We start from the raw sequence: 274,841 nt of genomic DNA, 5'->3' as shown, positions 1-274,841 counted from the left end.
GGCTGGCAGATGTTACACCCATACATAAGAATGATTGGAAGGAGGATCCGGGGAACTACAGGCCTGTCAATCTGAGTTCAGTCCAGGGGAAGATCATGGATCATGATCTTGGGAGCTATCATGCAGCACATGCATCGTGGCCAGGGGATCAGGCCTAGTCAACATGGGTTTACAGGTAGATCCTGTCAAACTAACCTGATGGCCTTCTATGACAAAGTGACCCACTTAATGGACGAGGGAAAGGCCGTGGATGTGGTCTACGTTGACACTGTTTCTCACAGCACTCTGATGGAGAAACTGGCTGCCACTGGCCTGGACAGGCAGACTCTCTGCTGGGTTAAGAACTGGCTGGATGGCCAGGCCCAAAGGATGGTGGTAAATGGAGAAAAATCCAGCTGGAGGCCAGTCACGAGTGGCGTCTCCCAGGGCTCAGTCCTGGGTCCGGTCTTGTTCTACATCTTTATCAATGACCTTGATGCAGGGATTGAATGTTCCCTCAGTAAGTTTCCAGATAACACTATGCTGAGAGGAAGTGTTGATCTGCTTGTGGGTCGGGAGGCTCTTTAGAGGGATCGTAACAGACTGGACTGATGGGCTGAGACCAATGGGATGAAGTTTAACATGGCTAAATGTAGAGTGCTGCACATGGGACATAACAACCCCATGCAGCACTACAGGCTGGGGGAGACTGGCTGGAGAGCTGTCATGCGGAGAACGATCTTGGTGGTGTTGGCTGACTGCAAACAGAAGATGAGTCAGCAGTGTGCTCGTGTGGCCAGGATAGCCAATGGCATCCTGGCTTGTATCAAAAACAGTGTGGCCAGTAGGTCTGGGGAGGAGATTGTACCCCTGTACTCAGCACTGGTGAGGCCACACCTCAAGTACTTTTTCCAGTTCTGGGCCCCTCACCAGAAGAAGGATTCTTAGGTCCTTGAGAGACTCTAAAGAAGGGCAACCAGGTTGGGGAAGGGGCTGGTGGGAAAATCATGTGAGGAGGGGCTGAGGGAGCTAGGGGTGTTCAGGCTGGAGAAGAGGAGGCTGAGGGGAGACCTTATCACTGTCTACAACTACCTGAGGGGAAGTTGTAGAGAGATGGGCAATGGTCTCTTCAGCCAGGTGACAGAAGAGAGGACAAAGGGACATGGCATAAAGCTGTGCCAGGGTAGGGTCAGATTAGGTGTTAGGAAACACATTTTCCCTGAAAGAGCTCTCAGGACCTGAATCAGGCTGTCCAGGGAGGGGTTTGAGTCACTATCTCAGGGTGTGTTTAAAAGAAGGGTATATGAGGTACTTAGGGATATGCTTTCGCATAGGAGGGGAATGGTTGTACTTGATGATCTCAAAGCCCTTTCCCAATCTTGTAATTCTCTGATTCTGTGTGAAATACAGCTGCAGAGGACACCACGGTGTGCAGGGCACCATCCCACAGTACCTGAGGAAGATGAGTAGGGTAGACCCAGAGACCTGGGCTGAATTCAGACAACACTCAAGACCATCAGGCCAGATGGTGATGAGCTAACGGACATTCAGATACAAATAGCTACATGCTTTGAGATAATTAGAGAAAAATAGTAGAAATATCAAGTTTATTGCAACTAATGCACCCTGACATGACTGTACATCATCAACATATGTACAGAAAAATTCCACTTAACACTACATTTAGGAACTGTCCCTGTCCAATACTTAATGCTCTGTATTAACACCACCATATGAAGTACTTATTCATGATAAAATGCTTTTGAAAGGATTGAAGTGCAGCAGAAAAATCTTTACAATACCTTTGAACATGCTTTGATGGGTCATTGTGGAAGAGGAGGATTCAGAGAAACTTTTATCAGTTTGAGTACTTCTCCTGAAATCTATAGGTCCCATGTCGTGTCTGGAAGAGCTCTAGCACTTGGTAAGGTTATAGTCCACCACACTCGTAAAAAGTGTCCAAACTGCCAGACAGGATGACTATCAATAGGATCAGGCCAAAGACAGCTGAGAAGAAAATGGTCCGAGTCCTCAGCCAAAATCTCATGGCCCTGTTATATTTCAGAGCCAAGCCTCAACATTATATTTTGCTACAAGAGGTAACTTGGGTTTTCCTGAGGAATAGCAGGTCCATGAGAACACCCAGCACTTGCTCATATCCAAAGACTCAGAAACAGTCTGGACATTTCAGCGTGTCTCCTCACAATCAGCTTCTGGTGGCCCTTCAATCAGTACTTATTTCTCCCATTACACAATACACTATCTAGAGGCAAATGTATAACAAATTAATCCCACAGAGATAGAGAGAGACTACGCAGTGGACAATAACATAAAAAAGACTTATCACAGCTTCTCTTCAATCTCAAAAAGGACCCAAAAGAGAAAGACCACATTCCCATCACTGCTGAAATGTCAAACCATTTACCACTTTGGTATGGAAATAATGATTCTCCGCACTGCTCTCTTCAGGGTACTCTTCATCTCTTGGTTCCTCAGGGTGTAGATGAAGGGGTTCAGCAGGGGAGACACCACTGCATAAAAGACAGAAACTATTTTGTCCCTGCCTGGGAAGTAGCTGGAGATGGGGCGCAGGTATGTGAAGAGAAGGGTCCCATAGAAGATGGTGACAACCATCAGGTGGGATGCGCAGGTACCAAAAGCTTTACGCTTGCCCAGCGCAGAGCCCATCTTGAGGATGGTGAATAGGATGCAGCCATAGGAGATGAGGATGACTGATGTGGTAGCAACCAAATTGAAGCCCCCAAGAGCGAGTACCAGCACTTCGTTCAGGTGAGTGTCAGAGCAGGCCAGTTTTGTCAGAGGTGGCCCGTCACAGAAGAAGTGGTCAATGACATTGGGGCCGCACGTGGACACTCTCAGGGCAAATCCCGTGAGCACCAGTGAATCAAAGAACCCAATCACATAGCATCCAGCCAAGAGGGAAACACAGACCTTCTGGGACATGACAACAGGGTAGTGCAGTGGGTTGCAGATGGCAACGTAGCGATCGTATGCCATCACGGCCAGGAGGTAACACTCCACAGTTACAAAAGCAGCATAGAAATACAGCTGTGTGAGACAGCCAGCAAAAGAAATGGTCTTCTTTTCTGAAGAGAGGGTCAGGAGCATTTTGGGTGTCACGACTGAGGAGTAGCACAGATCCAAGAAGGACAAGTTGCTGAGGAAGAAGTACATGGCGGTTTGAAGTTGGGAGTCAAACCAGACTGCAGAGATGATGCCAAGGTTTCCCACCACGGTGAGGACATAGATGAGCAGGAAAACCACAAAGAGCTTAACTTGGAGGTCGTGGCGATCTGTGAACCCCTTGAATACAAACTCTGTCACCGTGGTCCAGTTTTCCCAAGCCATCAGTGAGCAAGAGACTCACAGGTCTCAGGCAGGGAGGCAATTAAGATGAGACGAGTTATCATGATTAATTAGCGTGTTTTAATCCTGTGCTCTTTAGAGCAAGCAGTAACTTCCCCAGTACTTTCAAGCAGCTCCTTTACATGCCAAATGCAGGCTAGAAAGTCAAGCTTAATGCTAGACAAAGGTTGTGCCATACCTATTTGTCTCAAAGACAAGGATTTGAGAACAGTTTAATGTATCATCCCTTTCTCTGTGAGAAAGCCTCCGCCTGCCAGCATACCAGGCCAGAATATTCTGCAATTATTTTATTCCCAGTCCCGTCCGCTGCTTGGCCCTGAAAACTCTCACTGGCCTTTGTTCTAACTTGACATCAATTGCACTGCCAGCGTTCAAAAAGGTACTCAGACGCCACCCCTTCTGGTTTCCTGGAGATGGTTGAGTTTTTTACAGTCTGAACTACTTCTGTCCTTGCATCTGTTACTGGTTTCCCCAAGGACATCATTCAAAAGGCATAAAGACAGGTTCTGCACCTTTTCAGTTCTGAGGAAAAGTAGAGAAATAACAACACACAAAGTTACAAAAATCCTGTTCAATTGAAAACGGGTGTGATCATCTCAAACACAACAGCCTAATTAACATGTCCCCAAAAAGGCTTGTGCCTGGAGACAGGGTAAATACATCAGACATACTAAAGATTTCCATCCTAGTGATTCCGTGAGACATGTCCCAGTATAACTCTTACCAGGAGTCAAGGATATGTTGTCAAGGAGAAAAGGCAATTTTTGTTCCTGAGACAATGACCATCACATTTCTTTGACATGGCCTCTAATCAGATCTCTCTTACCTGCCTGCGTGACTGCATTGCCCAGAATCAGCACTGACTTAAGGAAAACAACTTGCTCTACGTCCCAGCTCACGTTAGCCATCAGAGCTTCTGGGAAGCACATTTATTCCCAGTCTCCTTTTCTTCTACCTGTTTCTTTAATTCTACATGATGTCGGATGGTCATGTACTGCCATGTCTCCAAGAGGCTCTCGTCTTCAGTATTTATGGCTTTCCAGCTTAGGTGGTTGGGATAAACTGCCAACAGCCTCATTGGCACATCACCCCATGACAATCATCTCTGGGTTTCCATCTCCCACCCCTCTCTTCTTTTCTTCAGATAGAATTGAAAACTTCTCTTAATGATTTCAAGAGTTAGAGGTCTGGAGCTATTACTGCCTTATCCCTTGAGATAGGTTGTCTTCTGGGAGACAGAATAGGCCAAGATCTGAAACTGCTGTGAGATTATTGAGAAACAGCATCTCCTAGAGACAACATCTCAGCATCTTGCAACTGTAGAAACACCCAAGCCAGAAAGATTGCCCTGTCTTTCCTCAACCTTGAAAGTCATAAAGAAAAGTCTACCCATTCCCAAAACAAAATGTTGCCAACCTACTGAAGGCCATAACGCTAATACCAAATGAGGAAACGGAGGTGGTACTGAGGACCAGAGAACAAGACTTGACGAGAGCATTACACTAGCAACTCTGTGTTCCCCGCTGAGGATACCATCTCCCATAATACCCATGGAGGGACACAATCCGGATGGGGACAGACCACTAGAGGAGCAAGCATTGGCTGGGTTGGGTGCAGAAAGTGTTTGCTTCTATTCTGCCTGGGGTGCGGGGAGTGCCACAGGGCTTTGTCCTCTTTAATCTCTTTAAATGGAGAGAGTCATCTTGGGAGCTATCGTGCAGCACGTGTGTGATGGCCAGGGCATCAGGCCTAGTCAACATGGGTTTACAAAAAGCAGATCCTCTTGAGGAAACCTCATCACCTGCTGTTACAAGGTGACCTTCTTAATGGATGAGGGAATAGCTGTGGATGTGGTCTACTTGGACTTCAGTAAAGCCTTAACACTGTTTCTCTCAGCATTCTGATGGAGAAACTGGCTGCCACTGGCCTGGACAGGCAGACCCTCTGCTGGGTTAAGAACTGTCTGGATGGCCAGGCCCAAAGGGTAGTGGTAAATGGAGAAAAATGCAGCTGGAGGCCAGTCACGTGTGGCGTCCCCCAGGACTCAGTCCTGGGTCCGGTCTTGTTCTACATCTTTGTCAATGACCTCGATGCAGGGATTGAATGTTCCCTCAGTAAGTTTCCAGATAACACTATGCTGAGAGGAAGTGTTGATCTGCTTGTGGGTTGGGAGGCTCTTTAGAGGGATCGTAACAGACTGGACTGATGGGCTGAGACCAATGGGATGAAGTTTAACAAGGCCAAGTGTGGAGTGCTGCACATGGGACATAACAACCCCATGCAGCACTACAGGCCTGGGGGAGACTGGCTGGAGAGCTGTCATGCGGAGAACGATCTTGGGGGTGTTGGCTGACTGCAAACAGAAGATGAGTCAGCAGTGTGCTCGTGTGGCCAGGATAGCCAATGGCATCCTGGCTTGTATCAAAAACAGTGTGGCCAGTAGGTCTGGGGAGGAGATTGTACCCCTGTACTCAGCACTGGTGAGGCCGCAACACGAGTACTGTATCTAGCCCTGGGCCCCTCACCATAAGAAGGACATTGAGGTCGTTGAACAAATCCAGAGAAGGACAACCAAGCTGGGGAAGGGGCTGGAGGGCAAATCATGAGAGGAATGGCTGAGGGAGCTGGGGATGTTTAGTCTGCAGAAGAGGAGGCCGAGGGGAGACCTTATTATCACCTACAACTACCTGAAGGGAGGTTGTAGAGAGGTGGGCGATGGTCTCTTCAGCCTGGTGACAGGATATGGGACAAGGGGAAATAGAATAAAGCTGCACCAGGGCAGGGTCAGCTTAGATATTAGAAAAAAACTTTTTACTGAAAGAGCTGTCAGGACCTGGAACAGGCTGCCAAGGGAGGGGGTTGAGTCACCTTCCATGGATGTGTTTATAAAAAGAGTAGATGAGGTACTTAGGGATATAGTTTAGCATAGAATGGGAATGGTTGGATTTCATGATCTTAAAAGGTCTTTTCCATCCTTGGAATTCTGTGTTTCTGTGTGAAATATAGCCCACGAGGACTCCACAGTGTGCTGGGAACAATCCTAAATCTCCAAGATCTGTGGCAAACAGCTTAGGCTGTCATAAATGAGCTCTGGACAGATGCCTGGATCAGCTGGCCGGGATTACAGGAGATGAAGGCTGACACAAGCTTCCAAGCAATGAATGAGTAGGAAAGGCATGCAGGCTACTGATGGTTAAGAACAGGGAGGTCTGTACAGGACCCATCTGTCAGAACATGATTGATAGGCATCCCACTGTTAAATCTTTTTATTGTGCTCCTGATGTTTCCAGGAATATCTCGTCTTGCCTTCCCCCCCAAACCTCTTTTTGCAGACTCAGGTGATTTTGCTGCTCCACCTCTACTGCAAGATCAAAACCATCTCATCACAGCCTGGGTTCTAAAAGACATGGTGCTAATCCACTTTTTTCCACAAACATTTCTTTTCTAGCAGAAAATTGATGGCGCATTCATGGTAATTTGTCTGCACAACACAATAAATATTCACTGCTTTGAACATCTGGAATGCTTTGGGGAGTTTTACAATTCAGGCTGTTTCTTCCAGGATACCAGGTCCCTCACTTTAAATAATAGAAGCCCATGCTTTTAGGTCAAACTGACAGCATGGACGGAGTCACCATATAAATAGCAGCTCATATGTGAGATCCATAGGTGGGATTTAGTCCTCTATCAATTGCCAACAACATTAAGCATAGAGTGATGAACCAACTGCCTAGGCTTTTGGCAGGCAGTAGAAATAGAGACAGCGGTTGCGCTGTCCAGGACTGAGAGGCATCCTACATCTCTCCTGCCCCCGTGAAGTACACAAGACTCCTACAGCTTGCATCAGTTCTACCAAACCTGTGTCTATATGTCTCGTACCTTGGGTGGAATTAGATGGATCAATAGCGGAGGCCGGAGGGCAATGTGCATTGGGCAAAGGACAGACCCATGCACGGTCATAGGAACAGGAAAGTTCTCCATCAGTATCCCTGAGAGCCTAGGGATGAGATGGACACATGGGATGGGTTTGGGCTGAACTTGCTCCAGGTCATCAGACCAGCACCTGCACCAGTGAACGCAACCACTGACTCCAGATAGGTGTTTTGGTTGGTGTAGCTCTACTAACAGAAATATTTTATCAGCAGAGTTTGCATTTGGGGAGTTTGGGCGAAAGATTTCACCATGTTTTCTCCCACTTTGTCACCAGTCCGGCCGGTACAACTCAAGACACACTCTCTCTCCTGAAAAAGGTAATGAAAATGGGCAATCCAGTTATTTCCAAACCATACTCTTTCCTCTTATAAGTGAGGTAGGAATGTAATGGTGTTGAAAATATATGTAATTTTAATGGGTTTTAATATTGGGGTTTTTTAATCGAAATCAGATATGTGGAAGTGACCTGGCCCGTACGGCCTGTGTGGGTTGCAGCAACCGTAAATTCAAGTGTCTTGAAGTTCAATACAGAGTGACATTTCTCAAATGCAGTCTTTATGCAGCATATTTCACCCCAGGTTTCCCATGTTTATTTTAAAAAGTGTCATGGAGTTTTGTTCCTGCTGGGGAAGGAGACTATGATCAAATTTAATGTTTACCAACTAAATTTTAAATTCGGCCAGTTAAATCCAACATCTCAGAGTCATTCGGATACAAATAGCTACATGATTTGAGATAATTAGAGAAAAATAGAAGAAATATCATGTTTATTGCAACTAATGCACCCTGGCATGACTGTACATCATCAACATATGTACAGAAAAATTCCACTTAACACTACATTTAGGAACTGTCCCTGTCCAATACTTAATTCTCTGTATTAACACCACCATTTGAAGTACTTATTCATGATAAAATGCTTTTGAAAGGATTAAAGTGCAGCAGAAAACCCTTTACAATACCTTTGAACATGCTTTGATGGGTCATTGTGGAAGAAGAGGATTCAGAGAAGGTTTTATCAGTTTAAGAACTTCTCCTGAAATCTATAGGTCCCATGTCGTGTCTGGAAGAGCTCTAGCAATTGGTAAGGATATAGTCCACTACGCTGGTAAAAAGTGTCCAAAGTGCAGGACAGAAGGACTATGAATGGGCTCAGGCCAAAGACAGCTGAGAAGAAAATGGTCCGAGTCCTCAGCCAAAATCTCATGGCCCTGTTATATTTCAGAGCCAAGCCTCAACATTATATTTTGCTCCAAAGCGTGACTTGGATTGCATAAGGAATGGCAGGTCCATGAGAACACCCAGCATGTGCTCATCTCCAGACACTCAGAAACAGTCTGGACATTTCAGCGTGTCTCCTCACAATCAGCTTCTGGTGGTCCTTCAATCAGTACTTATTTCTCCCATTACACAATACACTATCTAGAGGCAAATGTATAACAAATTAATCCCACAGAGATAGAGACAGACTACGCAGTGGACAGTAACATACAGAAGACTTATCAGAGCTTCCCTTCAATCTCAAAAAGGACCCAAAAGAGAGAGACCACATTCCCATCACTGCCAAAATGTCAAAACATTTACCACTTTGGTATGGAAATAATGATTCTCCGCACTGCTCTCTTCAGGGTACTCTTCATCTCTTGGTTCCTCAGGGTGTAGATGAAGGGGTTCAGCAGGGGAGACACCACTGCATAAAAGACAGAAACTATTTTGTCCCTGCCTGGGAAGTAGCTGGATATAGGCCGCAGGTACGTGAAGAGAAGGGTCCCATAGAAGATGGTGACAACCATCAGGTGGGATGTACAGGTACCAAAAGCTTTACGCTTGCCCAGCGCAGAGCCCATCTTGAGGATGGTGAATAGGATGCAGCTGTAGGAGATGAGGATGACTGATGTGGTAGCAACAATGTTGAAGCCCCCAAGAGCGAGTACCAGCACTTCATTGGAGTGAGTATCAGAGCAGGCCAGTTTTGACAGAGGTGGCCCATCACAGAAGAAGTGGTCAATGACATTGGGGCCGCAGAAGGACACTCTCAGGGCAAAGCCCGTGAGCACCAGTGAATCAAAGAACCCAATCATGTAGCATCCAGCCAAGAGGGAAACACAGACTTTCTGGGACATGACAACAGGGTAGTGCAGTGGGTTGCAGATGGCAACGTAGCGATCGTATGCCATCACGGCCAGGAGGTAACACTCCACAGTTACAAAAGCAGCGTAGAAATACAGCTGTGTGACACAGCCAGCAAAAGAAATAGTCTTCTTTTCTGAAGAGAGGGTCAGTAGCATTTTGGGTGTCACAACTGAGGAGTAACACAGATCCAAGAAGGACAAGTTGCTGAGGAAGAAGTACATGGCGCTTTGAAGTTGGGAATCAAACCAGACTACCGAGATGATGCCAAGGTTTCCCACCATGGTGAGGACATAGATGAGCAGGAAAACCACAAAGAGCTTTACTTGGAGGTCGTGGCAATCTGTGAACCCCTTGAATACAAACTCTGTCACCGTGGTCCAGTTTTCCCAAGCCATCAGTGTGCAAGAGACTCACAGGTCTCAGGCAGGGAGGCAATTAAGATGAGACGAGTTATCATGACTTAATTAGCGTGTTTTAATCCTGTACTCTGTAGAGCAAGCAGTAACTTCCCCAGTACTTTCAAGCAGCTCCATAACATTTCAAATGCAGGCTAGAAAGTCAAGCTTAATGCTAGACAAAGGTTGTGCCATAACTATTTGTCTCAAAGACAAGGATTTGAGAGCAGTTTAATGTATCATCCCTTTCTCTGTGAGAAAGCCTCCGCCTGCCAGCATACCAGGCCAGAATATTCTGCAATTTTTTTATTCCCAGTCCCGTCCGCTGCTTGGCCCTGAAAACTCTCACTGGCCTTTGTTCTAACTTGACATCAATTGCACTGCCAGTGTTCAAAAAGGTACTCAGACACCACTCCTTCTGGTTTCCTGGAGAAGGTTGAGCTTTTTACGGTCTGAACTACTTCTGTCCTTGTATCTGTTACTGGTTTCCCCAAGGACATCATTCAAAAGGCATAAAGACAGGTTCTGCACCTTTTTAGTTCTGAGGAAAAGTAGAGAAATAACAACACACAAAGTTACAGAAAATCCTGTTAAATTCAATTAAAAACGGGTGTGATCATCTCAAACACAACAGCCTAATTAACGTGTCCCCAAAAAGTTTGTGCCTGGGGAGAGGGTAAACACATCAGACATACTAAAGATTTCCATCCTAGTGATTCCGTGAGACGTGTCCCAGTGTAACTCTTACCAGGAGTCAAGGATATGTTGTCAAGGAGAAAAGGCAATTTTTGTTCCTGAGACAATGACCATCACATTTCTTTGACATGGCCTCTAATCAGATCTCTCTTACCTGCCTGCGTGACTGCATTGCCCAGAATCAGCACTGACTTAAGGAAAACAACTTGCTCTACGTCCCAGCTCACGTTAGCCATCAGAGCTTCTGGGAAGCACATTTATTCCCAGTCTCCTTTTCTTCTACCTGTTTCTTTAATTCTACATGGTGTCGGATGCTCACGTACAGCCACGTCTCCAAGAGGCTCTCGTCTTCAGTATTTATTGCTTTCCAGCTTAGGTGGTTGGGATAAACTGCCAATCATCTCTGGGTTTCCCTCCTCCCTCTCTTTTTTCTTTCTTATATAATTGAAAACTTCCCTTAATGATTTAAAGAGTTAGAGGTCTGGAGCTATTACTGCCTTATCCTTTGAGATAAGTTGTCTTCTGGGAGACAGAATAGGCCAAGATCAGAAACTGCTGTGAGATTATTGAGAAACAGCATCTCCTAGAGACAACATCTCAGCGTCTTGCAACTATACAAACACTCAAGCCAGAAAGATTGCCCTGTCTTTCCTCAACCTTGAAAGTCATAAAGAAAAGTCTACCCATTCCCAAAACAAAATGTTACCAACCTACTGAAGGCCATAACGCTAATACCAAATGAGGAAACGGAGGTGGTACAGAGGACCAGAGAACAAGACTTGACGAGAGCATTACACTAGCAACTCTCTGTCCCCAGCTGAGGATACCATCTCCCATAATACCCATGGAGGGACAGAATCCGGATGGGGACAGACCACTAGAGGAGCAAGCATTGGCTGGGTTGGGTGCAGAAAGTGTTTGTACTCTACCTGGGGTGCGGGGAGTGCCACAGGGCTTTGTCCTCTTTAATCTCTTTAAATGGAGAGAGTCATCTTGGGAGCTATCGTGCAGCACATGTGTGATGGCCAGGGCATCAGGCCTAGTCAACATGGGTTTACAAAAAGTAGATCCTCTTGAGGAAACCTCATCACCTTCTGTTACAAGGTGACCTTCTTAATGGACAAGGGGAAGGCAGTGGATGTGGTCTACTTGGACTTCAGTAAAGCCTTTAACACTGTTTCTCTCAGCATTCTGATGGAGAAACTGGCTGCCACTGGCCTGGACAGGCAGACTCTCTGCTGGGTTAAAAACTGTCTGGATGGCCAGGCCCAAAGGGTGGTGGTAAATGGAGCAAAATGCAGCTGGAGGCCAGTCACGTGTGGCGTCCCCCAGGACTCAGTCCTGGGTCCGGTCTTGTTCAACATCTTTGTCAATGACCTTGATGCAGGGATTGAATGTTCCCTCAGTAAATTTACATATGACACTATGCTGGGAGAAAGTGTTGATCTGGTTGAGGGTCGGGAGGCTCTTTACAGGGATCTGAACAGACTGGACTGATGGGCTGAGACCAATGGGATGAAGTTTAACAAGGCCAAGTGTAGAGTGCTGCACATGGGACATAATAACCCCATGCAGCACTACAGGCTGAGGGAGACTGGCTGGAGAGCTGTCATGCGGAGAATGATCTTGGGGGTGTTGGCTGACTGCAAACAGAAGATGAGTCAGCAGTGTCCTCAGGTGGCCAGGAAAGCCAATGGCATCCTGGCTTGTATCAAAAACAGTGTGGCCAGTAGGTCTGGGGAGGAGATTGTACCTCTGTACTCAGCACTGGTGAGGCCGAACCTCAAGTACTGTGTCCAGTCCTGGGCCCCTCACCAGAAGAAGGATTCTGAGGTCCTTGAATAAGTCCAGAAAAGGGCAGCCAGGTTGGGGAAGGGGCTGGAGGGCAAATCATGCGAGGAATGGCTGAGGGAGCTGGGAGTGTTCAGGCTGGAGAAGATGAGGCCGAGGGGAGACCTTATCACTGCCTACACTGACCTGACAGGAAGTTGTAGAGAGGTGGGTGTTGGTCTCTTCAGCCAGGTGTCAGGTGATAGATCAAGGGGAAATGGCATAAAGCTGTGCCAGGGTAGGGTCAGATTAGGTGTTAGGAAACACATTTTCCCTGAAAGAGCTCTCAGGGCCTGGATCAGGCTGCCCAGGCAGGGGGTTGAGTCACCATCCCAGGATATGGTTAAAAAAAGAGTACATGAGGTATTTAGGGATATGGTTTCGCATAGGTGGGGAATGGTTGGACTTGATGATCTTACAGGTCTTTTCAGTCCTTGTAATTCTCTGATTCTGTGTGAAATATAGCCATGGAGGACACCACGGTGTGCAGGGCACCATCCCACAGTACCTGAGGAAATGAGTAGGGTAGACCCAGAGACCTGGGCCGAATTCAGCCAACACTCCAGACCATCAGGCAAGATGGAGATGATGACACAGGTCCGAGGCTAAGCAGAGTCAATTCCCTGCTCAGGGTTGGCTCCAGTAGTTGCATCCCAGGAGAAATATTTCATCATCTTCAACCAACTGAGAGGAGCAAACATCTCGTTGGTGGAAACCAGAGCAGCCTCCCTAAAGGTTGTACTGCTATCTATTGATTTATACTGGACCAAGGTACTCCCAGCAGAGCTCACCTGGACTTTTGGGAATGGTTATACCTACCCCTGGATAGGGGTCGCCTCTTCTTACCACCTGCACTTCCTCTCCCTCTTTGGATGACACTACAGGCTGATGATGTCCACGCAGCAAATCTGAGGGACTAACCCTTGAAGCCATCCTCCTAGCTTCCAGACAAATAAATTCATGGCTCTTAAGCGTTTGAGAGCCTCCTGCATATTTTCATCAGATGAAGTTCATCCCTCAGAGCCACGTGTTGCTGTTATATGTCTCTGCAGATCTCTGTGGGCAACAGGCACCTCTCCTCAGGGACCAGGTGTTTGTCATGGTCTCCAAGAGAGGTGAGTCTTGGTTCTACACCCCTGGCTCCTCAATGACAATCCATGAGAGGTGCAAGAGTGTAAATGCTAATAAAGGCTTAGCTGTGATGCCAAATCCTCTGCTAATAGAAGCCCATGCTTTTAGGTCAAACTGACAGCATGGACAGAGTCACCATATAAATAGCAGCTCATATGTGAGATCCATAGGTGGGATTTAGTCCTCTATCAATTGCCAACAACATTAAGCATAGAGTGATGAACCAACTGCCTAGGCTTTTGGCAGGCAGTAGAAATAGAGACAGCGGTTGCGCTGTCCAGGACTGAGAGGCATCCTACATCTCTCCTGCCCACCTGAAGTGCACAAGACTCCTACAGCTTGCATCAGTTCTACCAAACCTGTGTCTATATGTCTCGTACCTTGGGTGGAATTAGATGGATCAACAGCGGAGGCTGGAGGACGATGTGCATTGGGCAAAGGACAGACCCATGCACGGTCATAGGAACAGGAAAGTTCTCCATCAGTATCCCTGAGAGCCTAGGGATGAGATGGACACATGGGATGGGTTTGGGCTGAACTTGCTCCAGGTCATCATGACGCATGGACCTACACATTAGCTACAGGTGCCCCAGCTTCTCTTCCAGTCCATGAACTCCAACGGTGTGACTCAGTTGGCCAAAGGGATGGCTCTGGCAGTGACACTACAGGACTCGCAGGAGCCCATGACCTCCTGAAGCCCAGCAGGAAACCTTCCACAGCATCACAGACCAGAGGTAGCACAACCAGCACCAGACCAGCACCTGCACCAGTGAACGCAACCACTGACTCCAGATGGGTGTTTTGGTTGGTGTAGCTCTACAAACAGTAATATTTTAACAGCAGGGTTTGCATTTGGGGAGTTTGGGCCAGCGATTTCACCACGGTTTCATAGAATCATAGAATCATAGAATGTGTTAGGTTGGAAGGGACCTTTAAAGGTCATCTAGTCCAACCCCCCTGGCAGTAAGCAGGGACATCTTCAGTAGACCAGGTCTCTCAGAGACCCATCAAGCCTGACCTTGAATATCTCCAGGGATGGGGCCTCCACTACCTCTCTGGGCAACCTGTTCCAGTGACCTACCACCCTCATATTGAAGATTTTTTCCCTAATGTCCACCCTAAATCTCCCCTTTTCAAGTTTAAAACCATTACCCCTCATCCTACTGCTACATGCCCTCCTGAACAGTTCTTGCCCTGCTTCCTTATAGGCACCTTTCAGGTACTGGAAGGCCGCTGTAAGGCCCCCCCCAGAGCCTTGTCTTCTCCAAGATGAACAAGCACAACCCTCTCAGCCTGTCTTCATAGGAGACATGCTCCAGCACTTTGATCGTTTTTGTGGCCCTCTTCTGGACATGGTCCAACAGGTCCATGTTCTTCTTGTGTTGAGGTCTCCAAAGCTGGACACAGAGATTCCCTTTTAGTCTTCTTTTCTCAAGGCTGAACCGCCCCAGTTCTTTCAGCTTTTCCTCATAGGGGAGATGCTCCAGGCCCTGACCTCCAGGTTTCTCCCACTCTGTTAGCAATCCTACAGGTACAACTCAACACATGCTCTCTCTCCTGAAAAAGGGAATGAAAATGGGCAATCCAGATATTTCCAAACCAATCTCTTTCCTCTTATAACTGAGATAGGAATGAAAAGGTGTGAAAAATATATGTAATTTTCAAATTTTGGGTCTTTTTAATCTGAAATCAGATGTGTGGAAATGACATAGGGTCTTGGTGGGTTGCAGCAACCGTAAATTCCAGTGTCTTGAAGTTAAATACAGAGTGACATCTCTCAAATGCAGTGGTTTGTCTTTATGTAGCACAGTTCACCCCAAGTTTCCCATGTTTATTTTAACAAGAATCATGGCATTTTGTTCCTGCTGGGGAAAGAGTCTATGGTCACATTTAATGTTTACCAACTAAATTTTAAATTCGGCCAGTTAAATCCAACATCTAAGAGTCATTCGGATAAATAAAGCTACATGTTTTGAGAAAATTACAGAAAAATAGAAGAAATATCAAGTTTATTGCAACTAATGCACCCTGACATGACTGTACATCATCAACATATATACAGAAAAATTCCACTTAACACTATATTTAGGAACTGTCCCTGTCCAATACTTAATGCTCTGCATTAAAACCACCACTTGAAGTATTTATTCATGATAAAATGCTTTTGAAAGGACTAAAGTGCAGCAGAAAAATCTTTATAATACCTTTGAACATGCTTTGATGGGCCATTGTGGAAGAAGAGGATTCAGAGAAGGTTTTATCAGTTTAAGAACTTCTCCTGAAATCTATAGGTGCTTTGTGGTGGCTGGAAGAGCTCTAGCGCTTGGTAGGGATATAGTCCACTACACTGGTAAAAAGTGTCCAAACTGCCAGACAAGATGACTATGAATAGGTTCTGGCCAAAGACAGCGGAGAAGAAAATGGCCCAAGTCCTCAGTACTCAGAAACAGTCTGGACATTTCAGCGTGTTTCCTCACAATCAGCTTCTGGTGGTCCTTCAATCAGTACTTATTTCTCACATTACAAAATACACTATCTAGAGGCAAATGTATAACAAATTAATCCCACAGAGATAGAGACAGACTACGCAGTGGACAATAACATACAGAAGAATTATCAGAGCTTCTCTTCAATCTCAAAAAGGACCCAAAAGAGAGAGACCACATTCCAATCACTGAGGAAATGTCAAACCATTTACCTCTTAGGCATGGAAATAATGATTCTCCGCACTGCTCTCTTCAGGGTACTCCTCACCTCTTGATTCCTCAGAGTGTAGATGAAGGGGTTCAGCAGAGGAGACACCACTGCATAAAAGACAGAAACTATTTTGTCTCTGCCTAGGAAGTAGCTGGATATAGGCCGCAGGTACATGAAGAGAAGGGTCCCATAGAAGATGGTGACAACCATCAGGTGGGATGCACAGGTACCAAAAGCTTTACGCTTGCCCAGCGCAGAGCCCATCTTGAGGATGGTGAATAGGATGCAGCCGTAGGAGATGAGGATGACTGATGCGGTGGCAACCCCGTTGAAGCCCCCAAGAGCAAGTACCAGCACTTCATTGGAGTGAGTATCAGAGCAGGCCAGTTTTGACAGAGGTGGCCCATCACAGAAGAAGTGGTCAATGATGTTGGGGCCACAGAAGGACACCCTCAGGGCAAACCCTGTGAGCACCAGTGAATCAAAGAACCCAATCACGTAGCATCCAGCCAAGAGGGAAACACAGACCTTCTGGGACATGACAACAGGGTAGTGCAGCGGGTTGCAGATGGCAACGTAGCGATCGTATGCCATCACGGCCAGGAGGTAACACTCCACAGTTACAAAAGCAGCATAGAAATACAGCTGTGTGAGACAGCCAGCAAAAGAAATGGTCTTCTTTTCTGAAGAGAGGGTCAGGAGCATTTTGGGTGTCACGACTGAGGAGTAGCACAGATCCAAGAAGGACAAGTTGCTGAGGAAGAAGTACATGGCGGTTTGAAGTTGGGAATCAAGCCAGACTGCAGAGATGATGCCAAGGTTTCCCATCATGGTGAGGACATAGATGAGCAGGAAAACCACAAAGAGCATAACTTGGAGGTCGTGGCGATCTGTGAACCCCTTGAATACAAACTCTGTCACCATGGTCCAGTTTTCCCAAGCCATCAGTGTCCACAACATCATTTAGACAACATCCATCTCTTGATAGTGCTTGTGCTCATCACCAACACAACAATGTAATTAACGTGTCCCCAAAAAGGTTTGTACTTCGGGAGAGGGTAAACACATCAGACACAGGAAAGATTTCCAACCCAGTGCTTCCATGATACGTGTCCCAGTGTAACTCTTACCAGGAGTCAAGGATATGTTGTCAAGGAGAAAAGGCAATTTTTGCTCCTGAGACAATGACCATCACATTTCTTTGACATGGCCTCTAATCAAATCTCTCTTACCTTCCTGCGTGACTGCATTGCCCAGAATCAGCACTGACTTAAGGAAAATAACTTGCTCTACCTCCCAGCTCACGTTAGCCATCAGAGCTTCTGGGAAGCACATTTATTCCCAGTCTCCTTTTCTTCTACCTGTTTCTTTAGTTCTACATGATGTTGGATGCTCATGTACAGCCACGTCTCCAAGAGGCTCTCGTCTTCAGTATTTATGGCTTTCCAGCTTAGGTGGTTGGGATAAACTGCCAACAGCCTCATTGGCACATCACCCCATGACAATCATCTCTGGGTTTCCCTCCTCCCTCTCTTTTTTCTTTCTTATATAATTGAAAAATTCCCTTAGTGATTTTACGAGTTAGAGGTCTGGAGCTATTACTGCCTTATCCCTTGAGATAAGTTGTCTTCTGGGAGACAGAATAGGCCAAGATCAGAAACTGCTGTGAGATTATTAAGAAACGGCATCTCCTAGAGACAACATCTCAGTGTCTTGCAACTATACACTCAAGGCAGAAAGATTGCCCTGTCTTTCCTCATCCTTGAAAGTCATAAAGAAAAGTCGACCCATTTCCAAAACAAAATGTTACCAACCTACTGAAGGCCATAACGCTAATACCAAATGAGGAAACGGAGGTGGTACTGAGGACCAGAGAACAAGACTTGAAAATAGCATTACACTAGCAACACTGTGTCCCCCGCTGAGTATACTATCATAATACTCATGGAGGGACACAATCCGGATGGGGAGAGACCACTTGAGGAGCAAGCACTGATGTTGGCTTGTTCTCTGCCTGGGGTCCGGGGAGTACCACAGGGTTCGTCCTCCTTAAGCTCTTGAAATGGAGAGAGAAATCTTGGGTGCTATCATGCTCCACGTGCTTGATGACCAGGGCACCATGCCTAGTCTACATGGGTTTACAAAAGGTAGATCCTGTCAAACTAACCTTCCATGACAAGGTGACCCACTTAATGGACGAGGGGAAGGCCATGGATGTGGTCTACATTGACTCTGTTTCTCCCAGCACTCTGATTGAGAAACTGGATCGTCCAAAGGGTGGTGGTAAATGCAGCAAAATCCAGCTGGAGGCCTATCACGAGTGGCGTCCCCCAGGGCTCAGTCCTGGGTCCAGTCTTGTTCAACATCTTTATCAATGGCCTCGATGAAGGCATTGAATGTTCTCTCAGTATATTTGCAGATGACACTATGCTGGGAGGAAGTCTTGATCTGCTTGAGGGTAGGAAGGATCTTCAAAGAGACCATCCAACAGTACCCAAGCAAGGTGAGTAGGGTAGACCCAGAGTCCTGGGCTAAATTCAGCCAACACTCCAGACCATCAGGCCAGATGGTGATGATGAAGCACGTCTGAGTTTAAGCCAAATCAATACCCTGCTTAGGCTTGGGCCCAGCAGTTGCTAGGTATGTCCATGCACAAGCAACGCTACAGATCAAAAGAGTCCATAGGTGTGCATAGCTGTTGCTGTACTGGAAAGCAGCACTTCTCTAGCATAACCCAGGAGGGGAATAAGGGCCTTGGGCTGAGCTTAAATAGACCTCATGGGCAAATGGGCAGAGGGGGAGGATGGAGGCCCCAGCTGAGGCTGGTCAGGGCCATTAAGGCCTATTGGTTCACTCTGGGAGAGATTAATCTCTCTCTGAATGTTTCTCCACTGAATGTAGGAGAAGCCAAGAGTCACCAGCCCAGGTGTGGATTTCTAGGCCCTTGCTGTCCAAGTGAGGACAATCCCACCCTTGCTGGAAACCTCTGAATGTTCTGAAATTGCTCTAAACCCATTTTCAATTTTTCACTAAGGTCAGCCTGAAACCTCTGCATGGGCACAAGTGTCTGGAGAAGCATCATGCAAGCTGGCCATTACTGCCATTGTGTATCTGTGCTTAGTGACTGCTCATCCACATAATGTCTCTCAGATACACACAATGGTTTTCAGAACTCCATTTCATCCTTTTTATCGTCTCTTCTCTGTCCTTCTCTTCCTCCCTCCTCCTCTTCTTCTGTCTCTTCTTCTTCCTCTTCTTATTCTTCCTTTTCTTCTCCCTCTTCTTCCTTTTCTCTTCTCTTCCTCTTCACTTCTCTCTTCTCTTTTCCTCTGGTGAATCCGGCCGAAGAGCCCTGGGGGCCTTCTCCCCGGAGAACCCAAGGGACCATATTTACAGCCTCTTCACCCAGCAGTTCAGCTACTGAAGTTTGGGAAGGAGGACATCTCTCTTCACATCAGGCAGTCAGCAGAGGTGATGTGGACATGCAGATGTTCTCTGCTGCATTTGGGGTAGATCCTTGGCTCCCATCACTGGGCAGTAGCGGAGGCACAGGAGGACCTGTAGCACTGAGACAAAGCAGAGCCTTGCCTGCGTTTCGACAGTAGGGTTTCTTCTTCGTGTCCTCTTTTTCTGGGCTCTGTTGGAAAACAGCCTTATCAAAGCAGGTTTTCCTTGTAATAGCAGAGATTAATGCTTTATGCAAATTCTTTTTCTTTTACTATGCCAGCTAAAGCAAGATGCACTGATTTACGTTACTGTTAAATAAGGGTGACTCTCGTTTTGTTATGAGGAAGCGCAGCATTTCAAGTTGTCAGCACAATAGAGTCAGATTCAGCCTTGGGAATCAGCAGATTTTCAAATCAACTTAGTTTTCAGGTAAGCATCTTAATGCCCATGGTTGCAAGATGCTTCAGTATGCTGGAGCTCATAAAGGTGTAAATCACAAGTTTACAAATAGATGTAAATCTTATCCACTGTAACTGATATATAATAACTTGATAAATGTGATTTGAAGACTGGAATAATAGTGAAAAGCCAAATAAGAGAAGCATCTGGAGGTCATTCATGTTGTGTCATCTGTGGTGTCACTTTCTCCAAGTTTACGAGGTTCCTCTGAGGTGTCTCCTGAAATAAATTTCAAAGTAGAAGGGAATAAAGATCTCATTCTTTTCTTAAATCTGAATACTGGTGTGCTGGACTAAAGCCATAGTTCTTTAAGCGTAAAAGCACAGAAATACAAATTTGCCATTTGTATTGCTTCATCTCACTCCCTGCTGGTTCCTCAGTACCTCACCTGGAGACCAAAAACCCACGTGCAATTTGGGTTTAGAAAATATAGTAAAATATACCAAGACATGGCAGTTACCCTGGTGATTGGTTGGAGTGAAATAGGGTCCAAAACTGAAACTGTGTTTTTTTCTAATTTGGATATTTTTTCTTCCTTTTGCCTCAGCAGATAACGTCTGGTCATGGGAGGAAATCACACGCAGATTAAATTCATCCTCCTGGGAATTTCCGACAGCCCACATGTGCAGGCTCCTCTTTTCGGGTTGTTTCTATTGATTTACATTGTGACTTTGGTAGGGAACATTGGGATTATGGTCTTGGTTTGGGTGGTTCCCAGCCTCCACACCCCCATGTACTTCTTCCTCACCCACTTTTCCTTTGCTGATGTCTGCTATTCCACAGTCATCTCCCCCAAAATGCTAGCAGACCTGTTATCAGAAAACAACACCATTTCTTTCGCTGGCTGCGTGACGCAGTTCCATGGCTTTGCTTTCTTTGCAACTGTCGAGTGTCACCTCCTGGCTGTGATGGCCTATGACCGGCATGTTGCTATCTGCAACCCCTTGCTTTACGTGACCGTCACATCTGCCGGCAGCTGGTGGCATCATCCTACCTCATCGCCTTTCTCAGTGCCGTCGTCTACACAGCCTGCACATTTGGGGGCTCCTTCTGCGGACCCAACCAAATCGACCACTTCTTTTGCGACGTCAATCCCGTGCTAAGGCTCGCCTGCTCCGACACCCGCAGCAACGAGATGGTCATCATTGCCTTTGTCGCCATAAACGCGGTGGGCACGAGCATGGCCATTTTGCTCTCCTACACCTGTATCCTCCGCACGGTCCTGAGGATGCCCTCAGCATGGAGCAGGTCACGAGCCTTCAACACCTGCGCCTCCCACTTCACAGCCGTTTCCCTATTCTACGGGACCATATTCTTCATGTACCTACAACCTGCATCTAGCCACAGCAGCCTGGATAAGGTAGCCTCCATCTTCTACACCGTGGTCACCCCCATGCTCAACCCATTCATCTACAGCCTGAGGAACAAGGAGGTGAAGGATGCTCTGGTGAAGTGCAGGAGAAGGATGTTAAACTGCTGTCAACATCAAAGAGCTGTATCAGCCAGGAAATGAGCAGGTTTTCTTCTGTGAGGAAGCCTGTGCTGCAACAAAGCAGTTGGCTTTTGCCCTAACCCTCGCAATTGTACATAGGTTCTTCCACATTTTCGGCACAACATCAAATTGCAGTATTTAGCCCTGAGAAACAGACCCCGTGATCACATCTTGCTTGGAAGGAAACCCAAAGTCGGAGCCTCAAACTTTAGTTCCCTCTGCAGCCACCAGCCGGTAGGAAGAAATTACCCTGAATTATTCCAGAACTCTTTCTCACAGAAAGGACAAATCATAGCTTTATTGGCTTATAACTTTTTTCACTGATAAATATGTATTTTTCTTGCAAGATACTGACCATACCCCCAAACTCCAATAAAATTCTTCACTCTGAACCTGGGAGATATTTCTTAAAGTTACACTGCTGGGCTGGGAGGAAACACTTTGGAAGAGTGAGTGCATTTTAAAATTTACTTTCTGGGGGAACAAAAAGTAAGATAAAAGGCTTGAAAAGATACAGCGTGTTTGTTCCTGACTTGAAATATGGAAAAGCTGGATCTCGAGCTACACCTTTAAATACCAAGGGGAATTCCTCTCCCAGGCTACACATTGGGGCATACATCTTCACTGACAGTGTAGGCAGTGTAAGTAAAAATACAGGACGATGAACCGTGTTGAAGCTGCCCGCTGTAAGGACAATTTCTGCACAGTGATAGCAGCAAGGGGGGGACTGACATTCATTTCAAGTGGTGCTTTGCGTTCCTCTTATGTGCCACTTCCTTAACTGGGAAGACACGTGGAATTACACCGGGAGACGTGCATCAGTGTCCCACGTCCAAATCACACCACGAAAACCAAACTTTCTTTTAAAAATTAGCTGCGTGTCTAGTCCCCGTAATTGAAAGATGGTCCCGAACATATAAACTGTGGGTAGATGATAGCTGTCTGGGTCTGCAAAAAGCCCTAAACCAGCAATTCTGCAAATTATGGCTCAGAAAGGAGGGGGGGATATAAAGCATGGTACAGGGATGACCACAGCACCAGGGAACCAGGAATCCATCATCTTTACCTGGCAGACGGGTGCAAGAAAAAGCACCCTAATTTCTGCTCATCCTAATTAATTCCATGGGGCATCTGCTGTTTCTTGAGCGCACGCTCACGAGCGTTTGTGATTGGGTGCAATTCTGCAACTTCCTTGCAAAACGCAGCAAAATCCAGGTTGTCAGGATAAGTTCAGCAGAGAGCCTTCCTCCTTCTCACATGCTTGATTTTGGTTGCCCCTTGCCACTCAGACACCTTCTGTGCTCCTCTCCGGAGATATGCTGCAGCAGAAAAATCTCTTTCCCTTGTCTAGCATGGAAATTAGCTTGTATTTTGGTGGTGAAGTATTTGGGTACTCTGGCAGTGGGAGAGGAGACGTTGCCTTAGGTCAGGGAGCAAGTGGCTTCCACTTGCAGCTGAATGATGGCGCCCAAATCGACATGATTAGAAGCTAAAAAGTCTGGCAAGTCAGAGAGGGTTGCTATCGGATATTTTCTGTCTTTTAAGACCTTCAGCGTATCTGGTTTTTCTTCCTTCTACTTTGTTGGACACTTTTGCTTATGGCATACATATAGAAATATAGAACCATAAAAATCCTGGGTTGGACCGCAAAAGATCATCGGCTCCAACCTCTCTCAAGAAAGGCAGCCATGAGAAACGTAATACGTGGCACTCGCTGCTGCTTGATGAATTACCCTACTCTGGGCATCCTTCTTTCCTCTTAACAGCCTTTCCAAAGCAGAGAGAACTAAAATGCTCAACTATTTCTCCAGACTCGGTGTTAGGTCCCTAAAAGAGGTCTGGATTGCCGTCGCCTTGTGTGTGGTGGATCCAACTCAGTGAACTTCCCAGAGGAACTTTGGTCTAAAGTGCAGGGAAGGCAGAATTGTAAACTCCTGCAATAGAAGAAACTGGGTTGGTTTCCCTGGGAATACTTTTTCTACTGAGAGCATCATCATTGCATCATTTTGCTTCGATCGTTGCAGAGAAGGGATCTACCAAACGTAGAAAGAAACCCATGGCTGCACACACAAAATTCCCGCTTTAGAAACGTAATAGAGATGCTGTCTGCAAGTGGTTCTGGCACCTCAAAAAAAACCCCAAGCAACCTTTTGGGCAGGAAGAGCTGGCACCATACCCCTTCAGGTGCAGTTAAATCAGCCCAGACGTATTAGAAGGAGCAAACTGGGTGCTCTGTAGATCCTTCAGAACCTGTCCCATATTGGTCTGAGCATTTAAGACTGTATTCATACAACCTACCCTTACCTATCTAAAAATTAGTTACCAATTCTTTAGCTTGAGATACCTCATCAAGATTTATCCTCTAGATAAGAGAGGACACATACTTCACAGCGGTGCCTAACACAGGTGAGAAGAATGTTGATTTTTTTCCTGTTAGAATGAAGGTATTTCATTCATTATTTTAATGCAATTTCCTGGAGTTGTACAGGAACAATTCATTGCCCTTTAGTGATAAGGGAGTGAGATCCTGAAAATAAAAAGAGGTCACAAGGCAGGTTTTAAGCTGTAAACTGGGAGATACAGATGGCTGTGGAAGACCATTTTGACAGGGCTATCAAGGGTCTAGGAGCTAATGTCCAGTGTTCGTCTGAAAAGACCAAGAGGGAGGAAGAAAAAGCTGCCCGCAAGAAAAAACAGACGATGATTCAAACTGTCTATGGTATCTGGTGACTGGCACAAGCCCGTAGTAGAAGGAAAGCAGGACTCAGACGTGCTTCCAAACCAAATCTGGAAGCCTAAGTAATAGGGTAGGGAAACAAAGATCCTTGGCATCAAGCAAAGCTATGGTGTCCAATATCACAAAACCAGCAGTTAAATGTCATGCTGAAGCTACTTCCACATGACAAACTCCCTCAGGACGTTCTTCACCTCCCTGTTCCTGAGGCTGTGGATCAGGGGGTTCAGCATGGGCACCACCAGTGAGTAAAACACAGAAAAATTCTTGTCTGTACTCAAGGTGTTGCTGGGACTTGGTCAGAAGTTCAAGGCAAGGATAGACCCATGGAAGATGGAGACTGCAGTCAGGTGGGAGGTGCAAGTGGAGAAGGTTTTTCACCGGCTCTTAGCAGAGGGCAGAGAGGATGAAAGCATAGGAGACCAGGACAGCCAAGACGGTTACCATCTCCACCGGTACCCCAAGGCCAAATATCAGATGCTTGTTGACTGAGATGTCAGAGCAGCAGAGTGCTAGTGGTACGGGGCTTTCGAGCAAGATGCTTGCAAAAGGTTAAAGGGCGCTTGCTAATAAATTGCTTGCAAAGGGTTAAATGGTGCTTGTTAAGGGGGGCTTACTAACAGGATGGTTTGTGTCAGAAATGACCTTGCATTAATGATGCCTACTATGTGCTCTGTGAAAATAAAATGATTTCTTTGACGAGTTCCAATCACCCCATTGGTCTAACGAACTCCTTATCTGTCTGATGAATTCCTTGCTTGTCTCGTAATTGGTGATAAATTCAGGCAGAGCATCTCATTGTAGCTAGTTCGAGCTCCCCCTTGTCCTTGAAGGTATACAAAACTTGCAGAAACCAAACTTACAGTTTGGATCAGAGTCAAGGGGTAACTGAGCCTGCACAAAACAGAAGGTTACTTGCGGTGACAAAGAGGAGCCATCCAACTTCATCCCCATGACCCTCAACGACCAACACCAAACAGCAGTGCACAGGCGCAGTGGGGAGGAGTTTATGGAAATGACTTCTTGGGACTAATTTTAATACGAAGCGGGACAGGTTATGCACATGTATAGGTGTATTGCAAAATGCTATTAACAATTGCAGATGACTATGTGGCGGTCATATGCCATTGCAGCCAGAAGGAAGCACTCAGTGGTCCCAAAACCTATGGAAAAAAAAAAGCTGGGTGTCACAGCTGACAAGAGAGATTGTTTTCTTCTCCATCAGAAAGTTCATTAATGTTCTCGGCGCCACCACTGATGGGTAGCAGGAATCTAGAAGAGATAAATTGCTCAAGAAGAAATATATGGCTCTCGGTCTGATTTTCCCCAGCCATCTTCTCCAAAAGCACTGCCACTTGTGTTCACAAAGCAAGAGTAAAAGCAACAAATTAGCAGAGAGACTCAGCACCAGAAAACACCAACAATCCCCAGTGGCGTACTGGCTAGGATTCTCGTTGTCAGAATTTGTTTAATTTTAAATCAACATTCATCAAAACCACACAATTTGGCAAAGCAGTGGAAATTTTATTTTGGTATCAGTCACTCACGAGTGGTTCAATTTTTCATTCATTCTGAGATACATATATAATATCTATTGTATATTCACAGTATGCATGACATTGAAGTGCAATCCTTATGATTTCTAGTTGAAGAAAGGGTTTGGTGATTCCTACTGAACAAATTAATTATATCAGAAATGAAAACAGACATTTCAGAGAAATTGAAAAAGAATATAATTTCTGTGTACTGTTTTCCAGCACGCAGAATCAAAACAACACAAGTAAATCTGACATAGATTTCTGCATCCATAACTGATGTTTGAATATATGTACAGAAAAATTCCACTTAACACTACATTTAGGAACTGTCCCTGTCCAATACTAAGCGCTCTGTATTAACACCACCATTTGAAGTATTTATTGATGATAAAATGCTTTTGAAAGGATTAAAGTGCAGCAGAAAAACCTTACAATACCTTTGAACATGCTTTGCTGGGTCATTGTGGAAGAAGAGGATTCAGAGAAGCTTTTATCAGTTTAAGAACTTCTCCTGAAATCTATAGGTCCCATATTGTGGCTGGAAGAGCTCTAGCACTTGGTAGGGATATACTCCACCACGCTAGTAAAAAGTGTCCAAACTGCAAAACAGGATGACTATGAATAGGCTCTGGCCTCTTCAATCTCAAAAAGGCCCCAAAAGAGAGACACCCCCTTCCAATCACCGCCAAAATGTCAAAGCATTTACCACTTTGGCATGGAAATAATGATTCTCCGCACTGCTCTCTTCAGGGTACTCCTCACCCCTTGGTTCCTCAGGGTGTAGATGAAGGGGTTCAGCAGGGGAGACACCACTGCATAAAAGACAGAAACTATTTTGTCCCTGCCTGGGAAGTAGCTGGATATAGGCCGCAGGTACATGAAGAGAAGGGTCCCATAGAAGATGGTGACAACCATCAGGTGGGATGCACAGGTACCAAAAGCTTTACGTTTGCCCAGCGCAGAGCCCATCTTGAGGATGGTGAATAGGATGCAGCTGTAGGAGATGAGAATGACTGACATGGTGGCAACCCCGTTGAAGCCCCCAAGAGCGAGTACCAGCACTTCGTTCAGGTGAGTATCAGAGCAGGCCAGTTTTGACAGAGGTGGCCCATCACAGAAGAAGTGGTCAATGATGTTGGGGCCACACAAGGACACTCTCAGGGCAAAGCCCGTGAGCACCAGTGAATCAAAGAACCCAATCACGTAGCACCCAGCCAAGAGGGAAACACAGACCTTCTGGGACATGACAACAGGGTAGTGCAGTGGGTTGCAGATGGCAACGTAGCGATCGTATGCCATCACGGCCAGGAGGTAACCCTCCACAGTTACAAAAGCAGCATAGAAATACAGCTGTGTGAAGCAGCCAGCAAAAGAAATGGTCTTCTTTTCTGAAGAGAGTGTCAGTAGCATTTTGGGTGTCACAACTGAGGAGTAACACAGATCCAAGAAGGACAAGTTGCTGAGGAAGAAGTACATGGCGGTATGAAGTTGAGAATCAAACCAGACTGCAGAGATGATGCCAAGGTTTCCCACCACGGTGAGGACATAGATGAGCAGGAAAACCACAAAGAGCATAACTTGGAGGTCGTGGCGATCTGTGAACCCCTTGAATACAAACTCTGTCACCGTGGTCCAGTTTTCCCAGGCCATCAGTGAGCAAGAGACTCACAGCTCTCATGCAGGGAGGGAATTTCTGTGTGACCACTTATGACAACTTAACTAGCATATCTGAAGAGTAAGCAGTAACCTCCCCAGTACTTTCAAGCAGCTCCTTTACATGCAAAATGCAGGCTAGAAAGTCAAGCTCCATGCAAGACAAAGGTTGTGCCATAACAATGTGACTCAAAGGCTTGTTCCTGGGGAGAGGGTAAACACATCAGACATTCTAAAGATTTCCATCCTAGTGATTCCTTGAGACATGTCCCAGTGTAACTCTTACCAGGAGTCAAGGATATTTTGTCAAGGAGAAAAGGCAATTTTTGCTCCTGAGACAATGACCATCACATTTCTTTGGCATGGCCTCTAATCAGATCTCTCTTACCTGCCTGCGTGACTGCATTGCCCAGAATCAGCACTGACTTAAGGAAAACAACTTGCTCTACCTCCCAGCTCACGTTAGCCATCAGAGCTTCTGGGAAGCACATTTATTCCCAGTCTCCTTTTCTTCTACCTGTTTCTTTAATTCTACTGATGTCGGATCCTCATGTACAGCCACATCTCCAAGAGGCTCTCGTCTTCACTATTTATGGCTTTCCAGCTTAGGTGGTTGGGATAAACTGCCAACAGCCTCATTGGCACATCACCCCGTGACAATCATCTCTGGGTTTCCCTCCTCCCTCTCTTTTTTCTTTCTTATATAATGGAAAAATTCCCTTAGTGATTTCAAGAGTTAGAGGTCTGGAGCTATTACTGCCTTATCCCTTGAGATAAGTTGTCTTCTGGGAGACAGAATAGGCCAAGATCAGAAACTGCTGTGAGATTATTAAGAAACGGCATCTCCTAGAGACAACATCTCAGTGTCTTGCAACTATAGAAACACTCAAGCCAGAAAGATTGCCCTGTCTTTCCTCAACCTTGAAAGTCATAAAGAAAAGTGGACCCATTTCCAAAACAAAATGTTACCAACCTACTGAAGGCCATAACGCTAATACCAAATGAGGAAACGGAGGTGGTACTGAGGACCAGAGAACAAGACTTGAAAATAGCATTACACTAGCAACACTGTGTCCCCCGCTGAGTATACTATCATAATACCCATGGAGGGACACAATCGGGATGGGGAGAGACCACTTGAGGAGCAAGCACTGATGTTGGCTTGTTCTCTGCCTGGGGTCCGGGGAGTACCACAGGGTTCGTCCTCCTTAAGCTCTTGAAATGGAGAGAGAAATCTTAGGTGCTATCGTGCTCCACATGTGTGATGGCCAGGGCACCATGCCTAGTCAACATGGGTTTACAAAAGGTAGATCCTGTCAAACTAACCTTCCATGACAAGGCGACCCACTTAATGGATGAGGGGAAGGCCATGGATGTGGTCTACATTGACTCTGTTTCTCCCAGCACTCTGATTGAGAAACTGGATCGTCCAAAGGGTGGTGGTAAATGCAGCAAAATCCAGCTGGAGGCCTATCACGAGTGGCGTCCCCCAGGGCTCAGTCCTGGGTCCAGTCTTGTTCAACATCTTTATCAATGGCCTCGATGAAGGCATTGAATGTTCTCTCAGTATATTTGCAGATGACACTATGCTGGGAGGAAGTCTTGATCTGCTTGAGGGTAGGAAGGATCTTCAGAGAGACCATCCAACAGTACCCAAGCAAGGTGAGTAGGGTAGACCCAGAGTCCTGGGCTAAATTCAGCCAACACTGCAGACCATCAGGCCAGATGGTGATGATGAAGCAGGTCTGAGGTTAAGCCAAGTCAATTCCCTGCTTAGGCTTGGGCCCAGCAGTTGCTAGGTATGTCCATGCACAAGCAACGCTACAGATCAAAAGAGTCCATAGGTGTGCATAGCTGTTGCTGTACTGGAAAGCAGCACTTCTCTAGCATAACCCAGGAGGGGAATAAGGGCCTTGGGCTGAGCTTAAATAGACCTCATGGGCAAATGGGCAGAGGGGGAGGATGGAGGCCCCAGCTGAGGCTGGTCAGGGCCATTAAGGCCTATTAGTTCACTCTGGGAGAGATTAATCTCTCTCTGAATGTTTCTCCACTGAATGTAGGAGAAGCCAAGAGTCACCAGCCCAGGTGTGGATTTCTAGGCCCTTGCTGTCCAAGTGAGGACAATCCCACCCTTGCTGGAAACCTCTGAATGTTCTGAAATTGCTCTAAACCCGTTTTCAATTTTTCACTAAGGTCAGCCTGAAACCTCTGCATGGGCACAAGTCTCTGGAGAAGCATCACGCAAGCTGGCCATTACTGCCATTGTGTATCTGTGCTTAGTGACTGCTCATCCACATAATGTCTCTCAGATACACACAATGGTTTTCAGAACTCCATTTCATCCTTTCTATGGTCTCTTCTCTGCCCTTCTCTTCCTCCCTCCTCCTCTTCTTCTGTCTCTTCTTCTTCCTCTTCTTATTCTTCCTTTTCTTCTCCCTCTTCTTCCTTTTCTCTTCTCTTCCTCTTCACTTCTCTCTTCTCTTTTCCTCTGGTGAACCCTGCCGAAGAGCCCTGGGGGCCTTCTCCCGGGAGAACCCAAGGGACCATATTTACAGCCTCTTCACCCAGCAGTTCAGCTACTGAAGTTTGGGAAGGAGGACATCTCTCTTCACATCAGGCAGTCAGCAGAGGTGATGTGGACATGCAGATGTTCTCTGCTGCATTTGGGGTAGATCCTTGGCTCCCATCACTGGGCAGTAGCGGAGGCACAGGAGGACCTGTAGCACTGAGACGAAGCAGAGCCTTGCCTGCGTTTCGACAGTAGGGTTTCTTCTTCGTGTCCTCTTTTTCTGGGCTCTGTTGGAAAACAGCCTTATCAAAGCAGGTTTTCTTTGTAATAGCAGGGATTAATGCTTTATGCAAATTCTTTTTCTTTTACTATGCCAGCTAAAGCAAGATGCACTGATTTACGTTACTGTTAAATAAGGGTGACTCTCGTTTTGTTATGAGGAAGCGCAGCATTTCAAGTTGTCAGCACAATAGAGTCAGATTCAGCCTTGGGAATCAGCAGATTTTCAAATCAACTTAGTTTTCAGGTAAGCATCTTAATGCCCATGGTTGCAAGATGCTTCAGTATGCTGGAGCTCATAAAGGTGTAAATCACAAGTTTACAAATAGATGTAAATCTTATCCACTGTAACTGATATATAATAACCTGATAAATGTGATTTGAAGACTGGAATAATAGTGAAAAGCCAAAGAAGAGAAGCATCTGGAGGTCATTCATGTTGTGTCATCTGTGGTGTCACTTTCTCCAAGTTTACGAGGTTCCTCTGAGGTGTCTCCTGAAATAAATTTCAAAGTGGAAGGGAATAAAGATCTCATTCTTTTCTTAAATCTGAATACTGGTGTGCTGGACTAAAGCCCTTTAAGCGTAAAAGCACAGAAATACAAATTTGCCATTTGTATTGCTTCAACTCACTCCCTGCTGGTTCCTCAGTACCTCAACTGGAGACCAAAAACCCACGTGCAATTTGGGTTTAGAAAATATAGTAGAATATACCAAGACATGGCAGTTACCCTGGTGATTGGTTGGAGTGAAATAGGGTCCAAAATTGAAACTGTGTTTTTTTCTAATGTTGATACTTTTTCTTCCTTTTGCCTCAGCAGATAACGTCTGGTCATGGGAGGAAATCACACGCAGATTAAATTCATCCTCCTGGGAATTTCCGACAGCCCACATGTGCAGGCTCCTCTTTTCGGGTTGTTTCTATTGATTTACATTGTGACTTTGGTAGGGAACATTGGGATTATGGTCTTGGTTTGGGTGGTTCCCAGCCTCCACACCCCCATGTACTTCTTCCTCACCCACTTTTCCTTTGCTGATGTCTGCTATTCCACAGTCATCTCCCCCAAAATGCTAGCAGACCTGTTATCAGAAAACAACACCATTTCTTTCGCTGGCTGCGTGACGCAGTTCCATGGCTTTGCTTTCTTTGCAACTGTCGAGTGTCACCTCCTGGCTGTGATGGCCTATGACCGGCATGTTGCTATCTGCAACCCCTTGCTTTACGTGACCGTCACATCTGCCGGCAGCTGGTGGCATCATCCTACCTCATCGCCTTTCTCAGTGCCGTCGTCTACACAGCCTGCACATTTGGGGGCTCCTTCTGCGGACCCAACCAAATCGACCACTTCTTTTGCGACGTCAATCCCGTGCTAAGGCTCGCCTGCTCCGACACCCGCAGCAACGAGATGGTCATCATTGCCTTTGTCGCCATAAACGCGGTGGGCACGAGCATGGCCATTTTGCTCTCCTACACCTGTATCCTCCGCACGGTCCTGAGGATGCCCTCAGCATGGAGCAGGTCACGAGCCTTCAACACCTGCGCCTCCCACTTCACAGCCGTTTCCCTATTCTACGGGACCATATTCTTCATGTACCTACAACCTGCATCTAGCCACAGCAGCCTGGATAAGGTAGCCTCCATCTTCTACACCGTGGTCACCCCCATGCTCAACCCATTCATCTACAGCCTGAGGAACAAGGAGGTGAAGGATGCTCTGGTGAAGTGCAGGAGAAGGATGTTAAACTGCTGTCAACATCAAAGAGCTGTATCAGCCAGGAAATGAGCAGGTTTTCTTCTGTGAGGAAGCCTGTGCTGCAACAAAGCAGTTGGCTTTTGCCCTAACCCTCGCAATTGTACATAGGTTCTTCCACATTTTCGGCACAACATCAAATTGCAGTATTTAGCCCTGAGAAACAGACCCCGTGATCACATCTTGCTTGGAAGGAAACCCAAAGTCGGAGCCTCAAACTTTAGTTCCCTCCTCAGCCACCAGCCGGTAGGAAGAAATTACCCTGAATTATTCCAGAACTCTTTCTCACAGAAAGGACAAATCATAGCTTTATTGGCTTATAACTTTTTTCACTGATAAATATGTATTTTTCTGGCAAGATACTGACCATACCCCCAAACTCCAATAAAATTCCTCACTCTGAACCTGGGAGATATTTCTTAAAGTTACACTGCTGGGCTGGGAGGAAACACTTTGGAAGAGTAAGTGCATTTTAAAATTTACTTTCTGGGGGAACAAAAAGTAAGATAAAAGGCTGGAAAAGATACAGCATGTTTGTTCCTGACTTGAAATATGGAAAAGCTGGATCTCGAGCTACACCTTTGAATACCAAGGGGAATTCCTCTCCCAGGCTACACATTGGGGCACACATCTTCACTGACAGCGTAGGCAGTGTAAGTAAAAATAGAGGACGATGAACCGTGTTGAAGCTGCCCGCTGTTAAGGACAATTTCTGCACAGTGATAGCAGCAAGGGGGGGACTGACATTCATTTCAAGTGGTGCTTTGCATTCCTCTTATGTGCCACTTCCTTAACTGGGAAGACACGTGGAATTACACCGGGAGACGTGCATCAGTGTCCCACGTCCAAATCACACCACGAAAACCAAACTTTCTTTTAAAAATTAGCTGCGTGTCTAGTCCCCGTAATTGAAAGACGGTCCCGAACATATAAACTGTGGGTAGATGATAACTGTCTGGGTCTGCAAAAAGCCCTAAACCAGCAATTCTGCAAATTATGGCTCAGAAAGGAGGGGGGGATATAAAGCATGGTACAGGGATGACCACAGCACCAGGGAACCAGGAATCCATCATCTTTACCTGGCAGACGGGTGCAAGAAAAAGCACCCTAATTTCTGCTCATCCTAATTAATTCCATGGGGCATTTGCTGTTTCTTGAGCGCACGCTCACGAGCGTTTGTGATTGGGTGCAATTCTGCAACTTCCTTGCAAAACGCAGCAAAATTCAGGTTGTCAGGATAAGTTCAGCAGAGAGCCTTCCTCCTTCTCACATGCTTGATTTTGGTTGCCCCTTGCCACTCAGACACCTTCTGTGCTCCTCTCTGGAGATATTCTGCAGCAGAAAAATCTCTTTCCCTTGTGTAGCATGGAAATTATATTGTATTTTGGTGGTGAAGTATTTGGGTACTCTGGCAGTGGGAGAGGAGACGTTGCCTTAGGTCAGGGAGCAAGTGGCTTCCACTTGCAGCTGAATGATGGAGCCCAAATCGACATGATTAGAAGCTAAGAAGTCTGGCAAGTCAGAGAGGGTTGCTATCGGATATTTTCTGTCTTTTAAGACCTTCAGCGTATCTGGTTTTTCTTCCTTCTACTTTGTTGGACACTTTTGCTTATGGCATACATATAGAAATATAGAACCATAAAAATCCTGGGTTGGACCGCAAAAGATCATCGGCTCCAACCTCTCTCAAGAAAGGCAGCCATGAGAAATGTAACACGTGGCACTCGCTGCTGCTTGATGAATTACCCTACTCTGGGCATCCTTATTTCCTCTTAACAGCCTTTCCAAAGCAGAGAGAACTAAAATGCTCAAGTATTTCTCCAGACTCGGTGTTAGGTCCCTAAAAGAGCTCTGGATTGTCGTCACCTTGTGTGTGGTGGATCCAACTCAATGAACTTCCCAGAGGAACATTGGTCTAAAGTGCAGGGAAGGCAGAATTATAAACTCCTGCAATAGAAGAAACTGGGTTGGTTGCCCTGGGAATACTTTTTCTACTGAGAGCATCATCATTGCATCATTTTGCTTCGATCTTTGCAGAGAAGGGATCTACCAAACGTAGAAAGAAACCCATGGCTGCACACATAAAATTCCCGCTTTAGAAACGTAGTAGAGATGCTGTCTGCAAATGGTTCTGACACCTCAAAAAACCCTCAAGCAACCTTTTGGGCAGGAAGAGCTGGCACCATACCCCTTCAGGTGCAGTTAAATCAACCCAGACGTATTAGAAGGAGCAAACTGGGTGCTCTGTAGACACTTCAAAACCTGTCCCATATTGGTCTGAGCATTTAAGACTGTATTCATACAACCTACCCTTACCTATCTAAAAATTAGTTACCAGTTCTTTAGCTTGAGATACCTCATCAAGATTTATCCTCTAGATAAGAGAGGACACATACCTCACAGCGATGCCTAACACAGGTGAGAAGAATGTTGATTTTTCCCTGTTAGACTGAAGGTATTTCATTCATTATTTTAATGAAATTTCCTGGAGTTGTACAGGAACAATTCATTGCCCTTTAGTGATAAGGGAGTGAGATCCTGAAAATAAAAAGAGGTCACAAGGCAGGTTTTAAGCTGTAAACTGGGTATACAGATGGCTGTGGAAGAGCATTTTGACAGGGCTATCAAGGGTCTTGGAGCTAATGTCCAGTGTGCATCTGAAAAGACCAAGAGGGAGGAAGAAAAAGGTACCCGCACGAAAACACAGACGATGACTCAAACTGTCTATGGTATCTGGTGACTGGCACAAGCCCGTAGTAGAAGGAAAGCAAGACTCAGAAGTGCTTCCAAACCAAATCTGGAAGCCTAAGTAATAGGGTAGGGAAACAAAGATCCTTGGCATCAAGCAAAGCTATGGTGTCCAATATCACAAAACCAGCAGTTAAATGTCATGCTGAATCTACTTCCACATGACAAACTCCCTCAGGACGTTCTTCACCTCCCTGTTCCTGAGGCTGTAGATCAGGGGGTTCAACATGGGCACCACCAGTGAGTAAAACACAGAAAAATTCTTGTCTGTACTCAGGGTGTTGCTGGGACTTGGTCAGAAGTTCAAGGCAAGGATAGACCCATGGAAGATGGAGACTGCAGTCAGGTGAGAGGTGCAAGTGGAGAAGGTTTTTCACCGGCTCTTAGCAGAGGGCAGAGAGGATGAAAGCGTAGGAGTCCAGGACAGCCAAGACGGTTACCACCAGTACCCCAAGGCCAAATATCAGACGCTTGTTGACTGAGATGTCAGAGCAGCAGAGTGCTAGTGGTACGGGGCTTTCGAGCAAGATGCTTGCAAAAGGTTAAAGGGCGCTTGCTAATAAATTGCTTGCAAAGGGTTAAATGGTGCTTGTTAAGGGGGGCTTACTAACAGGATGGTTTGTGTCAGAAATGACCTTGCATTAATGATGCCTACTATGTGCTCTGTGAAAATAAAATGATTTCTTTGACGAGTTCCAGTCACCCCACTGGTCTAACGAACTCCTTATCTGTCCGATGAATTCCTTGCTTGTCTCGTAATTGGTGATAAATTCAGGCAGAGCATCTCATTGTAGCTAGTTCGAGCTCCCCCTTGTCCTTGAAGGTATACAAAACCTGCTGAAACCAAACTTGTAGTTTGGATCAGAGTCAAGGGGTAACTGAGCCTGCACAAAACAGAAGGTTACTTGCGGTGACAAAGAGGAGCCATCCGACTTCATCCCCACGACCCTCAACGACCAACACCAAACAGCAGTGCACAGGCGCAGTGGGGAGGAGTTTATGGAAATGACTTCTTGGGACTAATTTTAATACAAAGCGGGACAGGTTACGCACATGTATAGGTGTATTGCAAAATGCTATTAATAATTGCAGATGGCTATGTGGCGGTCATATGCCATTGCAGCCAGAAGGAAGCACTCAGTGGTCCCAAAACCTATGGAAAAAACAAAAGCTGGGTGTCACAGCTGACAAGAGAGATTGTTTTCTTCTCCATCAGAAAGTTCATTAATGTTCTCGGCGCCACCACTGATGGGTAGCAGGAATCTAGAAGAGATAAATTGCTCAAGAAGAAATATATGGCTCTCGGTCTGATTTTCCTCAGCCATCTTCTCCAAAAGCACTGCCACTTGTGTTCACAAAGCAAGAGTAAAAACAACAAATTAGCAGAGAGACTCAGCACCAGAAAACACCAACAATCCCCAGTGGCGTACTGGCTAGGATTCTCGTTGTCAGAATTTGTTTAATTTTAAATCAACATTCATCAAAACCACACAATTTGGCAAAGCAGTGGAAATTTTATTTTGGTATCAGTCACTCACGAGTGGTTCAATTTTTCATTCATTCTGAGATACATATATAATATCTATTGTATATTCACAGTATGCATGACATTGAAGTGCAATCCTTATGACTTCTAGTTGAAGAAAGGGTTTGGTGATTCCTACTGAACAAATTAATTATATCAGAAATGAAAACAGACATTTCAGAGAAATTGAAAAAGAATATAATTTCTGTGTACTGTTTTCCAGCACGCAGAATCAAAACAACACAAGCAAATCTGACATAGATTTCTGCATCCATAACTGATGTTTGAATATATGTACAGAAAAATTCCACTTAACACTACATTTAGGAACTGTCCCTGTCCAATACTAAGCGCTCTGTATTAACACCACCATTTGAAGTATTTATTGATGATAAAATGCTTTTGAAAGGATTAAAGTGCAGCAGAAAAACCTTACAATACCTTTGAACATGCTTTGATGGGTCATTGTGGAAGAAGAGGATTCAGAGAAGCTTTTATCAGTTTAAGAACTTCTCCTGAAATCTATAGGTCCCATATTGCGGCTGGAAGAGCTCTAGCACTTGGTAGGGATATAGTCCACTACGCTGGTAAAAAGTGTCCAAACTGCCAGACAGGATGACTGTGAATAGGCTCTGGCCTCTTCAATCTCAAAAAGGCCCCAAAAGAGAGACACCCCCTTCCAATCACCGCCAAAATGTCAAAGCATTTACCACTTTGGCATGGAAATAATGATTCTCCGCACTGCTCTCTTCAGGGTACTCCTCACCCCTTGGTTCCTAAGGGTGTAGATGAAGGGGTTCAGCAGGGGAGACACCACTGCATAAAAGACAGAAACTATTTTGTCCCTGCCTGGGAAGTAGCTGGATATAGGCCGCAGGTACATGAAGAGAAGGGTCCCATAGAAGATGGTGACAACCATCAGGTGGGATGCACAGGTACCAAAAGCTTTACGTTTGCCCAGCGCAGAGCCCAACTTGAGGATGGTGAATAGGATGCAGCTGTAGGAGATGAGAATGACTGACATGGTGGCAACCCCGTTGAAGCCCCCAAGAGCGAGTACCAGCACTTCGTTCAGGTGAGTGTCAGAGCAGGCCAGTTTTGACAGAGGTGGCCCATCACAGAAGAAGTGGTCAATGATGTTGGGGCCACAGAAGGACACTCTCAGGGCAAAGCCCGTGAGCACCAGTGAATCAAAGAACCCAATCACGTAGCACCCAGCCAAGAGGGAAACACAGACCTTCTGGGACATGACAACAGGGTAGTGCAGTGGGTTGCAGATGGCAACGTAGCGATCGTATGCCATCACGGCCAGGAGGTAACCCTCCACAGTTACAAAAGCAGTGTAGAAATACAGCTGTGTGAAGCAGCCAGCAAAAGAAATAGTCTTCTTTTCTGAAGAGAGGGTCAGGAGCATTTTGGGTGTCACGACTGAGGAGTAGCACAGATCCAAGAAGGACAAGTTGCTGAGGAAGAAGTACATGGCGGTTTGAAGTTGGGAATCAAACCAGACTGCAGAGATGATGCCAAGATTTCCCACCACGGTGAGGACATAGATGAGCAGGAAAACCACAAAGAGCATAACTTGGAGGTCGTGGCGATCTGTGAACCCCTTGAATACAAACTCTGTCACCGTGGTCCAGTTTTCCCAAGCCATCAGTGAGCAAGAGACTCACAGCTCTCATGCAGGGAGGGAATTTCTGTGTGACCACTTATGACAACTTAACTAGCATGTCTGAAGAGTAAGCAGTAACTTCCCCAGTACTTTCAAGCAGCTCCTTTATATGCAAAATGCAGGCTAGAAAGTCAAGCTCCATGCAAGACAAAGGTTGTGCCATAACTATGTGACTCAAAGGCTTGTTCCTGGGGAGAGGGTAAACACATCAGACATTCTAAAGATTTCCATCCTAGTGATTCCTTGAGACATGTCCCAGTGTAACTCTTACCAGGAGTCAAGGATATGTTGTCAAGGAGAAAAGGCAATTTTTGCTCCTGAGACAATGACCATCACATTTCTTTGGCATGGCCTCTAATCAGATCTCTCTTACCTGCCTGCGTGACTGCATTGCCCAGAATCAGCACTGACTTAAGGAAAACAACTTGCTCTACCTCCCAGCTCACGTTAGCCATCAGAGCTTCTGGGAAGCACATTTATTCCCAGTCTCCTTTTCTTCTACCTGTTTCTTTAATTCTACATGATGTTGGATGCTCATGTACAGCCACGTCTCCAAGAGGCTCTCGTCTTCACTATTTATGGCTTTCCAGCTTAGGTGGTTGGGATAAACTGCCAACAGCCTCATTGGCACATCACCCCATGACAATCATCTCTGGGTTTCCATCCCCCACCCCCCCTCTTCTTTTCTTCAGATAGAATTGAAAACTTCTCTTAATGATTTCAAGAGTTAGAGGTCTGGAGCTATTACTGCCTTATCCCTTGAGATAAGTTGTCTTCTGGGAGACAGAATAGGCCAAGATCAGAAACTGCTGTGAGATTATTGAGAAACAGCATCTCCTAGAGACAACATCTCAGTGTCTTGCAACTATACAAACACTCAAGGCAGAAAGATTGCCCTGTCTTTCCTCAACCTTGAAAGTCATAAAGAAAAGTGGACCCATTTCCAAAACAAAATGTTACCAACCTACTGAAGGCCATAACGCTAATACCAAATGAGGAAACGGAGGTGGTACTGAGGACCAGAGAACAAGACTTGACGAGAGCATTACACTAGCAACTCTCTGTCCCCCACTGAGGATACCATCATAATACCCATGGAGGGACACAATCCGGATGGGGAGAGACCACTAGAGGAGCAAGGACTGGCTGGGTTGTGTGCAGAAAGTGTTTGCTTCTATTCTGCCTGGGGTGCGGGGAGTGCCACAGGGCTTTGTCCTCTTTAATCTCTTTAAATGGAGAGAGTCATCTTGGGAGCTATCGTGCAGCACGTGTGTGATGGCCAGGGCATCAGGCCTAGTCAACATGGGTTTACAAAATTAGATCCTCTTGAGGAAACCTCATCACCTTCTGTTACAAGGTGACCTTCTTAATGGATGAGGGGAAGGCAGTGGATGTGGTCTACTTGGACTCCAGTATACCTTTAACACTGTTTCTCTCAGCATTCTGATGGAGAAACTGGCTGCCACTGGCCTGGACAGGCAGACTCTCTGCTGGGTTAAGAACTGGCTGGATGGCCAGGCCCAAAGGGTGGTGGTAAATGGAGAAAAATCCAGCTGGAGGCCAGTCACGAGTGGCGTCCCCCAGGGCTCAGTCCTGGGTCCAGTCTTGTTCTACATCTTTATCAATGACTTTGATGCAGGGATTGAATGTTTCCTCAGGAGGTTTCCAGAGAACACTATGCTGAGAGGAAGTCTTGATTTGGTTGAGAGTCAGGAGGCTCTTTAGAGGGATTGGAACAGACTGGACCTACGGGCTGAGACCAATGGGATGAAGTTTAACAAGGCCAAGTGTGGAGTGCTGCACATGGGACATAACAACCCCATGCAGCACTACAGGCTGGGGGAGACTGGCTGGAGAGCTGTCATGCGGAGAACGATCTTGGGGGTGTTGGCTGACTGCAAACAGAAGATGAGTCAGCAGTGTGCTCAGGTGGCCAGGAAAGCCAATGGCATCCTGGCTTGTATCAAAAACAGTGCGGCCAGTAGGTTTGGGGAGGAGATTGTGCCCCTGTACTCAGCACTGGTGATGCCGAATCTCAAGTACTTTTTCCAGTTCTGGGCCCCTCACCAGAAGAAGGATTCTGAGGTCCTTGAGTGACTCTAAAGAAGGGCAACCAGGTTGGGGAAGAGGCTGGTGGGAAAATCATGTGAGGAGGGGCTGAGGGAGCTAGGGGTGTTCAGGCTGGAGAAGAGGAGGCCGAGGGGAGACCTTATCACTGCCTACAACTACCTGAAGGGAGGTTGTAGAGAGATGGGCGATGGTCTCTTCAGCCAGGTGACAGGAGAGAGGACAAAGGGACATGGCATAAAGCTGCGCCAGGGTAGGGTCAGATTAGATGGTAGGAAACACATTTTCCCTAAAAGAGCTCTCAGGGCCTGCATCACACTACCCAGGGAGGGGGTTGAGTCACCATCCCAGGATATGTTTAAAAGAAGGGTATATGAGGTACTTAGGGATATGCTTTCGCATAGGAGGGGAATGGCTGTACTTGATGATCTCAAAGCTCTTTCCCAACCTTGTAATTCTCTGATTCTGTGTGAAATACAGCCCAGGAGGACACCATGGTGTGCAGGGCACCATCCCACAGTACCTGAGGAAGATGAGTAGGGTAGACCCAGAGACCTGGGCCGAATTCAGCCAACACTCCAGACCATCAGGCCAGATGGTGAGGAGCTAACGGACATTCAGATACAAATAGCTACATGATTTGAGATAATTAGAGAAAAATAGAAGAAATATCAAGTTTATTGCAACTAATGCACCCTGACATGACTGTACATCATCAACATATGTACAGAAAAATTCCACTTAACACTACATTTAGGAACTGTCCCTGTCCAATACTTAATGCTCTGTATTAACACCACCATTTGAAGTACTTATTCATGATAAAATGCTTTTGAAAGGAGTGAAGTGCAGCAGAAAAATCTTTACAATACCTTTGAACATGCTTTGATGGGTCATTGTGGAAGAGGAGGATTCAGAGAAACTTTTATCAGTTTGAGTACTTCTCCTGAAATCTATAGGTCCCATGTCGTGTCTGGAAGAGCTCTAGCACTTGGTAAGGTTATAGTCCACTACGCTGGTACAAAGTGTCCAAACTGCCAGACAGGATGACTATGATTGGGCTCAGGCCAAAGACAGCTGAGAAGAAAATCGTCCGAATCCTCAGCCACAATCTCACGGCCCTGCTGTATTTCAGAGCCAAGCCTCAACATTATATTTTGCTACGAGAGGTAACTTGGGTTTGCCTGAGGAATGGCAGGTCCATGAGAACACCCAGCATGTGCTCATATCCAAAGACTCAGAAACAGTCTGGACATTTCAGTGTGTTTCCTCACAATCAGCTTCTGGTGGCTCTTCAATCAGTACTTATTTCTCCCATTACACAATACACTATCTAGAGGCAAATGTATAACAAATTAATCCCACAGAGATAGAGACAGACTACGCAGTGGACAATAACATACAGAAGAATTATCAGAGCTTCTCTTCAATCTCAAAAAGGACCCAAAAGAGAGAGACCACATTCCCATCACTGCTGAAATGTCAAAACATTTACCACTTTGGCATGAAAATAATTATTCTCCGCACTGCTCTCTTCAGGGTACTCCTCACCTCTTGGTTCCTCAGGGTGTAGATGAAGGGGTTCAGCAGGGGAGACACCACTGCATAAAAGACAGAAACTATTTTGTCCCTGCCTGGGAAGTAGCTGGAGACGGGCCGCAGGTATGTGAAGAGAAGGGTCCCATAGAAGATGGTGACAACCATCAGGTGGGATGCACAGGTACCAAAAGCTTTATGCTTGCCCAGCGCATTGCCCATCTTGAGGATGGTGAATAGGATGCAGCCATAGGAGATGAGGATGACTGATGTGGTGGCAATCACATTGAAGCCCCCAAGAGCAAGTACCAGCACTTCATTGGGGCGAGTGTCAGAGCAGGCCAGTTTTGACAGAGGTGGCCCATCACAGAAGAAGTGGTCAATTACGTTGGGGCCACAGAAGGACACTCTCAGGGCAAAGCCCGTGAGCACCAGTGAATCAAAAAAACCAATCACGTAGCACCCAGCCAAGAGGGAAACACAGACCTTCTGGGACATGACAACAGGGTAGTGCAGTGGGTTGCAGATGGCCACGTAGCGATCGTATGCCATCACGGCCAGGAGGTAGCACTCCACAGTTACAAAAGCAGCATAGAAATACAGCTGTGTGAGACAGCCAGCAAAAGAAATGGTCTTCTTTTCTGAAGAGAGGGTCAGGAGCATTTTGGGTGTCACGAATGAGGAGTAACACAGATCCAAGAAGGACAAGTTGCTGAGGAAGATGTACATGGCGGTTTGAAGTTGGGAATCAAACCAGACTGCAGAGATGATGCCAAGGTTTCCCACCACGGTGAGGACATAGATGAGCAGGAAAACCACAAAGAGCTTGACTTGGAGGTCGTGGTGATCTGTGAACCCCTTGAATACAAACTCTGTCACTGTGGTCCAGTTTTCCCAAGCCATCAGTGAGCAAGAGACTCACAGGTCTCAGGCAGGGAGGCAATTAAGATGAGACGAGTTATCATGACTTAATTAGCGTGTTTTAATCCTGTGCTCTGTAGAGCAAGCAGTAACTTCCCCAGTACTTTCAAGCAGCTTCTTTACATGCCAAATGCAGGCTAGAAAGTCAAGCTTAATGCTAGACAAAGGTTGTGCCATAACTATGTGTCTCAAAGGCAAGGATTTGAGAACAGTTTAATGTATCATCCCTTTCTCTGTGAGAAAGCTTCCGTCTGCCAGCATACCAGGCCAGAATATTCTGCAATTATTTTATTCCCAGTCCAGTCAGCTGCTTGGCCCTGAAAACTCTCACTGGCCTTTGTTCTAACTTGACACCAATTGCACTGCCAGTGTTCAAAAATGTACTCAGACACCACTCCTTCTGGTTTCCTGGAGATGGTTGGGTTTTTTACAGTCTGAACTACTTCTGTCCTTGCATCTGTTACTGGTTTCCCCAAGGACATCATTCAAAAGGCATACAGACAGGTTCTGCACCTTTTCAGTTCTGAGGAAAAGTAGAGAAATAACAACACACAAAGTTACAGAAAATCCTGTTAAATTCAATTAAAAACGGGTGTGATCATCTCAAACACAACAGCCTAATTAACGTGTCCCCAAAAAGTTTGTTCCTGGGGAGAGGGTAAACACATCAGACATACTAAAGATTTCCATCCTAGTGATTCCGTGAGATGTGTCCCAGTGTAACTCTTACCAGGAGTCAAGGATATGTTGTCAAGGAGAAAAGGCAATTTTTGCTCCTGAGACAATGACCATCACATTTCTTTGACATGGCCTCTAATCAGATCTCTCTTACCTGCCTGCGTGACTGCATTGCCCAGAATCAGCACTGACTTAAGGAAAACAACTTGCTCTACCTCCCAGCTCACGTTAGCCATCAGAGCTTCTGGGAAGCACATTTATTCCCAGTCTCCTTTTCTTCTACCTGTTTCTTTAATTCTACATGATGTTGGATGCTCATGTACAGCCACGTCTCCAAGAGGCTCTCGTCTTCACTATTTATGGCTTTCCAGCTTAGGTGGTTGGGATAAACTGCCAACAGCCTCATTGGCACATCACTCCATGACAATCATCTCTGGGTTTCCCTCCTCCCTCTCTTTTTTCTTTCTTATATAATGGAAAAATTCCCTTAGTGATTTTAAGAGTTAGAGGTCTGGAGCTATTACTGCCTTATCCCTTGAGGTAAGTTGTCTTCTGGGAGACAGAATAGGCCAAGATCAGAAACTGCTGTGAGATTATTGAGAAACGGCATCTCCTAGAGACAACATCTCAGTGTCTTGCAACTATAGAAACACTCAAGGCAGAAAGATTGCCCTGTCTTTCCTCAACCTTGAAAGTCATAAAGAAAAGTTGACCCATTTCCAAAATAAAATGTTACCAACCTACTGAAGGCCATAACGCTAATACCAAATGAGGAAACGGAGGTGGTACTGAGGACCAGAGAACAAGACTTGAAAATAGCATTACACTAGCAACTCTGTGTCCCCCGCTGAGTATACTATCATAATACTCATGGAGGGACACAATCGGGATGGGGAGAGACCACTTGAGGAGCAAGCACTGATGTTGGCTTGTTCTCTCCTTGGGGTCCGGGGAGTACCACAGGGTTCGTACTCCTTAAGCTCTTGAAATGGAGAGAGAAATCTTAGGTGCTATCATGCTCCACATGCTTGATGGCCAGGGCACCATGCCTAGTCAACATGGGTTTACAAAAGGTAGATCCATTCAAACTAACCTTCCATGACAAGGTGACCCACTTAATGGACGAGGGCAAGGCCATGGATGTGGTCTACATCGACACAGTTTCTCCCAGCACTCTGATTGAGAAACTGGATCGTCCAAAGGGTGGTGGTAAATGCAGCAAAATCCAGCTGGAGGCCTATCACGAGTGGCGTCCCCCAGGGCTCAGTCCTGGGTCCAGTCTTGTTCAACATCTTTATCAATGGCCTCGATGAAGGCATTGAATGTTCTCTCAGTATATTTGCAGATGACACTATGCTGGGAGGAAGTCTTGATCTGCTTGAGGGTAAGAAGGATCTTCAAAGAGACCATCCAACAGTACCCAAGCAAGGTGAGTAGGGTAGACCCAGAGTCCTGGGCTAAATTCAGCCAACACTGCAGACCATCAGGCCAGATGGTGATGATGAAGCAGGTCTGAGGTTAAGCCAAGTCAATTCCCTGCTTAGGCTTGGGCCCAGCAGTTGCTAGGTTATGTCCATGCACAAGCAACGCTACAGATCAAAAGAGTCCATAGGTGTGCATAGCTGTTGCTGTACTGGAAAGCAGCACTTCTCTAGCATAACCCAGGAGGGGAATAAGGGCCTTGGGCTGAGCTTAAATAGACCTCATGGGCAAATGGGCAGAGGGGGAGGATGGAGGCCCCAGCTGAGGCTGGTCAGGGCCATTAAGGCCTATTAGTTCACTCTGGGAGAGATTAATCTCTCTCTGAATGTTTCTCCACTGAATGTAGGAGAAGCCAAGAGTCACCAGCCCAGGTGTGGATTTCTAGGCCCTTGCTGTCCAAGTGAGGACAATCCCACCCTTGCTGGAAACCTCTGAATGTTCTGAAATTGCTCTAAACCCATTTTCATTTTTTCACTAAGGTCAGCCTGAAACCTTTGCATGGGCACAAGTCTCTGGAGAAGCATCACGCAAGCTGGCCATTACTGCCATTGTGTATCTGTGCTTAGTGACTGCTCATCCACATAATGTCTCTCAGATACACACAATGGTTTTCAGAACTCCATTTCATCCTTTTTATCGTCTCTTCTCTGCCCTTCTCTTCCTTTCTTCTCCTCTTCTTCTGTCTCTTCTTCTTCCTCTTCTTATTCTTCCTTTTCTTCTTCCTCTTCTTCCTTTTCTCTTCTCTTCCTCTTCACTTCTCTCTTCTCTTTTCCTCTGGTGAACCCTGTCGAAGAGCCCTGGGGGCCTTCTCCCCGGAGAACCCAAGGGACCATATTTACAGCCTCTTCACCCAGCAGTTCAGCTACTGAAGTTTGGGAAGGAGGACATCTCTCTTCACATCAGGCAGTCAGCAGAGGTGATGTGGACATGCAGATGTTCTCTGCTGCATTTGGGGTAGATCCTTGGCTCCCATCACTGGGCAGTAGCGGAGGCACAGGAGGACCTGTAGCACTGAGACAAAGCAGAGCCTTGCCTGCGTTTCGACAGTAGGGTTTCTTCTTTGTGTCCTCTTTTTCTGGGCTCTGTTGGAAAACAGCCTTATCAAAGCAGGTTTTCTTTGTAATAGCAGGGATTAATGCTTTATGCAAATTCTTTTTCTTTTACTATGCCAGCTAAAGCATGATGCGCTGATTTACGTTAGTGTTAAATAAGGGTGACTCTCGTTTTGTTATGAGGAAGCGCAGCATTTCAAGTTGTCAGCACAATAGAGTCAGATTCAGCCTTGGGAATCAGCAGATTTTCAAATCAACTTAGTTTTCAGGTAAGCATCTTAATGCGCATGGTTGCAAGATGCTTCAGTATGCTGGAGCTCATAAAGGTGTAAATCACAAGTTTACAAATAGATGTAAATCTTATCCACTGTAACTGATATATAATAACTTGATAAATGTGATTTGAAGACTGGAATAATAGTGAAAAGCCAAAGAAGAGAAGCATCTGGAGGTCATTCATGTTGTGTCATCTGTGATGTCAGAGGGACTGTCACTTTCTCCAAGTTTACGAGGTTCCTCTGAGGTGTCTCCTGAAATAAATTTCAAAGTGGAAGGGAATAAAGATCTCATTCTTTTCTTAAATCTGAATACTGGTGTGCTGGACTAAAGCCCTTTAAGTGTAAAAGCACAGAAATACAAATTTGCCATTTGTATTGCTTCAACTCACTCCCTGCTGGTTCCTCAGTACCTCAACTGGTACTGAGGAAAAAAAAAAACCCACGTGCAATTTGGGTTTAGAAAATATAGTAGAATATACCAAGACATGGCAGTTACCCTGGTGATTGGTTGGAGTGAAATAGGGTCCAAAACTGAAACTCTGTTTTTTTCTAATGTTGATACTTTTTCTTCCTTTTGCCTCAGCAGATAACGTCTGGTCATGGGAGGAAATCACACGCAGATTAAATTCATCCTCCTGGGAATTTCCGACAGCCCACATGTGCAGGCTCCTCTTTTCGGGTTGTTTCTATTGATTTACATTGTGACTTTGGTAGGGAACATTGGGATTATGGTCTTGGTTTGGGTGGTTCCCAGCCTCCACACCCCCATGTACTTCTTCCTCACCCACTTTTCCTTTGCTGATGTCTGCTATTCCACAGTCATCTCCCCCAAAATGCTAGCAGACCTGTTATCAGAAAACAACACCATTTCTTTCGCTGGCTGCGTGACGCAGTTCCATGGCTTTGCTTTCTTTGCAACTGTCGAGTGTCACCTCCTGGCTGTGGTGGCCTATGACCGGCATGTTGCTATCTGCAACCCCTTGCTTTACGTGACCGTTATCTCCAGTCACATCTGCCGGCAGCTGGTGGCATCATCCTACCTCATCGCCTTTCTCAGTGCCGTCGTCTACACAGCCTGCACATTTGGGGGCTCCTTCTGCGGACCCAACCAAATCGACCACTTCTTTTGCGACGTCAATCCCGCGCTAAGGCTCGCCTGCTCCGACACCCGCAGCAACGAGATGGTCATCATTGCCTTTGTCGCCATAAACACGGTGGGCACGAGCATGGCCATTTTGCTCTCCTACACCTGTATCCTCCGCACGGTCCTGAGGATGCCCTCAGCATGGAGCAGGTCACGAGCCTTCAACACCTGCGCCTCCCACTTCACAGCCGTTTCCCTATTCTACGGGACCATATTCTTCATGTACCTACAACCTGCATCTAGCCACAGCAGCCTGGATAAGGTAGCCTCCATCTTCTACACCGTGGTCACCCCCATGCTCAACCCATTCATCTACAGCCTGAGGAACAAGGAGGTGAAGGATGCTCTGGTGAAGTGCAGGAGAAGGATGTTAAACTGCTGTCAACATCAAAGAGTTGTATCAGCCAGGAAATGAGCAGGTTTTCTTCTGTGAGGAAGCCTGTGATGCAACAAAGCAGTTGGCTTTTGCCCTAACCCTCACAATTGCACATAGGTTCTTCCACATTTTCGGCACAACATCAAATTGCAGTATTTAGCCCTGAGAAACAGACCCCATGATCACTTCCTGCTTGGAAGGAAACCTGAAGTGGGAGCCTCAAACTTTAGTTCCCTCCTCAGCCACCAGCTGGTGGGAAGAAATTACCCTGAATTATTCCAGAACTCTTTCTCACAGAAAGGACAAATCATAGCTTTATTGGCTTATAACTTTTTTCACTGATAAATATGTATTTTTCTGGCAAGATACTGACCATACCCCCAAACTCCAATAAAATTCCTCACTGTGAACCTGGGAGTTATTTCTCAAAGTTACACTGCTGGGCTGGGAGGAAACGCTTTGGAAGAGTAAGTGCATTTTAAAATTTACTTTCTGGGGGAACAAAAAGTAAGATAAAAGGCTTGAAAAGATACAGCGTGTTTGTTCCTGACTTGAAATATGGAAAAGCTGGATCTCGAGCTACACCTTTAAATACCAAGGGGAATTCCTCTCCCAGGCTACACATTTGGGCATACATCTTCACTGACAGCGTAGGCAGTGTAAGTAAAAATACAGGACGATGAACCGTGTTGAAGCTGCCCGCTGTTAAGGACAATTTCTGCACAGTGATAGCAGCAAGGGGGGGACTGACATTCATTTCAAGTGGTGCTTTGCATTCCTCTTGGACCAAATCACACCACGAAAACCAAATTTTCTTTTAAAAATTAGCTACGTGTCTAGTCCCCGTAATTGAAAGATGGTCCCAAACATATAAACTGTGGGTAGATGATAGCTGTCTGGGTCTGCAAAAAGCCCTAAACCAGCAATTCTGCAAATTATGGCTCAGAAAGGAGCGGGGGACATAAAGCATGGTACAGGGATGACCACAGCACCAGGGAACCAGGAATCCATCATCTTTACCTGGCAGACGGGTGCAAGAAAAAGCACCCTAATTTCTGCTCATCCTAATTAATTCCAAGGGGCATCTGCTGTTTCTTGAGCGCACGCTCACGAGCGTTTGTGATTGGGTGCAATTCTGCAACTTCCTTGCAAAACGCAGCAAAATCCAGGTTGTCAGGATAAGTTCAGCAGAGAGCCTTCCTCCTTCTCACATGCTTGATTTTGGTTGCCCCTTGCCACTCAGACACCTTCTGTGCTCCTCTCTGGAGATATGCTGCAGCAGGAAAATCTCTTTCCCTTGTCTAGCATGGAAATTAGGTTGTATTTTGGTGGTGAAGTATTTGGGTACTCTGGCAGTGGGAGAGGAGATGTTGCCGTCGGTCAGGGAGCAAGTGCCTTCCACTTGCAGCTGAATGATGGAGCCCAAATCAACATGATTAGAAGCTAAAAAGTCTGGCAAGTCAGAGAGGGTTGCTATCGGATATTTTCTGTCTTTTAAGACCTTCAGCGTATCTGGTTTTTCTTCCTTCTACTTTGTTGGACACTTTTGCTTATGGCATACATATAGAAATATAGAACCATAAAAATCCTGGGTTGGACTGCAAAAGATCATCGGTTCCAACCTCTCTCAAGAAAGGCAGCCATGAGAAACGTAATACGTGGCACTCGCTGCTGCTTGATGAATTACCCTACTCTGGGCATCCTTCTTTCCTCTTAACAGTCTTTCCAAAGCAGAGAGAACTAAAATGCTCAACTATTTCTCCAGACTCGGTGTTAGGTCCCTAAAAGAGGTCTGGATTGCCATCGCCTTGTGTGTGGTGGATCCAACTCAGTGAACTTCCCAGAGGAACTTTGGTCTAAAGTGCAGGGAAGGCAGAATTGTAAACTCCTGCAATAGAAGAAACTGGGTTGGTTTCCCTGGGAATACTTTTTCTACTGAGAGCATCATCATTGCATCATTTTGCTTCGATCTTTGCAGAGAAGGGATCTACCAAACGTAGAAAGAAACCCATGGCTGCACACACAAAATTCCCGCTTTAGAAACGTAGTAGAGATGCTGTCTGCAAGTGGTTCTGACACCTCAAAAAACCCTCAAGCAACCTTTTGGGCAGGAAGAGCTGGCACCGTACCCCTTCAGGTGCAGTTAAATCAGCCCAGACGTATTAGAAGGAGCAAACTGGGTGCTCTGTAGATCCTTCAAAACCTGTCCCATATTGGTCTGAGCATTTAAGACTGTATTCATACAACCTACCCTTACCTATCTAAAAATTAGTTACCAGTTCTTTAGCTTGAGATACCTCATCAAGATTTATCCTCTAGATAAGAGAGGACACATACCTCAAAGCGGTGCCTAACACAGGAGAGAATAATGTTGGTTTTTTTCCTGTTAGAATGAAGGTATTTCATTCATTATTTTAATGAAATTTCCTGGAGTTGTACAGGAACAATTCATTGCCCTTTAGTGATAAGGGAGTGAGATCCTGAAAATAAAAAGAGGTCACAAGGCAGGTTTTAAGCTGTAAACTGGGAGATACAGATGTCTGTGGAAGAGCATTTTGACAGGGCTATCAAGGGTCTTGGAGCTAATGTCCAGTGTGCATCTGAAAAGACCAAGAGGGAGGAAGAAAAAGCTACCCACAAGAAAATACAGACGATGACTCAAACTGTCTATGGTATCTGGTGACTGGCACAAGCCCGTAGTAGAAGGAAAGCAAGACTCAGAAGTGCTTCCAAACCAAATCTGGAAGCCTAAGTAATAGGGTAGGGAAACAAAGACCCTTGGTGTCAAGCAAAGCTAGGGTGTCCAATATCACAAAACCAGCAGTTAAATGTCATGCTGAAGCTACTTCCACATGACAAACTCCCTCAGGACGTTCTTCACCTCTCTGTTCCTGAGGCTGTAGATCAGGGGGTTCAGCATGGGCACCACCAGTGAGTAAAACACAGAAAAATTCTTGTCTGTACTCAAGGTGTTGCTGGGACTTGGTCAGAAGTTCAAGGCAAGGATAGACCCATGGAAGATGGAGACTGCAGTCAGGTGGGAGGTGCAAGTGGAGAAGGTTTTTCACCGGCTCTTAGCAGAGGGCAGAGAGGATGAAAGCGTAGGAGACCAGGACAGCCAAGACGGTTACCATTTCCACCAGTACCCCAAGGCCAAATATCAGATGCTTGTTGACTGAGATGTCAGAGCAGCAGAGTGCTAGTGGTACGGGGCTTTCGAGCAAGATGCTCACAAAAGGTTAAAGGGCGCTTGCTAATAAATTGCTTGCAAAGGGTTAAATGGTGCTTGTTAAGGGGGGCTTACTAACAGGATGGTTTGTGTCAGAAATGACCTTGCATTAACAATGCCTACTATGTGCTCTGTGAAAATAAAATGATTTCTTTGACGAGTTCCAGTCACCCCACTGGTCTAAGAACTCCTTATCTGTCTGATGAATTCCTTGCTTGTCTCGTAATTGATCATAAATTCAGGCAGAGCATCTCATTGTAGCTAGTTCGAGCTCCCCCTTCTCCTTGAAGGTATACAAAACCTGCTGAAACCAAACTTACAATTTGGATCAGAGTCAGGGGGTAACTGAGCCTGCACAAAACAGAAGGTTACTTGCGGTGACAAAGAGGAGCCATCCGACTTCATCCCCACGACCCTCAACGACCACCACCAAACAGCAGTGCACAGGCGCAGTGGGGAGGAGTTTATGGAAATGACTTCTTGGGACTAATTTTAATACGAAGCGGGACAGGTTATGCACATGTATAGGTGTATTGCAAAATGCTATTAACAATTGCAGATGGCTATGTGGCGGTCATATGCCATTGCAGCCAGAAGGAAGCACTCAGTGGTCCCAAAACCTATGGAAAAAAAAAAAAAGCTGGGTGTCACAGCTGACAAGAGAGATTGTTTTCTTCTCCATCAGAAAGTTCATTAATGTTCTCGGCGCCACCACTGATGGGTAGCAGGAATCTAGAAGAGATAAATTGCTCAAGAAGAAATATATGGCTCTCGGTCTGATTTTCCTCAGCCATCTTCTCCAAAAGCACTGCCACTTGTGTTCACAAAGCAAGAGTAAAAGCAACAAATTAGCAGAGAGACTCAGCACCAGAAAACACCAACAATCCCCAGTGGCGTACTGGCTAGGATTCTCGTTGTCAGAATTTGTTTAATTTTAAATCAACATTCATCAAAACCACACAATTTGGCAAAGCAGTGGAAATTTTATTTTGGTATCAGTCACTCACGAGTGGTTCAATTTTTCATTCATTCTGAGATACACATAGAATATTATCTATTGTATATTCACAGTATGCATGACATTGAAGTGCAATCCTTATGATTTCTAGTTGAAGCAAGGGTTTGGTGATTCCTACTGAACAAATTAATTATATCAGAAATGAAAACAGACATTTCAGAGAAATTGAAAAAGAATATAATTTCTGTGTACTGTTTTCCAGCACGCAGAATCAAAACAACACAAGCAAATCTGACATAGCTTTCTGCATCCATAACTGATGTTTGAATATATGTACTGAAAAATTCCACTTAACACTACATTTAGGAACTGTCCCTGTCCAATACTAAACGCTCTGTATTAACACCACCACTTGAAGTACTTATTCATGATAAAATGCTTTTGAAAGGATTGAAGTGCAGCAGAAAAACCTTTACAATACCTTTGAACATGCTTTGAAGGGTCATTGTGGAAGAAGAGGATTCAGAGAAGGTTTTATCAGTTTAAGAACTTCTCCTGAAATCTATAGGTCCCATGTGGCTGGAAGAGCTCTAGCACTTGGTAGGGATATAGTCCACCACACTGGTAAAAAGTGTCCAAACTGCAAAACAGGATGACTGTGAATAGGCTCTGGCCTCTTAAATCTCAAAAAGGCCCCAAAAGAGAGACACCCCCTTCCAATCACCGCCAAAATGACAAAGCATTTACCACTTTGGCATGGAAATAATGATTCTCCGCACTGCTCTCTTCAGGGTACTCTTCACCTCTTGGTTCCTCAGGGTGTAGATGAAGGGGTTCAGCAGGGGAGACACCACTGCATAAAAGACAGAAACTATTTTGTCTCTGCTTGGGAAGTAGCTGGATATAGGCCGCAGGTACATGAAGAGAAGGGTCCCATAGAAGATGGTGACAACCATCAGGTGGGATGTACAGGTACCAAAAGCTTTACGCTTGCCCAGCGCAGAGCCCATCTTGAGGATGGTGAATAGGATGCAGCCGTAGGAGATGAGGATGACTGATGTGGTGGCAATCACGTTGAAGCCCCCAAGAGCAAGTACCAGCACTTCGTTCAGGTGAGTATCAGAGCAGGCCAGTTTTGTCAGGGGTGGCCCATCACAGAAGAAGTGGTCAATGATGTTGGGACCACACAAGGACACTCTCAGGGCAAAGCCCGTGAGCACCAGTGAATCAAAAAAACCAATCACGTAGCACCCAGCCAAGAGGGAAACACAGACCTTCTGGGACATGACAACAGGGTAGTGCAGTGGGTTGCAGATGGCAACGTAGCGATCGTATGCCATCACGGCCAGGAGGTAGCACTCCACAGTTACAAAAGCAGTGTAGAAATACAGCTGTGTGAGACAGCCAGCAAAAGAAATGGTCTTCTTTTCTGAAGAGAGGGTCAGTAGCATTTTGGGTGTCACAACTGAGGAGTAACAGAGATCCAAGAAGGACAAGTTGCTGAGGAAGAAGTACATGGAGGTTTGAAGTTGGGAATCAAACCAGACAGCATAGATGATGCCAAGGTTTCCCACCACGGTGAGGACATAGATGAGCAGGAAAACCACAAAGAGCTTAACTTGGAGGTCGTGGCGATCTGTGAACCCCTTGAATACAAACTCTGTCACCGTGGTCCAGTTTTCCCAAGCCATCAGTGTGCAAGAGACTCACAGGTCTCAGGCAGGGAGGGAATTTCCGTGTGATCACTTACGACAACTTAATTAGCATGTATGTAGGACAAGCAGTAACTTCCCCAGTACATTCAAGCCGCTCCTTAACATATCAAATGCAGGCTAGAAAGTCAAGCTTCATGCTAGACAAAGGTTGTGCCATAACTATGTGTCCCAAAGACAAGGATTTGAGAACAGTTTAATGTATCATCCCTTTCTCTGTGAGAAAGGTTCCACCTGCCAGCATACCAGGCCAGAATATTCTGCAATTTTTTTATTCCCAGTCCAGTCTGCTCCTTTGGCCTGAAAACTCTCACTGGCCTTTGTTCTAACTTGACACCAATTGCACTGCCAGTGTTCAAAAAGGTATTGAGATGCCACCCCTTCTGGTTTCCTGGAGAAGGTTGAGTTTTCTACAGTCTGAACTACTTCTGCCCTTGCACCTGTTACTGGTTTCCCCAAGGACATCAATCAAAAGGTATAAAGACAGGTTCTGCGCCTTTTTAGTTCTGAGGAAAAGTAGAGAAATAACAACACACAAAGTTACAAAAATCCTGTTCAATTGAAAACGGGTGTGATCATCTCAAACACAACAGCCTAATTAACATGTCCTCAAAAAGGCTTGTTCCTGGGGAGAGGGTAAACACATCAGACATTCTAAAGAATTCCATCCTAGTGATTCCGTGAGACATGTCCCAGTGTAACTCTTACCAGGAGTCAAGGATATATTGTCAAGGAGAAAAGGCAATTTTTGCTCCTGAGACAATGACCATCACATTTTTTTGGCATGGCCTCTAATCAGATCTCTCTTACCTGCCTGCGTGACTGCATTGCCCAGAATCAGCACTGACTTAAGGAAAACAACTTGCTCTACCTCCCAGCTCACGTTAGCCATCAGAGCTTCTGGGAAGCACATTTATTCCCAGTCTCCTTTTCTTCTACCTGTTTCTTTAATTCTACATGATGTTGGATGCTCATGTACAGCCACGTCTCCAAGAGGCTCTCGTCTTCACTATTTATGGCTTTCCAGCTTAGGTGGTTGGGATAAACTGCCAACAGCCTCATTGGCACATCACCCCATGACAATCATCTCTGGGTTTCCATCCCCCACCCCCCTCTTCTTTTCTTCAGATAGAATTGAAAACTTCTCTTAATGATTTCAAGAGTTAGAGGTCTGGAGCTATTACTGCCTTATCCCTTGAGATAAGTTGTCTTCTGGGAGACAGAATAGGCCAAGATCAGAAACTGCTGTGAGATTATTAAGAAACAGCATCTCCTAGAGACAACATCTCAGTGTCTTGCAACTATAGAAACACTCAAGGCAGAAAGATTGCCCTGTCTTTCCTCAACCTTGAAAGTCATAAAGAAAAGTCTACCCATTCCCAAAACAAAATGTTACCAACCTACTGAAGGCCATAACGCTAATACCAAATGAGGAAACGGAGGTGGTACAGAGGACCAGAGAACAAGACTTGACGAGAGCATTACACTAGCAACTCTCTGTCCCCCACTGAGGATACCATCTCCCATAATACCCATGGAGGGACACAATCCGGATGGGGAGAGACCACTAGAGGAGCAAGGACTGGCTGGGTTGTGTGCAGAAGGTGTTTGCTTCTATTCTGCCTGGGGTCCGGGGAGTGCCACAGGGCTTTGTCCTCTTTAATCTCTTTAAATGGAGAGAGTCATCTTGGGAGCTATCGTGCAGCACGTGTGTGATGGCCTGGGCATCAGGCCTAGTCAACATGGGTTTACAAAATTAGATCCTCTTGAGGAAACCTCATCCCCTTCTGTTACAAGGTGACCTTCTTAATGGATGAGGGGAAGGCAGTGGATGTGGTCTACTTGGACTTCAGTAAAGCCTTTAACACTGTTTCTCTCAGCATTCTGATGGAGAAACTGGCTGCCACTGGCCTGGACAGGCAGACTCTCTGCTGGGTTAAAAACTGTCTGGATGGCCAGGCCCAAAGGGTGGTGGTAAATGGAGAAAAATCCAGCTGGAGGCCAGTAACGATTAGCATCCCCAGGGCTCAGTCCTGGGTCCAGTCTTGTTCAACATCTTTATCAATGACCTTGATGCAGGGATTAAATGTTTCCTCAGGAGGTTTCCAGAGAACACTATGCTGAGAGGAAGTGTTGATTTGGTTGAGAGTCAGGAGGCTCTTTAGAGGGATTGGAACAGACTGGACCTACGGGCTGAGACCAATGGGATGAAGTTTAACAAGGCCAAGTGTGGAGTGCTGCACATGGGACATAACAACCCCATGCAGCACTACAGGCTGGGGGAGACTGGCTGGAGAGCTGTCATGCGGAGAATGATCTTGGGGGTGTTGGCTGACTGCAAACAGAAGATGAGTAAGAAGTGTGCTCATGTGGGCAGGAAAGCCAATGGCATCCTGGCTTGTATCAAAAACAGTGCGGCCAGTAGGTTTGGGGAGGAGATTGTGCCCCTGTACTCAGCACTGGTGATGCCGAATCTCAAGTACTTTTTCCAGTTCTGGGCCCCTCACCAGAAGAAGGATTCTGAGGTCCTTGAGTGACTCTAAAGAAGGGCAACCAGGTTGGGGAAGGGGCTGGTGGGAAAATCATGTGAGGAGGGGCTGAGGGAGCTAGGGGTATTCAGGCTGGAGAAGAGGAGGCCGAGGGGAGACCTTATCGCTGCCTACAACTACCTGAAGGGAGGTTGTAGAGAGATGGGCAATGGTCTCTTCAGCCAGGTGACAGGAGAGAGGACAAAGGGACATGGCATAAACCTGCACCAGGGTAGGGTCAGATTAGATGGTAGGAAACACATTTTCCCTGAAAGAGCTCTCAGGGCCTGGATCACGCTGCCCACGGAGGGGGTTGAGTCACCATCCCAGGATATGTTTAAAAGAAGGGTATATGAGGTACTTAGGGATATGCTTTCGCATAGGAGGGGAATGGCTGTACTTGATGATCTCAAAGCTCTTTCCCAACCTTGTAATTCTCTGATTCTGTGTGAAATACAGCCCAGGAGGACACCATGGTGTGCAGGGCACCATCCCACAGTACCTGAGGAAGATGAGTAGGGTAGACCCAGAGACCTGGGCCGAATTCAGCCAACACTCCAGATCATCAGGCAAGATGGTGATGAGCTAACGGACATTCAGATACAAATAGCTATATGCTTTGAGATAATTAGAGAAAAATAGTAGAAATATCAAGTTTATTGCAACTAATGCACCCTGACATGACTGTACATCATCAACATATGTACAGAAAAATTCCACTTAACACTACATTTAGGAACTGTCCCTGTCCAATACTTAATGCTCTGTATTAACACCACCATTTGAAGTACTTATTCATGATAAAATGCTTTTGAAAGGAGTGAAGTGCAGCAGAAAAATCTTTACAATACCTTTGAACATGCTTTGATGGGTCATTGTGGAAGAGGAGGATTCAGAGAAACTTTTATCAGTTTGAGTACTTCTCCTGAAATCTATAGGTCCCATGTCGTGTCTGGAAGAGCTCTAGCACTTGGTAAGGTTATAGTCCACTACGCTGGTACAAAGTGTCCAAACTGCCAGACAGGATGACTATGATTGGGCTCAGGCCAAAGACAGTTGAGAAGAAAACGGTCCACGTCCTCAGCAAAAATCTCACGGCCATGTTATATTTCAGAGCCAAGCCTCAACATTATATTTTGCTCCAAAGGGTGACCTGGGGTTGCATAAGGAATGGCAGGTCCATGAGAACACCCAGCATGTGCTCATATCCAAAGACTCAGAAACAGTCTGGACATTTCAGTGTGTTTCCTCACAATCAGCTTCTGGTGGCTCTTCAATCAGTACTTATTTCTCCCATTACACAATACACTATCTAGAGGCAAATGTATAACAAATTAATCCCACAGAGATAGAGACAGACTACGCAGTGGACAATAACATACAGAAGAATTATCAGAGCTTCTCTTCAATCTCAAAAAGGACCCAAAAGAGAGAGACCACATTCCCATCACTGCTGAAATGTCAAAACATTTACCACTTTGGCATGAAAATAATGATTCTCCGCACTGCTCTCTTCAGGGTACTCCTCACCTCTTGGTTCCTCAGGGTGTAGATGAAGGGGTTCAGCAGGGGAGACACCACTGCATAAAAGACAGAAACTATTTTGTCCCTGCCTGGGAAGTAGCTGGAGACGGGCCGCAGGTATGTGAAGAGAAGGGTCCCATAGAAGATGGTGACAACCATCAGGTGGGATGCACAGGTACCAAAAGCTTTACGCTTGCCCAGCACAGAGCCCATCTTGAGGATGGTGAATAGGATGCAGCCATAGGAGATGAGGATGACTGACATGGTGGCAACCAAGTTGAAGCCCCCAAGAGCAAGTACCAGCACTTCGTTCAGGTGAGTGTCAGAGCAGGCCAGTTTTGTCAGAGGTGGCCCATCACAGAAGAAGTGGTCAATTACGTTGGGGCCACAGAAGGACACTCTCAGGGCAAAGCCCGTGAGCACCAGTGAATCAAAAAAACCAATCACGTAGCACCCAGCCAAGAGGGAAACACAGACCTTCTGGGACATGACAACAGGGTAGTGCAGTGGGTTGCAGATGGCAACGTAGCGATCGTATGCCATCACAGCCAGGAGGTAAAACTCCACAGTTACAAAAGCAGCATAGAAATACAGCTGTGTGAGACAGCCAGCAAAAGAAATGGTCTTCTTTTCTGAAGAGAGGGTCAGTAGCATTTTGGGTGTCACGACTGAGGAGTAACACAGATCCAAGAAGGACAAGTTGCTGAGGAAGAAGTACATGGCGGTTTGAAGTTGGGAGTCAAACCAGACAGCAGAGATGATGCCAAGGTTTCCAACCACGGTGAGAACATAGATGAGCAGGAAAACCACAAAGAGCTTAACTTGGAGGTCGTGGCGATCTGTGAACCCCTTGAATACAAACTCTGTCACCGCGGTCCAGTTTTCCCAAGCCATCAGTGTCCACAACATCATTTAGACAACATCCATCTCTTGATAGTGTTGTCAAGGAGAAAAGGCAATTTTTGCTCCTGAGACAATGACCATCACATTTCTTTGGCATGGCCTCTAATCAGATCTCTCTTACCTGCCTGCGTGACTGCATTGCCCAGAATCAGCACTGACTTAAGGAAAACAACTTGCTCTACCTCCCAGCTCACGTTAGCCATCAGAGCTTCTGGGAAGCACATTTATTCCCAGTCTCCTTTTCTCCCGTTTCTTTAATTCTACATGATGTTGGATGCTCATGTACAGCCACGTCTCCAAGAGGCTCTCGTCTTCACTATTTATGGCTTTCCAGCTTAGGTGGTTGGGATAAACTGCCAACAGCCTCATTGGCACATCACTCCGTGACAATCATCTCTGGCTTTCCCTCCTCCCTCTCTTTTTTCTTTCTTATATAATTGAAAAATTCCCTTAGTGATTTTAAGAGTTAGAGGTCTGGAGCTATTACTGCCTTATCCCTTGAGATAAGTTGTCTTCTGGGAGACAGAATAGGCCAAGATCAGAAACTGCTGTGAGATTATTAAGAAACGGCATCTCCTAGAGACAACATCTCAGTGTCTTGCAACTATACAAACACTCAAGCCAGAAAGATTGCCCTGTCTTTCCTCAACCTTGAAAGTCATAAAGAAAAGTCTACCCATTCCCAAAACAAAATGTTACCAACCTAGTGAAGGCCATAAGTCTAATACCAAATGAGGAAATGGAGGTGGTACTGAGGACCAGAGAACAAGACTTGAAAATAGCATTACACTAGCAACTCTGTGTCCCCCGCTGAGTATACTATCATAATACTCATGGAGGGACACAATCGGGATGGGGAGAGACCACTTGAGGAGCAAGCACTGATGTTGGCTTGTTCTCTGCCTGGGGTCCGGGGAGTACCACAGGGTTCGTCCTCCTTAAGCTCTTGAAATGGAGAGAGAAATCTTGGGTGCTATCGTGCTCCATGTGCTTGATGACCAGGGCACCATGCCTAGTCAACATGGGTTTACAAAAGGTAGATCCTGTCAAACTAACCTTCCATGACAAGGTGGCCCACTTAATGGACGAGAGGAAGGCCATGGATGTGGTCTACATTGACACTGTTTCTCCCAGCACTCTGATTGAGAAACTGGATCGTCCAAAGGGTGGTGGTAAATGAAGCAAAATCCAGCTGGAGGCCTATCACGAGTGGCGTCCCCCAGGGCTCAGTCCTGGGTCCAGTCTTGTTCAACATCTTTATCAATGGCCTCGATGAAGGCATTGAATGTTCTCTCAGTATATTTGCAGATGACACTATGCTGGGAGGAAGTCTTGATCTGCTTGAGGGTAGGAAGGATCTTCAAAGAGACCATCCAACAGTACCCAAGCAAGGTGAGTAGGGTAGACCCAGAGTCCTGGGCTAAATTCAGCCAACACTGCAGACCATCAGGCCAGATGGTGATGATGAAGCAGGTCTGAGGTTAAGCCAAGTCAATTCCCTGCTTAGGCTTGGGCCCAGCAGTTGCTAGGTTATGTCCATGCACAAGCAACGCTACAGATCAAAAGAGTCCATAGGTGTGCATAGCTGTTGCTGTACTGGAAAGCAGCACTTCTCTAGCATAACCCAGGAGGGGAATAAGGGCCTTGGGCTGAGCTTAAATAGACCTCATGGGCAAATGGGCAGAGGGGGAGGATGGAGGCCCCAGCTGAGGCTGGTCAGGGCCATTAAGGCCTATTGGTTCACTCTGGGAGAGATTAATCTCTCTCTGAATGTTTCTCCACTGAATGTAGGAGAAGCCAAGAGTCACCAGCCCAGGTGTGGATTTCTAGGCCCTTGCTGTCCAAGTGAGGACAATCCCACCCTTGCTGGAAACCTCTGAATGTTCTGAAATTGCTCTAAACCCGTTTTCAATTTTTCACTAAGGTCAGCCTGAAACCTCTGCATGGGCACAAGTCTCTGGAGAAGCATCACGCAAGCTGGCCATTACTGCCATTGTGTATCTGTGCTTAGTGACTGCTCATCCACATAATGTCTCTCAGATACACACAATGGTTTTCAGAACTCCATTTCATCCTTTTTATCGTCTCTTCTCTGCCCTTCTCTTCCTTTCTTCTCCTCTTCTTCTGTCTCTTCTTCTTCCTCTTCTTATTCTTCCTTTTCTTCTTCCTCTTCTTCCTTTTCTCTTCTCTTCCTCTTCACTTCTCTCTTCTCTTTTCCTCTGGTGAACCCTGTCGAAGAGCCCTGGGGGCCTTCTCCCCGGAGAACCCAAGGGACCATATTTACAGCCTCTTCACCCAGCAGTTCAGCTACTGAAGTTTGGGAAGGAGGACATCTCTCTTCACATCAGGCAGTCAGCAGAGGTGATGTGGACATGCAGATGTTCTCTGCTGCATTTGGGGTAGATCCTTGGCTCCCATCACTGGGCAGCAGCGGAGGCACAGGAGGACCTGTAGCACTGAGACAAAGCAGAGCCTTGCCTGCGTTTCGACAGTAGGGTTTCTTCTTTGTGTCCTCTTTTTCTGGGCTCTGTTAGAAAACAGCCTTATCAAAGCAGGTTTTCTTTGTAATAGCAGGGATTAATGCTTTATGCAAATTCTTTTTCTTTTACTATGCCAGCTAAAGCATGATGCGCTGATTTACGTTAGTGTTAAATAAGGGTGACTCTCGTTTTGTTATGAGGAAGCGCAGCATTTCAAGTTGTCAGCACAATAGAGTCAGATTCAGCCTTGGGAATCAGCAGATTTTCAAATCAACTTAGTTTTCAGGTAAGCATCTTAATGCGCATGGTTGCAAGATGCTTCAGTATGCTGGAGCTCATAAAGGTGTAAATCACAAGTTTACAAATAGATGTAAATCTTATCCACTGTAACTGATATATAATAACTTGATAAATGTGATTTGAAGACTGGAATAATAGTGAAAAGCCAAAGAAGAGAAGCATCTGGAGGTCATTCATGTTGTGTCATCTGTGATGTCAGAGGGACTGTCACTTTCTCCAAGTTTACGAGGTTCCTCTGAGGTGTCTCCTGAAATAAATTTCAAAGTGGAAGGGAATAAAGATCTCATTCTTTTCTTAAATCTGAATACTGGTGTGCTGGACTAAAGCCCTTTAAGTGTAAAAGCACAGAAATACAAATTTGCCATTTGTATTGCTTCAACTCACTCCCTGCTGGTTCCTCAGTACCTCAACTGGAGACCAAAAACCCACGTGCAATTTGGGTTTAGAAAATATAGTAGAATATACCAAGACATGGCAGTTACCCTGGTGATTGGTTGGAGTGAAATAGGGTCCAAAACTGAAACTCTGTTTTTTTCTAATGTTGATACTTTTTCTTCCTTTTGCCTCAGCAGATAACGTCTGGTCATGGGAGGAAATCACACGCAGATTAAATTCATCCTCCTGGGAATTTCCAACAGCCCACATGTGCAGGCTCCTCTTTTCGGGTTGTTTCTATTGATTTACATTGTGACTTTGGTAGGGAACATTGGGATTATGGTCTTGGTTTGGGTGGTTCCCAGCCTCCACACCCCCATGTACTTCTTCCTCACCCACTTTTCCTTTGCTGATGTCTGCTATTCCACAGTCATCTCCCCCAAAATGCTAGCAGACCTGTTATCAGAAAACAACACCATTTCTTTCGCTGGCTGCGTGACGCAGTTCCATGGCTTTGCTTTCTTTGCAACTGTCGAGTGTCACCTCCTGGCTGTGATGGCCTATGACCGGCATGTTGCTATCTGCAACCCCTTGCTTTACGTGACCGTTATCTCCAGTCACATCTGCCGGCAGCTGGTGGCATCATCCTACCTCATCGCCTTTCTCAGTGCCGTCGTCTACACAGCCTGCACATTTGGGGGCTCCTTCTGCGGACCCAACCAAATCGACCACTTCTTTTGCGACGTCAATCCCGTGCTAAGGCTCGCCTGCTCCGACACCCGCAGCAACGAGATGGTCATCATTGCCTTTGTCGCCATAAACGCGGTGGGCACGAGCATGGCCATTTTGCTCTCCTACACCTGTATCCTCCGCGCGGTCCTGAGGATGCCCTCAGCATGGAGCAGGTCACGAGCCTTCAACACCTGCGCCTCCCACTTCACAGCCGTTTCCCTATTCTACGGGACCATATTCTTCATGTACCTACAACCTGCATCTAGCCACAGCAGCCTGGATAAGGTAGCCTCCATCTTCTACACCGTGGTCACCCCCATGCTCAACCCATTCATCTACAGCCTGAGGAACAAGGAGGTGAAGGATGCTCTGGTGAAGTGCAGGAGAAGGATGTTAAACTGCTGTCAACATCAAAGAGCTGTATCAGCCAGGAAATGAGCAGGTTTTCTTCTGTGAGGAAGCCTGTGATGCAACAAAGCAGTTGGCTTTTGCCCTAACCCTCACAATTGCACATAGGTTCTTCCACATTTTCGGCACAACATCAAATTGCAGTATTTAGCCCTGAGAAACAGACCCCGTGATCACTTCCTGCTTGGAAGGAAACCTGAAGTGGGAGCCTCAAACTTTAGTTCCCTCCTCAGCCACCAGCTGGTGGGAAGAAATTACCCTGAATTATTCCAGAACTCTTTCTCACAGAAAGGACAAATCATAGCTTTATTGGCTTATAACTTTTTTCACTGATAAATATGTATTTTTCTGGCAAGATACTGACCATACCCCCAAACTCCAATAAAATTCCTCACTGTGAACCTGGGAGTTATTTCTCAAAGTTACACTGCTGGGCTGGGAGGAAACGCTTTGGAAGAGTAAGTGCATTTTAAAATTTACTTTCTGGGGGAACAAAAAGTAAGATAAAAGGCTTGAAAAGATACAGCGTGTTTGTTCCTGACTTGAACTATGGAAAAGCTGGATCTCGAGCTACACCTTTAAATACCAAGGGGAATTCCTCTCCCAGGCTACACATTGGGGCATACATCTTCACTGACAGCGTAGGCAGTGTAAGTAAAAATACAGGACGATGAACTGTGTTGAAGCTGCCCGCTGTTAAGGACAATTTCTGCACAGTGATAGCAGCAAGGGTCTTGATAGCATCTTCAATAGGTCCTGGACTACAGGAGAAGTGCCTGAAGATTGGAGAATAGCCAATGTGACTCCAGTCTTTAAAAAAGGCAAGAAGGAGGATCCCAGTAACTACAGGCCAGTCAGCCTCACTTCTGTCCCTGGAAAGGTGATGGAACAGTTTGTTTTGGATGCCATCTCCAAACAACTGGAAGAGAAGAAGGTTATGAGGAGTAGTCAGCATGGATTCACCAAGGGGAAATCGTGCTCGACCAATCTCATAGCCTTCTATGATGTCATCACCAACTGGGTGGACGGAGGGAGAGCAGTGGATGTCATCTACCTTGACTTTAGCAAAGCTTTCGATACTGTCTCCCCCGACATCCTGATAGAGAAGCTGAGGGAACAAGGGTTAGATGAGTGGACAGTGAGGTGGGTCGAGAACTGGCTGTCGGACCGGGCTCAGAGGGTCGTGATCAGTGGAGTAGAATCTGAATGGAGGCCTGTGACTAGCGGTGTTCCCCAGGGCTCGGTGTTGGGTCCAGTCCTGTTTAATATCTTCATTGACAATCTTGATGAGGGTATAGCATCCACCCTCAGCAAGTACGCCGATGATACAAAGCTGGGAGGATTGGCTGACACGCAGGAACACTGCGCTGCCATCCAGCGAGACCTTGACAGGCTGGAGAGCTGGGCTGGGAGAAACCAGATGAGGTTCAACAAGAGCAAGTGTAAGGTCTTGCACCTGGGGAGGAACAACCAACTGTATCAGTACAGGCTGGGGGATGACCTGCTGGAAAGGAGCTCTGTGGAGAAGGACCTGGGGGTCCTGGTTGATGACAGGTTGGCTATGAGCCAGCAGTGCGCACTGGTGGCGAAGAGAGCCAATGGGATCCTGGGATGCATCAGGAAGAGTATGTCCAGCAGGTCGAAGGAAGTGATCCTCCCCCTCTACTCTGCGTTGGTCAGGCCCCACCTGGAGTACTGTGTCCAATTCTGGGCTCCATGGTATAAAAAAGACAGGGATCTCCTGGAGAGAGTCCAGAGAAGGGCCACGAAGATGATTAGGGGCCTGGAACATCTCCCATATGAGGAAAGGCTGAGTAAGCTGGGTCTGTTCAGCCTGGAGAAAAGAAGGCTTAGGGGAGACCTAATTAGTGTTTATAAATATCTTAGACTTGGGATGCAGGGGGATTTGGCCAGCCCCTTTTCAGTGGTCTGTGGGGACAGGATTAGGGGCAATGGCTGTAAGCTGGAGCATAGGAAGTTCCGCACCAACATGCGGAAGAACTTTTTCACAGTGAGGGTGACGGAGCAGTGGAATAGGCTGCCCAGGGAGGTGGTTGAGTCTCCTTCTCTGGAGATATTCAAGTCTCGTCTGGATGCCTATCTGTGTAATATGAGATAGGGAGCCTGCTTTGGCAGGGGGGTTGGACCCGATGATCTCTTGAGGTCCCTTCCAACCCCTAAGATTCTGTGATTCTGTGATTCTGTGACTGACATTCATTTCAAGTGGTGCTTTGCATTCCTCTTATGTGCCACTTCCTTAACTGGGAAGACACGTGGAATTACACCGGGAGACGTACATCAGTGTCCCACTTCCAAATCACACCACGAAAACCAAACTTTCTTTTAAAAATTAGCTGCGTGTCTAGTCCCCGTAATTGAAAGACGGTCCCGAACATATAAACTGTGGGTAGATGCTAGCTGTCTGGGTCTGCAAAAAGCCCTAAACCAGCAATTCTGCAAATTATGGCTCAGAAAGGAGGGGGGGATAGAAAGCATGGTACAGGGATGACCACAGCACCAGGGAACCAGGAATCCATCATCTTTACCTGGCAGACGGGTGCAAGAAAAAGCACCCTAATTTCTGCTCATCCTAATTAATTCCATGGGGCATCTGCTGTTTCTTGAGCGCACGCTCACGAGCGTTTGTGATTGGGTGCAATTCTGCAACTTCCTTGCAAAACGCAGCAAAATCCAGGTTGTCAGGATAAGTTCAGCAGAGAGCCTTCCTCCTTCTCACATGCTTGATTTTGGTTGCCCCTTGCCACTCAGACACCTTCTGTGCTCCTCTCTGGAGATATGCTGCAGCAGGAAAATCTCTTTCCCTTGTCTAGCATGGAAATTAGGTTGTATTTTGGTGGTGAAGTATTTGGGTACTCTGGCAGTGGGAGAGGAGATGTTGCCGTCGGTCAGGGAGCAAGTGCCTTCCACTTGCAGCTGAATGATGGAGCCCAAATCAACATGATTAGAAGCTAAAAAGTCTGGCAAGTCAGAGAGGGTTGCTATCAGATATTTTCTGTCTTTTAAGACCTTCAGCGTATCTGGTTTTTCTTCCTTCTACTTTGTTGGACACTTTTGCTTATGGCATACATATAGAAATATAGAACCATAAAAATCCTGGGTTGGACCGCAAAAGATCATCGGCTCCAACCTCTCTCAAGAAAGGCAGCCATGAGAAACGTAATACGTGGCACTCGCTGCTGCTTGATGAATTACCCTACTCTGGGCATCCTTCTTTCCTCTTAACAGCCTTTCCAAAGCAGAGAGAACTAAAATGCTCAACTATTTCTCCAGACTCGGTGTTAGGTCCCTGAAAGAGCTCTGGATTGTCGTCACCTTGTGTGTGGTGGATCCAACTCAGTGAACTTCCCAGAGGAACTTTGGTCTAAAGTGCAGGGAAGGCAGAATTGTAAACTCCTGCAATAGAAGAAACTGGGTTGGTTGCCCTGGGAATACTTTTTCTACTGAGAGCATCATCATTGCATCATTTTGCTTCGATCTTTGCAGAGAAGGGATCTACCAAACGTAGAAAGAAACCCATGGCTGCACACACAAAATTCCCGCTTTAGAAACGTAATAGAGATGCTGTCTGCAAGTGGTTCTGGCACCTCAAAAAAAACCCCAAGCAACCTTTTGGGCAGGAAGAGCTGGCACCGTACCCCTTCAGGTGCAGTTAAATCAGCCCAGACGTATTAGAAGGAGCAAACTGGGTGCTCTGTAGATCCTTCAGAACCTGTCCCATATTGGTCTGAGCATTTAAGACTGTATTCATACAACCTACCCTTACCTATCTAAAAATTAGTTACCAATTGTTTAGCTTGAGATACCTCATCAAGATTTATCCTCTAGATAAGAGAGGACACATACTTCACAACGGTGCCTAACACAGGTGAGAAGAATGTTGATTTTTTTCCTGTTAGAATGAAGGTATTTCATTCATTATTTTAATGAAATTTCCTGGAGTTGTACAGGAACAATTCATTGCCCTTTAGTGATAAGGGAGTGAGATCCTGAAAATAAAAAGAGGTCACAAGGCAGGTTTTAAGCTGTAAACTGGGAGATACAGATGTCTGTGGAAGAGCATTTTGACAGGGCTATCAAGGGTCTTGGAGCTAATTTCCAGTGTGTGTATGAAAAGACCAAGAGGGAGGAAGAAATAGCTGCCCGCAAGAAAATACAGACGATGACTCAAACTGTCTATGGTATCTGGTGACTGGCACAAGCCCGTAGTAGAAGGAAAGCAGGACTCAGAAGTGCTTCCAAACCAAATCTGGAGGCCTAAGTAATAGGGTAGGGAAACAAAGACCCTTGGCATCAAGCAAATCTATCTCACAAAACCAGCAGAACATCCCTCAGGATGTTCTTCACCTCCCTGTTCCTGAGGCTGTAGATCAGGGGGTTCAGCATGGGCACCACCAGTGAGTAAAACACAGAAAAAATTGCCACGATGGAGAGAGACGGGACACAGCTTGATGCAAGCAAGAGTCAATTTATTGTAAAGAATCATTCCTTTTTATATGCTCTGAAGACAACATGCTTTCTTTCAAACATACGGTGTTCATGGGCTACATCTGATTGGTAACGTTTTGCTGTCACAGCAGCATCTCTATCTTATCATGCTAAAAGAACTTCTAAAACCTCGTCAGACAGCAGCTATACCTTAACAGTAAAGGACACTTTTTCCTGGAGCCTGTCCCAGCAGGGGGCCGGAAACGATGCTGCCACCTTGTTTAGTTTTCCGAGGTTCATGGCCTAAAGGCTCCATCACAGTTACCTGTTAACCTGGCAGTGCTTGAGGCTTTGTTTCTCAAGCTGCATGCCACAAAAAATCTTGTCTGTACTCAGGGTGTTGCTGGGATTTGGTCAGAAGTTCAAGGCAAGGATAGACCCATGGAAGATGGAGACTACAGTCAGGTGGGAGGTGCAAGTGGAGAAGGTTTTTCACCGGCTCTTAGCAGAGGGCAGAGAGGATGAAAGCGTAGGAGACCAGGACAGCCAAGACGGTTACCATCTCCACCGGTACCCCAAGGCCAAATATCAGATGCTTGTTGACTGAGATGTCAGAGCAGCAGAGTGCTAGTGGTACGGGGCTTTCGAGCAAGATGCTTGCAAAAGGTTAAAGGGCGCTTGCTAATAAATTGCTTGCAAAGGGTTAAATGGTGCTTGTTAAGGGGGGCTTACTAACAGGATGGTTTGTGTCAGAAATGACCTTGCATTAATGATGCCTACTATGTGCTCTGTGAAAATAAAATGATTTCTTTGACGAGTTCCAGTCACCCCATTGGTCTAACGAACTCCTTATCTGTCCGATGAATTCCTTGCTTGTCTCGTAATTGGTGATAAATTCAGGCAGAGCATCTCACTGTAGCTAGTTCGAGCTCCCCCTTCTCCTTGAAGGTATACAAAACCTGCTGAAACTAAACTTACAGTTTGGAACAGAGTCAGGGGGGTAACTGAGCCTGCACAAAACAGAAGGTTACTTGCGGTGACGAAGAGGAGCCATTCGACTTCATCCCCATGACCCTCAACGACCACCACCAAACAGCAGTGCACAGGCGCAGTGGGGAGGAGTTTATGGAAATGAATTCTTGGGACTAATTTTAATACAAAGCGGGACAGGTTATGCACATGTATAGGTGTATTGCAAAATGCTATTAACAATTGCAGATGGCTATGTGGCCGTCATATGCCATTGCAGCCAGAAGGAAGCACTCAGTGGTCCCAAAACCTATGGAAAAAAAAAAAAGCTGGGTGTCACAGCTGACAAGAGAGATTGTTTTCTTCTCCATCAGAAAGTTCATTAATGTTCTCGGCGCCACCACTGATGGGTAGCAGGAATCTAGAAGAGATAAATTGCTCAAGAAGAAATATATGGCTCTCGGTCTGATTTTCCCCAGCCATCTTCTCCAAAAGCACTGCCACTTGTGTTCACAAAGCAAGAGTAAAAACAACAAATTAGCAGAGAGACTCAGCACCAGAAAACACCAACAATCCCCAGTGGCGTACTGGCTAGGATTCTCGTTGTCAGAATTTGTTTAATTTTAAATCAACATTCATCAAAACCACACAATTTGGCAAAGCAGTGGAAATTTTATTTTGGTATCAGTCACTCACGAGTGGTTCAATTTTTCATTCATTCTGAGATACATATATAATATCTATTGTATATTCACAGTATGCATGACATTGAAGTGCAATTCTTATGATTTCTAGTTGAAGAAAGGGTTTGGTGATTCCTACTGAACAAATTAATTATATCAGAAATGAAAACAGACTTTTCAGAGAAATTGAAAAAGAATATAATTTCTGTGTACTGTTTTCCAGCACGCAGCATCAAAACAACACAAGTAAATATGACATAACTTTCTGCATCCATAACTGATGTTTGAACATATGTACAGAAAAATTCCACTTAACACTACATTTAGGCACAGTCCCTGTCCAATACTTAATGCTCTGTATTAACACCACCGCTTGAAGTATTTATTGATGATAAAATGCTTTTGAAAGGATTAAAATGCAGCAGAAAAACCTTACAATACCTTTGAACATGCTTTGAAGGGTCATTGTGGAAGAAGAGGATTCAGAGAAGGTTTTATCAGTTTAAGAACTTCTCCTGAAATCTATAAGTCCCATGTCGTGGCAGGAAGAGCTCTAGCACTTGGTAGGGATATAGTCCACCACACTGGTAAAAAGTGTCCAACCTGCCAGACAGGATGACTATGAATGGGCTCAGGCCAAAGACAGCTGAGAAGAAAACGGTCCAAGTCCTCAGCCAAAATCTCATGGCCCTGTTATATTTCAGAGCCAAGCCTCAACATTATATTTTGCTCCAAGAGGTAACTTGGGTAATGAATTGTGGGTCCATGAGAACACCCAGCACATGCTCAGAAAAAGTCTGGGCATTTCAGCATGTCTCCTCACAATCAGCTTCTGGTGGCTCTTCAATCAGTACTTATTTCTCCCATTACACAATACACTATCTAGAGGCAAAGGTATCACAAATTAATCCCACAGAGATAGAGACAGACTACGCAGTGGACAATAACATACAGAAGAATTATCAGAGCTTCCCTTCAATCTCAAAAAGGACCCAAAAGAGAGAGACCACATTCCCATCACTGCCAAAATGTCAAAACATTTACCACTTTGGCATGGAAATAATGATTCTCCGCACTGCTCTCTTCAGGGTACTCCTCACCTCTTGGTTCCTCAGGGTGTAGATGAAGGGGTTCAGCAGGGGAGATACCACTGCATAAAAGACAGAAACTATTTTGTCTCTGCTTGGGAAGTAGCTGGAGACGGGCCGCAGGTATGTGAAGAGAAGGGTCCCATAGAAGATGGTGACAACCATCAGGTGGGATGCGCAGGTACCAAAAGCTTTATGCTTGCCCAGTGCAGAGCCCATCTTGAGGATGGTGAATAGGATGCAGCTGTAGGAGATGAGGATGACTGATGTGGTGGCAACAATGTTGAAGCCCCCAAGAGCAAGTACCAGAACTTCAGTGACGTGAGTATCAGAGCAGGCCAGTTTTGTCAGAGGTGGCCCATCACAGAAGAAGTGGTCAATTACGTTGGGGCCACACAAGGACACTCTCAGGGCAAAGCCCGTGAGCACCAGTGAATCAAAGAACCCAATCACGTAGCACCCAGCCAAGAGGGAAACACAGACCTTCTGGGACATGACAACAGGGTAGTGCAGTGGGTTGCAGATGGCCACGTAGCGATCGTATGCCATCACGGCCAGGAGGTAACACTCCACAGTTACAAAAGCAGCGTAGAAATACAGCTGTGTGACACAGCCAGCAAAAGAAATGGTCTTCTTTCCAGAAGAGAGGGTCAGTAGCATTTTGGGTGTCACGACTGAGGAGTAACACAGATCCAAGAAGGACAAGTTGCTGAGGAAGAAGTACATGGCAGTTTGAAGTTGGGAATCAAACCAGACTGCAGAGATGATGCCAAGGTTTCCCACCACGGCGAGGACATAGATGAGCAGGAAAATCACAAAGAGCATAACTTGGAGGTCGTGGCGATCTGTGAACCCCTTGAATACAAACTCTGTCACCGTGGTCCAGTTTTCCCAAGCCATCAGTGTGCAAGAGACTCACAGGTCTCAGGCAGGGAGGCAATTAAGATGAGCCAAGTTATGATGACTTAATTCGCGTGTTTTAATCCTGTGCTCTGTAGAGCAAGCAGTAACTTCCCCAGTACTTTCAAGCAGCTCCTTTACATGCCAAATGCAGGCTAGAAAGGCAAGCTTAATGCTAGACAAAGGTTGTGCCATAACTATGTGTCTCAAAGGCAAGGATTTGAGAACAGTTTAATGTATCATCCCTTTCTCTGTGAGAAAGGCTCCGCCTGCCAACATGCCAGGCCAGAATATTCTGCAATTATTTTATTCCCAGTCCCGTCACTGCTTGACCCTGAAAACTCTCACTGGCCTTTGTTCTAACTTGACACCAATTGCACTGCCATCATTCAAAAAGGTACTCAGACACCACTCCTTCTGGTTTCCTGGAGATGGTTGGGTTTTCTACAGTCTGAACTACTTCTGTCCTTGCATCTGTTACTGGTTTCCCCAAGGACATCATTCAAAAGGCATACAGACAGGTTCTGCACCTTTTCAGTTCTGAGGAAAAGTAGAGAAACAACAACACACAAAGTTACAAAAATATCCTATTAAATTCAACAGAAAACAGGTGTGATCATCTCAAACACAACAGCCTAATTAACATGTCCCCAAAAAGGCTTGGGCCTGGGGAGAGGGTAAACACATCAGACATACTAAAGATTTCCATCCTAGTGGTCCTGTGAGACGTGTCCCAGTGTGACTCTTACCAGGAGTCAAGGATATGTTGTCAAGGAGAAAAGGCAATTTTTGTTCCTGAGACAATGACCATCACATTTCTTTGGCATGGCCTCTAATCAGATCTCTCTTACCTGCCTGCGTGACTGCATTGCCCAGAATCAGCACTGACTTAAGGAAAACAACTTGCTCTACCTCCCAGCTCACGTTAGCCATCAGAGCTTCTGGGAAGCACATTTATTCCCAGTCTCCTTTTCTCCCGTTTCTTTAATTCTACATGATGTTGGATGCTCATGTACAGCCACGTCTCCAAGAGGCTCTCGTCTTCACTATTTATGGCTTTCCAGCTTAGGTGGTTGGGATAAACTGCCAACAGCCTCATTGGCACATCACCCCATGACAATCATCTCTGGGTTTCCCTCCTCCCTCTCTTTTTTCTTTCTTATATAATTGAAAAATTCCCTTAGTGATTTTAAGAGTTAGAGGTCTGGAGCTATTACTGCCTTATCCCTTGAGATAAGTTGTCTTCTGGGAGACAGAATAGGCCAAGATCAGAAACTGCTGTGAGATTATTGAGAAACGGCATCTCCTAGAGACAACATCTCAGTGTCTTGCAACTATACAAACACTCAAGCCAGAAAGATTGCCCTGTCTTTCCTCAACCTTGAAAGTCATAAAGAAAAGTCGACCCATTCCCAAAACAAAATGTTACCAACCTACTGAAGGCCATAACGCTAATACCAAATGAGGAAACAGAGGTGGTACTGAGGACCAGAGAACAAGACTTGACGAGAGCATTACACTAGCAACTCTCTGTCCCCCACTGAGCATACCATCTCCCATAATACCCATGGAGGGACACAATCCGGATGGGGAGAGACCACTAGAGGAGCAAGCATTGGCTGGGTTGGGTGCAGAAAGTGTTGGCTTCTATTCTGCCTGGGGTGCGGGGAGTGCCACAGGGCTTTGTCCTCTTTAATCTCTTTAAATGGAGAGAGTCATCTTGGGAGCTATCGTGCAGCACGTGTGTGATGGCCTGGGCATCAGGCCTAGTCAACATGGGTTTACAAAAAGTAGATCCTCTTGAGGAAACCTCATCACCTTCTGTTACAAGGTGACCTTCTTAATGGATGAGGGGAAGGCAGTGGATGTGGTCTACTTGGACTTCAATATACCTTTAACACTGTTTCTCTCAGCATTCTGATGGAGAAACTGGCTGCCACTGGCCTGGACAGGCAGACTCTCTGCTGGGTTAAGAACTGGCTGGATGGCCAGGCCCAAAGGGTGGTGGTAAATGGAGAAAAATCCAGCTGGAGGCCAGTCACGAGTGGCGTCCCCCAGGGCTCAGTCCTGGGTCCAGTCTTGTTCTACATCTTTATCAATGACTTTGATGCAGGGATTGAATGTTTCCTCAGGAGGTTTCCAGAGAACACTATGCTGAGAGGAAGTCTTGATTTGGTTGAGAGTCAGGAGGCTCTTTAGAGGGATTGGAACAGACTGGACCTACGGGCTGAGACCAATGGGATGAAGTTTAACAAGGCCAAGTGTGGAGTGCTGCACATGGGACATAACAACCCCATGCAGCACTACAGGCTGGGGGAGACTGGCTGGAGAGCTGTCATGCGGAGAACGATCTTGGGGGTGTTGGCTGACTGCAAACAGAAGATGAGTCAGCAGTGTGCTCAGGTGGCCAGGAAAGCCAATGGCATCCTGGCTTGTATCAAAAACAGTGCGGCCAGTAGGTTTGGGGAGGAGATTGTGCCCCTGTACTCAGCACTGGTGATGCCGAATCTCAAGTACTTTTTCCAGTTCTGGGCCCCTCACCAGAAGAAGGATTCTGAGGTCCTTGAGTGACTCTAAAGAAGGGCAACCAGGTTGGGGAAGAGGCTGGTGGGAAAATCATGTGAGGAGGGGCTGAGGGAGCTAGGGGTGTTCAGGCTGGAGAAGAGGAGGCCGAGGGGAGACCTTATCGCTGCCTACAACTACCTGAAGGGAGGTTGTAGAGAGATGGGCGATGGTCTCTTCAGCCAGGTGACAGGAGAGAGGACAAAGGGACATGGCATAAAGCTGTGCCAGGGTAGGGTCAGATTAGATGGTAGGAAACACATTTTCCCTAAAAGAGCTCTCAGGGCCTGCATCACACTACCCAGGGAGGGGGTTGAGTCACCATCCCAGGATATGTTTAAAAGAAGGGTATATGAGGTACTTAGGGATATGCTTTCGCATAGGATGGGAATGGTTGTACTTGATGATCTCAAAGCTCTTTCCCAACCTTGTAATTCTCTGATTCTGTGTGAAATACAGCCCAGGAGGACACCATGGTGTGCAGGGCACCATCCCACAGTACCTGAGGAAGATGAGTAGGGTAGACCCAGAGACCTGGGCCGAATTCAGCCAACACTCCAGACCATCAGGCCAGATGGTGAGGAGCTAACGGACATTCAGATACAAATAGCTACATGATTTGAGATAATTAGAGAAAAATAGAAGAAATATCAAGTTTATTGCAACTAATGCACCCTGACATGACTGTACATCATCAACATATGTACAGAAAAATTCCACTTAACACTACATTTAGGAACTGTCCCTGTCCAATACTTAATGCTCTGTATTAACACCACCATTTGAAGTACTTATTCATGATAAAATGCTTTTGAAAGGATTAAAGTGCAGCAGAAAAATCTTTACAATACCTTTGAACATGCTTTGATGGGTCATTGTGGAAGAGGAGGATTCAGAGAAACTTTTATCAGTTTGAGTACTTCTCCTGAAATCTATAGGTCCCATGTCGTGTCTGGAAGAGCTCTAGCACTTGGTAAGGCTATAGTCCACTACGCTGGTACAAAGTGTCCAAACTGCCAGACAGGATGACTATGATTGGGCTCAGGCCAAAGACAGCTGAGAAGAAAATGGTCCGAGTCCTCAGCCACAATCTCACAGCCCTGCTATATTTCAGAGCCAAGCCTCAACATTATGTTTTGCTCCAAGAGGTAACTTGGGTTTGCCTGAGGAATGGCAGGTCCATGAGAACACCCAGCACTTGCTCATATCCAAAGACTCAGAAACAGTCTGGACATTTCAGTGTGTTTCCTCACAATCAGCTTCTGGTGGCTCTTCAATCAGTACTTATTTCTCCCATTACACAATACACTATCTAGAGGCAAAGGTATCACAAATTAATCCCACAGAGATAGAGACAGACTACGCAGTGGACAATAACATACAGAAGAATTATCAGAGCTTCCCTTCAATCTCAAAAAGGACCCAAAAGAGAGAGACCACATTCCCATCACTGCTGAAATGTCAAAACATTTACCACTTTGGCATGAAAATAATGATTCTCCGCACTGCTCTCTTCAGGGTACTCCTCACCTCTTGGTTCCTCAGGGTGTAGATGAAGGGGTTCAGCAGGGGAGATACCACTGCATAAAAGACAGAAACTATTTTGTCCCTGCCTGGGAAGTAGCTGGAGACGGGGCGCAGGTATGTGAAGAGAAGGGTCCCATAGAAGATGGTGACAACCATCAGGTGGGATGCACAGGTACCAAAAGCTTTATGCTTGCCCAGCGCAGAGCCCAACTTGAAGATGGTGAATAGGATGCAGCCATAGGAGATGAGGATGACTGATGTGGTGGCAATCACATTGAAGCCCCCAAGAGCAAGTACCAGCACTTCATTGGGGCCAGTGTCAGAGCAGGCCAGTTTTGACAGAGGTGGCCCATCACAGAAGAAGTGGTCAATGACGTTGGGGCCACACAAGGACACTCTCAGGGCAAAGCCCGTGAGCACCAGTGAATCAAAAAAACCAATCACATAGCACCCAGCCAAGAGGGAAACACAGACCTTCTGGGACATGACAACAGGGTAGTGCAGTGGGTTGCAGATGGCCACGTAGCGATCGTATGCCATCACGGCCAGGAGGTAGCACTCCACAGTTACAAAAGCAGCGTAGAAATACAGCTGTGTGAGACAGCCAGCAAAAGAAATGGTCTTCTTTTCTGAAGAGAGGGTCAGGAGCATTTTGGGTGTCACGACTGAGGAGTAACACAGATCCAAGAAGGACAAGTTGCTGAGGAAGATGTACATGGCGGTTTGAAGTTGGGAATCAAACCAGACTGCAGAGATGATGCCAAGGTTTCCCACCACGGTGAGGACATAGATGAGCAGGAAAACCACAAAGAGCTTGACTTGGAGGTCGTGGCGATCTGTGAACCCCTTGAATACAAACTCTGTCACCGTGGTCCAGTTTTCCCAAGCCATCAGTGTGCAAGAGACTCACAGGTCTCAGGCAGGGAGGCAATTAAGATGAGACGAGTTATCATGACTTAATTAGCGTGTTTTAATCCTGTGCTCTGTAGAGCAAGCAGTAACTTCCCCAGTACTTTCAAGCAGCTTCTTTACATGCCAAATGCAGGCTAGAAAGTCAAGCTTCATGCTAGACAAAGGTTGTGCCATAACTATGTGTCTCAAAGGCAAGGATTTGAGAACAGTTTAATGTATCATCCCTTTCTCGGTGAGAAAGCTTCCGTCTGCCAGCATACCAGGCCAGAATATTCTGCAATTATTTTATTCCCAGTCCAGTCAGCTGCTTGGCCCTGAAAACTCTCACTGGCCTTTGTTCTAACTTGACACCAATTGCACTGCCAGCGTTCAAAAATGTACTCAGACACCACTCCTTCTGGTTTCCTGGAGATGGTTGGGTTTTCTACAGTCTGAACTACTTCTGTCCTTGCATCTGTTACTGGTTTCTCCAAGGACATCATTCAAAAGGCATAAAGACAGGTTCTGCACCTTTTCAGTTCTGAGGAAAAGTAGAGAAATAACAACACACAAAGTTACAGAAAATCCTGTTAAATTCAACAGAAAACAGGTGTGATCATCTCAAACACAACAGCCTAATTAACATGTCCCCAAAAAGTTTTTTCCTGGGGAGAGGGTAAACACATCAGACATACTAAAGATTTCCATCCTAGTGATTCCGTGAGATGTGTCCCAGTGTAACTCTTACCAGGAGTCAAGGATATGTTGTCAAGGAGAAAAGGCAATTTTTGCTCCTGAGACAATGACCATCACATTTCTTTGGCATGGCCTCTAATCAGATCTCTCTTACCTGCCTGCGTGACTGCATTGCCCAGAATCAGCACTGACTTAAGGAAAACAACTTGCTCTACCTCCCAGCTCACGTTAGCCATCAGAGCTTCTGGGAAGCACATTTATTCCCAGTCTCCTTTTCTCCCGTTTCTTTAATTCTACATGATGTTGGATGCTCATGTACAGCCACGTCTCCAAGAGGCTCTCGTCTTCACTATTTATGGCTTTCCAGCTTAGGTGGTTGGGATAAAGTGCCAACAGCCTCATTGGCACATCACCCCATGACAATCATCTCTGGGTTTCCCTCCTCCCTCTCTTTTTTCTTTCTTATATAATTGAAAAATTCCCTTAGTGATTTTAAGAGTTAGAGGTCTGGAGCTATTACTGCCTTATCCCTTGAGATAAGTTGTCTTCTGGGAGACAGAATAGGCCAAGATCAGAAACTGCTGTGAGATTATTAAGAAACGGCATCTCCTAGAGACAACATCTCAGTGTCTTGCAACTATAGAAACACTCAAGCCAGAAAGATTGCCCTGTCTTTCCTCAACCTTGAAAGTCATAAAGAAAAGTCTACCCATTCCCAAAACAAAAAGTTACCAACCTACTGAAGGCCATAAGTCTAATACCAAATGAGGAAATGGAGGTGGTACTGAGGACCAGAGAACAAGACTTGAAAATAGCATTACACTAGCAACTCTGTGTCCCCCGCTGAGTATACTATCATAATACTCATGGAGGGACACAATCGGGATGGGGAGAGACCACTTGAGGAGCAAGCACTGATGTTGGCTTGTTCTCTGCCTGGGGTCCGGGGAGTACCACAGGGTTCGTCCTCCTTAAGCTCTTGAAATGGAGAGAGAAATCTTGGGTGCTATCGTGCTCCATGTGCTTGATGACCAGGGCACCATGCCTAGTCAACATGGGTTTACAAAAGGTAGATCCTGTCAAACTAACCTTCCATGACAAGGTGGCCCACTTAATGGATGAGGGGAAGGCCATGGATGTGGTCTACATCAACACTGTTTCTCCCAGCACTCTGATTGAGAAACTGGATCGTCCAAAGGGTGGTGGTAAATGCAGCAAAATCCAGCTGGAGGCCTATCACGAGTGGCGTCCCCCAGGGCTCAGTCCTGGGTCCAGTCTTGTTCAACATCTTTATCAATGGCCTCGATGAAGGCATTGAATGTTCTCTCAGTATATTTGCAGATGACACTATGCTGGGAGGAAGTCTTGATCTGCTTGAGGGTAGGAAGGATCTTCAAAGAGACCATCCAACAGTACCCAAGCAAGGTGAGTAGGGTAGACCCAGAGTCCTGGGCTAAATTCAGCCAACACTGCAGACCATCAGGCCAGATGGTGATGATGAAGCACGTCTGAGGTTAAGCCAAGTCAATTCCCTGCTTAGGCTTGGGCCCAGCAGTTGCTAGGTATGTCCATGCACAAGCAACGCTACAGATCAAAAGAGTCCATAGGTGTGCATAGCTGTTGCTGTACTGGAAACCAGCACTTCTCTAGCATAACCCAAGAGGGGAATAAGGGCCTTGGGCTGAGCTTAAATAGACCTCATGGGCAAATGGGCAGAGGGGGAGGATGGAGGCCCCAGCTGAGGCTGGTCAGGGCCATTAAGGCCTATTAGTTCACTCTGGGAGAGATTAATCTCTCTCTGAATGTTTCTCCACTGAATGTAGGAGAAGCCAAGAGTCACCAGCCCAGGTGTGGATTTCTAGGCCCTTGCTGTCCAAGTGAGGACAATCCCACCCTTGCTGGAAGCCTCTGAATGTTCTGAAATTGCTCTAAACCTGTTTTCAATTTTTCACTAAGGTCAGCTTGAAACCTCTCCATGGGCACAAGTTTCTGGAGAAGCATCACGCAAGCTGGCCATTACTGCCATTGTGTATCTGTGCTTAGTGACTGCTCATCCACATAATGTCTCTCAGATACACACAATGGTTTTCAGAACTCCATTTCATCCTTTTTCTCGTCTCTTCTCTGCCCTTCTCTTCCTCCCTCCTCCTCTTCTTCTGTCTCTTCTTCTTCCTCTTCTTATTCTTCCTTTTCTTCTTCCTCTTCTTCCTTTTCTCTTCTCTTCCTCTTCACTTCTCTCTTCTCTTTTCCTCTGGTGAACCCTGTCGAAGAGCCCTGGGGGCCTTCTCCCGGGAGAACCCAAGGGACCATATTTACAGCCTCTTCACCCAGCAGTTCAGCTACTGAAGTTTGGGAAGGAGGACATCTCTCTTCACATCAGGCAGTCAGCAGAGGTGATGTGGACATGCAGATGTTCTCTGCTGCATTTGGGGTAGATCCTTGGCTCCCATCACTGGGCAGTAGCGGAGGCACAGGAGGACCTGTAGCACTGAGACAAAGCAGAGCCTTGCCTGCGTTTCGACAGTAGGGTTTCTTCTTCGTGTCCTCTTTTTCTGGGCTCTGTTGGAAAACAGCCTTATCAAAGCAGGTTTTCTTTGTAATAGCAGGGATTAATGCTTTATGCAAATTCTTTTTCTTTTACTATGCCAGCTAAAGCAAGATGCACTGATTTACGTTAGTGTTAAATAAGGGTGACTCTCGTTTTGTTATGAGGAAGCGCAGCATTTCAAGTTGTCAGCACAATAGAGTCAGATTCAGCCTTGGGAATCAGCAGATTTTCAAATCAACTTAGTTTTCAGGTAAGCATCTTAATGCCCATGGTTGCAAGATGCTTCAGTATGCTGGAGCTCATAAAGGTGTAAATCACAAGTTTACAAATAGATGTAAATCTTATCCACTGTAACTGATATATAATAACTTGATAAATGTGATTTGAAGACTGGAATAATAGTGAAAAGCCAAAGAAGAGAAGCATCTGGAGGTCATTCATGTTGTGTCATCTGTGGTGTCACTTTCTCCAAGTTTACGAGGTTCCTCTGAGCTGTCTCCTGAAATAAATTTCAAAGTGGAAGGGAATAAAGATCTCATTCTTTTCTTAAATCTGAATACTGGTGTGCTGGACTAAAGCCCTTTAAGCGTAAAAGCACAGAAATACAAATTTGCCATTTGTATTGCTTCAACTCACTCCCTGCTGGTTCCTCAGTACCTCAACTGGAGACCAAAAACCCACGTGCAATTTGGGTTTAGAAAATATAGTAGAATATACCAAGACATGGCAGTTACCCTGGTGATTGGTTGGAGTGAAATAGGGTCCAAAATTGAAACTGTGTTTTTTTCTAATTTGGATATTTTTTCTTCCTTTTGCCTCAGCAGATAACGTCTGGTCATGGGAGGAAATCACACGCAGATTAAATTCATCCTCCTGGGAATTTCCAACAGCCCACATGTGCAGGCTCCTCTTTTCGGGTTGTTTCTATTGATTTACATTGTGACTTTGGTAGGGAACATTGGGATTATGGTCTTGGTTTGGGTGGTTCCCAGCCTCCACACCCCCATGTACTTCTTCCTCACCCACTTTTCCTTTGCTGATGTCTGCTATTCCACAGTCATCTCCCCCAAAATGCTAGCAGACCTGTTATCAGAAAACAACACCATTTCTTTCGCTGGCTGCGTGACGCAGTTCCATGGCTTTGCTTTCTTTGCAACTGTCGAGTGTCACCTCCTGGCTGTGATGGCCTATGACCGGCATGTTGCTATCTGCAACCCCTTGCTTTACGTGACCGTTATCTCCAGTCACATCTGCCGGCAGCTGGTGGCATCATCCTACCTCATCGCCTTTCTCAGTGCCGTCGTCTACACAGCCTGCACATTTGGGGGCTCCTTCTGCGGACCCAACCAAATCGACCACTTCTTTTGCGACGTCAATCCCGTGCTAAGGCTCGCCTGCTCCGACACCCGCAGCAACGAGATGGTCATCATTGCCTTTGTCGCCATAAACGCGGTGGGCACGAGCATGGCCGTTTTGCTCTCCTACACCCGTATCCTCCGCACGGTCCTGAGGATGCCCTCAGCATGGAGCAGGTCACGAGCCTTCAACACCTGCGCCTCCCACTTCACAGCCGTTTCCCTATTCTACGGGACCATATTCTTCATGTACCTACAACCTGCATCTAGCCACAGCAGCCTGGATAAGGTAGCCTCCATCTTCTACACCGTGGTCACCCCCATGCTCAACCCATTCATCTACAGCCTGAGGAACAAGGAGGTGAAGGATGCTCTGGTGAAGTGCAGGAGAAGGATGTTAAACTGCTGTCAACATCAAAGAGCTGTATCAGCCAGGAAATGAGCAGGTTTTCTTCTGTGAGGAAGCCTGTGCTGCAACAAAGCAGTTGGCTTTTGCCCTAACCCTCGCAATTGTACATAGGTTCTTCCACATTTTCGGCACAACATCAAATTGCAGTATTTAGCCCTGAGAAACAGACCCCGTGATCACTTCTTGCTTGGAAGGAAACCCAAAGTCGGAGCCTCAAACTTTAGTTCCCTCTGCAGCCACCAGCCGGTAGGAAGAAATTACCCTGAATTATTCCAGAACTCTTTCTCACAGAAAGGACAAATCATAGCTTTATTGGCTTATAACTTTTTTCACTGATAAATATGTATTTTTCTGGCAAGATACTGACCATACCCCCAAACTCCAATAAAATTCCTCACTGTGAACCTGGGAGTTATTTCTCAAAGTTACACTGCTGGGCTGGGAGGAAACGCTTTGGAAGAGTAAGTGCATTTTAAAATTTACTTTCTGGGGGAACAAAAAGTAAGATAAAAGGCTTGAAAAGATACATCGTGTTTGTTCCTGACTTGAACTATGGAAAAGCTGGATCTCGAGCTACACCTTTAAATACCAAGGGGAATTCCTCTCCCAGGCTACACATTGGGGCACACATCTTCACTGACAGCGTAGGCAGTGTAAGTAAAAACACAGGACGATGAACCGTGTTGAAGCTGCCCGCTGTTAAGGACAATTTCTGCACAGTGATAGCAGCAAGGGAGGGACTGACATTCATTTCAAGTGTTGCTTTGTGTTCCTCTTATGTGCCACTTCCTTAACTGGGAAGACACGTGGAATTACACCGGGAGACGTGCATCAGTGTCCCACGTCCAAATCACACCACGAAAAACAAACTTTCTTTTAAAAATTAGCTGCGTGTCTAGTCCCCGTAATTGAAAGACGGTCCCGAACATATAAACTGTGGGTAGATGCTAGCTGTCTGGGTCTGCAAAAAGCCCTAAACCAGCAATTCTGCAAATTATGGCTCAGAAAGGAGCGGGGGACATAAAGCATGGTACAGGGATGACCACAGCACCAGGGAACCAGGAATCCATCATCTTTACCTGGCAGACGGGTGCAAGAAAAAGCACCCTAATTTCTGCTCATCCTAATTAATTCCATGGGGCATTTGTTGTTTCTTGAGCGCATGCTCACGGGCGTTTGTGATTGGGTGCAATTCTGCAACTTCCTTGCAAAACGCAGCAAAATTCAGGTTGTCAGGATAAGTTCAGCAGAGAGCCTTCCTCCTTCTCACATGCTTGATTTTGGTTGCCCCTTGCCACTCAGACACCTTCTGTGCTCCTCTCCAGACATATACTGCAGCAGAAAAATCTCTTTCCCTTGTCTAGCATGGAAATTAGGTTGTATTTTGGTGGTGAAGTATTTGGGTACTCTGGCAGTGGGAGAGGAGACGTTGCCGTCGGTCAGGGAGGAAGTGGCTTCCACTTGCAGCTGAATGATGGAGCCCAAATCAACATGATTAGAAGCTAAAAAGTCTGGCAAGTCAGAGAGGGTTGCTATCAGATATTTTCTGTCTTTTAAGACCTTCAGCGTATCTGGTTTTTCTTCCTTCTACTTTGTTGGACACTTTTGCTTATGGCATACATATAGAAATATAAAACCATAAAAATCCTGGGTTGGACCGAAAAGATCATCGGCTCCAACCTCTCTCAAGAAAGGCAGCCATGAGAAACGTAATACGTGGCACTCGCTGCTGCTTGATGAATTACCCTACTCTGGGCATCCTTCTTTCCTCTTAACAGCCTTTCCAAAGCAGAGAGAACTAAAATGCTCAACTATTTCTCCAGACTCGGTGTTAGGTCCCTAAAAGAGCTCTGGATTGCCGTCGCCTTGTGTGTGGTGGATCCAACTCAGTGAACTTCCCAGAGGAACTTTGGTCTAAAGTGCAGGGAAGGCAGAATTGTAAACTCCTGCAATAGAAGAAACTGGGTTGGTTTCCCTGGGAATACTTTTTCTACTGAGAGCATCATCATTGCATCATTTTGCTTCGATCTTTGCAGAGAAGGGATCTACCAAACGTAGAAAGAAACCCATGGCTGCACACACAAAATTCCCGCTTTAGAAACGTAGTAGAGATGCTGTCTGCAAGTGGTTCTGACACCTCAAAAAACCCTCAAGCAACCTTTTGGGCAGGAAGAGCTGGCACCGTACCCCTTCAGGTGCAGTTAAATCAGCCCAGACGTATTAGAAGGAGCAAGCTGGGTGCTCTGTAGATCCTTCAAAACCTGTCCCATATTGGTCTGAGCATTTAAGACTGTATTCATACAACCTACCCTTACCTATCTAAAAATTAGTTACCAATTCTTTAGCTTGAGATACCTCATCAAGATTTATCCTCTAGATAAGAGAGGACACATACCTCACAGCGATGCCTAACACAGGTGAGAAGAATGTTGATTTTTCCCTGTTAGACTGAAGGTATTTCATTCATTATTTTAATGAAATTTCCTGGAGTTGTACAGGAACAATTCATTGCCCTTTAGTGATAAGGGAGTGAGATCCTGAAAATGAAAAGAGGTCATAAGGCAGGTTTTAAGCTGTAAACTGGGAGATACAGATGGCTGTGGAAGAGCATTTTGACAGGGCTATCAAGGGTCTTGGAGCTAATGTCCAGTGTGCGTCTGAAAAGACCAAGAGGGAGGAAGAAAAAGCTACCCACAAGAAAATACAGACGATGACTCAAACTGTCTATGGTATCTGGTGACTGGCACAAGCCCGTAGTAGAAGGAAAGCAAGACTCAGAAGTGCTTCCAAACCAAATCTGGAAGCCTAAGTAATAGGGTAGGGAAACAAAGATCCTTGGTGTCAAGCAAAGCTATGGCGTCCATGTCGTGGTTTCACCCGGCTGAGGGCCAAGATCCACGCAGCTGCCTGCTCCTTAAAGGAAAAGAGCAGGTTAAAGGGAAGATGGGGGGGGGGGGGGGGGGGGGCGGGGGGATTAGAAGTAAGGGCAGGGAAAAAGTAAGAGGAAGGGGCAAATAACCCCAAAATCAAGAAATTAAGAGGCCCGTGGGTTGGGATAAGGATAGTTTACTAAGATAACAGAAAGATACAATATAACAATGCTAACAGGACTTCAAAGCAAAAATATATGAAGCTGTTGATACACAATGCACTTTCTCACCAAACCACACAACTCAGGCCGTGCCACCCAGAGCCGTCCCAGAACCCGACCGTCCCCCAAGAACCGCACGTCCCAGAGCCGCCCCAGACCTTCCTCCCATCAGCCCCCGATATCCTGGGCAGGACGTAACTGGCGTGGAATACTCTCTTTGGTCAGCTCGGTCACCTGTCCTGGCTTCGCCCCTTCTTTCTCATGAAGAGCTGAGAAAGTCCTTGACTGTCTGACAGCAACTAGAAACATCAGGGTGTTATCAGCACTACTCCCATTTTACTCTAAAACACAGCATTCATCTGCTGTTACAAATGAAATTAACTCCATCCTGACCAAAACCAGGACAGTCCAATATCACAGAACCAGCAGTTAAATGTCATGCTGAAGCTACTTCCACATGACAAACTCTCTCAGGACGTTCTTCACCTCCCTGTTCCTGAGGCTGTAGATCAGGGGGTTCAGCATGGGCACCACCAGTGAGTAAAACACAGAAAAATTCTTGTCTGTACTCAGGGTGTTGCTGGGACTTGGTCAGAAGTTCAAGGCAAGGATAGACCCATGGAAGATGGAGACTGCAGTCAGGTGAGAGGTGCAAGTGGAGAAGGTTTTTCACTGGCTCTTAGCAGAGGGCAGAGAGGATGAAAGCGTAGGAGTCCAGGACAGCCAAGACGGTTACCATCTCCACCGGTACCCCAAGGCCAAATATCAGACGCTTGTTGACTGAGATGTCAGAGCAGCAGAGTGCTAGTGGTACGGGGCTTTCGAGCAAGATGCTCGCAAAAGGTTAAAGGGCGCTTGCTAATAAATTGCTTGCAAAGGGTTAAATGGTGCTTGTTAAGGGGGGCTTACTAACAGGATGGTTTGTGTCAGAAATGACCTTGCATTAATGATGCCTACTATGTGCTCTGTGAAAATAAAATGATTTCTTTGACGAGTTCCAATCACCCCATTGGTCTAACGAACTCCTTATCTGTCCGATGAATTCCTTGCTTGTCTCGTAATTGGTGATAAATTCAGGCAGAGCATCTCATTGTAGCTAGTTCGAGCTCCCCCTTGTCCTTGAAGGTATACAAAACTTGCAGAAACCAAACTTACAGTTTGGATCAGAGTCAAGGGGTAACTGAGCCTGCACAAAACAGAAGGTTACTTGCGGTGACAAAGAGGAGCCATCCGACTTCATCCCCATGACCCTCAACGACCAACACCAAACAGCAGTGCACAGGCGCAGTGGGGAGGAGTTTATGGAAATGACTTCTTGGGACTAATTTTAATACGAAGCGGGACAGGTTATGCACATGTATAGGTGTATTGCAAAATGATATTAACAATTGCAGATGACTATGTGGCGGTCATATGCCATTGCAGCCAGAAGGAAGCACTCAGTGGTCCCAAAACCTATGGAAAAAAAAAAGCTGGGTGTCACAGCTGACAAGAGAGATTGTTTTCTTCTCCATCAGAAAGTTCATTAATGTTCTCGGCGCCACCACTGATGGGTAGCAGGAATCTAGAAGAGATAAATTGCTCAAGAAGAAATATATGGCTCTCGGTCTGATTTTCCCCAGCCATCTTCTCCAAAAGCACTGCCACTTGTGTTCACAAAGCAAGAGTAAAAACAACAAATTAGCAGAGAGACTCAGCACCAGAAAACACCAACAATCCCCAGTGGCGTACTGGCTAGGATTCTCGTTGTCAGAATTTGTTTAATTTTAAATCAACATTCATCAAAACCACACAATTTGGCAAAGCAGTGGAAATTTTATTTTGGTATCAGTCACTCACGAGTGGTTCAATTTTTCATTCATTCTGAGATACACATAGAATATTATCTATTGTATATTCACAGTATGCATGACATTGAAGTGCAATCCTTATGACTTCTAGTTGAAGAAAGGGTTTGGTGATTCCTACTGAACAAATTAATTATATCAGAAATGAAAACAGACATTTCAGAGAAATTGAAAAAGAATATAATTTCTGTGTACTGTTTTCCAGCACGCAGAATCAAAACAACACAAGTAAATCTGACATAGATTTCTGCATCCATAACTGATGTTTGAATATATGTACTGAAAAATTCCACTTAACACTACATTTAGGAACTGTCCCTGTCCAATACTTAATGCTCTGTATTAACACCACCGCTTGAAGTATTTATTGATGATAAAATGCTTTTGAAAGGATTAAAGTGCAGCAGAAAAACCTTACAATACCTTTGAACATGCTTTGATGGGTCATTGTGGAAGAAGAGGATTCAGAGAAGCTTTTATCAGTTTAAGAACTTCTCCTGAAATCTATAGGTCCCATATTGTGGCTGGAAGAGCTCTAGCACTTGGTAGGGATATAGTCCACCACGCTAGTAAAAAGTGTCCAAACTGCAAAACAGGATGACTATGAATAGGCTCTGGACTCTTCAATCTCAAAAAGGACCCAAAAGAGAGACACCCCCTTCCAATCACCGCCAAAATGTCAAAGAATTTACCACTTTGGCATGGAAATAATGATTCTCCGCACTGCTCTCTTCAGGGTACTCCTCACCCCTTGGTTCCTCAGGGTGTAGATGAAGGGGTTCAGCAGGGGAGACACCACTGCATAAAAGACAGAAACTATTTTGTCCCTGCCTGGGAAGTAGCTGGATATAGGCCGCAGGTACATGAAGAGAAGGGTCCCATAGAAGATGGTGACAACCATCAGGTGGGATGCACAGGTACCAAAAGCTTTACGTTTGCCCAGCGCAGAGCCCAACTTGAGGATGGTGAATAGGATGCAGCTGTAGGAGATGAGAATGACTGACATGGTGGCAACCCCGTTGAAGCCCCCAAGAGCGAGTACCAGCACTTCGTTCAGGTGAGTATCAGAGCAGGCCAGTTTTGACAGAGGTGGCCCATCACAGAAGAAGTGGTCAATGATGTTGGGGCCACACAAGGACACTCTCAGGGCAAAGCCCGTGAGCACCAGTGAATCAAAGAACCCAATCACGTAGCACCCAGCCAAGAGGGAAACACAGACCTTCTGGGACATGACAACAGGGTAGTGCAGTGGGTTGCAGATGGCAACGTAGCGATCGTATGCCATCACGGCCAGGAGGTAACCCTCCACATTTACAAAAGCAGTGTAGAAATACAGCTGTGTGAAGCAGCCAGCAAAAGAAATAGTCTTCTTTTCTGAAGAGAGGGTCAGTAGCATTTTGGGTGTCACAACTGAGGAGTAACAGAGATCCAAGAAGGACAAGTTGCTGAGGAAGAAGTACATGGCGGTATGAAGTTGAGAATCAAACCAGACTGCAGAGATGATGCCAAGGTTTCCCACCACGGTGAGGACATAGATGAGCAGGAAAACCACAAAGAGCATAACTTGGAGGTCGTGGCGATCTGTGAACCCCTTGAATACAAACTCTGTCACCGTGGTCCAGTTTTCCCAAGCCATCAGTGAGCAAGAGACTCACAGCTCTCATGCAGGGAGGGAATTTCTGTGTGACCACTTATGACAACTTAACTAGCATATCTGAAGAGTAAGCAGTAACCTCCCCAGTACTTTCAAGCAGCTCCTTTACATGCAAAATGCAGGCTAGAAAGTCAAGCTCCATGCAAGACAAAGGTTGTGCCATAACTATGTGACTCAAAGGCTTGTTCCTGGGGAGAGGGTAAACACATCAGACATTCTAAAGATTTCCATCCTAGTGATTCCTTGAGACATGTCCCAGTGTAACTCTTACCAGGAGTCAAGGATATTTTGTCAAGGAGAAAAGGCAATTTTTGCTCCTGAGACAATGACCATCACGTTTCTTTGGCATGGCCTCTAATCAGATCTCTCTTACCTGCCTGCGTGACTGCATTGCCCAGAATCAGCACTGACTTAAGGAAAACAACTTGCTCTACCTCCCAGCTCACGTTAGCCATCAGAGCTTCTGGGAAGCACATTTATTCCCAGTCTCCTTTTCTTCTACCTGTTTCTTTAATTCTACATGATGTCGGATCCTCATGTACAGCCACATCTCCAAGAGGCTCTCGTCTTCACTATTTATGGCTTTCCAGCTTAGGTGGTTGGGATAAACTGCCAACAGCCTCATTGGCACATCACCCCATGACAATCATCTCTGGGTTTCCATCCCCCACCTCCCTCTTCTTTTCTTCAGATAGAATTGAAAACTTCTCTTAATGATTTCAAGAGTTAGAGGTCTGGAGCTATTACTGCCTTATCCCTTGAGATAAGTTGTCTTCTGGGAGACAGAATAGGCCAAGATCAGAAACTGCTGTGAGATTATTGAGAAACAGCATCTCCTAGAGACAACATCTCAGCGTCTTGCAACTATAGAAACACTCAAGGCAGAAAGATTGCCCTGTCTTTCCTCAACCTTGAAAGTCATAAAGAAAAGTCTACCCATTCCCAAAACAAAATGTTGCCAACCTACTGAAGGCCATAACGCTAATACCAAAGGAGGAAACGGAGGAGGTACTGAGGACCAGAGAACAAGACTTGACGAGAGCATTACACTATCAACTCTCTGTCCCCCACTGAGGATACCATCTCCCATAATACCCATGGAGGGACACAATCCGGATGGGGAGAGACCACTAGAGGAGCAAGGACTGGCTGGGTTGGGTGCAGAAGGTGTTGGCTTGTACTCTGCCTGGGGTCCGGGGAGTGCCACAGGGCTTTGTCCTCTTTAATCTCTTTAAATGGAGACAGTCATCTTGGGAGCTACCGTGCAGCACATGTGTGATGGCCAGGGCATCAGGCCTAGTCAACATGGGTTTACAAAAAGCAGATCCTCTTGAGGAAACCTCATCCCCTTCTGTTACAAGGTGATCTGCTTAATGGACAAGGGGAGGGCTGTGGATGTGGTCGACTTGGACTTCAGTAAAGCCTTTAACACTGTTTCTCTCAGGATTCTGATGGAGAAACTGGCTACCACTGGCCTAGACAGGACGACCGTCTACTGGGTTAAGAACTGGCTGGATGGCCAGGCCCAAAGGGTGGTGGTAAATGGAGAAAAATCCAGCTGGAGGCCAGTCATGATTGGCATCCCGAGGGCTCAGTCCTGGGTCCGGTCTTGTTCAACATCTTTATCAATGACTTTGATGCAGGGATTGAATGTTCCCTCAGTAAGTTTCCAGATGACACTATGCTGGGAGCAAGTGTTGATCTGCTTGTTGGTCGGGAGGTTCTTTAGAGGGATCCAAACAGACTGGACCGATGGATGAGACCAATGGGATGAAGTTTAACAAGGCCAAGTGTGGAGTGCTGCACATGGGACATAACAACCCCATGCAGCACTACAGGCTGGGGGAGACTGGCTGGAGAGCTGTCATGCAGAGAATGATCTTGGGGGTGTTGGCTGACTGCAAACAGAAGATGAGTCAGCAGTGTGCTCGTGTGGCCAGGAAAGCCAATGGCATCCTGGCTTGTATCAAAACAGTGTGGCCAGTAGGTCTGGGGAGGAGATTGTACCCCTGTACTCAGCACTGGTGAGGCCGAACCTCGAGTACTGTGTCTGGTCCTCGGCCCCTCACAAGAAGAAGGGTTCTGCGGTCCTTGAATAAGTCCAGAAAAGGGCAACCAGGTTGGGGAAGGGGCTGGAGGGCAAATCATGCAAGGAATGGCTGAGGGAGCTGGGAGTGTTCAGGCTGGAGAAGAGGTGGCTGAGGGGAGACCTTATCACCGCCTACACTGACCTGACAAGAAGTTGTAGAGAGATCCACAATGGTCTCTTCAGCCAGGTGTCAGGTGATAGGACAAGGGGAAATGGCATAAAGCTGTGCCAGGGTAGGGTCAGATCATAGAATGTGTTAGGTTGGAAGGGACCTTTAAAGGTCATCTAGTCCAACCACCCTGGCTGTAAGCAGGGACATCTTCAATAGATCAGGTCTCTCAGAGACCCATCAAGCCTAACCTTGAATATCTCCAGGGATGGGGCCTCCACTACTTCTCTGGGCAACCTGTACCAGTGACCCTCATATTGAAGATTTTTTCCCTAATATCCACCCTAAATCTCCCTTTTTCAAGTTTAAAACCATTACCCCTCATCCTGCTGCTACATGCCCTCCTGAACAGTTCTTGCCCTGCTTCCTTATAGGCACCTTTCAGGTACTGGAAGGCTGCTATAAGGTCCCCCCCAGAGCCTTGTCTTCTCCAAGCTGAACAAGCACAACCCTCTCAGCCTGTCTTCATAGGAGAGGTGCTCCAGCACTTTGATCGTTTTTGTGGCCATCTTCTGGACATGGTCCAACAGGTCCATGTCCTTCTTGTGTTGAGGTCTCCAAAGCTGGACACAGAGATTCCCTTTTAGTCTTCTTTTCTCAAGGCTGAACAGACCCAGTCCTTTCCGCTTTTCCTCATAGGGGAGATGCTCCAGGCCCTGGCCTCCAGGTTTCTCCCACTCTGTTAGCAATCCTACAGGTACAACTCAAGACATGCTCTCTCTCCTGAAAAAGGGAATGAAAATGGGCAATCCAGATATTTCCAAATCAATCGCTTTCCTCTTATAACTGATGTAGGAATGAAAAGGTGTGGAAAATATATGTAATTTTCAAATTTTTTGTCTTTTAAAACTGAAAGCAGATGTGTGGAAGTGACATGACTGATAGGGTCTGAGTGGGTTGCAGCAACCGTAAATTCAGCTGTCTGGAAGTTAAATACAGAGTGACATTTCTCAAATGCAGTGGTTTGTCTTTATGCAGCATAGTTCACCTAAAGTTTCCCATGTTCATTTTATCAAGAATCATGGTGTTTTGTTCCTGCTGGGGAAGGAGTCTATGATCAAATTTAATGTTTACTTTCTAAATTTTAAATTCGGCCAGTTAAATCCAACATCTAAGAGTCATTCGGATAAATAAAGCTACATGCTTTGAGAAATTTAGAGAAAAATAGTAGAAATATAAAGTTTGTTGCAACTAATGCACCCTGGCATGATTTCTGCATCCTCAAATTTGAACATATGTACAGAAAAATTCCACTTAACACTACATTTAGGAACTGTCCCTGTCCAATACTTAATGCTCTGCATTACAACCACCACTTGAAGTATTTATTCATGATAAAATGCTTTTGAAAGGATTGATGTGCAGCAGAAAACCCTTTACAATACCTTTGAACATGCTTTGATGGGTCATTGCGGAAGAAGAGGATTCAGAGAAGCTTTTATCAGTTTAAGAACTTCTCCTGAAATCTATAGGTCCCATATTGTGACTGGAAGAGCTCTAGCACTTGGTAGGGATATAGTCCACCACGCTGGTAAAAAGTGTCCAAACTGCCAGACAGGATGACTACGAATGGGCTCTGGCCAAAGACAGCTGAGAAGAAAATGGTCCGAGTCCTCAGCCAAAATCTCACGGCCATGTTATATTTCAGAGCCAAGCCTCAACATTATATTTTGCTCCAAGAGGTAACTTGGGTTTGCCTGAGGAATGGCAGGTCCATGAGAATACCCAGCACATGCTCATATCCAAAGACTCAGAAACAGTCTGGACGTTTCAGCGTGTTTCCTCACAATCAGCTTCTGGTGGCCCTTCAATCAGTACTTATTTCTCCCATTACAAAATGCACTATCTAGAGGCAAATGTATAACAATTTAATCCCACAGAGATAGAGACAGACTACACAGTGGACAATAACATAAAAAAGACTTATCACAGCTTCTCTTCAATCTCAAAAAGGCCCCAAAACAGAGACACTCTCTTGCCATTACTGCCAAAATGTCAAACCATTTCCCGTTTAGGCATGGAAATAATTATCCTCCACACTGCTCTCTTCAGGGTACTCCTCACCTCTTGGTTCCTCAGGGTGTAGATGAAGGGGTTCAGCAGGGGAGACACCACTGCATAAAAGACAGAAACTATTTTGTCTCTGCTTGGGAAGTAGCTGGAGACGGGCTGCAGGTACATGAAGAGAAGGGTCCCATAGAAGATGGTGACAACCATCAGGTGGGATGCGCAGGTACCAAAAGCTTTACGCTTGCCCAGTGCAGAACCCATCTTGAGGATGGTGAATAGGATGCAGCCGTAGGAGATGAGGATGACTGATGTGGTGGCAACCCCGTTGAAGCCCCCAAGAGTGAGTACCAGCACTTCGTTCAGGTGAGTATCAGAGCAGGCCAGTTTTGACAGAGGTGGCCCATCACAGAAGAAGTGGTCAATGATGTTGGGGCCACACAAGGACACTCTCAGGGCAAAGCCCGTGAGCACCAGTGAATCAAAAAACCCAATCACATAGCACCCAGCCAAGAGGGAAACACAGACCTTCTGGGACATGACAACAGGGTAGTGCAGTGGGTTGCAGATGGCAACGTAGCGATCGTATGCCATCACGGCCAGGAGGTAACACTCCACAGTTACAAAAGCAGCGTAGAAATACAGCTGTGTGACACAGCCAGCAAAAGAAATGGTCTTCTTTCGAGAAGAGAGGGTCAGTAGCATTTTGGGTGTCACGACTGAGGAGTAACAGAGATCCAAGAAGGACAAGTTGCTGAGGAAGAAGTACATGGCGGTTTGAAGTTGGGAGTCAAACCAGACTGCAGAGATGATGCCAAGGTTTCCCACCACGGTGAGGACATAGATGAGCAGGAACATCACAAAGAGCATAACTTGGAGGTCGTGGCGATCTGTGAACCCCTTGAATACAAACTCTGTCACCGTGGTCCAGTTTTCCCAAGCCATCAGTGTGCAAGAGACTCACAGGTCTCAGGCAGGGAGGGAATTTCCATGTGACCACTTACAACAACTTAACTAGCATGTCTGTAGAGTAAACAGTAACTTCCCCGGTAATTTCAAGCAGCTCCTTTACATGCCAAATACAGGCTAGAAAGTCAAGCTTCATGCTAGACAAAGGTTGTGCCATAACTATGTGTCTCAAAGGCAAGGATTTGAGAACAGTTTAATGTATCATCCCTTTCTCTGTGAGAAAGGTTCCACCTGCCAGCATATCAGGCCAGAATATTCTGCAATTTTTTTATTCCCAGTCCAGTCCGCTGCTAGGCCCTCAAAACTCTCACTGGTCTTTATTCTATCTAGACACCAATTGCACTGCCATCGTTCAAAAACGTATTGAGATGCCACTCTTTGTGGTTTCCTGGAGAAGGTTGAGCTTTCTACAGTCTGAACTACTTCTGTCCTTGCATCTGTTACTGGTTTCCCCAAGGACATCATTCAAAAGGCATAAAGACAGGTTCTGCACCTTTTCAGTTCTGAGGAAAAGTAGAGAAATAACAACACACAAACTTACAGAAAATCCTGTTAAATTCAATTAAAAACGGGTGTGATCATCTCAAACACAACAGCCTAATTAATGTGTCCCCAAAAATTTTGTGCCTGGGGAGAGGGTAAACACATCAGACATACTAAAGATTTCCATCCTAGTGATTCCGTGAGACGTGTCCCAGTGTAACTCTTACCAGGAGTCAAGGATATGTTGTCAAGGAGAAAAGGCAATTTTTGCTCCTGAGACAATGACCATCACATTTCTTTGGCATGGCCTCTAATCAGATCTCTCTTACCTGCCTGCGTGACTGCATTGCCCAGAATCAGCACTGACTTAAGGAAAACAACTTGCTCTACCTCCCAGCTCACGTTAGCCATCAGAGCTTCTGGGAAGCACATTTATTCCCAGTCTCCTTTTCTTCTACCTGTTTCTTTAATTCTACATGATGTCGGATGCTCACGTACAGCCACGTCTCCAAGAGGCTCTCGTCTTCACTATTTATGGCTTTCCAGCTTAGGTGGTTGGGATAAAGTGCCAACAGCCTCATTGGCACATCACCCCATGACAATCATCTCTGGGTTTCCCTCCTCACTCTCTTTTTTCTTTCTTATATAATTGAAAACTTCTCTTAATGATTTCAAGAGTTAGAGGTCTGGAGCTATTACTGCCTTATCCCTTGAGATAAGTTGTCTTCTGGGAGACAGAATAGGCCAAGATCAGAAACTGCTGTGAGATTATTAAGAAACGGCATCTCCTAGAGACAACATCTCAGTGTCTTGCAACTATACAAACACTCAAGCCAGAAAGATTCCCCTGTCTTTCCTCATCCTTGAAAGTCATAAAGAAAAGTCGACCCATTTCCAAAACAAAATGTTACCAACCTACTGAAGGCCATAACGCTAATACCAAATGAGGAAATGGAGGTGGTACTGAGGACCAGAGAACAAGACTTGAAAATAGCATTACACTAGCAACTCTGTGTCCCCCGCTGAGTATACTATCATAATACACATGGAGTGACACAATCCGGATGGGGAGAGACCACTTGAGGAGCAAGCACTGATGTTGGCTTGTTCTCTGCCTGGGGCCCGGGGAGTACCACAGGGTTCGTCCTCCTTAAGCTCTTTAAATGGAGAGAGTCATCTTGGGAGCTATCGTGGCAGCACATGTGTGATGGCCTGGGCACCATGCCTAGTCAACATGGGTTTACAAGAGGTAGATCCTGTCAAACTAACCTTCCATGACAAGGTGACCCACTTAATGGATGAGGGGAAGGCCATGGATGTGGTCTACATCAACACTGTTTCTCCCAGCACTCTGATTGAGAAACTGGATCGTCCAAAGGGTGGTGGTAAATGCAGCAAAATCCAGCTGGAGGCCTATCACGAGTGGTGTCCCCCAGGGCTCAGTCCTGGGTCCAGTCTTGTTCAACATCTTTATCAATGGCCTCGATGAAGGCATTGAATGTTCTCTCAGTATATTTGCAGATGACACTATGCTGGGAGGAAGTCTTGATCTGCTTGAGGGTAGGAAGGATCTTCAAAGAGACCATCCAACAGTACCCAAGCAAGGTGAGTAGGGTAGACCCAGAGTCCTGGGCTAAATTCAGCCAACACTGCAGACCATCAGGCCAGATGGTGATGATGAAGCAGGTCTGAGGTTAAGCCAAGTCAATTCCCTGCTTAGGCTTGGGCCCAGCAGTTGCTAGGTTATGTCCATGCACAAGCAACGCTACAGATCAAAAGAGTCCATAGGTGTGCATAGCTGTTGCTGTACTGGAAACCAGCACTTCTCTAGCATAACCCAGGAGGGGAATAAGGGCCTTGGGCTGAGCTTAAATAGACCTCATGGGCAAATGGGCAGAGGGGGAGGATGGAGGCCCCAGCTGAGGCTGGTCAGGGCCATTAAGGCCTATTAGTTCACTCTGGGAGAGATTAATCTCTCTCTGAATGTTTCTCCACTGAATGTAGGAGAAGCCAAGAGTCACCAGCCCAGGTGTGGATTTCTAGGCCCTTGCTGTCCAAGTGAGGACAATCCCACCCTTGCTGGAAACCTCTGAATGTTCTGAAATTGCTCTAAACCCATTTTCAATTTTTCACTAAGGTCAGCTTGAAACCTCTGCATGGGCACAAGTCTCTGGAGAAGCATCACGCAAGCTGGCCATTACTGCCATTGTGTATCTGTGCTTAGTGACTGCTCATCCACATAATGTCTCTCAGATACACACAATGGTTTTCAGAACTCCATTTCATCCTTTCTATCGCCTCTTCTCTGCCCTTCTCTTCCTCCCTTCCCCTCTTCTTCTGTCTCTTCTTCTTCCTCTTCTTATTCTTCCTTTTCTTCTCCCTCTTCTTCCTTTTCTCTTCTCTTCCTCTTCACTTCTCTCCTCTCTTTTCCTCTGGTGAACCCTGCCGAAGAGCCCTGGGGGCCTTCTCCCCGGAGAACCCAAGGGACCATATTTACAGCCTCTTCACCCAGCAGTTCAGCTACTGAAGTTTGGGAAGGAGGACATCTCTCTTCACATCAGGCAGTCAGCAGAGGTGATGTGGACATGCAGATGTTCTCTGCTGCATTTGGGGTAGATCCTTGGCTCCCATCACTGGGCAGTAGCGGAGGCACAGGAGGACCTGTAGCACTGAGACGAGTCAGATTCAGCCTTGGGAATCAGCAGATTTTCAAATCAACTTAGTTTTCAGGTAAGCATCTTAATGCCCATGGTTGCAAGATGCTTCAGAATGCTGGAGCTCATAAAGGTGTAAATCACAAGTTTACAAATAGATGTAAATCTTATCCACTGTAACTGATATATAATAACTTGATAAATGTGATTTGAAGACTGGAATAATAGTGAAAAGCCAAAGAAGAGAAGCATCTGGAGGTCATTCATGTTGTGTCATCTGTGATGTCAGAGGGACTGTCACTTTCTCCAAGTTTACGAGGTTCCTCTGAGGTGTCTCCTGAAATAAATTTCAAAGTGGAAGGGAATAAAGATCTCATTCTTTTCTTAAATCTGAATACTGGTGTGCTGGACTAAAGCCCTTTAAGTGTAAAAGCACAGAAATACAAATTTGCCATTTGTATTGCTTCAACTCACTCCCTGCTGGTTCCTCAGTACCTCAACTGGAGACCAAAAACCCACGTGCAATTTGGGTTTAGAAAATATAGTAGAATATACCAAGACATGGCAGTTACCCTGGTGATTGGTTGGAGTGAAATAGGGTCCAAAACTGAAACTCTGTTTTTTTCTAATTTGGATATTTTTTCTTCCTTTTGCCTCAGCAGATAACGTCTGGTCATGGGAGGAAATCACACGCAGATTAAATTCATCCTCCTGGGAATTTCCGACAGCCCACATGTGCAGGCTCCTCTTTTCGGGTTGTTTCTATTGATTTACATTGTGACTTTGGTAGGGAACATTGGGATTATGGTCTTGGTTTGGGTGGTTCCCAGCCTCCACACCCCCATGTACTTCTTCCTCACCCACTTTTCCTTTGCTGATGTCTGCTATTCCACAGTCATCTCCCCCAAAATGCTAGCAGACCTGTTATCAGAAAACAACACCATTTCTTTCGCTGGCTGCGTGACGCAGTTCCATGGCTTTGCTTTCTTTGCAACTGTCGAGTGTCACCTCCTGGCTGTGATGGCCTATGACCGGCATGTTGCTATCTGCAACCCCTTGCTTTACGTGACCGTTATCTCCAGTCACATCTGCCGGCAGCTGGTGGCATCATCCTACCTCATCGCCTTTCTCAGTGCCGTCGTCTACACAGCCTGCACATTTGGGGGCTCCTTCTGCGGACCCAACCAAATCGACCACTTCTTTTGCGACGTCAATCCCGTGCTAAGGCTCGCCTGCTCCGACACCCGCAGCAACGAGATGGTCATCATTGCCTTTGTCGCCATAAACGCGGTGGGCACGAGCATGGCCATTTTGCTCTCCTACACCTGTATCCTCCGCACGGTCCTGAGGATGCCCTCAGCATGGAGCAGGTCACGAGCCTTCAACACCTGCGCCTCCCACTTCACAGCCGTTTCCCTATTCTACGGGACCATATTCTTCATGTACCTACAACCTGCATCTAGCCACAGCAGCCTGGATAAGGTAGCCTCCATCTTCTACACCGTGGTCACCCCCATGCTCAACCCATTCATCTACAGCCTGAGGAACAAGGAGGTGAAGGATGCTCTGGTGAAGTGCAGGAGAAGGATGTTAAACTGCTGTCAACATCAAAGAGCTGTATCAGCCAGGAAATGAGCAGGTTTTCTTCTGTGAGGAAGCCTGTGCTGCAACAAAGCAGTTGGCTTTTGCCCTAACCCTCGCAATTGTACATAGGTTCTTCCACATTTTTGGTACAACATCAAATTGCAGTATTTAGCCCTGAGAAACAGACCCCATGATCACTTCTTGCTTGGAAGGAAACCGAAAGTGGGAGCCTCAAACTTTAGTTCCCTCTGCAGCCACCAGCCGGTAGGAAGAAATTACCCTGAATTATTCCAGAACTCTTTCTCACAGAAAGGACAAATCATAGCTTTATTGGCTTATAACTTTTTTCACTGATAAATATGTATTTTTCTGGCAAGATACTGACCATACCCCCAAACTCCAATAAAATTCCTCACTCTGAACCTGGGAGTTATTTCTCAAAGTTACACTGCTGGGCTGGGAGGAAACGCTTTGGAAGAGTGAGTGCATTTTAAAATTTACTTTCTGGGGGAACAAAAAGTAAGATAAAAGGCTTGAAAAGATACAGCGTGTTTGTTCCTGACTTGAAATATGGAAAAGCTGGATCTGGAGCTACACCTTTAAATACCAAGGGGAATTCCTCTCCCAGGCTACACATTTGGGCATACATCTTCACTGACAGTGTAGGCAGTGTAAGTAAAAATAGAGGACGATGAACCGTGTTGAAGCTGCCCGCTGTAAGGACAATTTCTGCACAGTGATAGCAGCAAGGGAGGGACTGACATTCATTTCAAGTGGTGCTTTGCATTCCTCTTATGTGCCACTTCCTTAACTGGGAAGACATGTGGAATTACACCGGGAGGTGTGCATCAGTGTCCCACGTCCAAATCACACCACGAAAACCAAACATTCTTTTAAAAATTAGCTGCGTGTCTAGTCCCCGTAATTGAAAGATGGTCCTGAACATATAAACTGTGGGTAGATGCTAGCTGTCTGGGTCTGCAAAAAGCCCTAAACCAGCAATTCTGCAAATTATGGCTCAGAAAGGAGCGGGGGACATAAAGCATGGTACAGGGATGACCACAGCACCAGGGAACCAGGAATCCATCATCTTTACCTGGCAGACGGGTGCAAGAAAAAGCACCCTAATTTCTGCTCGTCCTAATTAATTCCATGGGGCATCTGCTGTTTCTTGAGCGCACGCTCACGAGCGTTTGTGATTGGGTGCAATTCTGCAACTTCCTTGCAAAACGCAGCAAAATCCAGGTTGTCAAGATAAGTTCAGCAGAGAGCCTTCCTCCTTCTCACATGCTTGATTTTGGTTGCCCCTTGCCACTCAGACACCTTCTGTGCTCCTCTCCAGAGATATGCTGCAGCAGAAAAATCTCTTTCCCTTGTCTAGCATGGAAATTAGGTTGTATTTTGGTGGTGAAGTATTTGGGTACTCTGGCAGTGGGAGAGGAGACGTTGCCTTAGGTCAGGGAGCAAGTGGCTTCCACTTGCAGCTGAATGATGGAGCCCAAATCAACATGATTAGAAGCTAAAAAGTCTGGCAAGTCAGAGAGGGTTGCTATCGGATATTTTCTGTCTTTTAAGACCTTCAGCATATCTGGTTTTTCTTCCTTCTACTTTGTTGGACACTTTTGCTTATGGCATACATATAGAAATATAGAACCATAAAAATCCTGGGTTGGACCGCAAAAGATCATTGGCTCCAACCTCTCTCAAGAAAGGCAGCCATGAGAAACGTAATACGTGGCACTCGCTGCTGCTTGATGAATTACCCTACTCTGGGCATCCTTCTTTCCTCTTAACAGCCTTTCCAAAGCAGAGAGAACTAAAATGCTCAACTATTTCTCCAGACTCGGTGTTAGGTCCCTAAAAGAGCTCTGGATTGCCATCGCCTTGTGTGTGGTGGATCCAACTCAGTGAACTTCTTAGAGGAACTTTGGTCTAAAGTGCAGGGAAGGCAGAATTGTAAACTCCTGCAATAGAAGAAACTGGGTTGGTTGCCCTGGGAATACTTTTTCTACTGAGAGCATCATCATTGCATCATTTTGCTTCGATCTTTGCAGAGAAGGGATCTACCAAACGTAGAAAGAAACCCATGGCTGCACACACAAAATTCCCGCTTTAGAAACGTAGTAGAGATGCTGTCTGCAAGTGGTTCTGACACCTCAAAAAACCCTCAAGCAACCTTTTGGGCAGGAAGAGCTGGCACCGTACCCCTTCAGGTGCAGTTAAATCAGCCCAGACGTATTAGAAGGAGCAAACTGGGTGCTCTGTAGATCCTTCAGAACCTGTCCCATATTGGTCTGAATATTTAAGACTGTATTCATACACCTTACCCTTACCTATCTAAAAATTAGTTACCAGTTCTTTAGCTTGAGATACCTCATCAAGATTTATCCTCTAGATAAGAGAGGACACATACCTCAAAGCGGTGCCTAACACAGGAGAGAATAATGTTGATTTTTTTCCTGTTAGAATGAAGGTATTTCATTCATTATTTTAATGAAATTTCCTGGAGTTGTACAGGAACAATTCATTGCCCTTTAGTGATAAGGGAGTGAGATCCTGAAAATGAAAAGAGGTCACAAGGCAGGTTTTAAGCTGTAAACTGGGAGATACAGATGTCTGTGGAAGAGCATTTTGACAGGGCTATCAAGGGTCTTGGAGCTAATGTCCAGTGTGCATCTGAAAAGACCAAGAGGGAGGAAGAAAAAGCTACCCACAAGAAAATACAGACGATGACTCAAACTGTCTATGGTATCTGGTGATGGAGACTGCAGTCAGGTGAGAGGTGCAAGTGGAGAAGGTTTTTCACTGGCTCTTAGCAGAGGGCAGAGAGGATGAAAGCATAGGAGACCAGGACAGCCAAGATGGTTACCATCTCCACCAGTACCCCAAGGCCAAATATCAGATGCTTGTTGACTGAGATGTCAGAGCAGCAGAGTGCTAGTGGTACGGGGCTTTCGAGCAAGATGCTTGCAAAAGGTTAAAGGGCGCTTGCTAATAAATTGCTTGCAAAGGGTTAAATGGTGCTTGTTAAGGGGGGCTTACTAACAGGATGGTTTGTGTCAGAAATGACCTTGCATTAATGATGCCTACTATGTGCTCTGTGAAAATAAAATGATTTCTTTGACGAGTTCCAGTCACCCCATTGGTCTAACGAACTCCTTATCTGTCCGATGAATTCCTTGCTTGTCTCGTAATTGGTGATAAATTCAGGCAGAGCATCTCATTGTAGCTAGTTCGAGCTCCCCCTTGTCCTTGAAGGTATACAAAACCTGCTGAAACCAAACTTACAGTTTGGATCAGAGTCAGGGGGTAACTGAGCCTGCACAAAACAGAAGGTTACTTGCGGTGACGAAGAGGAGCCATCCGACTTCATCCCCACGACCCTCAACGACCAACACCAAACAGCAGTGCACAGGCGCAGTGGGGAGGAGTTTATGGAAATGAATTCTTGGGACTAATTTTAATACAAAGCAGGACAGGTTATGCACATGTATAGGTGTATTGCAAAATGATATTAACAACTGCAGATGGCTATGTGGTGGTCATATGCCATTGCAGCCAGAAGGAAGCACTCAGTGGTCCCAAAACCTATGGAAAAAAAAAAAAGCTGGGTGTCACAGCTGACAAGAGAGATTATTTTCTTCTCCATCAGAAAGTTCATTAATGTTCTCGGCGCCACCACTGATGGGTAGCAGGAATCTAGAAGAGATAAATTGCTCAAGAAGAAATATATGGCTCTCGGTCTGATTTTCCCCAGCCATCTTCTCCAAAAGCACTGCCACTTGTGTTCACAAAGCAAGAGTAAAAACAACAAATTAGCAGAGAGACTCAGCACCAGAAAACACCAACAATCCCCAGTGGCGTACTGGCTAGGATTCTCGTTGTCAGAATTTGTTTAATTTTAAATCAACATTCATCAAAACCACACAATTTGGCAAAGCAGTGGAAATTTTATTTTGGTATCAGTCACTCACGAGTGGTTCAATTTTTCATTCATTCTGAGATATACATAGAATATTATCTATTATATATTCACAGTATGCATGACATTGAAGTGCAATCCTTATGATTTCTAGTTGAAGAAAGGGTTTGGTGATTCCTACTGAACAAATTAATTATATCAGAAATGAAAACAGACATTTCAGAGAAATTGAAAAGGAATATAATTTCTGTGTACTGTTTTCCAGCACGCAGAATCAAAACAACACAAGTAAATATGACATAGCTTTCTGCATCCATAACTGATGTTTGAACATATGGACAGAAAAATTCCACTTAACACTACATTTAGGAACTGTACCTGTCCAATACTAAACGCTCTGTATTAACACCACCATTTGAAGTATTTATTGATGATAAAATGCTTTTGAAAGGATTAAAGTGCAGCAGAAAAACCTTACAATACCTTTGAACATGCTTTGCTGGGTCATTGTGGAAGAAGAGGATTCAGAGAAGCTTTTATCAGTTTAAGAACTTCTCCTGAAATCTATAGGTCCCATATTGTGGCTGGAAGAGCTCTAGCACTTGGTAGGGATATAATGCACCACACTGGTAAAAAGTGTCCAAACTACAAAACAGGATGACTATGAATAGGCTCTGGCCTTTTCAATCTGAAAAAGGCCCCAAAAGAGAGACACCCCCTTCCAATCACCGCCAAAATGTCAAATTTACCACTTTGGCATGGAAATAATGATTCTCCGCACTGCTCTCTTCAGGGTACTCCTCACCCCTTGGTTCCTCAGGGTGTAGATGAAGGGGTTCAGCAGGGGAGACACCACTGCATAAAAGACAGAAACTATTTTGTCCCTGCCTGGGAAGTAGCTGGATATAGGCCGCAGGTACATGAAGAGAAGGGTCCCATAGAAGATGGTGACAACCATCAGGTGGGATGCGCAGGTACCAAAAGCTTTACGTTTGCCCAGCGCAGAGCCCATCTTGAGGATGGTGAATAGGATGCAGCTGTAGGAGATGAGGATGACTGACATGGTGGCAACCCCGTTGAAGCCCCCAAGAGCGAGTACCAGCACTTCGTTCAGGTGAGTATCAGAGCAGGCCAGTTTTGACAGAGGTGGCCCATCACAGAAGAAGTGGTCAATGATGTTGGGGCCACACAAGGACACTCTCAGGGCAAAGCCCGTGAGCACCAGTGAATCAAAAAAACCAATCACGTAGCACCCAGCCAAGAGGGAAACACAGACCTTCTGGGACATGACAACAGGGTAGTGCAGTGGGTTGCAGATGGCAACGTAGCGATCGTATGCCATCACGGCCAGGAGGTAACCCTCCACAGTTACAAAAGCAGCATAGAAATACAGCTGTGTGAAGCAGCCAGCAAAAGAAATGGTCTTCTTTCGAGAAGAGAGGGTCAGTAGCATTTTGGGTGTCACAACTGAGGAGTAACACAGATCCAAGAAGGACAAGTTGCTGAGGAAGAAGTACATGGCGGTTTGAAGTTGGGAATCAAACCAGACTACAGAGATGATGCCAAGGTTTCCCACCACGGTGAGGACATAGATGAGCAGGAAAACCACAAAGAGCATAACTTGGAGGTCGTGGCGATCTGTGAACCCCTTGAATACAAACTCTGTCACCGTGGTCCAGTTTTCCCAAGCCATCAGTGTGCAAGAGACTCACAGGTCTCAGGCAGGGAGGGAATTTCCGTGTGATCACTAACGACAACTTAATTAGCATGTATGTAGGACAAGCAGTAACTTCCCCAGTACATTCAAGCCGCTCCTTAACACATCAAATGCAGGCTAGAAAGTCAAGCTTAATGCTAGACAAAGGTTGTGCCGTAACTATGTGTCTCAAAGACAAGGATTTGAGAACAGTTTAATGTATCATCCCTTTCTCTGTGAGAAAGCCTCCGCCTGCCAGCATACCAGGCCAGAATATTCTGCAATTTTTTTATTCCCAGTCCAGTCCACTGCTTGGCCCTGAAAACTCTCACTGGCCTTTGTTCTAACTTGACACCAATTGCACTGCCATCGTTCAAAAAGGTATTGAGATGCCACCCCTTCTGGTTTCCTGGAGAAGGTTGAGTATTCTACTGTCTGAACTACTTCTGTCCTTGCATCTGTTACTGGTATCCCCAAGGACATCAATCAAAAGGCATAAAGACAGGTTCTGCGCCTTTTTAGTTCTGAGGAAAAGTAGAGAAATAACAACACACAAAGTTACAAAAATCCTGTTAAATTCAACAGAAAACAGGTGTGATCATCTCAAAAACAACAGCCTAATTAACATGTCCCCAAAAAGGTTTGTGCCTGGGGAGAGGGTAAACACATCAGACATACTAAAGATCTCCATCTTAGTAATTCTGTGAGCCGTGTCCCAGTGTAACTCTTACCAGGAGTCAAGGATATGTTGTCAAGGAGAAAAGGCAATTTTTGCTCCTGAGACAATGACCATCACATTTCTTTGGCATGGCCTCTAATCAGATCTCTCTTACCTGCCTGCGTGACTGCATTGCCCAGAATCAGCACTGACTTAAGGAAAACAACTTGCTCTACCTCCCAGCTCACGTTAGCCATCAGAGCTTCTGGGAAGCACATTTATTCCCAGTCTCCTTTTCTTCTACCTGTTTCTTTAATTCTACATGATGTCGGATGCTCATGTACAGACACGTCTCCAAGAGGCTCTCGTCTTCACTATTTATGGCTTTCCAGCTTAGGTGGTTGGGATAAACTGCCAACAGCCTCATTGGCACATCACTCCGTGACAATCATCTCTGGGTTTCCATCCCCCATCCCCCTCTTCTTTTCTTCAGATAGAATTGAAAACTTCTCTTAATGATTTCAAGAGTTAGAGGTCTGGAGCTATTACTGCCTTATCCCTTGAGATAAGTTGTCTTCTGGGAGACAGAATAGGCCAAGATCAGAAACTGCTGTGAGATTATTGAGAAACAGCATCTCCTAGAGACAACATCTCAGCGTCTTGCAACTATACAAACACTCAAGCCAGAAAGATTGCCCTGTCTTTCCTCATCCTTGAAAGTCATAAAGAAAAGTCTACCCATTCCCAAAATAAAATGTTACCAACCTACTGAAGGCCATAACGCTAATACCAAATGAGGAAACGGAGGTGGTACTGAGGACCAGAGAACAAGACTTGACGAGAGCATTACACTAGCAACTCTGTGTCCCCCACTGAGGATACCATCTCCCATAATACCCATGGAGGGACACAATCCGGATGGGGAGAGACCACTAGAGGAGCAAGGACTGGCTGGGTTGGGTGCAGAAGGTGTTGGCTTGTACTCTGCCTGGGGTCCGGGGAGTGCCACAGGGCTTTGTCCTCTTTAATCTCTTTAAATGGAGACAGTCATCTTGGGAGCTATCGTGCAGCACGTGTGTGATAGCCAGGGCATCAGGCCTAGTCAACATGGGTTTACAAAAAGCAGATCCTCTTGAGGAAACCTCATCCCCTTCTGTTACAAGGTGATCTGCTTAATGGACAAGGGGAGGGCTGTGGATGTGGTCTACTTGGACTTCAGTAAAGCCTTAACACTGTTTCTCTCAAGATTCTGATGGAGAAACTGGCTGCCACTGGCCCAGACAGGACGACCCTCTACTGGGTTAAGAACTGTCTGGCTGGCCAGGCCCAAAGGGTGGTGGTAAATGGAGCAAAATCCAGCTGGAGGCCAGTCATGAGTGGCGTCTCCCAGGGTTCAGTCCTGGGTCCGGTCTTGTTCAACATCTTTGTCAATGACCTCGATGCAGGGATTGAATGTTCCCTCAGTAAGTTTCCAGATGACACTATGCTGGGAGCAAGTGTTAATCTGCTTATGGGTCAGGAGGTTTATTAGAGGGATCTGAACAGACTGGACTGATGGGCTGAGACCAATGGGATGAAGTTTAACAAGGCCAAGTGTAGAGTGCTGCACATGGGACATAACAACCCCATGCAGCACTACAGGCTGGGGGAGACTGGCTGGAGAGCTGTCATGCGGAGAACGATCTTGGGGGTGTTGGCTGACTGCAAACAGAAGATGAGTCAGCAGTGTGCTCGTGTGGCCAAGATAGCCAATGGAATCCTGGCTAGTATCAAAAATAGTGTGGCCAGTAGGTCTGGGGAGGAGATTGTACCCCTGTACTCAGCAATGGTGAGGCCACACCTCGAGTATTGTGTCCAGTGCTGGGGCCCTCAATTTAAGATGCATACTCAGGTCCTTGAATAAGTCCAGGAAAGGGCAACCAGGCTGGGGAAGGGGCTGGAGGGCAAATCATGCAAGGAATGGCTGAGGGAGCTGGGAGTGTTCAGGCTGGAGAAGAGGTGGCTGAGGGGAGACCATATCACCGCCTACACTGACCTGACAGGAAGTTGTAGAGAGATCCACAATGGTCTCTTCAGCCAGGTGTCAGGTGATAGGACAAGGGGAAATGGCATAAAGCTGTGCCAGGGTAGGGTCAGATCATAGAATGTGTTAGGTTGGAAGGGACCTTTAAAGGTCATCTAGTCCAACCCCCCTGGCAGTAAGCAGGGACATCTTCAATAGATCAGGTCTCTCAGAGACCCATCAAGCCTGACCTTGAATATCTCCAGGGATGGGGCCTCCACTACCTCTCTGGGCAACCTGTTCCAGTGACCTACCATCCTCATATTGAAGATTTTTTCCCTAATATCCACCCTAAATCTCCCCTTTTCAAGTTTAAAACCATTACCCCTCATCCTGCTGCTACATGCCCTCCTGAACAGTTCTTGCCCTGCTTCCTTATAGGCACCTTTCAGGTACTGGAAGGCTGCTATAAGGTCCCCCCCAGAGCCTTGTCTTCTCCAAGATGAACAAGCACAACCCTCTCAGCCTGTCCTCATAGGACACGTGCTCCAGCACTTTGATCGTTTTTGTGGCCCTCTTCTGGACATGGTCCAACAGGTCCATGTTCTTCTTGTGTTGAGGTCTCCAAAGCTGGACACAGAGATTCCCTTTTAGTCTTCTTTTCTCAAGGCTGAACCGCCCCAGTTCTTTCAGCTTTTCCTCATAGGGGAGATGCTCCAGGCCCTGACCTCCAGGTTTCTCCCACTCTGTTAGCCATCCTACAGGTACAACTCAACACATGCTCTCTCTCCTGAAAAAGGGAATGAAAATGGGCAATCCAGATATTTCCAAACCAATCTCTTTCCTCTTATAACTGAGATAGGAATGAAAAGGTGTGAAAAATATATGTAATTTTCAAATTTTTGGTCCTTTTAATCTGAAATCAGATGTGTGGAAATGACATAGGGTCTTGGTGGGTTGCAGCAACCGTAAATTCAGGTGTCTTGAAGTTAAATACAGAGTGACATCTCTCAAATGCAGTGGTTTGTCTTTATGCAGCACAGTTCACCCCAAGTTTCCCATGTTCATTTTAACAAGAATCATGGCATTTTGTTCCTGCTGGGGAAGGAGTCTATGGTCACATTTAATGTTTACCTACTAAATTTTAAATTCCGCAGTCATTCGGATAAATAAAGCTACATGTTTTGAGAAAATTACAGAAAAATAGAAGAAATATAAAGTTTATTGAAACTAATGCACCCTGACATGACTGTACATCATCAACATATATACAGAAAAATTCCACTTAACACTACATTTAGGAACTGTCCCTGTCCAATACTTAATGCTCTGCATTAAAACCACCACTTGAAGTATTTATTCATGATAAAATGCTTTTGAAAGGACTAAAGTGCAGCAGAAAAAACTTTATAATACCTTTGAACATGTTTTGATGGGTCATTGTGGAAGAAGAGGATTCAGAGAAGCTTTTATCAGTTTAAGAACTTCTCCTGAAATCTATAGGTGGTTTGTCGTGGCTGGAAGAGCTCTAGCGCTTGGTAGGGATATAGTCCACTACACTGGTAAAAAGTGTCCAAACTGCCAGACAAGATGACTATGAATAGGTTCTGGCCAAAGACAGCTGAGAAGAAAATGGCCCAAGTCCTCAGTACTCAGAAACAGTCTGGACATTTCAGCGTGTTTCCTCACAATCAGCTTCTGGTGGTCCTTCAATCAGTACTTATTTCTCCCATTACACAATACACTATCTAGAGGCAAATGCATAAAAAATTAATCCCACAGAGATAGAGAGAGGCTACACAGTGGACAATAACATACAGAAAACTTATCAGAGCTTCTCTTCAATCTCAAAAAGGACCCAAAAGAGAGAGACCACATTCCCATCACTGACGAAATGTCAAAGCATTTACCACTTTGGCATGGAAATAATGATTCTCCGCACTGCTCTCTTCAGGGTACTCCTCACCCCTTGGTTCCTCAGGGTGTAGATGAAGGGGTTCAGCAGGGGAGACACCACTGCATAAAAGACAGAAACTATTTTGTCCCTGCCTGGGAAGTAGCTGGATATAGGCCGCAGGTACATGAAGAGAAGGGTCCCATAGAAGATGGTGACAACCATCAGGTGGGATGTACAGGTACCAAAAGCTTTACGCTTGCCCAGTGCAGAGCCCATCTTGAGGATGGTGAATAGGATGCAGCCGTAGGAGATGAGGATGACTGATGCGGTGGCAACAATGTTGAAGCCCCCAAGAGCAAGTACCAGCACTTCATTGGAGTGAGTATCAGAGCAGGCCAGTTTTGACAGAGGTGGCCCATCACAGAAGAAGTGGTCAATGATGTTGGGGCCACAGAAGGACACCCTCAGGGCAAACCCTGTGAGCACCAGTGAATCAAAGAACCCAATCATGTAGCATCCAGCCAAGAGGGAAACACAGACCTTCTGGGACATGACAACAGGGTAGTGCAGTGGGTTGCAGATGGCAACGTAGCAATCGTATGCCATCACGGCCAGGAGGTAGCACTCCACAGTTACAAAAGCAGCGTAGAAATACAGCTGTGTGAGACAGCCAGCAAAAGAAATGGTCTTCTTTTCTGAAGAGAGGGTCAGGAGCATTTTGGGTGTCACGACTGAGGAGTAGCACAGATCCAAGAAGGACAAGTTGCTGAGGAAGAAGTACATGGCGGTTTGAAGTTGGGAATCAAGCCAGACAGCATAGATGATGCCAAGGTTTCCCATCATGGTGAGGACATAGATGAGCAGGAAAATCACAAAGAGCATAACTTGGAGGTCGTGGCGATCTGTGAACCCCTTGAATACAAACTCTGTCACCATGGTCCAGTTTTCCCAAGCCATCAGTGTCCACAACATCATTTAGACAACATCCATCTCTTGATAGTGCTTGTGCTCATCACCAACACAACAGCCTAATTAACGTGTCCCCAAAAAGGTTTGTACTTCGGGAGAGGGTAAACACATCAGACACAGGAAAGATTTCCAACCCAGTGCTTCCATGATACGTGTCCCAGTGTAACTCTTACCAGGAGCCAAGGATATGTTGTCAAGGAGAAAAGGCAATTTTTGCTCCTGAGACAATGACCATCACATTTCTTTGGCATGGCCTCTAATCAGATCTCTCTTACCTGCCTGCGTGACTGCATTGCCCAGAATCAGCACTGACTTAAGGAAAACAACTTGCTCTACCTCCCAGCTCACGTTAGCCATCAGAGCTTCTGGGAAGCACATTTATTCCCAGTCTCCTTTTCTCCCGTTTCTTTAATTCTACATGATGTTGGATGCTCATGTACAGCCACGTCTCCAAGAGGCTCTCGTCTTCACTATTTATGGCTTTCCAGCTTAGGTGGTTGGGATAAACTGCCAACAGCCTCATTGGCACATCACTCCGTGACAATCATCTCTGGGTTTCCCTCCTCCCTCTCTTTTTTCTTTCCTATATAATGGAAAAATTCCCTTAGTGATTTTAAGAGTTAGAGGTCTGGAGCTATTACTGCCTTATCCCTTGAGATAAGTTGTCTTCTGGGAGACAGAATAGGCCAAGATCAGAAACTGCTGTGAGATTATTAAGAAACGGCATCTCCTAGAGACAACATCTCAGTGTCTTGCAACTATAGAAACACTCAAGCCAGAAAGATTGCCCTGTCTTTCCTCAACCTTGAAAGTCATAAAGAAAAGTGGACCCATTCCCAAAACAAAATGTTACCAACCTACTGAAGGCCATAAGTCTAATACCAAATGAGGAAATGGAGGTGGTACTGAGGACCAGAGAACAAGACTTGAAAATAGCATTACACTAGCAACTCTGTGTCCCCCGCTGAGTATACTATCATAATACTCATGGAGGGACACAATCGGGATGGGGAGAGACCACTTGAGGAGCAAGCACTGATGTTGGCTTGTTCTCTCCCTGGGGTCCGGGGAGTACCACAGGGTTCGTCCTCCTTAAGCTCTTGAAATGGAGAGAGAAATCTTGGGTGCTATCGTGCTCCATGTGCTTGATGACCAGGGCACCATGCCTAGTCAACATGGGTTTACAAAAGGTAGATCCTGTCAAACTAACCTTCCATGACAAGGTGGCCCACTTAATGGATGAGGGGAAGGCCATGGATGTGGTCTACATCAACACTGTTTCTCCCAGCACTCTGATTGAGAAACTGGATCGTCCAAAGGGTGGTGGTAAATGAAGCAAAATCCAGCTGGAGGCCTATCACGAGTGGCGTCCCCCAGGGCTCAGTCCTGGGTCCAGTCTTGTTCAACATCTTTATCAATGGCCTCGATGAAGGCATTGAATGTTCTCTCAGTATATTTGCAGATGACGCTATGCTGGGAGGAAGTCTTGATCTGCTTGAGGGTAGGAAGGCTCTTCAAAGAGACCATCCAACAGTACCCAAGCAAGGTGAGTAGGGTAGACCCAGAGTCCTGGGCTAAATTCAGCCAACACTCCAGACCATCAGGCCAGATGGTGATGATGAAGCAGGTCTGAGGTTAAGCCAAGTCAATTCCCTGCTTAGGCTTGGGCCCAGCAGTTGCTAGGTATGTCCATGCACAAGCAACGCTACAGATCAAAAGAGTCCATAGGTGTGCATAGCTGTTGCTGTACTGGAAACCAGCACTTCTCTAGCATAACCCAGGAGGGGAATAAGGGCCTTGGGCTGAGCTTAAATAGACCTCATGGGCAAATGGGCAGAGGGGGAGGATGGAGGCCCCAGCTGAGGCTGGTCAGGGCCATTAAGGCCTATTGGTTCACTCTGGGAGAGATTAATCTCTCTCTGAATGTTTCTCCACTGAATGTAGGAGAAGCCAAGAGTCACCAGCCCAGGTGTGGATTTCTAGGCCCTTGCTGTCCAAGTGAGGACAATCCCACCCTTGCTGGAAACCTCTGAATGTTCTGAAATTGCTCTAAACCCATATTCAATTTTTCACTAAGGTCAGCCTGAAACCTTTGCATGGGCACAAGTCTCTGGAGAAGCATCACGCAAGCTGGCCATTACTGCCATTGTGTATCTGTGCTTAGTGACTGCTCATCCACATAATGTCTCTCAGATACACACAATGGTTTTCAGAACTCCATTTCATCCTTTTTCTCGTCTCTTCTCTGCCCTTCTCTTCCTCCCTCCTCCTCTTCTTCTGTCTCTTCTTCTTCCTCTTCTTATTCTTCCTTTTCTTCTCCCTCTTCTTCCTTTTCTCTTCTCTTCCTCTTCACTTCTCTCCTCTCTTTTCCTCTGGTGAACCCTGCCGAAGAGCCCTGGGGGCCTTCTCCCCGGAGAACCCAAGGGACCATATTTACAGCCTCTTCACCCAGCAGTTCAGCTACTGAAGTTTGGGAAGGAGGACATCTCTCTTCACATCAGGCAGTCAGCAGAGGTGATGTGGACATGCAGATGTTCTCTGCTGCATTTGGGGTAGATCCTTGGCTCCCATCACTGGGCAGTAGCGGAGGCACAGGAGGACCTGTAGCACTGAGACAAAGCAGAGCCTTGCCTGCGTTTCGACAGTAGGGTTTCTTCTTTGTGTCCTCTTTTTCTGGGCTCTTTTGGAAAACAGCCTTATCAAAGCAGGTTTTCTTTGTAATAGCAGGGATTAATGCTTTATGCAAATTCTTTTTCTTTTACTATGCCAGCTAAAGCAAGATGCACTGATTTACGTTACTGTTAAATAAGGGTGACTCTCGTTTTGTTATGAGGAAGCGCAGCATTTCAAGTTGTCAGCACAATAGAGTCAGATTCAGCCTTGGGAATCAGCAGATTTTCAAATCAACTTAGTTTTCAGGTAAGCATCTTAATGCCCATGGTTGCAAGATGCTTCAGTATGCTGGAGCTCATAAAGGTGTAAATCACAAGTTTACAAATAGATGTAAATCTTATCCACTGTAACTGATATATAATAACTTGATAAATGTGATTTGAAGACTGGAATAATAGTGAAAAGCCAAAGAAGAGAAGCATCTGGAGGTCATTCATGTTGTGTCATCTGTGATGTCAGAGGGACTGTCACTTTCTCCAAGTTTACGAGGTTCCTCTGAGGTGTCTCCTGAAATAAATTTCAAAGTGGAAGGGAATAAAGATCTCATTCTTTTCTTAAATCTGAATACTGGTGTGCTGGACTAAAGCCCTTTAAGTGTAAAAGCACAGAAATACAAATTTGCCATTTGTATTGCTTCAACTCACTCCCTGCTGGTTCCTCAGTACCTCACCTGGAGACCAAAAACCCACGTGCAATTTGGGTTTAGAAAATATAGTAGAATATACCAAGACATGGCAGTTACCCTGGTGATTGGTTGGAGTGAAATAGGGTCCAAAATTGAAACTCTGTTTTTTTTTAATGTTGATACTTTTTCTTCCTTTTGCCTCAGCAGATAACATCTGGTCATGGGAGGAAATCACACGCAGATTAAATTCATCCTCCTGGGAATTTCCGACAGCCCACATGTGCAGGCTCCTCTTTTCGGGTTGTTTCTATTGATTTACATTGTGACTTTGGTAGGGAACATTGGGATTATGGTCTTGGTTTGGGTGGTTCCCAGCCTCCACACCCCCATGTACTTCTTCCTCACCCACTTTTCCTTTGCTGATGTCTGCTATTCCACAGTCATCTCCCTCAAAATGCTAGCAGACCTGTTATCAGAAAACAACACCATTTCTTTCGCTGGCTGCGTGACGCAGTTCCATGGCTTTGCTTTCTTTGCAACTGTCGAGTGTCACCTCCTGGCTGTGATGGCCTATGACCGGCATGTTGCTATCTGCAACCCCTTGCTTTACGTGACCGTCACATCTGCCGGCAGCTGGTGGCATCATCCTACCTCATCGCCTTTCTCAGTGCCATCGTCTACACAGCCTGCACATTTGGGGGCTCCTTCTGCGGACCCAACCAAATCGACCACTTCTTTTGCGACGTCAATCCCGTGCTAAGGCTCGCCTGCTCCGACACCCGCAGCAACGAGATGGTCATCATTGCCTTTGTCGCCATAAACGCGGTGGGCACGAGCATGGCCGTTTTGCTCTCCTACACCTGTATCCTCCGCACGGTCCTGAGGATGCCCTCAGCATGGAGCAGGTCACGAGCCTTCAACACCTGCGCCTCCCACTTCACAGCCGTTTCCCTATTCTACGGGACCATATTTTTCACGTACCTACAACCTGCATCTAGCCACAGCAGCCTGGATAAGGTAGCCTCCATCTTCTACACCGTGGTCACCCCCATGCTCAACCCATTCATCTACAGCCTGAGGAACAAGGAGGTGAAGGATGCTCTGGTGAAGTGCAGGAGAAGGATGTTAAACTGCTGTCAACATCAAAGAGCTGTATCAGCCAGGAAATGAGCAGGTTTTCTTCTGTGAGGAAGCCTGTGCTGCAACAAAGCAGTTGGCTTTTGCCCTAACCCTCGCAATTGTACATAGGTTCTTCCACATTTTCAGCACAGCATCAAATTGCAGTATTTAGCCCTGAGAAACAGACCCCATGATCACTTCTTGCTTGGAAGGAAACCTGAAGTGGGAGCCTCAAACTTTAGTTCCCTCTGCAGCCACCAGCCGGCGGGAAGAAATTACCCTGAATTATTCCAGAACTCTTTCTCACAGAAAGGACAAATCATAGCTTTATTGGCTTATAACTTTTTTCACTGATAAATATGTATTTTTCTGGCAAGATACTGACCATACCCCCAAACTCCAATAAAATTCCTCACTGTGAACCTGGGAGTTACTTCTTAAAGTTACACTGCTGGGCTGGGAGGAAACGCTTTGGAAGAGTAAGTGCATTTTAAAATTTACTTTTTGGGGGAACAAAAAGTAAGATAAAAGGCTTGAAAAGATACAGCGTGTTTGTTCCTGACTTGAACTATGGAAAAGCTGGATCTCGAGCTACACCTTTAAATACCAAGGGGAATTCCTCTCCCAGGCTACACATTGGGGCATACATCTTCACTGACAGCGTAGGCAGTGTAAGTAAAAATACAGGACGATGAACTGTGTTGAAGCTGCCCGCTGTAAGGACAATTTCTGCACAGTGATAGCAGCAAGGGTCTTGATAGCATCTTCAATAGGTCCTGGACTACAGGAGAAGTGCCTGAAGATTGGAGAATAGCCAATGTGACTCCAGTCTTTAAAAAAGGCAAGAAGGAGGATCCCAGTAACTACAGGCCAGTCAGCCTCACTTCTGTCCCTGGAAAGGTGATGGAACAGTTTGTTTTGGATGCCATCTCCAAACAACTGGAAGAGAAGAAGGTTATGAGGAGTAGTCAGCATGGATTCACCAAGGGGAAATCGTGCTCGACCAATCTCATAGCCTTCTATGATGTCATCACCAACTGGGTGGACGGAGGGAGAGCAGTGGATGTCGTCTACCTTGACTTTAGCAAAGCTTTCGATACTGTCTCCCACGACATCCTGATAGAGAAGCTGAGGGAACAAGGGTTAGATGAGTGGACAGTGAGGTGGGTCGAGAACTGGCTGTCGGACCGGGCTCAGAGGGTCGTGATCAGTGGAGTAGAATCTGAATGGAGGCCTGTGACTAGCGGTGTTCCCCAGGGCTCGGTGTTGGGTCCAGTCCTGTTTAATATCTTCATTGACGATCTTGATGAGGGTATAGCATCCACCCTCAGCAAGTACGCCGATGATACAAAGCTGGGAGGATTGGCTGACACGCAGGAACACTGCGCTGCCATCCAGCGAGACCTTGACAGGCTGGAGAGCTGGGCTGGGAGAAACCAGATGAGGTTCAACAAGAGCAAGTGTAAGGTCTTGCACCTGGGGAGGAACAACCGACTGTATCAGTACAGGCTGGGGGATGACCTGCTGGAAAGGAGCTCTGTGGAGAAGGACCTGGGGGTCCTGGTTGATGACAGGTTGGCTATGAGCCAGCAGTGCGCACTGGTGGCGAAGAGAGCCAATGGGATCCTGGGATGCATCAGGAAGAGTATGTCCAGCAGGTCGAAGGAAGTGATCCTCCCCCTCTACTCTGCGTTGGTCAGGCCCCACCTGGAGTACTGTGTCCAATTCTGGGCTCCATGGTATAAAAAAGACAGGGATCTCCTGGAGAGAGTCCAGAGAAGGGCCACGAAGATGATTAGGGGCCTGGAACATCTCCCATATGAGGAAAGGCTGAGTAAGCTGGGTCTGTTCAGCCTGGAGAAAAGAAGGCTTAGGGGAGACCTAATTAGTGTTTATAAATATCTTAGACTTGGGATGCAGGGGGATTTGGCCAGCCCCTTTTCAGTGGTCTGTGGGGACAGGACTAGGGGCAATGGCTGTAAGCTGGAGCATAGGAAGTTCCGCACCAACATGCGGAAGAACTTTTTCACAGTGAGGGTGACGGAGCAGTGGAATAGGCTGCCCAGGGAGGTGGTTGAGTCTCCTTCTCTGGAGATATTCAAGTCTCGTCTGGATGCCTATCTGTGTAGTATGAGATAGGGAGCCTGCTTTGGCAGGGGGGTTGGACCCGATGATCTCTTGAGGTCCCTTCCAACCCCTAAGATTCTGTGATTCTGTGATTCTGTGACTGACATTCATTTCAAGTGGTGCTTTGCATTCCTCTTATGTGCCACTTCCTTAACTGGGAAGACACGTGGAATTACACCGGGAGACGTACATCAGTGTCCCACTTCCAAATCACACCACGAAAACCAAACTTTCTTTTAAAAATTAGCTGCGTGTCTAGTCCCCGTAATTGAAAGACGGTCCCGAACATATAAACTGTGGGTAGATGCTAGCTGTCTGGGTCTGCAAAAAGCCCTAAACCAGCAATTCTGCAAACTATGGCTCAGAAAGGAGCGGGGGATATAAAGCATGGTACAGGGATGACCACAGCACCAGGGAACCAGGAATCCATCATCTTTACCTGGCAGACGGGTGCAAGAAAAAGCACCCTAATTTCTGCTCATCCTAATTAATTCCAAAGGGCATTTGCTGTTTCTTGAGCGCACGCTCACGAGCGTTTGTGATTGGGTGCAATTCTGCAACTTCCTTGCAAAACGCAGCAAAATTCAGGTTGTCAGGATAAGTTCAGCAGAGAGCCTTCCTCCTTCTCACATGCTTGGTTTTGGTTGCCCCTTGCCACTCAGACACCACCTGTGCTCCTCTCCGGAGATATGCTGCAGCAGAAAAATCTCTTTCCCTTGTCTAGCATGGAAATTAGGTTGTATTTTGGTGGTGAAGTATTTGGGTACTCTGGCAGTGGGAGAGGAGACGTTGCCGTCGGTCAGGGAGCAAGTGCCTTCCACTTGCAGCTGAATGATGGAGCCCAAATCAACATGATTAGAAGCTAAAAAGTCTGGCAAGTCAGAGAGGGTTGCTATCGGATATTTTCTGTCTTTTAAGACCTTCAGCGTATCTGGTTTTTCTTCCTTCTACTTTGTTGGACACTTTTGCTTATGGCATACATATAGAAATACAGAACCATAAAAATCCTGGGTTGGACCGCAAAAGATCATCGGCTCCAACCTCTCTCAAGAAAGGCAGCCATGAGAAACGTAATACGTGGCACTCGCTGCTGCTTGATGAATTACCCTACTCTGGGCATCCTTATTTCCTCTTAACAGCCTTTCCAAAGCAGAGAGAACTAAAATGCTCAACTATTTCTCCAGACTTGGAGTTAGGTCCCTAAAAGAGGTCTGGATTGCCGTCGCCTTGTGTGTGGTGGATCCAACTCAGTGAACTTCCCAGAGGAACTTTGGTCTAAAGTGCAGGGAAGGCAGAATTGTAAACTCCTGCAATAGAAGAAACTGGGTTGGTTGCCCTGGGAATACTTTTTCTACTGAGAGCATCATCATTGCATCATTTTGCTTCGATCTTTGCAGAGAAGGGATCTACCAAACGTAGAAAGAAACCCATGGCTGCAGACACAAAATTCCCGCTTTAGAAACGTAATAGAGATGCTGTCTGCAAGTGGTTCTGGCACCTCAAAAAAAACCCCAAGCAACCTTTTGGGCAGGAAGAGCTGGCACCATACCCCTTCAGGTGCAGTTAAATCAGCCCAGACGTATTAGAAGGAGCAAACTGGGTGCTCTGTAGATCCTTCAGAACCTGTCCCATATTGGTCTGAGCATTTAAGACTGTATTCATACAACCTACCCTTACCTATCTAAAAATTAGTTACCAATTCTTTAGCTTGAGATACCTCATCAAGATTTATCCTCTAGATAAGAGAGGACACATACTTCACAGCGGTGCCTAACACAGGTGAGAAGAATGTTGATTTTTTCCCTGTTAGAATGAAGGTATTTCATTCATTATTTTAATGAAATTTCCTGGAGTTGTACAGGAACAATTCATTGCCCTTTAGTGATAAGGGAGTGAGATCCTGAAAATAAAAAGAGGTCACAAGGCAGGTTTTAAGCTGTAAACTGGGAGATACAGATGTCTGTGGAAGACCATTTTGACAGGGCTATCAAGGGTCTAGGAGCTAATGTCCAGTGTTCGTCTGAAAAGACCAAGAGGGAGGAAGAAAAAGCTGCCCGCAAGAAAAAACAGACGATGATTCAAACTGTCTATGGTATCTGGTGACTGGCACAAGCCCGTAGTAGAAGGAAAGCAGGACTCAGAAGTGCTTCCAAACCAAATCTGGAAGCCTAAGTAATAGGGTAGGGAAACAAAGATCCTTGGCATCAAGCAAAGCTATGGTGTCCAATATCACAAAATCAGCAGTTAAATGTCATGCTGAAGCTACTTCCACATGACAAACTCCCTCAGGACGTTCTTCACCTCCCTGTTCCTGAGGCTGTAGATCACGGGGTTCAACATGGGCACCACCAGTGAGTAAAACACAGAAAAATTCTTGTCTGTACTCAGGGTGTTGCTGGGACTTGGTCAGAAGTTCAAGGCAAGGATAGACCCATGGAAGATGGAGACTGCAGTCAGGTGGGAGGTGCAAGTGGAGAAGGTTTTTCACCGGCTCTTAGCAGAGGGCAGAGAGGATGAAAGCGTAGGAGACCAGGACAGCCAAAACGGTTAAAGGGCGCTTGCTAATAAATTGCTTGCAAAGGGTTAAATGGTGCTTGTTAAGGGGGGCTTACTAACAGGATGGTTTGTGTCAGAAATGACCTTGCATTAATGATGCCTACTATGTGCTCTGTGAAAATAAAATGATTTCTTTGACGAGTTCCAGTCACCCCATTGGTCTAACGAACTCTTTATCTGTCCGATGAATTCCTTGCTTGTCTCATAATTGGTGATAAATTCAGGCAGAGCATCTCATTGTAGCTAGTTCGAGCTCCCCCTTGTCCTTGAAGGTATACAAAACCTGCTGAAACCAAACTTACAGTTTGGATCAGAGTCAAGGGGTAACTGAGCCTGCACAAAACAGAAGGTTACTTGCGGTGACGAAGAGGAGCCATCCGACTTCATCCCCACGACCCTCAACGACCACCACCAAACAGCAGTGCACAGGCGCAGTGGGGAGGAGTTTATGGAAATGAATTCTTGGGACTAATTTTAATACGAAGTGGGACAGGTTATGCACATGTATAGGTGTATTGCAAAATGATATTAACAATTGCAGATGGCTATGTGGCCGTCATATGCCATTGCAGCCAGAAGGAAGCACTCAGTGGTCCCAAAACCTATGGAAAAAAAAAAAGCTGGGTGTCACAGCTGACAAGAGAGATTGTTTTCTTCTCCATCAGAAAGTTCATTAATGTTCTCGGCGCCACCACTGATGGGTAGCAGGAATCTAGAAGAGATAAATTGCTCAAGAAGAAATATATGGCTCTCGGTCTGATTTTCCTCAGCCATCTTCTCCAAAAGCACTGCCACTTGTGTTCACAAAGCAAGAGTAAAAACAACAAATTAGCAGAGAGACTCAGCACCAGAAAACACCAACAATCCCCAGTGGCGTACTGGCTAGGATTCTCATTGTCAGAATTTGTTTAATTTTAAATCAACATTCATCAAAACCACACAATTTGGCAAAGCAGTGGAAATTTTATTTTGGTATCAGTCACTCACGAGTGGTTCAATTTTTCATTCATTCTGAGATATACATAGAATATTATCTATTGTATATTCACAGTATGCATGACATTGAAGTGCAATCCTTATGATTTCTAGTTGAAGAAAGGGTTTGCTGATTCCTACTGAACAAATTAATTATATCAGAAATGAAAACAGACATTTCAGAGAAATTGAAAAAGAATATAATTTCTGTGTACTGTTTTCCAGCACGCAAAATCAAAACAACACAAGTAATTCTGACATAGCTTTCTGCATCCATAACTGATGTTTGAACATATGTACAGAAAAATTCCATTTAACACTACATTTAGGAACTGTCCCTGTCCAATACTAAACGCTCTGTATTAACACCACCATTTGAAGTATTTATTGATGATAAAATGCTTTTGAAAGGATTAAAGTGCAGCAGAAAAACCTTACAATACCTTTGAACATGCTTTGATGGGTCATTGTGGAAGAGGAGGATTCAGAGAAGCTTTTATCAGTTTAAGAACTTCTCCTGAAATCTATAGGTCCCATATTGTGGCTGGAAGAGCTCTAGCACTTGGTAGGGATATAGTCCACCACACTGGTAAAAAGTGTCCAAACTGCAAAACAGGATGACTATGAATAGGCTCTGGCCTCTTCAATCTCAAAAAGGCCCCAAAAGAGAGACACCCCCTTCCAATCACCGCCAAAATGTCAAAGAATTTACCACTTTGGCATGGAAATAATGATTCTCCGCACTGCTCTCTTCAGGGTACTCCTCACCTCTTGGTTCCTCAGGGTGTAGATGAAGGGGTTCAGCAGGGGAGACACCACTGCATAAAAGACAGAAACTATTTTGTCCCTGCTTGGGAAGTAGCTGGATATAGGCCGCAGGTACATGAAGAGAAGGGTCCCATAGAAGATGGTGACAACCATCAGGTGGGATGCACAGGTACCAAAAGCTTTACGCTTGCCCAGCGCAGAGCCCAACTTGAGGATGGTGAATAGGATGCAGCCGTAGGAGATGAGGATGACTGATGTGGTGGCAACCCCGTTGAAGCCCCCAAGAGCGAGTACCAGCACTTCGTTCAGGTGAGTGTCAGAGCAGGCCAGTTTTGACAGAGGTGGCCCATCACAGAAGAAGTGGTCAATGATGTTGGGGCCACACAAGGACACTCTCAGGGCAAAGCCCGTGAGCACCAGTGAATCAAAAAAACCAATCACGTAGCACCCAGCCAAGAGGGAAACACAGACCTTCTGGGACATGACAACAGGGTAGTGCAGTGGGTTGCAGATGGCAACGTAGCGATCGTATGCCATCACGGCCAGGAGGTAACACTCCACAGTTACAAAAGCAGCGTAGAAATACAGCTGTGTGAAGCAGCCAGCAAAAGAAATGGTCTTCTTTCGAGAAGAGAGGGTCAGTAGCATTTTGGGTGTCACAACTGAGGAGTAACACAGATCCAAGAAGGACAAGTTGCTGAGGAAGAAGTACATGGCGGTTTGAAGTTGGGAGTCAAACCAGACAGCAGAGATGATGCCAAGGTTTCCCACCACGGTGAGGACATAGATGAGCAGGAAAACCACAAAGAGCATAACTTGGAGGTCGTGGCGATCTGTGAACCCTTTGAATACAAACTCTGTCACCGTGGTCCAGTTTTCCCAAGCCATCAGTGTGCAAGAGACTCACAGGTCTCAGGCAGGGAGGGAATTTCCATGTGATCACTAACGACAACTTAATTAGCATGTATGTAGGACAAGCAGTAACTTCCCCAGTACATTCAAGCCGCTCCTTAACACATCAAATGCAGGCTAGAAAGTCAAACTCCACGCTAGACAAAGGTTGTGCCGTAACTATGTGTCTCAAAGACAAGGATTTGAGAACAGTTTAATGTATCATCCCTTTCTCTGTGAGGAAGCCTCCGCCTGCCAGCATACCAGGCCAGAATATTCTGCAATTTTTTTATTCCCAGTCCAGTCCACTGCTTGGCCCTGAAAACTCTCACTGGCCTTTGTTCTAACTTGACACCAATTGCACTGCCAGCGTTCAAAAAGGTATTGAGATGCCACCCCTTCTGGTTTCCTGGAGAAGGTTGAGTTTTCTACAGTCTGAACTACTTCTGTCCTTGCATCTGTTACTGGTTTCCCCAAGGACATCAATCAAAAGGCATAAAGACATGTTCTGCGCCTTTTTAGTTCTGAGGAAAAGTAGAGAAATAACAACACACAAAGTTACAAAAATCCTGTGAAATTCAACAGAAAACAGGTGTGATCATCTCAAAAACAACAGCCTAATTAACATGTCCCCAAAAAGGTTTGTGCCTGGGGAGAGGGTAAACACATCAGACATACTAAAGATCTCCATCTTAGTGATTCTGTGAGCCGTGTCCCAGTGTAACTCTTACCAGGAGTCAAGGATATGTTGTCAAGGAGAAAAGGCAATTTTTGTTCCTGAGACAATGACCATCACATTTTTTTGGCATGGCCTCTAATCAGATCTCTCTTACCTGCCTGCGTGACTGCATTGCCCAGAATCAGCACTGACTTAAGGAAAACAACTTGCTCTACCTCCCAGCTCACGTTAGCCATCAGAGCTTCTGGGAAGCACATTTATTCCCAGTCTCCTTTTCTTCTACCTGTTTCTTTAATTCTACATGATGGCGGATGCTCATGTACAGCCACGTCTCCAAGAGGCTCTCGTCTTCAGTATTTATGGCTTTCCAGCTTAGGTGGTTGGGATAAACTGCCAACAGCCTCATTGGCACATCACCCCATGACAATCATCTCTGGGTTTCCATCCCCCATCCCCCTCTTCTTTTCTTCAGATAGAATTGAAAACTTCTCTTAATGATTTCAAGAGTTAGAGGTCTGGAGCTATTACTGCCTTATCCCTTGAGATAGGTTGTCTTCTGGGAGACAGAATAGGCCAAGATCAGAAACTGCTGTGAGATTATTGAGAAACAGCATCTCCTAGAGACAACATCTCAGCGTCTTGCAACTATAGAAACACTCAAGGCAGAAAGATTGCCCTGTCTTTCCTCAACCTTGAAAGTCATAAAGAAAAGTCTACCCATTCCCAAAACAAAATGTTACCAACCTACTGAAGGTCATAACGCTAATACCAAAGGAGGAAACGGAGGTGGTACTGAGGACCAGAGAACAAGACTTGACGAGAGCATTACACTAGCAACTCTGTGTTCCCCGCTGAGGATACCATCTCCCATAATACTCATGGAGGGACACAATCCGGATGGGGAGAGACCACTAGAGGAGCAAGGACTGGCTGGGTTGGGTGCAGAAGGTGTTGGCTTCTATTCTGCCTGGGGTCCGGGGCGTGCCACAGGGCTTTGTCCTCTTTAATCTCTTTAAATGGAGAGAGTCATCTTGGGAGCTATCGTGCAGCACATGTGTGATGGCCAGGGCATCAGGCCTAGTCAACATGGGTTTACAAAAAGCAGATCCTCTTGAGGAAACCTCATCCCCTTCTGTTACAAGGTGATCTGCTTAATGGACAAGGGGAGGGCTGTGGATGTGGTCTACTTGGACTTCAGTAAAGCCTTAACACTGTTTCTCTCAAGATTCTGATGGAGAAACTGGCTGCCACTGGCCCAGACAGGACGACCCTCTACTGGGTTAAGAACTGGCTGGATGGCCAGGCCCAAAGGGTGGTGGTAAATGGAGCAAAATCCAGCTGGAGGCCAGTCACGAGTGGCGTCTCCCAGGGTTCAGTCCTGGGTCCGCTCTTGTTCTACATCTTTGTCAATGACCTCGATGCAGGGATTGAATGTTCCCTCAGTAAGTTTCCAGATGACACTATGCTGGGAGGAAGTGTTGATCTGCTTATGGGTCAGGAGGTTTATTAGAGGGATCTGAACAGACTGGACCGATGGGCTGAGACCAATGGGATGAAGTTTAACAAGGCCAAGTGTAGAGTGCTGCACATGGGACATAACAACCCCATGCAGCACTACAGGCTGGGGGAGACTGGCTGGAGAGCTGTCATGCGGAGAACGATCTTGGGGGTGTTGGCTGACTGCAAACAGAAGATGAGTCAGCAGTGTGCTCGTGTGGCCAAGATAGCCAATGGCATCCTGGCTTGTATCAAAAATAGTGTGGCCAGTAGGTCTGGGGAGGAGATTGTACCCCTGTACTCAGCACTGGTGAGGCCACACCTCGAGTATTGTGTCCAGTGCTGGGGCCCTCAATTTAAGATGCATACTCAGGTCCTTGAATAAGTCCAGGAAAGGGCAACCAGGCTGGGGAAGGGGCTGGAGGGCAAATCATGCAAGGAATGGCTGAGGGAGCTGGGAGTGTTCAGGCTGGAGAAGAGGTGGCTGAGGGGAGACCATATCACCGCCTACACTGACCTGACAGGAAGTTGTAGAGAGATGCACAATGGTCTCTTCAGCCAGGTGTCAGGTGATAGGACAAGGGGAAATGGCATAAAGCTGTGCCAGGGTAGGGTCAGATCATAGAATGTGTTAGGTTGGAAGGGACCTTTAAAGGTCATCTAGTCCAACCCCCCTGGCAGTAAGCAGGGACATCTTCAATAGATCAGGTCTCTCAGAGACCCATCAAGCCTGACCTTGAATATCTCCAGGGATGGGGCCTCCACTACCTCTCTGGGCAACCTGTTCCAGTAACCTACCACCCTCATATTGAAGATTTTTTCCCTAATATCCACCCTAAATCTCCCCTTTTCAAGTTTAAAACCATTACCCCTCATCCTACTGCTACATGCCCTCCTGAACAGTTCTTGCCCTGCTTCCTTATAGGCACCTTTCAGGTACTGGAAGGCCGCTATAAGGCCCCCCCCAGAGCCTTGTCTTCTCCAAGCTGAACAAGCACAACCCTCTCAGCCTGTCTTCATAGGAGAGGTGCTCCAGCACTTTGATCGTTTTTGTGGCCCTCTTCTGGACATGGTCCAACAGGTCCATGTCCTTCTTGTGTTGAGGTCTCCAAAGCTGGACACAGAGATTCCCTTTTAGTCTTCTTTTCTCAAGGCTGAACCGCCCCAGTTCTTTCAGCTTTTCCTCATAGGGGAGATGCTCCAGGCCCTGACCTCCAGGTTTCTCCCACTCTGTTAGCCATCCTACAGGTACAACTCAACACATGCTCTCTCTCCTGAAAAAGGGAATGAAAATGGGCAATCCAGATATTTCCAAACCAATCTCTTTCCTCTTATAACTGAGATAGGAATGAAAAGGTGTGAAAAATATATGTAATTTTCAAATTTTTGGTCCTTTTAATCTGAAATCAGATGTGTGGAAATGACATAGGGTCTTGGTGGGTTGCAGCAACCGTAAATTCAGGTGTCTTGAAGTTAAATACAGAGTGACATCTCTCAAATGCAGTGGTTTGTCTTTATGCAGCACAGTTCACCCCAAGTTTCCCATGTTTATTTTAACAAGAATCATGGCATTTTGTTCCTGCTGGGGAAGGAGTCTATGGTCACATTTAATGTTTACCTACTAAATTTTAAATTCGGCCAGTCATTCGGATAAATAAAGCTACATGTTTTGAGAAAATTACAGAAAAATAGAAGAAATATAAAGCTTATTGCAACTAATGCACCCTGACATGACTGTACATCATCAACATATATACAGAAAAATTCCACTTAACACTATATTTAGGAACTGTCCCTGTCCAATACTTAATGCTCTGCATTAAAACCACCACTTGAAGTATTTATTCATGATAAAATGCTTTTGAAAGGACTAAAGTGCAGCAGAAAAATCTTTATAATACCTTTGAACATGTTTTGATGGGTCATTGTGGAAGAAGAGGATTCAGAGAAGCTTTTATCAGTTTAAGAACTTCTCCTGAAATCTATAGGTGCTTTGTCGTGGCTGGAAGAGCTCTAGCGCTTGGTAGGGATATAGTCCACTACACTGGTAAAAAGTGTCCAAACTGCCAGACAAGATGACTATGAATAGGTTCTGGCCAAAGACAGCTGAGAAGAAAATGGCCCAAGTCCTCAGTACTCAGAAACAGTCTGGACATTTCAGCGTGTTTCCTCACAATCAGCTTGGTGGTCCTTCAATCAGTACTTATTTCTCCCATTACACAATACACTATCTAGAGGCAAATGCATAAAAAATTAATCCCACAGAGATAGAGAGAGGCTACACAGTGGACAATAACATACAGAAAACTTATCAGAGCTTCTCTTCAATCTCAAAAAGGACCCAAAAGAGAGAGACCACATTCCAATCACTGCCGAAATGTCAAAGCATTTACCACTTTGGCATGGAAATAATGATTCTCCGCACTGCTCTCTTCAGGGTACTCTTCACCTCTTGGTTCCTCAGGGTGTAGATGAAGGGGTTCAGCAGGGGAGACACCACTGCATAAAAGACAGAAACTATTTTGTCTCTGCCTAGGAAGTAGCTGGATATAGGCCGCAGGTACATGAAGAGAAGGGTCCCATAGAAGATGGTGACAACCATCAGGTGGGATGTACAGGTACCAAAAGCTTTACGCTTGCCCAGCGCAGAGCCCATCTTGAGGATGGTGAATAGGATGCAGCCGTAGGAGATGAGGATGACTGATGCGGTGGCAACCCCGTTGAAGCCCCCAAGAGCAAGTACCAACACTTCATTGGAGTGAGTATCAGAGCAGGCCAGTTTTGACAGAGGTGGCCCATCACAGAAGAAGTGGTCAATGATGTTGGGGCCACAGAAGGACACCCTCAGGGCAAACCCTGTGAGCACCAGTGAATCAAAGAACCCAATCATGTAGCATCCAGCCAAGAGGGAAACACAGACCTTCTGGGACATGACAACAGGGTAGTGCAGTGGGTTGCAGATGGCAACGTAGCGATCGTATGCCATCACGGCCAGGAGGTAGCACTCCACAGTTACAAAAGCAGCGTAGAAATACAGCTGTGTGAGACAGCCAGCAAAAGAAATGGTCTTCTTTTCTGAAGAGAGGGTCAGGAGCATTTTGGGTGTCACGACTGAGGAGTAGCACAGATCCAAGAAGGACAAGTTGCTGAGGAAGAAGTACATGGCGGTTTGAAGTTGGGAATCAAGCCAGACTGCAGAGATGATGCCAAGGTTTCCCATCATGGTGAGGACATAGATGAGCAGGAAAATCACAAAGAGCATAACTTGGAGGTCGTGGCGATCTGTGAACCCCTTGAATACAAACTCTGTCACCATGGTCCAGTTTTCCCAAGCCATCAGTGTCCACAACATCATTTAGACAACATCCATCTCTTGATAGTGCTTGTGCTCATCACCAACACAACAATGTAATTAACGTGTCCTCAAAAAGGTTTGTACTTCGGGAGAGGGTAAACACATCAGACACAGGAAAGATTTCCAACCCAGTGCTTCCATGATACGTGTCCCAGTGTAACTCTTACCAGGAGCCAAGGATATGTTGTCAAGGAGAAAAGGCAATTTTTGTTCCTGAGACAATGACCATCACAAATCTTTGGCATGGCCTCTAATCAGATCTCTCTTACCTGCCTGCGTGACTGCATTGCCTAGAATCAGCACTGACTTAAGGAAAACAACTTGCTCTACCTCCCAGCTCACGTTAGCCATCAGAGCTTCTGGGAAGCACATTTATTCCCAGTCTCCTTTTCTCCCGTTTCTTTAATTCTACATGATGTTGGATGCTCATGTACAGCCACGGCTCCAAGAGGCTCTCGTCTTCACTATTTATAGCTTTCCAGCTTAGGTGGTTGGGATAAACTGCCAACAGCCTCATTGGCACATCACCCCATGACAATCATCTCTGGGTTTCCCTCCTCCCTCTCTTTTTTCTTTCTTATATAATTGAAAAATTCCCTTAGTGATTTTAAGAGTTAGAGGTCTGGAGCTATTACTGCCTTATCCCTTGAGATAAGTTGTCTTCTGGGAGACAGAATAGGCCAAGATCAGAAACTGCTGTGAGATTATTAAGAAACGGCATCTCCTAGAGACAACATCTCAGTGTCTTGCAACTATACAAACACTCAAGCCAGAAAGATTGCCCTGTCTTTCCTCAACCTTGAAAGTCATAAAGAAAAGTCTACCCATTCCCAAAACAAAAAGTTACCAACCTACTGAAGGCCATAACGCTAATACCAAATGAGGAAATGGAGGTGGTACTGAGGACCAGAGAACAAGACTTGAAAATAGCATTACACTAGCAACTCTGTGTCCCCCGCTGAGTATACTATCATAATACTCATGGAGGGACACAATCCGGATGGGGAGAGACCACTTGAGGAGCAAGCACTGATGTTGGCTTGTTCTCTGCCTGGGGTCCGGGGAGTACCACAGGGTTCATCCTCCTTAAGCTCTTGAAATGGAGAGAGAAATCTTGGGTGCTATCGTGCTCCATGTGCTTGATGACCAGGGCACCATGCCTAGTCAACATGGGTTTACAAAAGGTAGATCCTGTCAAACTAACCTTCCATGACAAGGTGGCCCACTTAATGGATGAGGGGAAGGCCATGGATGTGGTCTACATCAACACTGTTTCTCCCAGCACTCTGATTGAGAAACTGGATCATCCAAAGGGTGGTGGTAAATGAAGCAAAATCCAGCTGGAGGCCTATCACGAGTGGCGTCCACCAGGGCTCAGTCCTGGGTCCAGTCTTGTTCAACATCTTTATCAATGGCCTCGATGAAGGCATTGAATGTTCTCTCAGTATATTTGCAGATGACACTATGCTGGGAGGAAGTCTTGATCTGCTTGAGGGTAGGAAGGCTCTTCAAAGAGACCATCCAACAGTACCCAAGCAAGGTGAGTAGGGTAGACCCAGAGTCCTGGGCTAAATTCAGCCAACACTCCAGACCTTCAGGCCAGATGGTGATGATGAAGCACGTCTGAGGTTAAGCCAAGTCAATTCCCTGCTTAGGCTTGGGCCCAGCAGTTGCTAGGTTATGTCCATGCACAAGCAACGCTACAGATCAAAAGAGTCCATAGGTGTGCATAGCTGTTGCTGTACTGGAAAGCAGCACTTCTCTAGCATAACCCAGGAGGGGAATAAGGGCCTTGGGCTGAGCTTAAATAGACCTCATGGGCAAATGGGCAGAGGGGGAGGATGGAGGCCACAGCTGAGGCTGGTCAGGGCCATTAAGGCCTATTGGTTCACTCTGGGAGAGATTAATCTCTCTCTGAATGTTTCTCCACTGAATGTAGGAGAAGCCAAGAGTCACCAGCCCAGGTGTGGATTTCTAGGCCCTTGCTGTCCAAGTGAGGACAATCCCACCCTTGCTGGAAACCTCTGAATGTTCTGAAATTGCTCTAAACCCATATTCAATTTTTCACTAAGGTCAGCCTGAAACCTCTGCATGGGCACAAGTCTCTGGAGAAGCATCACGCAAGCTGGCCATTACTGCCATTGTGTATCTGTGCTTAGTGACTGCTCATCCACATAATGTCTCTCAGATACACACAATGGTTTTCAGAACTCCATTTCATCCTTTTTCTCGTCTCTTCTCTGCCCTTCTCTTCTTTCCTTCTCCTCTTCTTCTGTCTCTTCTTCTTCCTCTTCTTATTCTTCCTTTTCTTCTCCCTCTTCTTCCTTTTCTCTTCTCTTCCTCTTCACTTCTCTCTTCTCTTTTCCTCTGGTGAACCCTGCCGAAGAGCCCTGGGGGCCTTCTCCCCGGAGAACCCAAGGGACCATATTTACAGCCTCTTCACCCAGCAGTTCAGCTACTGAAGTTTGGGAAGGAGGACATCTCTCTTCACATCTGGCAGTCAGCAGAGGTGATGTGGACATGCAGATGTTCTCTGCTGCATTTGGGGTAGATCCTTGGCTCCCATCACTGGGCAGTAGCGGAGGCACAGGAGGACCTGTAGCACTGAGACAAAGCAGAGCCTTGCCTGCGTTTCGACAGTAGGGTTTCTTCTTCGTGTCCTCTTTTTCTGGGCTCTGTTGGAAAACAGCCTTATCAAAGCAGGTTTTCTTTGTAATAGCAGGGATTAATGCTTTATGCAAATTCTTTTTCTTTTACTATGCCAGCTAAAGCAAGATGCACTGATTTACGTTAGTGTTAAATAAGGGTGACTCTCGTTTTGTTATGAGGAAGCGCAGCATTTCAAGTTGTCAGCAGAATAGAGTCAGATTCAGCCTTGGGAATCAGCAGATTTTCAAATCAACTTAGTTTTCAGGTAAGCATCTTAATGCGCATGGTTGCAAGATGCTTCAGTATGCTGGAGCTCATAAAGGTGTAAATCACAAGTTTACAAATAGATGTAAATCTTATCCACTGTAACTGATATATAATAACTTGATAAATTTGAAGACTGGAATAATAGTGAAAAGCCAAAGAAGAGAAGCATCTGGAGGTCATTCATGTTGTGTCATCTGTGATGTCAGAGGGACTGTCACTTTCTCCAAGTTTACGAGGTTCCTCTGAGGTGTCTCCTGAAATAAATTTCAAAGTGGAAGGGAATAAAGATCTCATTCTTTTCTTAAATCTGAATACTGGTGTGCTGGACTAAAGCCCTTTAAGTGTAAAAGCACAGAAATACAAATTTGCCATTTGTATTGCTTCAACTCACTCCCTGCTGGTTCCTCAGTACCTCAACTGGTACTGAGGAAAAAAAAAACCCACGTGCAATTTGGGTTTAGAAAATATAGTAAAATATACCAAGACATGGCAGTTACCCTGGTGATTGGTTGGAGTGAAATAGGGTCCAAAACTGAAACTGTGTTTTTTTCTAATGTTGATACTTTTTCTTCCTTTTGCCTCAGCAGATAACGTCTGGTCATGGGAGGAAATCACACGCAGATTAAATTCATCCTCCTGGGAATTTCCGACAGCCCACATGTGCAGGCTCCTCTTTTCGGGTTGTTTCTATTGATTTACATTGTGACTTTGGTAGGGAACATTGGGATTATGGTCTTGGTTTGGGTGGTTCCCAGCCTCCACACCCCCATGTACTTCTTCCTCACCCACTTTTCCTTTGCTGATGTCTGCTATTCCACAGTCATCTCCCCCAAAATGCTAGCAGACCTGTTATCAGAAAACACCACCATTTCTTTAGCTGGCTGCGTGACGCAGTTCCATGGCTTTGCTTTCTTTGCAACTGTCGAGTGTCACCTCCTGGCTGTGATGGCCTATGACCGGCATGTTGCTATCTGCAACCCCTTGCTTCACGTGACCGTTATCTCCAGTCACATCTGCCGGCAGCTGGTGGCATCATCCTACCTCATCGCCTTTCTCAGTGCCGTCGTCTACACAGCCTGCACATTTGGGGGCTCCTTCTGCGGACCCAACCAAATCGACCACTTCTTTTGCGACGTCAATCCCGTGCTAAGGCTCGCCTGCTCCGACACCCGCAGCAACGAGATGGTCATCATTGCCTTTGTCGCCATAAACGCGGTGGGCACGAGCATGGCCATTTTGCTCTCCTACACCTGTATCCTCCGCACGGTCCTGAGGATGCCCTCAGCATGGAGCAGGTCACGAGCCTTCAACACCTGCGCCTCCCACTTCACAGCCGTTTCCCTATTCTACGGGACCATATTCTTCATGTACCTACAACCTGCATCTAGCCACAGCAGCCTGGATAAGGTAGCCTCCATCTTCTACACCGTGGTCACCCCCATGCTCAACCCATTCATCTACAGCCTGAGGAACAAGGAGGTGAAGGATGCTCTGGTGAAGTGCAGGAGAAGGATGTTAAACTGCTGTCAACATCAAAGAGCTGTATCAGCCAGGAAATGAGCAGGTTTTCTTCTGTGAGGAAGCCTGTGATGCAACAAAGCAGTTGGCTTTTGCCCTAACCCTCACAATTGCACATAGGTTCTTCCACATTTTCGGCACAACATCAAATTGCAGTATTTAGCCCTGAGAAACAGACCCCGTGATCACTTCCTGCTTGGAAGGAAACCTGAAGTGGGAGCCTCAAACTTTAGTTCCCTCTGCAGCCACCAGCTGGTGGGAAGAAATTACCCTGAATTATTCCAGAACTCTTTCTCACAGAAAGGACAAATCATAGCTTTATTGGCTTATAACTTTTTTCACTGATAAATATGTATTTTTCTGGCAAGATACTGACCATACCCCCAAACTCCAATAAAATTCCTCACTGTGAACCTGGGAGTTATTTCTCAAAGTTACACTGCTGGGCTGGGAGGAAACACTTTGGAAGAGTAAGTGCATTTTAAAATTTACTTTCTGGGGGAACAAAAAGTAAGATAAAAGTCTTGAAAAGATACAGCGTGTTTGTTCCTGACTTGAACTATGGAAAAGCTGGATCTGGAGCTACACCTTTAAATACCAAGGGGAATTCCTCTCCCAGGCTACACATTGGGGCATACATCTTCACTGACAGTGTAGGCAGTGTAAGTAAAAATACAGGACGATGAACTGTGTTGAAGCTGCCCGCTGTAAGGACAATTTCTGCACAGTGATAGCAGCAAGGGGGGGACTGACATTCATTTCAAGTGGTGCTTTGCGTTCCTCTTGGACCAAATCACACCACGAAAACCAAACTTTCTTTTAAAAATTAGCTACGTGTCTAGTCCCCGTAATTGAAAGACGGTCCCAAACATATAAACTGTGGGTAGATGCTAGCTGTCTGGGTCTGCAAAAAGCCCTAAACCAGCAATTCTGCAAATTATGGCTCAGAAAGGAGCGGGGGACATAAAGCATGGTACAGGGATGACCACAGCACCAGGGAACCAGGAATCCATCATCTTTACCTGGCAGATGGGTGCAAGAAAAAGCACCCTAATTTCTGCTCATCCTAATTAATTCCATGGGGCATCTGCTGTTTCTTGAGCGCACGCTCACGAGCGTTTGTGATTGGGTGCAATTCTGCAACTTCCTTGCAAAACGCAGCAAAATCCAGGTTGTCAGAATAAGTTCAGCAGAGAGCCTTCCTCCTTCTCACATGCTTGATTTTGGTTGCCCCTTGCCACTCAGACACCACCTGTGCTCCTCTCCGGAGATATGCTGCAGCAGGAAAATCTCTTTCCCTTGTCTAGCATGGAAATTAGGTTGTATTTTGGTGGTGAAGTATTTGGGTACTCTGGCAGTGGGAGAGGAGACGTTGCCGTCGGTCAGGGAGCAAGTGCCTTCCACTTGCAGCTGAATGATGGAGCCCAAATCAACATGATTAGAAGCTAAAAAGTCTGGCAAGTCAGAGAGGGTTGCTATCGGATATTTTCTGTCTTTTAAGACCTTCAGCGTATCTGGTTTTTCTTCCTTCTACTTTGTTGGACACTTTTGCTTATGGTACACATATAGAAATATAAAACCATAAAAATCCTGGGTTGGACCGCAAAAGATCATCGGCTCCAACCTCTCTCAAGAAAGGCAGCCATGAGAAACGTAATACGTGGCACTCGCTGCTGCTTGATGAATTACCCTACTCTGGGCATCCTTCTTTCCTCTTAACAGTCTTTCCAAAGCAGAGAGAACTAAAATGCTCAACTATTTCTCCAGACTCGGTGTTAGGTCCCTAAAAGAGGTCTGGATTGCCGTCGCCTTGTGTGTGGTGGATCCAACTCAGTGAACTTCCCAGAGGAACTTTGGTCTAAAGTGCAGGGAAGGCAGAATTATAAACTCCTGCAATAGAAGAAACTGGGTTGGTTTCCCTGGGAATACTTTTTCTACTGAGAGCATCATCATTGCATCATTTTGCTTCGATCTTTGCAGAGAAGGGATCCACCAAACTTAGAAAGAAACCCATGGCTGCACACACAAAATTCCCGCTTTAGAAACGTAATAGAGATGCTGTCGGCAAGTGGTTCTGGCACCTCAAAAAAAACCCCAAGCAACCTTTTGGGCAGGAAGAGCTGGCACCGTACCCCTTCAGGTGCAGTTAAATCAGCCCAGACGTATTAGAAGGAGCAAACAGGGTGCTCTGTAGATCCTTCAGAACCTGTCCCATATTGGTCTGAGCATTTAAGACTGTATTCATACAACCTACCCTTATCAATCTAAAAATTAGTTACCAATTCTTTAGCTTGAGATACCTCATCAAGATTTATCCTCTAGATAAGAGAGGACACATACTTCACAGCGATGCCTAACACAGGTGAGAAGAATGTTGATTTTTTTCCTGTTAGAATGAAGGTATTTCATTCATTATTTTAATGAAATTTCCTGGAGTTGTACAGGAACAATTCATTGCCCTTTAGTGATAAGGGAGTGAGATCCTGAAAATAAAAAGAGGTCACAAGGCAGGTTTTAAGCTGTAAACTGGGAGATACAGATGGCTGTGGAAGAGCATTTTGACAGGGCTATCAAGGGTCTTGGAGCTAATTTCCAGTGTGTGTATGAAAAGACCAAGAGGGAGGAAGAAATAGCTGCCCGCAAGAAAATACAGACGATGACTCAAACTGTCTATGGTATCTGGTGACTGGCACAAGCCCGTAGTAGAAGGAAAGCAGGACTCAGAAGTGCTTCCAAACTAAATCTGGAGGCCTAAGTAATAGGGTAGGGAAACAAAGACCCTTGGCATCAAGCAAATCTATCTTACAAAGCCAGCAGAACATCCCTCAGGATGTTCTTCACCTCCCTGTTCCTGAGGCTGTAGATCAGGGGGTTCAGCATGGGCACCACCAGTGAGTAAAACACAGAAAAAATTGCCATGATGGAGAGAGACGGGACACAGCTTGATGCAAGCAAGAGTCAATTTATTGTAAAGAATCATTCCTTTTTATATGCTCTGAAGACAACATGCTTTCTTTCAAACATACGGTGTTCATGGGCTACATCTGATTGGTAACGTTTTGCTGTCACAGCAGCATCTCTATCTTATCATGCTAAAAGAACTTCTAAAACCTCGTCAGACAGCAGCTATACCTTAACAGTAGAGGACACTTTTTCCTGGAGCCTGTCCCAGCAGGGGGCCGGAAACGATGCTGCCACCTTGTTTAGTTTTCCGAGGTTCATGGCCTAAAGGCTCCATCACAGTTAACTGTTAACCTGGCAATGCTTGAGGCTTTGTTTCTCAAGCTGCATGCCACAAAAAATCTTGTCTGTACTCAGGGTGTTGCTGGGACTTGGTCAGAAGTTCAAGGCAAGGATAGACCCATGGAAGATGGAGACTACAGTCAGGTGGGAGGTGCAAGTGGAGAAGGTTTTTCACCGGCTCTTAGCAGAGGGCAGAGAGGATGAAAGCGTAGGAGACCAGGACAGCCAAGACGGTTACCATCTCCACCAGTACCCCAAGGCCAAATATCAGACGCTTGTTGACTGAGATGTCAGAGCAGCAGAGTGCTAGTGGTACGGGGCTTTCGAGCAAGATGCTTGCAAAAGGTTAAAGGGCGCTTGCTAATAAATTGCTTGCAAAGGGTTAAATGGTGCTTGTTAAGGGGGGCTTACTAACAGGATGGTTTGTGTCAGAAATGACCTTGCATTAATGATGCCTACTATGTGCTCTGTGAAAATAAAATGATTTCTTTGACGAGTTCCAGTCACCCCATTGGTCTAACGAACTCCTTATCTGTCCGATGAATTCCTTGCTTGTCTCGTAATTGGTGATAAATTCAGGCAGAGCATCTCACTGTAGCTAGTTCGAGCTCCCCCTTCTCCTTGAAGGTATACAAAACCTGCTGAAACTAAACTTACAGTTTGGATCAGAGTCAGGGGGGTAACTGAGCCTGCACAAAACAGAAGGTTACTTGCGGTGACGAAGAGGAGCCATCCGACTTCATCCCCATGACCCTCAACGACCACCACCAAACAGCAGTGCACAGGCGCAGTGGGGAGGAGTTTATGGAAATGAATTCTTGGGACTAATTTTAATACAAAGCGGGACAGGTTATGCACATGTATAGGTGTATTGCAAAATGATATTAATAATTGCAGATGGCTATGTGGCGGTCATATGCCATTGCAGCCAGAAGGAAGCACTCAGTGGTCCCAAAACCTATGGAAAAAAAAAAGCTGGGTGTCACAGCTGACAAGAGAGATTGTTTTCTTCTCCATCAGAAAGTTCATTAATGTTCTCGGCACCACCACTGATGGGTAGCAGGAATCTAGAAGAGATAAATTGCTCAAGAAGAAATATATGGCTCTCGGTCTGATTTTCCTCAGCCATCTTCTCCAAAAGCACTGCCACTTGTGTTCACAAAGCAAGAGTAAAAACAACAAATTAGCAGAGAGACTCAGCACCAGAAAACACCATCAATCCCCAGTGGCGTACTGGCTAGGATTCTCGTTGTCAGAATTTGTTTAATTTTAAATCAACATTCATCAAAACCACACAATTTGGCAAAGCAGTGGAAATTTTATTTTGGTATCAGTCACTCACGAGTGGTTCAATTTTTCATTCATTCTGAGATACATATATAATATCTATTGTATATTCACAGTATGCATGACATTGAAGTGCAATTCTTATGATTTCTAGTTGAAGAAAGGGTTTGGTGATTCCTACTGAACAAATTAATTATATCAGAAATGAAAACAGACTTTTCAGAGAAATTGAAAAGGAATATAATTTCTGTGTACTGTTTTCCAGCACGCAGCATCAAAACAACACAAGTAAATATGACATAACTTTCTGCATCCATAACTGATGTTTGAACATATGTACAGAAAAATTCCATTTAACACTACATTTAGGAACAGTCCCTGTCCAATACTTAATGCTCTGTATTAACACCACCACTTGAAGTATTTATTGATGATAAAATGCTTTTGAAAGGATTAAAGTGCAGCAGAAAAACATTACAATACCTTTGAACATGCTTTGCTGGGTCATTGTGGAAGAAGAGGATTCAGAGAAGGTTTTATCAGTTTAAGAACTTCTCCTGAAATCTATAGGTCCTATATTGTGGCTGGAAGAGCTCTAGCACCTGGTAGGGATATAGTCCACCACACTGGTAAAAAGTGTCCAACCTGCCAGACAGGATGACTATGAATGGGCTCAGGCCAAAGACAGCTGAGAAGAAAACGGTCCAAGTCCTCAGCCAAAATCTCATGGCCCTGTTATATTTCAGAGCCAAGCCTCAACATTATATTTTGCTCCAAGAGGTAACTTGGGTAATGAATTGCGGGTCCATGAGAACACCCAGCACATGCTCAGAAAAAGTCTGGGCATTTCAGCATGTCTCCTCACAATCAGCTTCTGGTGGTCCTTCAATCAGTACTTATTTCTCCCATTACACAATACACTATCTAGAGGCAAAGGTATCACAAATTAATCCCACAGAGATAGAGACAGACTACGCAGTGGACAATAACATACAGAAGAATTATCAGAGCTTCCCTTCAATCTCAAAAAGGACCCAAAAGAGAGAGACCACATTCCCATCACTGACGAAATGTCAAAGCATTTACCACTTTGGCATGGAAATAATGATTCTCCGCACTGCTCTCTTCAGGGTACTCCTCACCTCTTGGTTCCTCAGGGTGTAGATGAAGGGGTTCAGCAGGGGAGATACCACTGCATAAAAGACAGAAACTATTTTGTCTCTGCTTGGGAAGTAGCTGGAGACGGGCCGCAGGTATGTGAAGAGAAGGGTCCCATAGAAGATGGTGACAACCATCAGGTGGGATGCGCAGGTACCAAAAGCTTTATGCTTGCCCAGCGCAGAGCCCATCTTGAGGATGGTGAATAGGATGCAGCTGTAGGAGATGAGGATGACTGATGTGGTGGCAACAATGTTGAAGCCCCCAAGAGCAAGTACCAGAACTTCAGTGACGTGAGTATCAGAGCAGGCCAGTTTTGTCAGAGGTGGCCCATCACAGAAGAAGTGGTCAATGATGTTGGGGCCACACAAGGACACTCTCAGGGCAAAGCCCGTGAGCACCAGTGAATCAAAGAACCCAATCACGTAGCACCCAGCCAAGAGGGAAACACAGACCTTCTGGGACATGACAACAGGGTAGTGCAGTGGGTTGCAGATGGCCACGTAGCGATCGTATGCCATCACGGCCAGGAGGTAACACTCCACAGTTACAAAAGCAGCGTAGAAATACAGCTGTGTGACGCAGCCAGCAAAAGAAATGGTCTTCTTTCCAGAAGAGAGGGTCAGTAGCATTTTGGGTGTCACGACTGAGGAGTAACACAGATCCAAGAAGGACAAGTTGCTGAGGAAGAAGTACATGGCAGTTTGAAGTTGGGAATCAAACCAGACTGCAGAGATGATGCCAAGGTTTCCCACCACGGCGAGGACATAGATGAGCAGGAAAATCACAAAGAGCATAACTTGGAGGTCGTGGCGATCTGTGAACCCCTTGAATACAAACTCTGTCACCGTGGTCCAGTTTTCCCAAGCCATCAGTGTGCAAGAGACTCACAGGTCTCAGGCAGGGAGGCAATTAAGATGAGCCAAGTTATGATGACTTAATTAGCGTGTTTTAATCCTGTGCTCTGTAGAGCAAGCAGTAACTTCCCCAGTACTTTCAAGCAGCTCCTTTACATGCCAAATGCAGGCTAGAAAGGCAAGCTTAATGCTAGACAAAGGTTGTGCCATAACTATGTGTCTCAAAGGCAAGGATTTGAGAACAGTTTAATGTATCATCCCTTTCTCGGTGAGAAAGGCTCCACCTGCCAGCATGCCAGGCCAGAATATTCTGCAATTATTTTATTCCCAGTCCCGTCACTGCTTGACCCTGAAAACTCTCACTGGCCTTTGTTCTAACTTGACACCAATTGCACTGCCATCATTCAAAAAGGTACTCAGACACCACTCCTTCTGGTTTCCTGGAGATGGTTGGGTTTTCTACAGTCTGAACTACTTCTGTCCTTGCATCTGTTACTGGTTTCCCCAAGGACATCATTCAAAAGGCATACAGACAGGTTCTGCACCTTTTCAGTTCTGAGGAAAAGTAGAGAAACAACAACACACAAAGTTACAAAAATATCCTATTAAATTCAACAGAAAACAGGTGTGATCATCTCAAACACAACAGCCTAATTAACATGTCCCCAAAAAGGCTTGGGCCTGGGGAGAGGGTAAACACATCAGACATACTAAAGATTTCCATCTTAGTGGTCCTGTGAGACGTGTCCCAGTGTGACTCTTACCAGGAGTCAAAGATATGTTGTCAAGGAGAAAAGGCAATTTTTGCTCCTGAGACAATGACCATCACATTTCTTTGGCATGGCCTCTAATCAGATCTCTCTTACCTGCCTGCGTGACTGCATTGCCCAGAATCAGCACTGACTTAAGGAAAACAACTTGCTCTACCTCCCAGCTCACGTTAGCCATCAGAGCTTCTGGGAAGCACATTTATTCCCAGTCTCCTTTTCTTCTACCTGTTTCTTTAATTCTACATGATGTCGGATGCTCATGTACAGCCACGTCTCCAAGAGGCTCTCGTCTTCACTATTTATGGCTTTCCAGCTTAGGTACTTGCGATAAACTGCCAACAGCCTCATTGGCACATCACCCCATGACAATCATCTCTGGGTTTCCATCTCCCACCCCCCTCTTCTTTTCTTCAGATAGAATTGAAAACTTCTTTTAATGATTTCAAGAGTTAGAGGTCTGGAGCTATTACTGCCTTATCCCTTGAGATAAGTTGTCTTCTGGGAGACAGAATAGGCCAAGATCAGAAACTGCTCTGAGATTATTGAGAAACGGCATCTCCTAGAGACAACATCTCAGTGTCTTGCAACTATACAAACACTCAAGCCAGAAAGATTGCCCTGTCTTTCCTCAACCTTGAAAGTCATAAAGAAAAGTCTACCCATTCCCAAAACAAAATGTTACCAACCTACTGAAGGCCATAACGCTAATACCAAATGAGGAAACAGAGGTGGTACTGAGGACCAGAGAACAAGACTTGACGAGAGCATTACACTAGCAACTCTCTGTCCCCCACTGAGGATACCATCTCCCATAATACCCATGGAGGGACACAATCCGGATGGGGAGAGACCACTAGAAGAGCAAGCATTGGCTGGGTTGGGTGCAGAAAGTGTTGGCTTCTATTCTGCCTGGGGTGCGGGGAGTGCCACAGGGCTTTGTCCTCTTTAATCTCTTTAAATGGAGAGAGTCATCTTGGGAGCTATCGTGCAGCACGTGTGTGATGGCCAGGGCATCAGGCCTAGTCAACATGGGTTTACAAAAAGTAGATCCTCTTGAGGAAACCTCATCACCTTCTGTTACAAGGTGACCTTCTTAATGGATGAGGGGAAGGCAGTGGATGTGGTCTACTTGGACTCCAGTATACCTTTAACACTGTTTCTCTCAGCATTCTGATGGAGAAACTGGCTGCCACTGGCCTGGACAGGCAGACCCTCTGCTGGGTTAAGAACTGTCTGGATGGCCAGGCCCAAAGTGTGGTGGTAAATGGAGAAAAATCCAGCTGGAGGCCAGTCACGAGTGGCGTCCCCCAGGGCTCAGTCCTGGGTCCAGTCTTGTTCTACATCTTTATCAATGACTTTGATGCAGGGATTGAATGTTTCCTCAGGAGGTTTCCAGAGAACACTATGCTGAGAGGAAGTGTTGATTTGGTTGAGAGTCAGGAGGCTCTTTAGAGGGATTGGAACAGACTGGACCTACGGGCTGAGACCAATGGGATGAAGTTTAACAAGGCCAAGTGTGGAGTGCTGCACATGGGACATAACAACCCCATGCAGCACTACAGGCTGGGGGAGACTGGCTGGAGAGCTGTCAGGCGGAGAACGATCTTGGGGGTGTTGGCTGACTGCAAACAGAAGATGAGTCAGCAGTGTGCTCAGGTGGCCAGGAAAGCCAATGGCATCCTGGCTTGTATCAAAAACAGTGCGGCCAGTAGGTTTGGGGAGGAGATTGTGCCCCTGTACTCAGCACTGGTGATGCCGAATCTCAAGTACTTTTTCCAGTTCTGGGCCCCTCACCAGAAGAAGGATTCTGAGGTCCTTGAGTGACTCTAAAGAAGGGCAACCAGGTTGGGGAAGAGGCTGGTGGGAAAATCATGTGAGGAGGGGCTGAGGGAGCTAGGGGTGTTCAGGCTGGAGAAGAGGAGGCCGAGGGGAGACCTTATCGCTGCCTACAACTACCTGAAGGGAGGTTGTAGAGAGATGGGCGATGGTCTCTTCAGCCAGGTGACAGGAGAGAGGACAAAGGGACACGGCATAAAGCTGCGCCAGGGTAGGGTCAGATTAGATGGTAGGAAACACATTTTCCCTAAAAGAGCTCTCAGGGCCTGCATCACACTACCCAGGGAGGGGGTTGAGTCACCATCCCAGGATATGTTTAAAAGAAGGGTATATGAGGTACTTAGGGATATGCTTTCGCATAGGATGGGAATGGTTGTACTTGATGATCTCAAAGCTCTTTCCCAACCTTGTAATTCTCTGATTCTGTGTGAAATACAGCCCAGGAGGACACCATGGTGTGCAGGGCACCATCCCACAGTACCTGAGGAAGATGAGTAGGGTAGACCCAGAGACCTGGGCCGAATTCAGCCAACACTCCAGACCATCAGGCCAGATGGTGAGGAGCTAACGGACATTCAGATACAAATAGCTACATGATTTGAGATAATTAGAGAAAAATAGAAGAAATATCAAGTTTATTGCAACTAATGCACCCTGACATGACTGTACATCATCAACATATGTACAGAAAAATTCCACTTAACACTACATTTAGGAACTGTACCTGTCCAATACTTAATGCTCTGTATTAACACCACCACTTGAAGTACTTATTCATGATAAAATGCTTTTGAAAGGATTGAAGTGCAGCAGAAAAATCTTTACAATACCTTTGAACATGCTTTGATGGGTCATTGTGGAAGAGGAGGATTCAGAGAAACTTTTATCAGTTTGAGTACTTCTCCTGAAATCTATAGGTCCCATGTCGTGTCTGGAAGAGCTCTAGCACTTGGTAAGGCTATAGTCCACTACGCTGGTACAAAGTGTCCAAACTGCCAGACAGGATGACTATGATTGGGCTCAGGCCAAAGACAGCTGAGAAGAAAATAGTCCGAGTCCTCAGCCACAATCTCACGGCCCTGCTATATTTCAGAGCCAAGCCTCAACATTATGTTTTGCTCCAAGAGGTAACTTGGGTTTGCCTGAGGAATGGCAGGTCCATGAGAACACCCAGCACTTGCTCATATCCAAAGACTCAGAAACAGTCTGGACATTTCAGTGTGTTTCCTCACAATCAGCTTCTGGTGGCTCTTCAATCAGTACTTATTTCTCACATTACACAATACACTATCTAGAGGCAAAGGTATCACAAATTAATCCCACAGAGATAGAGACAGACTACGCAGTGGACAATAACATACAGAAGAATTATCAGAGCTTCCCTTCAATCTCAAAAAGGACCCAAAAGAGAGAGACCACATTCCCATCACTGCTGAAATGTCAAAACATTTACCACTTTGGCATGAAAATAATGATTCTCCGCACTGCTCTCTTCAGGGTACTCTTCACCTCTTGGTTCCTCAGGGTGTAGATGAAGGGGTTCAGCAGGGGAGATACCACTGCATAAAAGACAGAAACTATTTTGTCCCTGCCTGGGAAGTAGCTGGAGACGGGGCGCAGGTATGTGAAGAGAAGGGTCCCATAGAAGATGGTGACAACCATCAGGTGGGATGCACAGGTACCAAAAGCTTTATGCTTGCCCAGCGCAGACCCCATCTTGAAGATGGTGAATAGGATGCAGCCATAGGAGATGAGGATGACTGATGTGGTGGCAATCACATTGAAGCCCCCAAGAGCAAGTACCAGCACTTCATTGGGGCGAGTGTCAGAGCAGGCCAGTTTTGACAGAGGTGGCCCATCACAGAAGAAGTGGTCAATGACGTTGGGGCCACAGAAGGACACTCTCAGGGCAAAGCCCGTGAGCACCAGTGAATCAAAAAAACCAATCACATAGCACCCAGCCAAGAGGGAAACACAGACCTTCTGGGACATGACAACAGGGTAGTGCAGTGGGTTGCAGATGGCCACGTAGCGATCGTATGCCATCACGGCCAGGAGGTAGCACTCCACAGTTACAAAAGCAGCGTAGAAATACAGCTGTGTGAGACAGCCAGCAAAAGAAATGGTCTTCTTTTCTGAAGAGAGGGTCAGGAGCATTTTGGGTGTCACGACTGAGGAGTAACACAGATCCAAGAAGGACAAGTTGCTGAGGAAGATGTACATGGCGGTTTGAAGTTGGGAATCAAACCAGACTGCAGAGATGATGCCAAGGTTTCCCACCACGGTGAGGACATAGATGAGCAGGAAAACCACAAAGAGCTTGACTTGGAGGTCGTGGCGATCTGTGAACCCCTTGAATACAAACTCTGTCACCGTGGTCCAGTTTTCCCAAGCCATCAGTGTGCAAGAGACTCACAGGTCTCAGGCAGGGAGGCAATTAAGATGAGACGAGTTATGATGACTTAATTAGCGTGTTTTAATCCTGTGCTCTGTAGAGCAAGCAGTAACTTCCCCAGTACTTTCAAGCAGCTTCTTTACATGCCAAATGCAGGCTAGAAAGTCAAGCTTCATGCTAGACAAAGGTTGTGCCATAACTATGTGTCTCAAAGACAAGGATTTGAGAAGAGTTTAATATATCATCCCTTTCTCGGTGAGAAAGCTTCCGTCTGCCAGCATACCAGGCCAGAATATTCTGCAATTATTTTATTCCCAGTCCAGTCAGCTGCTTGGCCCTGAAAACTCTCACTGGCCTTTGTTCTAACTTGACACCAATTGCACTGCCAGCGTTCAAAAAGGTACTCAGACACCACTCCTTCTGGTTTCCTGGAGATGGTTGAGTTTTTTACAGTCTGAACTACTTCTGTCCTTGCATCTGTTACTGGTTTCCCCAAGGACATCATTCAAAAGGCATAAAGACAGGTTCTGCACCTTTTCAGTTCTGAGGAAAAGTAGAGAAATAACAACACACAAAGTTACAGAAAATCCTGTTAAATTCAATTAAAAACGGGTGTGATCATCTCAAACACAACAGCCTAATTAACGTGTCCCCAAAAAGTTTGTTCCTGGGGAGAGGGTAAACACATCAGACATACTAAAGATTTCCATCCTAGTGATTCCGAGAAATGTGTCCCAGTGTAACTCTTACCAGGAGTCAAGGATATGTTGTCAAGGAGAAAAGGCAATTTTTGTTCCTGAGACAATGACCATCACATTTCTTTGGCATGGCCTCTAATCAGATCTCTCTTACCTGCCTGCGTGACTGCATTGCCCAGAATCAGCACTGACTTAAGGAAAACAACTTGCTCTACCTCCCAGCTCACGTTAGCCATCAGAGCTTCTGGGAAGCACATTTATTCCCAGTCTCCTTTTCTTCTACCTGTTTCTTTAATTCTACATGATGTCGGATGCTCATGTACAGCCACGTCTCCAAGAGGCTCTCGTCTTCACTATTTATGGCTTTCCAGCTTAGGTACTTGCGATAAACTGCCAACAGCCTCATTGGCACATCACCCCATGACAATCATCTCTGGGTTTCCCTCCTCCCTCTCTTTTTTCTTTCTTATATAATTGAAAAATTCCCTTAGTGATTTTAAGAGTTAGAGGTCTGGAGCTATTACTGCCTTATCCCTTGAGATAAGTTGTCTTCTGGGAGACAGAATAGGCCAAGATCAGAAACTCCTGTGAGATTATTGAGAAACGGCATCTCCTAGAGACAACATCTCAGTGTCTTGCAACTGTAGAAACACTCAAGCCAGAAAGATTGCCCTGTCTTTCCTCAACCTTGAAAGTCATAAAGAAAAGTCGACCCATTTCCAAAACAAAATGTTACCAACCTACTGAAGGCCATAATGCTAATACCAAATGAGGAAATGGAGGTGGTACTGAGGACCAGAGAACAAGACTTGAAAATATCATTACACTAGCAACACTGTGTCCCCCGCTGAGTATACTATCATAATACTCATGGAGGGACACAATCGGGATGGGGAGAGACCACTTGAGGAGCAAGCACTGATGATGGCTTGTTCTCTCCTTGGGGTCCGGGGAGTACCACAGGGTTCGTACTCCTTAAGCTCTTGAAATGGAGAGAGAAATCTTAGGTGCTATCATGCTCCACATGCTTGATGGCCAGGGCACCATGCCTAGTCAACATGGGTTTACAAAAGGTAGATCCTGTCAAACTAACCTTCCATGACAAGGTGACCCACTGAATGGACGAGGGCAAGGCCATGGATGTGGTCTACATTGACTCTGTTTCTCCCAGCACTCTGATTGAGAAACTGGATCGTCCAAAGGGTGGTGGTAAATGCAGCAAAATCCAGCTGGAGGCCTATCACGAGTGGCGTCCCCCAGGGCTCAGTCCTGGGTCCAGTCTTGTTCAACATCTTTATCAATGGCCTCGATGAAGGCATTGAATGTTCTCTCAGTATATTTGCAGATGACACTATGCTGGGAGGAAGTCTTGATCTGCTTGAGGGTAAGAAGGATCTTCAAAGAGACCATCCAACAGTACCCAAGCAAGGTGAGTAGGGTAGACCCAGAGTCCTGGGCTAAATTCAGCCAACACTGCAGACCATCAGGCCAGATGGTGATGATGAAGCAGGTCTGAGGTTAAGCCAAGTCAATTCCTGCTTAGGCTTGGGCCCAGCAGTTGCTAGGTTATGTCCATGCACAAGCAACGCTACAGATCAAAAGAGTCCATAGGTGTGCATAGCTGTTGCTGTACTGGAAACCAGCACTTCTCTAGCATAACCCAGGAGGGGAATAAGGGCCTTGGGCTGAGCTTAAATAGACCTCATGGGCAAATGGGCAGAGGGGGAGGATGGAGGCCCCAGCTGAGGCTGGTCATGGCCATTAAGGCCTATTGGTTCACTCTGGGAGAGATTAATCTCTCTCTGAATGTTTCTCCACTGAATGTAGGAGAAGACAAGAGTCACCAGCCCAGGTGTGGATTTCTAGGCCCCTGCTGTCCAAGTGAGGACAATCCCACCCTTGCTGGAAACCTCTGAATGTTCTGAAATTGCTCTAAACCCATTTTCATTTTTTCACTAAGGTCAGCCTGAAACCTCTGCATGGGCACAAGTCTCTGGAGAAGCATCACGCAAGCTGGCCATTACTACCGTTGTGTATCTGTGCTCAGTGACTGCTCATCCACATAATGTCTCTCAGATACACACAATGGTTTTCAGAACTCCATTTCATCCTTTTTCTCGTCTCTTCTCTGCCCTTCTCTTCCTTCCTTCTCCTCTTCTTCTGTCTCTTCTTCCTCCTCTTCTTATTCTTCCTTTTCTTCTTCCTCTTCTTCCTTTTCTCTTCTCTTCCTCTTCACTTCTCTCTTCTCTTTTCCTCTGGTGAACCCTGCCGAAGAGCCCTGGGGGCCTTCTCCCCGGAGAACCCAAGGGACCATATTTACAGCCTCTTCACCCAGCAGTTCAGCTACTGAAGTTTGGGAAGGAGGACATCTCTCTTCACATCAGGCAGTCAGCAGAGGTGATGTGGACATGCAGATGTTCTCTGCTGCATTTGGGGTAGATCCTTGGCTCCCATCACTGGGCAGTAGCGGAGGCACAGGAGGACCTGTAGCACTGAGACAAAGCAGAGCCTTGCCTGCGTTTCGACAGTAGGGTTTCTTCTTTGTGTCCTCTTTTTCTGGGCTCTGTTGGAAAACAGCCTTATCAAAGCAGGTTTTCTTTGTAATAGCAGGGATTAATGCTTTATGCAAATTCTTTTTCTTTTACTATGCCAGCTAAAGCATGATGCAGTGATTTACGTTACTGTTAAATAAGGGTGACTCTCGTTTTGTTATGAGGAAGCGCAGCATTTCAAGTTGTCAGCAGAATAGAGTCAGACTCAGCCTTGGGAATCAGCAGATTTTCAAATCAACTTAGTTTTCAGGTAAGCATCTTAATGCCCATGGTTGCAAGATGCTTCAGTATGCTGGAGCTCATAAAGGTGTAAATCACAAGTTTACAAATAGATGTAAATCTTATCCACTGTAACTGATACATAATAACTTGATAAATGTGATTTGAAGACTGGAATAATAGTGAAAAGCCAAAGAAGAGAAGCATCTGGAGGTCATTCATGTTGTGTCATCTGTGATGTCAGAGGGACTGTCACTTTCTCCAAGTTTACGAGGTTCCTCTGAGGTGTCTCCTGAAATAAATTTCAAAGTGGAAGGGAATAAAGATCTCATTCTTTTCTTAAATCTGAATACTGGTGTGCTGGACTAAAGCCCTTTAAGTGTAAAAGCACAGAAATACAAATTTGCCATTTGTATTGCTTCAACTCACTCCCTGCTGGTTCCTCAGTACCTCAACTGGAGACCAAAAACCCACGTGCAATTTGGGTTTAGAAAATATAGTAGAATATACCAAGACATGGCAGTTACCCTGGTGATTGGTTGGAGTGAAATAGGGTCCAAAATTGAAACTCTGTTTTTTTTTAATGTTGATACTTTTTCTTCCTTTTGCCTCAGCAGATAACATCTGGTCATGGGAGGAAATCACACGCAGATTAAATTCATCCTCCTGGGAATTTCCGACAGCCCACATGTGCAGGCTCCTCTTTTCGGGTTGTTTCTATTGATTTACATTGTGACTTTGGTAGGGAACATTGGGATTATGGTCTTGGTTTGGGTGGTTCCCAGCCTCCACACCCCCATGTACTTCTTCCTCACCCACTTTTCCTTTGCTGATGTCTGCTATTCCACAGTCATCTCCCCCAAAATGCTAGCAGACCTGTTATCAGAAAACACCACCATTTCTTTCGCTGGCTGCGTGACGCAGTTCCATGGCTTTGCTTTCTTTGCAACTGTCGAGTGTCACCTCCTGGCTGTGATGGCCTATGACCGGCATGTTGCTATCTGCAACCCCTTGCTTTACGTGACCGTTATCTCCAGTCACATCTGCCGGCAGCTGGTGGCATCATCCTACCTCATCGCCTTTCTCAGTGCCGTCGTCTACACAGCCTGCACATTTGGGGGCTCCTTCTGCGGACCCAACCAAATCGACCACTTCTTTTGCGACGTCAATCCCGTGCTAAGGCTCGCCTGCTCCGACACCCGCAGCAACGAGATGGTCATCATTGCCTTTGTCGCCATAAACGCGGTGGGCACGAGCATGGCCATTTTGCTCTCCTACACCTGTATCCTCCGCACGGTCCTGAGGATGCCCTCAGCATGGAGCAGGTCACGAGCCTTCAACACCTGCGCCTCCCACTTCACAGCCGTTTCCCTATTCTACGGGACCATATTCTTCATGTACCTACAACCTGCATCTAGCCACAGCAGCCTGGATAAGGTAGCCTCCATCTTCTACATCGTGGTCACCCCCATGCTCAACCCATTCATCTACAGCCTGAGGAACAAGGAGGTGAAGGATGCTCTGGTGAAGTGCAAGAGAAGGATGTTAAACTGCTGTCAACATCAAAGAGCTGTATCAGCCAGGAAATGAGCAGGTTTTCTTCTGTGAGGAAGCCTGTGCTGCAACAAAGCAGTTGGCTTTTGCCCTAACCCTCGCAATTGTACATAGGTTCTTCCACATTTTTGGTACAACATCAAATTGCAGTATTTAGCCCTGAGAAACAGACCCCATGATCACTTCTTGCTTGGAAGGAAACCCAAAGTGGGAGCCTCAAACTTTAGTTCCCTCTGCAGCCACCAGCCGGTAGGAAGAAATTACCCTGAATTATTCCAGAACTCTTTCTCACAGAAAGGACAAATCATAGCTTTATTGGCTTATAACTTTTTTCACTGATAAATATGTATTTTTCTGGCAAGATACTGACCATACCCCCAAACTCCAATAAAATTCCTCACTGTGAACCTGGGAGTTATTTCTCAAAGTTACACTGCTGGGCTGGGAGGAAACACTTTGGAAGAGTAAGTGCATTTTAAAATTTACTTTCTGGGGGAACAAAAAGTAAGATAAAAGTCTTGAAAAGATACAGCGTGTTTGTTCATGACTTGAAATATGGAAAAGCTGGATCTCGAGCTACACCTTTAAATACCAAGGGGAATTCCTCTCCCAGGCTACACATTTGGGCATACATCTTCACTGACAGTGTAGGCAGTGTAAGTAAAAATACAGGACGATGAACCGTGTTGAAGCTGCCCGCTGTAAGGACAATTTCTGCACAGTGATAGCAGCAAGGGTGGGACTGACATTCATTTCAAGTGGTGCTTTGCGTTCCTCTTATGTGCCACTTCCTTAACTGGGAAGACACGTGGAATTACACCGGGAGACGTGCATCAGTGTCCCACGTCCAAATCACACCACAAAAACCAAACTTTCTTTTAAAAATTAGCTGCGTGTCTAGTCCCCATAATTGAAAGACAGTCCCGAACATATAAACTGTGGGTAGATGCTAGCTGTCTGGGTCTGCAAAAAGCCCTAAACCAGCAATTCTGCAAATTATGGCTCAGAAAGGAGGGGGGGATATAAAGCATGGTACAGGGATGACCACAGCACCAGGGAACCAGGAATCCATCATCTTTACCTGGCAGACGGGTGCAAGAAAAAGCACCCTAATTTCTGCTCATCCTAATTAATTCCATGGGGCATCTGCTGTTTCTTGAGCGCACGCTCACGAGCATTTGTGATTGGGTGCAATTCTGCAACTTCCTTGCAAAACGCAGCAAAATCCAGGTTGTCAGAATAAGTTCAGCAGAGAGCCTTCCTCCTTCTCACATGCTTGATTTTGGTTGCCCCTTGCCACTCAGACACCTTCTGTGCTCCTCTCTGGAGATATGCTGCAGCAGAAAAATCTCTTTCCCTTGTCTAGCATGGAAATTAGGTTGTATTTTGGTGGTGAAGTATTTGGGTACTCTGGCAGTGGGAGAGGAGACGTTGCCTTAGGTCAGGGAGCAAGTGGCTTCCACTTGCAGCTGAATGATGGCACCCAAATCGACATGATTAGAAGCTAAAAAGTCTGGCAAGTCAGAGAGGGTTGCTATCGGATATTTTCTGTCTTTTAAGACCTTCAGCGTATCTGGTTTTTCTTCCTTCTACTTTGTTGGACACTTTTGCTTATGGTACACATATAGAAATATAGAACCATAAAAATCCTGGGTTGGACCGCAAAAGATCATTGGCTCCAACCTCTCTCAAGAAAGGCAGCCATGAGAAACGTAATACGTGGCACTCGCTGCTGCTTGATGAATTACCCTACTCTGGGCATCCTTATTTCCTCTTAACAGCCTTTCCAAAGCAGAGAGAACTAAAATGCTCAACTATTTCTCCAGACTCGGTGTTAGGTCCCTAAAAGAGCTCTGGATTGCCGTCGCCTTGTGTGTGGTGGATCCAACTCAGTGAACTTCTCAGAGGAACTTTGGTCTAAAGTGCAGGGAAGGCAGAATTGTAAACTCCTGCAATAGAAGAAACTGGGTTGGTTTCCCTGGGAATACTTTTTCTACTGAGAGCATCATCATTGCATCATTTTGCTTCGATCTTTGCAGAGAAGGGATCTATCAATCGTAGAAAGAAACCCATGGCTGCACACACAAAATTCCCGCTTTAGAAACGTAGTAGAGATGCTGTCTGCAAGAGGTTCTGACACCTCAAAAAACCCTCAAGCAACCTTTTGGGCAGGAAGAGCTGGCACCGTACCCCTTCAGGTGCAGTTAAATCAGCCCAGACGTATTAGAAGGAGCAAACTGGGTGCTCTGTAGATCCTTCAAAACCTGTCCCATATTGGTCTGAGCATTTAAGACTGTATTCATACAACCTACCCTTACCTATCTAAAAATTAGTTACCAATTCTTTAGCTTGAGATACCTCATCAAGATTTATCCTCTAGATAAGAGAGGACACATACCTCACAGCGATGCCTAACACAGGTGAGAAGAATGTTGATTTTTCCCTGTTAGACTGAAGGTATTTCATTCATTATTTTAATGAAATTTCCTGGAGTTGTACAGGAACAATTCATTGGTCTTTAGTGATAAGGGAGTGAGATCCTGAAAATAAAAAGAGGTCACAAGGCAGGTTTTAAGCTGTAAACTGGGTATACAGATGGCTGTGGAAGAGCATTTTGACAGGGCTATCAAGGGTCTTGGAGCTAATGTCCAGTGTATGTCTGAAAAGACCAAGAGGGAGGAAGAAAAAGCTGCCCACAAGAAAATACAGACAATGATTCAAACTGTCTATGGTATCTGGTGACTGGCACAAGCCCGTAGTAGAAGGAAAGCAAGACTCAGAAGTGCTTCCAAACCAAATCTGGAAGCCTAAGTAATAGGGTAGGGAAACAAAGACCCTTGGTGTCAAGCAAAGCTAGGGTGTCCAATATCACAAAACCAGCAGTTAAATGTCATGCTGAAGCTACTTCCACATGACAAACTCCCTCAGGACGTTCTTCACCTCTCTGTTCCTGAGGCTGTAGATCAGGGGGTTCAGCATGGGCACCACCAGTGAGTAAAACACAGAAAAATTCTTGTCTGTACTCAGGGTGTTGCTGGGACTTGGTCAGAAGTTCAAGGCAAGGATAGACCCATGGAAGATGGAGACTGCAGTCAGGTGGGAGGTGCAAGTGGAGAAGGTTTTTCACCGGCTCTTAGCAGAGGGCAGAGAGGATGAAAGCGTAGGAGACCAGGACAGCCAAGACGGTTACCATCTCCACCAGTACCCCAAGGCCAAATATCAGACGCTTGTTGACTGAGATGTCAGAGCAGCAGAGTGGTAGTGGTACGGGGCTTTCGAGCAAGATGCTCACAAAAGGTTAAAGGGCGCTTGCTAATAAATTGCTTGCAAAGGGTTAAATGGTGCTTGTTAAGGGGGGCTTACTAACAGGATGGTTTGTGTCAGAAATGACCTTGCATTAACAATGCCTACTATGTGCTCTGTGAAAATAAAATGATTTCTTTGACGAGTTCCAGTCACCCCACTGGTCTAACGAACTCCTTATCTGTCCGATGAATTCCTTGCTTGTCTCGTAATTGGTGATAAATTCAGGCAGAGCATCTCACTGTAGCTAGTTCGAGCTCCCCCTTGTCCTTGAAGGTATACAAAACCTGCTGAAACCAAACTTGTAGTTTGGATCAGAGTCAAGGGGTAACTGAGCCTGCACAAAACAGAAGGTTACTTGCGGTGACAAAGAGCAGCCATCCGACTTCATCCCCACGACCCTCAACGACCAACACCAAACAGCAGTGCACAGGCGCAGTGGGGAGGAGTTTATGGAAATGACTTCTTGGGACTAATTTTAATACGAAGCGGGACAGGTTATGCACATGTATAGGTTTATTGCAAAATGCTATTAATATGTAACATTCTATTGTATATAGTCAAGGTGAATTGCTGTGTTTGGTGTGCATGTCTGCGGTGGAGCTGCATGCACCATGCACCTGGCGCTGAATAAACATGCCTTCTTTATAACTCCTGGTGAGTTGTGAAGTCAGCTTCAGCGCATCACTAGAAGAGGCATGATTTTGCATTAGAAGTGATTGACCTTGGCTGGCTGGCAGAATGGCAGGCTGAAGGTGAAGCTTGTGTGCACCAGAGCGTGCAGCAGGCCAAGCACATATGAACCAGCCACCAGCAGGATGCAGACCATGTGAGACATGACAGCCTGGTAAAGCAAAGGGTTGCAGATGGCTATGTGGCGGTCATGTGCCATTGCAGCCAGAAGGAAGCACTCAGTGGTCCCAAAACCTATGAAAAAACAAAAGCTGGGTGGCACAGCTGACAAGAGAGATTGTTTTCTTCTCCATCAGAAAGTTCATTAATGTTCTCGGCGCCACCACTGATGGGTAGCAGGAATCTAGAAGAGATAAATTGCTCAAGAAGAAATATATGGCTCTCGGTCTGATTTTCCTCAGCCATCTTCTCCAAAAGCACTGCCACTTGTGTTCACAAAGCAAGAGTAAAAACAATAAATAAAAAGAGAGACTCAGCACCAGAAAACACCAACAATCCCCAGTGGCGTACTGGCTAGGATTCTCGTTATCAGAATTTGTTTAATTTTAAATCAACATTCATCAAAACCACACAATTTGGCAAAGCAGTGGAAATTTTATTTTGGTATCAGTCACTCACGAGTGGTTCAATTTTTCATTCATTCTGAGACACATATATAATATCTATTGTATATTCACAGTATGCATGACATTGAAGTGCAATTCTTATGATTTCTAGTTGAAGAAAGGGTTTGGTGATTCCTAATGAACAAATTAATTATATCAGAAATGAAAACAGACATTTCAGAGAAATTGAAAAAGAATATAATTTCTGTGTACTGTTTTCCAGCACGCAGCATCAAAACAACACAAGTAAATCTGACATAGCTTTCTGCATCCATAACTGATGTTTGAATATATGTACAGAAAAATTCCACTTAACACTACATTTAGGAACTGTCCCTGTCCAATACTTAATGCTCTGTATTAACACCACCACTTGAAGTATTTATTGATGATAAAATGCTTTTGAAAGGATTAAAGTGCAGCAGAAAAACCTTACAATACCTTTGAACATGCTTTGATGGGTCATTGTGGAAGAAGAGGATTCAGAGAAGGTTTTATCAGTTTAAGAACTTCTCCTGAAATCTATAAGTCCCATGTCGTGGCAGGAAGAGCTCTAGCACTTGGTAGGGATATAGTCCACTACGCTGGTAAAAAGTGTCCAACCTGCCAGACAGGATGACTATGATTGGGCTCAGGCCAAAGACAGCTGAGAAGAAAATGGTCCGAGTCCTCAGCCAAAATCTCATAGCCATGTTATATTTCAGAGCCAAGCTTCAACATTATATTTTACTCCAAGAGGTAACTTGGGTAATGAATTGCGGGTCCATGAGAACACCCAGCACATGCTCAGAAAAAGTCTGGGCATTTCAGCGTGTCTCCTCACAATCAGCTTCTGGTGGTCCTTCAATCAGTACTTATTTCTCCCATTACACAATACACTATCTAGAGGCAAATGTATCACAAATTAATCCCACAGAGATAGAGAGAGACTACGCAGTGGAGACTTATCAGAAGACTTATCAGAGCTTCTCTTTAATCTCAAAAAGGACCCAAAAGAGAGAGACCACATTCCAATCACTGACGAAATGTCAAACCATTTACCACTTTGGCATGGAAATAATGATTCTCCGCACTGCTCTCTTCAGGGTACTCCTCACCTCTTGGTTCCTCAGGGTGTAGGTGAAGGGGTTCAGCAGGGGAGATACCACTGCATAAAAGACAGAAACTATTTTGTCTCTGCTTGGGAAGTAGCTGGAGACGGGCCGCAGGTATGTGAAGAGAAGGGTCCCATAGAAGATGGTGACAACCATCAGGTGGGATGCGCAGGTACCAAAAGCTTTACGCTTGCCCAGTGCAGAGCCCATCTTGAGGATGGTGAATAGGATGCAGCTGTAGGAGATGAGGATGACTGATGTGGTGGCAACAATGTTGAAGCCCCCAAGAGCAAGTACCAGAACTTCAGTGAGGTGAGTATCAGAGCAGGCCAGTTTTGTCAGAGGTGGCCCATCACAGAAGAAGTGGTCAATGACATTGGGGCCACAGAAGGACACTCTCAGGGCAAAGCCCGTGAGCACCAGTGAATCAAAGAACCCAATCACGTAGCACCCAGCCAAGAGGGAAACACAGACCTTCTGGGACATGACAACAGGGTAGTGCAGTGGGTTGCAGATGGCAACGTAGCGATCGTATGCCATCACGGCCAGGAGGTAACCCTCCACAGTTACAAAAGCAGCGTAGAAATACAGCTGTGTTACACAGCCAGCAAAAGAAATGGTCTTCTTTCCAGAAGAAAGGGTCAGTAGCATTTTGGGTGTCACGACTGAGGAGTAACACAGATCCAAGAAGGACAAGTTGCTGAGGAAGAAGTACATGGCGGTTTGAAGTTGGGAGTCAAGCCAGACTACAGAGATGATGCCAAGGTTTCCCACCACGGTGAGGACATAGATGAGCAGGAAAATCACAAAGAGCATAACTTGGAGGTCGTGGCGATCTGTGAACCCCTTGAATACAAACTCTGTCACCGTAGTCCAGTTTTCCCAAGCCATCAGTGAGCAAGAGACTCACAGCTCTCATGCAGGGAGGGAATTTCTGTGTGACCACTTATGACAACTTAACTAGCATGTCTGAAGAGTAAGCAGTAACTTCCCCAGTATTTTCAAGCATCTCCTTTACATGCCAAATGCAGTCTAGAAAGTCAAGCTCGATGCTAGACAAAGGTTGCACCATAACAACGTGTCTCAAAGGCTTGTTCCTGGGGAGAGGGTAAACACATCAGACATACTAAAGATTTCCATCTTAGTAATTCCGTGAGCCGTGTCCCAGTGTAACTCTTACAAGGAGTCAAGGATATGTTGTCAAGGAGAAAAGGCAATTTTTGCTCCTGAGACAATGACCATCACATTTCTTTGACATGGCCTCTAATCAGATCTCTCTTACCTGCCTGCGTGACTGCATTGCCCAGAATCAGCACTGACTTAAGTAAAACAACTTGCTCTACCTCCCAGCTCACGTTAGCCATCAGAGCTTCTGGGAAGCACATTTATTCCCAGTCTCCTTTTCTTCTACCTGTTTCTTTGATTTTACATGGTGTCAGATGCTCATGTACAGCCACGTCTCCAAGAGGCTCTCGTCTTCACTATTTATGGCTTTCCAGCTTAGGTGGTTGGGATAAACTGCCAACAGCCTCATTGGCACATCATCCCATGACAATCATCTCTGGGTTTCCATCTCCCACCCCCCTCTTCTTTCTTCAGATAGAATTGAAAACTTCTCTTAATGATTTCAAGAGTTAGAGGTCTGGAGCTATTACTGCCTAATCCTTTGAGATAAGTTGTCTTCTGGGAGACAGAATAGGCCAAGATCAGAAACTGCTGTGAGATTATTGAGATACAGCATCTCCTAGAGACAACATCTCAGTGTCTTGCAACTATACAAACACTCAAGCCAGAAAGATTGCCCTGTCTTTCCTCAACCTTGGAAGTCATAAAGAAAAGTCGACCCATTTCCAAAATAAAATGTTACCAACCTACTGAAGGCCATAACGCTAATACCAAATGAGGAAACGGAGGTGGTACTGAGGACCAGAGAACAAGACTTGACGAGAGCATTGCACTAGCAACTCTGTGTCCCCCACTGAGGATACCATCTCCCATAATACCCATGGAGGGACACAATCCGGATGGGGAGAGACCACTAGAGGAGCAAGCATTGGCTGGGTTGGGTGCAGAAGGTGTTGGCTTGTACTCTGCCTGGGGTGCGGGGAGTGCCACAGGGCTTTGTCCTCTTTAATCTCTTTAAATGGAGAGAGTCATCTTGGGAGCTATCGTGCAGCACGTGTGTGATGGCCAGGGCATCAGGCCTAGTCAACATGGTTTTACAAAATGTAGATCTTCTTGAGGAAACTTCATCACCTTCTGTTACAAGGTGATCTGATTAATGGACGAGGGGAAGGCAGTGATTATGGTCTACTTGGACTTCAGTAAAGCCTTTAACACTGTTTCTCTCAGGATTCTGATGGAGAAACTGGCTACCACTGGCCTAGACAGGACGACCGTCTACTGGGTTAAGAACTGGCTGGATGGCCAGGCCCAAAGGGTGGTGGTAAATGGAGAAAAATCCAGCTGGAGGCCAGTCATGATTGGCATCCCGAGGGCTCAGTCCTGGGTCCGGTCTTGTTCAACATCTTTATCAATGACTTTGATGCAGGGATTGAATGTTCCCTCAGTAAGTTTCCAGATGACACTATGCTGGGAGCAAGTGTTGATCTGCTTGTTGGTCGGGAGGTTCTTTAGAGGGATCCAAACAGACTGGACCGATGGATGAGACCAATGGGATGAAGTTTAACAAGGCCAAGTGTGGAGTGGTGCACATGGGACATAACAACCCCATGCAGCACTACAGGCTGGGGGAGACTGGCTGGAGAGCTGTCATGCAGAGAATGATCTTGGGGGTGTTGGCTGACTGCAAACAGAAGATGAGTCAGCAGTGTGCTCGTGTGGGCAGGAAAGCCAATGGCATCCTGGCTTGTATCAAAACAGTGTGGCCAGTAGGTCTGGGGAGGAGATTGTACCCCTGTACTCAGCACTGGTGAGGCCGAACCTCGAGTACTGTGTCCGGTCCTCGGCCCCTCACAAGAAGAAGGGTTCTGCGGTCCTTGAATAAGTCCAGGAAAGGGCAACCAGGTTGGGGAAGGGGCTGGAGTGCAAATCATGCGAGGAATGGCTGAGGGAGCTGGGAGTGTTCAGGCTGGAGAAGAGGTGGCTGAGGGGAGACCTTATCACCGCCTACACTGACCTGACAAGAAGTTGTAGAGAGATGCACAATGGTCTCTTCAGCCAGGTGTCAGGTGATAGGACAAGGGGAAATGGCATAAAGCTGTGCCAGGGTAGGGTCAGATCATAGAATGTGTTAGGTTGGAAGGGACCTTTAAAGGTCATCTAGTCCAACCACCCTGGCTGTAAGCAGGGACATCTTCAATAGATCAGGTCTCTCAGAGACCCATCAAGCCTAACCTTGAATATCTCCAGGGATGGGGCCTCCACTACTTCTCTGGGCAACCTGTACCAGTGACCCTCATATTGAAGATTTTTTCCCTAATATCCACCCTAAATCTCCCCTTTTCAAGTTTAAAACCATTACCCCTCATCCTACTGCTACATGCCCTCCTGAACAGTTCTTGCCCTGCTTCCTTATAGGCACCTTTCAGGTACTGGAAGGCCGCTATAAGGTCCCCCCCAGAGCCTTGTCTTCTCCAAGCTGAACAAGCACAACCCTCTCAGCCTGTCTTCATAGGAGAGGTGCTCCAGCACTTTGATCGTTTTTGTGGCCCTCTTCTGGACATGGTCCAACAGGTCCATGTCCTTCTTGTGTTGAGGTCTCCAAAGCTGGACACAGAGATTCCCTTTTAGTCTTCTTTTCTCAAGGCTGAACAGACCCAGTTCTTTCAGCTTTTCCTCATAGGGGAGATGCTCCAGGCCCTGGCCTCCAGGTTTCTCCCACTCTGTTAGCAATCCTACAGGTACAACTCAAGACATGCTCTCTCTCCTGAAAAAGGGAATGAAAACGGGCAATCCAGATATTTCCAAACCAATCGCTTTCCTCTTATAACTGATGTAGGAATGAAAAGGTGTTGAAAATATATGTAATTTTCAATTTTTTTGTCTTTTAAAACTGAAAGCAGATGTGTGGAAGTGACATGACTGATAGGGTCTGAGTTGGTTGCAGCAACCATAAATTCAGGTGTCTGGAAATTAAATACAGAGTGACATTTCTCAAATGCAGTGGTTTGTCTTTATGCAGCACAGTTCACCCCAAGTTTCCCATGTTCATTTTATCAAGAATCATGGTGTTTTGTTCCTGCTGGGGAAGGAGTCTATGACCAAATTTAATGTTTACTTTCTAAATTTTAAATTCAGCCAGTTAAATCCAATATCTAAGAGTCATTCGGACACATAAAGCTACATGCTTTGAGAAAATTAGAGAAAAATAGTAGAAATATCAAGTTTATTACAACTAATGCACCCTGGCATGACTGTACATCCTCAAATTTGAACATATGTACAGAAAAATTCCACTTAACACTACATTTAGGAACTGTCCCTGTCCAATACTTAATGCTCTGCATTAAAACCACCACTTGAAGTATTTCTTCATGATAAAATGCTTTTGAAAGGATTAAATTGCAGCAGAAAACCCTTTACAATACATTTGAACATGCTCTGATGGCTCATTGTGGAAGAAGAGGATTCAGAGAAGCTTTTATCAGTTTAAGAACTTCTCCTGAAATCTATAGGTCCCATGTCTTGGCTGGAAGAGCTCTAGCACTTGGTAGGGATATAGTCCACCACGCTGGTAAAAAGTGTCCAAAGTGCCAGACAGGATGACTATGAATGGGCTCTGGCCAAAGACAGCTGAGAAGAAAATGGTCCGAGTCCTCAGCCACAATCTCACGGCCCTGCTATATTTCAGAGCCAAGCCTCAACATTATGTTTTGCTCCAAGAGGTAACTTGGGTTTGCCTGAGGAATGGCAGGTCCATGAGAACACCCAGCACTTGCTCATATCCAAAGACTCAGAAACAGTCTGGACATTTCAGCGTGTCTCCTCACAATCAGCTTCTGGTGGTCCTTCAATCAGTACTTATTTCTCCCATTACAAAATGCACTATCTAGAGGCAAATATATCACAAATGAATCCCACAGAGATAGAGAGAGACTACACAGTGGACAATAACATAAAAAAGACTTATCACAGCTTCTCTTCAATCTCAAAAAGGCCCCAAAACAGAGACAATCCCTTCCCATCACTGCCAAAATATCAAACCATTTACCATTTAGGCATGGAAATAATTATCCTCCACACTGCTCTCTTCAGGGTACTCCTCACCTCTTGGTTCCTCAGGGTGTAGATGAAGGGGTTCAGCAGGGGAGACACCACTGCATAAAAGACAGAAACTATTTTGTCTCTGCTTGGGAAGTAGCTGGATATAGGCCGCAGGTACATGAAGAGAAGGGTCCCATAGAAGATGGTGACAACCATCAGGTGGGATGCGCAGGTACCAAAAGCTTTACGTTTGCCCAGCGCAGAGCCCATCTTGAGGATGGTGAATAGGATGCAGCCGTAGGAGATGAGGATGACTGATGTGGTGGCAACCCCGTTGAAGCCCCCAAGAGCAAGTACCAGCACCTCGTTCAGGTGAGTGTCAGAGCAGGCCAGTTTTGACAGGGGTGGCCCATCACAGAAGAAGTGGTCAATGATGTTGGGGCCACACAAGGACACTCTCAGGGCAAAGCCCATGAGCACCAGTGAATCAAAAAACCCAATCATGTAGCATCCAGCCAAGAGGGAAACACAGACCTTCTGGGACATGACAACAGGGTAGTGCAGTGGGTTGCAGATGGCAACGTAGCGATCGTATGCCATCACGGCCAGGAGGTAACACTCCACAGTTACAAAAGCAGCGTAGAAATACAGCTGTGTGAAGCAGCCAGCAAAAGAAATGGTCTTCTTTCCAGAAGAGAGGGTCAGTAGCATTTTGGGTGTCACAACTGAGGAGTAACACAGATCCAAGAAGGACAAGTTGCTGAGGAAGAAGTACATGGCAGTTTGAAGTTGGGAGTCAAGCCAGACTACAGAGATGATGCCAAGGTTTCCCAGCACAGTGAGGACATAGATGAGCAGGAAAACTACAAAGAGCATAACTTGGAGGTCGTGGCGATCTGTGAAACCCTTGAATACAAACTCTGTCACCGTGGTCCAGTTTTCCCAAGCCATCATTGAGCAAGAGTCTCACAGGTCTCAGGCAGGGAGGGAATTAAGATGAGACTTGATAGCGCATGTGCTCATCACCAACACAACAATGTAATTAACATGTCCCAAAAAAGGTTTGTACTTCGGAAGAGGGTAAACACATCAGACACAGGAAAGATTTCCAACCGAGTGATTCCATGATACGAGTCCCAGTGTAACTCTTACCAGGAGTCAAGGATATGTTGTCAAGGAGAAAAGGCAATTGTTGCTCCTGAGACAATGACCATCACATTTCTTTGGCATGGCCTCTAATCAGATCTCTCTTACCTGCCTGCGTGACTGCATTGCCCAGAATCAGCACTGACTTAAGGAAAATAACTTGCTCTACCTCCCAGCTCACGTTAGCCATCAGAGCTTCTGGGAAGCACATTTATTCCCAGTCTCCTTTTCTTCTACCTGTTTCTTTAATTCTACATGATGTCGGATGCTTATGTACAGCCACATCTCCAAGAGGCTCTCGTCTTCACTATTTATGGCTTTCCAACTTAGGTGGTTGGGATAAACTGCCAACAGCCTCATTGGCACATCACCCTATGCCAGTCATCTCTGGGTTTCCCTCCTCCCTCTCTTTTTTCTTTCTTATATAATTGAAAACTTCTCTTAATGATTTCAAGAGTTAGAGGTCTGGAGCTATTACTGCCTTATCCCTTGAGATAGGTTGTCTTCTGGGAGACAGAATAGGCCAAGATCAGAAACTGCTGTGAGATTATTGAGAAACAGCATCTCCTAGAGACAACATCTCAGCGTCTTGCAACTATAGAAACACTCAAGGCAGAAAGATTGCCCTGTCTTTCCTCAACCTTGAAAGTCATAAAGAAAAGTCGACCCATTTCCAAAACAAAATGTTACCAACCTACTGAAGGCCATAACGCTAATACCAAATGAGGAAATGGAGGAGGTACTGAGGACCAGAGAACAAGAACAAGAGATGAAGACAAGGGTGACATTTTTAATTCCTTCTTTACCTCACTTTTAATAGCAAAGTTGGAAATTCCCTGAGTACTCATCCTCAGGAACTGGCTGACAGAGAGGGGAAGAATAACAAAGTTGCCATGGTTCAGGAGGAAACGCTTAGCCACCTACTTGGCCAGTTAGATACTCACAAGTCAATGAGGCCAGATGGGATCCACTGGAGGGTAGTGAGAGAGCTGGCAGATGTGCTTGCCAAACCCCTTTCCATGATCTATCAGCAATCCTGGCAGACTGGGGAAGTTCCACTTGACTGCAGGCTGGCAGATGTTACACCCATACATAAGAATGATTGGAAGGAGGATCCGGGGAACTACAGGCCTGTCAATCTGAGTTCAGTCCCGGGGAAGATCATGGATCATGATCTTGGGAGCTATCATGCAGCACATGCATCGTGGCCAGGGGATCAGGCCTAGTCAACATGGGTTTACAAAAGGTAGATCCTGTCAAACTAACCTGATGGCCTTCTATGACAAAGTGACCCACTTAATGGACGAGGGAAAGGCCGTGGATGTGGTCTACGTTGACACTGTTTCTCACAGCACTCTGATGGAGAAACTGGCTGCCACTGGCCTGGACAAGAGGACCCTCTACTGGGTTAAAAACTGGCTGGATGGCCAGGCCCAAAGGATGGTGGTAAATGGAGCAAAATCCAGCTGGAGGCTGATCATGAGTGGCATCTCCCAGGGCTCAGTCCTGTGTTCAGTCTTTTTCTACATCTTTATCAATGACCTCGATGCAGGGATTGAATGTTCCCTCAGTAGGTTTCCAGATGACACTAAGCTGGGAGGAAGTGTTGATCTGCTTGAGGGTTGGGAGGCTCTTTAGAGGGATCTGAACAGACTGGACCGATGGGCTGAAACCAGTGGGATAAAGTTTAACAAGGCCAAGTGTAGAGTGCTGCACATGGGACATAACAACCCTATGCAGCACTACAGGCCTGGGGGAGACTGGCTGGAGAGCTGTCAGTTGGAGAATGACCTTGGTTGTGTTGATTGACCTAAAACTGAAGAAGATCCAGCAGTGTGCTCATGTGACCAAGATAGCCAATGGCATCCTGGCTTGTATCAAAAATAGTGTGGCCAGTAGGTCTGGGGAGGAGATTGTGCCCCTGTACTCAGCACTGGTGAGGCTGAACCTCAAGTACTGTGTCCAGTTCTGGGCCCATCACTGTAAGAAAGATACTGAGGTCGTTGAACAAGTCCAAAGAAGGGCAACCAGGCTGGTGAAGGGGCTGGAGGGCAAATCATATGAGGAACAGCTGAGGGAGCTGGGGATGTTTAGTCTGCAGAAGATGTGGCTGAGGGGAGACCTTATCACCACCTACAACTACCTGAAGGGTGGTTGTAGAGAGGTGGGCAATGGTCTCTTTAGCCAGGTGTCAGGTGATAGGACAAGGGGAAATGGCATAAAGCTGTGCTAGGGTAGGGTCAGATTAGGTGTTAGGAAAAACATTTTCCCTGAAAGAGCTCTCAGGGCCTGGAACAGGCTGCCAAGGGAGGGGGTTCAGACACCATAGAATCGTAGAATCATAGAATGGTCTGGGTTGGAAGGGACCCCAAGGATCATAGAGCTCCAACCCCCCTGCCACAGGCAGGGACACCAACCTCAGGCCTGGAGCTACACAAGGCTGCCCAGGTCCCCATCCAACCTGGCCTTGAACACCTCCAGGGACGGGGAATCTACTACTTCTCTGGGCAGCCTGTTCTAGCACCTCACCACTCTTTCTGTAAAAAACTTCCCACTAATATCTAATCTAAACCTTCCCTCCTTTAGCTTTAGTCCATTCCCCCTTGTCCTGCCATTATCTGCTCTTTTAAAAAGTTGAATCCCCTCCTGCTTATAAGCTCCCTTCAGGTACTGGAAGGCTGCAATGAGGTCCCCCCGCAGCCTTCTCTTCTCCAGGCTGAACAAGCCCAGTTCCCTCAGCCTCTCTTTGTAGGGCAGGTGCTCCAGCCCTCTAATCATCCTTGTGGCCCTCCTCTGAACCCTCTCCAACAGTTCCACATCCTTCTTGTATTGGGGGCCCCAGATCTGGACACAGTACTCCAGATGGGGCCTCACGAGGGCAGAGTAGAGAGGGACAATCACCTCCCTGTCCCTGCTGGCCACTCCTCTCCTGATGGAGCCCAGGATACCATTGGCCCTACGAGCTGCAAGAGCACACTGCTGGCTCATGTCAAGCTTCTCATCCACCACAATCCCCAAGTCCTTCTCAGCAGGGCTACTCTCAAGAAGCTCTTCTCCCAGTCTGTATCTGTGTCTGGGATTCTTCCGGCCCAAGTGCAACACCTTACACTTGGCAGTGTTGAACCTCATTAGGTTCCCCCGGGTCCATCTTTCCAGCCTGTCAAGATCCCTCTGGATGGCTTCCTTTCCTTCTAGGGTGTCGACCACAACACTCAGCTTGGTGTCATCCACAAACTTGCTGAGGGTGCACTCAATTCCATCATCCATGTCATTGATAAAGATGTTAAAGAGCACCGGTCCCAAGACAGACCCCTGGGGGACACCGCTTGTCACCGGCCTCCTTCTGGACATAGACCCGTTGACCACCACTCTTTGGCTATGGTCTGTTAACCAGTTTCTTATCCACTGGATGGTCCACCCATCAAATCCACTTCTCTCCAATTTAGAGATAAGGATGTGGTGGGGGACTGTGTCAAAGGCCTTGCACAAGTCCAAGTAGATGACATCGGTCGCCTTCCCTTTATCTACCGATGCTGTCACTCCATCATAGAAGGTCACCAGATTGGTAAGGCACGACCTTCCCTTGGTGAAGCCGTCCTGGCTGTCCCGGATCACATGCTTTTCCCTCATGTGCTCCAACATGTCGTCCAGGAGGATCTGTTCCATGATCTTCCCAGGCACAGAGGTGAGGCTCACCGGCCTGTAATTCCCTGGGTCTTCCTTGTTCCCTTTTATATAAATGGGAGTGACATGACCTTTTTTCCAGTCCCCAGGGACCTCTCCTGACAGCCACGACTTTTCAAATATGATGGAGAGCGGCTCGGCAACCACATCAGCAGCTCCTTCAGGACCCTGGGATGCATGTCATCTGGCCCCATAGACTTGTAGACATTCAGTCTCATGAGGCGGTCTCGGACTTGCTCTGCTCTTACAGTGGGGGGGGATTTACTCCCCCATTTCCCACCTTGAGTTCTAGGGATGCAAGGTTCTGGGATTTGAGAATTATGAGAATCCTGTCTGCCAGAGAAGACCGAGGCAAAGAACTCATTCAGTACTTCAGCCTTCTCCTCATCAGTTGCAGCCAATTCTCCTTTCTCATTTACCAAGGGGCCTACGTTCTCTTTGGCCTGTCTCTTCTGGCCAATGTACCTGTAAAATCCCTTCTTGTTGTTTTTAACATCCCTTGCCAAGTTCAGTTCCATCGGCGCCTTGGCTTTCCTGATCCCATCTCTGCAAGTCCGAACAGCATCCCTGAATTCTTTCCAGGCTACACACCCTTGCTTCCAGAGCTTGTATTTGCCTTTCTTTTCCCTCAGTTTGACCAGTTGGTCCTTGCTTAGCCATGCTGGCCTCCTGCCCCTCTTGCCTGCTTTCTTATTCAGGGGGATAGAGAGTCTTTGAGCTCTCAGAAAGGCATCCTTAAAGAGTAGCCAGCTGTCCTCAACATTTCTGTCTCTAAGGACCACCTCCCAGGAGATCTTGGCCAACAAGTCCTTAAACAGCCTAAAGTTTGCTCTCTTAAAGTTCAGTGTCCTGGTCCCACTTTTCGCCAGGCCCACATTCCTTGAGATTACAAACTCAACCATCCCAGGATGTGTTTAATAATAGGGTAGACGAGGTACTTAGGGTTATGGTTTAGCACAGGACGGGAATGGTTGGACTTGATGAGCTTAAAGATCTTTTCCAACCTTGTAATTCTGTGAATCTGTGTGAAATATAGCCCAGGAGAACACCAAGGTGTGCAATGGACCATCCGATAGTACCTGAGGAGGGTGAGTAGGATAGACCCTGAGACCTGGACCGAATGCAGCCAACACTCCAGACCATCAGGCCAGATGGTGATGATGAGTCAGGCCTGAGGTTAAGCAGAGTCAATTCCCTACCCAGTGTTAGGTCCAGCAGCTGCCGCCCAGCAGAAATATATCTTTATGCAGCATAGCTCACCTCAAGTTTCCTGTGTTTACTTTAAGAAGGATCATTGTTTCCTGTTCCTGGGAAGGGAGACTGTGATCAGATTTAATGTTCACCTAACAAACCAGAAATTTGGCCAGTTAAATCCCGCAGCAAGTGGTCATTTGGATACAAATAGCTACATAGTTTGAAAAAATTAGAGAGAAAAATTAGAAATATCAAGTTTATTGCAACTAATTAACAGTGACTTCTCTGTAGAACCTCAAGTTTGATCATATGTACTGAAAAATTCCTCTTAACACTAAATGAAGGAACTGTCCCTGTCCAATACTTAATGCGCTGCATTAAAACCACAATTTGTATTTATTCATGATAAAATGCTTCTTAAAAGATTCAAGTGCAGCAGAAAAATCTTTACAATACCTTTGAACATGCTTTGATGGGTCATTGTGGAAGAAGAGGATTCAGAGCTTTTATCAGTCCCCCCCCCACCCCACCGTTTCCTGCTGCTTTAAGGAAACATTTCTTCCCCTACCACCCAAGCGTCCTTGATTTGCTCCTTGTTTTCTCCTGCAGGCTCCCATCTGTCATGGGGATTACCTGGAACCACTGAAGTTTTCCTTAAACCTATAGGTCCCATGTCATGGCTGGAAGAGCTCTAGCACTTGATAGGAATACAGTCCACTAAGCTGATAAATAGTGTCCAAACTGCAGGAGAGGATGACTCTGAATAGGCTCAAGAAAATGATTCGAGACCTCAGCCAAAATCTCACAACCATGTTATATTTCAGAGCCAAGCCTCAACATTCTATTTTGCTCCAAGAGGAGACCTGGGGTTGCCTGAGGAATGGCAGGTCCATGAGAGCATCCAGCACATGCTCATCTCCAAACACTCAGGAACAGTCTGGACATTTCAGCATGTTTTCTCACAATCAGCTGCCAGCGGTCCTTCAATGAGTACTTGTTCCTCCCATTATGAGAACCATGGACTAGAGGCAAACTTCCACCAAATTAATCCCACATAGATAGAGACAGACTACACAGTGGACAATAACATACAGAAGAATTATCACAGCTTCTCTTCAATCTCAAAAAGGCCCCAAAACAGAGACACCCCCTTCCCATCACTGACGAAATGTCAAACCATTTACCACTTAGGCATGGAAATAATTATCCTCCGCACTGCTCTCTTCAGGGTACTCTTCACCTCTTGGTTCCTCAGGGTGTAGATGAAGGGGTTCAGCAGGGGAGACACCACAGCATAAAAGACAGAAACTACTTTGTCTCTGCTTGGGAAGTAGCTGGAGACAGGCCGCAGGTACATGAAGAGAAGGGTCCCATAGAAGATGGTGACAACCATCAGGTGGGATGTACAGGTACCAAAAGCTTTATGCTTGCCCAGTGCAGAACCCATCTTGAGGATGGTGAATAGGATGCAGCTGTAGGAGATGAGGATGACTGATGTGGTGGCTATCACGTTGAAGCCCCCAAGAGCGAGTAACAGCGCTTCATTCAGGTGAGTATCAGAGCAGGCCAGTTTTGACAGAGGTGGCCCATCACAGAAGAAGTGGTCAATGATGTTGGGGCCACAGAAGGACACTCTCAGCACAAACCCCGTGAGCACCAGTGAATCAAAAAACCCAATTACGTAGGACCCAGCCAAGAGGGAAACACAGACCTTCTGGGACATGACAACAGGGTAGTGCAGTGGGTTGCAGATGGCAACGTAGCGATCGTATGCCATCACGGCCAGGAGGTAACACTCCACAGTTACAAAAGCAGTGTAGAAATACAGCTGTGTAAGACAGCCAGCAAAAGAAATGGTCTTCTTCTCTGAAGAGAGTGTCAGTAGCATTTTGGGTGTCACGACTGAGGAGTAGCACAGATCCAAGAAGGACAAGTTGCTGAGGAAGAAGTACATGGCGGTTTGAAGTTGGGAATCAAACCAGACTACAGAGATGATGCCAAGGTTTCCCACCACGGTGAGGACATAGATGAGCAGAAAAACCACAAAGAGCTTAACTTGGAGGTCTAGGTGATCTGTGAACCCCTTGAATACAAACTCTGTCACTGTGGTCCAGTTTTCCCAAGCCATCAGCGTGCAAGAGACTCACAGGTCTCAGGCAGGGGGACAATTAAGATGAGACAGTTTTGACAACTTAATTAACATGTTTTATTCCTGTGCTCTGTAGAGCAAGAAGTAACTTCCCCAGTATTTTCAAGCAGCTCATTAACATACCAAATTCCAGTTAGAAAGTCAAGCTTCATGCTAGACAAAGGTTGTACCATAACTATGTGTCTCAAAGGCAAGGATTTGAGAGCAGTTTAAATGTATTACAATTTTCTCTGTGAGAAAGCCTCCGTCTGCCCTCACACCGGGCTGGAGTGTTCTTCAATTTTTTTTTATTCCCAGTCCAGTCCACTGGACAGCATTCAGAAGATATAAAGACAGGTTCTGCACCTTTTTATTTCTGAGGAAAACTAGAAAAATAACATCACACAAAGTTAGACAGTATCCTATTACATTCACTTGAAAGCATGTGTGATCATCTCAAACACTGCAAAGCAATTAACATGTCCTCCAGAAAGGTTTGTGCCTGGGAAGGTTGTAAACACACAAGACATACTAAAGATTTCCAACCTAGAGATTCTGTGACACGTGTACCAGTATAACTCTTACCAGGAGTCAAGGAGAGATGCCAGTCTCTGCTCTTGAGACAATGACCAGCACATTGCTTTGGCGTGGCCTCTAAGCAGGTATTTCCTACCTGCTGGCGTGACTGCATTGCCCCGACTCATCGCTGACATAAGAAAAACCAAATTGCTCTGCCTCCTCCTCACAGTACAAGTCAGACCTTCAGGGAAGCATGTTTATTCCCAGTGTCCTGTGCTCCTCCTGTTTTATAACTCCACATGGTGTCGGATGCTCATGTATTGCTGCATCTCCAAGAGGCTTTCATCTTCACTATTTATTGCATTCCAGCTTAGGAGGTTGGGATACACTGCCAACAGCCTCATTAGCACATCACCCCATGCCAATCATTTTATGCGTTTTTTTTCTCTCCCTTCAGATATAATTGGAGAAGTCCCTTAGTGAATTCAAGAGTTAGAGGTCTGGAGCTATTACTGCCTTATCCCTTGAGATAAGTTGTCTTCTGGGAGACAGAATAGGCCAAGATCAGAAACTGCTGTGAGATTATTGAGAAACAGCATCTCCTAGAGACAACATCTCAGTGTCTTGCAGCTACGGACACACTCAAGCCAGAAAGATTGCCCTGTCTTTCCTCAACCTTGGAAGTCATAAAGAAAAGTCTACCCATTTCCAAAACAAAATGTTGTCAATCTGCTGAAGGCCATAACTCTAATACCAAATGAGGAAATGGAGGAGGTACTGATGACCAGAGAACAAGACTTGTAGAGAGCATTACACTAGCAACTCTGTGTCCCCCACTGAGGATACCATCTCCCATAATACCCGTGGAGGGACACAATCCGGATGGGGAGAGACCACTAAAGGAGCAAGGACTGGCTGGGTTGTGTGCAGAAGGTGTTTGCTTCTATTCTGCCTGGGGCCCAGGGAGTTCCACAGGGCTTTGTCGTCTTTAATCTCTTTAAATACAGACACCATGGTGTGCAGGATACCATCCCAGAGTACCTGAGCAAGGTGAGTAGTGTAGAGCCAGAGACCTGGGCCAAATTCAGCCCAGGGTCACCAGCTCAGGTGTGGATATCCGGGCCATTGCTGTCTAGATGAGGATAATACCACCCTCACTGGAAAACTGGACTGTCTGGTGTCCATGGAGGACATCAGCAGCTGCAGAGATGGAGCCAGTTTTGCTTTATGGGCGTTGTGTGGAATCTCTGAATGTTCTGAAATTACTCTAAACCTATTTTGTCATTTTGTCAGTAAGGTCAGACCGAAACCTTTTCATGGGCACAGGTCTCTGAGGAAGCATCATATGAGCTGGTTGTTACTGCCACTGTATCTGTGCTCAGTGACCACTCATCCACATAATGTTTTTCAGATACCTGAAGCGACACGATGGTTTTCAGAACTGTGTTTCTTCCTCTTTTCTCCTCTTCTCTTCTCTTCTCTTCTCTTCTCTTCTCTTCTCTTCTCTTCTCTTCTCTTCTCTTCTCTTCTCTTCTCTTCTCTTCTCTTCTCTTCTCTTCTCTTCTCTTCTCTTCTCTTCTCTTCCCCCTTTTTTTTCTCCTGTCTCTACTTTCTCTTCCTCTTCTTCTTCTTTTCCTCTTCACTTCTCTCTTCTCTTTTCCTCTGGTGAACCTTGCCGAAGAGCCCCAGGGGCTTTCTACAAGGAGAACACAGAGACCGTGTTTACAGCATCTTCACCCACCTGTTCAGCTACTGAAGTCTGGGAAGGAGGACATCTCCAGGCCTCTCCTTATAATTAAGGGAGCTAAATTATAAATAAATCACTTCAGTACACCTTTGTACAGACTTCAGTTCAGTTTGGAGTCACACTCAGTAACAGCAATATGGAAACATTCTCCTGGTCACCAGTTTCCTCCATTCACTGCCTTCTCCCAACCACTCTTCTTAGGGCAGCCTTCACCTCTCTGTTCCTCAGGCTGTACACCAAGGGGTTCAATGTGGGGGTCATGATGGTGTAAAAGAGTGTGGCTATTTTGTTCTCATCCAACGCAAAGGCGGAGCTGGGGCGCAGGTACATGAATAAGATTGCTCCAAAAAACATGGTGACAACTGTCAGGTGGGAAATGCAGGTGGAGAAGGCTTTTCTCTTGCCTTCTGGAGAGTGGATCCTTAGGACAGTGGGGAGGATGTAAGTGTAGGAGATGAAGATGATGGTCATGGTGCTGAGACAGTTTATACTCACAAGGGCAAGGATGATCACCTCATAGGTGTGGGTTTCAGAGCAGGATAGAGCCAAGAGCGGGGCAATGTCACAGAAGTAGTGGTTGATAACATTGGAGTGGCAGAAGGAGAAAGTAAAGATGAAGGTGGTGTGTGTCACTGCATGCAAGACACCAATGGTGTAGGAACCAGTGACGAGCCACCAGCACATCCATCGGCACATGATGGTGTGGTACAGGAGGGGCTTGCAGATGGCCACGTACCTGTCATAGGCCATCACAGCCAGCAAGAGGCACTCGGTGACCCCAAAAATGACAAAGCAGCAGAGCTGGACTGCGCACCCCAAGAAGGCAATGGTTTTCTCCTCTGTCAAGATCTGCACCAGCATTTTGGGGAGGATGATGGAGGAATAGCAGATGTCAACAAAAGCCAAGTGGCTGAGAAAATAGTACATGGGGGTGTGAAGGTGAAAATCGGTCCTGATTAATGCAATTATCCCAAAGTTCCCCAGGAGTGTCACCATATATATGGCCAGGAAAGCCAAGAAAACAGGGACCTGGAGATCTGGACGGATGGTCAGCCCCAAGAGAACAAACTCATGCACATCAGTATGATTGGCAGGTGTCATTCTCTGTAACACATTCAACCTGTGGGAGATAGGTAAAGTGGCAGACAATTATTTGGGCAGCTCAGCAGGACCCTCAGCTTCCTCTGTGTCACGGAAGGGAGGCAGAGCCCTTCCTACTGCAGGGTCATAAAATGTCATCGGGATGCTGAACAGCTCTTGGAAGAGCCAAGCCGACATCCAGCAGCTTCAAAAGGATCCTAAAACCAAAACCTACGTGCCAAGCCGAACAGTGAGAATGCCCAATTGGCCTTAGCCCAGCATTTCATCTCCTACAGAACTTCCTAGGTGTGCCTTCCAGTGGACATTTAATGCGGGAGGAAGGTAAATACTTTCTAAGTAATAACCTTTTTTTAAAAAAAAAAAATATATATATATTATGCATTTTGTGTTTTCCTTGGTAAATTGCAGGTACATTTTGTAAAGAATCGTGGGGTGTTTTTAAATAAACTATCCTGGAGCAATTCAGCTTGCAGAAACACTTTTCCTGTTGATTTTCGTTTCCCCCTGGAAAACAAAGAAGAGCTTTTGCTCTGTGTGCTTTTTGCTGGCATTTCTCTTCTGAAGTGGATAAAGTTTTTGGTATAGACAGCCCCACAGGAAAGGAAACTCACTGTGGCACAGTGGTGATGGGGGGACTAACTTGGATGTAGCGCCAAGGTCATACATGCAAACACAGGACGAGCTGAGCGGGGCAGGGAGAGGAGGTACAGCCTGTTCTCTATGTTCTGAGCACCCTCTTGCCTTGGCCATCAGGGCCATCCCTTGCCATTACAGTGGCACCTATGGAAAAATCAAGCATCTACATGTCTCCTGATTTTATGTCACCTAAACTTTAAAGCAGAATAATCCTCCTCCTATGCAGGATTCCTTCTGCTGTTCTCAGTCTCGTTGCTAGAAACGAGGTACCTTACACCTCTGGTCTTGTCTTTCCTTTATCTTACCACCTTGAAAGTCCACTGGACAAAAAGAGAGGGGTGCTTACTCTAGACCCATGATGTCCCTTCATGGCCCACCACCAGAACAGAAGATGCCCTCACCTTGGACATGACTTCTCCAACGAAACTCAGACCTTCAGTGCAGGTCCATGAAGCTCCTTCAGTAACTGGGATGAGTTTGGCTGCTCCTCCAGACAAGGACTAAGGTCACAGTTCACCTTCAAACAAATGTTGAGAGTGCTTTTCAGCACTCTTTTCCTAAAAGCTGCACTGAGGGTGATTTTTGCTGTACTTTCCAGAGGGCAGACAAGCCTCTTCTATAGTTTTTAGTATTGACATGGTATTTATACTCATTTCTGCGGCCTTGGAGGCATTCCAGTCCATGGAGAATAGATGCTTGACAACAAGCAAAATCCATTCGGAATACAAATTTCTTCATCTCCAGGCTCACTAATGAAGCACAGAAAGAATGAGCTTTGAGTGTCTGGATTTAGGAAGATGTCTTCCCCCCTTTCCTGTGCTGAGGAAAAATGTGAATGAAAAGTGAACGTCTACATGATTCACCAAAAGCAAATTCCAACTTCTTTCCCACAGTCACTGCTGGTTATTGTCTAACCTAGTTATATCTAACCTTCCCAAGAGTCTTTCCTAGTGGTCTTGATGTATGGGTTCACAAAGCACTAGTAGGCCCTCTATTAACTTTCACGATGCACTAATTTCTTCAATATAACTTTTGGGAGCCAAAACCCTAAGCAGGCTGTGTACAGCCACACCACCCATTGCATCCCTTTGGGATACAGGCTGGACTTAGGACTGGTTGGACACGACCAACTCATCATTTCCGCACTGTAGTCACTCTGTATCATCAGCTTGAAATATCATGGAAGTCCACCAGATTACATCTGTACCACTGGTTTTGGATAGGATATTGGATATTGGTTGGGACAGACCTTTCACATTTGGGAAGAAGTTGGTCCACATGGGTTAACGCCTCTCCTTCCAAATATGCTCACAAGTTGTCCTTGAAGTTTAATTTCATTCCACCAATGTCTATACAAATCCAATGCTGACTTGACGGGCACTGAATAGCTCAAAAGGGAAAAAATAAAAACTATAAAGCATGAAATTAATTGTCCGTTGGCACGAACGGTGCCAGGCCCTGGGTTGGTGTGGGGTTTCTCGCTCTGCATCCCAGGCCTGCAGAAGTCCAGAAAGAAATATCAAAACTGGAAATGAGAAATGGAAAGTTGATTATGGGTTTGTAGTGGGGTTGGGAGTTTGGAATATTTCTTTTCCAAATTATTTTTGGCTACCTCAGAGCTGCTAATTTTCATACTGGCTGTTGAGTCTGAGCATAGTTTAGCTGAATACTGTCATCTACAGGTGTAGACTTCTTCATCTAACCTTTCTCCACCCTGTTGCTAAGTTCTCCAGGAAGCAATTCATCTTGCTCCAAAATAAACATACTAAATAGCTTAACTGAATATTGCCTAAAACCTCCCACTTTTCCCCACTGACTGCAGAGTTCTTGCTACTCCCTGGACCAGGAAAAATGGGTGTCTATTGTCTACACCGTGGTGATCCCCACTCTGAGCCCTCTGATCCACAGCCTGAGGAACATGGAGATGAAGGATGATCTAGGGAGGCTCCTAGAAGACCTGGTTTCCTCCTGGATTCAGACTAGTAAAAAGATATAATCAACTAAATGCAAATAACTTGGATGTTCTTGGGATTGTACCTTGGGATAATGTATCTGCAGCCATGTTATGAAAACAATGAGCACAGGGACTTAAAAGTTCATGTGACATGGAAAACTATGAAAACTCTGAAAAGTCTTTCTGGGGTGCAGGGAGAAATTCTGGGGATCTCGGGGCATCTTTCTTTATTACCTCATCTCTCTGCCCATCCTGTGCGTTACCTGATGAGAAACATTATAATCAACCTATGAGGCCAGATGAGAAAACCATCAAGCTGACAGCAGCTCCTCTGAGCAGCACCATCTACCTGATGGACAGATATCACTGTGAGGACAGGTCTCCTCTCCTCCCCACCTCCCCTCCTACATGATTTATATCTGTATTATAAAATGGGATCTTAGCAGTGGCTAGCCTGTAGATTAGTACTACAATGTCATCTTCTTCACCCTGTGCTTTATCTGGATTAATTAATCCTTCCTTAAAACAAACCAGTAGCTCAGGCGGAGCTACACGTGTCATGAATACAACGTGTTGTGCCTCTGCTCCTGAGCTGTCCCATTATTTCCTCACAATACTGTGCACCACTGAAACATACTTTTCATGGTCCTATTTTCCCATTGGAAGAACCAGTGTTAAGAAATGAAGAAGCATCTGGGATTGAATTCAGTTGCCTGAACATGAACTTTAACACCGTGGACATGTCCACAGGTCTCCCTCTAAGCTTTCGGGTGTTCCTCCAGAGTAGCCCAACTCTTCTGAAGGTTGCATGGGATACACACCAAGCACATGCCAATGTGGACAGAACCAATGAAGACAGAGGAAATGGCACCAGATTTCTACATAGAGGGCAACTGAACTCAGACTAGGCCTGCAGAATTTCACTGCAACTTGCTCCTGTCCTGAAACTGGGGCAGAATGTTTCCAGCACCACTTGTAGGAAAACGTGCAAAAAAGGTGAAGCAGTTTCTTAGTTATCAAAGTACCATTTTTTTCCTTTATAAAATTTTAATCCAATTAAAAGGAAAATAAAAGCTCTTTTTATCATTAGTAACACTGCTGGGAAGAGGCATTATATGGTCTGAAGTAATTTCCTTGAAATTTAGATAAAGTTGGAGTGATTAAGTCTCCATTTCTCATCAATAATGTGTTTGGGTTTTTTCTAGTTTTTCTTCCAAGAGTGTGGTTTAAAGAGTTTGAAGATCAGATTAATGATTTTCAAAAACCCCACAAGCACACCTATCCCAAGGCAATTAATGACAAGAAAGTCAATGCACTGAGGTGTCCTTGAAGAGGTCCCAAGGTGAAGAGAAATGCAACAAGCTTCTCTGCTAGGGGATCAAAAGTAGATGGGAACAAATCACCCCATGAGCAAGAATGAAGAGAAACCACATTGTTTGCACACATCATGAAGACAACGATGTCTCTTTCTTTAATGAAAGGGTCAACACAGAGAGCCCTCCGTCATGCCTGGGCTCCAAACTTTCTCCATACAGGTGGTTACAGCTATTTCCATCACACCTAATGCTGCTCCCCTTCCCAGAGCAAGAAGTGCTCCTTGGGGACCAACTGCTCTTCCAGGAGTTATCAGCTTAACAAGACCTTCTGAGGTTTATCAGAAAAGTTTTCTAATCACTGTGAAGGCTTCTCAGAGGGCTTGTTGTCAATTTACCTCATTCTTCTTAACAAGCCATGGGAGACTAATTCATGGGGGCTAACAAGAAAGAAACTTTCTTCCTTGTTAATGACAAAGTGTGCTTCTACAGCTTCCTTGCTTGCCAGAGCTAGTTTAGACCCAAAAGCCGATGAGTTAGAGGGTCAGTGTGTTGACATGTGACTGCATTAAGGACAGTTGTCTGTGCCCAGATGGATGGGTGGAGAGCAATGCTTCTCCAGGTTTGTCTGATTAAAGTACCTGTCCCTCAGGTTAAATTTCCTCCTGCAAAGCAAGGTCCTTTTTCCTTTCTGCAATGATGCAGAGACCTAGCAGCACTTCGAGCTCCTTGCTGAGGAGGTATGATGGTATGCTTGGTGAGAACACTGTTTGTGGTAGGACCTTCTTCCATGCTAGCCTCAGAGCTGCTTGGGATAATTTTTGAGTGGCTTTACCCCTTATTTACCCCTTTTCAGCACTCTTTTCCCTCTTACTAGTGTATGGGGTTAGCTATGCTATAATTAATGAAAGTTGTTAGATGTTCCCTGTATCTTATGATTTATTTTAGAAGGGGAAAACTATCACAAAATTGCTTGAAGCTAAGCAAAAGCAGCTTATAATGATACAACCAAAATAAGCTTGAAGTGCCAGGTTGGGCAGGAGGGACCTGACTAGTGGGTCATAGGAGGTGCCAGATGATAACTTTCTGGTCCTTGAGCAAGTTGCAGACACTGTGGAAGTTTCTCAAGGAGCTTTGAAAATACAGATAAGGTTAAGATCAGTTGCAGAAAAGGCCTGGTGAGCCTTGTTCTGTTGAATTATTGTCATGAAGCCCAGTGCCTGTTGCTAGTACTGGGAGCCCTAAATTACACGAGTATTGTGTTCACCAGAAATGTTATTTGATATGAAGAGAGCTTTGGTCATCGTTATCATGCCAAAAGCAATAGGTGTTGTCGTCACTCAAGGGAACAATGTTAATGCACTCTCACAATACAAAAGGTCATATGGGCTTAAATGCTTGAAATGAAAATAATACCAGGCTGTAAACACAAATAAAAGTAGCTAATGCGTCCCTGAGCCTGGTCAGCCTCATCCAAGAGGAGTTAATGACCTGGTGTTTAGGAACAGGGCAGAGGTTTCCCAATGCATTTGTCCCCAGGAGCTCACAGGAGAGCACTACTTCTTTTATACCCTAGCAGCACAGGAATAGAAAGCGTAAGTATTTCTGAGAACACCTCTCAGTCCCTCTGATGCACAAGGGAAAGCTGTTTTTCCGATGAACATTTCCTCTTCATCATTCTCCCCAGTGCATCCTTCACCTCCTTGTTCCTCAGGCTGTAGATGAGGGGGTTCAGCATGGGGGTCACCACAGTGTAAAACACAGAGGCCACTTTGTCAAGCTCCTGATGGTGCCTGGAGCTGGGCCTTGAGTACATGGATGCAGCAGATCCGTAGAAGAGTGTCACAGCGGCCAGGTGGGAGGCACAGGTGGAGAAGGCTTTCTGTTTGCTTGCAGCTGAATGCATCCTCAGGATGGTGGTCAGGATGTAGGTGTAGGAGATAAGGATGGTCAGGTTGGTGACAAACAGGTTGAAGCCAACCACGACAAACATCATAATCTCATTGATGGTGGGGTCTGTGCAAGAGATGGCATAGAGTGGGGGCCCCTCACAGTAAAAGTGGTTGATGACGTTGGGACCACAGAAGGTCAGCCGCAGTGCAAACCCTGTGTGGATAGTGGCGTTCATGATCCCAGCAAGGTAGGAGCCTGCTACCAGCAGCACACAGACTCTGCTGGACATTGAGATGGCATAGAGCAGTGGGCTGCAGATGGCAATGTAGCGGTCGTACGCCATCACAGCCAAGAGGTAGCACTCGGTGGTGGCGAAGACGGCATAGAAATAAAACTGTGCAAGGCACGCAGAGTAAGAAATGGCTTTCCTTCCTGCTTGGAGATCCGAGAGGAGTCTGGGGGTGATTGAAGAGGAATAGCAGATGTCTAAGAAGGACAGGCTGCTCAGGAAGAAGTACATTGGGGTGTGAAGCTGGGCATCCAGTTTGATTAGCATGAGCATCCCCAGGTTCCCTAGTAGAGTGATCATGTAGATCACCAAGAAGACTACAAAGAGGACAGCCTGGACCTCCCTCTGCTCGGAGAATCCCGAGAGGACAAATTCAGCACTGGGGGTATGATTTCCTTCAGCCATTGTCATACCACAGCCACTGTAGGAAAGCAGAGATGAGGAGAAACATGGTGTCAGCATGTTCCCAATCCCCCCCCCCAGACAAACGTTAAGGGTGTATTTATCAGGAAATACAAATCTCAGGGCCAAGAAATGTGGTAAAACACACTAAATGTTTGTTTCACAACACATTCTAAAGTGTGTGAAGTGCATGATGGAATTTATTCCTGTGGTTTTATCGGTTTGATAAAGTCACTTTGCAAATAGAAAGGCTTATTCTACCTCCTGGAGAAGATATGTTTGTTACTCATCAGATCCAGATGGTTAACCTCAGCAAGTTATTCAAACATTAGAAATCAATATCTGCATTTAAACAATTTTAAAAAAAAAAGTGTCTCAGAAAACAGAAAGAAAAAAGGAGAGATAGAGGCTATTTTTAGAGGATTTCTTTTTGGAGTTCCAGAACAAGTTAAACTCCAATTTCCTCCCTTCCTTCCTATGAAATGCTGAAATTAAGTTTGAAAAGGACTTAGAGCAATTATTAAAACACACACACACACACACCCCAAATATTCTCCAGGTCTGTCTTGTCTTTCTCCACTTCGCGGCATCACAACAGAAAGAATTTGTAAGGGTCAGTACTGGTGGAAAGCCCAGCAGTGCTGCAGTGCTGGTATGAACCGGGGGGAGTAAGATGCTGATAATGCAGGGTGGGTTTGTTTGTTAGGGGTATTTTCTAAATAAAAGATCAAATTAAGCTCAGGGCATCTTAAAACAGAACTTCAGAGTAGTCACAGAAGTTTCTCACTGGCCAGGGGGGGAGGGTTGAATGGTTGAACAAGATAGGAGATGACATTGTTGGGAAGGACCCTTCTGCATGAGGGAAGTTTGACACATGTGGTGTGTATGTGAGCCTCCCTTAAATCTGGATTTAGTGAAGCTGGTTTTCACTCCAGCACTAAGTTGGTTGCAGAGACTTTCCCACCCATCTCAACTGGTTTGCAGTTTGCCAGATAGCCCAGGTAGTGCTTCTATGCCATGATCTTTGCAGCACAGCAAACCAGAGGGCATCTGGTGTGCAGTCTCCTACCTCCTTCAAGTAAAAGGCCTGAGACAAACCAGAACTCAAGGACAATAAGAGGGTTGGGTTTGGGTTCTTTTTTGACACAGTGATAACCTACCTCAAGCCACCGGTACTTTATAGATCAACTTCATCAGCTTGTCCAAGCTGTCACCTTCTCCAGCTGATGGACAGCATTGAAGTTAACTAAAACAATCAGCTGAGATTGAGGGGCTTCTGACCTCTGGCAGGGGCTATGCATCCCCGTTGGCTTTGCTCATAGCCTCAGCCAGTGGCTGCTTTAAATTGGGAAGAGCAGCTAATAAATGCCTAGGTTTTGTATGAGGTGTCCTGACCTTGGATGACTATTTTGTGTGAAAACAGCCTCCTGCCCAAAGCCCTCTCCTTGCAGCAGGTTGACTCCTCATAGCATTATTTAGCCTAAAACTCACCTGCTTGCTCATACATCTCAGGGCCCTTCTTGGTGTATCAGAGATGGCTATATCCCAGACCAAAATTTCACCTGACAAATAAGCCCCAGCTTCTCCCAGTACTAGTATTAAAAACAAGAACCATTTGCTAGTCGGGTGTCGATACCTGGCCAAGAAACACTCCTGTTTATAGAATTCTTTCATCAAAAGACCGACAGTTTTGCTGCCGCCCTCCCAGGTGGGTCATGCAGGAAATTTGTCTGGGGAATTGGTGACATTGGAAAGATCCCCTTAAGGAGGAGACCTGCACTGGTAAACACACATAATGAGTTTCAGCAACTTGGATGTAAGCTTGAGTATTTTTTTCACTACTTTTTTAAATATATATAAAAGAATAACCCAGGTAGTTCCTGGGTTATTTGTTGTGTGTGTATATATAGATAAAAGAAATGGTAAAAAATATATACACACAACAAAGTTTATATATAAAGACATATATAAATTTATCTCTTGGAATTACAGAGAATTAAAAAGAACTGGAGTAAGAAATAGAAATTCAATGATCAGAAGAGAGCTTGGGATTTTGGAGAAGTGTTGCAAATGCTATTGGGGAGAGAGGGAGGGAAAACTATTTGGGAGCTCTTCTGCTGCCATTTGTTTTGACATTAACTGGAATACCCTGCTGTTTTAAAAACCCGTAATTGCATACAGGTATCTGAGAGCAACAGCCAGGTTTATGGCGAAAACTTTCTCTTTTATTGCTCCTGAAAGAATTAAAAGATGCTAATTCTGCAGCCAGACCTGGGGAATTATTTCCTATCCATCCATGGAAAATGTAAACCTTTCCTCAGGAAGTTAATGTCTGGTGTCAGGGATCCTTATGTCAAAGCAACAGCACAGTTCTGACATGATCTTCATACATTTACTTTCCTACTCTTTCCCAAAAGATGCTGCACTCAGATGAATTAAACATTTATAATTAGAACCTGGTCTTACCTTCCCCCTTTTAAGTGGGCTGTTTGAAGGATTCCAAAACATCAGCATAGTGAGCTGAAGCTTTCCCCTTATAGAGCAGAATATGCTCAATTTAATTAATCTATGAATTAGTTAATATATGTTTAAAACAACCCTTCAGAACATGTTGAGCATGACTGCTCTAAGCAAAATCTGCGTTTGCCATGTAGCCTTGTCAGCCCTTCACTGCCAAGCAGAAAGTAGAGAAAACCAGGCATTTTTTCCATAAAAATTTGTCTCACCCTGATGTGGGTGTTGAAAATAGATCAGATGAATCAAAGCCCTCAAATGTGTGGTTGTCTCTGTAAGGGGAACTGGTGCTGACTAATTCAGACATGGAAGCCTATAATTAGGTAGGATGACTCCTGGACTGAGATGACTCAACCCCTGGAACCTGGAAGCAGAAATTATTAATAAGAAATTAATATTTCCTGGGGTGGAAAATAAACTTTGCCTGGATGGAGACACACAAGTAGGAGAGTCTTGGAGCCATCAAGTAAGTTGGGCATGTCTGATTACAACATATGGCCAGAAGCATGGAGGCTTTCTGTGTTGCCAGCACCAGATGACACCCTGGGAAAATCCAGGACTGCTCAGACAATGTCTTGAAAGACTGTTTCTGTCCTTGTTGAGTGACCGTTGTCAAAATCTGCACCCTGTTCCTAGGCAAAGGAACATGTCATTTTGGTGGCTCTAGGTTGGCAGATGTGCATGGGGGAGACCGATCCAGGAAAGCAAGATGCCCAGTACAGGTGGTCTGTGTGAAATGAGTTTATGAGGTGTTGGTGTGTGCTACTCCCTTTGGAGACAAACCAGAGAAAGTAATAAATCAGGGTTATTGTACTGAAGCAAACCTTACACAAGGACCTAGAAAACATGAAAACAAAGTGACAGAAGACACCCTCTGCAACATGTAATTTTTATTTAGCTGGTCCTGTTAGGCTCTGATTTCAGGCCAAATAATTTAATTTTGTTTCAAACTTGCATAAATCCTCTTTGGTGAAAGGTATCAACTGTGTGGGTTCTGGAGCTGCTCATGAGTTCATTTACTCCAAAAGTTTCACTGTCAATGTCCACGGTTTTAGGATTTCTGCCTTTCCTATATTCTTTCCTCCTTTCAGACATTGTTATTTTTCAAGGGACCCCAACATGGAATTAATTCATGATTGATAATAGTTGCAGTCCCATGCTCTGACTAGTCTGGCTCTCTGTGGAGCCAGGAGTTGGACTTGATGATCGTTACGGGTCCCTTCCAACTCAGTGTATTCTATGAATTGAAACTCTGCGGCACTCAGTACAAGTTAGAGCATGTACATCTCACCAGACACACAGAAATGTACAGTTCCCTTCTGTCAGGTGTCAGTCATTTCTTCTTCTCACCCTTCTGTGGCAGGTGATACCTACTTTGGTTTGGTTAGAGTAGGGCCTGGGGGATTACATACAGGAGAGGAGCTTGTTCACAGCTCTTTTGAGGGTGCTCCTCACCTCCTTGTTCCTCAGACTGTAGATGACAGGGTTGAGCATAGGGGTCACCATGGTGTAGAAGATGGAGGCTGTTTTCCCTTGATCTTCTCTGTGTCTGGAAGAGGGTTGGCAATACAGGAAAGCTGCAGAACCATAGAAGAGGGCAACAACCATGATGTGGGAAGTGCAGGTGGAAAAGGCTTTGTGCCTGCCCTCTGCAGATCGGATGCTCCAGATGGTGAGCAGGATGCAAGCATAGGAGACAATGATGGCCAAGACTGAGGTTGTTATGATGAAGCCAATGCATGTAACCATCACCATTTCATTCAGCCAGGTGCTGGAGCACGAGAGTTGCAGAAGTGGTGGAATTTCACAGTAGAAATGATTGATGATGTTTGGACCACAGAAAGAGAGTTGGAGGAGAGCACTGGTGTGCACAAGGGCGTTCAGGATCCCAGCAGTGTAGGAGCCCACAACCAGCTGGACACAGACCCCATGGGACATGGCAGCCAAGTAGTGCAGGGGGTCATGGATGGCCACGTAGCGATCATAAGCCATGATGGCCAGAAGGATGGCTTCTGTGGTGCCAAACACTGCAAAGAAGAAAAACTGCGTGATGCAGCCACTGAAAGAAATGACATTTCTCTCAGCAAGGAGGCCGGACAGCAGCTTCGGCATGGTGGATGAAGAGCAGCAGATGTCCAGGAAAGAGAGGTGGCTGAGGAAGAAGTACATGGGCACATGAAGCTGAGAGTTGGTTCTGATGAGGATGATCATCCCCAGGTTCCCCACCAGTGTGGTGATGTAAGTGAGTAAAAATATCACAAAAAGCAGCTCCTGCAGGTTGGTGAAGCCCAAGAGGACAAATTCGGTCACGCTCGAGTGGTTCCCCGCAGCCATTCTCCTGGCACCAACACAAAGAAACCCGTGGAAAAGGTGAAATAATTTCCCCCAGCTCACGGGGTTATTGTAGTTCCTGAAGCCAGCGCAGTGTTTGGTGTCTACTGGATCAACCCACCCGCTGATTTGGAGAGAAAAAAACCCACCACAATAGCTGTCAGTGAGCAGGCTGAAGAGTCAAAATAAAATACTGAAAAACAATATGTTGACAAAATAATAGCCAATGGATCATAACATGGGAAAAAAATCTTAAAGTGTGAATCTTAAAGCTCTGGCTGGCCGCATCACAGAAAGAATTGGTCTTCTAAAAGATCTTGTAAATAACAACTTCTCATGAACATCAAATTCTTTTCAACATGTAGGCATGTTTGGGAGGATTTCTTTCCCTTTGTTGTGAGGACATTCTCATTTAGGGATGAGTAAATACGACAATATTGTGCCTTAATTTGACATAGTAGGAGCAGTAGCATAAATAGATAACAGACTGTGATTTTTCTGGCTCAGCAGGGATATGTTTGGGTCAATTAAAATGCAAGCAGCATACCTGATTGCACTTTCATGTATGTGTAGCTTCAAGGGGAAAACCACCCCTTTCCAGTCCGAGTTATACTGCACGTCGTCTTCCTCACATCTCTTGAGTCTGCTAATATCAGCATTTTTTTTAATCCAAAATTTGAGTTGTCGGGAATTAGGGTTCAGACATGCCTGAGTACACAATTTCTCCTTCAAGAGGGACCTTAATATCTTCAGTATTGCTTCATAGAGGGGTTAGGCAAACCCTCCCCTGTTCAGTAAAAGAATTGTCTCAAAACCTCTCCAGATTTCATCCTTCTCCGAAAGATACTCACCAGCCCTTGAGCTGAAGTTAAAATACGAGGTATGTTGGTCTCTCCAAAGGCAGGAAGGTTTCCCTACTGCAGCCTCTGACGTGGCTGGCCCAGTCCTACAGAACAAATTACCAATGGGGCTCTGGGATGCCTGGAGCCAGAGGGAGCCTTCCTGGAAGAGCCTGGGGTAAACACGGAGGTTTCTCTGAGGTTTTGGGGATGGGATCCCCAAGGTGCATCAGAAATGATGCCTGCAGAACCTGAGCGATTCAACTGGTGCAGACAGCATGGTAACAAGGAGTGAAACACAAGGCAATGCAGTTTTGGCTGACAACCTGAATTTGAAAAATTTTAGGGTTTTTCCTTTGTTTATTTTTATTCTCCAGGAACATGAGAGGAGGGAAAAAGCTCAGTCTAAGGGGTTAAGACAAGGAAATCATCACTTTATAATATTTCCAATGCTCATTTGGATTCATTTTCTTTTGTGCTACGTATTCCCATAGAACAGGTGTGGAAATATTAAATAAAAAGTGGCTCAAACACAGATCTCAATTTGCCAGGCTGCTGTCATTCCCCTTTTTCAAGATGACTCCTCATTGTCCATGTATGCTTGAGCATGTCTTTATACCATGCCTCCCTGGGGAGGTAGAGTCTCCAAGCAGGTCCTGTGAGGAGCATTTCCATGGATGCAGCTCCCTGAAAGCCTGTCTCCAAATGCAGGATGCATCATTCATGCCTGTGTCAGGATGGTGAGCTCAGACTTCAGTCACTCTCTTCCAAACATTTGCAATTAGGTGTGTGAACTTCAATTTTTTGGTTTTAATTCCTGCTGCCCATCTGCCAGCCATGCACTTTGGTGTTCAGTATCCCTATAATTTTACCTGGTTTTGGGGTGGGGATTCTTTTTGTGGAATCATCATAGAATCATAGAATGCTTTGGGTTGGAAGGGACCTCAAAGATCATCTAGTTCCAACCCCCTGCCATGAGCAGGGACACCCTCACTAGACCAGGGTGCTTGTTCTATTCATAGTTCAAAAAAAACCCAAGCCCAAAACACACAAAAAAGCCCATTAAAAAAAAAAAAAAAACCACACCCAAACCTCCTGCTTTTGCCTTATGTGCTAGAGATGACCTTAGAAAAAGGGTATTGCCTGTTTGAGAAACAAGTGTCACTAATTCTTCCCTTCTCACTTCCCTCTTTCCTTCAGCCTTGCCGTCTGTTTTCTAGCACCAGCAAGATGACCGTTTCTTCAGAGTGATTCTTCTTCTGCCACCACCCCTTTCAAAGCAGCTTTTACTTCCCCATTCCTCAGGCTATCGGTCAGAGGTTCATTGCAGAAAGTCCCTTGATCTGCTGCCGACATTCTTCCCAGGGTGCTGGCAGGCATCTTTGCTGTGAGGACACATTGATGGCTCATCTTCAGCTTGGTGGTGACCACAACCTCCCACTCCTCTGCCAAGCTGTTTTCTAGCCTGTCCTCGTGCCTGGGGCAATTCTTCCCTGTGGCCAGGACTCATCATTTTTCCTTCCCAAAGTCTGTGCCTGTTTTGGACCAAAGGAAAAAGAAAATCTCCCTTTGGAAAAAAAAAAACAAAAACAAAAAAAAAAATTTTCCATCATGTGCTTCAAAATTAAACTATCCCCAGGATAGATGGGTACAGGCTGGAAAGCAGAATATTTGCAACCATGACAGCTGAGAATGAATCTGTTTTCTGCTGTATTGGATGTGTAATTCCCAAATATGTAACGTCTTGTACCCAAGGGGTGGGTAGAAAAAGTCATGTACTTGTGACGCTTCAGCCTTTCTTTCTGCTGATGATGTGCCTGTGGGACAGCCAAACCTTTTTTAGCCATTTTTATTAATTTTTTTTTTTTCCCCAGATGATGATACAGAGGGCATTACTCCACAGTGATGGAGTTTACTGTTGCAGGGTTCACACATCGTCCAGAGCTGCAGGACCTTGAGGTGTTCTTCACAATGTACATTGCCAACCTAGACCTTGCTGTCAAGTCTGGAAGAAATGGGAGATACCAAAATGTGGATGAGCCAAGCACTGAGGTATGTTTGGAGGAATAAAAATGAAAGCACCAAATACAGAACAAAACTGAAGAAGTGTTCCTGCCCTTTTCCATCATCAAGACATCTTTATCCTGCCCTGACCAGCAGTTTAAATCCAAGGAGGTGCACAGCTCTTTCTGGGAGATCACCGTGCAGAGCTCCTCCCATAGCACTCAATACTGCTGCTACAAAATTTCCCTGATTTATCCAATGATGAGACATTGGGAGACATGAGGTGTGAGATTAATTCAGAGGAAATGCTCTTTTATGGATTTCTTTTTGTAACACGTATTCTACCCATGATTATCAGAGCGTGGGCACTAAGCTTATGATTATTTATTGTCCAACAAATATTTAGAGTTAAATCTGTCTGTATTTTCTTACCAAAGGAAAAGTAAAGCCAGCTTTGTTCTCTGCTCCTTTTCAGAAAAAAAAAATATGTGGCTATTTCAGTATAAACCACTGGTGAATGCTGCTATTGAGAGTATTGGGAAGTGAGATGCTTGGTGCTCATGAAAGCAGGAAAGGAAACTGAGCGTGTGACTTGTAGAAGATAATGGCTGATCACTGACAGGGTTATGCTAAATCATTTTAATACCTTTAAAGGGGTTCAGGAGATCCAAATTTCTCTGTCTTGGGTTCAAAATGTCTTTCTGAGCTGGTGGTAAAGGCAGACATGGGAGGTACTCACTGAGGTACTTTGGCCATCAATTTTAAAAGTAGTCAGGCCAGACTTAGACTCTCCCTTTCTTTTCAGTTCTAGGGGAAACTGAAGGCAGGTTGGTTTCCAGCTAACCTGGAGAGAAAAGGGTCATGCTCCAGGCTCCTTGTTCTTCCCCTACTCTTGTTTCTCATGTGATGGAGAAGTGTCACCATCCCAATGTAGGATCTACACGTTTGAAGCCTGAGTCTCCGAGTATTTTTAATTGAAAGGGGAAAAAAATGTATGTTTCTGTGCCTTTTTAACCTACCAGCTAGAGGAAACCTCCCGGGTGGGATTCATTCCACCCTCTTTCAGTTTCAGCTCATATAAAACACAAATAATCTGAGTCTGTTGTTACCTTTTTGCAAGCTGTTGTTATAGCTAATGTGACTGGCAAATGTAATCAGCGATGTCCTCAGCCGGTGAAATGCAGGTGTCATTCATGCAATGACATGCCTCAGACCCAACCCATCTACTTGAGCAAGTCTTTTTTGGCTATAAAGGGAGCTGAAGTACTCAGTTAATACGGTTACATGGTGTTCATTTACAGTTAAGGAGATAAGTCCTTCCCCTACAGACATTTGAGGTGATTCCCAACTCCAATCACTAAGTGTCTGAACAAGGGGAGGTGGCTCCTACCCCTGATCGCAGCATTTGCTCAGAGGAGTGGAGTGCCAAAGCAATTAGCAGCTAATCAAGGTGAATGCAAAATGAGATGCAAGATGCCAGACCTTCATCCATTCATCATGACCCACCAGGAAGGTTGCAAGGCTGGATGCTCCATCTCCCCTCTGTAACTCACTTCCTAGAACCACGGGCGGCATTTCCCACCACTTTTCATGGTCAGATGCTTATGAGATGCAGCTAATGGCTCGTTTCCCCAAATAGAGCAAGTGCTGCTTGTGCAACAGGCAAAATGCTTTCGGTTTCGAGAGCCCTAACTCCAGCACGGAGCTACAGTGAGCAGAGCAATCCTGCTGCAGCCACAGACTTGTGTTTTTAAGGCACTAAATTGCTCGCCTTCCCATTTAAACACCACTTGAAGGCAAGACCAGCTGGGCACAAAGTCATCGAATTTTGTTGTATTTTATATAATACCAGTTGTAGGTCACCGTAACAAGAAGAGACGCTCTGAGCCAGTAAATAAGACATTAAAATAATCTTGAGCCATTTATTTCAAGAGAAAAAGTCAATATTCCCTGCCCCTAAATCAAACAACATCCTGAGGGTGATCACTGCAGAGAAGTGGAAGTGTGGGAGAACAGCAGGAATTATACACACAGGTCCCAGTTCAGTAGATCCTGGTGAACACATCTGGAATCATACAGTCTTTAAGCCTGGAAAAGACCTCTGAGATCAAGTCCATCTGTCCACCACCACCATCTGCCCAGGCTTTCATGGCTTCTGAACAAGCAGTCTGGGGGCAATGTGAAATAATCATGGCCGTGTGCAGTTTTGTAACCCTTCTTGGGGATAAAGAAAGGATGCGTGAAGGAAGTGGTAGTGTCATACTGGTTCTGACTTGGTGCCACCAGCAAGTGCTCCATGTGCTTCGTATTGTTCACAAAGGTTGGTCAAACACTGAATTAGGGACTGGTGATGGTGTGAAACCTCTGCCCTTGGTGGTCCCCAAGGCTCAGAGGGACAAGGGGGTCTGATTCAGCCATGGTTGGTGTGGGTGGCTGTACCAGAGACCTCCTGGGGTCCCTGGCACAGGGGGGCCAGCACAGCCCCCTCCTCAGCAGGGCAGCACTGATGGCAGGGCAGCTGATAAGAGAGGAACGGAGTGCAAACAGCCTGGGAGGATATTCACCCACTGGCTGACAGTGCTAGCTGGGCTGGATTAAATAATAACCCAGGAATTATCAGGAAGCTTTGAGGACAAAGAAGGTTCAGCTGATTGACCCTGTTAGTTGTGTGGGGTCAATAACTCTGCAAACCACTTTGATCCTGACTTGATTTAATCCAAGGGTATGGCTTCTCCCTCCGGCCCAAGTTATCACACGTCTCCAGTACAGCACTGAGGCCAAGCCATCTCTCCAGACTCTGCCATGGTCCTGTCAGGGGCTGAACAGGCTGAGGTGATGCACAAATCGGTGTATCTTAGTGTTAGGAGTGTTGTTTTTCCCCCATGTATTTCCATTTATGCACCACCCGGCAGCACTCTCTGCAGGAAGGTGTCAGGAGGGACATAGCTCTGAAACAAGTCCTGATGCACAGTGCTGGTAATCACTTAATGAGGTTTGAGTGTGAAATTTTAAATATATATATAACTCCATTTCCTGCATAGCATGCCAGTTATTTGCTGTCATCTCTATTTTCCTAAAGGTTATTATGGCCCTTAATGACTTTACAAGGCTGTCTTGAAACAGTGGAAAAGTAGAGTTCCCTCCCTGGGAGCAACACAGGGGAGCAACACGTGGCACGGGTCGCAATCCAAACCTAGACAGCTGCAGAAACTTCTGCGACGTTCTTCTGGTTTAATTTTCCCTGACACATAGGAATAAATGAATGGAAAAGGGCAAGATTCAAAGTGAGTAGTCCATGCTTGAAACTCTCTGTGTCCTCGGTGGGTTAAATTAACTACTGAATATTAGCGCCGGCGATTGGAGAGCTGGCCGGCATTTTTAGTAAGCTCAGCTGAAGATACTGGATCAGCCAGTGCATCATGCAAGTCAAAGTGTGAGGAGCCTCCCCAAAATGTTGCTGATCTGAGATAATTAACAAAAAGCTGAGCAGGTCACCCACATCTCCGCTCTGCCTGGCCGCAACTTTACAACATCCGAGGGCACTTTATTTTTGTGAGCCTCCTCAAAGCCTCCTTCACCTCGTTGTTCCTCAGGCTGTAGATCAAAGGGTTCAGCATGGGAGTCACTACGGCATAGAACACCGTAGCCCATTTATCCCCTTTTCTCAAACTGTCTGAGCTGGGCTTTAAGTACATAAAAAAAGATGCCCCGTAGAACACGCTCACAGTGGTGAGGTGGGAGGCACAGGTGGAGAAGGCTTTGCGCTTGCCCTCGGCTGATTTGATGCTCAGGATGGTGGAGATGATGGCCAGGTAGGAGAGCAGGACAACCAGACTGCTGGACACACCAAATAAAGACGCTGAAGTCCTCAGGATAATGTGGCTGAGGGTGTTGTCAGAAGTTGCGAGCGATATCAGAGGGGAAATGTCACAGAAGAACAGGTTGATGATGCTGGAGCCGCAGAAGGACAACTTGGACATGCTGATTGTCTGTCCCATGCCATTTGTCAACCCCACGAGGTATGACCCCGCCACCAGCTGGAAACAGCGCTTTGGGGACATGACAAGGGGATACACCAGGGGATGGCAGATGGCCACATAACGGTCATACGCCATCATAGCCAGCAGGAAGCATTCGGTCATCCCAAAAAGATCAAAAATGAACACCTGAGCCACACATCCAGCATAAGAAATGCCCTTCTTCTCTGATATAAAGTCAGCCAGCATCCTGGGGGTGATGACGGTGGAAGAACAGAGGTCTACAAAAGCCAAGTTACTCAGGAAGTAATACATGGGGGAGTGGAGCTGCGGGCTGGCCTTGATCAACATGATCATCCCAAGATTCCCCAGGATGGTGACAAGAAATATCAGAGAGAGGATGACCTGAGTCAGTGGGTTCTCTGTGAACCCTGTTAAACTGAACTCAGAGACACGGCTGCAATTGCTTTCTACCACCATCTGGACATGGGATCTCTGTGAGCAATCCTTGCTGGAGGGTTTTTGTCCTACTACAAACAGGTATCTCCTGGGTGGAAAACCCGCCCTTCTCTAGTGGGACCCACTGGAAGACAGTCACACAAGGTCTACAGGAGAAGTTCAGGCACAGATCAATTACAAACAGCTTGCCAAAAGTCATTATCGGGGGGGGGGGGGGTGGGGTGTAAAACAAACCTGGCTGCTGCAAGAGCAAAGCTGCCAAATGCCGTGGCACAGCGTGGTCTTCTGTAAGGGTTCCAGATGTTCAGCAGCGACCTTCGTGAGGAGCTGTAGGGAGGTTGCACACCTGAGCAGCTTTAGCTTGGTGCTGCGTTACATCCCCTGTGTCAGTATCCAGTCTGAGGCCCTGAGGTTGTCCAGCTCAACCTAAAACACAGAGAAACACGGTACATTTACGGTGCAGAGTTGATTATTCATCCTCTCATTGGCATTTGCCAACCACCTGCTTCTCCTCACTTTGCTGGGACTCCTTCCTACACAAAAAACCTTACACAGAGGTTTATATTGGTTTCCCCTCCCTCCTGATACGCTGGTTTAGCTGTAAAAGCTTTTCCTGGGTCTTTAGCCAGGTTCCTGGAGCCTTCAGCCCCCAAAGCTGAGAAACGTCTCCTTGTGAAAACAAAATCCTCCTTTTGACCTGCCTCAACTCAGAAATGGTAAGCTCCTTAAACGTCCCTCACATCAAAAGTCCTCATCCAGGAGCCCTTTGTGATCAGTGAGGAGAGAAAGCCCCCTGAATGTGGTCTCCTACGGGGTGGTCTCCAGACCTGCCTCCTCAGCAGTTCTGTGGGAGGACACAGGACAGCTAGCTCCCTTGGTTTGGTGGAAAGTCCAGAGTACCACGAAGAACTGCAGCCCAGGACCCTGCAGGTTGGGCACGAGATGACAACAGGAGATGTTTCTTTTTATGGCAAGAGAAAGCTGTGGCTGGCTCAGCACACACTGTCCTTGCTGATGAGTCTGGTACGGGGAGCTCCTGCTTGGGCTGAAAGATGATGACCCTTGCCTACATCTCAGCACTGCCTCCGCTTCCCTCCTGACGCGCTCAGAGGTGGATGTGAAGACATACCTGCCTGAGTGTGAGGACAAGCCACAGCCAGCAATCACCCATACTATTTACACAATTCGGGTACCTGAGGACCATAGGTCTCTCTGAGCCCTGGGAGAGTGACAAAGCCCAAAGTGGGTCATTATCCTGTCTCTGAGCTGCTTAGTTGGGAGAAGCAGCATACCTGGAGGAGATGACCTCAGGTTAAGTGAGCAAGGGTTTTTGGGCTCTCTTCAGGGTGAGTCACAGCACAACACCCCATCGTTCACGTCTGGCTCAGAGATGGTTACAGCTCTGCAAATGCCGTGTTTGATATTACCATGCTGGAGACCCCAAGGGGCCCTTGCCAATGGTGCACAGTCTCACAGGAGCTGACCCAGGGCTGGTAACAAGGACCTGAGGAAGGAGTTCTTCCCTCTGAGGGCTATGAGACACTGGCACAGGTTGCCCAGAGAGGTAGTGGGGGCCCCATCACTGGAGACATCTGAGGTCAGGGTGGATGGGGCTCTGAGGGACCTGATCTAGTGAGGATGTCCCTGCTCACTGCAGGGTGGGACTGGATGGCTTTGAAGGTCCCTTCCAACCCCACACATCTGATTATTCTGATTCTCTTCATCCACGCAGCCATCAATCCTCTCATCACCCAAGGAATGCCAGTTGGTCATGCATGACTTACCCTTGGTACCTCCATGTTGGCTACCTACAGTCACCCTCCTGTCCTTCCTTTGCCTGGAGAGCACTTCCAGTGGGGTTTGCTGCAGAGGCACCCCTCATGCCTCCTTCCTTCCCAATAATAGCTACCTTCTTCCACCCACCAGACCAGAAAGGCACCAGCCACAAGTGAAAAATGAGAGCCTGCAGGAGAGGTGCCTGTAACTGGAAGGAAGGCGATGGGATGGATCCAATGGGGAGTGTGGCAAGGGATTGAAAGGGACAGCAAGAGAGACAAAGGGTCTTTCTGAAGGTTTGAAGGAAAGCTCCAGGGCTGGCCCTGCCTCTGGTGGCTCTGATGGAGGTTCCCAAGCTCAGTGGGAGCTACGGGTACCTCTTCCTACAGTCTTTTCACACCCAGCAGAGGTGAGTGCCATGGGTCAGATGTCGTCTGCAGAAGGGGAATTAATGTAGATGCAGAAAGCCCTGACCCACAGCCCTGGCTGCACGCCACATGGGACAGCAGGCTGGATCCCCCCAGAGCCAAAGGCAAAAGGAAAGCAAACAGCCCATGATTCCCTCACTCTGCTTCCAGAAAACTCTTCAATGCGGGGTCAGACTGGATATCACCTTGGATACCAAAAGCTGGTGCTTTACAGACTTAGAGGCTTAGAGGCTGCCCCGTGCCCCACTGGGACCGAACCCCCACAGTCTGGGCAGGGTTTGGGGTTTAAAACCCTCCCAGGGCTGCATCCTCACCTCTCCCTTTTGTTCTTTTCACTCTCTAGCAGAAAATTCAGCTGGTGGAGCCACAGAGTGTGGTGTGATGCTGCCGATGAGCCCTGGTAGGTCCAGTCCTGCCTGGGGCTGAGCCCCCTCCATCCTCCTCCCCGCTGTCATTGCTGCCTCTCGCACCTCCTCATCTCCCTGCTCGATACCAGCCCTGCGGCCACAGCCTGGCTGACAGCAGGAGATGAATGGGGCTGAGCTGGCACCGCGGGGCATGGGACACGGGTGGGGACGTGATGGATGCTGGGGGAGGGGGTTGGGGCGGTGGCCACTCCCTGCCTTGCATCAGCCCCAGTGCCAAAACTGGGGCAATGCATGGGGGCCAGTGGGTCTCCTCCCTGTTGCAACGTCTGTTTGTGGGATGGATTTAAGCCCCTGATGGGGAGGGATTTCGGCCCTTGCCCTGTGGCCCCATCCCCTGGGTACTGCAGGGGACACAATGCCATCAGCATCCCCACAGGGATGTCCCCTGGTCCCTCCAGACCTGTCCCCATAGCCCCAGCACCCCTCACACACACACACACACACACACACCCAGGATGCACTCCCACAGTGTACAATGGGATGGTGTCTGTGGTCCTGCAGCAGCTCAGAGGGAAGCGGCAGGCTCTGGGGCAGTCTCTCTGCTTCCCCCCCCCCCTCCCCACAGCCCTGCTGCTGGTAACCTCCTGCCCCTGGCCCCCCGGCACCAGCTTGTCCCCATCCATCTCCCGCTGTCAGGCCATCCCATCAAGCACGGCAATGGGAAGGGTGGGGTGGAGGGCGCTCAGTCCCGGGATGGCACTGGGGTCCCTGTTACTGGGAGGCAGAGACAGGACCAGCATTTTAGGTGGGTGCAAAGGAGGCAGAGTGTTTTCCCCCCCCCGCCCCCTGGAGCCATTGGGACTTTGCACGAACAGCCAGTGCACTGTGGATGCCTCAACACCTTGCTGTGGGTTTTAATAGCAGGTGTTGATGGCAGGCTGTCGCTGAGCTGATGGTGCACGGGCAGCTGCTGTGTGCCAAGAGGGGCTATGCCTGGGGTGGGGCGGGTCAGAGCAGCCCCCATCTCCCCCCACTCAGATGCATGACATGACGGGGATGAGGACACCCCGAAAGAGCTGTCCCTCTCCAGCCCAGGGTACCTCGAGATCCGGCTGGGGACCAGCGGTGGTCCCAGCAGTCCCAGGGCCACCGCTCACCTCCCGTCCATCATCATCATGTCAAGGCGCAAAGGCAGGTCTGGGAAGGGGGCTGTGCTCCAGCCCCCAAGGACCGCTGCAGCTCCAGCCCCCACGTCTCCACCCACGAGCTGGGACATAAAACCCCCAGCAAGCTGCGGGGTCCAGTTCGGAGCTGGCGCTGCGCTGGGAGGGGGCTTCGTGGGGGTCCCTACTGTCACCGTGCTGGGGGATGAAGCTATGAACTCCTCCTGCCCATCCACTGCACCCATGGCAGGTAACAGCCCTCCGCGGCAATGCTCCCCCACACCCATCAATGGGGTCCCATAGAGGTTTTGAGGTGTGGTGAAATATCCTACAGAGGGAGGGTGCGACAGGGTAGCCAGTGGTGTTGGGGGGGTGGGGGGGAGGCGGTGTCTGCTCCCACACCTGGGGTGCAGGATCAGGACCCCTCCCACCTTTCTGCAGCCTTCCTGGGGGGGCCGGGCGAGGGACCCCCCTGTAGCACCAGCCTTGGGTGGGCAGGCGAGGGGCTGGGGACCAGCGGCAAGAACCGGCGCGTATGCCATGCCGCGGCGCGGCTGGAGATGGGCAGCCTCTGGGAGGAGTTCAACCGCCTCGGCACAGAGATGATTGTCACCAAGGCAGGCAGGTGGGTATCAGTGGGGCTGGGGCGGGGGGGCTGCTGGGGCAGGGCGAGGGGGGCACCCCTTTCCCACCCATCCTCCCCGCAGGAGGATGTTCCCCACCTTCCAGGTGAAGCTGTCAGGGTTGGATCCGCTGGCTGACTACGTCCTGCTCATGGACTTTGTCCCACTGGACGACAAGAGATACAGGTGGGGTTGGGATGCTGGGAGCAGGTTGGGGGGGCACACTGGACAGGTCCTGGCAGTGCTGAGCACACACACATCCCTGCCTCGCAGGTACGCCTTCCACAGCTCCTCCTGGCTGGCAGCGGGACGGGCTGACCCGGCAGCCCCCGGCCGTGTCCACTTCCACCCCGACTCCCCGGCCAAGGGGGCTCAGTGGATGAGGCAGATCGTCTCCTTCGACAAGCTCAAGTTGACCAACAACCTCCTGGATGACAATGGCCACGTGAGGCCCTGGGGGGGGGGGCGATGGGGTGGTGGTGACCCCCCCCCATGCACAGGGAGGAGGAAGGGGTTCCTGCCCATGTCCCCTCTCCCCCACCACAGATCATCCTCAACTCCATGCACCGCTACCAGCCCCGCTTCCACGTGGTCTTTGTGGACCCGCGACGGGACAGCGAGCGCTTCGCCCACCAGAACTTCAAGTCCTTCAGCTTCCCCGAGACCCAGTTCATGGCGGTGACAGCTTACCAGAACCACCGGGTGAGTGCTAGGATGGGGAGAACAACTGGGGGTGCCCCTCCACCCTGGGACCCCTTGACCCCACTCCCCTCTGCAGATCACCCAACTGAAGATCGCCAGCAACCCCTTTGCCAAGGGCTTTCGGGACGGCGACCCTGAGCCATGGTAAGGCCCCCCCCCCAATCCCCTCCCAACCCATGGCAAAGGGCTCTGTGCCACCCCCTTACCCACCCCCTCCCAATCTCTCTTGCAGGTGTGGGGTGGCAGCAGGGTCCCTGCTGGGTGCTGTGCCCCGTGCCCGGGCCACCATGCTGCCCCCCCGCCCCGAGAAGCAGGAGAAAGGTAGGGGGGCTGTGGGGGGCACTGACCCCCTTTTGCTGCCTCTCACCCCCCCAGGGGCTGTCCACAGCCGTGAGGCACTGGCCACCGCTGTGCCCCCACAACCGGCCACACCGGTGGCTCCCCACAGCTTCCCTGAGCTGCCCACCCCTCACTTCCAGCCCCTTGCCTGCCCCACCGGTGTCTATGTGGGGGCCAAGCCCCGCACCCTGCCCTACCCCCTGACTGCCTTTCCCCCCCTCGGCACCTACGGCACCACCACAGCCCCTACCTTCAGCTACGGGCAGCAGTGAGGCAGGGACAAACCCCACCCCAGCCCGCATCAGAGGGGACACAGGCACGGGGATGGGGATGGGGCACGGGGACGGTTTATTTGCTGCTGAGAGGGAGACGGGGAGGATGCTGCAGCCGGACCCCCACCACCCCCCCAGCTCCCCACAGCAGGGTGGGGGATGGGGGTCCTGCTGCTGCGCCAAGCCCCCCACAGCGCAGCTACTCCCAAGCATTGGGCGCAAAGGTGAAGGGGCACAGCTTGTACCCGGCACCCACGTAGAACTTATTCTGGAACTCCACCCTGCGGAGCGAGGAGAGGGGCTGGTGAGGAGCAGTACATGGGGACGGGGGGTCCATCGCCCCACCCCACCTGTACCCCCCCAGCCGGGCTCACCAGTGCAAGCGCAGGGCGTGGAGGAAGGCGGAGAGCCCCTCCATCACCAGCAGGATGGCCACTGTCAGCACGGCGAAGGCGGCGAAGACGGGCACCAGCACCACACCGCCCACGTAGCTCAGCCCCACGAAGCCCTGCCGCATCACCATGGTCCACAGGACCTCCGACAGCTCTGGGAGGGGGTAAGGGGATGGGGAAATGAGGCTGGGCCTGGTGCCAGGGGCAGGTGGGGGCACATGGGGGACTGTGGGGGGACACTCACGGGCATGGGCCAGGCTGAGTGCCCAGAGCCGCAGGTAGGATGCTGTGTTGGAGACGCAGCCCAGGCAGTACTCGATGGTGTGGATCGCCTGGTGCATGAAGATCTCGGCGAAGTCCAAGTGCTGCAGGGACATGGGATGGTGGTGGGGGACACAGGACGTTGGCGAGGGAGGGGACACAGCCACCCCTATCCCCTATCGGGCCAGTGCCCCTCACCTCAGCATCAGGGCTGTGCCCTCCACTCTCCACGTCGTCCTTGGTGGCATTGACGGAGTTGCCGGCCTCCTGCCCCTCCAGCAGCGGTTCCTGCTCCCCCTCGGCTGACAGCTGCGTGGGGCCAGCAGTGAGACCCTCCTGCACAGCCCCAGCTGAGTGCCCCCACCCCTCAGCATGACCCCAGCCTTACTGCAGGGTGGGCTGTCCTCCGTGCACGCTGCCGGCAGCACAGGTAGAGCGGCGTCCCCAGGAGCAGGACGGGCACCGACGCCAGTGCCAGCACCACCAGCACATTCTGCACCGGCACCTACGGCACAAAGGAACCCAAGCTGAGAACGGCCCCACTCGTGACATGGGGGAACCACCCCAGCCCCGCTGCGCCAGGCCCCCAGGGGGCCCCCAGCCTGGGCAATGAGAAGGGTCCCCATGTGGTGGCCCCCCCAACTCAGCGGGGTGCTACCTGCCCCTGGTAGAGCGGTAGGTTGTTGGCGTTGAAGGTGAAGAGGAACATGTCGATGAAGTGGATGAGGATGCTGGGGGCCACCATGGAGTTGGCAGCACTGAACTTGATCCATTTGTAGAAGATGAGGAAGACAAGGTAGCCAAAGAGCGCCAGGAGGAAAACCATCTCGGGCAGGAACTCCAGCACGAGCCGGTGGGACTGGTGGAAGTGCCTGGGCAGGGGGACATCAGCTGGGCTCAGCCTAGTGTGGTGTGTCCTGGGCTCCCACACAGACATAGGGGTACAGGACCCCACTCACCCACCCCTCCGAGTCCAGGCCCAGCCCCTTCAGCATGGCCATGGGTGGGCAGAGCCCATGGGGACTCACACGTGGTTGAAGACCCCCAGCATGACGCCAAAGCCCATGTGCACAATGCCCAGCACCACGGACATCTTCATTTTGAAGGAGTTGAGGAAGTTGAGGTGGTTGGTGGCCAAGCTCCAGATCTATCACGGACAAGGTGGGTGAGACTCTGGGCCACCCCAGCAAGGGTCCCACCCCATCGCTTTCCCCACGGGGCACTCACTGGGTCGATCCCGAAAGGATAGGGCCCTTGGAAGACACCTGTGATGTTGGGGTCCAGGGTGAGGGATGGGTGGGTGGCGAGGTAGGCCGAGCTGTGGGCAGAACAAGGGGGATCAGTGCAGGCAGGGACCCAGGCAAGGTTGCAGGGGGTTGGGGGTCCCACCTCCAGGAGGAGTGGTTGGCCATGGTGGCCACGCTCCAGGCAGAGGGGAAGATGACGGTGGCTTTGCTGAAGCACTCATTGTAGATGAAGCCGGTGTAGATGGAGAACGCCCCCATGAGCAGGATGAGGTAGCGCCCCTCGAAGAACGTCAGCCAGATCTGGTGGGGGCAAACATGGCTCCCACATCCCACACCATCCCCCTCCCACACTACCAACCCTACCCTATGCTGTCCCTCGTCCCACACCACCAGCCCCATCCCACATCCCCAACCATGTCCCACGCCCCCAAACCCAACCCACCCCACCATGCCTCCCTCACCTCGTTGCTGGCCTGCCGCAGACTGGGGCTGTTCTCGTACAGCACCATCCAGAGAGCAAAGAGGAACATGAGCAGCCCATGCCCCACGTCCCCAAACATGATGGCAAAGATGAAGGGGAAGGTGATGATGGCATAGGGTGCTGCGGGGGCACAGGGACCATGTCACACAGGCCCCCCTCCACAGCTCTGGACTGTGGCGGGGGGGCTGGGGGTCCTTACCAGGGTTCACCTCCTGGTAGCTGGCCACCCCGTAGGCGTCCACGATGCTCTGGAAGCCAGCGGTGAACTTGTTGGTGCGGATCAGGGTGGGGGGGCTCTCCGAGGTGGGGATGCGCTGCACAAAGCACTCCACGCTTGAGCCGCTCTTGTACTGAGGGGAAAGCACCCGGCACCTGACCCACGGCACCCTCCATGCCTGGTACCCACCCCACCACGGCAGGAGGACACAGAGACACCGAGCGATCCCAAGACAAGGACATGGGGACGCCAAGCAAAACCTGGCACGAGAACAGGAAGACACGGGGACACCAAGCAACCCCAAGACCAGGACACAGGAGCACCAAGCAACCCCTGGGAGGAGGACACGGGGACACCTAAGCAACCCACCGATCCCTGGCGCAGAGCGTCCTGCACTTGGGTGAGGTCCCGCACGGGGCACCAGACCTCGGCGATGAGGCACTTCTTGGTGACGTCAAAGCTGCACTGGTTGAGGACGAGGTAGATGGCCTTCATCTTCTGCACCTGCACCCGCCAGGCGGGCAGCGCCAGCACCACCTTGTCCAACACCTGCGCCAGGTACTGCTCCGTCTCCTCCAGGACCTGCGGGCGCCCGGCGGCGGGTCAGGACTGGGGGTGTCCCGGCATGAACCCTCCATCCCCTCTGCCCTGCCCAGCTCACCACACTGAGGTCCTGGATCTGGCTGTGCAGCCCACTCATGATGTCTGCCCGGCTGGCCTCGCTCTCCGGGTAGGGGTACACGTGGCAGTGGAAGCTGGGACAGACGGACGCTGCTGTGCTGGGGGGTGCCAGGGCTCCCCCAGCCTGTCCCTGGGGGTGGGGGCTGTGGAACTGGTCTTGCTTAAATAAAGCTCTGCGTGGCCGGCACGCGGCGCAGGGCTACTGGCTCACCAGTCCGAGATCTTGCGGATCTTCTGCCCGATCTGCTCACCCCAGTAGGAGATGAGGAAGATGACCCAGGTGATGCTCTCGCCCTAGTGACAGCATGACCCACGTCAGCCCCAGCCATCCCAGCCCTGCACCCTCATTCCCTGACACCCCCACCCCGGTGGCCCGCTCACCGTGGCCGGGTCCTCCATGGGCTCGGGCATCTCCACGAAGCTGGCCACCAGGTAGCCACGGCAGGCACGCCACAGCAGCCGCTCGAAGGCGCTCACCCGCCACGGGTGAATGACGCCAGCCACAAAGCTGCGGAGGCATGGCAAGGGCTCAGCCGCTGCGCCACAGCTTCTCCCCAGATCTCATCCCCCATCTCCCCACAGCCACCCCACCAGCCCCTCTCCAACCCCTGCCCCACACACCAGCCCCACTTACTTGATCTTGCGGTCGAGGTGCTGGCGCAAGGAGGGGTCGAGGATGGGCTCACGCTCAGAGAGCGCCCGTGGCCGGGATGGGGAGCCCAGGGGAGCCTGTGGTGACAGGGACCAGAGAGATGATGAGGCTGCGGTGGAAAACGGGGCGCAGGGTGGCACCCCTGGGACAGCGGGTCCCCCAACCCCAGACCCACCGGCAGGCTGGTGAAGCGCTGGCCCTCGCGCAGGACATGGAGGTACTGGCGCAGCTCCCGCAGGCGCCCGCGCAGGGACGCGCGGTTGTGGCTGACCTCCCGCAGCTCCTGCGCCAGCTGCTCCGACTGCTCCTGCACCCGCAGAGCCTCCCGCGCCAGTGGGGCCCGCGGGCTCTCCGGGCACGGCACCAGCTCCCGGCCGGCGTCCCGCAGTTCTTGCTGCAGGAAGGCTGCGAAGGCCGTGGTTAGATGGGGTGGGGGGGTTACAGCCCCCGCCCCCCCCCATCCTCCTCCCGTGTCCCAAAGTCAGCCCCATGCCCACCCCCCAGCACTCACTGAAGGTCTTCTCCATCTCCTCGCAGCGCCGCACTTCGCCCACGAAGCGTCGCTGGAAGGCGCTCACATTGGGGTTCAGCTGCCGGGGTTGGGGGGACATGCGGTCACGGTGCAGCATGGGTGGAAGGCTGGGCTTGAGCATCCGAGGGGGGGACAGGCAGTCCCAGCATCCCAGCACAGCACCATGCCACAGCCCCCAGTACACACCAAACCACACACCCTGCACCCCAAACCACCCAAATACTGTCCCCTGCACCTATGGCACCCCACATCAACCCCCATTCCACTGCACTCAGTTCCCCACATCCATGGCACCCCAAGCCACCCACCCCAAACCACCTACCCCAATCCCACTGCACCCAGTCCCCTGCACCCATGGGACCCAAGCCACCAACATCCAGCCCCCCACACCTACAGCACCCCAAACCCACCACACCAGAGCCCCAGCACCCACAGCATCCCAACCAAATCCAGGGCACCCCAAACCCACCCCGACCAACCCCCCTGCACCCAGACCACCTGCACCCATCCAGACCACCCCCCCTGCACCTGTGGCACCCCCCAAACCACCCACCCCAACCCTCCTGCACCCAGCGCACCCCAAACCCACCCAGACCACCCTAGGGCTCCCCCAAACACCCTGCACCCACCTCCCGCTCCCAGGACCACCCGCACCCACTCGGACCACCCTCCCTGCATCCGTGGCACCCCCAGCCGAGCCCCACAGCCCCCCGACCCCTACGTACGTCCCTGAACTCGAGCAGCCCCCGTTCGCCCAGCTCGCTGATGCAGCTGTAGGCCGAGGCGGACTGGAGGAAGAGCTGGGCCAGGCAAACTTCCTCGCTGCGGAACAGGGACCCCATGGTGCCCCCGGGACCCCGCTCCGTCCCTGAGGTGCGAAGGCGTGAGGGCACCCAACTGGAGATGGGGGGGAAGAGGGAAGGGGTGAGGGTTGGAGGGGCTGGGCTCGGGGTGGCAGCAGGGACTGGGTGAGGGGCGCTGGGGGGGGGGGTTGGGGGGGGGGGGGCAGGGGGGTGACCTCGGGGGCTGCGGCAGCGGAGCCGGGCTGTCCCCGCAGCCGTGGCCAGGGGGAAGTGACCCGCCCCAGTCACACGCGGCTTTTCCCAGCACCGGGCTTGCAAAATACTTTCCAGTCCCCCTGCCCCACCCCCCTTCCGTCCCCAGTAACAAACACGCTCCCACCCCCCTCCCCTTCCGTCCCGCTCAGCTGCATCTGAGTCAGGGCACCGCATCCCCCGGGACCGCACCGGGCACCGGCCGCCCCCCGCTCCGGGCACGGCGGGGAGCCAAGGAGGGGTTATCCCGGACGTCCCCCCCCCACCGCAGGACCCGGTCCCGCCCTCCCTTCCTCCCACCCCCATCCCGCGGGTGCTGCCCGGGCCCGGTCGGGAACGGGGCCACCCCACCGGGGTACGGCGATGCCGCCCGCCCCTACCCGGGAGCGCGGGGCCGGCCGGGCTCGGCACTTCCTCTTCCCCAGGAAGGGACCGGCCGCGGGGAGGGACCGGCCCGACCGCTCCCCAGGAACCCCCTTTCCCGGCAGCACCGAGCCGGGAGCGCATCCCCCGCCCCAGGCTGGGACAACCTCGCCAGCCGCCGCGGCGGGGAGCCGGGATCCCTCGGAGCCGGAACAGCTTCCCTTCGTTCCCCTCCCAGCAATCCCCCAGGAGCACGGAAATGGGAACCCCCCCCACCCCCGAAGCTGGAGAAACGCTCAGCCACCGGGCTCCCCCCTCTTCGGCTGTGCCAGGAACGACTCCACCCGGGCTCCAGAGCCGGCTGCAGGTAGGGGCATCCTCTCACCCCCCTAAATCCCCCCCCCATCCCAGCCTGTCCCCCCACCCTCAGCCTCCACATCCCCTCCCCATCCCACACCTTTCCCTGCCACAGGCACTACCCATGTTCCTATGCCCCCACCCCAAGGCAGGTGATGGTGACCCAAGGACCCATGTGTTTCCCCAAAATGCAACCAGACACTCCTGAGACCTCCCCCACCCTGGGCTGTACCTGCCCAGGGAGTTCAACCCCTCCCCACCCCAGCACCGGAAAAAAAAGAGACATGGAGAAAGCCAGAATTCTGGGTTAGGAAGGGTCCAGTGCCCCCAGCACAGAGGGGGGTGGCAGAACCCCCCCAGACCCTTTATTAGGGGAGCGGGAGGGAGACGTGGCAGCGCCCATCTGTCATCGGTACAGGTAATCGGCCTGGATGTTGGCCGCAATCTCGGCCTCCCACTTATCCCCGTTGTTGAGCAGCTTCTCCTTGTTGTAAAGCAGCTCCTCGTGCGTCTCCGTCGAGAACTCGAAGTTGGGGCCCTGCCGGGGTGGGAGATGCTCACACTCAGAGCTCGCTGGACCCCTGCCGCCCCAACACAGGGGGTCTCATCACCCCACAAGCTCAGCCCCCCACCCCCCAGCCCACCTCGACGATGGCATCCACGGGACAGGCCTCCTGGCAGAACCCACAGTAGATGCACTTGGTCATGTCGATGTCATAACGCGTGGTGCGGCGGCTGCCGTCGGCTCGGGGCTCGGCCTCGATGGTGATCGCCTGCCGTGGGGTGGGGGGAACAGGGTAACACACGCCATCAGCTCCTGCTCCAGGGAACACACTGTCCTCCGGAGCCAGAGGGAGGAGGAGGAGGAGAGTGAACGAAGGCTGACCCACCTGTGCCGGGCAGACAGCCTCGCAGAGCTTGCAGGCGATGCACCTCTCCTCACCCGAGGGGTAGCGGCGCAGGGCGTGCTCCCCGCGGAAGCGCGGGCTCAGCGGGCCCTTCTCAAAGGGGTAGTTGATGGTGGCCGGCTCCCGGAAAAGGTAGCTCAGTGTCATGGCCAAGCCTGGAAGAGAGGGTGTAGAGCGGAGTTTCGGCATGCTCGAGGGGGGGCCAGCACCCTGCAGACAGGCCAGGGAGGCTGAGAGCACCCCGACAGCTCCAGGACTTGCCTCGGAAGAGCTCGGTCCACAGCAGGGTCTGGGCAGCCCGGTCGGTGATGGCCCGCATGTCCATGGCCGGCTCCTGGACGTTGACATACTCTGCAGGCAGAAGGAAGCTGTGCCCACCCCACAGGGAGGGGGTGCACAGAGGCAGCCCCTGGCTGGGAGGGGAAGGACGGGGTTGAGGGGCAGCACGCCCCTACTCACTGTAGCACTCCCTGGGGACGGTGGTGCTGAGCGGGCGCAAGGAGCCCAGGGGGGCTGGCAGGCCTGGGGGAAGGGGAGAAAGACGGGTTGGGCAGGGGTTCAGGTTGGGGAGAGGAGGGGGAAGGGGTGCCTGGCATATCCCTCACCTGTGCGGGCAACCCGGTACAGCAACCGCAGTGTCGCCATGTCTGGTCCTGCTGTCGGCAGAGTGGCCCGGCCTGATGCTCACTGCCAGCCCAGCAGGCGGCTGGGGGTGGGCTAGGGCCCCCCACTTCCCACATGACATCCTGACCCCCAAGCCCCCTAATGCCCCTCCTCCTACAAGGCACCCAGGGGTCCTCCCCCCACCAAGGGGCCATGGTATCCTGCCACCCCCCCCCCAAATCCCCAAGGGACCCAGGCGTTCTGACAACCCATCCCATGCCCCAAGAGATCCAGAGGTGCTGTTCCCAGGTATCCTGACACCCTCTCCCACACCCCCAGGGACCCAGGTGTCGTCTCGCCCCCCCAGGGACCTAAGCGTTCTGACACCCGCCCCCCCCACCCCCCCAAATCCCCAAAGGACCCAGGCATCCTGACACTCCATCCCATGCCCCAAGGGACCCAAGGATCCTGACACCCTCTCCCACCCCAGGGACCCAGGCATACTCTTCCCCCCACACCCCAACAAAGGATACAGGCATCTTGACACCCCCTCCCACACCCCAAGGGACCAGGGCTCCTGCATACCGCCAAGGGACCCAGACATCCTGACACCCCGTCCCACGCCCCAAAGGACCCCTGATACCCCCTCCCACCCCCAGCGGCCCAGACGTGCCCCCGCCAAGGGGGTCCCGCCCCCCCGCAAACCCCGCCCCGCGCCCCCAACTCCCCGCGCCGCGGCCCCTCGGAGGCCTCAGCCCCCTGCAAGTGTGTCCGCGGGGGCCAGGCCGGCCTCTCGCCCCCAGGCGAGACACGGGGGCAGCGATCAGCCGCCGCCCGGCCCTCCCCCCTTCCCCCGCCGCCCGGAGCTGCCGGCCCCCGCTCACCTCCCCCAAGGACCCAGCCGTCCTGACCCCTGCCCGCCCCGGAGCGCACAGCGCAAGCGCGCAGGGCAAGGGCGCAGGCGCAGAGCGGCGCCGAGAGGGCGGGGCGGGCGGCCGCGCTGTGGGCGGAGCCGAGAAGGGGAGGGGCGGGGCGAGCCACTGAGAACTCGGCTCCCATTGGCTGGGAGCCGGCGGGGAGGAAAGGGAGGGCGAGGCGCGGGCGGGGAGCTCGGTGGGTTGGGCGGGGCGGCGCGGGAGCGGCGCGGCGATTGGCCGGGCGCGGCGCGGCGTCAGGCGGAAGCGGCGGGGGTTTATTGCGGGCCCGGCGCTCAGAGCAGCGCGCAGGCGCCGCGGCGGTGCTCGGTGGCGGCGCGCAGCAGCGGCAGGCGGCCAGGGCTGTAGGGCGGGTAGCGCAGCGCGTTGAGGGCCTCCCGGCCGGCCCCGCGGAGCAGCGCGGATCGTCGGTGCGAGAAGGTCTCGAAGCTGGAGTGGCCGTGGTAGCGGCCTATGCCGCTTTGCCCTGTGGGGAGAGCATCGGGGTCCGGCGCCGGCCTTTGGCCCGCGGCCTGGCCGCTGTAGGCGGGAGGGCCGGGTCACGGGGGCCGGTGTAGCCCTGGGGACCCTGGGGTACGGCACCGGTGCCAGGGGCGCGGCGGGCCCAGCCTAGGGCAGCAGGAACCAGCGAGGGGTGGGGGAAGGGCTGTGGGCAGGGTCCTCCCAAGAGCTTGGGCATCCCTCTCACTCCACCCATGATGCAAGGGGTATGGAGCTCCCCCCCCCCCGCCCCCCCGCTCCCGTGGGCAGGCGGCCCGGGCCTACCGATGCCTCCGAAGGGCAGCGAGGTGAGTGTCATGTGCATGATGGTGTCGTTGGCACAGAAGCCGCCACTGCTTGTGTGCTCCAGCACCCAGCTCACCACCTGGGGAATGAGAGCAGAGGGGTTGCTGAGCACCTGCTGGGCTCCCTGTGCCCCTCCCCACCCCTCTCCCTGGGCTGCACCAGCACATACAGGGCTGGGGGCATGGGGGTCTCCTTCTGGGCCCAGGGAAAGGGCTGAGGGAGCAGTGCGGGCTGGGGAGGGTGGCTGTGGCTGTCCATGCCCACAGCTCTTAACCCGGCTCTGCACCTTCTTGCAGGAGGAGAAGACATAGAGAGCCAGTGGCCGCTCCCGAGCGTTCATGAAGGCGATGGCATCATCCATGCTGGCCACAGTGAGGATGGGCAGGATGGGGCCGAAGATCTCCTGCATGACAGGATCCTCCTGCTGCACGTCCACCAGCACCGTAGGGGCTGCAGGGCAAGAGCTGAGCCTGGGCTGCCTGCCTCAGGGGCCCTTCCCGTGGGACCCCCACCCTGCGATTCGGCCCTCCCACCGGCAGTGCACCCCATGCCCTCACCAATGTAGCGCGCCTCTGCGTCCGTCTGTCCTCCGATGGCCACGCGCCCGCTGCCCAGCAGCGCCTGCACCCGCTGGAACTGCTTGTCCCCCACAATGCGGGCGAAGTCAGGGGACTCCCGAGGGTTGGGGCCATAGAACTCAGTGATGGCCTCTCGCAGGGCGGGCAGCAGCTTCTCCCGCATCTCCACGCTGCACAGCACGTAGTCGGGCGCCACGCAGGTCTGTCCCGCGTTGAAGAAGCGGCCCCAGGCCACCCGCCGGGCCACGTTCTGCACGTCGCAGGTGTCAGACACGTAGCAGGGGTTCTTGCCCCCCAGCTCCAGCGTCACGGGGGTGAGGTGCTTGGCAGCGGCTGTCATCACGATCCTCCCCACGGAGGGGCTGCCTGTGGGTGGGGAGAGCAGCATGAGCCTGGTGTGGTTAAGATCCCCCCCACAACCATGCCAGTTGTGCTGGGGCAGCCCCACACCTATCTTGAGGAGAGGGATGGGGCCAGAGCATCCCCATGGGCCTCACCGGTGAAGAAGATGTAGTCGAACTTGTTCTCCAGCAGTCTGGTGGTCTCCTCCACGCCAGCAGTCACCACAGCAAAGCAGTCCTGTGACAGGGGAGAGGACAGGGGTGCAGCACTGGGGCCGGGCAGGAGCAGAAACAGCGGGGGTGGGGGGGGTGGAAATGTGGCTCGGACAAGTAGATGTGGGACATGGAGGGGTGGGTGTCCCTGGAGAGGGAGGGAGGTGACCACAGCAGAAAGCTCTCCTACCTGGTCTAGGTACCTGGGCAGCGTCTCAGCCACTAACCTCTCCACATTCTTGCTGATTTCGGAGGGTTTCATGACAACGCAGTTACCTGCAGGACAGGAACTCCCACCTGGTAAGGACCTTGCTCTTGGGGAACCCCCAGTGCAGGGGGGTTCTGGGGCATGGCAGAGAGCCCAGCCTCACCGGCAGCGATGGCCCCGATGAGGGGCACCAGGAGGAGGTTGATGGGGTAGTTCCAGGGCCCGATGATGAGCACCACCCCGTAGGGGTCATTGCGAATGAAGGCTGAGTCCAGCTGCGTCGCCTGCAGAGGTAAGGATGACATGGCAGACACCTGCCTCCCATCCCATCAGTCCCCAGCTGGCCACCGCCCCCATACCCAGTTCTTCTCCACGTGCTTGTCCTTCATCCAGGTGCTCAGGTTGTTGAGTGTGTGGTTCAGCTCACTCCTGCAGATGGAGATCTCGGAGAGCTCCACTTCAAAGGGTGGCTGGGGACACATGGGGTTGTCATGGCTGCAGCCACCTGGCCACACCTCGGAGAGGGTACACAACCTCCTGGCAGCCTTGTCAGGGTGTGACCATCTCTGCTGGCCCTGGCACTCACAGGGCTGGGTGGCATGGCCCCCACTCCAGCATGCCACCTGCATGTCAGCATGGGGCCTGGCCACGTGCCACCCCACACCAGCAGCCTCACAGGGAGCAGAAGGTTGCAGATTTGGTGTCTCAGAGCTTCAGGTACGTTGGATGCGGCTCTGGAGGTAAGAGGTGGGGACAGGGGTCCCCCAGTTGCCCTGGGTGGAGGCTTCCCTGGAGCTGATGCGCTCCGTGTCTACGCAGCTAGAGAGAGTTGCTGTACGGCTTCCTCTCTGTCCCCAAGGCCTGGGTGGGGTGGGCTGACCCAGCTGTGTGGGACTGGGAGAGGCGTGGGCGAGCAAAAGCAAGAGTGCTGACTGTTTGATAAATGAAGGGAGTGGGGATACGAAGCAGGTGGAGAAGGAAAAGCTGCCCACAGGCAGTGATGGTCTCACCTTGCCCATGTCCGCCGCGGTGGCCTCCAGGATGTCCTGCTGCTTCTCACCCAAGAACCGTCCCAGGGCCTCCAGCTGGGCCACACGGTACTCCATGGGCCGTGTCTTCCCCGAGAGCCAGGCTGCCCGCAGGCGGCTCACCAGCTCAGCGTGGAGACTCATCCTGAGAGGAGGCTCTGAGCTGCCCGGACCTGACCACGGTGTAAAACCCCAGGGTTTGGGCTGGGGGATGCAGCCAATCAGTGCACAAAGGCACCCTGTTCACTTCTGCCCTTCCAGTGAGAGGGGTTGGCCTGGTGGGGAGGGGGGACTCCCAGCCCCCAGCCTGGGGGATGGAGCAGCCTGACGTGTCCCTCTGCTCCCCAGGACCATGCACCGCGCTAGGTGGGACGTGTCAGAGAATCATCGAGGTTGGAAAAGTCCTCCAACATCATCCAGTCCAACCATCCCAACACCAATACCACCACCCACATCCCTGAGTCCATCACCCAACCTATCCCTGAGCACCCCAAGGGACAGTGACCCCACCACCTCCCTGGGCAGCCTCTTCTGACCCCCAACCACCCTTTCGGAGAAGGAATTTCTCCTGATTTCTAGCCTGAGCCTCCTCTGGCCAGTCCAGAGCTGCCTGTCCAACAAGGTTTAGTTCCTGAGAAGTGGTGGGCTGGATTTCACCGATTTTTCTCTGTTTACATGGCTCAGGGTGGGGCTGGAGGAGAGGAGGAGCAGCAGGGATGGGGGAACAGAGCCCAGAAACCCACCGGGCTGGAGCCAAAGCCGCCAGGACAGAGCAAAGAGGGGCTCCGGAGGACAGCACATCCCAGAATTCTGCAGGAGAAGCCCTCCCACCCCACCACCACCCACCCCCCCCACCACCACCACCACCCCGATAGCACTGTACCTGTCCCTCCCAAGTTCAGCTTCAAGTTCAGGCTCCAAGGTCTCTCCCTCCAGCTGCGGAGGAGGTGCCAGCCCACGTGAGATGACGGAGGGTGAACCGTGCGGCGCTGGGGTTGTCCCAGCCCCCGGATGTGGGAGCAAGAGAGTCCCCAAGCCCGGGGAGACGGGAGGTGCCCATCAGCCCGGCCCGGGCGCAGGGCACGGCACCGGCCCTGCCGCTCGCCGGCGCTGACCCTCCTGCCTGTCCCGCCCCGGCCTGGCGCTCTCCCTCCCGCTGGCCAGCCGCCCGCCCCGGTTGGCGATGGAAGGAATGCGCGCAGGCTGCTGCTTTCCGGCGAGCTGCTTTCATTGCGGGTGGCACCGGGCCCCGGCAGCTGCGAGACGTCACGGTGATGGCGGGGGGAGGCCTCAGAGGAGGGTGCAGCCCCCCTTGCGCTTCACCTCAGAGGCAGCCCGGACAATCCCCAGCTTGTGCTGGCTGTAGGGCGGGTAGCGCAGGGCGTTGAGGGCCTCCCGGCCCATGCTGCGGTGCAGGCAGCCGCGGTGGTGGGTGAAGGTGTCGAAGGTGAACTTCCCGTGGTACATCCCCAGGCCGCTGGTTCCTGCAACACACGAGCACGGTGCCCCGGTTGGCAGATGGATCTGGGCGTTGCTGGTCAGCCAGCCCAGAACCCAGCTCCCAGCTACGCCCTCAAGGGCAGCGCGGAAGAGGCATTGGTGATGGAGACGAGTTGTGTCTCCAGATGGCACTGTGTCTTCATCCAACACCAAGGGTGGTAGGGAGCAACAGCCATCACCAGGCTTCCCCGGAAAGGGATCTAAAATAGAACCACAGAGATGGGCTGGCTGGGCACCAGATGGTGCTTGAGGGATGTTTGGAGAGGGAAGACCAGGCTGGGAGAAGGAAAGGTTTTCAATGACCCTCTTGTCAGTCTGGATTTCAGCGCTGCAGGTAGCACTTCGCCCTGGTGCGAAGCTCGCCAAGCTGAACTGGGATCAGAGAGCTGCTGACAGAGTTTTGCAAAGCATCAGCTTCCCCTGGGAGGGACTGTGCCCAGAAGGATTTCTGAGCCAAGGGAGTTGGATGAAGGCTGGAGCCTTTTGCATCATCCTGCTGCTTTGGGGAGAGGTTCTAATGTGCCTGCACTTTGCTGGTGGAGTGGTGGGACTGGGAAAGGCAGCGCATTCAGCGTGGCCTGGCAGAGAACCGGCAGCGAGAGCACTGGTCAATGCCCTCCTGTGATGTTTTGTACCAGCCTGAACCAGGTATGTCTTGTTTAACAGAAGCCCTGGAGCACACTGGGAGATGATGTCCCCGTCTCAATTGATGTTTAAACATCTAAAACACTCCCTAAAAATAACTAGTCTTGTCTCTGTATCTTCAGCTCTTCCTTTGCAGGTGCTACCGATATCCCCTCTCCAGTTTCTGTTCCCTTTTTACGCTCATTCCGGATGCTTTATTAATGAAGAAAAGAAAGGAAAGAGAAACCTTTCTGATCACCCCACTTGGTGCTGGAGAGATGGGGCAGGGCAACACTGGCGCTGTGGTGTTGGAGCAGGCAGCAGCAGCAAAGTGCTTCCGCTGGGCAAGCAGAGACATGCTCCAAAATCCATCCCCTCCATGCTGGCCCCACTGCCAGGGAGACTCCGGGAGTGGAGGTGGGTGGCTGCCAAGGTGAGGATGTGACCCATCTCCAGGAATGAGTGAGGTCGCTGTTGGGTTGTGGAAGCTGCTGGCTAGGAGCACATGCAGGAAAAGGCTGGCTGAAGATATTGAAACCTGAGTGCTGATAAACCTACAAACCTATGTGATTAAATCCTCTTGAGTCAGCCCAAACTGGATGGTCTTCCTGTTAAAATGCAAATCCTGCTCAAGTGGAAGTTTGGTGTCTCCTGCATCAGCGAAGAGGCGAGGGGTGGGGTAGAAGTGTTAAAATCAGGGGAAGTGTCCTGGTTTCGGCCAGGATGGAGTTAACTTCTTTTGTAGCAGCGGATGGAATGCTGTGTTTGAGAGTTAAAATGAAAGCAGTGCTGATAACACCCTGATGTTTTTAGTTGAGTCAGACAGTCAAGGACTTTCTCAGCTCTTCATATCTCTCTATTCATGAGAAAGGAGGGGCGAAGCCAGGACAGGTGTCCCAAATGGGCCAAAGAGAGTATTCCACACCAGTTACATCCTGTTCAGTATAAAGGGGGGCTGATGGGAGGAGTAGCAGGGGCGGCTCCAGAACACACAGTTTTTGGGGGACGGTCGGGTTCTGGGATGGCTCTGGGTGGCACGGTGGAAGGAAAGCAGCTTGTGAGGAACCGCCGGAACCCCACTCCCCATTCCCTGCCCCTCCCCGCGCCATGTTGCGGGGAGAAGGAGGGAGTAAAATTGTGATGAAGTTTATGTTTGCTAAGAAGGGGAGTGGTGGGGGGAAGATACTTTAAGACCTGGCTGCTTCTCATTCTTATCTCGACTGTTTCACTGGGTGTATTAATTCTAGTAGTAATAAATCACTTTCCTTTATTCTGTGCTGTCTGTTTTGCCTGTTGCAGTAATTGGAGAGTGATCCCTCTGTCCTTATCTCAAGTCCTAAGCATCCCAATATATATTTTCTCCCCTTTCCTCCTGACAGGGGGAGGGAGCAAGCAGCTTGGTGGGCATTTGGCCTCTAGCTAGCGCCAAGTCACCACAGCAGCGAAAGAAGGTCACTGGATGACTTTCAGTCAGCTGCAAGGTTGAGCCCGGGGTGGAGAACAGAAGGTGGTTTTTTGTGGCAGTGAAGGTGGTCTGATTGAAAGCGGGTGCCTCCGCCACACGGGCTCCTTCCTCTCCAAGGGAAATGCTTCTGGACACGTTTTTCCCAGCCTAAGTAGACACCCAGAAGAGGCCAGAAGAAATGCAGCCCCAAGGCACGGTGTCTGCCTATGAGTTGTGAAGTGCTGCTGTGTCACAGGGGTACCATAGTGACTAAAAACTTCCCCAGATGCCTGGGACCCTCACAGCTTAGTGAATCGTCCAAGCTGGAAATGGAGGTTGGGAGACTTTCAGGAAGAACTGTGGTGTGTGCTTGCTCTTACTCTGCCTGCTGAGAGGTGGGGGGCTGGGAGGAGTGCAGAACTGGGCACAGCTTTGTTCGGAACTTTAGAAGAATGAAAGGATTGTTTTCCAGCCAATGCTCTGGATGGAAGACACCTCATGGGAGCAGAGAATCAAGTACATCACCCAAACCACAACCCCACATGCCTTACAGCTGATATTAGAGTCGGGGGGGGGGGGGGGGGGGGTAGGTTGGGGAAGACTTTTAAGATCATGGAATCCAACTGTAAAGCTAGATGTAATGGGAGGGGTGCACGTTTGGTTAAGGCATAAGAAATTCCATCCAGACCCGGAGTCTGAAATGGAGATCCAGATCCATGTAAAAAACCTAAATCACAAATTCCTGAAAACTGGGTAAGTGACAATTCCTGGGCTTTCTCCTGCAGAGGAAAGGGGCAATGCCTATAGAGGCATTGCGCATGGAAAGGGAGGGCTGGAGATGTTCCTGTGGTGGCAATGGTCAAAATTCCCTAGCATTTAGGCAAGATGTTTCCTCGTTGGCTAGGGACAGGCAGGCAGGGGGATCGGGACCTACCTATCCCTCCAAAAGGCAGCGAGGTCAGCGTCACGTGCATCAGGGTGTCGTTGCCGCAGAAGCCACCGCTGCTTGTGCGCTCCAGGACCTGGTTCACCACCTGGGAGGGGAGCAGAGGAGGTGGATGTAGATCCCGTGACCTGTTCCTGCAGCTCCAGCTGTGATCCCTCCCCCACAACCAGAGCTGTCTGCTCCAAGGAAAAATTTTTGAGCTGGAACATGGCTGAATACAGTGGCTAAGGAGCACAGGGAAGGTGTTGCCCTGGCTTCACATGCACCTTGTCATCGGAGGAGAAGGCGTACACAGCCAGTGGCTGCTCACGGCTGTTAATCAAGGCAATGGCTTCGTCCATGCTGGCCACAGTGACAATGGGCAGGACAGGGCCGAAGATCTCCTCCTGCATGATAGAATCAGAGGGCAGGACATCGACCAGTACCGTGGGAGCTGCGGAGAAAGAAAGATGGAGCCATCAGCCATACACAGTGGTTGGAGATGACACCTTGCTCCTCCTCAAGACCCACACCTCCTCTAAGATGGGACACCCTGCCAAGCTCCCCGATTCCCATGCAAACCTTCCCTAAGTGTTGCTTCATCTAGAACCTCCCCGTTGGCTGTAAGCCCTACACCATGCAAGAATGAAGACACATGCAAAGTTCTGGCCCTCACCAATGTAGCGCTCCTGCTCATCCGTCTGTCCTCCGATGGCCACGCGCCCGCTGCCCAGCAGCTTCTGTACTCGCTGGAAGTGCTTGTCCCCCACAATGCGGCCAAAGTCAGGGGACTCCCGAGGGTCGGGGCCGTAGAACTCAGTGATGGCTTTGCTCAGGGCGGGCAGCAGCTTCTCCCGCATCTCCACGCTGCACAGCACGTAGTCGGGCGCGATGCAGGTCTGTCCCGCGTTGAAGAAGCGGCCCCAGGCCACCCGCCGGGCCACGTTCTGCACGTCGCAGGTGTCAGACACGTAGCAGGGGTTCTTGCCCCCCAGCTCCAGCGTCATGGGGGTGAGGTGCTTGGCAGCGGCTGTCATCATGATCCTCCCCACAGTGGCGTTGCCTGCGGGCAGGGAAAGATGTGTGACGGCAGGGGTCCCACCATGCTCCAGTCTAACCCATGGCCTTAGCCTTAAGAGGAGCCAGGGAAAGCCTGTCAAGTTCCATTCCTGTCCTGCATCCACCTTGGCATTCAGCATGTGACTGAGCCCTCAATCCAGCACACTTTCCAGTTCAGCCCTGATATGCCCCAGCTCAGTCACCACAAAACCTGGGACACATTAGGGGAAGATCCTCAGCTGGATCTGGAGACCAACACCCCAACGCAAGCGCAGGGAGGGGGCCTTGTGCTTGCCAGCAGCTTGCCTGCCATCCTGCCTCCGAGGGCAGGGACAGCCACAGCAGGGTGGCCGGTGGGAAGCCCTGTCTACCCAAACAAGGGTTCTGCCCTGATCCAGGGGCCATACCAGTGAAGAAGATGTAGTCAAACTTGTTCTCCAGCAGCCTGGTGGTCTCCTGCACGCCAGCGGTCACCACGGCAAAGCAGTCCTGCAGCGTGAGAGGGACAGACCCTGGGCATGAGCTGCTGCCCAGGCCACTCCATCCCCATCTCCACCAACAGTGTCCCGCGCTGCCATGTGTGTATCACCGGCAGGCGCAGAGGACGGAGGTATGGCAGCACCCGACACCAGGGCTGGTGTGGCCCTGGGGTGTACAGGGCAGGGTTGGGAAGTCCCCAGCCATGAGACCAGGATGGGGACAGCTCCTTACATTGTCCAGGTAGGTGGGCAGCACTTCAGCCACGAGTTGCTCACTCTTCTTGGTCATCTCTGAGGGTTTGACGATGACACAGTTTCCTGTGGAGAGATGGAGAGGACATAGAGTGGTGACACGGTGACAGCCAGCCCTTCTGCATCCCAGCCTGAGGACAAAATGCCTCTGCAGGTGCCCAGCACTGCCTGGACCCTGTGGGCCAGAGGACAGGGTCGGCTCACCGGCTGCAATGGCCCCGATGAGGGGCACCAGGATGAGGTGGATGGGGTAGTTCCAGGGCGCGATGATGAGCACCACCCCGTAGGGGTCCTTGCGGATGAAGGCCGAGTCCAGCTGCGTCACCTGCAAGACAGCCACCACGTCAGGAGTGCTTTGTCACACCACCAGCGCATGCCTGTATCCCACCCATCGCTGCCTGGCAGGTGGATCCTTCCCCCCATCCTCTTCCTCAGTTTCCCCCTCACCAGATTCCTGTCCACGTGCTCATCCTTCATCCAGGTGCCCAGGTTGTTCATGGTCTCATGGAGCTCGTTTTTGCAGAGGAGGATCTCGGAGAATTCGGCTTCAAATGGCGGCTGGGGACACAGAGCACCCCACGTGACTGTGGCACAAGGCTCCTACCCATTACCCACAGGGACTCTTGTTACCCTCAGGATCTAGTGTCCCGCACTGGATGTACACTTTGCTATCAATCCAAGTGGCAAGGCACAGCCTACCGTGGGGTGGGACTGAGCATCACTGCTTCCACAGTGTTGGGGTTTGGGGAGCTCCAAATCCCATTGGGATATCACTGGCGGCAGCAAGCTGCCTGCTTGCAGGGATTTCCCATCTGGGAGTGCAGCTGAGGTTTGGGAAGATGAAGTATCTGAGAAGGGGAGGGCCCTTTGGTGGTGTTTTGTAGAAGAAGGGGCTGGGCTGGTTATTGAGTGCTGTTTGGAGACAGGAGCATTCTGAGTCACGAGTCCTTTTCCCATCGCATTTCTCACACCAGGTTGATGGACCCAGCAGGGTGGGGTCCTTTTTTTCAGACCTGCCAGAGATGCCACAGGGATTTAGCCCTATAAATAAGAGCTCAGAAGAGATCTGGGTTCAGTTTCCCTGTCCACCTGGCTTTGGTTTCCCTGCCATGGATGTGTCACTGGCACAGGAATAGTACGGGGGGGGGGAAGTGATGGATTCAACAGATAAAACCAGCTGGTTCGTGGGTTGACAGGGTATGTGGGAGCAAAGGAGATACCCAGACTTTGGAGCCTGTGGAGTGAGTTGAGAAAGCAAGAAGGAGATCCACTTCCAAGCCTAGGAAGGAGGGAGAGCAGGAAGCGAAGGCTTCCAGGGTGTTGCCTTCTGCGGGGCTGGAGGAGGGAGAGTCATGCAGAGAGGGAGTCCAAAGGACAGAGGAGTTGGGGAGCAGCAGGGTTCTGTGTCTCAGCACGACGTCTGGAGGAGAAGTGAGATCAAGGAAGAGTCTGGGCTGCTCCTCCAGGCAAAGGGAAACCAGCAGACTGGCACGTTGGACGTCTCTTCCAAGGAAAAGGGAACCTCGCCCAAAAGAGGAAGCACAGCCAACGGTACTGACAGCCACCAGCCCTCTGTGGCGGGCGAGGGAGCTGTCTGGGTTTGTGCTGGGGATGCAGCCCCATCCCAGCAGGACCAGAGCCCCGCATGGGGCTTGCAGGGTGCAGCTGCCCAGCCCGAGCACCAAGCCCTGTGCCTCGCTGCAGCGCAGACAGAAGGAGAACCAAGAACATGGTGGCCAGGGACGGTGTTGTGGGGGGTGCCCAGCGCTGCCCCAAGAAGAGGCAGTGTGACCCACAGGCTGCAGGGAGGGGACCGGCAGTAGGTGTTTGGGTGTCTTGATTTGCCTTTCACAGGACTTGCAGCCCCAGGGGCAGCTCACCTTGCCTCACCGCGGCAGCAAGCATGAAGCACGTGCACGGCTCTCCTTGCCGTGTGGTGGGATGCAACGCTGACGCCTTCCAAAAATACTTGGAAGCATCCCGTATTCTCCCTGTTCCCAGGCATCCCTCAGCAGGGCTGAGCTGGGCAGAGCTTTGTGCTCACCCCACATCTGTGTCCTTGTATGGGCTGGAGGGGGGTTACAAAGCCGTGGCTGTCACCAGTAGCTTGGGGACAGCCCTCAGCACAGTGCTGCTGGCCCGGGCTTGGCGTGGGTGGATGCAGAGGGAACTGTCATTAAAAGATAACGGACCAATGACCAGACTACTGTGAAATGGTTAATAATTATACTGGCTACGCGGTTACGTCCCGGATCTCACCCTCCAGCATCACTGCACTTTCATTGGTGGAGTTTTTCCTTCTCAGGTCCATCCCTGAGGCGAGAGCAGTTGTCAGGCACCACTGGTTTTGGGGAAGGTGGACTGGCCAGATCGTCACAGGACACTCACCACCAGCTGGAGCCCTGGGCACCTCAGGAGCTACGAGCACTGCACCGACCAGACCTGAGTGGAGACGCTCACCACGGTGCAGGCAAGGGAAGACCATCCCTTTTCCCTCTGCTGAGGGAGCGTCTGCCCAGAATTGAGTCACTGCTAGCAGCACTGTACTTCCCAAATCCCGGGGAGAAGCACAAAGGGTGTGGAAGGAAATGGGGCAAAACGCAGTGGCACCTTTCCCTAACGGCTCTGGGTCCCTTCTCTGCGTGACAGCCAGCTGCTTAAAAATAGGAAAACTGGTGTGGATCCCATCAATCTGGGCTGCAGTGAAGACAGGGAGGGTGTCCAGAGGGAAGTTGTGAACAAGGATGGAGCAGAACCAGCGGTGAACCCTATGTGGTGTGTGAGGCTCAGGCTGTGGGCGAACGTGTGGTACCACAGGGGGAACTATGAGACTGCAGGAGGATGGAGCACCTTGGGGGTTTATGGAGACATGGGGGACAGATCTGGGCATGGATCTGCTTCTGTCACTGGCCGTGGTGACCCTGACATAGGCACGAGGGAAGGGGGGAAAAGGGACAGGGGATGATGCAAAGCCCAGGTCTGGGCTCTGAGCACTAAGGGGGTGACGCCTGGTGGAAAGCCCAAGGCAGGAGCCATGTGGATGGCGTGATGAGACTTCGGGATGGACCTGACCAGAAAAGAGGTAAACTGAGGCAGGTGATTTTGGGAATGGCTAATTGTGTCTGGATGTTCTCTGTCCACCCTGGGTGGAGGGATGAGCTCTGGAAGGGTGGGCTGGGATGTGCTCCAGCTCGATCTCCCATCTACCCACGTCCTCTGGCTCCAAGCCTAGGCAGAGCCCAGCCCAGGGAGGCCCCCTCTCACCTTGCCCATGTCCACGGCGGTGGCCTCCAGGATGTCCTGCTTCTTCTCACCCAAGAACCGTCCCAGGGCCTCCAGCTGGGCCATGCGGTACTGCATGGGCCGTGTCTTCCCCGAGAGCCAGGCTGCCCGCAGGCGGCTCACCAGCCCAGCGTAGGGGTTGTTGCTGCGGGAATGGGGATGTCAGAGGGACCCCAGCCCTGTCCCAGCCCCTCCTGCGCCCACTGCCGAGGGAAAGGAGCTCCACATCATCCCAGCCCAACATCCCTGGGGATAGGACAGGGTGTCCGGACCTCTCCCGCTTCCCCTCCGCCCTTGTCATGCATTCTCACCTTGCAGCATCGCCCTCCACACTCCCCTTCCCACCGCTGGCATCATCCTCAGGGCCTTTCTTAGTCCCGCTTCCTGGGGGCTGCTGCTGGGGGGAATCAGGGGACTGCTGCATATTGGGCTGTAGGAAAACACTGCTGGTCTCCACGGTCTAAGGGAGCGGCACGGTGCTGGTTATGCCACGGCTGTCGCCAGGCTGGGCAGGCAGATGGCAACACACGTCAGTTGGGCTGCAAACCGCAGGTTCCCCGCCCCAGTTAAGAGGGTGCCCTTCCCAGAGGAGGTGCCTCAGGGAGCCTGGCCAGCACCCTGACACTGCAGCCAGGCTCCTCCTGAGCACTGGGGCTGGCAGGGCTGCAGGCACTCCAGTCGCTGCTATGTCCCGCTCCCCCAGCACAGGGAGGCTTTCTGCCCCTTGGCTGCCTGCCCTGCTGCATGTCACCGCAGGCTCTGCTCCAGCCCAAACCACTTGGGATGCAAGACACGCCTCGAATCCAGCCCCGGGGCACCAGGCACAGGGTGGCAGAGATGGACACAGCCCCAGTAGGGTGCGACTGTGGGGCTGAGAGTGTCAGTGTAATGGGTGGGGATGCTGAGGGTCCAGAAACCCACCTCCTGGGGCTCGGTGGCTGGATTCCCGCCTGCCCCCCCCCCAAGCTGGGTGACAGAGGCACAAGCCAAGACCAGGCAGGAGAGCTCAATGCAAAGTCTTTACTACAGGCAAGGTTACACAGAGCAAAAAGCAGCAGCTGGCACTGAGGGGAGCGAGAGAGAGAGATTCATCTGGAAGGAAAGGTCCATCTGATGGGAGATGGGGTGAACTGCTGGTCCTCAGCCTCTCAGGGACCCGTTCTGGGCTGGGAAGAGTTGTATGGGGTGAGAAGAACCACTTTTTGCCATTTCTGATGTGTCCTGGCCAACGGAGCAGAGCAGAGGCCAGCTGGGGAGGAGTGAGCGTGCAGAGGTGTCTGTCCCCACCGTCCAACCTGCACCAAGCCAAGGACATGGCATGGAAATGGGACCAACCTCCCGGGAAGGGGTGGTTTTGCTCCCTGGGGGGGTGTCCAGCCAGAAATAGGTGTGTGTCCGTCCCAGTCCATGTGCAGCACGGGGCAGCCTCAGAGCAGGGTGCACATGCCCCTGCGCTTGATCTCGAAGGTGGCCGTCATCAGCCCCAGCTTCTGTTGGGTGTAGGGCGGGTAGCGCAGGGCGTTGAGGGCCTCCAGCCCCATGTTGCGGTGCAGGCAGCCGCGGTGGTGGGTGAAGGTGTCGAAGGTGAACTTCCCGTGGTACATCCCCAGGCCGCTGTTTCCTGCAACACACAAGCCCGAACTCGCTACAGGGACTCCGCTCCTGCCCGCACCCAAAGAAAACCTTACGGGCTTTTTTGCATGCAAATGCTCCTGCTGCTGGGCGACGCAGACGCGGTGCAGGAGCTCTCACCCTTCCCCGCGCCTTGTCCAGCTCTGTGGTCACTCAGGATTCCACTGCAAATCCTTCTGCAGGTCACCAGATGGTTTGGGGGTCCACATGCATCACTTTTAGCAGCACTCTTTTACTTGCACAAGTTTTCTGGGCCTGTAAGTCTCTGTTTCTCTCTACCACCTCTCTGTGCTCTGCCATAGCGACCCACAGCTAGGAGCTACCAGCACGGGCCCCAGGGCCATCAGCTTCTTCCCAAGGTCCCAATGACTGGAGCCGCGCCGGTGCTCCTGATTCCTGGTTTCAGCTTGAGGCTGTGCACCACACTTAGCAGCCGAATGACCTCACACCCAAGCTGCTGTGAGGGCTTTGGTGATCCCATCTCACCTCAATGACTTCAGACCCTGATAATTTGTGGCAGTTCACCTGAATCCCTTCCTAAAAAGATAAGTTACGGTACGGGAACCGTCAGATTTGTCCCCCGAGCCATGGTCAGGCAAGGAATTAATTGGGCTTTGCTGTGGTGGCGTCCTCCTATGTCCGAATCAGCTGCCAGCCCCCACAGAGATGCTGAGCACAGGCAGTGTAAAACTCAGATCTTTTCCTCAGAGAATATTCTTGGGAAGAGAGCAGGACACCAGGGAAGTGTTCTGGGGAAATACCACCTGGGGAAATACCACCTGTATTCTGTGCTCTGCCCTGGAAAAGGCTATGGCCAGGGCCCAGAGCAGGGCAGAGGTCACTTTTCACCTGAGAAAAAAATCATTGCTGCTCCCAGAGAGCAGAAACTCTTTCTCTGTGCTGAAGGCTCTCCCAAGGTGCCATTTGCAGAGGTTCCAGGTATTTATAAGCATTTCCCTCTCACTATTCAGTCTCAAAGTACAGGCCTGCTCCTGAGTGGCATTCTGGGCAGCACACTGCCTGCAAGACGGAGCTAACCTTCCCCGGAAGCGCCCCGAGTGGGATGCACTCTGAGACGAGGAGCAGGGGGATGGAGAGACCAAAGGGAGCAGGACTGGAGCAGCTCCAAGGTAAGCCTGAGGGAGGCAGGACCCCAACCACAGCACAGATCTCACTCAGGGTACTCAGAAATACCAGGGAAATAAGCAGGACGGATTTCCCCGGTTTTTCTGTGAAGCATTTACACAGGAAACACCGTGCTTGGGATGGGAAACGTGGAGAGAAGAAACCACAGAGTGAACCCAGTGGAAACAGGGCTGCAGAGCCAGAGAGCTCAGCTGCAGTGCAGAGAAGCACAAGGCTTCTGGCAGGTTCTGGCCTGTGCAGACAGATTTCCCTGCAGATCACGGAGCCCCCCGGAGCCGGGTGCCCCATCTCCCCTGAGACCCTTCATCACGGTGGCCGGTACGGCTCAGGCACCAGGGGTGGGATCACACTTGTCTCACATCGGCCAGGGATAGGTGGGCTGGGGGATCGGGACCTACCTATCCCTCCGAAAGGCAGTGAGGTCAGCGTCACGTGCATCAGGGTGTCGTTGCCACAGAAGCCGCCGCTGCTTGTGCGCTCCAGGACCTGGTTCACCACCTGGGAGGGGAGCAGAGGAGGTGTATGTAGATCCCGTGACCTGTTCCTGCAGCTCCAGCTGTGATCCCTCCCCCACAACCAGAGCTGTCTGCTCCAAGGAAAAATTTTTGAGCTGGAACATGGCTGAATACAGTGGCTAAGGAGCACAGGGAAGGTGTTGCCCTGGCTTCACACACACCTTGTCATCGGAGGAGAAGGCGTACACGGCTGTTAATTAAGGCAATGGCTTCGTCCCGCGGCCTGGCTCAATGGGCCAAACATCACCCAACTCATCCATCAGTGCTACATGCCCATGGCAGCTGAGCTCAGAAGACTTCAGAGCATGCTCTGGGGTGCCAGCATGGTGGGTATTAGCCTTTTGGCCCTGTTTCCCTCACCCCCACCTCCAGTCCCCAGACCGCACGCACCTTGCTGTCGCAGGAGAAGGCGTAGATGGCCAATGGCCGTGGCCGCGCATTGATGAAGTCAATGGCCTCATCCAAGTTGGCCACAACAACGATGGGCAGGATGGGGCCGAAGATCTCCTCCTGCATGGCAGGATCAGAGGGCAGCACGTCAGCCAGCACCGTGGGAGCTGCGGAGACAGGTTACGGCAACACATCACTCACCGCACAGGCACGGCAGGTCCCGCCAGCCCCGGGCCCCGCGTCCTCACCAATATAGCGCTCCTGCTCGTCCGTCTGTCCTCCGATGGCCACACGCCCACTGCACAGCAGCGCCCGGACACGGCGAAACTGCTTGTCCCCCACGATGCGGCCAAAGTCGGGGGACTCTCGAGGGTTGGAGCCAAAAAACTCAGTGATGGCCTCACGCAGGGCAGGCATCAGCTTCTCCTGCATCTCCACGCTGCACAGCACGTAGTCGGGCGCGATGCAGGTCTGTCCCGCGTTGAAGAAGCGGCCCCAGGCCACCCGCCGGGCCACGTTCTGCACGTCGCAGGTGTCAGACACGTAGCAGGGGTTCTTGCCCCCCAGCTCCAGTGTGATGGGGGTAAGGTGCTTGGCAGCAGCTGTCATCACGATCCTCCCCACGGTGGGGCTGCCTGTGGGTGGGGAAGATGTGTCACAGCAGGGATCCCATCAGCTTTGGCTCAGCTGTGGGACATGACATACTGGGAAGCCAGTCCAGGGTAAACACCCTGAGTCCCCCAGACACGAGCACACACTCTGGATTGTCGACTGGATCCAGAGTGCCCAACAGAAGCACAGGGAAGGGGCCTTGTGCTGCTGGCAGCCTGCTCACTGTCCCACCTCCAAGGGCAGGGACAGCCACGGCAGGGTGGCTGGTGGGAAGCCCTGTCTGCCCAAACAAGGGTTCTGCCATGATCCAGGGGCCGTACCGGTGAAGAAGATGTAGTCAAACTTGTTCTCTAGCAGCCTGGTGGTCTCCTGCACGCCAGCGGTCACCACAGCAAAGCAGTCCTGCAGTGTGAGAGGGACAGACCCTGGGCATGAGCTGCTGCCCAGGCCACTCCATCCCCATCCCCACCGACAGCGTCACACACTGCCAGGCTTGTGTATCACCAGCAGGCGCAGAGGACGGAGGTACTGCAGCACCCGACACCAGGGCTGGTGTGGCCCTGGGGTGTACAGGGCAGGGTTGGGAACTCCCCAGCCATGAGACCAGGATGGGGACAGCTCCTTACATTGTCCAGGTAGCAGGACAGCATTTCAGCAAGGAGTCTCTCAGTGTGCTTGGTCGTCTCTGAGGGTTTGACGATGACACAGTTTCCTGCAGAGAGATGGAGAGGACATCAGAGTGGTGACATGGTGACAGCCAGCCCTTCTTTACCCCAGCCCCCCTCACTGGTGCCTGCAGGCCAGAGAACAGGGGCAGTTTACCGGCAGCAATGGCCCCGATGAGGGGTACCAGGAGGAGGTGGATGGGGTAGTTCCAGGGCGCGATGATGAGCACCACCCCATACGGGTCTTTGCGGATGAAGGCCGAGTCCAGCTGCGTCACCTGCAAGAAAGGTGACAACCTCGGTGCCATTCCCAGGGCCTCCTGCCCAGCCTCAGCCCTGCTCTACCACCCATGATCCATCTCCCCCTCTTCCCTTCCCAAGGACATCCCAGAGCTTCTGCCTCACCAGGTTCTTGTCCACGTGCTCATCCTTCATCCAGTGCGACAGGTTGTTGAGGGTGTTGTTGAGTTCGTTCTTGCAGAGTAGGATCTCCGTGAAGTGAGCCTCGAAGGATGGCTGGGGACACACATCACATAAACATCACACCAACACCGACCCCCCTCCCTCCCCTCCCACAGCAGAGGTCTCTCCCCTCTTTGAAGAAGCTATGGCGGAGAAGCTATTAAGGAGAAGTTGCTGTTGCTGCCTGGAACCCCCAGGCTGAATCAGAGTCCCTGAGACTTTGGGAAAACACAGATTTGGGGAAAAATCCCCAGTACTTTACATCTTCATGATATTCAACAGGTTCTTGAGCTGAGCATCTGGGAGCTGCTCACCTGGCAACAGGGCCCTGAGCCAGGCGGGGACCATGCAGTGTCCCAGGAAAGCTGGTACTGGTGTTGGATGCGGCTCCACGCCACTGACCTAGGACACGAGGATGCTCCTGCACTGGTGCATTTGTGTCCCAACCTTAGACACCTGGTTGGCAGCAAAGCCCCTGAGATCCCTCCCACGGCCTGTGCAGGAGAGCTGAGCTTTGTATCTTGCTCTTTACAAAGAGAAATAGGAAGAAAGCCAAGGTGTTGAACACCACAGGGCTCCCGCACCAGGCAGAACTTGCCCCCGCAGCTGCCAGGGCTCCGGCATGAAGCTGGCACGGGACCGGGAAAGGCGGGTCAGGTGAGACGCCCCAGTCAGGGAATTAAACAAACCCAGCAGGTTTCTCCATGATAAACTGTCCCAACAGGCAATGACTAACTGGACGGTGACTCGGAAGTGGTGGCAGCACGTCAGAGCTGGGGTGGCAGGGGGTGCCGAGGCATTTCCTGCGGGTGCTGGGACCTCTCTACTGCTGGAACTGCAACAGCTCAGGACCGCTCTTGCAGGAGAAGTGTGAGGACGTGATAAACCAACTCCTCAGGCTTTACAGAGCCCCTCCGCTGCCCCAAAGAGCAGGACAAGCGAAGCTCCTGCGCCATGAAGCTATGTTTGCAAAGCATGGTGGGCACCTCCCACCACAAGGTCCTTTGGGCTCCTCCATCCCAGGGTGGGAGCCTTCCTCCACCCCTGCAGCAGGACAATGCTTCGGGGTGGGAGAGGTTGGTTGCTGGCTCCCACCAGAAAGCCCCGCTCGAGAGACCTTGATGTCCCCAAGACCACTCAAGCTGCCTGGACAGTGCTGCTGCCAGAAGGCTGAGCTTCTCCTGGACACGAGGGCTCAGCAGGCATGTCTGGTGTCTGGTGAAGCAACGGGGCTGCTCTCAGCCCGGTTGCATCACTAGCAGGATGAGGAAATTGGTGATGAAGACAAGCTATTAAGGGTTTTGATGGGACACGAGGGTTTTAAGATGGGACATTAAGTCTGAGGTCATCCAAGTGCCTTCAGTCACCGGTGGACAGAAACCGGCATCCCTGGAGGTGAGGCACCCGCCTCAGGTACGTAAGACCAGGTGAATTGCCCATCAAACTATGAAGGCCTGGCTGCATAACAAGCCTATTACTAGACAACCAGCTCTAATTACATACAATTAGGAGATGAAGGACGCACTTCAAGCACTGATGTCTATCAATGCCTGGCTGAAGGAGAAGGCCCTCACCTCAAACAAACAAGGCAATTACAGCCTTGGGGAGATGTCAGGATGTTGATACCCTCTCTGAGGTCATGGCTGCTCCACTGATACACCCACGGACACAAGTCCTTTCCACCACTACCAGATAAGACCAGTTATGCTGTGCCAGGACCAGTCATCCCTCCAAAAATGTTTCCTAACACCTCAGGACCAAAGCGTGCTGTGACCCGTTGGGCTGCAGCCCATGTCAGGAGGGAGAAAAGGGGTCCTGAGACAGCCAGAGAGGAGATGAGCTGAGACTGCTAGCACAGCTATGTCAGGAATGCTCCATGGGAGCATCCATGGGACCATCCGGGAGCTCCTGGTGTGCCGCGATACCCAGAGCCACATTCAGGTCCCCCCTGTGCCACATCACAGCTCAGCACCGTGCCAGCAGAACCAGCCACTGCCGGGCTGGGGAGCCGCTCCGGCCCTGTGCAGCCCTGGGAGGAATGTGCAAGGCCAGCGTGTTGCACAACGCCTGTAATCCCGGGTGCGACCGCGCTGGTGAGGAGCACCACAGGACATCACCCTCCACAGAGGTCGCATGAAGCCACCTGGGACTCACACAGGGTGGACACGGTGGGTGAAGCTCAGTAACACCCAGGTTCCCACGTGTCATCAATCGTCAGGGGCTTTGCCCCGTTGAAGCGCACTGGGGACAGGGCGAGGGGCATTGAGCCTGCCTGGCAGCACGGTCCCTAAGCATGCTCCAAACACCCAGTTTGTGGAAAGCTCTGCGGGGACCCAGCACCTATGGGTGCTCCACACCAGCCCTGGCACACATCAGGGGGGTTGCAGGACCCCAGCAAGGGGATCTCCATGCCCAGAGCCCCACACCTACACCCAGGAGGATGCGAGAGCCGGACAAGAGGGTATGAAGGACCCCGGTGGCCAGCACCCGTTCCCCTCTCACCTTGCCCATGTCCAGAGCGGTGGCCTCCAGGATGTCCTGCTTCTTCTCATCCAAAAAACGTCCCAGGGCCTCCAGCTGGGCCACACGGTACTCCATGGGCCGTGTCTTCCCCGAGAGCCAGGCTGCCCGCAGGTGGCTCACCAGCCCGGCATAGGGGTTGCCACTGTGGGTATGGGGATGTCAGAAGGACCCCAGCCTCACCTCAGCCCCTACCACTCCCAAGGAGGACAGAATGGAGCCACCAAACTGTAGCCCTGGGGTTGCTGGGGAGAGGGCAAGGAGTCCACACACCTGAGCAAGGGCACCTTGGGCCACCCGCCGCCCACCCCGCTCCCCGGCACCGTTCCCAGCAGTCCCTCCTCTCCTCCCTTGGGCTGGGGTATGGTGGCCCATGGACCCCAAACTTGTTCCCCAGCATCCCTCATCACCACCCTGTCTCCTTTCTGCCCCCAGCCACATGCCCCCCTCGCTCTCACCATACAGGACTGCAGGTCACCGGTCCCTTCCCAATGCTTCCGCTGCCTTCACTGCCTGCGCTGCACCCGGTGGCTTTCCCGGCATCACTGCCCACGGGGACACACTGGCCGTACCCCGGGGGGTGCTGCCCAGAGAGCTGGAGGGGCTGCTGCATGCCGAGCTGTGGGAAGGAGCTGCCGGTCTCCACGGAGAGCGTGGTGGCCCTGGGGAGACACACGGGGTAGGTTATGTCACAGCTGGAAGCGCCAAAGATGCAGCTCAGCTCCCGTAGGAGTCACCCCACAGCCAGACACCAGTACCCCAAACTGGCTGGGGCTGCCCACGGCACCTTTGAAGGGTGGCTTGGTGCTCAGGGCTGTCCCGGCCACAGGCTGACTCAGCCCCATGCAGCTGCCTGAGGCCCCGGTGAGTCCACTGGGAGATGCCTGAGATTCCCAGGCCCTCCCCACACTCTAGGATGGCTGTGAGTCCCTGGTCACATCCTGCTCAGGCTGCCCTGCTGACGTGAGGTCACCCCGTGGGGACCTAGGTGTAGGGCAGCATCCCAGGCTGGCCCACGGGGACCACCAGGGACCCTGATGTGGGGCTGTGTCTGCAGCGCAGCGCAGCCCACCTTTGGGCACAGCATCACTCCCCCAGCACACACCCAGCCCCAAGCTGGGCGGCAGAGCTGCAGCCCCACATCTGCCCCCTCCACCCCCTCCATGCCCAACGCACCCACCCTTCCTGGAGGGAACCCCCTCACCGCGGTGCCACAGTCTCCACCTGCATGGGGCCAGAGAAGCCCAGCTGTGGGACCAGGCAGGTGCCGCGCAGGGGGTTCCTGGTCCCTGGAGCACCGTGGTACCTACCTGGGGCTGAGTGGTGATGAAGGGTGCAAGGCTGGGCTGGCACTGTCGAGTCTCAGGGTGCCTCTCCTAAATGCTGTAGGGCCAGTGACCGAGCCCCACGGCCAGGGGCGGGCAGGACTGTGCCCCGCCTCCATGGGGCTGGCAGTGGGGACAAGGTCTGGGATGGGATAGAATCGGACCTCCCCCAAGGGATGATGGCACTGGGCAACTCCCATGGCCACCAAACCACCACCATGAACCTTGACCCACTGAGACCCCACAGACACCTCTCACCCTGCTCCCCTGGGCCACCCTGACCCATAGGGACCCTACAGACACCCCTCATCCTGCTCCCCAGGGCCACTCTGGCCCATTGAGACCCCACAGACACCCCTCACTCTGACCCATTGAGACCCCACAGACACCCCCAAGGGACCCCGTGGGTCCCCATCTGTTCCTAGGGCTGCACACTCCCACTCTGGCTCAGCCTGTGCCCTGCCTAGCTGGCACAGCAGCCTCGGGCTCCCCACATGCCCGCTCCACTCCCGGCCCTAATTACCCCACTTTGTAAACAGGAAGGGCCTCAGCCCTGCCCCACATGCCCCAATGCTGCACCCCGGGCTCAGCCGCTATGACCACACTGCCCGGGGACCCGCAGCAGCCCCCAGGGAAGGGGGAATGGTTCCCCCCCTCCAGCAGCACCGTGAGCCTGGACAGGATGCCTGGGGCAGCCCCAGGAGCCAGCCCCACTTTCGAGGGGGGCACAGCTGTCCCCAAGCAGCCCTACTACCTCCACATATCCACAAGAGGGACCTGCGAGGGGCAGCAGCACATGTGGAGTGTAACAGGGTCCCCCACCCCAATTAATGCTGGGAGTTCGGGAGGAGAGGCTCCACACGGCCCCCCGGGACAGGGAAAACGGGGGCACAGGCTGTCCATCCAGCAGAATCACCGGAGCCCTGGCAGAGGGGGCTACGGACCCGGGGCTCGCTTGGACTCAGTGGCCCCGGTGGGGTCCGTGCTGGGCCGGGGTAGGGGCTGCCCCCCGCCACTCACATTCGGGGCCATGGACCCGTGCCCCCAGAGAGCGGCCCTCACCTCCAGCACCCAGGGGTGACTCCTCTTGTCCTTGCCCCAGGCGAGGGGGCGATGGAGGGCGGGAGGGGGAGCCACAGGGCTGGTGCTGCTCCCTGGCAGCTCCCAGGGCCTCCAGCCCCCTGCACCACTGTCCCGGCCCCCCATCCCATGGGAGCCCCAGCACCCTCCCCACGCAGCGCTGGCCGCGCTCCCACCGCGTCTCAAGAATCCCCCGCTACCGGCTGGTCCGGATCCCGCCCGGGCTCCCCGGGCTGGGGATGTCACCCTCTCCCCGCCCGGCCCCGGGGTCTCACCGCCCTGCCCCGGGGCCTCCCCGCCCTGCCCCGGGGCACCGGCACAGCGCAACCACTGGCACCCCATCATCACCCCGCGCCCGGGCACCCTCCCGGCTCCCGGTTTTGGGTGACATAAAAAGCGTACACCGAGCCGCCCCCTCAAACTGTCCCCGCACCCCGAAACCGGCGCGTCCCCCCTCCCGGACACCCTATGGCATCGCCCAGGGTGGGAAGGGGAAGCGAGAGCGGCAGGGCCCAGGGCAGGCACCGAGCACCACGGGACACCAGCGTCAGTCTCTGCTGGGGGGAAAGGGGTGCTGTGCGGGTGGCGGTGGGGGGCTGTGTGGGCTGGGGTGGGTGATGAGCCAGGGGAGGCGTGCAGTGGGTGCTGTGCTGGGTGGTCAGGGTGCTGTGCGGGTCGGGGTGTGATGGGTGCTGTGCCAATTGGGGAGGAGGGGTCAGGGTGCTGTGCAGGGGGGATCATGGTGCTGCGCAGGTGGGGGTGCAATGAGCGCTGTGCAAATTGGGGAGGGGGGCCAGGGTGCTGTGCAGGTCGGGGTGCGATGGGTGCTGTGCAAATTGGGGAGGAGGTCAGGGTGCTGCACGGGCTGTGGTGCAACGGGTGCTGGAAGGGGGGACGGGACAGGATGCCGAGGACGGGAGTGGATGGGGGGCTCCGGGGATGCGGGCCAGAGCCGGCAGCAGTACATACGGGGGAGGGTGGGAGGGCCGGGGCCCTGGGGGGCGGCGGCCCTTGGTGGGGGGCGTCCAGGAGCGGCCCCTTTAAATGCCCCCGTCCCGCCCGCCCCATCCGAAAGAGGAAGCGGTGCCCGCCCCGCCCCGGGTCGCCCCGCGCGCTCCCTCACCGGCACCGGGGGACGCGGGTCTGGGGGCTCGGCCCGGGGGTGTGGGGACTGGGGACGCTGGGCACGGGGGTGCAGCTGCGGAGAAACTGATAGGAGAGATGGGCGCAGGGTTTGGGGGTGCTAAGGTCTCCCCCCGCCCCTGACACGCTCCAGGCGCCCCCCCAGAGCCAGCGATGGAGAAGGACCCCGGCTGCTGCCAGGAGCCAGCCAAGAGGGCGGAAGGCGACAGGCTGGGCACCGAGGGGATGGAAGCGCAGGTGAGGCTTTTTGTGGGGTCCCTGGGGGCCGGGCCCACGGCGTCGGTCCCCAGGGCTGACGGTTGGAAGTGATCCTGCAGCTGGACGAGTTTGTGGGTGCTCACCCCGACTACAACGAGGAGGAGGAGGAGCAGAAGTACTTCCGCCGCAAGCGCCTCGGTGTGATCAAGAACGTACTGGCTGCCAGCCTGGCTGGCACCCTCACTTATGGCGTCTACCTGGGTACAGCCCTGCCCCTTGCCGGGGATCCCCTGCCTCGTGGGGGTGGGGGTACAGGGGTGTCAGGGTAGGGGGTGACAGCAATTGGACCCCCGCTTCACTTGCCCAGGCCTGCTGGAGATGCAGCTGATCCTGCACTATGATGAGACCTACCGGGAGGTGAAGTACAGCAACATACAGCTGGAAGACATTGACCGCAAGGTGCTGATGGGCATCAACGTCACCCCCATTGCGGCGCTGCTCTACACGCCCGTCCTCATCAGGTACAGCACCCGGTCCTGCTCCCCACCAGCCCGCGGGCACGGGCGCCCACACTTCCCCTTCCTCACCCCGGCAGGTTTTTCGGTACCAAGTGGGCCATGTTCCTGGCGGTGGGCATCTATGCCCTCTTCGTCTCCAGCAACTACTGGGAGCGCTACTACACGTTGGTGCCCTCTGCCGTGGCCATTGGGGTGGCCATCGTGCCCCTCTGGGCTTCCACGGGCAACTACATCACGAGGTAGGCAGTGGGGACAGGGGGGGCAAATGGGAAGGGAGGACGCTGGGGCAGGCTCCAGCTGACGCACCGTGCCACGCAGGATGGCCCAGAAGTACTACGAGTACGTCAACTACAAGGAGGAGCACGTGCAGGAGCAGCAGCGCGCGCCACGGGGCGCCTGCAACACCTACGTCATCATCTTCCAGACCGTCTTCTATGCCTGCTTCCACGTGAGCACCGGCGGGGCGCGCAGCACGGGCAGGGGGCTGCACCGGGCGGCCCGGCACTGAGCATCCCCCCTGCTGTGTGTCTTGCAGCTGAGCTTCGTCTGCGCTCAGATGCCCATGTTCTTCTTCCTCAACAACTACCTCTACCAGCTCAACCACACGCTCTTCGGGGTCAAGCACTGCGGTGAGCACGCAGGATGGCGTGGTGGCACGGGGACATCCCAGCTGGGTCTGAGCCGCAGCATGGTGGCACGGGGACAGCCTGGCTAGGTCTGAGCCGCGGCGTGTCATGCATATGTGTGTGTGTGTGTGTGTCTCTCTCTCCCCTGAGCAGGGACCCTGAGCCACGGCATGCTGCCTGGCTTCAACAAGACAGTACTGCAGAGCCTGCCCCGCAGCGTCAACCTCATCATCGTGGAGAGCGCTCTGATGGCGGCTGCCTTCCTCGCCATGCTGGTGGTGAGTGCCAGGGACGGGCAGGGGATGGGATGGGATGGGATGGGATGAGACGCTGGCAGAGCCTGACCCACGGCTGTGCGGCAGGTCCTGGTGCTCTGCGGCTCAGCGTATCGGCCCACGGAGGAGATCGACATGCGCAGCATCGGCTGGGGGAACATCTTCCAGCTGCCCTTCAAGCACATGCGGGACTATCGCCTGCGCTACCTCTTCCCCTTGTTCATCTACAGCGGCTTCGAGGTGCTCTTCGTCTGCACTGGCTTTTCCCTGGTAGGATGTGGGGACAGGGTTTGGGAGGGGGGGTGACCGAGCAGGGACAGCCCTGTATGGGCAGCACTGAGCCAGTCCTTGCTGCAGAACTATGGCGTGTGTGCCCTGGGGCTGGAGAAGCTGGCGTACCTCCTCACAGCCTACGGCCTCTCTGCCTCGGCCTGCTCCGTCCTGGCCCTCTGCACATTGCGCCTGCGGCGACAGATCCCGCTGCTGGCTGGAGCCTTCCTCCACGCTGCCCTCCTGGTCACCCTCTTCTGCTGGGCACCCAAGCCGCGGAGCCTGGTCCAGGCACCGCTGCTCTACTCCATAGCCGTGCTCTGGGGTATGGGGAGTGCCCTCAACAAAACCAGCATTAGCAGTGAGTATTGGGAGGGTCCCCATTCCCCGGCATGGCCAGGTTGTGCTTGGCATCCCCTGGCACTGCAGCCCGGCGGTCCCCAACTCCTTGGACACATTGGCAAGGAGCAGGACATGCCCGCTGCAGCTGGGTCCTGCTGACGGTGCCTTGAGAGGGGACACGGGCATGGGAGGCGGATGCTGACGGCCAGTCTCCTCCACCGCAGTCCTCCTGGGAATGCTGTACGAGGACAAGGAGCGCCAAGACTTCGTCTTCACCATCTACCACTGGTGGCAGGCCCTGGCGATCTTCACCGTCTACCTGTGGTCGGGGCTGCCCATGAAGGTAAACACGGCTGGGTGGGCAATTCCTCCCCTTCCCCAGGCTGGCCCCACCTGGGACTCAGGGACACCACAGCGACTCCTGGCTGCCCCCTCCTGCAGGCCAAGCTCTCCATCATGCTGCTGACGCTAGCCGTGGCGGTGGGGACCTACCTCTGGATGGAACACAAGGTGGCACAGCACGTGGCCTACCGCTTGCCCCGCATCCCCCGCCCACGGCACAAGATGCGTGGTTACCGGTACTTGGAGGAAGACAACTCAGACGAGACTGGCTCAGAAGGCGACGACAACAAGGATGACAACAACAGTGATGACAATGAGTGCCTAGCACAGCGTGCCAGTGGGGACGAGTTGCCAAAAAATGACAGAGACCAGCTGAGTTAGAGATGCTGCGGCGTTTCCCCCTCCTCCTCCTCCCTGGCTCTCTGGGACAGAGGAGTGGGAATGCACCATGCTTCCCAACATCCCCAAGCCTGGATCTCTGTGGGATCGCCTCAGGCCGGGCCTGCGGCCCCTCAGACCAAGCCTATGGACCCTCAGGCCAGGCCCATGTCCCTCAGATATGGCTGGCAGCCCCTCAGGCCAGACCTATTGGCTCTTAGGCCAGGCCTGTGGACCTTCTGCCCAGATCTATAGCCCTTAGGCTGTAGCTGGCAGCCCCTCAGGCCAGGCCTATAGCCCTTAGGCTGGACCTATTGGCCCTCAGGCCAGGCCTACGTCCCTCAGGCCAGGCTGGCAGCCCCTCAGACCAGGCCTCCACCCCTCAGCCCTCCACCCACCCCCTCCCCGACCCCCCGGCTCGGTGCCCTTTTTCTCTCCTGCTCCTCAATAAACGTTTTCTTCCCCCCCTGCGCCCGCTGCCGCCGTACTTCGGCCTTGCGCGTCGCCGGGCTGAGGGAAAGGAGGAGGGGGTGCTGGGTGGACTACACCTCCCAGCGTGCACTGCGCCTCCCCGCGCGGTGCAGACCGGGAGTTATAGTCCACCTCCCCCCTAAGCGCTGACCCTTAGCCCCGCCTCCCCCTCGGCGGACTCGCTTACCCACAATCCCCCGCGCCCCGGAGGGAAGGGAGGCGGTGGGGGGGTGTCGGCGCGCTGTCACGTGACGCCGCCCGGGTGAGGAGGGAGGGGGGAGCCGCTGCGCATGCGCGCTTGCGGGCTGTTGTTGTGGCGGCGCGGCCGGGAGCGATGAGCGACAACGATGACATCGAGGTGGAGAGTGACGTAAGTCGGGACCCGCCGCGGGGACGGGAGGCGCCGGGCAACCCCCCCACACACCCCTAAAAACACTGCCCACCCCCTCCAGTGCCGGGGTAACGTCTCGTTTCTCTCCCTTTCCCTTCCTCCCTCCCCTCGCGGCCCCGGCGCCTGGGTCCCGTCTCCACCCGCCATCCTCTTCCTCTTCCTCCTCCTCCGCCTCCTCCTGCCGCTTCCCACCGGCCCGGTTCCCCCCAGGAGGAGCAGCCGAGGTTTCAGTCCGCGGTACGTCGCTACCGCCTCCGGTACCGGGAGCACGTGGGGGGGGAGTGGGAGTGCGCCTGCGCGGGGGGCGGGGGGGGGGCTGTGACGTGTGGGGGGGGGCCTGGGGAGGGAGGAGGGGGGGTAAGGGTTTGGGGGGCAAAGTCTTGGGGGGGCTGTGACGTGCGGGGCGGGGGGCGGAGCTGTGACGTGTTGGGGGGGTTATGACATGAGGCGTGAATGTTTGGGGGGGCTGTGGGGCTGGGAAGGGCGGGCAGGGGGTTGGGGGTGGAGGGGCTAAGACACGGGGGAGTTGTGGTGTTGGGGGGGGCTTATGACATGGGGGGAATGTTTGGGGGGTCTGTGGGGCTGGGGAGGGGATGTAGGGGTTTGGGGGATGGTTGCTGTGATATGGTGCTGTGATGGGTGCTGTGATGTGAGGGGGGACAATGACGGGGGATGATGATGATGGGGAACTTATGACCTGGGAAGGGAATGTTTGGTGGGACTGGGGAGGGCGGGTTCGGGGCGGGGGGCTGGGACGTGGTGGGGGACTGTAACATGGGGGAGAGCTGTGACATTGGGGGGGTGAATGTTTGGGGGAGACTGTGGGGCTGGGGAGCGCGGGTAGGAGTTTGGGCAGTGGGGGATCTCTCTGAGGGGAGTATGTGTGGCGCTGGGTCTGTTTTGAGGGGGTTGAGGGGGCAGTGGGGAGTCTCTCTGAGGAGAGTATGTGTGGGACTGGTTCTGTTTTGAGGGGCTTGGGTGGCAATGGGGGGTCTCTCTGGGGGATATGCATGGGGCTGGGTCTGTTTTGGGGGAGTTGGGGGGAGTGGGAGGGTCTCTGGGGGGGTATATGTGGGGCTGGCTCTGTTTTGGGGGAGCTGCCTGTGTCTGGGGGTGTCATTTGGCAGGGTGTGGGGGTGTAGGGGGTGATGTGGGGGGTGCTTTTGCGGGTCACACAGGGTTATGCTGCTTGGGGGCACGGGAGCAGGTGGGGGGGCTATGCTGGATTGTTTGGGGGGAGTGTGGGACAGAGGGCTCCCTGGGGTGCCCCACACTCCCACCATACGCCCCGGCTCTGCCCCCACCCCGCGGCGGGGCTCCGGGCTGCGCCGGCAGCAGGAAGCTGCCCCGGGGAAACCGAAAGCAGCGGGAGTGCCGCGCCACCCTCCCACGCCCTCACGCCACCACGGAGCCGGAGGTGTCCCGACGGTGTCCCAGAGGTGTCACGGCTGCCATGGCACCCCACCGAGGAAGGGCTGGGGGGTTTGGCTGAGCTCCCCCCATCTCCCTCCCCAGCTCCTGGCACCCCGCCCGGAGCTGCCAGCATGGGGCTTTGGGGTGAAGATTGGCAGCCTGGCTTCTCCTGCCACAACCCCTGTGCTGGGCAGCTGCCGAAACAGCTGGGGTGGGGAAGGAGGGGAGCTGTGGGGGTGCCTCCCGGGGCGCAGCACCCCTCTGGACTTGCTCAGGCTCCGCTCTCCTTCCCAGGCTGACAAACGGGCTCATCACAACGCGCTGGAGCGCAAGCGCAGGGACCACATCAAGGACAGCTTCCACAGCCTGCGGGACTCCGTCCCCTCCCTCCAAGGAGAGAAGGTGAGTTTGTGGAGCGCGGTGGGAGCTGGGCCAGCAGCTGGACAGGCATTTCTACTGTTCCTGGGGGTGGGTCACTCACCCTGGCACTGCCCGCTCGCTGCCGGCCCCAGTGCTGCCCAGCTTGGGGTTGGGGGGTTTTCTGGGGGGGCAAAGCAGAGGGGATGAGTCCACCTGTTTGCGGCTGGATCTTCTGAGCGCAGGGCAGCTCTGCTTGCTGGGACTGGCAGCGCTTTGCCCTTGTGACAGCAGCTTCTTGTTTTGGGGTGCAGCTCTTGGGAGTCTGGTCTCCGGTGGGGCCGGGAACTGAGGTTCACCAAGTGCCGTGAGCACAGCGGAGCGTCGGCAGAATCCTTCCAGCGGCTCTGCGAGTGGGAAGGGGCAGGCAGAGCCCCGCTGGGAACCCCCGGGCTAGGTCTTTATCTCGCCTCTGTCCTTTCCCACTATTGCAACAGGCATCCCGGGCCCAAATCCTGGACAAAGCCACAGAGTACATCCAGTACATGCGCCGGAAAAACCACACACACCAGCAGGACATCGACGACCTCAAACGGCAGAACGCCCTCCTGGAGCAGCAAGGTGAGCAGGGCCGTAGTGGGGGGTGGGAAGCATCCCCCCCCGGAGCTGGGGGTGCCATGGGGGTGCCACAGCCAGCGCGGTGTCCCGGCACGGTGTGCCGCAGTGAGCGCAGCATGACGCGGTGCCCTGCCTTGCAGTGCGGGCGCTGGAGAAGGCCCGGTCGAGCGCCCAGCTCCAAGCCAACTACCCCTCGACGGACAACAGCCTCTACACCAACCCCAAGGGCAGCGCCATCTCCGCCTTCGACGGCGGCTCCGACTCCAGCTCCGATTCGGAGCCCGACGAGCCGCAGAGCAGGAAGAAGCTGCGCATGGAGGCCAGCTAGGCCCCCCTGCCGCCCCCCGCTGCTGTCGGCTGCCTGCCCGCCAGCTGCGTAAGGACTCTCTCTCCCTTCTCTTGTAGAGGCTCTCGGACTGCAGCTTCCCAGCCCTCCCCGGCCCCTTCCCTGCTCCACACACCGGCCCTGGGGGGAGCCGGCCAGGCAGGGCCTTGCAGCGCCCTCCCAAGACTTGGGGGGGGAAGAGGGGGGATCCTGGGGCCGTGAGAAGATGCCCCTATCACCCTCCCACAACTAGCGAGCCCTTCTCCCCTCGGATTTTCTATGAGCGTTTATATTTATACCCGGGGACCACAGCAGTCCTGAGCTGAAGGGCAAGGCTGTGCAGAAGCTGGGCAGCCCCCCTTGCCCCCCCTAAAAGGCTCCCTGTGGGGAGCTGTGCCTGCGCCCCCCCCCAACTCCCCCCCCCCCCTTTTTCCCCTGAAAAGAAAGTGCTGGGGGTCTCGCTATTTATTTTCTGCGTGTGCAATTCCACCTGCCCCCAGTGCCTGCGAGAGCTGGGGGGGGGGGGGGGGTAGCACCCGCACCCCCTCCCTGCACGGCTGGGTTGGGTGGTCTGCGTGTGTGTCCTGCCCCCTCTTCCTTCCTTCCATTCCCCACCCCCCAAATGCCTCCCCTGGCCCTTCCCCACCTCCGTGGCGTTTTCCGAACTCTAGTGCCCCATCCCTGCCCCGTAGGTGACCCCCGCCCCTCCACCCCCACCCCCCCCCCATTTTGATGCCATTCATTCCATGGATCTAAGGTATGTTGTACATACTGCCCAGAGTTGTCTTGCAAGTTAAGGCTTCCCTTTACTATAAGACTATAAATAATAAAAGAAAAAAACCCAAACTTATTTTATTCTTCCCCATGGTAGCCCTGTGCTCTCGGGGGGGGGAGGGGAGGTGGCACCGAGGGCAGCTGCTGGCAGGGGCTCAGGGTGGGGGTGTCTGGAAACAGACCCCCCCCCCACCTCGGTGTCACCTCCTGCCCCGTGTCCCCAGGGCTGCTGGCGGTGGCACAGAAGCAGGGGGGCAGCTGTCAGTTCTGGTTTATTGATGCCAAAAGCTCCGCCGCGTCCCCCTCAGCCAGCTCGGTTCCTGCCAGGAGGTCAGTGGGGCACCCGGCACAGCTACGGTGGGAGCCGGCGGCCACGGGCCGGGCCGCTTTTTGGTATTGCTAGCACCCTGAGCACCTCGCTCTGCCCGTCTGCGCCACACAGTCCAGGGGCAGCGGGATCCCTATTCAGCAGCGGCCGCTGGCTCCAGGCTGGGCACAGGCTGCTGCAAGAAATGCATCACCGCTCTCGCCACCTTCTCCGGGACAACGTTGTAGACGGGGTGGGTGGGCTGCTGCAAGAGAGAGACACCGAGGAGCTTAATTCCTTTTTTCCTGGCGTTGCAGAGGACAGACAGCCCAGCCCTGCCTGCCCTGGCAGCTCGTGGTGATAACCCAGCACCTACCAGGCGGTTTTCGGGGACCCCCAGGACCATCTCGTGGTGTAGGTCACCGCTGCCAAAGTGCTGGGCGAGGGACAGCCCACTCAGGCAGTAGCAGGTGTGGTAAAAGTCTCGGGACCTGGCAGGGAGGACATTGGGGTGCTGAGCGAGGGTCCAGGGCACCAGGCAATCCCCATGCGTGTGGGCAGTGCTGGCAGCCCCCCATGCTGGTACTCACTTGCCTGGCTTGTCCACCAGCCCCCCGGCCGGGCACTGGCAGCAGAGGAGGATGTATTCCTGCAGTGCCAACTGGTCGAACATCCAGTGGCTCATGCTGAGTGCTGGGTCCTCTGTGGGAGAAGCCAGTGAAAACGCCTGACGGGACCTCAGGAAGGTGAACCCCACACACACACGCCCCCAGGGCGCTCCTGCGCACCCCAGGGAGCCACGGCAGCATTTGCTGCTGAAAAGCCCAAGGGGAAGCGAGAATTCCCCCCGCAGTTCCCCAACTCCCCAAGAACATGGAGACACCAGAGTTACTTCGTGCTCAGAAACACCTTCATCCACCCTCAGAGATGCTGTCTGGGGGATGTGGGAAGGTGGGAGTGCCCGTGGCTGACTCACCCCTGGCATGGAGGGCGCGGTGGATCAGGGGCAGGAGGCCGGCTTGCCAGAACGAGTAGCACCCATCCACCAGCTTGTTGCAGCGACCCTGGAAGCCGCCCTCAAAGCTCATCTGCCGGCTGGTCACCCAGCGCTGTGCGGGATGGACAGGAGTGGGTGCCAGGGTGAGGACACGGAGCCCCGCTCTGGCACCACCAACCAGCTGAGACCCCCTTCCCCACGTCGTGCCACTCACCAGCAAGGTCTTCAGGTTCAGCAGATGTTCCTTCTTGAGGATGACCAAGGCTGCCATGCCACAGAAGGTGTATCCACCATGGGCCTCCATGCCTGGCACCCCGCCCATGCCGCCCTCCCAATTCTGGCACCTACATGGGCTGCGTGGTCAGGACAGCACCAACGGGAGGGGCCGACCCCCCATCCCACACCCATCCCTGCGTACACTGGCTCTCACCTCACTATCCACTCGGCCGTCCCGGCAAAGAGCGCGGGCGTGAGGATGTTGGTCAGCGAGGCCACGGCAGCAGCGCAGTAGGCACTCCTGCAGGAAAACAGGTGCTCAGGGCCGCGGCACCCCTCCGGCGGGCACCGTTCGCCTCCCCCTCCCCGTGGCGCTCACCCACCTGACATCCACCTCGCCACCAACGTGCATGAGGAAGGAGCCATCCGACTGCTTCAGCGAGTGCAGGTACTCCAGCAGCTTCTTCCTGCAAGAGCCAGTGAGCTGCAAGGGGGGCAGGGGGCACACGTGTCCGTCCTGCCTCCCCCGGCTTTGCGCCACCGGCCCTACCTGTCGATGACGTTGTACGCCTCCTCGGTGCCGATGATGCAAAGCGAGTTGACGGCGGCATAGGTAGGGGCGAGATGAGGGAGCTGGCCGGGGCCCCCCCCAAAGCCGCCCTGAGGACTCTGGCAGCGGCTCAGGAACTGGCAGACGCTGGGGGGGGCAGGAGAGGGTGGGGAAGGGGCTCGGTGCTCCCCAGCATCACACCTGGCACCCTGGGGGGTGACATTTCTCACCCGGGGGGCAGAGATCCCTCCTCACACCTCTCCGAAGCAGCAGCTCCATGGCTTGTGCTGGGACAGAGGCTGGCCGAGCCCCAGTACCTCCAATTCCCCCCCTCCTCCTGCCCCCCCGAAGGTTAAAACCAGGGGTTATCTCTCTCCCCTCATCTCTGTGCATCACGAGATGCCAGAGCGCGAGGCGCTGGCCGGAAGAATAGGCGCCATTGACGTCCGCAGGGGAGACAAAGCGCTCCTTTGCTGCCGCCAGCGCACGGGGACAAGGGGAGCTGGCACCTCCGGTGTCACGCGGGTGGCCCGCAGGACCTCTGGCTGCGGCTGGCCCTGTGGCGGGGGTCCCTAGGTTGTGTTCTCCCCACCCTCTGGCACTCGCCGTGCCAGGGCCACTTACTCAGAGGCGACCGACTCGGGAATGGGCTCATCCAGCAGCTCCAAGCTGTGCAGGATCCAGTAGCAAAGCCAGGGGCGGCTGGCGTCCAGGCACTGCCGGGACCAGAGGGGACAGTCAGGGCGGCTGTGGAGCAGTGCGGGGTATGGGGGTGCAGGCAGAGCTCCCACAGGACAGGGTACAGGCAGGAGAACCCCCAAATCTGCTGCGGGGACGAGTGCGACCCAAGGGGACGCTAGGAACCACTGCCCCAGGTAACAACCGCCCGGTAACAACCCCGGGGTGAAGGGTTCACCCCGGCCGGAGGGCAGAGCAGAGCCAGCAGCACCGCCAGCGCCACAGGTACCTCGTAGGCTTCGCTCAGCTGCCGGAGGCCTCTCTTCAGGTAGTGGTAGTGTTTCTCCCGCTGCAGGATGAGCCTGGAAGACAGGGCAGGGCTCAGCAGCCAGCACAGCTGGGGCTGATGCCACCACGGGGCAGGAGCCCGCTGGTCCCTCGTGTCGGGGGGGGGGGGTCTCAGCGGGCGCTGCAGTCAGTGGTTTGGGCGGGGGGTGGTGGTATTTATCCTGCTGGGACGGGAACTTACTGCGAGGTGGGGTGGTTCGCCTTGTAGGCGTTGAAAATCTCCTGCACGATGTCCTCCACCTTGCTCTGCAGCCCGCGACAGGGGGGATGGAGACCACGGTGAGCTCCGGGAAGCAGCTCAACCCCTTCCCACGCCCCTCCCCATGCCCCCCCACACCGGGGTTCCTCCAGCTCCCGGTCGCTCCCGTTCCCGGCCAAAGCGGCTGGAGGCGCCTGGTCCCGCCCAGCGCCGGGGTTCGGCGGAGCCCCGGGCACCGTCCCGCGGCGGCCTCCGAGCCCGGGAGCCCGGCGCGCCCCGAGATCCCCCCCCCCGGTAAAGCGCCGGGGCCTCCATCCCGCGGCTAACGCCGGGACGGCCGCAGGCAGCCGCGTCCCTGGGGCGCCGCCGCCTCTCCCCCCGCCGGGGCCGTACCGGGCTGGGGAGGGCGGGGTCCGGTCGCGAACCCCCCGCCCCGAGCACCCACAGCCCCCGCCGGGCTTCCCCTCCCAATCCGCCGCGGGGCCGGGCCCCTCCTCCCGGCTGATTCCCTCCCCGCCGCCCCGCACCTGCTCGACAGAGGTGGCGGTCCGCACCCCGTCGTCCTGCAGCCGCAGCCGCCGCCGCCCGCCGGTAGGGGAGGGGGCTCCCGCCATGCTGCGGGCGGGTCGCGCCGCGCCGCGCCGCCGGGGGACGCGGGACGACGGCGGCCGGGTGTGGACACGCGGCCCGCCCCTCTGGCTAGACACGCCCCCTTGAGCTCGCTCCGCCCTCCCCGAGCTCGCTCCGCCCCCTGATTGGGCCAGCCCCCTCAGGATGGCCCTGCCCCTACATGTGGCCCCGCCCCCGCTTGTGGTCCCGCCCCCTGGGGCTGACCTCGGCCCCTGGTTGGTCCCTGCCCTCAGGTTGGCCACGCCCCCTGACTCTGGTCACGCCCCGGGCTGGCCCCGCCCCGCCCCGCCACCGCCCGGCTGGGTTGCGCCTGCGCGCAGAGCCGCCTCTCGGGAGGGGGGGTGAGCTCTGCGTCACCGCGCTGCTGGCTCGCGTCACCGCGCCGTGACGTCATGCCGGGCTACCTGGCTGGGGCCTAGCCGGCGCCGCGCTGCCCTGTTGCATCATTTCAGCGCCGCGGTGAGCCGTGCGGTGCTCCCGTAGCGCGGCGGCGGCGGCGGGGTGGCCGCGCTGGTGCGGTGTCGCCGTAGCGCAGCTGGAGCAGCGCGTCGCGCCGCCGCGCACCGTGCCACATTGCGTCACGCCGTGCCACACCGCGCCGCGCTGCCCTTCCGGGCCTCAGCAGGCTGTCACTGCACGGCGGTGCTGCCCCACGTCAGCGCCTGGCATCGTCACCGCGCCGCCACCGCGTGCGCTGCGCCCCCGCGCCATGCGTTGCGCCCCCGCGCCATGCTGCGCCGCGACGTCCCAGTGCGCGCATGCAGCACAGTGCCCACTGCAATGTCCCACTGCACCCCAGCCCGTGGGGACACCCAGGGACACCCCACTGCAGCTCCCTGGGTCACCCCAGGGTCCCCCAGCCCCTTCTGCCCCCCCCCTCCTCGGGGGGGGTGGGCATGGTGTGTCCCCAGACATCCCCTCCCCATACTCCCTGGCACGTCCCCGTGACCCCTGAGCATCCCCCGGTGCACCCTGGTGTGCCCACTCCATTCTCCATCACGGTCCCGGGTGGATCCACAGTGCTCCTCCTCTCCCAGCGCATCCCCCCTCCCAGCCCCTCGGAGCATCCTCCGGTGCTCCCCGGCGCCCCCGCCCCTCCCCGTTCCCTAAAGCATCCCCCAGTGCATCCCCCGCGTCCCCCTCCCGGCCCCTCAGAGCATCCTCTGGTGCGTCCCCGACGTCTCCCCGCTGCTCCCTCCCCTTCATCCTCCTCCCGGCGCCCCACACCGTCTCCCGGAGGGTGCCCCCGGTGCATCCCCCGGATCCCCGCGCACCACCCCCACCACCCACCTCCCCTCCCCGTTTCCCACAGCATCCCCCGGTGCATCTCCCGCCCCGCGCCCCGCCCCGGTGCCGGCCCGGCGCGGCGGCGGCGGCGGCGCAACGCTCCCGCCCCCGGTAGCGGCGGCAGCGGCGGCGCCCCCGGCCCGCCATGGCCAAGCAGTACGACGTGCTCTTCCGGCTGCTGCTGCTGGGGGACTCGGGCGTGGGCAAGACCTGCCTGCTCTGCCGCTTCACCGACAACCAGTTCCACCCCGCCCACATCTCCACCATCGGTACCGCCGCACCGGCACCGTCGCGGGGGGACGGGGAGCACCGGGGAGTGGGGCTGGGGGCGGGGGGGGGGGGGGGGGGAGGGCGCGGGAACCGGGGAGAAGGGAACCCCGGAGCGCCGTGGGAACCCCCGCAGCGCCGAGAAAGCTGTGGGCACCTGGGAGCTGCGGGCATCGGGGAACCGGGTGCACCGGGCGGCCGCAGCGCCGATGAAACGGGAAACTGTGAGCACCGGGGAACGGGGAAACAGTGGGAACCGGGGAGCCGTGGCATCGGAGAACCGGGAGCACCGGGCAGCCGCAGCGTCGGGGAACCGGGAAACTGTGGGCACCGGGGAACGGAGAGCACCGGGCAGCTGCAGCACGGGAGAACCGGGGAACCAGGAACACCGGGCAGCCGCGGCACGGGGAAACCGGGAGCACTGGGCAGCTGCAGCACGGGGGAATTAGTTAACCGGGGGCACCAGGAAGGCAGGCAGCCGGGCAGCCGCGGCACCGGGAAACTGGGAGCACTGGGCAGCCGCGGCATCAGGGAACCAGGAGCATCGGGGAGCCAGGGCACCAGGAGAAGTGGGGAGCCACAGCACCGGGCAGGCACAGCACTGGGGGATCGGCAGCATTGGGCAGCTTCTGCGCCGGGGAACTGGGAGTACCGGGGAACCGGAAAACTGAGCACCAGGGAGCTGCGGCACCCGGGAGCCGGGAATCTGGGGATACCAGGAATATGTGGCATCGGGGAACTGGCAGCACCGGGAAACCAGGAAACCCGGAGCACCGGGCAGCCACAGTGCCGGGGAACTGGGGAGACTGGGAACATCAGGAAGCTGTGGTACTGGGGAACTGGGAAAGTGGGGGCACCGGGGAGTTGCAGCACTGGGGAGCTGCAGCACCGGGGAGCTGGGGGCACTGGGGAGCTGCAGCACTGAGGAACTAGGGGCACTGGGGAACCGCAGTACTGGGGAGTACTGCTGGAGCCAGCACCCATGCAGTGACCCAGCACCAGGGCTGCCTGCCAGGCCTGGGACCGGCCATGGGCACCGGCACTGGGCTGCTGCTGGAACACTGGGCCATGGCAGGGCTCTGGGTGGTCACAGGCCCATTTGGCAGCACAACATGGCTTGGGGTGGGCCAGGAAAGGGTGGAGGGACCGGAGGAATGGGTGACAGCAGTCCTGGGGACCCCGAAGCGCCCTGTAACCTCTCCCTGTCCCAGGCGTCGACTTCAAGATGAAGACCATAGAAGTGGATGGCATTAAGGTGCGGATACAGATCTGGTGAGTGCAAGTGTCAGAGGGGGAAGGATTTGGGGACGGGGGGGGTGTCTGAACCCCACTGCCTCTCCCAGGGTGGGGGCTGAGCCCTGACCAACTTGTGCCACAGCGGCAGCGCTGACCCGCTCTCCCCGGCTGCAGGGACACGGCGGGGCAGGAGCGGTACCAGACCATCACCAAGCAGTACTACCGGCGGGCGCAGGTATGGGGCAAGGGAGGGGGCTCTGACCATGGCACAGGAGAGGCAAAACTGAGGCACAGGGCATGGGAGGTAAATGGCTGCCCCTCCTGCTTCCCTCAGGGCATCTTCCTGGTGTATGACATCAGCAGCGAGCGCTCCTACCAGCACATTGTGAAGTGGGCCAGCGACGTGGATGAGGTGAGGGTGCAAGGGGAGGGCTGGGTGGGGGTCCCCTCCATGGCCGGGGGGGGGGGGAGGGCGGGGGGTGTCTCATACCAGCCCCTCCTCCCCCCCAGTATGCACCTGATGGTGTCCAGAAAATCCTTATTGGGAACAAGGCGGATGAGGAGCACAAGAGGCAAGTGGCCAGAGAGCAAGGGCTGCAGGTGAGCGGGGGCTGGTGTGCACTTCCGGGGGGGGCCAGCCACCCCCCCACACCCCTAGCATGGTCAGAGCCCCCCCTGCACTCCCCAGGGACCCCAACAACCCTCCTGCAGCCCTTCCTGTGCCCAGGGACACCCCTGCTCCCCGCAGCATGGCCAGGGCTCCCCAAAACCCCCAGCGTATCCAGGACACCCCCGACCCCACATGGATCTTGTGTACCCCCAGGGCTGTTCTTATTACTCCCTGTCACCCCCCCAGTGCATACAGGGACCCCCACCCCCCTGCACCTCTGGCATGGTCCCCTGCACCCCCAAAGCACCCTGTAACCCCACCTGGCTATGCTCCTACACCAGGCATCCCCCCCACCCCCAGTGCCACCATGGGCAGCACAGTCTGTCTGTCTGTCCACGCCTGGCTTTGTACATGCCAACGAGGGGGGGGTTTGGGGGTGGTAGTGTCATGTGTGTGTCCTGTGTCCATCCCCCCCAAAATCATGGTGCCGCCGCTGGCCCCTCGCCCCGCAGCTGGCCAGGGAGTACGGGATGGATTTCTATGAGACCAGCGCCTGCAGCAACCTCAACATCAAGGAGGTGCGAAGTGGGGGGCTGTGGGGGGTCCGGGGGAAGCCAGGGGGGGTCCCTCAGGTCACCTCCCTCCTCTCCCGCAGTCTTTCACGCGGCTGACGGAGCTGGTGCTGCAGGCACACCGCAAGGAGCTGGAGGGGCTGCGGCCCCCCCCCCGCACCCCTGCCCTGGCCCGCCTGGAGGAGGACGAGCAGCAGCCCCTGGGGAGTGAGGACAGCCCCAAAGCCTGCTGGTGTTGAAGCCTTCCCCCCCTCCCTTAATCCCCCACCCTGGGCTGTGTTGGGGGGGAGGGGGGCAGGGTGGGTGCGGGATTGGGGCAGCCCCGATGGAGGGGGTGGGGGTGGGGGCTGCAGGTGCCTGGTGGCAGGGGGCGACCTGGGACCCCACATGGAGATGGTGGGGGTCGGGCAGGCATCATAGGGGTGCCCCCCACCCTGGCACCGTGCTTCCCCTTGGTGTGGGGGCATGTGGGGCGGGGGGAGTGTTGCGGGTGCTCTGTGTCCACCCTGTGCCTGGGGACCCCACCCCTGTTTTACACACACAGTTTGCAGAATAAAGGTGACGCTGGCGGTGCGGGCGGCTCGTGTGCTGCCGGGGGGGATGGGGGGGCTGTGGTGCCATGCTGGTGGACGGTGCCATGATAGCTGTGCCACGGCAGGGCCCCTGGCACCGCGGGGCACCCAGGCCATGGCAACCTGAGCGGTTATCAATAATTGAGGCTGCTCCGGCGCCACCAGCACGGTGTCCGCTTTCCAGGCCGGGAGACAAGTCTGTGGGGCACCATGCCCATGGGGCACTTTGCCCACCACCACTGCCTGGCCAGGCTGCCAGCTTGGCTCTGGCTGCAGGAACAGCCCCATGGGGATGCAGGACAGGACCATCGTGGTCAAACAGCGGGCACCAGGATGGGGGTGGGCACCAGGATTGATGGGCACCAGGTTGCTGCCTGGCACTGGGATGCTGCCCAGCACTGGGCTGGGTGAGTACTAGGATGTTGGTGGGCATTGGGATGTTGGTGGACGCCACAGCAGGTGGGTACCGGCGTGGGTACTGGGACCGGTGGACACTGGGACTGGGGGACACCGGGGGGGGGAAGGCAGCAGGTACTGGGATGGCAAGCGCAGGAGGCTCCAGGGTAAAGCCAGGGCAGCCCTAGGGAGGAGACATGCTGGGGCAGCCATCCCCCCTCTCCATCACCCCCCTGAGTCCAAGTCACCCCCTCCTCTGCCCCGCGCATCCCCAGCTCCCCGAGTCCCGTTATTTCCTGACTCCCGGGGTGTTCCCAGCCCTCGGGCACAGCCTGCGCCAGGCTGGAAGCACCGAGCCCCACAGCATCCTGCAGCTTGCAGGCACAGGGAAGAGCCGTGCGTTATCGAGGCCGGCAGGAGCATCACCTTGGCCCCGTGCCACCCGCGCCCTCCCCTGCCTCTTCCGTCCCCCCTTGGGTGGGTGCCAACGGGTGGGACAGCTCCAGTTTCTGCCAAGTCACTCTGGGGCAAGGAAACCTTTGAAGCCAGCGCGTCACGTGGGCACCGGGCAGCCCTTAAGGCGCGTCAACGGGCGCGGGGGAAGGCAGACGCGCACCCGCAGCCATGACCGTCCCCATCGCCAAGTCCTTCTACGACCTGAGCGCCACCTCCTTGCAGGGGGAGAAGGTGGACTTCAACGTCTTCCGGGGCCGCGTGGTCCTCATTGAGAACGTGGCATCCCTCTGAGGCACCACGGTGCGGGATTACACCCAGCTCAACCAGCTCCAAGCTCGCTATCCCCGGCGGCTGGTCGTGCTGGGCTTCCCCTGCAACCAATTTGGCTACCAGGTAAGTCCCTGGTGGGAGGGGTGGGGGGCACCGCAGTGCACGGCTGTGTGAAAAAGGGGGGGGGGGGGGGGGGGGAACCCCAAACCCCACGCCCACGGCATGGTCCCCGTCTCCTCCTTCCCCACCACAGGAGAACGGCACCAACGAGGAGATCCTCAACAGCCTGAAGTACGTGCGGCCAGGGGGCGGCTTTGAGCCCAACTTCACCCTCTTCCAGAAGTGCCAGGTGAACGGGCAGGACACCCACCCCGTCTTCGCCTACCTGAAAGCTCACCTGCCCGCGCCGGCTGACGAGGCGGCACACCTGATGACCGAGCCCCGCTTCCTCGTCTGGAGCCCGGTGCGGCGCTCCGACATCTCCTGGAACTTCGAGAAGTTCCTGGTGGGTCCTGAGGGGGAACCTTTCCGGCGCTACAGCCCCCGCATGCCCACTGCCCAGCTGGAGCCCGACATCCAGCGTCTCCTCAAGCTGGCCAAGTAACACCGGCTCCGGCATCCACCCCGCCGGCTGCAGCCCCCCGGGAACGCCCCAGCTCTCTGCCGGGTGACAGCCCCCTCTGAAACCATCATGGGGAGGGGACTTGATGGGGGCAGAGGGTTGGGGCGACTGGGGCAGCGTGGGCCAGCGGCAATAAACATGCCGGAGGGAGCGCACCTGTATCTGTGTGGTTTGTGGGGGGCTGCAGAGGGTGAGCTGTGGGTCAGGGAGGAGGAAGCGGCAGCGCAGGGATGGAGCAGTGCCAGGCCGGCAGCGTCTGGCTCCCCATGGGCGTTGCTGGGGCTGGCTGCCAACCACAGCACCCCACCCCAGGGGAGCGATTTCGGCAGCCGTGGCTCACCCAGCTCCTTCCCGCCCCAGGAACACACGTTCCCCAGCAGGGCACGGCTGGTTTATGGGCCCCGGGGGAACTGGTACAGTGACCCCCAGGAAAACTTCATGGTGGCCCCCGGGGGCATGAAAATAATGATGCCACTTCTCAGCCAGGTTGGGGAGTGGGTTGGGGAGTGCAGGGTAACAGGGTGGGCTCTGCAATGTTGGGAAGGGCCAGCTCCGCTACAGGGCGGGGAAGCCACAGTCTCCCAGGAAGGGAAAGGCTCCCCCCACCCCAGACCCCACACTGGTCTTCCCCAACCTTCACCAGCTCCAGGGAGCCCAGGGGGGTGAAGCCCACCCCCAAAGCACTCCCATCTGCACTGCCAAGATGTAACACATCATGTTTATTGCCCCCACATGCGCAGGCTTCTCCCGAGCCAGGATGGGGTGGGTGCTGCTTCAGACTCCTTATCAGAGTGACAACATGCTGGGCCCCCTTCGTGTCTTCAGCACAAGGGGAGCTTGCACTGCCGCACTCCACCCCGTCCCCGTGGTTGGGATACAGTGGGCATGGCTGAGCTGCTGCCGGGCACGTGGGAGCATCTGGCATTGTGTGTCTGCCACATCTGGGCTGGAGGTTTGGAAAAGAAAATCAGGTATGGGACCGTGCTGTCCCCAGGGAGAATCTCCCAGTGCTGGTGGGGACTTGCACTGAGAGACAAACCGGCTTCAGAAGAGAGGGGTCATCTGGCGGGGGTCATCGGGCAGGATGCTGATGGAGTCCTCGGCCCGGCCGCAGAGCAGGCACAGCATGGTGTATTCCTACGGCAGGACAGGGGGAGGGAGGGGGCTGCCACAGCCATGCTCGGCCACAGCCCCGCTCCTGGCACTGCCAGGGAAACCTGAGCTGCAGATGGCAACTGATCCTCGATTGCAATCAGAGCTGGGAGGGCAGATCCCGTTTCATCCCCAGAGCCCATTTTCCAGCATTTAGCTGCTGAATAGCAAACATGCCAGGGAGGAGTCTGGGAGAGCCACAGGGTCCTCAGCCACGCAGCCCCACACACATCACTGGTGCTCCCACGCAAGGGGCCACGCAGGAGGCAAGAGGTGAGCTGGGTTGCACCCCCGCCCCCCCAAAGCAGGGACTGGTGCCAGAGGGCCCCAGATAGCCCCAACCACAGGGATGTGGCTCCAGAGCCTCAGAGGTTGGTTCTGTGGCACCACGGCTCGTCTCTGAAGCTGCCCAGCTCCCTCCCGTGGCTGCCAGGGCAGGCAGGAATTAGCAGGGCTGCCCAGGGCAGGGCAGGTCTGGAGACCTTGTTGCAGAAGGAGAGCCCAGGGCTCGGCTCAGGGCACCCCTGGAGCCGCAGAAGGGCTGCTGGGGCAGGGGGACACAGGCTGCTCCCCTGGCCGTACCTGGTAGTCATCCACCACACTGAAGGTGTACTCATGGCGTGCAATCAGGTGGTGGCAGTTCTTGCACAGGTCTGCGGAACGGAGAGGACAGCGGGTTAAGGGGCTGAGGGCGCACCCCACTGCCCCAGGGGTATCCCCCCCCCCCAATCCTACTGCCCCCAGGGTATTCCTTCCACATAACCCCCACTCCCCCGGCGTATCCCCCCCACAACCCCACTGCCCCGCGGTATCCCCCTGCTCCAACCCCCTCAATATCCCTTCCGGGCAAAACCTGCTCCCCCTGCCTGCCCTCCTCCCGCGGGGCACTGACCCCCCCAGCTCCCCCGAGCGTCAAACCCTCAGCTTCTCTCGCCTCCCCAACAGCCACCAGCTCCCTGACACCCCCCCCCCAGGCAGCCCTTGGGCATCGCCCCCAGCCTCCGCGCCCCGCGAGCACCAGCCGGACCCCCCCACCCCCCAGGGGTCCCCCCGCGGGCCCGTCCCGGCGCACGGTCGTAGGTGATGATCTCCTCCCCGCCGTGCAGGCCGGCGGCGCGGTTGCTGAGCAGCACGAAGTCCCGGCGGCCGCACTGCGCGCAGCCCACGAAGTTGAGGAGGAAGGAGCCGCCCTCCAGGCAGGTGGTGCCCTAGGGACAGCAGCGCACGGCTGGGACCGGGGCTCCTGGGATCGCCCCGCCTGGGCCGGCAGCGCACGGCTGGGGCCGGGGGTAGCGGCACAGCCCAGCCCGCCCTACCCGCTCCGGGTACTCGGTGCCCACGCAGCCCCCGCACATCGCCGCCGCTGCCGCCGCGCAGATCTCGCGATACTTCCTCAAGGGAGGGGCGTGGCGTCCCAGGCAGACCACGCCCTTTTGGGGGGCAATGCTGTGGGCGGGGCCACGGATAGCCCCGCCCCCGCCCCGCGGGGTTGGGAAGAGGAAAGGGGGTACTCGGGATGAGCCCTCTCGTACCCGGGATGTGGGAGTCCCGCGGGTGTATCCCAGCGCTGAGCTGGGGAGGTCCCGGGGCGGGTGGCAGCTGACACTAGCTTGGGAGTAGCTGAGGTGCTCCCGGGGCTAGCCAGGGGCACCTGGGGACAGCCGGGGGGCCACCTCAGCTAGTGTGGGGACACACACACACACACACACACAGACCAGGGCGGGGGTGCCTGGGGCTGGCCAGGGGCCCGGAGGATACCTGAGCTGGGGGGGGGGGGGGGGGCATGGCAGCAACTGCGGAGTGCCCGGGGCTAGCTGGGGGGTGCCCAGGGCTAGCTGGGGGCACCTGGGACCAGCTGAGGGACCCCCGGGAGCAGCCAGGAGCACCTTGGGACTAGCCAGGATTACCCGGGGAGAGCCGGGGAGGGGGGAGGCAGCTGAGCTAGCGGGAGGCAGGCAGGACTAGTTAGGGGCCACCCGAGGATGGGCGGGGTGCGCCCAGTGCCAGTTGAGGTGCACCCTGGGCTGGGCGTGGGGTGCCCTGGGCTGGCTGGGGGCAACCGAGCCTAGGCAGGGGACACCCGGGGCTAGCTGGGGGGGCCACCTGAGCTACCGGGGGGGGGCAGAGGGCAGCATCTGCAGAGTGCCCGGGGCCAGCTGGGAGACGCCCGGGGCTAGCTGGGGGGCAGCAGGGCCAACCCGCCTTTCCGGGAGCCAGCGGGGGGAAGAGGGGGCGCTGGCTGGGGGTCTCCCCGTAGGGGACGCGGGTGGGAGGTGGGGGACACACGGGACGACAGCGGCGCCGACCGGGGATCCCCGCCTGTAGCGACGGGTCGCTGCGCCGCTCCGCGCCCGGCAGGTGCCGGTGCCGGTGGCAGCGGCGGCCGGGGGGGGCCGCTGTGCTGCATTGCGGGGCGGGCGGCCCGTCCCCGCCCGCCTCCGCCCGGCCCTCCCGGGGGGAGCGGGGCTATCTGGGCCGGGCAGCGCCGCTGGCCCCGGGCAGGAATGTCCCTGCGCGCCCAGATAATGTTATTTATATCGCAGCGCAGGGCGGCTCCGCTCCCCCCGCCCCGCTCCGGTCCCGGCTCCGGCCCCGGGCCCGCCGCCGCTCGTCCGCCCGCCGCCCCGCGCAGGTGAGAGCCGCCGCGGCCGCCCCGGGCATCGCCGCCGAGTACCGGGATGCGCCGCCCCTGGGGGAAAGGCGGAGGAGGGGGGGGGGTTGGGCACCGGGAGGCGCCGGTCCCCGGGGAGGGCTCTGTGTGTGGGGAGGGTGGGGGGGCACCGGGGAGCGCTGCCCGCCCTGGGGACACCGGGCTTCGGGTGCAGCCGCAAGCGCCGGTAGCAGTCCCAGGGGACTGCGGGCACGGAGCAAAGTTCGGTGGGGGCGCGGGGACTCCTCCTGGGGCTCAGCACCCCTCTTCTCCCGGCGGCGGATGGCGGGGAGGGGGGCATGTCCCCCCCGGGACTGCTGTCCCCGTGGGAGACGTGCGGCTGCCGGGAAGGACGGGGCGGGCGAGTGGCGGTGACTTTCTGGGGACACCCTGGGGACGCGTTTCCCGCGGTGCCAACCCCCAAAACAGGGTCCCCGCACCGGTCCTGGGTGGGTGCTCTTGGCATCACCGGCCACGTGCCGGCGGGACGCGGTGGGCACGTTAGCTCTGGAGGTGACGTGCAAGGGGGGGTGGCACATCGTCGCCCAGCCTGTCTCAGCTGATGTTGTTTAGCAACTGGGCAAACTGGAGTTACTGGGAAGAAATTTCTGGCTGCCGTGCCCTTGGTCCCCCTCGTCCCAGTACAGCAGCACAAGGATGTTCGTGGGCTGGGGGAACTCCTGTCCACTCCCCGATACCCTGGGGGCCCCCGAGTCTGATTCCCCGCTCCCCTTTCAAGGTGGCTGTTGTGTTTGTGAACCTCCAGCGCTCCGAGTCAGGGGGTTGTGGTGCCCTTCGCTCCACTGGGTTAAGCCAGCGACGAGCATTTTGGGGGGGGAGCAGGGGACGATCCTGGTGGGTGCTGGCACAGCCCCCCAAGGAGTGTTTTGTAGCTTTGGGGTGATTTTAAGGCCCCAACTAGTGGTTTTGGGGCAAGCAGGGGGAGCAGCTCCGGAGAAGGGAGTGGGTCTTACCCCGCGCTGTGTGCAGGGGAGGCCTATTTATAGCCAAAAATGTCTTTGGAGTGTCAGCACGTGTGTGTGTCACCGCTCGGCGCACTGGCGGGTTAGGTGACATGGGACAGTCCTGGCATGGTCGGCATCCACACCAGCTCCGGCCATGGGGAAACCCAAACCTTCCCCCGCTGGGTGGGAGCGTGGCTGGGGAGCCGCAGCCAGAGCAGGGCATGGCTGGCCGGAGGAGCTGTGCCGTGCCCAATGGCCCCGTGCTGTGCCGAGCGGCCGTGCTGAGCGGGGCCATCTGTTCCCAGCCATGGCTGTGCACCTCGGAGGCAGCCGGCTGTCGGGGGGCTGTGGGGATGCCCCCCACCTCCTGGCCCTTCCCGACAGGGCTGGCGGCACGGGGAGTGTGGCTGCCGGTTGGTTTGGTGCAGGTACAAAGTAAAATTGTTGGGGGGCAAAAAAAGAGCCGGGGTGATGCGAGGCACCCTGGGGACCCACCAGGCTGCAGGCGGAGGTGATGGGGCAATGATTTTGGGGGTGTCTGCAGGGGGATCCCAGTGAGCTCTCATGTACCAGCAGCTGGTGTTCTGGCAGCACGCTGTGGTAGCAAGCACTGAGCCAGAGATGAAACTCGATGGTGCGATGTGGGGCAGGTACCCAACCACTGCCCTAGCTGCCCTCGGGGTGCTGGGGGGACATCACCGGGCCCGGCAGGGGGGACCTCGGTGGTGGCACGGTACCGGCCCCTGGCCGGGAAGTGCTGATTCACGGCGCCGAGCTGCCGGCCAGCGGGGGAAGGCGATGCTGTCCTGGCCCCAGCTGTAGGATGCTCACAGCCGGGCTGGTGCCCGGCACTCCCGGCTTTCCTCCTGTGCGGCACGGCTCTGCCGGATGGGGCTGTTTGGACGGTGCCAGTGCAGCAGAGGGAGATTTAAAGGATCAGCGAGTGCCTGTTCCTGTTAACACATGCTGGCAGCTCCCTTGGGTCCCGCCGTGGCTCCTTCCAGTGTGATCTCCTCTTTCTCCTCCTGGGATGCTCATGGCTGTGGCCCTGCTGCAGTGGCAGTGATGGTGGGGGGGGGAGGTCTTGCCAAGGCCGGCAGCGCTGGGTGGGCTGGGATGTGCACAACTCCTCATATCCGACCAGTTTGCAGCACTGGGGCAGACCAGCTGCAGTTCCCACAGTGCTGAACTGGGGGGGTCTCTAAATTGGGGCTTCCCCAGGGGTTTGCTGCTGCTGGACAGGAGGGTGCTGGTGCCCGGTGCTGAGCCACAGTGTTGGTAGGAGAGAGCTCTTGCACGCTCCTGCACACAAGGTCCCAAGCCAAGGCCCTGCCTGTGTGGCTGCGATTAGGGTGCGGTGACGGGGCCCAGCCCAGCCAGCCCCGATAAAGCTCTCCTGCCTGGGGATGGGGGGCGGGGAGGGGTGTCCCTGGGGGGCAAGTGGCCATGGGCTGTCACAGCTTGCAGGGACACGAGGGATTTGGGGGCACCCAGGGTTTCTGTTATGTGCCCGACTGCTCCCAGTGTGTCTCTGGGGTGCTGGGGACAGGGGAAAACAGGGGTCCCAGACAGGGTGGTGGTGGTGAGGGGGCTCCCCCAGCCCAGCTCCCTGCACCCCTTGAGGGCCCCAGCAGCCTCCCCCGCCCAGCCCGGGTGCCGACAGCTGCTCCCAGGCATTTTTAGATACCGGCTGTGTCCTATCTGTGTCTCAAATGTCCCTGAGGGTGGGTGGTGGCGTGTCTGTCACCCCCTCGGCAGCTGTCGCCCGCTTTCTGATGCCAGTGAAGCCCCTTGGATGGTGCAGGCCTGGGCTGCTCAAGGGTGGGACTGAGCTGGGATGCTGGATGGGCAGGTGGGACATGGGAGGGAAAGTGCTGCCATACAGGAGCCCCTGACACAGCTCCAGCACAGGGCTTCATGCCAGCAAGGCGAGTCCCTGGTGCCCCCCAACACCTGAGTGTCGGCGAAGCTAAATCCCTCTGAGCAGCTTAACCGGTGGTGCTGAGCCGCAAATCCCTGCGATGCTGCTGTGATGCTGATGCCCGTGACTTCCCCAGGGGCCTCTCGCCGGTAGCCGACGGCCACCCGGCCGGGGGACGTTGGGACCATGACCTCAGCCAACGACTACGAGCAGCTGGAGCTGCAGCAGCAGTACAGCCGCATCAACGTCCGCTGGGACGCCTCCGACGATGAGCTGGACAACGACAACAGCTCGGCGCGGCTCTTCGAGCGCTCCCGCATCAAAGCCTTGGCAGGTCAAGTCAGGGATGGGTGGCGGGTCCCCCGAGTCCTCCCCGGCTGTCCCCGAGCCACTGGTGCCATCGTGCCCCGCTCTGGTTGCAGACGAACGGGAGGCGGTGCAGAAGAAAACCTTCACCAAGTGGGTGAACTCGCACTTGGCTCGCGTCACCTGCCGCATCTCCGACCTCTACATGGACCTCCGGGACGGGCGGGTGCTCATCAAGCTGCTGGAAGTGCTGTCGGGAGAGCTGCTGGTAGGATTCCCGTCCCGCCGGAGACCCCGGGAGCCACGCCGTGCCAGCTCCGGTGCTCCACCAAGGCTGTTGACCTTGGTGTTGAGCGAGGCTCTGCCAGGGTTGGGGTGGTGGTAGGGTCGTGAGGGTGTACCCTGGGCAGGGGTGGGGGTGCCTGGTGTGGAGGGGACGGTGCTGAGCACTGTCGTGCCTCAGCCCAAACCCACCAAGGGCCGGATGCGGATCCACTGCTTGGAGAATGTGGACAAAGCACTGCAGTTCCTGAAGGAGCAGCGGGTGCACCTGGAGAACATGGGGTCCCATGACATCGTGGATGGCAACCACCGCCTGGTCCTTGGCCTCATCTGGACCATCATCCTCCGCTTCCAGGTGGGACTGGGAGCGTGGGGCGCGCCCCTTAGCTCAGCTCAGCACCCAATGGCTTGTTCTCGCTCCTCCACACATGTCCTCCCTCACCCACAGCATGTCTTTCTGCCCCCCAGATCCAGGACATCATCGTGCAGACACAAGAGGGCCGGGAGACACGCTCCGCCCGGGACGCACTGCTGCTTTGGTGCCAGATGAAGACAGCAGGGTAGGTGGTGGGACCCGCACACCTCCACACCAGGGCATGGGGGTATCTGGAGGGTGGTGGTGATGATGCCCTGTCCCCATTGCAGGTACCCCCACGTGAATGTCACCAACTTCACCTCGAGCTGGAAGGACGGGTTAGCTTTCAACGCCCTTATCCACCGGCACAGGTAGGCGGCACAGCGGTGGGCTCTGGGACACCCCAGGGTGACAGCGGTACCAGGAGGTGTCCCACGGGTGCGTCAACACCCCATGCCCTCTGTCCCCAGGCCCGAGCTGGTTGACTTCCAAAACCTGACCAAATCTAACGCCCGACACAACCTGGAGCATGCGTTCAGTGTGGCAGAGAGGCATCTGGGCATTACCCCACTCCTTGACCCTGAAGGTGAGGCTGCTGCTGCTGACCCTCCCACCTCAGTTTCCCCATCACACCCTGGGCTGTGCCCAGGCCCCACAGAGGGACAGGGACATTTCCGCCCCGTGGAATGGGGCTCTGGGTGGGATGGTGAGAGCTGACGCCTCTTGCCTGCACTGGGCAGATGTGTTCACGGAGAACCCTGACGAGAAGTCCATCATCACCTACGTGGTGGCCTTCTACCACTACTTCTCCAAGATGAAGGTGCTGGAGGTAGAGGGCAGGCGTTTAGGCAAGGTAGGGGACGGCGCTGGGGTGGGGAGCGGTGGGTTCTAGTGGGGTGCCAGCCCTCCCTGCATTCACTGTCACCCCCACCATAGGTCATTGAACATGCCAAGGAGACGGAGCGGATGATCGAGGGCTATGGGGGGCTGGCCTCCGACCTGCTCACCTGGATTGAGCAGACCATCGCCTCACTGAACAGCCGCAGCTTTGCCAACTCGCTGGCTGGGGTGCAGCACCAGCTGCAAGCCTTCAGCACCTACCGCACGGTGGAGAAGCCCCCCAAGTAAGCAGCCCCGAGCCCCTCGTGCCCACGCAGTGGTGGTGGAGCACCCATGGGGTGCCCCGGGGCTGAGCTCTCCCTCTCCCGGGCAGGTTTCAGGAGAAGGGCAACCTGGAGGTGCTGCTCTTCACCATCCAGTCGCGGATGCGAGCCAACAACCAGCGTGTCTACACCCCACACGAGGGGCGCCTGGTCTCCGACATCAACCGGGTACGTGCTGGCCATGTGCTGTGCCGTGGGCAGCTCTTCCCTGCTGTGTCCCCCAGGATGTTCCTGCCCAGACCATGCCAGGGCAGGTCCACCTCAGGGCAAGCAGGGTCCATACCTTGGGGCAGTTTAGGTCCATCCTGGGGCAGTTCCGGTGCATCCCAGGGGAGCTTGGGTCTGTTTGAGAGTGCATTGTGTCCATCCCGGGGTGCGCTGGGTCCATCCCAGAGCGGTTCAGGTCCTAGGGCAGTTCAGCTCCATCCTGGGATAGGTCCTAGGGCATGTTGGCTCCATCTCTCAAAGGCAGTTCAGATCCATCCCAGGAGACATGGAGCCCTTCCCAGGGCAGGTTGGGTTCCTCCAGCCACCCTCCCCTCCCAGTGGAGCACATTGGGTTTCACCAGCAGAACCCCAGATAGGGGGTGAGGGGGCACGCGGGGTGCCACCCCCACCCATCACCACCTTCCCCCAGGCCTGGGAGCAGCTGGAGAAAGCAGAGCACGAGCGGGAGCTGGCGCTGCGCACCGAACTCATCCGGCAGGAGAAGCTGGAGCAGCTGGCGCGGCGCTTTGACCGCAAAGCAGCCATGCGGGAGGCCTGGCTGAGCGAGAACCAGCGTCTGGTAGCCCAGGTGAGGTCGGGGACAGCCACGCCGGGGGCTGGGCCACCATGCCAAGGCCTCACCGCCGGCTCTGTGCTGTGGCAGGACAATTTTGGCCACGATCTGCCAGCAGTGGAGGCAGCCAAGAAGAAGCACGAGGCCATCGAGACGGACACGGCCGCCTACAAGGAGCGGGTGCAGGCCATCGTGGCGGTGGCAAAGGAGCTGGAGGTGGAGGGCTACCACGACATCCAGCGCATCAATGGGCGCAAGGACAACATCCTGCGGCTCTGGGAGCAGCTCCTGGAGCTGCTGGCTGCCCGGCGCCAGCGCCTGGAGATGAACCTTGCCCTGCAGCACCTCTTCCAGGAGATGCTCCACAGCATCGACTGGATGGATGAGGTCAAGGTGAGCTGCTGGGTCCTTTGGTCCCCCTGGGAAGAGTGTTGGTGGGGCTCAGCTGGAGAGGCAGGTGAGATGCCGGGGTGCTGGTGGCGGCGGGTGACCGCCGGGGCTGTCCCGCAGGTTCAGTTGGCATCACCTGAAGCCGGGAAGCACCTACTGGAGGCGGAGGAGCTGCTGCAGACCCACCGGCTGCTGGAGGGTGACATGGCTCTGCAGGCGGAGAAGATACGGGCCATCAGCGCTGCTGCCCTCCGCTTTGCCGATGCCGAGGGTGAGCATGCTGGGATGAACTGGCACCGTGGCATGGACGGCAGGGGAAAACTGGGACACCTCTGTGATGGGCACTCATGCTGTTCCCTGGCCAGGCTACCGTCCCTGCGACCCCAAAGTCATCCGGGACCGCGTGAGCCACCTGGAGCTGTGCCGGCGGGAGCTGCAGGCGCTGGCGGCACGGAGAAGAGCCTTGCTGGAGCAGTCCCGCTCCCTCTGGACCTGCCTGTGGGAGCTGGACGAGGCGGAGAGCTGGATCAAGGAGCAGGAGCAGCTTTACTCTTCCCTGGACTTTGGGAAGGACCTGCCAGGCGTGCTGCTCCTCCAGCGCCGGCACGCCACCTTCGAGGCTGAGCTACGGAGCCGGGGCGCGCGGCTGGAGCAGGCGCTGGTGGCGGGAGAGGGGCTGGCAGTGGGGGGCCAAGCAGCCGGGCGGCTGCGGGAGCGGGGGGCAGCGGTGCGGGCACTGTGGGCGCAGCTGGAGGAGCTGGCGGCTTTCCGCCGCCGCGGCCTGCGTGAGACCGAGAGCTTCTTCCAGTTCCAGGCAGAGGTGGAGGAGCTGTCAGAAGGGCTGCGGGACATCCGCCGGCGGGCGGCTGCCGAGGAGCTGGGCCAGGACGAATCCCGCACCCGCGCCTTGCTGCGGCAGCACCAGGAGCTGCTGGAAGAGGTGGCGGCCGCCCAGGAGCAGCTGGATGGGCTGAGCCAGCAAGCGGAGGGCTTCCCTCCAGAGCTGCGGGCCGGCCCTGAGGCACAGAGCAGGCTGGCAGAGCTGCGGGAGCTGATTGCTGAGGTGGCTGCCCTGGCCGAGCGGCGGGGCCAGCAGTTGCAGGATGCCCTCGACCTCTACACTGTTTTTGGGGAGAGCGAGGCCTGCCACCTCTGGATGGGGGCCAAGGAGACCTGGCTGGGACAGCTGGAGGTCCCCCAGGCGCTGGAGGACCTGGACGTGGCACAGCGCAGGTAGGGGCTTCTGCAGTGGCAGCGCTACTGTGACGTGTCCTGAAGTGCAGCCAGTTCTCAGCCCAGCTTTCCCGCAGGCTGGATGGGCTGGAGCAGGAGATGGCCACCGTGGCTTCCCAGATCACTGCTGTCAACCATGCAGCTGACGGCCTGCTAGCGAGTGGGCATCCCCGCAGCCCCCAGGTCCGGCAGTGCCGGGAGCAGCTCAATGTGAGGTACGATGGCTGGTGACACCAAAGCAGGACGGCTCGTCCCCACTGGCCGTGTCCCCGCTACCATCACCCGCCTTCACTCCACAGGTGGGACCGGTTCGCAGAACTGGTGGCTGAGCGTCGTCGGGCGGTGGGCTCGGCTCTGCGGCTCCTCAACTACCGCCTGGAGTGCGAGGAGACCCAGCAGTGGCTGCAGGGCAAAGCCCAGGCTGTCAAGGCTACGGCCGAGCTGGGCCGGGACCTGGCCGGTGTCTTGGCCACCCAGCGCAAGCTCTACGGCATCGAGCGGGAGCTGGTGGTCGCCCAGGACCGCCTGGCTGCCCTGCGCACCCAGTCTGACCACTTGGCCAAAGAACGGCCCGAAGTGGCCGTGGAGGCGGCTGAGCGGCTGGCGGCAGTGATGGCTGCCTGGGACGAACTGCAGGAGGCTCTGGGGGAGCGGGCAGCCTCCCTGGGCGAAGCCGGGCAGCTCCGGCGCTTCCTCCAGGACCTGGATGACTTCCAAGCCTGGCTCTTCGGAGCTCAGAAAGCGGTGGCGGCTGCCGATGAGATGCCGGCTTCTTTGGCTGAGGCGGAGGAGCTGCTGCGGGGGCATGAGGCTGCCCGGCAAGATGCTGAAGGGCATGCGGACGCCTTCACTGCCTTGATGGAGGCGGGGGAGCGGGTGGTGGGGGAGCAGACGGACCCCCAGTACGAGGTGCTGCGGCAGCGCCTGCGTGGTGTGGAGGCCGGCTGGGCTGCGCTGGGTAGGATGGCGGAGGCACAGCACCGCTTCCTTGCCCAGTGCCACGGCTTCCAGGAGTTCCTGCGTGACACCAAGCAGGCGGAGATCCTCCTCACCAATCAGGTGGGTGCCTGAAGAGGAGGTTCCTGGCCCATGCGCACCCCGAAAAGGAGCTAACCTCCCCTTTCCCTCCACTGTGCCCCCCCAGGAGTACACGCTGGCGCATCTGGATCTACCTGCTACACTGGAGGGCTCGGCTGCTGCCCTACGTCGCTTCCAGGACTTCCACGCCGGCATGGAGAGCAGCTCCCAGAAGGTCCCGGAGGTGGTGGCCAGCGGCACCAAGCTGGTGGCCGAGGGGAACATCTTTGCTGAGAAGATCACCGAGAAGTGCCAGGCCCTCCAAGAGCGGTGAGTGCAGCGAGGGGTGGGCAGGCAGGCGGCAAGGCATGGGCAGGGGGCTGATGCTGCCCATCTCTGCCAGGCACGCGGCTGTCATGGCCAAGGCGAAGGAGGCAGCAGGTTTGCTCCAGGACAACCACGAGCTCCAGACCTTCCTGCAGAGCTGCCGGGAGGTAGGTGTGTGGCATGGCTGGCGGTGCTGGGAGCGAGGGGACACAGGGGACAGTCCCTGCCAGCTGAGCCTTGACATCTCCCACCTGCAGCTTGACATTTGGGTGGACGAGAAGATGCTGACGGTGCAGGACGTCTCTTATGGTGAAGCCCGTGGCCTCCACGGCAAGTGGCAGAAGCACCAGGCGTTCATGGCTGAGCTGGAGCCCAGCCAGGGCTGGCTGGAGAAGATTGAGACGGTGGGTGCTGGTGTGGGTGCCCGGGAGCCTCGCCACCCCCTGAGGCTGGGTTGGGGGGGGGTCCCCGTGCCATCTCAGAGCCCAATCACAGCCACCGACATCCTTGGTGTCATTGGCAGGAGGGGAAGGAGCTGGCGAGCCGCAAGCCGCAGTACAGCGAGGTGGTGGCGCGGCGGCTGGGCGAGCTGCGCGCACGCTGGGACGGGCTACGTGCTGCTGCCGAGGAGAAGGGCCGGCAGCTCTTTGAGGCCCACCGCTCAGCGCTGTACGCCCAGAGCTACGGGGAGCTGGAGAGCTGGCTGGGCCAGGTGGAGGAGGAGCTGCGTGCTGCTGAGCAGGCCCAGGACCTCACCGCCACCAACCTGCTACTGAAGAGGCTGACGGTGGGTGACAGTGGTACTGGGGCAGCGGGAAGAAGGGTGTTGGAGTCTCGCCCTGTCCTTTGTGGTGAGGGGTCCGAGGTGCCAGGAAATATCCCTCAAGGGAGGTGGTCGGTGCCTTGGTGACCCATCCCGCCCTGGCTCACATGGTTCTGCCCCAGCAGAGGTTGGAAGAGCAAGTGGGAGTGCGGATGAAGGAGCTGGAGGAGCTAGGGTGGCAGGGACCCCAACCTGCTGGGGATGTGCCAGATGCTGAAGGACATGAGCAGCGGCTCCGGCGGCGATTCCTCGACCTGCTGGAGCCACTGGAGAAGAGGAGGAAGGAGCTGGAGACAGCCAAGGCCATGTACCAGCTTGGGAGGGATCTGGAGGATGAGATGGTGAGCAGCGCCCTACCTGTGTGGTTAGGGGTCCAGCACAGCAGGGGCACCCCACGGGTGCTGTGCGGTGCTCAGCGGGTGCTCCCTCCTGCAGCTGTGGGTGCAGGAGCGGCTGCCCCTGGCCAGGTCGACGGATCATGGCACTGACCTGCCAAGCATCCAGCGCATGACGAAGAGGAACGAGGTGAGTGTGGGCGCAGCGGCGGTGGCACCTGACACCCCAGCCAATCCCATAGGGCCACCCCTGTCCCACGGGCAAGCCCCGCCGTGACTGTCCACCATGCTGGCAGACGCTGCAGAAGGAGCTGGCGGGCCACGATCCCCGCCTGGCTGAGGTGCTGAGCCGTGGTGAGGCGGCGGTGGCGGGTGGCGAGCAGCTGAGCCCGGAGCTGGAGGCGCGGGTGCGGGAGCTGCGGGCGCTGTGGGAGACGCTGCGAGCGGAGGCAGCCGCCCGGCACCGGCGCCTGCAGGAGGCTGGCGAGGCTCAGCGGTACTACCTGGACGCCGGCGAGGCTGAAGCCTGGGTCAGCGAGCAGGAGCTCTTCATGGGAGCTGAGGAGAAGCCGAAGGTGAGACGTGGTGCCCATGCATCTTGGGCAGGGGGGGCTGCGCACTGTGTCGTGCTGTTACATCCTACATCAGCCTGGGCTGGGCTGTCCTGTGCTGTTACATGTTGTCCTGTGCCAGCATCCATCCTGTCCCGTGCTGTTACACAGCATCCATCCCCTGGCGTGCCGTTACAGACTGTCCCGTGGCATGTCGTGCCATGCTAATAGCGTGCCGTGTCAGGCTGTGCTGTACCCCACCATCCCTGCTGTGCCATGCTCTACTGTGCCACTATACGCCGTGCTGCTATAGGTCATTCTGTGCTGTGCCGTGCCTGGCAATTGCAGTCTGTGCCATGCTCTGCCGTCATGCGCCATCCCATGCTCCACCCCTTACACCCCAGCCTGTGTCATGCTGTCTGTGCTGCTCCATGCCATGCCGTACCCCATGCCATGCCGTACCCCACTGAGCTCCCCATGACATACCATACCAAACTCCCTGTGCCATGCTGTACCCTGCCAAGCTCCCTGTGCCATGCCATACTGAACTCCCCATGCCATGCTGTACGCTGCCGAGCTCCCTATTGGTCACCACGGCACCGGATGGAGGCAGGATGTACCCATGGGGTGGGTGCTGGGGCTTGACCCTAGTCACTGTCCCGTGGTCCTGCCGGGTGGTGATGGGCACCAGTGTCTGCCATGGCACAGGACGAGGAGAGCGGCTTGGTGATGCTGAAGAGACACGTCCGGCAGCAGCGGTCCATCGAGGACTACGGCGAAACTATCAAGGAGCTAGCTGGGAGGGCACAGCAGTTGCTCTCTACCGGCCACCCTGAGGGGTAGGTGACACTGCCACATGCACCCTGTCCCCTGCAACAGCCCCATGCCCTCAGCACTGGGGGTGGGTGGTTTAGCTGGAGCTCCAGTGGCATCGGCTGCCCCGGTGCCTCACTCTGGCTGGGCAGCATTGCCTTGGCTGCATCAGGGAGATGGTGATGGTGGGATGTGGGGAGTGCTGGGTGGGTCCTTCTCACCCCCTCACCAAACCCTCGGTTGGCAACACGGATGGGCCAGGGGCATCTTTTTTCCTGGGTGAGAACTGGGGTGTCTGTGTGCCGGGGCCGCACAGGGAGCAGATCATCCGGCTCCAGGGCCAGGTGGACAAGCACTACGCGGGGCTGAAGGAGGCGGCCGAGGAGCGCCGCCGGCGCCTGGAGAACATGTCCCACCTCTTCCAGCTGAAGCGGGAGGTGGAGGACCTGGAGCAGTGGATCGCTGAGCGTGACGTGGTTGCCTCCTCCCAGGAGATGGGGCAGGACCTGGACCACATCACGGTGAGGGTGCCAGGGTGGACACAGCTGTGCCGGTGGTGGGTTTTGGAGAGGTGTGTGTTGGAGGCGGGGCGGTTGTGTTGTAAACTCAACTCTTCTCCCCCCTGTGCAGCTCCTGCGGGAGAAGTTCCGGGAGTTTGCGCGGGAGACAGGCAGCGTAGGGCAGGAACGTGTGGATCGGGTGAACCTGGCCATCGAGGACCTCATCGACGCAGGGCACACCGAGGCGGCCACCATGGCCGAGTGGAAGGATGGGCTGAACGAGAGCTGGGCCGACCTCCTGGAGCTGATCGACACCCGCATGCAGCTCCTCGCTGCCTCCCATGACCTGCACAAGTACTTCTACGATGGTGCTGAGCTGCTGGCCCTCATCGCCACCCGGCGCCAGGAGCTGCCCCAGGACCTGGGCGAGGATGCCGGCACAGTGGAGGCTTTCCACCGCATGCACAGCGCCTTTGAGCGCGACCTCCAGCTGCTGGAGACACAGGTGAGGCTGCACCCCAGAGCCAGCTGGGATGCCCAGCATCGCTGCTGCCTCTGCTCAGCATGCCCCGCGCTCTCTGGCTCTGCCGGGCAGGTGCAGCAGTTTCGGGAGACGGCAGCACGCCTGCAGACCGCCTACGCCGGGGAGAAGGCAGCCGGCATCCAGGAGCAGGAGCAGGAGGTGGCACGAGCCCTGCGGGCGCTGCTGGAGGCGTGCAGCGGGCGCCGGGCCCGGCTGGTGGACACGGCTGACAAGCATCGCTTCTTCGGCATGGCGCGGGACCTCCTCTCCTGGATGGAGAGCACTGTCCGGCAGATCGAGACGCAGGAGAAACCCAGGTAGGGCTGCACCTGGTGCTGCTTGCCAGGATGCGGCACTGATGCCGGGGCACCAATGACACCTCTCTGTCTCCAGGGACGTCTCCTCGGTGGAGCTTCTCATGAAGTATCACCAGGGCATCAGGGCAGAGGTGGACGCCCGGGGCAAGAACTTCACCACCTGCATCGAGCTGGGCAAGAAGCTGCTGCAGCGCAAGCACCAGGACTCACCTGAGGTGCGGGCAGCTGGGCAGGGGATGGTGGGGACGGTGCCACCAGGGCCACCCTGTGACATGACATGAGTGTGTCCTCTTGCAGATCAAGGAGAAGCTGGTGGAGTTGGTGGAGAAGAGGAAGGCCTTGATGGAAACATGGGAGCAGCGCTGGGACCGACTGCGGCTGTGTGAGTGAGCCGGGGGTGCTGGGGAGGAGGATCTGGCGGGGTGGCAGGGTGCTGAGCGCCACCTGGCCTTGCCTGCAGTGCTGGAGGTGTGCCAGTTCTCCCGCGACGCCTCGGTGGCAGAGTCCTGGCTCATGGCACAAGAGCCCTACCTGGCCAGCAGTGACTACGGGCAGACAGTGGATGCCGTGGAGAAGCTGCTCAAGCGCCACGAGGCTTTTGAGAAGTCCTCGGCCACCTGGGAGGAGCGCATCGCTGCCCTGCGGAAGCTGACAACGGTGAGGAAGCCTTGGGATGGCACACAGCTGGTCCTGCCGTGCCTTGCCTCAGTTTCCCCACCCTGTGCCCTTCCCTAACACCTCCTCTCCCTTCCCTGGCAGCTGGAGCTCCTGGGCGGGCGGACGCTGCGTGAGGGGCTGGCACGGGATGGGACGACGCGCACCGATGCTCCCGACTACTGCCTGGATCTGGATGGGGAGCTGGAGGCTGGGTAAGAGGCGCTGGTGTGGTCCCTGGGTGCAGCATCTCAGGCAGGGGCAGCCTGTGGTGCCTGCTGGGCCTATCAGCGTGGTTTCCAGCACGCCCCTCCTCAAAGCATTTGGGGGGTCTGATCCCTCTGCAGGGTGGGGGGACAGGAGCGTAGCAGCTGGCCTGGGATCCCTGCAGCACCACATTTCCCCAGCAAGCTGGCTGGGGTGGGGATTTGGCGGGGGGGCACCCACCTCAGGCAGCGCTGCTGAGCAAGTCTGCCCCCCTGCCACAGGTCCGAGGAGGAGGAGAAGAGGAAGGACACGAGCATGCGGGATGCCTCTCACCCTGCCACCGATGGACCAGAGCCGGTCAGTTCTCGAGTTTAGCTTTCTCCTCCCCTGGCAGCATGAGAGGTGTCCCTGCATGTCCACTGGCTCCTGGCACACCCCATCGCCGTCACCCCACCATCGGTTCCCTGCACCCCCTACCCTCACCTTGTTCCTTGCCTTGAGTTGAATAAATGCGAAGTGACCCTGAAAAAGCTGGGTGGGCATGTGGGTGCTGCACACTCCCCTTCCCGGGGGTCCCTGCGCTGGCTGGGAGCCAGCTGGCACCTGTGGGTGTATGTAGGGTATTGGGGCACCATTGGGATGTCCGCCTCGGCACTGGAAGATGCCGGTCCCCGTTGTCTGCTGCCAGCAAGGCTGCATGCGTCCCAGGAGAAACCTACAGGGCCACCACATGGCCCCTTTCCCAGCACCCAGCCCTGGGAGCGGGTCAGCTCTGCCCCAACACGGAGGGGCACATGTGGCAATGGAACTCCTGGCTGGGGGTGCCCACCCTGACCTCAACGTGCATGGCTCTCGGGGCACCCTCACCCCATAGGGATGTCACTGTGAGGCATCGTCATGCCAAGAGACATTGTCGTCACCCCCTGGGACGCTGTCACCCCGTGCCAGCCCCTTGTGCTCACTGCCCCCTCTCGTTCTCCCGCCTGCTCTGCCTCCTTGGGGAAGGGTTGGGGCTCTGCTCGCTCTGCCTGCCTGGGGACACAGGTGTCTTGGGGTTCCCTGTGGCTAGTGTCCCGCTCTGCCTGCTCTGGGAACAGGGCCACTTTCACCTGCTTTGGGACATTGATGCATGCTGGGTGGGACGCGGCCCTGCTCGGACACTTGGTCACCTCCTAGCTGCTAGAGAAGCTGTCTCCCCTCCTGCTCCTCTTTGGGGGGGCATGCCACAGGACCTGGCTGTGCCCCCATGGTGCTGGCAGCCACGTGTGGACGGGGCTGTTCCCAGGTGCAGGAAGAGGGGCCAGGCACCCCGGGATCTCTGTACTGCAGCTCATCTGCTGTGTGCCACAGCTGCCGACCCAACCACATCTGCCCCCCAGGCCCTTCCCTGGGGAGGACAACACTCATACACACACACACACCCCATGAGGGTTGCCCCAGGGCTGCCTACCTATCACAACCACATCACCCTAAATCAGAGGAGCACACACATGATGCTGTCACCAGCTCCACACTGAGCCTGGGGTGCTCGTCCCAGGGCTGACACGTGTCCCAGCTGTTCGCTGGGGTCCCCCCAGTAGCTACCAGTTCCCGTGTGCTGGAGCTGGTGGGGTTGTTGGCCCTGAAACCGGGGCGGGGGGGTGATGTACCCCCAGCTGGCACCCTCTGGCTTGGGGACACCACCAGGGTCCCACCATAGCATGGACAGGAGGGGACAGGACCCCAGCACAGGGCTTTTAACAGCAGGTGGTGACAGCGCAATGTAACAGGGCTGTTGCTTTGCGGTAGCTGGTGCCGACGACGGGCGACAAAGAGCCGGTGTCGCTGAGCCCGCGGCCAGAGCCGGAGGAGCCGGCGACGCTGCCGGCCCGCGCCTGTAGCGTCCAGCTGGAGGGCTACCTCGGCCGCAAGCACGACCTGGAGGCAGCCACCAAACGGGCGTCCAACCGGTAGGCACGGCAGCATGGCGGCATCAGCCCTGCCCTGTGACAGGGGCACGCGCCGGGCTGACGGGCGGTGTGGCGGCAGGTCGTGGAGCACGCGGTACTGCGTGCTGCGGGGCGGCCAGCTTGCCTTCTTCAAGGACGCCAAGAGCCGGGCGCTGGGGCTGCCGTGTCACGGCGAGGAGCCCCTGGGGCTGCGGGATGCCCTCTGTGAGGTGGCTGCTGGCTACAAGAAGAAGAAGCACGTCTTCAAGCTCAGGTAAGGGCGCAGTGCGGCACGGCGTGGGGTGGCACAGCGCAGGGCAACATGTGTCCATCTGGCACCGGCCCTCTGTCCCCAGGCTCAGCAACGGCAGCGAGTGGCTCTTCCACGGCAAGGATGAGGTAAGGGGCATCCCAGGGGGTCGGGGGGCTGGTGGTGCCCAGGGGACTTGGGGGGGGGATGCCCAGGGGACTTGGGATGATACTAGAGCTTCCCGGGGGTCTCAGGGATGACCGGTGGCACCCAAGGGGCCCTAGGGTGGCTGGTGGTTTCAAGGGGACATGGGGGTGGCCAGAGGGACACCCAAGGGGAAGATGGGGGGTTGGGGGTGCCACATGGGGTGACCAGTGGCACCCAAGGGCACAGAGCATGGCTGGTGGCACCCAGGGGGCCAGTGGCTGCTAGTTCCCGGGGATGTGAGGGTCCCAGCAATGCCCATGGGGGACAGGGTGGGCTGAAGCTGCCTACGGGACAGAGAGGTGACTCCCAGTGCCTGGCGGCAACCAGCATGGCTGGCACTGTTAGGGATCGGGAGGGGGACTAGGGGTGCCATGAGGATGCCACGGGAGATAGGCGATTCCCAGTTGGGTTGTGAGTACCGGGGAAGATGTGGGGCAGCCAGCACCACCCCAGGGCTGGGAGGAAGGCATGTGGATGACATGGGTTGCCGGGGGTACTGAGCCGGTGGTGGTACCCGCAGGAGGAGCTGCAGGCCTGGCTGCAGGGGCTGAGCACGGCCATCACCGAGTGCCGCAGCAGCCGGGCCAAGGCGCAGAGCCTGCCCCTGCCCGCGGCACCCCCCGAGCACACCCTGCCCCGCAAGGACAAGGAGAAACGGTTCAGCTTCTTCCCAAAAAAGAAATAACACGGCCCCCACCCCCTCCCCCGGGGGTGGGACGGACACACACACACGCACACGCATGATGCCGATGCCGCCCATCACGTCAGCGTTGCTCTCGACCATGTGTGCCAGGGGAGCCACACATGTGGATCGGTGTAGCCATGTGGGCACGCGTGGGTGCACCCCTCACCTCTGCCAACGCAGGCATGGGCGTGCACCCGTGGCTCCCCCCGGCGGCACCCCTCAGCAGCACCCCGCGTGCACACGTGTACATACGTGTATTTATATATAGATATATATACACATACACCCGTTTCCAGGCGTGAGGGTACGCACGCACTACTGGGGACGGGAGCACAGACCTAAACATCCAGCCCCGGATACGCGCCCTGCGTGCGCACACACGCACCCAGGGGTGCTGCTGCACACACACCCCCCGCCCCAACCCCCATGCACACACGTGGTCCCTGCATGCACATGTGTGCACATGCGTGTCCCTGCATGCAGGTGCACCCGCCCCTCCGCGCGCACAGCCATGGGTGTGCATGCTCCACACGTGTGCATGCACCCCCACCCCCACATCCACCCAGCACCCATGCACGGGGCTGCCCCCCACCCCCCCCCCCCAAAGCCATAATGTCCCCCTAAGTGTGTGGCTGTGGTCAGAGCAGCCCTGGCCACCAACCAAAGAGCATCGGCACAGGGGAGAGGGGGAAGGCATCATCCTGTGCCTCCACCGGCACTGCTGGGGCACGGGACCCCTCTGCACCCCACAGCCAGACCGAGCTGCCCCGGGGGGAGGGGTGGGAGGGGAACTGGGGGTGCCCAGAGAGGAACTTTTGGTTCGATTTGTTTTGGGTTTTTTCTAATAAAGACGTGAAAGCGAGCTGGGCGCAGAGCTGGTGATGGGGGTGCGGGGGGGCCTCCGGTTTGGGGCAGATTGAGGGTCTCCACATGCCTCTTCTCCGCGGTGAGATGGAAGGGAGATGTCTACAGGGTCCTGCTTCTTCCAGAAACATTGGACAGCCATAGGGTGCTCCTTCTTCGGAGTAGCAGGGTGGTCTGTGGGGTGTTCATTCTCCTGGGAGGGTTGGGGGTCCATGGAGGGCCCCTCCTGGGAGTGCTCGTTCTCCCAAGAAAACTGGGGTTCTATGGGGTGCCCCCTTCTACGCAAGTTGGGGGACTCCAGGATGCTCCTTTTCCCAAGCAAACCAAGGGTCTATGGGGTGCCCCTTCTCCTGGGCAGGTTGGGGATCCATGGGGTGCTCCTTTTCCCAGTCAGGTAAGGTGTCAGAGGGTGCTCCTTCCCCGCGAAGGCCCGTGGGACCCCCCTTCTTTCAATTGCCCACCTAGCTAGCGGCATCGAGGGTCTGAAACTTCTGCCGCAGGTCCCTGACAAGGCCATGGCGAGGGGGCTCGGCGGTGTCAGGGGGCTCGTGGCAGCGCCGCCGGTACTCCTCGGAGGCCTGGTAGGCCTTGCAGCGCTCCACCACTGCCTTCAAGCAGATCTTCTCCCGGGTTGTGGGGGAGCGGATCTGCACGTAGGTGGGGGGCTCGGCAGGGGCCGGCAGTCGCTCCAGCACCAGCACCCGCTGCCCGGGACCCAGGGAGGCCTCTGCCGTCACCCACAATGCCCCTTCGCTGCCATGCCGCGCTGGTGCCGTCCCGGTGCCGCCAGACCCCCCGCCTGCTTCAGCGCTCCGGCTCCGGCCACTGCCCCGCTCCTTCTCGGCTGGCCGGCCACCCCGGCACGGCCCTTCGGGCGCAGAGCGGCTGCGGCTCACTGGCGGGGGCCGCGGGGCGCCGAAACGGGCGCGAAGCTCCTGCACATCGGGCCAGGTGAAGGATTCGGCACCGCCAGGACTTGGGGGGCTGCGGGGGGCACCTGGAGAGGGCAGCACTGCTGGAGCCCTGCCCGGCGGCGTGACCGCTGACCGGGGGCCGAGACACCGGTCCCCCTCCTCTGGCTGTGTCAGGGCACGTCGGGCACCAGCGCGGTGGCTCTTGATGCGGAGGCTGTACTGCCGCGCCAACTGGTACACCTTGGTGCCAGGGTGCGGGGGGGTCAGCAGCTGTGGTGGTGGTGGTGGTGGTGGTCCGGCTGGCGCCCCTTCGCCCGCGGTGCACAGGTCATCCTCCTCCAGGATGAGCAGTGGCTCGGGGGGCTGCAGGCCGTTCTCCTGGCATGGCTCTTCCAGTGATACCTCGGGCTCTGCTGGCGTGGGTTGGGTGGGGGGCTCGGGGCTGGCCGGGGGCCGGGGGAGGCCATTGAGGCGGGAGACGGAGCTTCGCACCAGCCCCTTGGGGATGAAGGAGAGGCTCTCCCGGCGGCGGACGCTGAAGCCGGCGTCCCGGTTCTCAGCATGGCCATAGTAGCTCTTGATCTTGTCGAGGAGCAGACGGTCCCGGCTGGAGAGCAGCGACTCCCGCCGGCCTCCAGCGAGGGGCTCAGGTGAGGGGATGGCACTGCGAGACCCCCCAGGTTCCCCAGCATCAAATGGGGGGCCGCTGTCCAGGCTGAGCGCGCTGCCGCTGCAGCTGGCCGGCCGCCCCTCCAGTGCCAGGCTGCTGCGGCGGGAGAGGCTGCCACCGCCGCCGAAGCGCTCAGCGATGACGCTGGCCTGGTCCAGCACTGAGGGCGGCAGGATGCTGCTGGCAGCTCCTTCTTCCTCTTCCTCCTCCTCCTCCTCACTGCTCAGCCCCTGCACATCCTCTGCAGCGTGCTCCTGCTCCCCCTCCCCGCCAGGCAGCACCGGCACCGGGGTCCCTGCTGAGGAGGGGGCTTCGGGTGCCCCCAGCCCCTCGAGGCGCTCCCCGACACCGCCAGCCTGCGGAGGGGTGGGCGGGTGGGTCCCGGGTCCCTCAGGACCCCCAGGCAGGGGCTGCGGGGCCACACTGACCTTCTCGTAACTCCCTGGTCCCCAGCTGCCTGGACGCCTGGGTCCCTCTGGTGTCGGCGGGTGCCCCCCAGCCTGAGCAAGAGCAAGTGCAGGGTGCTGTGGACTGGTGGGGGCACTCAGCTGCTCCGAGCGGGACTGTGAGTCCCAGACAGGACCCGGCAGCAGCCACCAGAACAACATGGGGTGCACAGGGATTGATACGGGGTGCCCTGGGAGCAATGTGGGCATCCTCCCTGGAGTTTGGGGGACAGGGTAAGGTACCTGTTCCTCCTGGGGCTCCACCAGCAGGTCCCCAGCCCCCGACAGCTGCTCCTGGCAGTCCTTGCCTAAAGCCTCCTCCTCCTCTTCCTCCTCTTCCTCCTCCTCCTCCTCTTCTTCCTCCTCCACCACCCCCTCAGCCACTGCCCAGGCTCTGGGATGCTGGAGAGGCTGCCCTGCCTCCAGGAGAGCCCCATCGCTGCCAGCATGCTACTCGGGAGGGGAACGCTGGGCTCAGCGCCTCATGCCCATCCCCACCAGCAAGCAGCGTGCTGTGGGGTACTGGACACCCGCCCCACCCCGTGCTCCCACCTTACCTTCAGTCCTGCAATATGGGAAAGACAAATGAGAAGGTTAGAGGGGGGCAGCCCCCAAAATGCCACCCCCAGCCCCCAGCCCCTCCCTCTGCCTGCGCTGGCTCACCTTGCTCTCCCAGCTGCCGCAGGATCTGCTTGGCCGGCTCTGCAGGGAGAAAAGCCAGGCGTCCAAATCTGGTGACGGCGGCATCGTCCCCACAACCCCCCAGCCTGTCCCCAACCCCATCATCAGCCCCAGCCCACCGCCCCAGCTGGGGTCGCCTGGCCCCCCACCAGCATCCGCACCCGACTGCCTGCGCCCTGTGTGCCCGTGCAGCCGGTCCGGCAGCGGCTCTGTGTAGTCCCGGCCCTGGAAGGGTTCTGTGGGGACAGGGAGGCCTATCAGCACCAGCACCCGGCATCCCTGCAGGCAGCAGTGCCACCCAGCCACGGCTTTGACCCAGGGAAGGGGTTGGTGACAGCGATGCCCGGCACACGTGGCTCTCACCAGACTGCCGGCGGCCCTGGCGCAGCTCGGTGTCACCCAGGGGCTGGCAGGTCCAGCTCTTCTTCAGGCGCTCGGGGCTGTAGCGGGGCAGGCGTGGAGGGTCTGCGGGCACAGGAGTGATGCTGGGGGATGGGGGGGGAGACAGCCAAGGGCAGAGAGGGGATGCCGGGGCACCAGTGGCACTCACAGAACAAATCCATCTCCAGGATGGCTTCCTTAGCCTGGGACATAGGGAGGATGGAGAGAGATTGGGGGTTGAAGCCGGCGTGCAGCTTCACCCCACCTCGCTGTGCAGGGGTGGTGTGGGGGTGTGACCCCAGCACCAGCATGGTGCCTGTCCCTCCCCGCCCCTACCTTCTGGGGCACGATGGCATGGTGGTTCTCCAGGATGAGCCGCTTGATGTGGTGGGTCCACACGCGCTTCTCCTCCACGCTCTTGGCCTGGTGGGGGGACCAGGAGAGCGGTGGGGTCGGGCAGGGGAATCCCTAGGGTGCATCCCATGCCCTGCACGCCCTGTGCCCCTACCTGCAGGTTGTGCTGCTGCTTCCCGTGCTTGTAATGAGCCAGGCTGAAGCAAAGCGAGTCCCGTGTGCTTTCAATCAGCATCAGCGAGGAGCACTGCGGGGAGACACCGTCAACCCCACCCCCAGCCCCAACTCGCCCCCCTTGGCCAACCCTGCCCCAAGCCCCAATCTCCAGCACCCACCGGGATGTGGCTCTTGTAGACGTAGTGGTCGCCGCGGCGCTTGGTGATAAGGAGGGTCTTGTCGAAGAGGAAGACGGCGCGCTCATGGCGTACCCGCTGCACCCGAAAGGTGCCCTCTAGCACCAGCTCCCCGTAGCTGGTCAGGTCCGGCCCCTTCCAGCCCAGCAGCAGCGACTGGATCTCCTGTGTGGGTCCCCGGGGACATCAGGTCACCGGCCGGCACCGCCGCTCCCAGCCGGCACCACCCGCTGTGTCACCGGCACCCACCTGCTGCCGGATGGCGTGCTCGTGCTTGCGCTTCATGTCGTTGATGTACCAGGCGACGCAGGTCATGGTGTCGATGGCCTCCAGCACCACCTCGTAGTCATCCCCAGACTTGTGCTCAAAGTGCTTGGCGATCTCCTGCCGGCAACAGATCGCGGTGTCAGGGCTGCACCGACAGAGCCACGGTGCCCGATACTGGGGCTGTACTGGGTGCCTGTGCCGTGACGGGTGTGTGGATGGGTGCTGTGCCGGCTGCCTGTGCCAGGCCAGGGGACCAGGCTGTGCCACAGAAATGCACTGTGCCAGGCGCCCAGGCTGGTGCCTGGACCGTGCCCAGAGATGCCCTGTGCCGTGTGCCCAGGCTGTGCCAGGTGCTGGTGCCGTACCAGTCGCCCGCGCTGTGCCAGGAACTCTCCCCTGCCACATCCCCATGCCATACCAGGTCCCCGGGCTGTGCTGGGTGCAGGAACCCTGCCAGCTGCTCACACCACCGCGGGCGCTGCCTCACCTGGAGCAGCAGGTGGTACTTGAGGATCCTCTGGACGGGTTTGAGCAGGTAGGCACCGAGGGGCAGTGAGTGCCGCAGCCTCTCCTGGCACTCGCGGAGGAACCGGGCCTGGGGTTTGCTCCTCATGCACTCGGCCAGCGCCGCAACCGAGCTGCAGGCAGGGAGTGGGCTCAGCCCCCTGTCCGGAGCCCTGCCCAGAGCCCTGCCCGCGTCCCCGCCGCTCACCTGGGGTAGTTGTTGCAGTATTGGGTGTAGATGGCAAACTCCTGGCTCTGCGGGCAGGGGGAGCACAGTGAGAGCATGGCACTGCCCCCAGCCACGCGCCCCCCGCCATGCCCACTGCCCTTACCCGGGTGACAAAGCAGACGGCCACGGCCACGGGGTCACTGGCACAGCTCTCCAGGTTTTGCAGCAGGGTGCTAGGGCAAGACAGAGGGGATGGGGTGACGGCAGCCCCCACCAGCCGCGGGATGCTGTGGTGTTGGCTGTGCCCCACACACACCCCCTGGCACGGGGAGCACCCACCTGCTGAGCTCATAGATATCCTCAATGTTGCCGAAGAGCACGCTGACCTGCTCTGGCCGCAGCACCGGCTCCTCCGCATCGATGATCTTGCCGAGGTAACCCTGCCCAGCACCCACCGTTGCATCAGTGCGACCAGCCAAGCCCCCAAGCCCCAAGCCGTACGTGTCCCCCCCTGTTCCCCAGCACTCACCTCCACGATGCTGCGCAGGTCCCGGGCGTAGGTGCGCTCCGACTCCACAATCTCCAGCACCACCCGCCCCAGGTAGCTGGGCTCGGTCCCGGCGCTGCCGAAAGCTGCCAGAGGGTGCCCACCGCGGGCCCACTGCCCCGGGGAAGCGTTGTTGTTGCTGTTCCGTAGCCCCTCAGACCACGGCTCGGCCCCGCCACCAGCTGGCTCCTCCATGGCACGGCCGGGCTCCAACACCGGGCTCAGGGCAGGGTGCTGCAGGCAGGCGGGCACCGGCATGCCGGCATCGCCTGGCGCCGGCAGGGCACAGGGCAAGTCTGGGTTGGGGGGAGGACGGCATGATTAAGGGGGTGCGGAGACGCCCTGAGGTCTGAGGCTGAGGGGGCCTCACCCCCTGCCCCACGGTGAAGAGCTCCTGGAGTTGATCTGATAGCCAAACCCTCCGGGCAGCGAGGTGCTGGAGTCCCCCTACCCCCTAAAGTCCCCAGCGACGGATCAGCTGAGGCCAGATACAGCCGGCTGGATCCCGGCATGGCCCACTGAGGCCTCCCGCCCACAGACGTCCTCAAATATGGGGGTGCCGTGTCCCATCCCACCCCCTTACCTCAGAGCTGGGTGCCGTGGACCTGCGCCATGGCCCCACTGAACCCCCACCCGCTGGGGCCGTGCGTCACCGCCGCGCCCGCGGGACACCTTCCCGGTGAGCTCAGCGCCGGCTCACCCTTCCGGATTACCGGTGCTATGGACCGCTCCCCAGAAGCACCAGGATCCTCCCCTGCCACCAAAACCGCTTGGTGCCACTGGCCCAGTTCGGGAAGCTGAAAACCAGTCGCCGGCGGCGAAGTGTGCCGGAGCAGCCAGGGCTCGCCACCATGCTTTTTGGCAGAGGGACGGTTTGTGGCAGGGCCCCGAGCCCACTCACCCCAGGCAGGCCAGTGGCCCTGGGGACGGTGACCTTCAGCCCAGCCACGTGCTGGTGGGGGGGGGGGCCACCAGGACCCCCATCACGGAGGGTGTCAGCACCGAACCGGTCAGGCCGGTTGCCACTGGCTCCTCCCCATACCCGCTGTACCGCATGGCTGCCTTCCTGCCGCCGCCCTCCACATGGCTTTCCCATGCATGCCCAGAGACCCCAAAACCCCACCCGGGTTCCCCTCCCAAAGCAGGGCCCAGCCCCATGTCCCCTGACTGTGTCCAGGTCCCCAGGCACCAGCACAGGCGGCGGCTCTGCCATGGACCATCCCCTCAGCGCTGCAGCTCTAGGGGATTTGGGGAGCAACACCCCACCCCCAAACCCCAAACTGTTCAGTCTCACCTTGGCTAGCGGGGACCCACCCTGGCATCAGAGGGGCACCCTGTGCTGCTGGGAACCCCACAGCCAGGAGACCCCAAGGGTCTGACCTCCATCCCACCCATGACCAGAGGACAAGAAGGCACACCCAGGTGGCATTTTGGGGGGGCAGGGATGGGCACAGCTCACCCCCTGCCCAGCACTGAGCGGGGGTGGGTATGGCACCCCATGTGATGCCCAGGCGGAGATTTGCAGCCCCCGCAGCTCGTCCCTGAAGGCCACCCCCGGCTGCTCTAATCCGCTCAGCGCGCCGGGATTACAGCGTCGGCCCCACGTCACAGGGGCCTTGGCCACTCGCTTCGGCCCCCACCCGGCCACGGCCAGCCCACCCCACCGGGTGGGGGGGACTTTATCCTCTTACCCCCCGGCGCTGTTGCAGTGGGCACGCGGCTGGGCAGAGCCCCTGGGCTCCTGCCTGCACCGGGGGGGGGGATTAGCCCTGACCTTCACCACCGGCTGGACAGGCGGCTCCCTCTGAGCTGGGGGCTGATGGAGGCCCTGTGCACCCCCAGCCCCACCACAGGGACGGGGACACACCCCCAGGTACCAAGCTGGATGCTGGGGGGCTGCCAACCCGGTGGATCCCCAAAAACTCCTCTCCAGCATGGGGAAACTGAGGCAGGGTCCGGGGCTGCTCTAAGCTGCTGACACCGGCACAAAGGGCGGTAGGATTTCTCCCAGCCGTGGGATCACCGTCCTGGTGCACAGTGCTACACCGGAGAACGCGAGCAAGGCACGGCCCACGGTGCTTTCCCAAGGCCCCAACACAGCGCGGCACAGCAAGCTGGGAGAGCAGAGGGGAGGGCGGGCAGCCCTGGGGTGCCGGTCAGGCAGCCGGCTGAGCGTGGCCCGAGGAGGGCCAGCCCGGAGGAACCATATAAGGGAAGGCGGTTCACCATTTCCAGACGTTTTCCAGGATCCCATCAGCCCTGGGAGCGGGGAAGGTCGCTGCCGGCTCCAGTGCAGCTGCCGCGGCTCAGCAAGGCTGGGGCCGCTGTTCCCGGCCCCGGCTGGCACCGCGGGTGCCCGGCGGGCACAAGCTGGGTGCTGGCACTCCGGCCCACGGCATTGTGGTGCCGCAGGTGGTCGGCACAACAGGGGTTCCCGCACACAGTGGGGTGACCCCACGCTGTGTCAACTGCGACAGCGGGACTGGAGCTCAGGCCGGCGATGCCACGGTGCTGGGACACGGCGGCATCGACCCCGCAGGGCTGCCAAAGCCTCTTAGTGCCCAGCACTGCGCCATCCCGCATGGCCGGCAGCCACCTCATCCCGACCGAGGGGTGCAGAGCACCCCCACTCACAGGCAGCTGGGGTTCCTGCTGCGGAATCCCCGTCCCACACCCCAAATCTACCCCACACACTGCACCCTCTGTCCCGCACCCTTGTCTGGGCCCTGGGATCCCCCCAGCCCCGTGGCTGCGGGCCCCGGGTGTCACCCAGCACCCCCAGTCCCCTTCCCTCCCCTGGGACCCATGGCCCTGCCCCACGACTCGACAGGACCCTCACACCCATGCACCCTCCAGCACTCATGGCTTCCGCCCCACTGGGTTCCCCGGTCCTGGGCGTCGGAGGACCCACCGCTGACACCCCACGGGGCACCCTATGGGGACCCCAAACTCCTGCCCCGCTGATTCCCATGGCACCAGTCCCATGGCCACCCACAGCGCCGGGCACCCCGGGCCCCACGGCTCCTGCCCCACCGGGACCTACGGTCCCGGCTCCGCAGGGATCCCCGGCTCCCACGCCGCCACCACCACCCACGGGACCCCCATCCGCCGCCCCACTGGGAACCCCCGTCGCCAACTGCACCGGGATCGACATCGCCCACCCCGCAGGGTCCCGCCGCTCACCTCGCCCCCCCCCCCCATCGCCCCCACCGGGACCCCAGCCGCCGCGCGCGCTCCGTCGCCGCGCGCCCCCGTTCCCGCCGCCCGCGCGCCCCGCACCGGACTCACCGCGCGCGCCGCCGCCGCCGCCGCCCCGGCCCGACCCGACCGTGCCCGCAGGAAGGGCGGGAGAGCCCCGGGGGGCGGGGACTGCGACCGCCCCGCCCGGGCCGCCCGGGCCGCTCGGGCATCGCCCCGGCCCCCGCCCGCTCCCGGGGCCGCCCGGAGCGTGGTCCCGGTGCGGTCTCGGTACCGTCCCGGGATGCACCGACCTGCGGTGCGGGGGACATCCCGCACCCACCGGAGCGTACCCCGGGGTCCCCCCGCAGTGGGGCCGCACTAGAGCCCCCGGCGTGCCAGGGGGGACACCCCGCCCCATCCCAGCACTGAGGTGCGTGGATGCACCCGGTGCCCCCCCCGGCACCCACTGTGTCTGCCCCATCCCTCGTCACGCTCCAGCTCCAGCATGGCACGGCACCCCAATGCGGATGCCATGACACTTGAGGCCCAAACCCTGGCTGGCACCCACTCCCCACGGCAGCCTGGTGTGCTTCAAGCCCCCCAAATACACAAGGGGGGGCAGCTGGAGCCCTCAGCCCACGTGCAGCACCCCGGCACCCTGTGAATGGAGCCATTCTACGGGGCGGGCAGCCGGGCGCCTTGTGCCGCTGGCACTGCGCTCCGGCTCAAAGGCTGGATTGTTCAGTGCCTGCTGACCCCCGGTGTGGCGTGCTCGGCCAGGCCCCGGCACTGGTGCCGTGCATCATGGCAGGTGGGGAACTGGTGGTGTTGCCGGGCTGGCGCGGTCACTGCCGCCCTCATGGGTACGCCGACACATGCTCCGATTGCGGACCTGGCCCACGTGGCGCACGCCGGCACTGTCGCCAGGGCCGGGGCCATGGTAAGCAGGAGGTTGAGGCGGTGGGTGCCATGCCAGCAGCGCGGTGCCAGGCTGGGTGGGCGTGGGAAGAGTGGCGTGTCTGGCTGGGGCTGCCAGCGGCACGGGCGGTGATGCTCGGCAGGGCCTGGGGTGGTGGGTGCTGTCTGGGGGCACATGCGGGTGGCTGCTCACCCCAACCCAGCCCCTGCCCTGAGCTCCTGTACCCAGCATTCCTCCCCAAACCCCCCATCCTGGACCCCTCTGTCCCCCTGTCCTCTCCCCTGGACCCCTGGACAACCTGTCCGCTCCCCAAACCTTTTCACTTGTCTCCCTGTCCCCTCCCCAAACCCACTCCCCATGGCCACCTGTCCCCATACCCCCTGTTCCTTGTGTCCTCCCCAAACTCTCTCCTCATGTCCCCCTGTCCCCCATCCCTAAAATCTCTCCCCCACCCCTCTGCCCTCCCTCCCCTCCCCAAACCTCCTCC

General features: G+C 51.8%; 40 protein-coding genes, 1 long non-coding RNA gene and 3 pseudogenes across 48 annotated transcripts in view; 15 read left to right on the top strand and 29 right to left on the bottom strand.

The window, feature by feature from the left end:
- The window catches only part of LOC311191093 (uncharacterized protein), a gene marked incomplete at both ends in the record, with an annotated part of 9,950 nt that extends 6,602 nt beyond the window's left edge, over positions 1–3,348 (bottom strand). Inside the window, one exon of the mRNA XM_084263191.1 lies at positions 2,437–3,348. Coding sequence (XP_084119317.1) covers positions 2,437–3,348 — 912 coding nt within the window. The remainder of the gene's footprint in view (positions 1–2,436) is intronic.
- A 5,531-nt stretch (positions 3,349–8,879) lies between these two features.
- Positions 8,880–9,827, bottom strand: LOC311191092 (olfactory receptor 5AP2-like; the record flags this gene model as incomplete). The annotated part of the gene is made up of 1 exon (XM_084263190.1): positions 8,880–9,827. One exon carries the CDS (start codon positions 9,825–9,827, stop codon positions 8,880–8,882), a length of 948 nt encoding a protein of 315 aa, XP_084119316.1.
- Positions 9,828–16,178: 6,351 nt separating this feature from the next.
- LOC311191091 (olfactory receptor 5AP2-like) lies at positions 16,179–17,105 on the bottom strand (the record flags this gene model as incomplete). Its single annotated transcript, XM_084263189.1, has 1 exon — positions 16,179–17,105. One exon carries the CDS (start codon positions 17,103–17,105, stop codon positions 16,179–16,181), a length of 927 nt encoding a protein of 308 aa, XP_084119315.1.
- A 3,545-nt stretch (positions 17,106–20,650) lies between these two features.
- LOC311191090 (olfactory receptor 5AP2-like) lies at positions 20,651–21,600 on the top strand (annotated as a pseudogene). Its single transcript has one exon. The product of its transcript is annotated as an olfactory receptor 5AP2-like (transcript).
- A 2,601-nt stretch (positions 21,601–24,201) lies between these two features.
- Positions 24,202–27,501, bottom strand: LOC311191089 (olfactory receptor 5AP2-like; the record flags this gene model as incomplete). The annotated part of the gene is made up of 3 exons (XM_084263188.1): positions 24,202–24,226; positions 24,473–24,607; positions 26,558–27,501. The coding sequence occupies 3 exons, from the start codon at positions 27,499–27,501 to the stop codon at positions 24,202–24,204; spliced, it is 1,104 nt and encodes a 367-aa protein (XP_084119314.1).
- Positions 27,502–31,126: 3,625 nt separating this feature from the next.
- Positions 31,127–32,076, top strand: LOC311191087 (olfactory receptor 5AP2-like; annotated as a pseudogene). Its single transcript has one exon. The product of its transcript is annotated as an olfactory receptor 5AP2-like (transcript).
- Positions 32,077–34,942: 2,866 nt separating this feature from the next.
- Positions 34,943–37,970, bottom strand: LOC311191086 (olfactory receptor 5AP2-like; the record flags this gene model as incomplete). Its single annotated transcript, XM_084263186.1, has 2 exons — positions 34,943–35,029; positions 37,131–37,970. 2 exons carry the CDS (start codon positions 37,968–37,970, stop codon positions 34,943–34,945), a joined length of 927 nt encoding a protein of 308 aa, XP_084119312.1.
- A 3,576-nt stretch (positions 37,971–41,546) lies between these two features.
- Positions 41,547–42,494, bottom strand: LOC311191085 (olfactory receptor 5AP2-like; the record flags this gene model as incomplete). Its single annotated transcript, XM_084263185.1, has 1 exon — positions 41,547–42,494. One exon carries the CDS (start codon positions 42,492–42,494, stop codon positions 41,547–41,549), a length of 948 nt encoding a protein of 315 aa, XP_084119311.1.
- A 4,107-nt stretch (positions 42,495–46,601) lies between these two features.
- LOC311191084 (olfactory receptor 5AP2-like) lies at positions 46,602–47,561 on the top strand (the record flags this gene model as incomplete). The annotated part of the gene is made up of 1 exon (XM_084263184.1): positions 46,602–47,561. The coding sequence occupies one exon, from the start codon at positions 46,602–46,604 to the stop codon at positions 47,559–47,561; it is 960 nt and encodes a 319-aa protein (XP_084119310.1).
- A 2,803-nt stretch (positions 47,562–50,364) lies between these two features.
- LOC311191083 (olfactory receptor 5AP2-like) lies at positions 50,365–53,400 on the bottom strand (the record flags this gene model as incomplete). The annotated part of the gene is made up of 2 exons (XM_084263183.1): positions 50,365–50,451; positions 52,561–53,400. 2 exons carry the CDS (start codon positions 53,398–53,400, stop codon positions 50,365–50,367), a joined length of 927 nt encoding a protein of 308 aa, XP_084119309.1.
- A 4,019-nt stretch (positions 53,401–57,419) lies between these two features.
- On the bottom strand, positions 57,420–58,367 carry LOC311191082 (olfactory receptor 5AP2-like; the record flags this gene model as incomplete). Its single annotated transcript, XM_084263182.1, has 1 exon — positions 57,420–58,367. One exon carries the CDS (start codon positions 58,365–58,367, stop codon positions 57,420–57,422), a length of 948 nt encoding a protein of 315 aa, XP_084119308.1.
- Positions 58,368–61,741: 3,374 nt separating this feature from the next.
- On the top strand, positions 61,742–62,701 carry LOC311191080 (olfactory receptor 5AP2-like; the record flags this gene model as incomplete). Its single annotated transcript, XM_084263176.1, has 1 exon — positions 61,742–62,701. The coding sequence occupies one exon, from the start codon at positions 61,742–61,744 to the stop codon at positions 62,699–62,701; it is 960 nt and encodes a 319-aa protein (XP_084119302.1).
- A 7,108-nt stretch (positions 62,702–69,809) lies between these two features.
- LOC311191079 (olfactory receptor 5AP2-like) lies at positions 69,810–70,757 on the bottom strand (the record flags this gene model as incomplete). The annotated part of the gene is made up of 1 exon (XM_084263175.1): positions 69,810–70,757. The coding sequence occupies one exon, from the start codon at positions 70,755–70,757 to the stop codon at positions 69,810–69,812; it is 948 nt and encodes a 315-aa protein (XP_084119301.1).
- A 4,032-nt stretch (positions 70,758–74,789) lies between these two features.
- Positions 74,790–75,737, bottom strand: LOC311191078 (olfactory receptor 5AP2-like; the record flags this gene model as incomplete). Its single annotated transcript, XM_084263174.1, has 1 exon — positions 74,790–75,737. The coding sequence occupies one exon, from the start codon at positions 75,735–75,737 to the stop codon at positions 74,790–74,792; it is 948 nt and encodes a 315-aa protein (XP_084119300.1).
- A 4,081-nt stretch (positions 75,738–79,818) lies between these two features.
- Positions 79,819–80,778, top strand: LOC311191077 (olfactory receptor 5AP2-like; the record flags this gene model as incomplete). Its single annotated transcript, XM_084263173.1, has 1 exon — positions 79,819–80,778. The coding sequence occupies one exon, from the start codon at positions 79,819–79,821 to the stop codon at positions 80,776–80,778; it is 960 nt and encodes a 319-aa protein (XP_084119299.1).
- A 3,505-nt stretch (positions 80,779–84,283) lies between these two features.
- Positions 84,284–87,319, bottom strand: LOC311191076 (olfactory receptor 5AP2-like; the record flags this gene model as incomplete). The annotated part of the gene is made up of 2 exons (XM_084263172.1): positions 84,284–84,370; positions 86,480–87,319. 2 exons carry the CDS (start codon positions 87,317–87,319, stop codon positions 84,284–84,286), a joined length of 927 nt encoding a protein of 308 aa, XP_084119298.1.
- Positions 87,320–91,590: 4,271 nt separating this feature from the next.
- On the bottom strand, positions 91,591–92,547 carry LOC311191075 (olfactory receptor 5AP2-like; the record flags this gene model as incomplete). Its single annotated transcript, XM_084263171.1, has 1 exon — positions 91,591–92,547. One exon carries the CDS (start codon positions 92,545–92,547, stop codon positions 91,591–91,593), a length of 957 nt encoding a protein of 318 aa, XP_084119297.1.
- A 3,836-nt stretch (positions 92,548–96,383) lies between these two features.
- LOC311191074 (uncharacterized protein) lies at positions 96,384–112,904 on the top strand (the record flags this gene model as incomplete). Its single annotated transcript, XM_084263170.1, is given in 3 exon segments — positions 96,384–97,308; positions 111,947–112,357; positions 112,360–112,904. Coding segments are annotated over 3 exon segments (1,881 nt in total).
- A 4,338-nt stretch (positions 112,905–117,242) lies between these two features.
- LOC311191073 (olfactory receptor 5T17-like) lies at positions 117,243–118,546 on the bottom strand (annotated as a pseudogene). The gene is made up of 3 exons: positions 118,524–118,546; positions 118,070–118,310; positions 117,243–117,587 (listed from the first exon to the last, which is right to left on the bottom strand). The product of its transcript is annotated as an olfactory receptor 5T17-like (transcript).
- A 673-nt stretch (positions 118,547–119,219) lies between these two features.
- LOC311191072 (olfactory receptor 5AP2-like) lies at positions 119,220–120,167 on the bottom strand (the record flags this gene model as incomplete). The annotated part of the gene is made up of 1 exon (XM_084263169.1): positions 119,220–120,167. The coding sequence occupies one exon, from the start codon at positions 120,165–120,167 to the stop codon at positions 119,220–119,222; it is 948 nt and encodes a 315-aa protein (XP_084119295.1).
- Positions 120,168–124,735: 4,568 nt separating this feature from the next.
- On the bottom strand, positions 124,736–125,662 carry LOC311191071 (olfactory receptor 5AP2-like; the record flags this gene model as incomplete). Its single annotated transcript, XM_084263168.1, has 1 exon — positions 124,736–125,662. The coding sequence occupies one exon, from the start codon at positions 125,660–125,662 to the stop codon at positions 124,736–124,738; it is 927 nt and encodes a 308-aa protein (XP_084119294.1).
- A 3,555-nt stretch (positions 125,663–129,217) lies between these two features.
- On the top strand, positions 129,218–130,177 carry LOC311191069 (olfactory receptor 5AP2-like; the record flags this gene model as incomplete). The annotated part of the gene is made up of 1 exon (XM_084263165.1): positions 129,218–130,177. One exon carries the CDS (start codon positions 129,218–129,220, stop codon positions 130,175–130,177), a length of 960 nt encoding a protein of 319 aa, XP_084119291.1.
- Positions 130,178–135,747: 5,570 nt separating this feature from the next.
- On the bottom strand, positions 135,748–136,695 carry LOC311191068 (olfactory receptor 5AP2-like; the record flags this gene model as incomplete). Its single annotated transcript, XM_084263164.1, has 1 exon — positions 135,748–136,695. One exon carries the CDS (start codon positions 136,693–136,695, stop codon positions 135,748–135,750), a length of 948 nt encoding a protein of 315 aa, XP_084119290.1.
- A 4,040-nt stretch (positions 136,696–140,735) lies between these two features.
- On the bottom strand, positions 140,736–141,683 carry LOC311191067 (olfactory receptor 5AP2-like; the record flags this gene model as incomplete). The annotated part of the gene is made up of 1 exon (XM_084263163.1): positions 140,736–141,683. The coding sequence occupies one exon, from the start codon at positions 141,681–141,683 to the stop codon at positions 140,736–140,738; it is 948 nt and encodes a 315-aa protein (XP_084119289.1).
- A 4,097-nt stretch (positions 141,684–145,780) lies between these two features.
- Positions 145,781–146,740, top strand: LOC311191066 (olfactory receptor 5AP2-like; the record flags this gene model as incomplete). Its single annotated transcript, XM_084263162.1, has 1 exon — positions 145,781–146,740. The coding sequence occupies one exon, from the start codon at positions 145,781–145,783 to the stop codon at positions 146,738–146,740; it is 960 nt and encodes a 319-aa protein (XP_084119288.1).
- A 2,865-nt stretch (positions 146,741–149,605) lies between these two features.
- On the bottom strand, positions 149,606–153,290 carry LOC311191065 (olfactory receptor 5AP2-like; the record flags this gene model as incomplete). The annotated part of the gene is made up of 2 exons (XM_084263161.1): positions 149,606–149,744; positions 152,347–153,290. 2 exons carry the CDS (start codon positions 153,288–153,290, stop codon positions 149,606–149,608), a joined length of 1,083 nt encoding a protein of 360 aa, XP_084119287.1.
- Positions 153,291–154,898: 1,608 nt separating this feature from the next.
- Positions 154,899–158,516, bottom strand: LOC311191064 (olfactory receptor 5AP2-like; the record flags this gene model as incomplete). The annotated part of the gene is made up of 2 exons (XM_084263160.1): positions 154,899–155,030; positions 157,629–158,516. The coding sequence occupies 2 exons, from the start codon at positions 158,514–158,516 to the stop codon at positions 154,899–154,901; spliced, it is 1,020 nt and encodes a 339-aa protein (XP_084119286.1).
- Positions 158,517–164,769: 6,253 nt separating this feature from the next.
- Positions 164,770–175,631, bottom strand: LOC311191063 (uncharacterized protein; the record flags this gene model as incomplete). The annotated part of the gene is made up of 4 exons (XM_084263159.1): positions 164,770–165,731; positions 167,880–167,932; positions 168,219–169,087; positions 174,624–175,631. The coding sequence occupies 4 exons, from the start codon at positions 175,629–175,631 to the stop codon at positions 164,770–164,772; spliced, it is 2,892 nt and encodes a 963-aa protein (XP_084119285.1).
- Positions 175,632–179,489: 3,858 nt separating this feature from the next.
- Positions 179,490–187,716, bottom strand: LOC311191062 (uncharacterized protein; the record flags this gene model as incomplete). The annotated part of the gene is made up of 2 exons (XM_084263158.1): positions 179,490–180,423; positions 186,788–187,716. The coding sequence occupies 2 exons, from the start codon at positions 187,714–187,716 to the stop codon at positions 179,490–179,492; spliced, it is 1,863 nt and encodes a 620-aa protein (XP_084119284.1).
- A 2,096-nt stretch (positions 187,717–189,812) lies between these two features.
- Positions 189,813–193,366, top strand: TBX10 (T-box transcription factor 10; the record flags this gene model as incomplete). The annotated part of the gene is made up of 9 exons (XM_084263157.1): positions 189,813–189,880; positions 190,893–190,993; positions 191,872–192,055; positions 192,138–192,239; positions 192,327–192,498; positions 192,600–192,755; positions 192,832–192,899; positions 192,988–193,016; positions 193,131–193,366. The coding sequence occupies 9 exons, from the start codon at positions 189,813–189,815 to the stop codon at positions 193,364–193,366; spliced, it is 1,116 nt and encodes a 371-aa protein (XP_084119283.1).
- A 61-nt stretch (positions 193,367–193,427) lies between these two features.
- TCIRG1 (T cell immune regulator 1, ATPase H+ transporting V0 subunit a3) lies at positions 193,428–197,842 on the bottom strand. 2 transcript variants are annotated; one of them, XM_084263770.1, is made up of 18 exons: positions 197,809–197,842; positions 197,473–197,702; positions 197,280–197,374; positions 197,027–197,153; positions 196,857–196,939; positions 196,626–196,719; positions 196,334–196,546; positions 195,947–196,097; positions 195,728–195,867; positions 195,409–195,566; positions 195,247–195,337; positions 195,048–195,166; positions 194,678–194,891; positions 194,408–194,524; positions 194,218–194,328; positions 194,003–194,123; positions 193,741–193,912; positions 193,428–193,647 (listed from the first exon to the last, which is right to left on the bottom strand). In XM_084263770.1, exons 1-18 carry the CDS (start codon positions 197,822–197,824, stop codon positions 193,566–193,568), a joined length of 2,334 nt encoding a protein of 777 aa, XP_084119896.1. In that variant the 5' UTR covers positions 197,825–197,842; the 3' UTR covers positions 193,428–193,565. The 2 variants fall into 2 exon arrangements, with proteins under 2 accessions (XP_084119896.1, XP_084119897.1); XM_084263771.1 differs by lacking the exon at positions 195,409–195,566 and having other exon boundaries at positions 194,983–195,166.
- Positions 197,843–199,904: 2,062 nt separating this feature from the next.
- Positions 199,905–202,080, bottom strand: NDUFS8 (NADH:ubiquinone oxidoreductase core subunit S8). Of its 2 annotated transcripts, none has more exons than XM_084263107.1 (7): positions 202,000–202,080; positions 201,118–201,168; positions 200,972–201,034; positions 200,774–200,863; positions 200,495–200,667; positions 200,249–200,377; positions 199,905–200,142 (listed from the first exon to the last, which is right to left on the bottom strand). In XM_084263107.1, the coding sequence occupies exons 2-7, from the start codon at positions 201,155–201,157 to the stop codon at positions 200,011–200,013; spliced, it is 627 nt and encodes a 208-aa protein (XP_084119233.1). In that variant the 5' UTR covers positions 201,158–201,168; positions 202,000–202,080; the 3' UTR covers positions 199,905–200,010. The 2 variants fall into 2 exon arrangements, with proteins under 2 accessions (XP_084119233.1, XP_084119234.1); XM_084263108.1 differs by having other exon boundaries at positions 201,118–201,165; positions 202,000–202,057.
- Positions 202,081–202,325: 245 nt separating this feature from the next.
- LOC311191060 (aldehyde dehydrogenase family 3 member B1-like) lies at positions 202,326–205,947 on the bottom strand (the record flags this gene model as incomplete). Its single annotated transcript, XM_084263156.1, has 9 exons — positions 205,187–205,947; positions 204,536–204,646; positions 204,340–204,460; positions 204,159–204,244; positions 203,912–203,993; positions 203,394–203,780; positions 203,123–203,286; positions 202,816–202,915; positions 202,326–202,516 (listed from the first exon to the last, which is right to left on the bottom strand). The coding sequence occupies exons 1-9, from the start codon at positions 205,346–205,348 to the stop codon at positions 202,326–202,328; spliced, it is 1,404 nt and encodes a 467-aa protein (XP_084119282.1). The 5' UTR covers positions 205,349–205,947.
- A 547-nt stretch (positions 205,948–206,494) lies between these two features.
- LOC311191058 (aldehyde dehydrogenase family 3 member B1-like) lies at positions 206,495–215,879 on the bottom strand (the record flags this gene model as incomplete). The annotated part of the gene is made up of 11 exons (XM_084263154.1): positions 206,495–206,688; positions 209,707–209,806; positions 209,985–210,151; positions 210,374–210,760; positions 211,164–211,245; positions 211,468–211,553; positions 211,692–211,812; positions 211,935–212,045; positions 214,752–214,914; positions 215,081–215,229; positions 215,835–215,879. 11 exons carry the CDS (start codon positions 215,877–215,879, stop codon positions 206,495–206,497), a joined length of 1,605 nt encoding a protein of 534 aa, XP_084119280.1.
- On the top strand, positions 206,986–208,599 carry LOC311190855. The gene is made up of 2 exons (XR_014617252.1): positions 206,986–207,352; positions 207,472–208,599. It is a non-coding gene; the product is annotated as an uncharacterized lncRNA (long non-coding RNA).
- A 317-nt stretch (positions 215,880–216,196) lies between the features above and the next one.
- LOC311191057 (aldehyde dehydrogenase family 3 member B1-like) lies at positions 216,197–225,068 on the bottom strand (the record flags this gene model as incomplete). Its single annotated transcript, XM_084263153.1, has 11 exons — positions 216,197–216,390; positions 217,946–218,045; positions 218,453–218,619; positions 218,701–219,087; positions 219,385–219,466; positions 219,691–219,776; positions 219,887–220,007; positions 220,135–220,245; positions 222,694–222,856; positions 223,916–223,935; positions 225,057–225,068. 11 exons carry the CDS (start codon positions 225,066–225,068, stop codon positions 216,197–216,199), a joined length of 1,443 nt encoding a protein of 480 aa, XP_084119279.1.
- A 1,233-nt stretch (positions 225,069–226,301) lies between these two features.
- On the top strand, positions 226,302–229,673 carry UNC93B1 (unc-93 homolog B1, TLR signaling regulator). 2 transcript variants are annotated; one of them, XM_084263899.1, is made up of 11 exons: positions 226,302–226,496; positions 226,577–226,718; positions 226,825–226,978; positions 227,053–227,214; positions 227,294–227,423; positions 227,511–227,604; positions 227,755–227,879; positions 227,964–228,146; positions 228,351–228,507; positions 228,713–228,831; positions 228,930–229,673. In XM_084263899.1, the coding sequence occupies exons 1-11, from the start codon at positions 226,413–226,415 to the stop codon at positions 229,209–229,211; spliced, it is 1,632 nt and encodes a 543-aa protein (XP_084120025.1). In that variant the 5' UTR covers positions 226,302–226,412; the 3' UTR covers positions 229,212–229,673. The 2 variants fall into 2 exon arrangements, with proteins under 2 accessions (XP_084120025.1, XP_084120024.1); XM_084263898.1 differs by having other exon boundaries at positions 228,234–228,507.
- A 340-nt stretch (positions 229,674–230,013) lies between these two features.
- On the top strand, positions 230,014–233,623 carry MAX (MYC associated factor X; the record flags this gene model as incomplete). The annotated part of the gene is made up of 5 exons (XM_084264121.1): positions 230,014–230,049; positions 230,281–230,307; positions 231,778–231,885; positions 232,338–232,461; positions 232,599–233,623. 5 exons carry the CDS (start codon positions 230,014–230,016, stop codon positions 232,784–232,786), a joined length of 483 nt encoding a protein of 160 aa, XP_084120247.1. The 3' UTR covers positions 232,787–233,623.
- On the bottom strand, positions 233,617–237,512 carry LOC311191822 (protein farnesyltransferase subunit beta-like). The gene is made up of 12 exons (XM_084264118.1): positions 237,380–237,512; positions 236,835–236,899; positions 236,595–236,667; positions 236,252–236,343; positions 235,628–235,774; positions 235,461–235,544; positions 235,292–235,378; positions 235,076–235,205; positions 234,841–234,973; positions 234,455–234,566; positions 234,241–234,355; positions 233,617–234,129 (listed from the first exon to the last, which is right to left on the bottom strand). The coding sequence occupies exons 1-12, from the start codon at positions 237,464–237,466 to the stop codon at positions 234,019–234,021; spliced, it is 1,236 nt and encodes a 411-aa protein (XP_084120244.1). The 5' UTR covers positions 237,467–237,512; the 3' UTR covers positions 233,617–234,018.
- Positions 237,513–238,914: 1,402 nt separating this feature from the next.
- Positions 238,915–241,714, top strand: RAB15 (RAB15, member RAS oncogene family; the record flags this gene model as incomplete). Its single annotated transcript, XM_084264120.1, has 7 exons — positions 238,915–239,038; positions 240,248–240,308; positions 240,447–240,507; positions 240,607–240,684; positions 240,783–240,872; positions 241,395–241,460; positions 241,538–241,714. The coding sequence occupies 7 exons, from the start codon at positions 238,915–238,917 to the stop codon at positions 241,691–241,693; spliced, it is 636 nt and encodes a 211-aa protein (XP_084120246.1). The 3' UTR covers positions 241,694–241,714.
- A 1,327-nt stretch (positions 241,715–243,041) lies between these two features.
- On the top strand, positions 243,042–243,876 carry GPX2 (glutathione peroxidase 2). The gene is made up of 2 exons (XM_084264119.1): positions 243,042–243,271; positions 243,402–243,876. The coding sequence occupies exons 1-2, from the start codon at positions 243,047–243,049 to the stop codon at positions 243,750–243,752; spliced, it is 576 nt and encodes a 191-aa protein (XP_084120245.1). The 5' UTR covers positions 243,042–243,046; the 3' UTR covers positions 243,753–243,876.
- A 599-nt stretch (positions 243,877–244,475) lies between these two features.
- Positions 244,476–246,290, bottom strand: CHURC1 (churchill domain containing 1). Of its 2 annotated transcripts, XM_084264123.1 has the most exons (5): positions 246,239–246,290; positions 245,995–246,130; positions 245,505–245,575; positions 244,810–244,907; positions 244,476–244,716 (listed from the first exon to the last, which is right to left on the bottom strand). In XM_084264123.1, the coding sequence occupies exons 1-4, from the start codon at positions 246,275–246,277 to the stop codon at positions 244,815–244,817; spliced, it is 339 nt and encodes a 112-aa protein (XP_084120249.1). In that variant the 5' UTR covers positions 246,278–246,290; the 3' UTR covers positions 244,476–244,716; positions 244,810–244,814. The 2 variants fall into 2 exon arrangements, with proteins under 2 accessions (XP_084120249.1, XP_084120248.1); XM_084264122.1 differs by having other exon boundaries at positions 244,476–244,907.
- Positions 246,291–247,428: 1,138 nt separating this feature from the next.
- On the top strand, positions 247,429–264,967 carry SPTB (spectrin beta, erythrocytic). The gene is made up of 36 exons (XM_084264136.1): positions 247,429–247,554; positions 250,595–250,792; positions 250,881–251,032; positions 251,228–251,401; positions 251,515–251,606; positions 251,692–251,772; positions 251,872–251,987; positions 252,142–252,254; positions 252,338–252,525; positions 252,615–252,732; positions 253,202–253,360; positions 253,436–253,738; positions 253,856–254,006; positions 254,101–254,968; positions 255,046–255,183; positions 255,268–256,027; positions 256,113–256,315; positions 256,389–256,479; positions 256,570–256,716; positions 256,836–257,099; positions 257,261–257,476; positions 257,571–257,660; positions 257,767–258,045; positions 258,730–258,860; positions 259,151–259,355; positions 259,465–259,839; positions 259,930–260,174; positions 260,251–260,389; positions 260,472–260,556; positions 260,635–260,831; positions 260,934–261,043; positions 261,317–261,392; positions 262,824–262,984; positions 263,064–263,237; positions 263,320–263,362; positions 263,941–264,967. The coding sequence occupies exons 2-36, from the start codon at positions 250,645–250,647 to the stop codon at positions 264,103–264,105; spliced, it is 6,957 nt and encodes a 2,318-aa protein (XP_084120262.1). The 5' UTR covers positions 247,429–247,554; positions 250,595–250,644; the 3' UTR covers positions 264,106–264,967.
- Positions 264,968–265,100: 133 nt separating this feature from the next.
- On the bottom strand, positions 265,101–270,513 carry PLEKHG3 (pleckstrin homology and RhoGEF domain containing G3; the record flags this gene model as incomplete). The annotated part of the gene is given in 16 exon segments (XM_084263152.1): positions 265,101–266,909; positions 267,345–267,449; positions 267,663–267,669; positions 267,671–267,701; positions 267,842–267,916; positions 268,044–268,145; positions 268,231–268,264; positions 268,398–268,484; positions 268,570–268,662; positions 268,751–268,933; positions 269,018–269,152; positions 269,523–269,673; positions 269,748–269,794; positions 269,872–269,941; positions 270,048–270,148; positions 270,238–270,513. Coding segments are annotated over 16 exon segments (2,976 nt in total). The 3' UTR covers positions 265,101–265,430.
- Between the last annotated feature and the right edge of the window lie 4,328 nt (positions 270,514–274,841).

The sequence above is a fragment of the Gallinula chloropus genome (assembly GCF_964237585.1).
Source record: "Gallinula chloropus genome assembly, chromosome: 4".
Classification (NCBI taxonomy): domain Eukaryota; kingdom Metazoa; phylum Chordata; class Aves; order Gruiformes; family Rallidae; genus Gallinula; species Gallinula chloropus.
Note: the sequence above shows the minus strand (reverse complement) of the source record. Positions and strands in the feature narration are given on the sequence as shown.

What these genes read in the sequence shown, in the direction of transcription:
- TCIRG1 (XM_084263770.1), bottom strand. An exon ending in AGCGCTTCACCAGCCTGCCG is followed by an intron (nt 197,375 to 197,472) that starts GTGGGTCTGGGG and finishes CTGTCACCACAG; the next exon opens with GCTCCCCTGGGCTCCCCATC. An exon ending in GGCACAGCCCTGATGCTGAG is followed by an intron (nt 194,124 to 194,217) that starts GTGAGGGGCACT and finishes ATGTCCCTGCAG; the next exon opens with CACTTGGACTTCGCCGAGAT.
- NDUFS8 (XM_084263107.1), bottom strand. Translation starts at nt 201,157, where the DNA reads ATGGCGACACTGCGGTTGCTGTACCGGGTTGCCCGCACAG. An exon ending in AGGCTGTCTGCCCGGCACAG is followed by an intron (nt 200,378 to 200,494) that starts GTGGGTCAGCCT and finishes ACCCCACGGCAG; the next exon opens with GCGATCACCATCGAGGCCGA. An exon ending in CCGTGGATGCCATCGTCGAG is followed by an intron (nt 200,143 to 200,248) that starts GTGGGCTGGGGG and finishes CCACCCCGGCAG; the next exon opens with GGCCCCAACTTCGAGTTCTC.
- UNC93B1 (XM_084263898.1), top strand. Translation starts at nt 226,413, where the DNA reads ATGGAGAAGGACCCCGGCTGCTGCCAGGAGCCAGCCAAGAGGGCGGAA. An exon ending in CCGAGGGGATGGAAGCGCAG is followed by an intron (nt 226,497 to 226,576) that starts GTGAGGCTTTTT and finishes GTGATCCTGCAG; the next exon opens with CTGGACGAGTTTGTGGGTGC. An exon ending in CAACAAAACCAGCATTAGCA is followed by an intron (nt 228,508 to 228,712) that starts GTGAGTATTGGG and finishes CCTCCACCGCAG; the next exon opens with TCCTCCTGGGAATGCTGTAC.
- LOC311191822 (XM_084264118.1), bottom strand. Translation starts at nt 237,466, where the DNA reads ATGGCGGGAGCCCCCTCCCCTACCGGCGGGCGGCGGCGGCTGCGGCTG. An exon ending in CTGGTGGACAAGCCAGGCAA is followed by an intron (nt 234,356 to 234,454) that starts GTGAGTACCAGC and finishes CCTCCCTGCCAG; the next exon opens with GTCCCGAGACTTTTACCACA. An exon ending in GGGTCCCCGAAAACCGCCTG is followed by an intron (nt 234,130 to 234,240) that starts GTAGGTGCTGGG and finishes TCTCTCTTGCAG; the next exon opens with CAGCCCACCCACCCCGTCTA.
- CHURC1 (XM_084264122.1), bottom strand. Translation starts at nt 246,277, where the DNA reads ATGTGCGGGGGCTGCGTGGGCACCGAGTACCCGGAGCGG. An exon ending in GCACCGAGTACCCGGAGCGG is followed by an intron (nt 246,131 to 246,238) that starts GTAGGGCGGGCT and finishes TGCTGTCCCTAG; the next exon opens with GGCACCACCTGCCTGGAGGG. An exon ending in GGAGATCATCACCTACGACC is followed by an intron (nt 245,576 to 245,994) that starts GTGCGCCGGGAC and finishes TCCGTTCCGCAG; the next exon opens with ACCTGTGCAAGAACTGCCAC.
- SPTB (XM_084264136.1), top strand. Translation starts at nt 250,645, where the DNA reads ATGACCTCAGCCAACGACTACGAGCAGCTGGAGCTGCAGCAGCAGTAC. An exon ending in ACCAGCGTCTGGTAGCCCAG is followed by an intron (nt 253,361 to 253,435) that starts GTGAGGTCGGGG and finishes GTGCTGTGGCAG; the next exon opens with GACAATTTTGGCCACGATCT. An exon ending in TCTTCCACGGCAAGGATGAG is followed by an intron (nt 263,363 to 263,940) that starts GTAAGGGGCATC and finishes TGGTACCCGCAG; the next exon opens with GAGGAGCTGCAGGCCTGGCT.